Source organism: Lampetra fluviatilis, chromosome 58, assembly GCF_964198595.1.
Source record: "Lampetra fluviatilis chromosome 58, kcLamFluv1.1, whole genome shotgun sequence".
NCBI lineage: Eukaryota > Metazoa > Chordata > Hyperoartia > Petromyzontiformes > Petromyzontidae > Lampetra > Lampetra fluviatilis.
The window spans coordinates 2,152,558-2,440,915 of record NC_136332.1 but is presented as its reverse complement, the minus strand read 5'-3'; the positions used below and the strand labels follow the sequence as shown (position 1 = coordinate 2,440,915).

Below are 288,358 nucleotides of genomic sequence, written 5' to 3'. Positions count from 1 at the left end.
ATTATTTCCAAGACAAACGCGTGGTGGAAAACGTTACCGAATCCATGCGTGTACATGGTTTTTCCCAACTTGTTAGCATGGACTAGCAGCTTTTAGCTACTTTAGGGCCTCTTTTTACAAGCACTAATCGACTTTCATCTCATCTAACATTTAAAAGTGCACCCCCAGTGGCATCTGTTCGTAAACATATCGTGTCATTGCAACTAACCTTTATGACAGAGAGTCACCTAGTCTAACTCTCCGTTTCGTAGATATTTTGCAATTTGGTACATGATCACTGGACTGCTGGATGAATGCTGTTATATCCTCTGTGAATCCCTTCTTCTGTTCTTCATCTAGGAAAACATATTGGTCAAGGACCGCGTGGCAGGGACCATGAAGGTCACAGACTTTGGACACAGCTTCGTTGAGGGGTGTCAAAGTGAGTGCCCTCACCTGAGTGAGATTGCTAGTAGCGGTTACCGCACTGCGCTATGAACCTAGCGACCCGGCTTCCATTTCCGTTAACAACCATCTACCCCAGTGACGATTATCTGAACTGCTCCTGGGCCTGAGTGGCGACTTGCCGTCAACTGCCAAGTAGCCTCAAAGTGCACCTTGCCTGACACTGCCCTGTGTCGTATTTCACAAAACTGATCTCAACGCCGCTGGTAACAGTCATTGCCAAGTCCAACCGGCTCGACATCCTGCAATCCCACATGAGCACATCTCTACTGTGACATGGCCCAGCAGTGACACCACAGCCGCCACGACCACCGACTCAGTATCAAATGAATACCTGTGTAATGGGTTCCGGAGACACTTTGTAGATGCAACTTGTTTATTACAATACACCACTCCAACAGTCCTGATACACTGTTACAGCCTAGGGACACAGCCTACTTCTAGTGTGCCTGACATTGGCTACGCTCTCGGGTCCTCCGGCTATAATTACCTGAGGGGAAGTTACCTGAACCAACCCAGCCAAGGTGCCGGTATAGACTCTGGCTTCCTCGGACCTCGCCTTTACAATCGCGTAGAGCTGGGAGTCTCAGAGTCCCACCACTGGCCCGCAGAGCGTCCCGGCCCTTACAAGGACAAGCGGGGCGAGGGTGTCCAGGGTCCTAAGCTGGCTGGTCTTTGTACTTCGTCTGCGACTGGTCCCGATCGGCTGGGGAGGTCCCCTTTTATGCTCCTTTGCCCATCGAGGGGTGGCGTTGCGTGGGATCGTAGATCCCCCGCAGCCCCCCCGTTGGTGGCGCCAAGGGGATTAGCTGTCTGGGGTCCTGAGCCCCCAGCAGCCCCTCCCCTCTTGGGCTGGCACGGCAGCCCCTCCCCTGGCGGTACGGGGTACCCTTGCAGATGGACCTCGTCTACCACTGCCGGTAAGCGTTGCCCATCTATGGCACTACACCTGTAGCAAAGTGTAAACATCACCTTTGGAGAAAGGCGGTAGTGCGTGATGGTAGCCACCCATCCCGTGTACCATGCCGGCCTTCATAAGTACTCGCTAACACCACTTGTCCCAACAGTCTGTTAAAGGCTATACGGGGAATGTTTGCCTTTGTATGCCCCTGTGTCTGTGTGTGTGCGCACACGTATGTACATGTGACCGTGTGTGGGTAATGACGTGTCAGTTGATGCTTTTAAAGGTTAAATGGGGATCGTTGTCTTTGTGATTTTCAGCCGCTATGACCTTCGGTACCCTCATGTTTATGGCTCCGGAGGGGCACCTGGGCTACTCGTCCACCTGCTCAGCGGACATGTGGGCTCTGGGTTGCACAGTGGTGGAGATCGTAACCGGAAAAGCCATCTTCGACCCCATGAACTTTGACGACCAGTTGGTGTGCTGCATGGAGGTACTGCCCACACACACACTTCACTCGTGAATGATGATAGATTTTTGGTCACGTATTGATTTGGGCATATTTTTTACCTCCATTTCCTGACACAGCTAGACATAATAAATCGTCGTGCATGCACAAACGTAAACAGACTTCCTGTTTAGGTTCACCACCAGTAATTTGAAGAACAATTCTTGCAATCAAGTTTAGAAATTAATTAGGTTTTACTTGAAGCTACATCCAGCACACTTGCAGGACCATAACTCGTGCACACAATGGCCTACTCCTTTCAAATAACGTCATGGGATCATTACATCCACTGCAAATAAAGCAAACGGCACGTAGCAGTTTACGGTTTGTACACATCACAAGTAAAAACTGGGTGGCAAACGTGCTACTTCTGGGCCAAGGCATTACCACTGCCCTGCACCTGTCGGGGAACCGTGGGGAGTGGTAGCATAGTGGTTAGTGAACTGTGCTGCAAACCTCGTGACCTGAGTTTGATTCCCGCTTACAACCAAGAGTGTTGACAAATACCTGAACTGGACATAGGTCAACAGCGTTAAATAATCATGTGAGGTGGTGTGTCAAGTACCTATTGCTATGGGGCCCATCCTCTAGTGTGCCGCATTGGCCTTAATAGGTGCTTACCAAAAGCACTTGCCACAACAGTCAGTTACATTTATATGAGGCATCTTTGTTTTTTGCGTGAACCGTGCGTAGGTCCTGGGGCTGCCTCCGGACGACTTGGTGAAAGCCGCTCCTAGAGGAAACGAATACTTTGGTAAGTTGAAGGGACAAGCTGACTGGATTAAGTTTGAGGGGGTGCGCCAGAACTGTTATATTTTCGGGGGGCTATCTTTGCACATGGCTCGTAATAGATTCTCCGGAAAACCCACTTAATGATATGACCGTTTGTGTCGTTACGATCCTCCGACACCCGACATACACAAACAAATGAAAGTTGAATGTGTAAAGTGTTTCACGAGCCAACTGTTCTTCTTTTAACTTAACCACCCATAAATATTTCAACTTCGAATTTTACAGCCCACATTTGCAATTAGATGCAACTTTTCACTTGAAACTGCGTCAAGCATCATCAGGGCAGGATGCAAGAAGTCGGACTGAAATCCAGGAAGTTAGCCTTGAAATGCTTGGGTCCTACAGCAGAAAATGTGGCTCAGTCATTAAGCGGCCTGACCCAAATATCGATAATGAATCATGCATATGTTCCATTGTCATACCAAAACCTATGCCAGATGATGCCAAACATTCCATTTTATTTGTATGTTTTATTACAATAATTAATTATTATCATAATAACAGTACATTTGGTGTGCCATTATTTTAGCATGAGATGAGCTAGAATGAAGGTGCTGCTGTATTTCAGACGGTCTGCAGTAGTTTCACAGTAGTGGGCGATGTTCCATTATACTTCTAATGGAGTAATTTTCAGTTTCATTTTTCACATTGGCACGCAATGGCCGACAATTTCTAATGACGTCACGGGATCTGGAACGTCCACTGTGAAGCAAACAATGTGAATTTTGTTTTGGTTAATACACCCTACAAACTTCTATAACAAGCGGCAAAATGGCTACCGCTGGGCCATGGCATAGTGCTATGGCATCGCACTGTTGTGGCATCGCTGCCGGTGTGCAACGGCTATATAGGTTGTGTGACTGTTTCTCCTGTCTGTGCGTGCTACCTGTAGAATCCGACAAGCAGCCAAAGATGTTTGGCTGCATCCGAGTGCCAGGGAGTCGCCCGCTCTGCATGCTGCTCGCAAAATATGGCCCGGAGTTTGTGGACTTCATCAGCAGCTGCCTCCAGTAAGGGCCCCTCTCCCCCACGAGGATTCCCACATCAGTCACTCTGCTCTAAATGATGAGTGACCGATCACCTCCAGTAAATAGCTCCATCCCTCTCAAGCAGAATCAGAAGCCCTATCATTGCATACACTTACATGATCCATATTGTTAGAGAGACCTAGACTCTTATCGTCTTCGAAGCCAAAAGTCCACAATTGCTCATGTCCGCAACCACGTCCCTTGGCATTCCCTCTTGGCTAGACCGCAGTAGCGCACGGGAATGGATCAAATGTGATGTAAAGTAGTTTGCGTTGCCGTAGAATTTAGGCGAGCGCCTTGTGCAACGGATTAATGATTTCAAGGTGGGACAAGGATAATAGATAGAATTGGGGAATGCAGACCGTTGCTTTTATTATTTTATTGACGTTTGCTTACCTCAGAAAGCCTCACTGAGCCTCAAGACTCTTTTTCAGGAGGGTCCTGCCAAGTTTGCGTAGTGGGGGGCGATGATTTCTACATACATTCCAATCGAGTAACTTGAGGGGTGCCATGCTTCGATGTCACGGTGGTGTCAGATGTAACACTTCCGCTTTAGTTTTAAGGCATCGGTGGGCCCCACACTCCCCTATGGACGGCCCTGCTTACAAACGGTACGTTCTTTAGTTTAATTTTGACCGTGATGTCAGCACACAATGGCCTACTCTTGCAAATTACATGACAGGATCTTTAACATTCTCTATGAAGCAAACAGCGAGTATTTTTAGGGTTCACACACCTGCTGCATTAACCAGGTCGGCCACTGGATTTGCGCTGTGACCCTCTGCAACACAGGGCAAACAACGCGCTCATGCTGGGCCCCGTCACTGCTGGGCCATGTCAAAGTAGAGATGAGCTCATGTAGAGTTCATGAGGATGTGCAGCAGGTTGGGCTTGGTGATGAATGTTACCAACGGATTTGAGTTCAATTTCGATAAAAATGACACAGGGAAATGCCAGGCAAGGTGCACTTTTAGGCGAATTGGCAGTTGGATGAAAGTCGCCACTCAGCAACAAACGAGGGTGGAGGAGCAACGCTCACAACGAGCAGAGTACCGAGCGGCTAATACGCAGCAAATTTGCAGAGTGGGGAGCACAGGTGGTGCATCTGCCATTGATCACAGCAGCAAATGGTCAATGATGATGATTTTGGCGATCATCAACAAAAGTGGATGACTGCTACTACTGCTGACATTAGTTCTTGGACCCAATGGGATGAGACGAATGTAAACCCTCCAATCATCATAACTCATGGCGTGTGCCGCGTCTGTGTGTCTCAACAGATGGATCCCGGCTCTTCGGATGACACCGGAGCAGGCGCTGGCACATAAATGGCTGCAGGATATCGGCACGGGTGAACCCGGGCAACCCGAAGCAGCTGCAGTTAAAACCACGGCGGCCACCATCACCGCCATCGCCGCTGCCACCACTGTCACCACTTCAACCATCACAACCACCACTGCCGGCATCACCACCACATACACCACCCCCGCCACTGTCACCATCACCGCCACCATCACGATCGTCGCCACCGCTGACCTGGGACCGGTCTCGCTGTTCGACAGGGAGAGCGACGAAACCTCTGCAGCCGCTGTGGAACGGTAAGCTGCTCTGCGTGTGTGTCCTGTGTTTATATTATTACTTCTTATGACTTTCCTTAATTACCAAGGAAAGCCCTACTGTGTCTTAAGATGTTGTGAATTTTGCGAAGCAAGGTGAAAATGCAATGGGGATATTTCACACACGGATGATCGTGAGTTGTGACCTTGTAGAGTAATAACGAACGAACGATAGACGGGATATGAAATGGTGTCATGTCTGTCCCTTCACAGGTCAACTCCTGCGCAGCCCTCGCTCACCTCAGCCTCTGCGGAGAAGACGGAGATTGCGGAGGAGAGCATGGAGGAGATGACGGAGTTGGTGGAGGAGGAAGGGGAGGTTGAGGGGAAGGAGGAGGAAGGGGAGGTTGAGGGGAAGGAGGAGGAAGGGGAGGTTGAGGGGAAGGAGGAAGGGGAGGTTGAGGGGAAGGAGGAAGGGGAGGTTGAGGGGAAGGAGGAAGGGGAGGTTGAGGGGAAGGAGGAGGAAGGGGAGGTTGAGGGGAAGGAGGAAGGGGAGGTTGAGGGGAAGGAGGAGGAAGAGGAGAAGCTGGGGAAGACGGAGGAGAAGACGGAGATTGCGGAGGAGAGCATGGAGGAGAAGACGGAGTTGGTGGAGGAGGAAGGGGAGGTTGAGGGGAAGGAGGAAGGGGAGGTTGAGGGGAAGGAGGAGGAAGGGGAGGTTGAGGGGAAGGAGGAAGGGGAGGTTGAGGGGAAGGAGGAGGAAGGGGAGGTTGAGGTGAAGGAGGAAGGGGAGGTTGAGGGGAAGGAGGAGGAAGGGGAGGTTGAGGGGAAGGAGGAAGGGGAGGTTGAGGGGAAGGAGGAGGAAGAGGAGAAGCTGGGGAAGACGGAGGAGAAGACGGAGATTGCGGAGGAGAGCATGGAGGAGAAGACGGAGTTGGTGGAGGAGGAAGGGGAGGTTGAGGGGAAAGAGGAGGAAGGGGAGGTTGAGGGGAAGGAGGAAGGGGAGGTTGAGGGGAAGAAGGAGGAAGGGGAGGTTGAGGGGAAGGAGGAAGGGGAGGTTGAGGGGAAGGAGGAGGAAGAGGGGAAGCTGGGGAAGACGGAGGAGAAGACGGAGATTGCGGAGGAGAGCATGGAGGAGAAGACGGAGTTGGTGGAGGAGGAAGGGGAGGTTGAGGGGAAGGAGGAGGAAGAGGAGAAGCTGGGGAAGACGGAGGAGAAGACGGAGGCCAAGACGGAGCTGCTGGTGCAGGAGACGAGAGAGCAGCAGAAGCAAAAGCGGTCGCGACTCGCTCGCGTGGGACGAGCAATCTGCTCTTTCTTCCGCTGCCGGCTGCTTTGTGGTGGAGTGTCCACCGCAGAGTAGCCTTGACGACGCAAGGGGTGGTGATGATAGATGTGTATTAGTATCATCACCACCATTATCACTACATATACACACACGCTCCACCCTCTTCCCATCACAAGATATACATACACACAACACACACATACACACCGCATGCCCACATACACACCACACACCCACATACACACCGCATGCCCACATACACACCACACACCCACATACACACCACACACCCACATACACAACACACGTCCACATACACAGCACACACACTACACACACATGGGTTGCTAGGCCTTGCCATGGCTGGTCATGCGGGTTTCACAACCCAGCCAACCCAGCCTCGCCTGCCAGAGGAACTCACCAATGTTCAGAACTTTCAAGAATCTGTGAGTTCCTTGAACTGTAATCTGGCCTGGTTAATCCCAGGATGGATCACAGGCAGGACACCCTGAGCATTGCAAAATGGCGCAGACGATTCCTTGGAGCAGCCAGCGCCGAACCAGCAGTGGCACAATGCTCATCAGCGGACGCAAGCGATGGACCAGGGGACAATTGCAGCCAAGACACTACACCCCACACACACACACTATACATTATTATTGTTATTGTAATATACGTTGTAAAATTAACTTGTAAATATACATTAAATAATGTTGCCTAGTGTGCTTGTGCGGCCTGGGTTCAATGTGTCTTGGCTTATGTGAGGTGTCTCGGAGAAGACAGAGGTTATGGAGGAGAGAATGGAGGAGAAGACGAAGTTGGTGGAGCAGGAAGGGGAGGCTGACGGGAAGGAGGGTCATTGTACAGCTCTTGGAGATGCAATTGTATGAAGCTTGGTGAAAATGTACAATCTTGTATTATATACATTTATATAGTGCATTATTCCTAAACATCTTCTTGGTTCTTTCGGTAAAGTCACGTAGAAGGGAAGTAATAAAATAATAAAAATAAAACATAATAAAATAATTCTCACGACGTTTCGGCCACAACGCAAGCAGCCGTCCTCAGGTGAAGAATGAAACACCACCAAGCTTGGAGCGTAAATTTAAGCTGGGTTGGAGGGGGGGAGGTGGGAAGAAGAGCGCCTTGACAAAATAATTTGCATATCAAGAGGAATTTAGCATATGGAAAATGCGTAGGAGGTGGGCCGGGGGGTTTCAAATTCATATTATGCCCATGCATTATGCAGGATTAGCAGCATCAAAGCGAGGGGGAAGGGGGGTAGCATTAACAAAGTGTAGGGGTGTTAGAGAGAGAGCCGTTATGCATGGCAGCTTATGGGAAACAAACACAGTGGGCGGGGCTACGTGAGTGCACGGGGGGGGGGTGCTCTCAACGACGTCCGCACCAGGCAGCCCGGGGCTCCACCCCTCAGCGGGGGTGGAGTATAAAGGGGGATGTGTCAGAGGGCTCGGGGCAGAATGTTAAAGCTAAACCAGTGAAGACCGAAGATCGTCTAGCTAGAGCCCTGGACTCCCCTGGGACGCCACCCTTGTCAGGGCCGCGCAGGACCGAGCCAGCGGCGTGGTCCCGAGAACCAGAGCTAGTGCTCTGGGACTCCGGGTACCGTAGCCCGACTTACCAGTGTCGGGCCAGACAGCCTCCCCTAGCCCGTTAGTGGAGGACTAGGAGGTAGGTCAGAGATAGCTAGCAGTGTATTCCCAGCTAGCCGGGTGAGGGGGCCGATACCCCCTCTAGTATTGTATGTCCACAGTTGTGACTACTTGTACGGAATAAATACGTGTGCCTTACCAACGGTGTCCAAGAGTCATCAACGGTACTTAATCTGGTGTCAGAACAACTACGAACATGGACACGTGCCGGACAGCTCGAGCCGGAGTACCGCAGGTGGATGACACCGCTGAAATTGTCGAGCCCGAGACGGCTCAACAAGACATCGTGCAGCCGGGGCCGGACGCATTCTTACCGGGGCATCAGGATGAAGAGGAGCCGCCATGAGAAGGGCTGAGGCTGGCTCACGCGAGGCTGGCGGAGCTGCTTTACGCCGCTGCCGCCACACTCGAACACATCACGCGGCTGGGGGCTGGTGGACCACCACGGGGCGAGGAGAACCGACGTCCGATGCGCCTTCCCGCCATCTCAACGGATTCAAACTTTGAATCTCCCGCCATCGCCGCAGCAGCTGCTCAGGGCGTGGCCGGCCTGAACCTCGGGTCCAACATCGCTCTCGCTGGGGCTGCCGCGTCACCGCCAGCGGAGGGAGCATCATCACGGCTGCGACAGGTGATACCATCTGCCGTTCGCGCCGAAGCGCAGCCGAGTTACGGGGACAGCAGCCTGCGAGCTTCCATGGCGACCGCTGCGCTGCACCAACGGCTGCCTCCGCTCAAAGAGTTTGTTGGCGCGGAGGGCGACTGGGGCGGCTTCCAGTGACGCTTCCTCGCCCACCAAGAAATGGCACGCTGGTCGGATGCTGAGGCTCTCTGCGCGCTGCCGGCGCTCCTCGACAGCGACGCACTCGCCGCCCTTACATCAGCGCCGAGGGAGATGCGCTCCACGCTATAGATGGCGCTGCAGTTGCTGGCCGGGATCTACGGATCTTCAGCGGAATGCAGGCAGCAGTTTTACGATCGCCAGCGGGGTGCAAAGGAGTCGCCCCTGGCGTACAGGACGAGTCTCCTGGCACTGGCGAAGACGGCCTTCCCTCGAATGGACGACGACGGCGTGGACGCCATGGTCACAGAAAAAATCCTCCTGCTGGCAGACGACCTGGACATCGCCGTCGTTGCACAGGAGGACACGGAGATGAGTTCCCTCCAGGCTGCGCGGCTGCTCCACGCCAACCTGCTGTCACAGCGTCGGAAAGCCAGCAGGGCAGCGGCCGGGCGTGCGGTGGCTGCAGCCACCCTCTCGGCGGAGGAGGTTTACGCCGTCGACCGTCGACGGCAGCAGGGGACGGGAGCACGGTCGGGCCGGGATGGGTCGAGCCGCTTCGACCGTCCGTCATCGCCGCCGGCGCTCCCGCGTTGCTTCAACTGCGGCGTCCGGGGCCATGTCGCCTCGGGGTGCCGCTCTCCTCGGCAGCGCGGGACGACGCCTCGACAGGACGCCGGCCCTCCTCCTCCTAAGCTCCATCAACATAATCCGGCGAGTCGCGGCACCCCTCATGTTTGGCCCAAGCACACACTCGTCACACACTCGCACACCGCAACGAACGGGGGGCCGACATTGCGCTGCGACGGCCCAACACGCACCACTATGGGGACTCAAATCGAACCCAGGCAGTGGTCCATGTTGGCCCATCGCGTTGTGGCCGCGTCGTCGGGGTCGTCGGCCGTGGTGGGACACATTGACGGGGTGGAGGTACGCATCCTGGTCGATACGGGGGCATCGGCGACCATCATTTCCGAACTCATTTACAATATTCTACCTGTCCAGAGCCGTCCTTTACTGCCGGTTAACGTCCCATTCTATGCTGCTAACGGGGGCTCTCTTGGCATCATTGGACAGATTCGAGCGCAAATTTGTATCGGGGATATCAAATTGTCGGGCCCGATTTTTGTTTCCTCCTCGCTGGCGGTTCCGTGCCTGCTGGGGACGGACTTCTTGGGCAAAATGCCGATTCGTATTTTAATAGACCAGGGATGCATTGAGCTCCCGTCGGGACGACGCATGGCGTTCCTGCCTTCCCCTACTGCGGCTCGGACGGCGTTCGTAACAGTACCAGCGTTCATCGTTAAAACAGTTCGTGTGCCGCTGGGAGCTCAAATGTTGGTGCCTCTAAAACTTCGTCGGCCCTTCGCTGAGGGCATTGGGGACCAGGGAATTCTGCTGGGACCATCTAGGGCCGGGGTTAGTGGACCTCATTTGATTCCGGCCCAGACCGTCGTAAGAGGGGACGGGGACCCTTTCATCGCGGTCCTCAATGTGGGGTCGCAGACAGTGGTAGTTCCTCAAGGGACGGTGCTTGCTCACGCGACGCCGGTGCCCTGCGAGGAACCTGTTGCGAATCACGTCGGCACTGCTCCCGGCCGCACCCACATTCGGACAGCGATGGAGGGTGGCTCGATGCGCTTTGTGCGGGATCGACGGACCTGTCAAATTCAGAGCGCCAACAGCTTAGAACGCTACTGCGGGAATTTTCCGACGTTTTCAGTCGGGACAAATACGATTTGGGTTGCACTCATCTGCTGCGTCACCATATTGACACGGGTGACAGCGCGCCAATACGCCAGAATCCGTTTCGGTTAAGTCCCGCCGAAAAGGACCATGTCAAATCGGCTATTGATGACATGTTAGCCGCCGACATCATTTCTCCTTCCACCAGCCCTTGGGGAGCGCCGATCGTCCTGGTTAAAAAGCAGGACGGCTCGTTGCGGTTTTGCGTTGATTTTCGGCGCCTTAACAAAATTTCGGTTGCCGACGCATACCCGCTCCCACGGATGGACGAATCGCTGGACGCCTTGGCGGGAGCGCGATTCTTCTCCACACTGGATTTACTTTCGGGATTCTGGCAGCTTCCTCTGGACGATGATTCAAAGCCTAAAACTGCTTTCCGTACACCGCACGGCCTGTTCCAATTCAACCGGTTGCCGATGGGCTTACACTCAGCGCCGGCAACTTTCCAGCGTTTGATGGAATTGGTTTTGGCTGGATTGCAATGGGAGTCGTGCCTGATTTATTTGGATGACGTTATCATCTTTAGTAAAACTTTTGACGAACATCTCCAGAGGTTGCGGGCGGTTTTCCTAAAGATGCGGGCTGCTAATTTGAAATTCAAACCCCAAAAATGTCATTTGTTACGCGATTCAGTGCGTTATTTGGGGCACATCGTGGGGCGCTCAGGTATTGCTACCGATCCCGCCAAAACGCAGTGTGTCAGCTCCTGGCCGACTCCCACCTCGGTGGGAGAGGTCAGGAGTTTCATTGGCTTCGCGTCGTATTACCGACGGTTCGTCGCTGATTTTGCGACGATTGCCAAACCCCTACACGCTTTAACATCAAAAGGGGTTCGGTTCCACTGGGGTCAGGAGGAGGAGGCTGCTTTCTGCTCCCTTCGGGACGCCCTGGTAAAAGCTCCTCCCTTGATTTACCCCCATTTTTCGGAACCATTTTTGCTCGACACCGATGCGAGCAACACGGGTATTGGGGGCGTGCTTTCCCAGGTGGTTGACGGCGTGGAACGGGTGGTTGCGTACGGCAGTCGGGTGTTGTCTCCAGCGGAGCAAAGATATTGTGTCACCCATAGGGAACTGTTGGCAATTGTCTATTTCATCCAACAGTATCGCCCATATCTGTACGGTCGGCATTTCACCGTCCGCACAGATCATGCGGCACTGCAGTACGCCCTGCAAGTTCAACAGCCATCGGGACAATTGTCCCGATGGTTGGAGATCCTCCAGGATTTTGATTTCGAAACCACCTACCGTAAGGGCGTTCGCCACACCAACGCGGACGCTCTGTCGCGCATGCCAACCACCTCCGAATGTGCATGCCTCCTGGGGTCGGGACGTTGCAAGCCTGGCGGCCGCCGCCGACGACGAAACATTGCTTCCAAATTCTATCGCACAACAGGGAAAAGATTCCCTGCTGGGTTTGCCTGTTAATGAATGGGGGCGCCTCCAGATGGAGGATACCTCCCTCCTCGCGTCGCGTCGTCGCGCCGGGGAGGCGGGGCGGGGGACGGGTGATGCCGACGCATGGGAAATGCATGCGGGGTTGCTGATGCATTGGGACGGGAAATCCCATCGACACCGGCTGGTGGTCCCTTCTGGGTTACGGGGTAGGGTGGTGTGGGCTGCTCATGAGCGCCTCCTCCACCTGGGTACCCAAAAGACCCTCGCCTTGCTCTAGCTTGATTTTTTTTGGCCAGGCATGACGAGGGATGTCGCAGATCTGTTGGCATCATGCCCTCGGTGTGCGCAGCGAAAACCACCAGCACGGGAGTCAAACCCGCCTTTGCAGTCTATCAGAGTCTCCAGAGTGAACGAACTTGTCGCGCTGGATATTCTGGGGCCATTTCCCGCCACCCCTAGGGGCAATAGATATTTGTTGACCGGGGTGGAATACTTTACGCGCTGGCCTATGGCCTGGCCCCTGGCCAACCAGTCGGCAGCAGCCATCGTGGAGGCCTTTGTCCAAGGTTACGTCATGGACAAAGGTGCTCCGGAGCGGCTGCTGACCGACCAGGGAAAAATTTTTTCCGGCAAACTCCTCCAACAGGTCTGTGAGCTCCTGGGAACGAAAAAAATTCGTACCTCTCCCTATCACCCGCAAACTGACGGGATGGTCGAGCGTCTGCATCGAACCATCACGTCTATGTTGTCGCAGCAGGTTTCGGACTCACAGACCGATTGGGACTTGCAAATTCAAGGGGTCCTGGCAGCATACAGATTGGCCCCCCATGCTGCGACGGAATTTTCACCCTTCTTCCTCATGTATGGCCGCGAACCTGACCCACCTGTTCGGGCACAGCTGCAGATCCCCGTGCCGCTGGGAACAACTAAATTGGCCGACCATGTTAAATTTAACCTTGCGAAATTGACTGAGGCACGGGATGCTGCCATGCTAAATTCCGACAGGCGTCAGAAAGCGAATGAGCGCCTCAGACTGGGTCGCGCGCACGTGCTACAGTGGAAGCCGGGGGACAGGGCATGGCTGCACTGTCCCCAGGTACCACTCGCGACCTCCTCAAAACTGATGCGGCCGTGGCGGGACCCCGTCGAGGTGGTCGAGGTTTTGCGGCCTCAGTGCGTTCGCATCAAATGGGGGAAGCGCCGGTGGTTTGTGCACCCCTCTAGGCTGAAACCCTTCGTTGCGGTGCGAGGCCCCACTCCACACACGCGTGGCCAAACATGTGGGGGGTCGGCCGACTCAAAGGGTCCGTCTCTGCTGCTCTCGCCTGACGTGTTGCCGGCTGTCCCGCCCCCAGGTGCACCAGGAATGACGGGCTCCCGCCCAACAACCCCTACGGGGGATGCCGAGGGTCTCGCGACATCAAGCGCAGACTCACTTCGAAATGGACAGCTGCCACCGGATGGTCCACCATCCGGGGTTGCCCCGTGTGACGGGCCTGCGGCAAGGACACGCGCAAGAATGCGCAGACTCTTGTGATGCACAAAAAGAAGAATTTTTTTTTTTCACGTGTATGGTTACTGTGCGCTGCGTCGGTGGTGTGCTCCTGGCACATTGTGTTGTGTTGTGTGTGTGTTGGGGGTTCCTTGCGATTTGTATATACGTTGCTTTTAGGGAATTCGTATTTATTCGGGGGAGGGGTGCGTCGGGTTGTTTTCCCTTCGGGGTTTTCTAGTTCTTGTTGTTGTTCTCTTTGCATTATGTTGAAAAATAGTGAGGCACACGCGCGGTCAGGGGGTAAATGCGCTTTTATTGTCGTTTTTTTTTGTATGTTGGCAGCCGGGACGGCTGCAAGCTATGCGGGGGGGGGGGGGGGGGGGTGATGTAGGGGTGTTAGAGAGAGAGCCGTTATGCATGGCAGCTTATGGGAAACAAACACAGTGGGCGGGGCTACGTGAGTGCACGGGGGGGGTGCTCTCAACGACGTCCGCACCAGGCAGCCCGGGGCCCCACCCCTCAGCGGGGGTGGAGTATAAAGGGGGATGTGTCAGAGGGCTCGGGGCAGAATGTTAAAGCTAAACCAGTGAAGACCGAAGATCGTCTAGCTAGAGCCCTGGACTCCCCTGGGACGCCGCCCTTGTCAGGGCCGCGCAGGACCGAGCCAGCGGCGTGGTCCCGAGAACCACAGCTAGTGCTCTGGGACTCCGGGTACCGTAGCCCGACTTACCAGTGTCGGGCCAGACAGCCTCCCCTAGCCCGTTAGTGGAGGACTAGGAGGTAGGTCAGAGATAGCTAGCAGTGTATTCCCAGCTAGCCGGGTGAGGGGGCCGATACCCCCTCTAGTATTGTATGTCCACAGTTGTGACTACTTGTACGGAATAAATACGTGTGCCTCACCAACGGTGTCCAAGAGTCATCAACGGTACTTCAAAAGGAAAGGCATGTTAATAGTATGTAGCTGCAGTTACTAAACAACCACGTAAAAAAAACTAAAGTATAAACTACATAAACAACTAAAGTATAAACTACATAGCATCATCAGTATACTTACTATACTCTACAATAAGCTGAGTTACTAACAGTAAGTAATACATTACAATTCTACGTCGTAAAAATTATATAATATGCTTCCATCTAAACTTTATTCTCTTACATCACACGAGTCTACACCGTACTATATACTACAATAGACAAACCCAACATTAAATTATATACTGTATTGCTATAAACCACCCTATACCTTATACATTTTAATATAACACTATGAATTATTCTACCCACCCTAATGTGTATCACACTGCTATATGTTTACTATACAATTACGATACTATATATTACTTTGTACATTGTATTAAGCATATAAATGTTATACTATTTGTTATTATACACTGTACCATTGACCGTCGTGTCAATGGGTGAGTCATGGGGGGAAACTTGGAGCGGAGCAAAGAATCTATTCCCTGCGGAGAATACAATGCCAGTGAGTGGAACGCGGTCTGAAAGTCACCGTAAACGTGAACACAATCAGTTAAGATCCGAAATGGTTTATTACGTCCTTCCAATGATTGCTAAGCCAGAATCCATCTTCTCGGTTGAAATTGTCTCTGTGTTTGTATATGTGGATCGCCTCATGAACGAATCTCTCATGATAGCCAGATGGCTTGCAGAGAACCTCTGTCTTGGAGAAGTCAATGTCATGTGAGCCCACTGAGTTGTAACAGTGATCTGCCACGGCTGAGGTGTTTGTCCTACCGTGTTTCAGGTCTGCTTTATGTTCACGGATGCGGTCCGAGACATGTCGTTTGGTTTCTCCAATGTAACTGCTACCACAGAGGCAACTTAGTTTGTAGACGCCAGGGTACTGTATGTCTGGAACCACATCTTTTACAGATGGGACCAGATCACGGATTTTATGTACTGTGTTGAATCGGACCTGGATCTTGTGTTTAATCAGGATTTTGGAGATCTTTTTTGTGACCCCAGGAATGTAGGGTAAGGTGATGGTCTTGAAAGGCTCCTCAACAGGATCCTTCTTGATGGTTGGAGTGATGGCTTTGCGGATTGTGTAATCGGAGTAACCATTAGCCTTTAGAGCTTGGCGTACGTGTTTGAGTTCACTGGCAATGTGTTCCTGGTCGGAAATGCATTGGGCTCTATGGTATAGAGTCTTGATGAGGGAATTCTTCTGGGATGGATGGTGGTGGGAATCCGGTTTTATGTAAGCATCCGTATGGGTGGCTTTCCTGTAGACAGAGTGGCTCATTGAACCATCAGGTCTCCTATTAATTAGGACATCCAAAAAGGGTAGCTTGCCATCTTTTTCGACTTCCATGGTGAATCTGATGGCTGGGTGTATGGAATTGATGTGATCAAGAAATTGGTCTAGAGCAGACCGGGCATGTGGCCAGATGACAAAATTGTCGTCTACGTACCTCTTCTATAAGGTCGGGCGTAGAGTGGCAGTCTGGATGGCGTCAATCTCAAATTTCTCCATGAAGATGTTGGCTACAACCGGAGATAGGGGGGAGCCCATTGGGGTGCCATCAGTTTGCTTGTAGAAAGTTCCATTCCAGGTGAAGTATGTATTGGTTAAGCAGTGTCTCACCAGGGGGGGTACCCCAACATTCAGTCCTTGATGAACCAAGTCTTCAATGATTGCGATGGTGTCAGGTACAGGAACTTTGGTGAATAAGGAAACCACATCAAAACTGACAAGCAGGTCGTCTGGGGACAGGGCAATTCCCTTGATTGTCGATACCAGGTCAGTAGAGTTTAGTACCGCAGAGGTGGTTTTTACAGTGAAAGGGGGATTTCAGACAAAAAACGAGCCAATTTATAGGTGGGGGAGTTGATAGTAGAGACAATGGGACGAAGAGGTGTATCTTCTTTATGTATCTTTGGCAAGCCGTATAATCTTGGTGGCCTGGCTGCAGAAGGTTTCAACGAGAACTGTTTGGTCTGATCAATTAATGCGGTTGAATCAGAAATGATTTGCTTGGTTTTAGAGACGAGGCTGTTGGTGGGATCTCTTTTTATTTTTGTATAGCTGCCATCGTTGAGTAGTTCTTGGATTTTGTTGTTGTATTCTGTTTACAACAACAAAATCCAAGAACTACTCAACGATGGCAGCTACACAAAAATAAAAAGAGACCCCACCAACAGCCTCGTCTCTAAAACCAAGCAAATCATTTCTGATTCAACCGCATTAATTGATCAGACCAAACAGTTCTCGTTGAAACCTTCTGCAGCCAGGCCACCAAGATTATACGGCTTGCCAAAGATACATAAAGAAGATACACCTCTTCGTCCCATTGTCTCTACTATCAACTCCCCCACCTATAAATTGGCTCGTTTTTTGTCTGAAATCCTACGGCCTTTCACTGGAAAAAACACCTCTGCGGTACTAAACTCTACTGACCTGGTATCGACAATCAAGGGGATTGCCCTGTCCCCAGACGACCTGCTTGTCAGTTTTGATGTGGTTTCCTTATTCACCAAAGTTCCTGTACCTGACACCATCGCAATCATTGAAGACTTGGTTCATCAAGGACTGAATGCTGGGGTACCCCCCCTGGTGAGACACTGCTTAACCAATACATACTTCACCTGGAATGGAACTTTCTACAAGCAAACTGAGGGCACCCCAATGAGCTCCCCCCTATCTCCGGTTGTAGCCAACATCTTCATGGAGAAATTTGAGATTGACGCCATCCAGACTGCCACGCTACGCCCGACCTTATAGAAGAGGTACGTAGATGACACTTTTGTCATCTGGCCACATGGCCGGCCTGCTCTAGACCAATTTCTCGATCACATCAATTCCATACACCCAGCCATCAGATTCACCATGGAAGTCGAAAAAGATGGCAAGCTACCCTTTTTGGATGTCCTAATTAATAGGAGACCTGATGGTTCAATGAGCCACTCTGTCTACAGGAAAGCCAGCCATACGGATGCTTACCTAAAACCGGATTCCCACCACCATCCATCCCAGAAGAATTCCCTCATCAAGACTCTATACCATAGAGCCCAATGCATCTCCGACCAGGAACACATTGCCAGTGAACTCAAACACGTACGCCAAGCTCTTAAGGCTAATGGTTACTCCGACTACACAATCCGCAAAGCCATCACTCCAACCATCAAGAAGGATCCTGTTGAGGAGCCTTTCAAGACCATCACCTTACCCTACATTGCTGGGGTCACAAAAAAGATCTCCAAAATCCTGATTAAACACAAGATCCAGGTCCGATTCAACATAGTACATAAAATCCGTGATCTGGTCCCGTCTGTAAAAGATGTGGTTCCAGACATACAGTACCCTGGCGTCTACAAACTAAGTTGCCTCTGTGGTAGCAGTTACATTGGAGAAACCAAACGACATGTCTCGGACCGCATCCGTGAACATAAAGCAGACCTGAAACACGGTAGGACAAACACCTCAGCCGTGGCAGATCACTGTTACAACTCAGTGGGCTCACATGACATTGACTTCTCCAAGACAGAGGTTCTCTGCAAGCCATCTGGCTATCATGAGAGATTCGTTCATGAGGCGATCCACATATACAAACACAGAGACAATTTCAACCGAGAAGATGGATTCTGGCTTAGCAATCATTGGAAGGACGTAATAAACCATTTCGGATCTTAACTGATTGTGTTCACGTTTACGGTGACATTCAGACCGCGTTCCACTCACTAGCATTGTATTCTCCGCAGGGAATAGATTCTTTGCTCCACTGCAAGTTTCCCCCCACGACTCACCCATTGACACGACGGTCAATGGTGCAGTGTATAATAACAAATAGTATAACATTTATATGCTTAATACAATGTACAAAGTAATATATAGTATCGTAATTGTATAGTAAACATATAGCAGTGTGATACACATTAGGGTGGGTAGAATAATTCATAGTGTTATATTAAAATGTATAAGGTATAGGGTGGTTTATAGCAATACAGTATATAATTTAATGTTGGGTTTGTCTATTGTAGTATATAGTACGGTGTAGACTCGTGTGATGTAAGAGAATAAAGTTTAGATGGAAGCATATTATATAATTTTTACGACGTAGAATTGTAATGTATTACTTACTGTTAGTAACTCAGCTTATTGTAGAGTATAGTAAGTATACTGATGATGCTATGTAGTTTATACTTTAGTTGTTTATGTAGTTTATACTTTAGTTTTTTTACGTGGTTGTTTAGTAACTGCAGCTACATACTATTAACATTCCTTTCCTTTGTTAATGCTACCCCCCTTCCCCCTCTCTTTGATGCTGCTAATCCTGCATAATGCACGGGCATACTATTAATTTGAAACCCCCCTGCCCACCTCCTACGCATTTTCCATATGCTAAATTCCTCTTGATATGCAAATTATTTTGTCAAGGCGCTCTTCTTCCCACCTCCCCCCCTCCAACCCAGCTTAAATATACGCTCCAAGCTTGGTGGTGTTTCATTCTTCACCTGAGGACGGCTGCTTGCGTTGTGGCCGAAACGTCGTGAGAATTATTATATTATGTTTTATTTTTATTATTTTATTACTTCCCTTCTACGTGACTTTACCGAACGAACCAAGAAGATGAATCCCTGCAGTCACGAAAGCTTTAAATCGAAATATTCCTAAACAATTGATGGCTATTATAAATTGTGCTTACGATGATAGTGGTTTAGATAAATAGCGGGGTTATTACATTTTGTGGTGTAGTAATTGTGACAAGAACAAGCCGGAGCGGTTTAGGAGGGGTAGTGAGAGGTGTAAGGGTAGTGATAGGGGTTGGGGTCGTGATAGGGGTTGGGGTGGTGATAGGGTTTGGGGTAGTGATAGAGGTTGGGGTAGTGATAGGGTTTGGGGTAGTGATAGAGGTTGGGTTAGTGATAGGGGTAAGGGTGGTGATAGGAGTTGGGGTTGGGGTAGTGAGAGAGGTTGGGGTAGTGATATGGATTGGGGTAGGCCTGGTCGTAGCTGGTGCGCGGGAGTAGCAGCCGTATAATGGGCTCGGGAGAACTATGACAGTTTAACACGAATGTACTCTCGTGTTAAATATGAACTAAGACTCCCACCCTCACGCAAACTGCTCCCACTCACACGTAGACTCCCATCACTCTGCAAAGCCACACCATTGTTCACGACCACCACGCGCAACCATCACGATTCTACATGCAAACTGCATGAGGATGACAACTGCACGGCATTCACCACCATAATGGGGCTTTATGGATACACCAGGGTGCCTCAGGGGCTTCACGGGTATAGCAGGTTGCCCCAGGGGTTTTACATGTGTTGTGATGAACTCAGAGACACTAGGAGAAGGAGGAACTATTTATTATCAGCCTTCACAGGTTTCAAGACGTAACTACAGCTCCCAGTCAGGACAGCTGGCAGACTGCCTGACTGACGACGCCGAGAAGGTGAAGACGTTGACAACGAAGACTCCAGCAGCACGACGGGATTCTACTCCAGGCAACAGCCTTTTATCCTTCAGCGTGGCCTCGCTCCGCCACAGCCACGCCCCCCTTCTAGAACCTACTAGCGGGTTCCCAGGCTCACCTCACGTGCCCCCTCTGTAACCTTTCCCCTACATCCCTCTCTCTGAATTATCACGTGACCTGCTGATAGACAGGGCTGCTGCAACTGCATATCCCCTTCTCTGCCAGCAACCCACGCTATGCTAAGTAGTGACCCATTCCATGTCACTACACATGTATACAAAGTTCCCTCAGGGGCTTGACGAATACACCAGGTTGCCCCAGGGGCTTTACAAGTACATCAGGTTGCCTCAAGGGCTTTACAAGTACAGCAGATTGCCTAAGGGGCTTTACAAGTACACGAGGTTGCCCCAGGGGCTTTACAAGTACACCAGATTGCCTCAGGGGCTTTACAAGTACATCAGGTTGCCTCAGGGGCTTTACGAGTACATGAGGTTGCCCCAGGGGCTTCACAAGTACACGAGGTTGCCCCAGGGGCTTTACGAGTACATGAGGTTGCCTCAGGGGCTTTACAAGTGAAATGAGTGGCTCCGACACGGTAGAAATTCAAGTTGTTCATTAAATTCTTCGATACAGCTTCGGGTTCTCTCTCTCTCTCTCACTGCGGATGATGGCCACCTTGGTGGCTGCGCTGCCCCGCGCCATGTGGCGCCCACCCGCTCACTAACACGCCGCTGGCTGACGGCGCGCTGGGAGCGGCTGAGCGGCTGAAGGTCGAGCCGCCACGTGGCAGGTGAAGGTGGCGTGGCAGCAGCGAAGGGGAGCTCCTCTTGATCTTAACACACCGACCCCGTACGCTGCTGCGCCCCTGGCTTATATCCACCTCCCGGTGACTAAGCCCCGCTTCCGGCCACGCCTCTCTTAGAACATTCGGGAGCGTTCCAGAGGCTTCCCTGGAGGATTCGCCCCCTGACCTTTACCCCAGATATAATCTCTACTCTAGATGAGCCGTAGCTGTATAACCAATGTAAGCCCCGCAATATTACAGGAGATGGTGCTCACATTACACAAGCACACCGGGTTGCCTCAGGTGCTTTACGAATATACCAGGTTGCCTTAGGGGCTTTACAAGCACAGTAGGTGGCATCAGGGGCCCGGCCTCATTCATCATAATGATGTTGGGTATTTTTTGGTTGACCGCACTTTTCTCGGTCTCGCTGTGCACTGCGTTGCACCACTATACGAGTAGTTAACCTCGCATTCAATACACTTTCAGAGCCAGGGTAAACATCTGACTCTGACGTATTTAATTAACTGAACGATGTAAAATAGATGGAAAAACACAGCACAAAATACAGCATGTTAATACTTGCAATATCGATACAATGAATGAACACAAGGAGCATCATAACATTGTCTTAGATAACATGAAACTCAACAATAGGTCCTGGATGGACCAGGCACCTACATTAGTACTGCATAGTTATACAAGAGAATAAGCTACTGTGTTAAAAAATGTCACTTTGTGTAATCACTATACTGCAGCCTAGATGTGTAGGACTCGTACTCTCGTTGTCTTTCTTGTCTCGTTTATTCACACATAGAGTTCACACCTCATCCTCGCCATCGCTCCGTGTCTCTCCATTCGCTCCGATGCACAACCCGCCATTAACCACACACCTTGGGAGCGACTTCGCTCGCTCCCAAGGTCCGTTACTCTGCTGCTACCCTACTCTGTACTCACTCCATCAACTGCTACCACTGCTACCGTACACTGTGTTCTCTCTATCCACTGCTACCGTACACTGTATTCTCTCTATCCTTATCGTATCTATTCCTGCTCACTGCTGCTTCGTCTCTGTCCCGGGCACCAACTACTCCAGCTCCAATACCAACCAAGACTCCTGTCTCTCCGTTACGCTGTGCCCTTTATCCCCGCACCAATCAGTCCCAATCAATTATCTCATCCCGCTCTTTGCTACTCGCCCCCAGGCCACCAGCCTCACGTGACCATGTTATTGCCGCCAGGCCGGCGCCGGTCATTAGCCACTCACCCTCCTGACCAATCACCGGCCTGCGTCCTCAGTCACCCCAGCACCTGTCGCGTCTCTTAACGACCCCCCCCTTAATTCCACGACAACAACAACCGTGTCCTCAGATGCTCCCACTGTACTCTGCTCGCTTGCCCAGCAACAGAACGCGTGGCGCGTGATATTTCAAGTCCTACATTACCCCCCCCCCCCTGTTGAAAAAGTTAGCCGTCCCGGCTAAACACAACGCATCACGCGGAAACACAGCATACAAGGAAAACACAATATACAACAGAATGTACACAATCCCCAACTTCCCGCAGCCGGTCCATCACCCCGGCTCGACTGAACAGGGGGCAGGGCATCTCTGTCCGTGGGTGCGGGGCAGCGTCCTGCCCGAAACGTGCGCCCATCTTCGTTACACCGGCCATTCCCCGATGAGACCCCAACGTGGCCTCGTGTGTCCCGGGGTGTCCCCTGACTCAAAAATGGCGATCCTGCAGACACACGGGGGGTAGACTGCTGAGGTGCGTCCTTCCATCGCCGCACAGTACACTCGTCGGACACATCCAATACAGGCCGTTCCGGGATGGGAGATGACGCATCATAAGGCACCACATATCTCTTCAAGCGCGACGGGTGAATGTGCCATAACCAAAAATTGCCGCCCGTACAAGTATGGTCGATACAGCTGCACAAAGTGTACAATCGCCAACAATTCCCTGCGTGTTACACAATATCTTTGCTCTGCCGGGGACAGTACACGGCTGCCATACGCGACGAGCTTTTCAACTCCGTCAATCGTTTGCGACAATACAGTGCCGATGCCCGTATCACTGGCATCAGTGTCCAAAATAAACATTTCCGCAAAATTTGGATATCCGAGCGGCGGTGCGTCCGCCAAAGCGTCCCGGAGCGTTTCAAACGAACACTGTTCCTCGTCACCCCACATAAACTTCTTACCCTTAGCAGTCAGCATGTGCAGCGGCCTTGCAATTGTGGCAAAGTTTTTAACAAATCGACGGTAGTATGACGCAAATCCCACAAAGCTATGTACTTCCGACACTGTCTTAGGCACTGGCCATGCACGTACACAACTGGTTTTCTCCGGGTCTGTGGCGACCCCCGTTTCACTGACCACATGCCCCAAGTATTTAACAGACGTTCTCAACAAATGGCATTTTTGGGGTTTAAATTTCAAATTGGCGTCCCGTACCCTGCCAAACACAGCCCGTAGCCGTTGCAAATGTCCCTCAAAATCCTTACTGAACAAGATGACGTCGTCAAGGTATATCAAACATGACTCCCACTGTAATCCAGACAAAACAAGTTCCATCAATCTTTGAAAGGTGGCTGGCGCGGAGTGCAGCCCCATCAGTAGCACATTAAATTGGAACAACCCTTGCGGCGTGCGGAAGGCCGTCTTCGGTTTAGATTCCTCGTCCAAAGGCAATTGCCAAAAGCCAGACAAGAGATCCAAAGTGGAAAAAAACTTTGCACCGAACAATGCGTCCAATGAGTCATCAATGCGCGGGAGCGGGTATGCATCCGCCACTGAAACCTTATTCAATTTGCGGTAATCCACACAAAATCGTAGAGACCCATCTCGTTTTTTAACCAATACGATCGGAGCTCCCCATGGGCTTGAAGAAGGGGAGACGATATTCTGTTGCAACATCTCGTCAACCGTTTTCTGAATGCAATCCTTCTCCAGCGGGCTCACACGGTGAGGATTCAATCGAATTGGGGGCGCATCTCTAATATCAATGTGATGTCGCAATAAGGTCGTGCGACCGACATCAAACTTCCCTGAGCTAAAAACGTCCCTGAATTTCCAAAGCAACTCCTTTAACCGCGTCCGCTGCTCGGGTGTCAAATCGTCGTTGCATTCATACAAATCGTGAAACTAGCTCGGTACCTCCTCCTCCCGTGGCAGCGTGTCACCACCCCCAGTTGCCAAACACGCATCTCCTTCCGAACCCCGCGTGACCGACGCATGCCCCAACGTAGTCCCCTCTTGAATAACGACCGGCTCGTGCCCCGTGTTCACAATCTGAATGAACGGTTCGGCCGTCGCCGGCACCATCGTAAAAGCACCCACCAAAGAGGGCATTCGTGCTACGGCATTTGAGGGCGACAACAGAATGCCTTCCTTCAAGTTACCCACTGACAGCCCTTTTTTCAACCTTAACGGCACAAGCATCTGCGTCGCAGGCGGAACGCGCACTGTGCGGCTAACCACCGCCTGAACCACAGCGTTGATACGAGCAAATTTAGACGGAGTTCCCAGAAATTTTAGGCACTTCCCAGATGGCAATTCCAATCGTCCCTTCTCAATCGAAATCTTCATTGGCATCTTTTGCTAAAAATCCTTGCCTAACAAGCAAGGTACAGCCAAAACAGACGAAACCAAAATGTATCCAGTTACGCACACCTCCCCGACTTGTATCGTTGCAAGTACTCGACCCAAAATTCCCAAACTGCCCCCATTTGCCGCTATACACGGCCCATCCACAGGTTCCAAAACATGGGGCGAGGTTGGTAATAATCGGAAAGTTTGCAAGGAAATAAGTGTCGCCGAAGCCCCCGTATCGACAATGACTCGAACCTGAACCCCTTGAAGAAGCGCCATCACATCCGATGAACCCGGAACGGCTCCCAAAACACGATGAGCCAACGCACCCCATACAGCATTCCCCTGTGCATCATACGAAGGGGGATCAACAGTGTGTGGTGTCACGGATGGGTGAGGTGTAGGATACGGCCGTGTATTGCATGTGTCGCGACTCGCCTGATAATCCTGTGCTGGGTAGAATTCCGGGTTGTAGGCTCCTGATGATCACGGGAAGACGCCTCTCCGTCTCCAGCAGTCCCGTGCGAAGTGTCCTCGACGCCCGCTACTCGTAGCACGTCAGCGGACCGCCACATCCGCCCGTCCCCGAGCGGCGGGGTGGGCCCAACGGCGGTCGTGCGGCCGCTGCCGTCAGCGACGTCGGCTCCCACTCCGGTAGGCCTCCATCCGCCCCGACGCCCACCACCAGGGGCTGTGGTAGCACCGCCGATGGCTCGTCGCGAAGATCCAGGTTGACCTGGATGTTCCTGGCAATCTGCAAAGATGACCCGTCGTCGTCGCTGTCGCTGGGAAGTGAGAGGACGACTCGTAGCTCCTTCACCATCTGCAACAGCTTCTCCTGGGCTAAGGAATCAAGGGCAGCCTCATCCATTGCCGGGTAAGCCGCTTGGCCGAGGGTCAATAGCGCACTGCGATACGCGAGGGGAGATTCTCCCCCCGCCCGTCGCCTCAACTGAAACTTGCGCTTGGCGACCGATCGAGGTTCATAAATGCCCTGCATCGCCGTGAATATCCCTGACAACGACAAGCAAACCCCCGAGGGAGGCCGTAGAACGTCGCCAGCACGTCGTCGTCCAAGGCCGTCGGCAGGGCCCGTAGCGCGTCAGCTTCCGTCCACCCGAGCGACTCATATGCTGCCCGAAATCGTTGTGTAAACGCCGTCCAGTCGCCGACTGTAACCTCGAAGCGTTCCACGTGCAGTCGGCGTGGCGTGCTCGAAGGCAGCAATTCCGGCTCCTCCACAGCGTCCAGCTGTGCACCTGGCGCATTGGGAGATCCAGCTGTGCTGCCGGCCCCTGCAGATGTAACGAGGTCGTGCGGCCGCACGACCTATCCCGTCGGCGCCTCCCGTACCGTCTGCATAAATCGTTCAAATTCTTGCGTGAGCGCCGCCATCCTGACCTCCCACGCCACCAGCATAGCTCTCCATACGTGAGGCGGGCTCGGCTCATCCTCGTCATTCGGGTCGCCCTCGTCACACAGCGGCGCCCCATCAGTTGCGTCCCCCGGGGAAGCGGGAGCCTCCACTCCCGATGGAGGTATCACGTCCGCATCGTTGCTGTCGGCGTAGTTCTTTCAATCACTTCTAACACCAGTTGTAGGACTCGTACTCTCGTTGTCTTTCTTGTCTCGTTTATTCACGCATAGAGTTCACACCTCCTCCTCGCCATCGCTCCATGTCTCTCCGTTCGCTCCGATGCACAACCCGCCATTAACCACACTCCAGCTCTCCCCGTTCGCTTGCTCCGCTCCGCGACTTCGCTCGCTCACTCTCCTTCTCTCCCAAGGTCCGTTACTCTGCTGCTACCCTACTCTGTACTCACTCCATCCACTGCTACCACTGCTACCGTACACTGTGTTCTCTCTATCCACTGCTACCGTACACTGTATTCTCTCTATCCTTATCGTATCTATTCCTGCTTACTGCTGCTCCGTCTCTGTCCCGGGCACCAACCACTCCAGCTCCAATACCAACCAAGACTCCTGTCTCTCCGTTACGGTGTGCCCTTTATCCCCGCACCAATCAGTCCCAATCAATTATCTCATCCCCCACTTTGCTACTCGCCCCCAGGCCCCCAGCCTCACGTGACCATGTTATTGCCGCCAGGCCGGCGCCGGTCATTAGCCACTCACCCTCCTGACCAATCACCGGCCTGCGTCCTCAGTCACCCCTAACACCTGTCGCGTCTCTTAACGACCCCCCCCTTAATGCCAAGACAACAACCACCGTGTCCTCAGATGTTCCCACATTACTCTGCTCGCTTGCCCAGCAACAGAATGCTTGGCGCGTGATATTTCAAGTCCTACAGATGTACAGCGCTGCATATAACACTGAACTGTGGATGAGATACTTCTTCAGCCTTGCCCTCAAGATCGCATTAAAGTTACATGGGTACAAATCTGACTCGATTTATTCATTTACAAGGAACATTCACAATAATGCAAGTGGCAGGCTTCATCGTTAACTAGACCTCATATTTATCATAACAATTTAACAGCATTATAAAGGCTTTTACAGCATTATAACGGCAATCCTAACATTATAACATCATTTCTAATATTATAAGAACATAAACGAACTTACAAACGCACCTGTCTTCACTAAGACGCGATTTTTACCTACATGTTGTACTCTGTGTAATGGCTGACACCCTGCCTCATGGCTTAGAGAATCTTAAATCGTCACTTCCTGGTCCCGTGACCAAACTCAAAACCATATCAGGAAATTCCTGTGTACACACACCCCATACCTTCCGTGAGGCAGAACATCACCTTCTTTAGTTTATTGTGCTGCTTGGATGATCTGTTGGGTGTTCACGCTCACAGAGGAAGATGCTTTGAGGAGGCTGGGTGAGAGCCGTTTGGACATTCCGGGAGAATAACCTCCTCAAACTTTGCACGAAGGTAGTCACACGCCGCGGAAAACGGTCAAGTCTCTCCGCCGCGTCATCGACAAAGGGTGGCGGTGACTCGGTGGATGCGGGCGAGGTGGAAATGACCGCCAAATGACCGGCCAAGTCAAAATAGGAGTCACCGACCTGCTGCGGTGAAGTCCGAAGCGTTCAACCCGCGACATCCTGGCGGTATCGCGCGGCATCTCTTCTCAGCCTCCTTGAATTTTTGTTTAAAAAACGTTTTTGGCGTTCGACTTTTAGGCGCATCAACGTCGTTGTTGTTTTTTTAAAACTTGTTCACCTTCTGGCAAATGTGAAAGAAAACGATTAGGGACAAGATGGGTGCACTCCATCGGTCCACAGGTTGAAATTGTTCCTCGGTATACTCTCTTACACTGCGTGTAAGACCCCCATGTAGATTCCTTCCAACCCACGTAGATTCCTCTTACCCCCACGTAGACTCCTCCCACCCCACGTAGACTCCCATCCCCATGTAGACTCCTCCCACCCCCAAGGAGATTCCTCCCACCCCCACAGAGACTCCCCCCGCCACTCTTCAAGGCCGCACAGTTGTTAACGACCACCACAAACAACCATCACGATACGCATGCAAACTGCGTGAGGATGACAACTGCATGGCATTCACCACCATAATAGGGCTTTATGGGTACACCAGGTTGCCTCAGGGGCTTTACAGGTACATCAGGTTGTCTCAGGGGCTTTACGAATACACCAGGTTCCCTCTGGGAGTTTACGGATACACCAGGTTGCCTCAGGGGTTTTACGCATACACCAGGTGGCCTCAGGGGCTTTGCGAGTAAACCAGGTTTCCTCAAGGGCTTTACAAGTACACCAGGTTGCCTCACGGGCTTTGCAAGTAAACCAGGTTTCCTCACGGGCTTTACAAGTACACCAGGTTGCCTCAGGTGCTTTACGAATATATCAGGTTGCAGTGGCGGCTCCTGCAAAATCTCTCAGGGGGGGCAAATGTTGGGATGATTGATAAGGATAAGGTCCACCCATGCAATGGATAAATTAACAGCTTAAGCATGTAAAGGCAACTTCACTACTTTAATATTAATGAAAAATAAAGTGACTCTTACAATACATCTCCTTGTTTATTTCTATACTCACTATTATTACACTGCTTACATCACATTACTCGCTTAATACACTGCTTACTTATACTGAAATTTTGCTCTTCTCTCTTTCAAAGTAGCAAAGTGATCAATTACTCTCTCATTGAAAGCAGGCATGTTCCTGACTAGTTCCCTCTCCATGGAAAGCATAGCCAGTGCATTCAGACGTTCCTGTCCCATTACATTTCTCAGGAATATCTTGATTCTCTTTAAAGTTGAGAAACACCTCTCAGCTTCAGCAGTTGTCATGGAAGTGGTTATGAGGATGTTCAACAGAGCAACAGTCTCTGAAAAAGTATCCTGGAGGTTGTACTTCAGCAAAACCTGGTACAGCGCCAGTGCACCACAGCAGCCCTTGAATTCTGGACTCTCATAAATGAGAGACAGTTCAGTCTTCAGCTTCGCCTTATTTAACATAGGGTATGCCCTGACAGTGATGTTCAGAGCCTCAACAGGGAATGTATGGCCATGCTGTTGAAACATCTCTCCTTGTAGCAGCGTGGCACTTACAAGGTGGTCGGTAAAGGAGAACCTTTCTTTGGTGTGGACCAAGATTGTGTCGCAGACTGGACTAAATAAATACATTTATTTTAGTTATAAAATAAATTATTTATTATAATATAAATATGGAGATACAAGGTTTCCATCCCGACAGCAACAATGTATCAGGTAGAATCCATATTTTATATCTCCATATTTTTTCAAAAATTAATGCTATTGGTCCCCCTTTACATCTGTCAATGTGTTTTACAAATATTTAACCAATGAAAAGCATTAAAAGAGCTTGGAAATTATTTTGGGGAAAAAACTGGTTTTCTTTTGTTTCCTGAAAATTAACAGTTTTGGACATACAAAGCTTCAGTCCGACAGCGATGATTTGTGTGTGGGTGTGTTATTACGTTAATTAACATTTTACCAAAATTCAAGCTCAAATGGAGTTTGACAAGGGTTTTTGACCAGTAAATGTATTTTCAATCCACTCAGATAGTTTATTTTATTAAAGATTCCACTAGGTGGCGACAAATAATATTGTTGACTGAATCGTTGACGTGTAGGATAAAGATTGTGTTGGTGTTCGAATGGAATATACAAATTTCAAAGTACAATGCTAGGAGTAAAAAAGACTGCTACCATCCTTTCCTAAACTGATTGTAAAAACAAAGTGAGATTTTCCAACACTCGAGTATTTAAATGGTCAGCAATAAATACCTCTTTAGACAGCCTCTGCTTGTCTTCTTCTCCCAAGTGCCTCCTAGATCTTGTTGTTCCTGTTGCTACTTGCTCCTACTCCTGAAATGAGCTCTGGTCCCTGAACACAGATAGATCAACATTTTCTTATGAATAAAACATGTTTTATGAATAATCTCATGTCATTGACAATACTTATTCGTGTCTTAGAAAAACAGAAGCAACACAAATAGTCTGTTTTAGATATATTTTCTGAGAATAGCTCAAAAGATATAAAAATTGCTGGCTAAACTTTGTTACAGACAAGGTAATTACAAATTCCAAAGATGCAGATGATTAAATTAGTTCCCCACTTTTAAGTGTCTAAATCTTGTTACCATATAGCATACATTTTTAAATGACATGGTCCTATATTGAGAAGGTATGAACAATATTATATGATCTTACCTGATGGACTGCACTTTCATTGTGAAGTTCTGGAGGGCTTGTTTGATGAAGACTGCATCAATGTTCTTCTTCTGCAGCTGCTAGTACATCACGTCAACGCGAGGCATGATTTGATGAAACAGATGCAGAAAAAACTGAAAGTCTTCATCTTGCAGCATCCTCAGGAAGCCAGATGCCTCCCTCACCGTGTTGCTATCAAATGAGCTGTCAGTCGCAATAGATCTGAAACACTCTATAAGGTCATCTAGGTTCTCGTATACAGTAATTCTAGATTTGAAGCTTTCGTGACTGCAAGGAATCATCTTCTTAGGTTTTTTCGGTAAAGTCACGTAGAAAGTAAAATAAAATAAAAATAAAAACAAAAATCACGACGTTTCGGAGGCAACACAAGTCTCCGTCATCAGGTGGGACCGTCACAGCCAGATTAGCTGTATCAAGTGAGGCAATGATTCAAGATGTAATCCCTTAAAAGCGAGTTGAGGGGGGAGGGAGAGGGAGGGGGGAGCTCATCAGACTATGGTAGCCAATGAAAGGAACGTATCGGGAGGGAGGGGGGGCGAGGCCAAAAGGGTGGGCGATGGACGTGGAAGCGCTTGTGCGCAAGCGGCCAATTACTGCACACGCCAACACAATGGAGCGATTGTGCGCAAGCGGCCAGCCACTGCACCCGCCAACACAATGGGCAGAGAGGAGGAGGGGAGGTCTAATACACATGATAGACAAAAGAACGAAAATGATGATGGGTACAAACTTAGGGGGAGCTCATCAGACTATGGTAGCCAATGAATGGAACGTATCGGGAGGGAGGGGGGGGGGGCGGGGGGGGGGGGCGAGGCCAAAAGGGTGGGCGACGGACGTGGAAGCGCTTGTGCGCAAGCGGCCAATTACTGCACACGCCAACACAATGGAGAGAGAGGGGGAGGGGGGGTCTGATACACATGATAGACAAAAGAACGAAAATGCCCATGTTTATACCAATGCTGGCTGAACAATGAAGAGAGTACTGTTAAAAATAACTGGGGATGTTAACACTCGGTAAAGTACAGTAAAATAGTGCCTGTCAGATAAGATGGTCCAAAATTTTTTTTGTGATTAAGTCTTTTTTGCGTGGTTGATAACATCTTTCCAATGATTACTAAGTTTGTACGCATCATCACGGTTGAAATTATGTCTGTGTTTGTATATTTGTATGGCTTCGTGTACAAACCTTTGATGGTAGCCGGGAGGTTTGCAGAGAACCTTGGTCTCGGAAAAGACAATTTCATGATTCTCAGGTTTTTTCGGTAAAGTCACGTAGGTAAAACATTAAAAGTAATGAAAGTAAAATAAAACAAAAATAAAAATAAAATTCACGACGTTTCGGAGGCAACACAAGTCTCCGTCATCAGGTGGGACCGTCACAGCCAGATTAGCTGCATCAAGTGAAGCAATGATTCAAAATGTAATCCCTTATAAGCAAGTTGAAGGGGGGGAGGAGAGGGGGGGGGAGTTCATCAGAATGTGGTAGCCAATGAATGGAACGTATCGGGAGGGAGGGGGGTGGGAGGGGGAGGGAGCCAACAAAACATTTGGCGACGGCTTGGACGCGGCTGCTGCGCACGCCAACACAATGGGCAGAAAGGGGGGAGGGGAGGTCTGATACACATGATAGAACAAAGGAACGAAAATGCCCATGTTTATACCAATGCAGGCTGAAAAATGAAGAGAGTACTGTTAAAAATAACTGGGGATGTTAACACTCGGTGAAGTAAATTAAAATAGTGCCTGTCAGATAAGATGGTCCAAAAAGTGTAATTAAGTCTTTTTTGCGTGGTTAATAACATCTTTCCAGTGATTACTGAGTTTGTACCCATCATCACGGTTGAAATTATGTCTGTGTTTGTATATTTGTATGGCTTCGTGTACAAACCTTTGATGGTAGCCAGGAGGCTTGCAGAGAACCTTGGTCTCGGAAAAGACAATATCATGAGAGCCCGCCGAGTTGTAGCAATGATCGGCAACGGCCGAAGAGTCAGTTCTGCCGTGTTTATGGTAACGTGATGGTTTTGGTCGGAGTTTCATGTGGCTGTTTCTGTGTGGTGGGAGAGACAGCTTGGCGGATAGTACGGTCAGAGTATTCGGGCCCTCAGGATGAACGGATACTCTGACCATACTATCCACCAAGCTGTCTCTCCCATCACACAGAAACAGCCACATGAAACTCCGACCAAAACCATCACGTTACCATACATAGCTGGCGTGGCCAAAAAGATCTCCAAAATTCTAAACAAACATAAGATCCAAGTCCGATTCAGTACAGTGCATAAAATCCGTGATCTGATTCCATCTGTGAAGGATGTCGTTCCTGACTTACAGTATCCTGGAGTCTACACATTGAGTTGCATTTGTGGTGATTGCTACATTGGAGAAACGAAACGTCATGTTTCTGATCGTGTCCGCGAGCACAAGTCAGATCTGAAACACGGCAGAACTGATTCTTCTGCCGTGGCCGATCATTGCTACAACTCGGTGGGCTCTCATGAAATTGTCTTTTCCGAGACCAAGGTTCTCTGCAAACCTCCCGGCTACCATCAAAGGTTTGTACACGAAGCCATACAAATATACAAACACAGACATAATTTCAACCGTGATGATGGGTACAAACTTAGTAATCATTGGAAAGATGTTATCAACCACGCAAAAAAGACTTAATCACAAAAAATTTTTGGACCATCTTATCTGACAGGCACTATTTTACTGTACTTTACCGAGTGTTAACATCCCCAGTTATTTTTAACAGTACTCTCTTCATTGTTCAGCCAGCATTGGTATAAACATGGGCATTTTCGTTCTTTTGTCAATCATGTGTATCAGACCCCCCCTCCCCCTCTCTCTCCATTGTGTTGGCGTGTGCAGTAATTGGCCGTTTGCGCACAAGCGCTTCCACGTCCGTCGCCCACCCTTTTGGCCTCGCCCCCCCCCCGCCCCCCCCCCCCTCCCTCCCGATACGTTCCATTCATTGGCTACCATAGTCTGATGAGCTCCCCCTAAGTTTGTACCCATCATCATTTTCGTTCTTTTGTCTATCATGTGTATTAGACCTCCCCTCCTCCTCTCTGCCCATTGTGTTGGCGGGTGCAGTGGCTGGCCGCTTGCGCACAATCGCTCCATTGTGTTGGCGTGTGCAGTAATTGGCCGCTTGCGCACAAGCGCTTCCACGTCCATCGTCCACCCTTTTGGCCTCGCCCCCCCTCCCTCCCGATACGTTCCTTTCATTGGCTACCATAGTCTGATGAGCTCCCCCCTCCCTCTCCCTCCCCCCTCAACTCGCTTTTAAGGGATTACATCTTGAATCATTGCCTCACTTGATACAGCTAATCTGGCTGTGACGGTCCCACCTGATGACGGAGACTTGTGTTGCCTCCGAAACGTCGTGATTTTTGTTTTTATTTTATTTTACTTTCTACGTGACTTTACCGAAAAAACCTAAGAAGATGATTCTCGTATACAGTGTTCACGATTTTGCTATTAAAGTTCCATCTTGTGGATGAGGCTCTTGGCAGCCTTCGTGCAACAATCTCGTCGAGAATAGTAGTGCGTTTTGGTGACCGGGTAAAAAAGCTGGTAATGCCACTCAGATCAGAAAGAATACTCTAACTGCTGGAGTTTGAGATGTAGCTTGCTGCATGATCAAATTCAGCTGGTGTGCATAGCAATGCACATAATGTGCATTTTCATGATGTTCACGCACCTTTTGCTGCACACCAGCCCGCTCTCCCCTCATCACACTTGTCCCGTCGTATGCTTGCGCGATGAGTTTAGCTTTGTCATCATCAGTGAAAAGACTTGTCAGCCTCTCCAGAATCACACTGGTAATCGACTCGGCTGTTGTATTCAAGATAGGGATGAACTCATAGAAACGTTCTTGCACAGCATGGTCCGTGTCAATGTATCTGAACACAAGCACTAATTGAGTCTGTGTAGAAACGTCAGTAGTCTCATCTGCTTGAATTGCTACGAATCTAGCTGACTTCACCTCTTCCATTATATGCTCCCTGATGACTGATAGCATGCAATCCAACAGCTGCTACTGCTGCAGTTGCTGCTGCTGCAGTGGCTGCTGCTGCAGTTTCTGCTGCTGCTGCAGTTTCTGCTGCTGCTGCAGTTGCTGCTGCTGCTGCAGTTGCTGCTGCTGCAGTTATATTAAAATGGATAAGGCAGCAACTGCAGCTCCCTTTGATGCTGTTAAACCTGCATAATGCACATGCATATGTAGTACTAATCACATTCCTGCATTTCCCATAAATATGCTAAATTCCTCTTGATATGCAAATTCCTTTGTCAAGGCGCCCAGCTTATATATATGCTCCAAGCCCGTGTGCTGTTTCATTCAGACTCTGTCGCCTCGACGGACCTGGTTTTCACCTGAGGACGGCTGCTTGCGTTGTGGCCGAAACGTCGTGAGAATAATTTTATTATGTTTTATTTGTATTATTTTATTACTTCCCTTCTACGTGACTTTACCGAAAGAACCAAGAAGATGAGTCTCTCTCGCTCTCGTTCTCTTTTTTATTTTAATTTTTTTAATCACATTTGATAAAAAATATTAAAGTAGTGTTTCATTTTTTCTTGTTGTTCAAATTAAAAATTGTTTTCAAATATTATTTGTCACTTAATCTTAAAGATTTTTATTAGTGTATGTTTGTTCCCACCAATCGCTGCACAAGTTAAGGATACGTATGATGACGTAAGCACGTTAGTGCGAGCCCTCCCGGAACCCATAGAGAATGCATTGCAGTGCTTGCAGTTCGAAAAAAAACATCTTTGAATGTAAGTCTATGGGAACACTCTCGGCGATTCTCAGCCAAAGTGAAATCGCCCAAAAAGAGGCGGTACTCCACAGAACGTGACATGACGCTGATTGGACTATATCCAGAGGCACAGTGACGGCTAGCGTAACTCCGTGGTTGAATGAGATTGTGAATGTGATTGAAAAAGTCCCTTTCACACTTTGGTAGTGCGTCGCCCAATCGCCCTAATGAAGAAACCGCCCCTGTCAGGTTGACTCAGGGGCTTTACAAACACATCAGGTTGCCTCAGGGGCTTTGCGGGTACACCAGGTTGCCTCAGGGGTCCGGCCTCGTTCATCAGAACGATGTTGGGTATTTTCGGTTAACCTCACTTTGTTAGCTTCTTGTGCTGCTTGGATGATCTGCTGGGTGTTTGCGCCCACAGAAGAAGACGCTTTGAGGAGGCTGGGTGAGAGCCGTTTGGACATTCTGGTAGAATAACCTCCTCAAGCTTTGCACCGATGGTAGTCTCACGCCGTGGAAAACGGTCAAGTCTCTCGGCCACATCATTTACAATGATCGGCGGTGACTCGGTGGATGCGGGCGAGGTGGAAATGACCGCCAAATGACCAGCCAAGTCAAAAGAGAAGTCGCCGACCTGCTGCGGTGAAGGCCGAAGCGATCAACCCATGACATCCTGGCGGTGTCGCTGCGCTCCCCCGCACAGCGTTTCTCCTCAGCCTCCTTGAATTTTTGTTGAAACAAACTTTTTTGGTATTCGACTTTAAGGCGCATCAACGTCGTTGCTGTTTTTGTTCCTCGGTATGCTTTCTTACTGTCAGCACTGTATCCCGGGATTGTTCAGCGCTGTTTGAGTTGACTGCGTGTAAGACCCATTTGACTTACACACAAACCTATAACCATCGAACAAACACAGTCACAACATCGCGAACTTTCAGATGCGCTTTTTTCATCCAACTGGAACACTTCTTCCTTCCGATATTAGAAAGCCACTGGGAGCTATGCACTTTCAAATCTAGATGGAGAACTCATTTCTTAACCACTACCATCATCACCATTACCAACCAGCATCATCGCCACCACCATCAACGCCGATAGCCATGCGCTATGAAAATGGTGTGATATACGAAATGTCGCACCTCGGATTAACATGGTTGGCTACATACGGTGCAAAATATTTTCTACATACATACAAAGACAGGCACAGTATCGCCGGCGTTCAGAAGCGCTTCCGATGTTAGGAAGCCACTGGATCTATGCACTTTTCAATGTAAATTGTGTCTAGTTTGTTGTCCTTCCTTCCGCACCTCTGTTTAGCACAGTTGGTTATATATGGTGCGAAAGAAGTTCAACATGAATATATAACCCACATACTTACACAGAGAACCACATACTTACTTAGAGGACCATTGACTTACATAGAATCCATATGATTTTCCAGAGCCCAGCTTAGAGGCTCAGACTTACAAAAAGCCCAAAGACTTACACAGACACCCCTAGACTTCCATAGATATCCACATTTGCATATAACCCGTAAACTTACAGAAACTACTCTCTCTGTGCGAGTCTGTGGGTGTCTGTGAGTGTGTCTTTGCGTGATTTTGTGGGCCTCTGTGTGAGTTCGTGGGTCTCTGCGTGAGTTCGTGGGTCTCTATGTGAGTATGTGGGTCTTTGTGTAGACACAGAGACTGTTACAGAGACCCAGAGACTCACATATATCCATATACAGTACTCACATAGAGACCCATAGACTCACAAAGTGACCCATAGACTCATACAGTAACCCACAGACTCACGTAGATGCCCATAGACTCACAGATACTCATAGACTTACATAGAAGCCCATGAACTCACAGATATTCACAGACTCACAAAAAGACCCATAGACTCACACAGAGACTCATAGACTCACACAGAGACCCATAGACTTACATAGAAACACACAGACTTACGCAGATACCCATAGACTTACACAGAGATCCACAGTCACCCCGTAGTGACCCACGTGGTGAAGTATGACCAAACAGTATGTAAATCGTCTACATTAGGAACATCAATGACAGCATCATAAACAAAAACACGCAGCTGTGTGAGTCATGCGGGGGCAAGGGTTGCATATGTATGCAACAGAACCCAGTATCCAGGGGCGGTTTCTTCATTAGGGCGATTGGGCGACGCACCACCAAGCTCATTCAACCACAGAGTGACGTGAGCCGTTACTGTGCCTCTGGATATAGTCCAATCAGCGTCATGTCACGTTCTGCGGAGTACCGCCTCTTTTTGGGCGATTTCACTCCGGCTGAGAATCGCCCAGAGTGTTCCCATAGACTTACATTCAAAGATGTTTTTTTTCGAACGGCGGGCGCTGCAATACATTCTCTATGGCTTCTGGGAGGGCTCGCACTAACGTGCTTACGTCATCATACGTAAGCACGTTTCAGTCAACAATATTATTTGTCGCCACCTAGTGGAATCTTTAATAAAAGAAACTGAGTAGATTGTAATAATAGTGAGTATAGAAACAAACAAGGAGATGTATTGTAAGAGTCACTTTATTTTTCATTAATATTAAAGAAGTGATGTTGCCTTTACATGCTTAAGCTGTTAATTTATCCATTGCATGGGTGGACCTTATCCTTATCAATCATCCAGACATTTGCCCCCCCTGAGAGATTTTGCAGGAGCCGCCACTGCCAGTATCGCCAGAATACCCAGACCCTCATTCTCATGCATACATATTTTACCATGTCCTTAATTATTGACTGTTTTCTCACTGCTGTCGTGCCCTCAGTAGGTGAGCTATGTAGTACAGTACATAATATGCTTTCCATTAACTCACACCCATATTTGACACAGAGATTGACGCCACCTCTAAACATCTGGGCAGTTCACCAGCATTGCTTCAAGTAAGCCTGACTCTGCTGATGAGACAGTGAATGTCAAAACCAGTCGTTGCATATAAACATCTGAGCAGTTCACCCTCATTGAATCAAGCAGAGCTTGATTTGCTGATAAGACGCTGTAAGTTAAAACCGCTCCAGAGCGTTGCTTGTGTAGGGGTATCAGGGGAAGGGAACCCACCAATGGGAGGGTTAGTGGGACGGTGACAGGAGAAGGGGGAGGGGTAATCGAGGAGATATAAGGGGAGAACGGGCGGGAAGAAGGGGCTTTTGGCGGGAACGAGATTGAGACGGCTGGGGACAGGTGTGGATGGGAGAAAAGGATTAAAAGATGAACCTCCTGCAACCTTGTGTCGGCTCTCCTTTACACTTGTGTTGAATCAATGCTGTGAAGTGACACTCCCAGAATTCCGCGTGGCTGATGGGATGTGTAAAATAATGTTTTGTTAAAAATATCTTACGCGGAGACGCAGATATGGGGGAGGAGGCAGGTTTTGTTACCTTATTATTTAATGTAAATCTATAATGCATGTGTTAGCGTACCGTTAATTATTGATGTCCCCGGCCGTTGATGTGGCTCAGTAATTGAGTGTTAGTTACTTCGGAAAGCCTCGTCGAATCACGCGATCACTTTCAAGAGGGTCCCTCTGTCGGTGTCGACCGGCGGTGGGGGGGGGGGGTTCTCCGTCATTGAGTACTGTGGGGCTCAATCATTGAGTTCATGCATCTTTTTGCAAATCACGAATGACCGGTTTGTAACCATCAACTCCCTGCAATGCGTTTTATACATATGCAGTTTCTCGTAAAATCACTCAGTCGGACACGTTGCTACAGGTCACCTGCTTACACTTTATTACTCGATTCTTGTACCAGTTGTAGGCACTCCTGTCACTTCTGTTAACCAACTTCCAATATCTACATTATACTTCGCTAACCTGCCTGCAGCAGCTCTTCCTCTCAGCAGCTCCGCACTCACAGCTCCGCACACAGACAGCAGCTCTCGTTCTCAGCAGCTATGCACTCGAGGCTCCGCACTCGGCAGTTCCCGCTCTTGGTAGCTCCGCACTCAGCAGTGCTCACACAGAGCTCGCACACAGCAGCGCTCAGACAGAGCTCGCACACAGCTTCGCTCACACAGAGTTTGCACACAGCCTCTCTCACTTTGTGCCGCTGCCCTCGCCTACGTTCCCTCAGACCCACTCACTCGTCCGATCCGGGCGGGGGGATCAGCCATCACCCGCCCGGCGACTCGTGAGGGTTGAGGTCCGTCCCTGGCTTGAGCGGCAGCGGCGAGGTCTCATCACCTTGGTTCCAGCAACACGAACTCCCGCTCTGCTCTCACGCGCCTCCTTTATATCCTCCCCCCAATTGTCCAGCTCCTCCCTAGTGTCTCTTTAGGGCCAGACAGGCTGGCACCTGTCAGGCCATCAATCACCCCTTATCGCACATCTCCCTGGCAACACCTCCGGTGTCAGCGTGCAACCCCGGGCTGACCCCATCTGCGCCCGATTCTTCCCTTAATGAGGTGGAGGTTTGCTCGTGTAACCTCATGTTGCACACGCGCACCTGCCTGCCCTCGGTTGCCCTCGGTTGCCCTCGGCCAACAGTGCATAATGCGTATTTTGCCATACTACACATATGTAATGAGACAACTTCAGAGACACGATTGTAGAGGGTATCTTATTTATTTCTTAATACTTTGACGACAGGTTCACAGAGCAACATTAGCGCTGACTGAATTATAGCTTAGCCACTCATACAGCGAGAGCAGCGACATACAACTATATAGCTGGCTGACTATATAGTTACGATGTCGATGAAAACTGGAAAGCTGGCAGGCTATGCAGCGACGATGATAAAGATACGGCAGTGATGACAGCGACGACAGCCAGGACCTGAACCCCCACGACAGCCCCAAACTCCCGTTTGCCTCTCCCTTATATTCACTCAGCGTGGCCATGTCCGTCTTCTCAAACCCTCCCGTGGATTCCAAGAGCTTCTAGTTCGATCCCCTCTTTGATGCATGGCCCAGTTATGCCCCCCTTAGAAGCTTTCGTGACTGCAGGAATTACTCTGTGGTTCTTTCTGTAAAGTCACTTAGAAAATCAAATCAAATAATAATAGAATACGAAGTTTCAGTTGCAACACAAGCAGCCATCATCACGTAAGAATGAATGATAAAACACAGGAACGGAAACAACATAGGCAGACACATATGCAGAGACACGCCGAGCGGGACACAGACCAAGACAAGAGGGAGTGTGCGTTCGTGTGGGGGGGTGCAAGGGGATAGCAGCACTGGCAGAGTTGCTGTGTTGCTGTGGCACCACAGGGCACCGCCAGCGTCCTCGAGATCATTACAGGGCCAGACACCTCAATCTCACCAATTCTGACGCGAGCCTCTATTTGCACCAAGATCCCCATGCTCCCACCATTTGCCGCGACACATGCATTCACCACCGGCCTAACACAATGGTTACTTAACGGCAACAGATTAAAGATGACATCCGAGATGATAGTAGTAGAGGCACCTGTGTCAACCAGGACACGCACCTCAATGCCCTGTATGGAACCTGCTACTGCTGAAGAACCTGCTGTGGCCACTATCACACTTTCTTCACTGCGTACCCGAGTTAGACCTCTTTGCAGCCTGACCCTGCCGCTCATCGGCACTAGCAAGGAGATGAAGGGTGGAAATGACCTGAGGAACTCTATGTACCTGAGATGGTGATTTGGGCTGGGTGTCCGGTCTGTCGTGATTCGCCTGTCGGAGATGGGACGCGGCCGTCAGCGGAGCGGAAGACATCGACGCCGCTGTCGAGGGTCGTGTGTAGTTCTGGCACCCTCGCCCAAAATGTTTCCATGGCGAGAGAGTTGAGTGCCATCACCAGGAATACCGCCTGTCCCAGCTCCAACAGCACGCTATGGTAGGTGAGGGGCGTCTCGGCCTCCCCTCGCCTCCATAGCAGGAAATTCCTGCGCATGTTGGAAGGCGGATCAAACACGGCCGCCATCTCACTGTAAGCCTGCTGGAGGGTGGCCATTTTTCACCCGGGATGGCCCGGAACGCCGCCAGAGCATCGTCATCCAGCACAGTCGGCAGGGCCCACAAAGCCTCCCCCTCAGTCCAGTCCATGGACTGTTATGCCGTCTCGAAGCGTCGGGTTAACGCGTTCCATTCACCTCCTGCCGCAACAAATTCACGGACTGGCGGCAACCTCCGGGGCCGATCAACCCCGATTCCTGCTAGTTTGGTAAAATGGCAGCCCCTGGCAGCGTTTGCTCCGTGTCGTCCGATATGGCAACCGCTGCGCACATGGAATTCCTCACGGAAATTCCGGTGGCCGGCGTTCGTCCCGCTCTCTCCGGTGAGGTCTGTGTGTCCGTTCCCATCGCTCCTGCCCTCGCCGTGGTCGCGCTCATCACGTGACGAGCTGCGCGACAGTCACCCGCAGGAGCTCGAGCTGCGCCGCCACCACACGCCATCCTTCATTGGCTTGTGGCCGCGGAGGAGCGGCTCCCGTTTTCTCTACCTCTGGCGCTGTCCGTCCTGCGGCCGCGGGGTCGCTAACTGGGACCGTGGTTCTCAGGGCTGCCAGGGGGTTCTCCATGTCGTCCTCACCCTCGTTGGAAGACGCCACAGGTGGGTTCCTCTTTCTGGTACTTGGACATATCTTTTCTGGTACTTGGACATATCTTCTTTGGTTTGGCCACTTCTGACTCCAAATGTAATGAGACGACTTCAGAGACACGACTGTAGAGGGTATCTTATTTTCTTTGGGTATTTCGGTAAAGTCACATAGATAGGTTCAAAGAAAATAACAAAATAACAAAAAACTACGACATTTCGATCGCAACACAAGTGGTCGTCATCAGGAAAATGGGGGTTATCTTCTAAAGACAACTATTTATAAAGGTTTGAAATGGGCGTAGCCCGAACCTTTATAAACAGTTGTCTTTAGAAGCTAACCCCCCTTTTGCTAATGATGACCACTTGTGTTGCAATTGAAACGTTGTATTTTGTTATTTTCTTTGAACTTTCTACATTACTTTACCGAAGGACCCAAACAATATGAATTCCTGCAGTCATGAAAGCTTTAAGTCAAGATGTAAGCATCTTATGAATTAATTTATAAATAATTTAACGACAGGGTCACAGAGCAACATTAGCGCTGACTGACTTATAGCTTAGCGAACTATACAGCGACAGCGGCGATGTACAACTACATAGCTGGCTGACTATATAATTATGATGGCGATGAAGACTGTAAAGCTGGCTGGCTATGCAGCGACGATGACGACGATGACGACGATGACGACGATGACGACGAAGAAATGGCAGTGATGACGACAGGCAGGACCCGAACCCCCATGACAGCCCCAAACCCCCCGTTTGCCTCTCCCTTATATTCACTCAGCGTGGCCAAGCCCCGCCCTTGGCCAGGCCCCTCTTCTCGAACTCTCCCGCGGGTTCCAGGAGCTTCCAGTTCGAACCCCCTTTTGAAACATGGCCCAGTTATACCCCTTTGCGGTCGCTTGCATATGTGAAGAGGAGTACCACGAGGGACGAGCGCGGGAAAGTGTGAGTTGGTGTAGAGGTCGTGTGCAAGGGCATGCATGATGCAACCTTGCGCAAGTCTCTCTGTGAGTGGGGGCAATTGGGGGCAAACAGGTGTGAGCGTGGGAACACGGGGTTGGCGCCGTGGAGATTGGAGATGGGGGCGATGATAAGGATTAGCTAATGCGAGGGGCGCCATTGAGACGGCAACTTAAGTGGGAACACGTGATGCGAGGGGCACCATGCAGACGGAAGCTGAAGTGGGAGCATGTGCGGACTGAGGAGGGATATATAAGCTGGAGCGTGCGTGAGTTCTGGGTCACCGTTGGGAGAGTGAGATCGCCGTCATTGTGGGAGAGAGAGGAACGACACCCTGTGTGGACGACATCCCAGCCGTCGCCAAAGAAGGGCTCGAGATGTAGAGGTCTCACCTCATCGCTGGGCGGTGTTGGGTGATCCCCCACCCAGGGCAGACGAGTGGGTAGACAAAGGGGAGCCGTACCGGGGCGTAGATAGCTGAAGGGATAATGATAATAGTGGTTTCCCCTTTCTGGCAATAAAACAGGTGTTAAGATGTTAAAACACCAAACTGTCTGCATTAACCACGTACAATTGTGGTGAACATGCAAACAAAACAACATTATCTGACAGTATGTGCATTGTCTTTGAAACTGATTGATCCACACCAGAGACAGTTTTCTTTAAAGCTTTCTTTAAAGAAAGCTGTCTCATGTTTTTTTGTTTGCATGTTCACCACAAGTATGTGTGCTTAATGCAGACATGGTTCCTTGCAAAGGTTTCAGTTTGGTGTTTGAACATCTTAACACCTGTTTTATTGCCAGAAAGAGGAAAACCCTATTATCATATTTAAATACTGGCAAAGGAGGTCTCATGATGTAGCTGAAGGGATGTTCGCGTAAAGGACAGAGTTCTGACATGCGCCATAACGGGTGTAAGCGTCGAGTGCAGAGAGTGTAACCCAGCACTGAGTGTACAGTGGACAGAGTGTGTATGAGTGAATAAACGGCAAGCAGCCTTAAGTAAGAATCCTCGTCTCCGTCTGGTTCTACAAACCTCCTTGGTGTCGAGAAGTACTATTCTACATTTGGTGTCGTTCTATGCTGCACCCACACACGTAGTTAACACCCATGGCCACTAGATGGCATACTGTCATTACACATAGACTGTCACGGCCAAAAGTGTGATTCAGAATTAGTTACTTTTTGGGACAGTTTTCAGCTCTACCCTCTGCCACCTGATAGAGCCAATAAAATCGAGTTGTTACGTGGGCAAAAAAATGCCAATCGATTTGGGGTTTATTTGTATAAAACCAGAGGAACCGCGAAAGCCAAGCAACAGTTTGGAAATTTTGTCCGATGTTTCGCTGGAGATTACACCCGCATTATCAGTTGTGATGAGCAACAGCGGCTCTGCTCCCCCTCGCCGCGTGAACGAGTTCCCTGATCCGGGTCCTTAAGTAGGTGGCGTGTTCTTGCTCGTAAGCGGGTTTTCATTTTTTTTCTGTAAAAAAAAAGTGTATCCGGGACGAAAGAGCGCTATAGCGAATCACCACCCTACGGTCTCGCGTGAAGTGAAGCACCTGCTTGCCGTTTAACACCCCCCCCCCCCCAAATTCCTCCACCTCTGCTGCCGTGGCTGAGCACTGGAGGCTGGATTGACCTGTCTTTCTATTCGGACTGTGTTGATCTTCTTCAGACTTTGTTTTGGTCTGCTAACGTCCATGTTGCTTTTGCGACTTGTGTCACCCTCTTGCTCTATATCCCCTGGAAATCCTGTTAATATTTATAATAAAGGGGGGGGGGGTAGATCGCCGAAATATAAATGTGTGTCGTTAATCCCGCCCACTACGCGACCACACAGCAAAATTAGTAAATGGGGTTGTCACGTAAACAAAACGAGGCCAATTCGTTACTATTTCAGCACACACCGGTTGTATGTTGGACAGTAAACCCACTACAATATTTACAATTATAGTGTAGCGCGTAGTATATAGTGCAGTGTATAGTAGTGTATAGTGTAGTATATTAGTTGAATACACACCAGTTGTATTGAAGAGTAAATCCACTACAACATTTACAATTATAGTATAGAGTGTACTGTATAGTGTAGTTTACTAGTTCAGCAATAACCGGTTGTGTGTTGGAAAGTAAACCCACTACAGCATTTACAGTTTGAGTACCGTGACGCTTCGCCAGTAATTACAGCAACAACCAAAAGCATCGTCAGGCGGACAGGACAGCCAGAGAGTTGTGGAGAAAACCTCCGCCTGTTTCGATCTTAACTAGAGGTGGGTGTAAATGTGATGTCGTCACTTGTCAGGCAATCAGGTGGGAAGGCCAAAGGGGGGGGTGGGGAAGCGTATGTTTATTCTTTGCCTTGACTCTTGTCCTAGAGTCTGGCTATCTTAATGGAGGTTCTCCGTGCGTTGGAGACAAAAGAAACTAAGACTGTGCCGTAGGATTTTTGTGCTGTGGTTTAAATTAACACACAAAAAAATTGGAAGTGACTAACTCTCGAGTGGAGGTTGAACTCTCTGTCTCTTTGGGGATGTCCTCACCCCGTGGGGCCAACTTAGAAGGAGTTTTATTCATTTGAGCTTTTCGGATACTCCCCCAATGACGCCTTCTGAAGCCCACACCGCCAACACGTGACCCATCAAAGTCGTAGAGAACCCGGAGACCCTTCAATGTGCGCCCAATGAAGACTTAACAATCGTAGTTCGGACTGCCTTTCGGCATCCCAGAGTAACTTGCGACCTCTCCGATATCTCATTCGGTGAGTTGGCTTTTTGGGAGTCTGATTTCTACTCGTTTCATTGCAGTCGCTGCACTTTATTTAATTGATCACGCTTCCTGTCATTTTTGTGACACGACTCACTCTTGATAATGAGGAGACTCTGTCCTGGTCTATTGAGTGCTCACCTGATTAAACAAAGGCAAAGATCCCCCGTATAGCCTGTAACAGACTGTTGGAGCAAGTGCTGTTAGTGAGCACCTGTGAAGGCCGGCAACGGCACACGAGAGGGTGGGTGGCCAGCACCACGCCTGGCCGCCTTTGTCTCCCCAGTGACGATGTATACACACCGCACCTGGGTACTCATTTGAGGCTGAGTCGACCTAGGGGACGCCCAGAACCGGTTCAAACATTCGCCACAGGTGCTGGCCGTGAGCGGGAATTGAACTCTGGTCGCTGGATTCGTATCGCAGTGCGCTTACCGCTACCACTACCGCTCACCTGCTTAAACACGCACACACACACAAACATCATGAAACTTCATATGGCTGGGTGTGACCTACAGGGGGTTCATAATGGCCATGTCAGAGACACCAGGGGCCCAACTTTAGTGACATTCCGGGGTTCCGTTCCGGGTTTTGGAACACCCCCCCCCCCCTCTGTCTCATAATCAAGTTTTTTTTGGGTTAGATCGCGGAGGTATGAATGTGTCGTAACCCTCCACCACTCGACGCAGCCAGCGAGGTTTGTCACGTAAACAACGCGTTTCAATTAGTTTACTGCTTCAGCCCACAGAGTAAATGAGTTACTCTCCAACAACACCGGCGGGCTGATGCGGTAACCAATTGCCGCTTTTTGTTTACATGGACAAACATTATTGGCTGTGTCGGGTGGTGGAGGGTTGCGACAAATTTACACTCATGCGACCTAACCCATAACACCTTACATTGTGAATACTATTGGTCGCGAAAGTCTACTTCGTGTTACCCCTCTGTCTACTTCAACAGGGCCCCACGCATTCGCTCCCCCTGAGACGGCTGTCGGCCGGAGGAGAAATTCTCGGTCTGAAGACGACGGCGAACAACAAGAACAACAAATAAATAAATAAACGACGCCAACAGCGGCGACGCGATCGGAAAATAATTGGTTTGAACAACGAAAAAAAATTGGGAGAGATGGGAGGTGGAGTGGGGCGAAAGGAAAAAAATAAATTGACGAGACGCGTTGCACGTGGTTAAAGTCCACGCGTGATTTCATCTCTCTGGGGGAGAGGCAGGGAAGGAGAGGCACAGACGGTGAATTATAATTGCATCTCGCAGGAATTCGCACGCACTGTTTGGAAGGGAAAAAAATGGCTCTCCGCTGCTGTTTCAGATAAGTTTGACCTTTTTAGGACACGTTGAGCCAAACCGACTGGGCAATTTAAATTAGTCAACCAGCTCCCGACCGCTCCGCCATTGAGTCGAAGTGACATCAGCCACATACGAATCAGGCTATACGGCAGGGGAGGCATCACCGCCTCCACCACCATCATCATCACCACCTCCACCACCATCATCACCGCCTCCACCACCACCATCATCACCGCCTCCACCACCATCATCATCACCGCCGCCTCCACCACCATCATCATCATCACCGCCGCCACCATCATCATCATCACCGCTGCCACTACCATCATCACCACCGTCACCATCACCGCCGCCGCCACCACCACCACCATTACCGCTGCTGCCATCACCACCACATAGCTACCATCACCGTCTAGACCCTCCACGAGAACCCGCAGCTACTGCACAGGAGATGAACAGAGATCGCCACCATCGACCCTGACAGTCTCATCGCACCATCTGCTCTTAGACTCACACAGAGAGCCACAGACTCAAACAGAGACCCATAGACTCACACAATGGCCCACAGACTCACATGGAGACCCATAGACTTACAAAGAGGCCCATAGACTCACAGATACCTATATACTCACATAGACACCCATATACTCACATAGAGATCCATAGACTTATACAGAGACCCATAGACTTACATATACCCATATACTCACATTGAGACCCATAGACTCACATAGAGACCCGTAGATTTACCCAGAGACCCATAGACTTACATAGATAGCCATATACTCACACAGATACCCATAGACTCACACAGAGACCCGTAGATTTACCCAGAGACTCATAGACTTAAGTAGATAACCATATATTCACACAGAGACCCATTTACTCACATGGACACCCATAGACTCACGCAGAGACCCATATACAAACAGAGACCCATATATTTACGTAGAAACATGCCAATTCGTTACTAGTACAGCACATCGGTGTGTTGGAGAGTAAACCCACAATATTTACAATTCGAGTACGAAGACATCGCCGACATTGCCTGATGATGCTAGTCGTAATTAACGGCGAAACGTCGTACTCGAATTGTAGATGTAAATGTTGATAAGGGGCCGTCCATAAATGACGTCACGCAATTGTGGACGATTTTTGACCCCCCCCCATCGTCACACGGCGTCACAAAAATTCAGACCCCCCCCTCAAAGCTCTACCCCTCCCCCCCAAAAAATAAAACATCTTTCAAATCGCTTTAAACTATTGTCATTTTAGTGCGTATTTAATGTGGCGCTGCACTCTGATGTTGTAGGAGAAAACATTTATTAAAAAGTCTATTTATATAAGTAGAACGTGTTGTCTATGTTTATTTAAAGTTGCGCATTTTGATGTGACGTCACATTTCCCAACCCCCCCCCCCTCGTCACACATCGTCACAAATGTCTGACCCCCCCCCCTTAGGTGCGTGACGTCATTTATGGACGGCCCCTAACGAGTTGATACGTTGTCTCTACGTGACAAACCCCTTACTAATCGCCTGTCGGGTGGTGGCGGGTTTAACGACACACCATTGATATTTTACACCAAGGCCGTAGCCATGGAGTCAACATTGGGGGGGACAAAATCTTCCAGGGGGTCTGGGGGTCCCCCCCCCCCTCAGAAAAACAAATCTGCCACCCTTCCTCTTCCTCATGATGACACTCGCTGTGAATGAAAGCTGACTGTAATAAGGGGCCGTCCATAAATGACGTCACGCACCTAAGGGGGGGGGTCAGACATTTGTGACGATGTGTGACGAGGGGGGGGGCGTTCGAGAAATGTGACGTCACATCAAAATGCGCAACTTGAAATAAATATAGACAACACGTTCTACTTAATTAAATAGACTTTTTAATAAATGTTTTCTCCTACAACATCAGAGTGCAGCGCCACATTAAATACGCACTACAGTGACAATAGTTTAAAGCGAATTGAAGCATGTTTAGTTTTTTTTTGGGGGGGGGGGGGCAGAGCCTTGTGACGTCATATTTGGGGGGGGTCTGACTTTTTGTGACGTCGTGACGAAGGGGGGGGTCAAAATCACGTGACGTCATTTATGGACGCCCCCTAAAACTGCTTGCACTTGAATCAAAGAAACACTAACAATGCTAATTATCATAAGCAAGTATACACTGTACTATACGAATATGCAATAAATGAAAGCTACTACTGTCTACAAATATGACACATGCAGCGCAACATAAATGCTTGACACTTTACTCAGACTCCACGTGGCCTTTCTGACAAATATAACGTAATAAAGACATTAACGTTAGTCCAATACGCCCGTAGTGGCTGGGTGATTGTGTGGCTAATTCGCTTTCCAATTAACTTTCCAAATGGTTGATTGATTAGCAATCGCAAATCGGCCCGTTTTCACCAAAAACGTTTGTTTCCACTCGACAGCGAGAGAGCCTATGCAACACTCATATTACATTCTAGTTTCCCACTTTTTAATAAATATGAAAGTAATGAAATGGAGAGACAGGACGGTGTTCGACATTGATTGTACTTCCCACAGCAGTCGAGCAACGGCTACTGCTGGGGTACGGCAACTCAACTTGGACAAACCACACGCAGAATTCAGTACACCCTAATACTAGAACCGGTAGTAGAAATCAGTTATGATCATGATTATATTTGCTAACGATCATTTTGGACGGCGGTGCGTGTTTGCCTGTCGTAGCATAGCAATTATTATTTTTTTAAAATATTTTTAATATCAATATATTGGGGGGGGGGGGGGGGGACATTTTGAGCCGATTTGAATATGGGGGGGGGGGGTTACACGATCTAACCCCCCCCCACTCGCATGGATAATATTGGTCGCGAAAGCCCTCCGACAAACGCGAAACGCGTTAACATTGCTTACCTTGCTTACCCCACGCCCACCTCCGACTTGTTCAATGCCCACGGGAAGAAGGGAGTTTCACAACACCATCTGTGCGCTGATCCACCACTCCCCCCCCCCGACCGTAGCCCCCCCACAGTGCTGGTTCAAAGCCGCCCAGCACCCGAGCCGCTCGCTTTGAGAAAGGCGACCAGCGGCCGCCTGGCCATGCGAGTCTTGGTCTGCGCCGTGCGGCCAGCAGAGGGCACTGGTGGCTTTTTTTTTATTGAGTCTTTGAACGGAGAGATCCGACGAAGCCGAAGGCGCCCCGAGAAAGACAGGGTGTTTGAACAAAGATGTTAACACTTACACGGGGCCGTCGTTTGTTCACGGAAAACGAACGTATAATAACGATGCGCTGTAAACACGATAACAAATGTAACGTTGATAGCTTCACAAAAGTCAAAGAGTCTCCCACTTGTTCGCCATCGTTGTCAACGCGTGCCTGGACTCTTTTCCAGAGCCCGGAGGCAGCACATTTCTCGTGGTGTTGTTGCACATTCTCGGAAGTGTTCACATTTTTTTGAAGCACCCTGTACATGTAGGTTATTGTTTTCATTATTAACACGAGTTGGGGGGGGGGGGGGCTTGTCTGGTACGTATTCAATATTTTACGAGGGTAAATATTTATTTGCCCTATTAAAACATTATTCTTCTTGGTTGTTTCGGTAAAGTCACGTAGAAGGGAAATAATAAAGTAATACAAATATTTTCTTATGTTATATTTTTATTATTTCCCGTCTACGTGACTTTTCCGAAATAACCAAGAAGACGAATCCCTGCAGTCACGAAAGCTTTAAATCTAAATAAAACATTATTATTTTGTTGTTGTATTTAATTATCATCAGGGTGTGAGCAAGTGCAGTTTCCAACTCTCATATCCCACCCCCTCTCTAGCTCTCTGGCTCTCTGGCCTCTCTGTGTGCTATGGAGAAGGGTCGATGTCCGAAACGTCGCCTATGCTTTATTTTTGTTACGGCCACACTCGTATTGACGACAGTGCAGTACAGGAGTGTGGTCAGTGCCCAGACAAACCTCGGTGGATTGAAGTCTTTTTGAGTGGATGACTGAATCTATCTGTGCGGAGATTTGTGTCACCAACACCACCACCACCACCCCCACCCCCACCGATCTCTCCTGGGGATTCTCTTGGTGTCTCTGGATTGCTTCCCCCCAATTCCCTCGTTACTCACGGGACTCACTGGCAAACACCCTTGACGTGACAGGACCCTCATAAAAATTAGTCTTGAGACTCCGCGAGGCCTTCCTGGGCAGATGACCGATATTATGTATTCAATGACATTTTATTCGAGTACTTTAGGAGTGTGATGTACAGCCCTTTGCCATTGTAGTGAAGTGAAAGCATCATCTTTAGTAGTGTCGTCGTCATCGTAATAATCAGCATCATTGCCAAAAATCTCTCACCACCATCATTATCGCACTCAACTGTCATCACCACTATCATCATCATTACTACTACCATTATCATCACAATAATTATAGCCAGTCATCACCACTATCATCACCACTGTCATCACCACCACCACTATCATCACCATCACTATCATCACCACTGTCATCACCATCACTATCACCACCACTATCATCACCACCACTATCATTATCATAATTACCACCACTATTATCATCATTACCACTATTATCACCACCACTATTATCACCATCATCACCACTACAATCATCATCAGCTGCTTGACTCATTCTCTTCGGGTTGCTGCAGCTGTTGCTTTGTCAGACGGTGTCTCGTGACACTGCAGCCAAAGACAAAGATCCTCCATGTAGCCCACACGGGCGATTGGGGCAAGTGCTGTTAGCGAGCACCACTGAGGGCTGATATGGCACACGAGGGGGTGGATGGCCAGAACCACCACGCCCGGTCGCCTTTGTCTCCCCAGCGATTATTTTAACTACACACCGCATCAGGTACTAATTTGAGGCCGAGTCGACCTAGGGGAGGCCCGTGACCGGTTCAGATAATCCTCACTGGGTGTTGGTGGCCGTGAGCGGGAATCGAACTCGGGTCGCCGGGTTTGTTGCGCTGTGCCGATGTTACAATGACAAAGATGCCCCGTATAGCCTTCACAGACTGCAGGAGCAAATGCTGTTAGCGACTAGCATCTATGAAGGCCGGCAACGATTCACGAGGGGGTGGATGGCCAGCACCACGCCCGACCGCCTTTGTCTCCCCAGTGGCGATGTTTACACACCGCACCAGGTACTCATTTGAGGCTGAGTCGACCTAGGGGAGGCCTAGGACCGGTTCAGATAATCGTCACCGGTGTTGTCCGTGAGCGGGAATCGAACTCGGGTCGCCGGGTTCGTAGCGCAGCGCGCGAACCGCTACCCGACCGCTCACCAAACAAAGACAAAGATCCTCCGTATATCCTTAAAAGACTGTTGGGGCAAGTGCTGTTAGCGAGAAGCACCTATGAAGGCCGGCAACGATACACGAGGGGATGGGTGGCCAGCACCACGCGATGTTTACACACCGCACCAGGTACTCATTTGAGGCTGAATCGACCTAGGGGAGACCCAGGACCGGGTTCAGTTATTCATCACCGGCGTTGGCCGTGAGCGGGACGCGAACTCGGATCCCACCAGGGTTTTTTTTTTAGCGCAGCGCGCTGACCGGTGCACCGCCGCTCCCCTCCCTCCACACACGCGCGCGTATACACACACACGCGCGCGCAAGCACGTGTACACAAGCATACAGCCACCCACACACGCAGCTTTCCTCTATTCCAATGCCCTTATATGGGCAGAGCCATGTGTGCTCGCGAGCCCTTCGGGAATGCATTCACTCTCATTACAACCCTCTCGTTACCACCACGCCCGCCCATTGGATAGGCTGGCCCCGTCAGGGGAACGCGGAATGTCCACGTTACATTGGCTGGCTCAGCGCAATTAGGAGGTCATGCTCACCTTAGAGTCATTGCCGTTCCTTTATTTAACTGAGCGAGAGCCAATTGAGATTCAGTGCATCCCGTGATTGAAGTTCCTTTATTTAACCATGTAGCGTTATCACGAGTCGCGGTTATGATGGCTGACGTTGGTCAACACCAGGGGGTCTGCAACCAAAATAACAAGAAGAGCCTTGGCAATATAACCTAAAGTAAAACTATAAACTATTGATATTTTTATTATAGCAGGTAAGCCCCACTGAGCTATTTAGCTATTTTTCAGGAGCGACCCTGGCGATCACAAATGATAACTCAACCGCGGTGGCTGATGGTCATGGTGTGTAAACGTATTGCAGCCAAACACTCGAAACGCGTGACGTTGATTCTAAACGTGGAGGGAAAAACCGGGGGACCGGAGAAAAACTCACGCGACCACGGGGAGAGAGACACGCAAACTCCAAATATACAGCAGCAGGCATTAGGGTCGGGATCGAATCCACGACCTCTTGTATACTCTGCGAGTTAGTTAACATCTCCTAGCCACCGTTATGATAATGAGAGAGAGACGCGCAAACTCCAAATATACAGCAGCAGGCGTCAGGGTCTGGATCGAACCCACGACCTCCTGCGTACCAGGCGAGGTAGTTAACATCTCATAGCCACCGTGGCGAAGCAGTCATTAAAGCGCCGCAGCTTTGCCGAGCCCTGGCCAAGATGGATGACGGAAGATCAGCTCAAGGAGGAGGAGGAGGAACACAGCCCGAGACAATATCCACTGGCGGGAGCGCACAGTCGGATCAGCTCGCGTGTGCGACCCGAGTTCGATTCCCGCTCACGGCCACCAACACCGGTGACGATGATCTGAACCGGTCCTGGGCCTCCCCTAGGTCGACTCAGCCTCAAGTGAGTACCTAGTGCGGTGTGTAAACATCATCACTAGGGAGACAAAGGCGGTCGGGCGTGGTGCTGGCCACCCACCCCCTCGTGTGCGGTGCCAGCTTTCAGAGGTGCTCGCTAACGGCACTTGCTCCAACAGGCTACACGGGGATCTTTGTCTTTGTTCAATAATACAGATTTAATGAAATTCTATTTCTTTAATGCCCAATTGATTTCTCGTGGCGTCAACGGGAAATTCTTTACTAATTAATTTCTTTGAGAAAAAAAAATCAAAATTGTCCGCAGCTGCTAAATTATATATATATGAAAATGACAAAAAAGGTTGTCGTGGTGGGCCCCGAAAGTTTTAATAATGGATGTCTGTGAAAAAAAAAACTCTATAACTCATCGAATTCCTCCAGCATAAATACATTGTTCTGAGTCTCTTTATGTCGGGTTCACAGTGGCCGCGTCAGAGGCGTTGATCCGGCACTACTGTGACCCTGGGTTAAAATCCCCGTCTTTAGCCCCAACCACAGCAATTAACTCCGCGTTCTCAAGTGCAGCGAGTTGATTGGTTCTCTTCCCGGTCACCTGTGACTCAAACAGAAACCCCAAACACTGACGTACAAACCCATAGACTCGCACAGAAACACATAGGCTGGCACAGAGACCCATAGACTCGCACAAAAACCCATAGACTCGCACTAAAACCCATAGACTCGCACAGAAATCCATAAGCTCACACAGAAACCCATAGGCTCGCGCACAAACCCATAGGCTCGCACAAAAAAATTCCACAAAAACCCATAGGCTCGCACAGAAACCCATATATTCCACAGAAACCCAGATACTCGAACACAAACCAATAGACTCATACAGAGGCCCATAAACTCGTACATAAACCCATAGACACACACAGAAATGGTGATTTGGGTTTCGCTTATTGTCTTTCCTCCGCACCTCCGAGTATTACGGTTGACTACGTACGGCGAGAACGAAGTTCAACATACATACAGAAACCCATAGACTCGCACAGAAACCCATAGACTCGCACAGAAACCCATAGACTCGCACAGAAACCCATAGACTCGCACATAAAATCATAGACTCACACAGAAACCCATAGATTCGCACAGAAACCAATAGACTCGCACACAAACCCGTAGACTCACACACAGACGGCTTTTGGGGTTTAGTTGGTTGTCCTTCCTCTGCACCTCCCATGATCACAGTCGACTACGTACAGCGAGAAAGAAGTTCAACGGAAAACATACAGAAACCCATAGACTCGCACATAAACCCATATACTAGTGCAGGAACCCATAGACTCGCACAGAAACCCACATATTCCACACAAATCCATATATTTCACAGAAACCCATAGACTCACACAAACCCACATATTTCACAGAAACCCATAGACTCGCACACAAACCCATATATTCCACAGAAACCCATCGGCTCACACAGAGTCCTGCACAGCCACAAATACCGAGTTTCTCTCAGCAGGTTCCCCTTCCTTGGCTGCCACTCCGTCACCAGTCTCGACCACGAGACATGGTTCGCTTGCGTGATTCCCAGTAACAGTGAAACACGCGCGGCCCGCTCAGCTCAGCGCTTGAGTTCAATTACCCGGCTGGCGCGAGGGGTGTAGGGGGTTGAGGCTGACTCGGCCCATGAACCCTCCTTCCGGCGCTGATAAAATACAGAGTGCTTCGAAAAAATGTTGACACTTACATGGGACGATCGTTTTTAATCGAAACAGAACGGGTAGCGCGCTGTAACGCGATAAGAAATGTATGTTAATAGCTTCAAAGAGTCTGCCACTTGTTCGCCATCATTGTCAACGCGTGCCTGGAATCTTCTCCAGGTGGTTCTCAAGTGCCCGGAGGAGGCACATTTCTCGTGGTTATTGTTGCAAATTCTCAGAAGTGTTCACATTTTGTTTTGGAGCACCCTGTATGACGAGCACCGCTTTCTCAGTGGCCGTCCTGTGGATGGACTCGCCCCCGTCATACGCATGTGGAATTCCCACCAGTGGCTCTGCAGAGCTGTGCACGGGAGACGAGGGATAATGCCTCGATGCCCCCCGTTGAGCAGCTTTTTGACTCTGAAAGGTTAAATTAATGAGACGAAATATAATCAAATAATTTCGAAACTCAAGTCTCATAATCCTATTAAGCAGGATTAGGCAAGTTAACCCCTTTCCCTCCGAGAAATGCGCGAGCGTGCTGCAGCAATAATCTCCGCTGGCGGTGCTGAGCCAACGGTGGAAATTCTACATTAGCATGGCAGAACCCACGATAGCTATGTAATGAGCCCTGGTGCAGAGATGATGGTGGTGGTGGTGGTTGTAAATGTGGTGATGATGGTGAAGCTGCTGATGAGGATGATGTTGCTGCTGCTATTGTCGATGATGACAGTGGTTGTAGCAATGCTGATGAAAATTCCGGAGTCGCTACTGATGCTGCATCCGATTACGATGATTCTGATGCTGCTGCTGCTGCTGATGATAATAATTCTGCTCTTTCCGCTGTTGCTGCAGATGATGCCACCGATGCTGCTGACATTTCTGCATCCGTTGCTTATGATGCTTCTGCTACTGCCATTGATGATTATGACGATGGCGGTGGGTGATGACAACGATCGAATTGACCGAATGCTAAGTCAACTTCGACCAGCAATTAAACTCACAAACAACACGTGGTGTGGTTTTTTTTTGTAGTTTTTTTAATGCACGCGACGGGCGGATTCGCGACCGACAACCGAACAGCGGCCAACCTCGACACCCGTAACCGCATCGTCGCCATCCAAGTGAGATCCTTACGCCAGAGGAAGAGAACGAATAAAAAGAGTGTCACCCCCCCCCCATCAAAAATCTTCCGCCAATGATGAGAATGCCCCGCGTCGCCCTGGTAACGAGGTAACGAGACTTACGGAGCGCGCGCGCCTCTCTCTTGGGCTCCAACACCGCCACCCTCTTTAACCCGTGGCGCGCGTTGCGCAGCGGGGTAGCTTAATTAATAAATAAAGGGGTTTTACATATAAATTAATAAATATATGTTTTTGCGAGCTTTGCGTTGCCGAGATCCCGGATTTTAGCCACCCCAACCACGCGTGGGGAGGGTGGAGGGGTCCTCAAATGTCGTGCTTGGTCAGCAGTGACTCGCAACAACGACCCCCGTAGACTTACATTGAAAGCCATAGACTGATACAGAGACCCGTAGACTCACACAGAGACCTTAGACTCACACAGAGAACCGTTAACTCAAATGCAGACCCATAGATTCATACAGAGACCCATAGACTCACGCAGACACCCCTGGACTCACACAGAGACCCATAGACTCACACACAAACCCACATATTCATACAGAGAGCCAGAAACTCACACATAAACCCATAGATTCATACAGATACCCGTAGATTCACACATATACCCATAGAATCACACAGACACCAATAGACTCACACAGAGACCCGTAGATTAATACAGAGACCCATAGACCCGCACAAAGACCCCTAGACTCATACAGAGACCAGTAGATTCCCACAAAGAACCATAGGCTCACACAGAGACCCGTAGACTCACACAGAAACCCATAGATTCACACAGAGACCTATAGAATCACAGAGGCCCATAAACTCACACAAACACCTACAGACTCACACAGAGACCCATAGACTCACACAGAAACACCCAAGATGAATACAGAGACCCGTAGATTCACACAGAGACCCGTAGACTCACACAGAAACCTCTAGATTCACACAGAGACCCATAGAATCACAGAGACCCATATACTGAGTTGTGATTAAACCGCGTCCTCAAGTGTCGCGAGTTGATTGAATACGAAGGAGGAGGGATCTCGGAGGCAGCTCTGTGATATCTGCTTCCGCAGGCCGTTCTCCAAGAACACGGAGGAGGGTGCGCCGCTCTGAGAGATTTGCCCGCTGATTCCTCGTCTCGTGATGGCACCACGGCACAATTGGCATAGAATTGGGGAATTAAAAAAGATGCCATACCAAAAAATGTATCATGAATTCCTTGCCGACTGCGGCGAATACATCCGAAACTGGTCCCGAGCACAAATTCCATTCACCAACCCCGCACTGAGCAGCTTGGTGAGTGTATGGTCAAAGGACTATATAAATATATATATATGTGTGATGGAAAAATATGTTTTTAACGCACAAAAATATCTAAAGAACATTTCCATGCAAAAATGAAAGAGTTTAGTTTCGAATGTTCTTAGGGGGAGAGATATATGAATTATCATTTGGTGTCTTGTGATTTTAACTTCCTATAAATAAATGATCGCCAGCTGAACAGCTGCCAAAGGGCACGGTGTGTGTATGCGCGCAGTTGAACAGGGCAAACATTGCTTGCTGACACGGCCATTGTGAACCTACAGAGAGAGAGACCCAGGCCCATGGCTTGAACCCAGGATCTCAGTGGTGCTCACTCTGTCTCTGACACGGCCATCATGAACCTACAGAGAGGGAAACCCAGACCCAGGGCTTGAACCCAGGTTCTCAGTGATGTTCACTCAGTGTCTCTGACACGGCCATTGTGAAGCTACAGAGAGAGACCCAGACCCAGGGCTTGAACCCAGGTACTCAGTGATGTTCACTCAGTGTCTCTGACACGGCCATTTTAAAGCTACAGAGAGAGAGAGACCCAGACCCAGGGCTTGAACCCAGGATCTCAGTGGTGCTCACTCAGTGTCTCTGACACGGCCATCATGAACCTACAGAGAGGGAGACCCAGACCCAGGGCTTGAACCCAGGTTCTCAGTGATGTTCACTCAGTGTCTCTGACACGGCCATTGTGAAGCTACAGAGAGAGAGACCTAGACCCAGGGCTTGAACCCAGGTACTCAGTGATGTTCACTCAGTGTCTCTGACACGGCCATCATGAACCTACTGAGAGAGAGACCCAGACCCAGGGCTTGAACCCAGGATCTCAGTGATGTTCACTCAGTGTCTCTGACAGGGCCATCATGAACCTACAGAGAGAGAGACCCAGACCCGGGACTTGAACCCAGGTTCTGGGCAGTATTGGACCAGTGTCTCTGACGCGACCAGTGTGAATTTCTTAAGCCAACTGGGCAGCAATATTCTGCTAGGGTTAACGTGAGGAGTGTTAAGAGTATATTTAATGTTCGGGTTAATGTTAGTATTAGGGGTAGGGTTAGTGTGTGGGTACGGTTAGTGTTAGTGGTATGGTAGGGGTAGTGTTAGGAACAGTGTTAGGGGTTGGCGTCGTGTTTTAGATCGGCTTAGGCGAGGGGGAAATGTAGGCAAGTGTGCAGTAGTTTGCGCACATCAGTGATTAATATGGGGCTCTCCTAGGTCGACTCAGCCTTAAATTAGCACCTGGTTTGGTGTGTATTCAATTTCAGACCACACGAAAGCGGCCGGGCGTGGTGCTGGCCACCCACCCCCTCGTGCGCCGTTTCAGCCTTCATAGGTGCTCGCTAACAGCACTTGCCCCAACAGTCTGTGAAGGCTACACGGGGGATCTTTGTGTGTCTGTACGTTTCAACCCGTGCTTTTCGCCAAAAGGACGCCCCGTAAACCATTCACGGAAGCCAGATAAGTGAGTCAAACCTGACTATCCAGTTCATGCCACGTTGTATGGGGCCGTCCATAAGTGACGTCACGCACCTGGGGGGGGGGGGGTGGTGAGAAATGCGACGTCACATCAAAATGCGCAACTTTAAATAAATATAGACAACACGTTCTACTTAATTAAATCTACTTTTTAGTAAATGTTTTCTCCTACAACATTAGAGTGCAGCGCCACATTAAATACGCATTACAATGACAATAGTTTAAAGCGATTTGAAGCATGTTTTATTGGGGGGGGGGGGGCAGAGCTTTGTGTCGTCATATTTGAGGGGGGGTTTGACTTTTTGTGACGCCGTGTGACGGGGGGGGGGTCAAAAATCGTAAAAAATCGCGAGACGTCATTTATGGACGGCCGCTATCTCCAGTTGTGGCAGCGGGGAGCGGTGGCGCAATGGTTAGGGTACTGCGCTTTAAACTCACCCCCCCCAACGGTTCCAACCACGTGCTAACTCGTGGGTTCGATTCCCGGCCACGGTCCCGGGCACAACGATTACGTTCCGTACCAGGTAGTCCTTTTGAGGCTGAGTCGACCTAGGGGAGGGCCCAGGACCGGTTCAGATAATCGTCACCGGTGTTGGCCGTGAGCGGAAATCGAACCCGGGGTGCCGGGTTCAAAGCACAGCGTATCACTAACTGCTACGCTACCGCTCCCCCACACTAATGCACACACACACAGACCACTCTCATACACACGCACACACGTTGACACACGCGCACACACAACAAGCCCCCTGACCAGCGCGGTGAAGTATGGTCAAACAACACGGGAGGCCTTCATCGAGCAGCGAATTGACAGAGGTCTGTCGAATGATGATGACGTAAAATATAAAACTGTACTTAGACGGTACTATACATCGTATGTACTGCAATTGTACAGTATTCAGTGTCGGCAGCGTTGAATATCCGAGCACGGAGCGAGTATCGGGTGGGGGGTAGCTGTGTTCGATACATGTGCCAGTGATACAAAGGCGGTCAGGCGTGTTTTTTTTTTGTCTTCTCCTACCACACCACCGGCGTGTGCCCTGCTCCTCGCTAATAACACTTGCCCCGGCAGCCTGTGGTGGGCTACCCGGGGGACCTTTGTCTGTGGCTTTGCCCCCTTTTGTCACGTGGCGCGCGCGCCTTCAATGCAATACAATGCAATGGATTAGGAGCGCGCGCGTGCGTGCGTGCGTGCGCGTGTGTGTGTGTGCCATTGTCCCAATACTCGTGCCCTATATTAAAGACACTCACCACATCCGTCAATCACGTTGTGTGCGCGCGCGTGTGGCCTTAATCAAAACATGGGCGACGTTTCGGGCAATGACCCAGAGCGGGTATAATGGTGCCCTGTATATATACAATGTGCACAAGAGAGATAGCATGTACAATGTAGCACAAGTGCACATGCAAACCTATGTTGTTAGGTGCATTCTAACTTGCTTATGCAATGCGGTGGAGAATGCAATCTGTGTGGCACACGCTCAACGTACAATGCACACAGTTACGGCATGCGTACGCAATGCAATGCACTCACGTATGTGGAATGCATGGGCATGCCGATTGCATAATTCAATGAACAGAATAACCATCGCATACATTGACTTCGTGTGCAATGGTGACCGCGAGACGGGATCGGTCAACACCCCGCCCGAACGCCTTTGTCTCCCCACGACTGATGGTTACGCACCACGCCCAGTTACTCGGTTCTAAGGCTGAGTCGACCTAGGGGAGGCCCAGGACCGGTTCCGATATTCGCCACCGACGTTTGGCCACGAAAGGGAATCGAACTCGGGCCGTCATTCCACGCCCGCTCCCAATACACACAGAAACAAAGATGCCCCGTGTAGCCTCTAACAGACTGCCGGGGCAAGTGCTGTTAGCGAGCAGCAGCACCTATGAAGGCCGGCACGGCGCACACGTGCGGGGTGGGTGGCCAGCACCACGCCCGGCCGCCTTTGTCTCCCCGCACCGGGTACTTATTTGAGGCTGAGTCGACCTGTGTGTGTGTGTGTGTGGGTCAACCAGGCATACACACAGACACACACAAAGACCCATGCATGCATACCCATGCATGCAATACACGTGCATGTGCATACACAGCACTGCATGACACCACCGTGCGCACACGCCCACGCAAGCGCACAGACACCTTGGCATTTGATGGCATTGCGTTGAGCGCGGAATGCAACGCGTGACAATTTAGCGACGCGGCGCACACACACAAAGATTCCTCCGAATGTTGGGGGCAAGTGCCGTGGGGCTGTAGCCGGCCTGGGAAGGGCGGCGCACGATGGGGGCCGTACCGACTCACAGCACCAGGTGATCATTTGCGGCTGAGTCGACCTAGCGGGAGGCCAAAGGATCGGTTCAGATGATCGTCACTGGGTGTTGGCGGCCGCGAGCGGGAATTGAACTCGCGTCGCCGGGTTCGTAGCGCGGCCACGCTCACCTGCTGCACTACCGCTCCCCACAACACGGTAATATATGCAAAGACAAAGATCCCCCGTATAGCCTTGACGCACTGTTGGGGCAAGTGATGTTAACGAGCGCCTATGAAGGCCGACACGGTACACGAGGGGGTGGGAGGCCAGCACCACGCCCGGGCGCCTTTGTCTCCCAAGTTTCGATATTTTCACACCACACCAAGTACTCATTTTAGGCTGAGTCGACCTAGGGGAGGCCCAGAACCGGGTTCAAATATTCGTCACCGGTGTTGGCAGTGAGCGGGAATCGATCCCGGGTCGCCAACTTCGTAGCGCGGCTCGCTAACCGCGACGCTCCCCACAACACACTAATACACACACATACACATTGACACACGCACGCACACACATTAACACACGCACACATTAACACATGCACACACACATTAACACACGCATGCACACACACACATATTAACACACGCACACACACATTAACACACGCACGCACACACGCACATTAACACACACATTAACACACACACGCACACACACACATTAACACACGCGCACACATTAACACACACGCACATTAACACACGCACGCACACAGACACATTAACGCACGCACGCACACACGCATATTAACACACACATTAACACACACGCACACACGCACATTAACACACGCACACACACACACATTAACACACACATTAACACACGCACACACACACACATTAACACACGCACACACATTAACACACACGCACATTAACATACACATTAACACATGCACGCACACACACATTAACACACGCACGCGCAAACACACACATTAACACATGCACGCACACACACACATTGACACACATGCATACACGCACATTAACACACACATTAACACACGCACGCACACACGCACATTAACACACACATTAACACACGCACACACACATTAACACACGCACACACATTAACACACACGCACATTAACACACACATTAACACATGCACGCACACACACATTAACACACGCACGCGCACACACACATTAACACACGCACACATGCACATTAACACACACATTAACACACGCACGCACACACGCACATTAATACACACATTAACACACGCACACACACACATTAACACAAGCACACACGCACATTAACACACACATTAACACACACACGCACACACACACATTAACACACGCACATACACACACATTAACACACGCACACACACACATTAACACACACGCACACTAACACACGCACACACACACTAACACACGCACGCACACACACATTAACACACACACGAATATACACACATTAACACACACACTAATACACACACATTAACACACGCACGCACGCACACACATTAACACACGCACGCACACACACACATTAACACACACACACACACACATTAACACACACACTAACACACGCACACACATTAACACACACGCAAACACACACATACACTAACACACATTAACACTCGCGCACACACACATTAACACACGCACACAAATACATTAACACACATGCACACTAACACACGCACAAACACACACTAACACACGCACACACTAACACACATTAACACACACACACACCCACGCACACACATTAACACACACGCACACATTAACACACACACGCACACACACATTAACACACGCACACACACACTAACACACGCACACACATTAACACACGCACACACACATTAACACACGCACACACACACACATTAACACACGCGCACACACACTCACACACGCACGCACACACACATTAACACACACGAATATACACACATTAACAAACACACTAATACACACACATTAACACACGCACCCACGCACACACATTAACACACGCACGCACACACACACATTAACACACGCACGTACACACATTAACCAACACACACATTAACACACACATTAACACACACACATACACACATACACACACACGAATATACACACATTAACACACACTAATACACACACACATTAACGCACATACGCACGCACACACATTAACACACGCACGCACACACATTAACACACACACGCACGCACACACACACACTAATACACACACATTAACACACACATTAACACACGCACACACACACACATTAACACACACAAACAAATATACACACATTAACACACACACTAATACACACACACATTAACACACGCACGCATGCACTAACACACGCACACACACACATTAACATACGCACGTACACACACACACTAATACACACACACATTAACACACACATTAACACACGCACACACACACATAAACACACGCACACACACATTAACACACGTTCACACACACTAACACACGCACGCACACACACATTAACACACACACGAATACACACACATTAACACACACACACTAATACACACACACATTAACACACGCACGCACACACACAAATTAACACACGCACGCACACACATTAACACACGGGCACACACACACTCACACACATTAACACACACTAACACACACACACTAACACACTAACACACGCACACACACACATTAACAGGCACACACATTATCACACGCACATACACACACATTAACACACACACACATACATTCACACATGCACATACACACACATTAACACACACACACATTAACACACACGCACACACACTAACACACGCACACACATTAACACACACATTAACACACGCACACACACCCACATCAACACACGCACACACTAACACACATTAACACACGCACGCACACACACACACTAACACACCCACGCACACACATATTAACACACGCACACATTAACACACGCACGCACACACACACATTAACACACACTAATACACGCACACACACACTAACACACCCACGCACACACATGAACACACGCACACATTAACACACGCACGCACACACACACATTAACACACACACGCACACACACATACACTAACACACATTAACACACGCACACACACACATTAACACACACATTAACACACACGCACACATACACACATTAATACGCACGCATGCACACACACACACTAACACACACACATTAACACACACGCACACACATTAATACGCACGCATGCACACACACACACTAACACACACACACATTAACACACACGCACACACATTCACGCAACTTGTAGACACGTCACGGATGGGGAGGTACACGGGTAGCCGAGGGCTGGAGGGAAGGAGGAGTGAGTGAGAGAGAGAGGAGATTCAACAGCCATCACGCAAAGAGCACACACACACAACACACACAAAGAGGAAGGCGGGAGTAGCTACGTGGTTATATATAGAGAGAAGAGTCTGGCATAATCACTCCACACTGAACTGCACAGGGTGAGGAAGAGACAGAGAGAGAGAGACAGAGGAGAGACACACACACACAAGTGTGCGCATGCACGGGTGCAAGACACCTCACAGCCAAAGCAACATTTTGGTTCGTCTCGGGAGACAAAAGTGAGGGCGGGTACATAGTTAGCGAGCACCTATTACTGAAAGGCCCCCCCGCCTTGGAACTTTACTCGTTGATTGGACTTTAGTGCCACGGATGCTTAGAGGAAGAAGACAACTCGCGGGGGGGGGGGGCATGTGGATGATGATTGATGCTGGACTCTGGCTAGGAGCAGTAAGTTGTTGATTCTTCGCCTCCGTGGACCGCAGAGAGATGCGATTCTCGCTGTGTCGGTAAACGCACGACGCGGCGACGGTGGCGGATTACTCGTGGGAGATGGCACAACCGTGGAGATACATTTGACACGAGAGGTGAGTCGTTGTGTGTGAGTGTGTGTGAGTGCGTTTGTCTGTGAGCGGGGAGCGGTCTTGTAGCGGTCAGCGCTACGCCGCGCTACGAATCCGGCGACCCGGGGTTTGATTCCCGCTCACGGCCAACACCCAGCGACGATTGTCTGAAGCGGTCCTGGGCCTCCCTTAGGTCGACTCGGCCTCGAGCGAGTACTCGGTGTGGTGCGTGAAAACATCGCTACTAGGGGAGACAAAGGCGGCCGGGCGTGGTGCTGGCCACCCACCCCCCTCGTGTGCCACGGTGCCGGCCTTCATAGGCGCTGCTGCTCGCTAACAGCATTTGCCCCGACAGTCTGTTAGACTACCCGGGGGATCTTTGTCTTGTTTAAACGCATGCAGTGCGGAGCGGTGGCGCAGTGGTTCGCGCTGCACTGCGCTCCGAGCCCGGCAAGACGACAACGATTAATGACAGTGGACAGCTGCTTTTGAACCCGGTCCTGGGCCTCCGCTAGGTCGACTCAGCCTCAAATGAGTACCCCCGCTGCGGTGTGTAAGCATCCGCACTGGGGAGACAAAGGCGGCCGGGCGTGGTGCTGTCCGCCCGCAACCCCCCTCCCAATCGCGTGCCGTTCCGCCCTTCCTGCGACTCGCCGTGACTGTTGACTGCACTTGCCCCAGTCGTCTGTTGCAAGGCTACACGGGGGACCTTTGTCTTTGGGCCGGCGTCCTTTATTTCACCGCGGCAGAATTCGTTTCGATTGCCCCACGCACTTAACCGTCGGACTTCGCGTGGCCGCGCGTGCGATCCGTCACCCTTTGTCACGTGGCACGCGTTCACGGCGTCCTTTATTGGACCCGCGCAAGGCCATCGATCATATTTAACATTGTCGCAGGCTGTGGCGATCGATATTATTCACAATAAAGGGTAGTTGGGTGAGGTCGCGTCAGTATGAATGTGTCCATAATCTTTGGTTCTTTCTGTAAAGTCACGTGGGTATAAAATAGAATGCACATACTTACGCGATCTCACACAAAACAACCTTTATTTTGAATTCCATTTCAATTCCTTGTCCATTATTTCGCCAAGCGGTGAGAGCCATCGTTCCTCGTCAAGTCCCGTCATTGAACCACGCCAGACCCAACTTCCATCCTTTATTCGACCACCGCAAATCGATTATTGAGACTCTATCCGATCGATTAATTGGCGATCCTGTTTTACAAATTAATTAATCGCGCGATTCACACGCGGCGCCCGATGCATTTCATTGAGCCGCGCGAAGCCGATGCGGTGTCAATTGTCTAACCGCGACGAGATCACATTTCTAATCATCATCATCAACATCCTCTTCTTTCTATTTAAACGCCAGGGACTCACTTTGAGATGTTACCACGCGAGACACCTGGCGGATACCCGGACCTACAATCCCAGTTAATGATCGCTCCCTTTATTTCGCCACCAACAACCCCACCTCCCCACCCCGACTGAGACGCCATACTTCACCGTGTACAAGTTGCGGCTTCGAAGAGGCGTCCTTCTTTCGAGCCCCCCCCCCCACCCCGCGGAGGAGACGCCCATCGCGGTATCGGGATCCTTTATTTAGCGGCACGTTCAATAAAGCCCAAGTGTCGAACCCAAATCGAGATATCGCCATCCATTATAGAACCCAAAGCAACCACACACACGCTTCGGCCAGTCGCCACGCGATCATTCATCTCACCGCTCGCATCCCCATATTTCACCGCACACGTTTCACTGAAAACCCCACAACGCATCCTTTATTAGCCACACACTTGATTTAACCCGCACATTATTTAACCACACACACACACGCATCGGCCAGTCACCACGCGATCATTCATTTCACCACAGACATCCCCATATTTCACCGCACACGTTACACTGAAAACCCCACAACGCATCCTTTATTAGCCACACACTTGATTTAACCCGCACATTATTTAACCACACACACACACGCATCGGCCAGTCACCACGCGATCATTCATTTCACCACAGACATCCCCATATTTCACCGCACACGTTTCACTGAAAACCCCACAACGCATCCTTTATTAGCCACACACTTGATTTAACCCACACATTATTTAACCACACACACACACGCATCGGCCAGTCACCAGGCGATAATGTATTTGACCACAGGCATCCCCATATTTCACCGCACACACGTTTCACTCACACCACCCCCACCACGCATTCTTTATTAACCACACGCTTAATTTAACCCCCTCCCCTCCCCACAAACCATCACCCAATCTCTAACTCTCTAAACCCAAACTCGCGGCCCGTATTTGACCACACGGTGGGTCCTTGATTCAATCACGCACGCGTCTCGTTTCAATACAGAAGCCCTTTATTATTATTATCCACGCACGGATCCATTACCCAACCACGCGCCCCTCCCATTCATCGCACGGCACGCATCCTTTATTGAGCTACGCAGATTCCGTTGATATTTCTATGTATTTTCACCGATATTTTCTAAAACTACACAAACACATCCTTTATTTAGCCGCCGCTCCCACGAGGTTTGGGGCTAAACACGTTTACCCCCCCCCCGCTCGCCCTCACGGCCTGGTCGCGTTTTTATGGATGCCGGGAATTTTTGGCCTCTGAAAGTCTTGGAACGAAAATGCCTCATTTAGTGTGATGGTGCATACTTCAGGTCCTGTACTCCTCGTCGTCTGTCCACCTCGACTCGTACCTCATCCAGACCTCCCTATCTCGTCCACCCTCTCTATTTTTATTTTGACGATCAGAGGAATCAAGAAGATGCTCGGTGTAGTCGGCACTTTGCTTCGTTCATCATTTCGTTTTTTTTGTTTTTTTTCAATGCTTTATGTGCCCTCCCCCTCTTTTTAAATGAAAGATTTAATAAAAGATTTCACGCTCTGCTCTCCTTACACATTCCCTCCCTCTCTCTCTCTTCCTGCTCCTCATCCTCCAACTTATTCGCCACTCGGTCGCCCGTTCGGTCTCTACGATCCGACCGAGACGAGACCAGAGACTGACCGTGGCTTGGATCTCGTTGGATCTCCTCCGCAGTTTTTCACTCTTCACCAAATGAATTCGTGCCGACATTTGCATCTCACCGCCTCCACCACCACCTCCACCACCGCCTCCACCACCGCCTCCACCCAACCGCCGTCTCTCCTCGTTAACTACCACGAACCTCGAGGGCCCCCTTGAGCTACTTGGGGCGCCGCTACTTTGCTTTGCCTGTGCCTTGTACAGCCACACACACCCCCTCCCCCACCACCTCCCCCAGTAGCTAACGCTAAGTGCCTTTAATTAAGCGCCTTTAATTAAGCGTAGGAATAACAGAGAAGTGCACGCACACCGCAACCTCGACTCACGCACACCTCGACTCACGCACACCTCGACTCACGCACACCTCGACTCATGTGCACACCTCGACTCACGCACACCTCGACTCACGCACACCTCGACTAACGCACACCTCAACCTCGACTCATGCACACCTCGACTCACGCACACCTCGACTAACGCACACCTCAACCTCGACTAACGCACACCTCAACCTCGACTCACGCACACCTCGACTCACGCACACCTCGACTCACGCACACCTCAACCTCGACTCACGCACACACCGCACACTGGCGCGCCCCCTCTCTCCATCTCACACTCCAGAGAGCAGCAGCAGCGAGAGACGTGCTCAATCCACTGCTGGATGGAACGACTCACTCTGTCTGTCTCCCATCTCCTCTCACGTTCCTCTCACGGTGTCACTAACGCGCCGTCTCTCTGCATCTCATACTCGAGATATCAGCAGCAGCAGCGAGAGACGTGCTCAATCCACAGCTGGATAGGACGACTTTCCCTCTCACTCGCGGTCGCCATCTCCTCTCACCGTATCACTAACGCGCCCTCTCTGCATCTCACACTCGAGGTATCAGCAAACATACCTCCTCACTCCACTGCTGGATGGAATTACCTTCTCACTCTCTCTCTCTCTGTCTCTCTCTCTCTGTCTCTCATGGCGGTCGCCATCTCTTCTCGAGGCGTCACTCACGATCCACATTCTGGCGGCGGCCGCGGCGAGTGAAGTTGGTGGCCCCGTGGCGCTTCGAGTGGTCGCGTCGCGAATGTTTCGCGGTTCGGCCTCCAGTGGCCGCCAGTGGCCGCCCCTGGGCTCATGTGAGGCGCATCCGGCGCTGTCGTCGCGACGACGCCACGAGCCACTTCACGTTAAAGATCAAGAACCCGTCACCAACCCCACCACCCACCATCCACCACCACCCACCACCCACCCACCACCCACCACCAACCACCACCGCCACCCACCACCCACTACCAACCACACCACCAACCACCACCACCCACCACCACCCACCATCAACCACCCACCATCAACCACCCACCACCACCCACCACCCACAACCACCACCCACTACCACCCACCCACCACCCACCACCACCCACCACAAACCACCACCAACCACCACCACCCACCCACCACCCACCACCACCCACCACCAACCACCACCACCCACCACCATCCACCACCACCCACCACCCACCACCAACCACCACCCACCACCCACCATCAATCACCCACCACCCACCCTCCACCACTCACCACCCACCCCCCACCACCCACCCCCCACCACCAACCACCCACCTCCCACCACTCACCACCAACCACCCACCACCACCCACCACCCACCACCACCAACCACCCACCACCCACCACCCACCACCACCCACCACCCACCACCCACCACCACCACCCACCACCACCCACCCACCACCCACCACCAACCACCACCAACCACCACCACCCACCACCAACCACCACCACCACCCACCACCCACCCACCACCAGCCACCACCAACCACCACCAACCACCACCACCCACCACCACCCACCACCCACCACCAACCACCATCAACCACCCACCACCCACCACCCACCTTCCACCACTCACCACCCACCCCCCACCACCCACCCCCCACCACCAACCACCCACCACCCACCACCAACCACCACCCACCACCCACCACCCACCACCACCAACCACCACCACCCACCACCAACCACCACCACCCACCACCCACCACCAACCACCACCCACCACCCACCATCAACCACCCACCACCCACCCTCCACCACTCACCACCCACCCCCCACCACCCACCCCCCACCACCAACCACCCACCTCCCACCACCAACCACCCACCACCACCCACCAACCACCACCACCCACCACCAACCACCACCACCCACCACCCACCACCAACCACCCACCACCAACCACCCACCACCAAGCATTGACGACATTCGCAAGGCGAAGGCGGCCCAATCGTTGAGTAACCGGCGTCAGGATCCAAAAGGTGCCAATTAAAGAAGGCACATTGAAAGCGCAGATTCATGAGGTCGTTTGACTGGAGCTCCAGTCAGCTCCACTCAGCTCCAGTCAGCGGCACTCACGCAGCAGTTCTACTCTCACGCGTTCATCGCGTGCAAAATAAATTCGCAACTTGAGTCCAGCATCTGCATCCTCCACGCATCGTGGCCCATCTTCACAATCGCTCCATCTCCACCAGCCCGGGGTGGGGTGTGGGCCGACGCCTTCTCTGGGTCGCGATTCAATTCCTGTCCTCGTGACGATGGGGCCGTGGTGCTCCCTTCTGGCCGTCACAGTTCGAATCTTACCACTCGCCCGCAGTGCGTGCCTCCGCTGCTCCGCGTGGCTTCTCTCTCTGCCTCTCGGTGCGATTCCAAGCACGCGTCTCTCCATGCTGCTACCACCACCACCACCATCATCAACACCACCACCGTGGGCTATCCACTGCTGGATGATGCCACGAACCTGCGCGTGTGTCCACGACTCCCACGGGTTCCGCGCTCTGCCTCGCATCTCACCCGTGGTGGTGTCGTTCCCAGCGCTTCCTCGACTCAACGTGCCCGTTCTTGAGTTCAATATTTCGCTCGAGCGGCCACGCGTGTCTGACACCGTGCGTGTCGTCACAGCCCACGATCTATTTCCACCACCCTTTATTTGAGCCTCATGGCGGGACCCTGGGCTTACCAATTAATACAAAATGGCGGAGACGATTAGATATTTTATTTCAGGGACGCAAACTTTTTCCCCCAGGGGTGTAACTTCACTCTGCGACTGGGGTACCAATCAATCCGGCAGCGGTGCCACACTTCGCGATGTCGAAACGCAGCCGAAATCCTGAACTGCTCGTACGCACCGTGGTGGTGCATCGTGAGTACAACTCGTCGAGATGAGTCCATGGCCGCATGGCCGATGCATCGACAGACTAAAAACGACTCTATCACGGACATCGTGCGAGAGCCGGGGTATTGTGGGTACCCCAGGGAACCGCCATGAGGTTAATTTAACCACCACACCGTCTCCCTTTGGAGATCCAGGTCAGACGTCACTCGCCACTGATGATGGTGGCCAGGACGTGAACTCGGATCGCTACGATGCAACATAGAACAAAGATCCCCCGTGTAGCCTTCACAGACTGCTGGGGCAAGTGCTGTTAGCGAGCACCTATGAAGGCCGGAACGGCGCACGGGGGGGTGGGGTGGCCAACACCACGCCCGGCCGCCTTTGTCTCCCCAGTGGCGATGTTTAGTACACACCGCACCAGGTACTCCTTTGAGGCTGAGTCGACCTAGGGGAGGCCCAGGACCGGTTCAGATAATCGTCACTGGTGTTGGCCGTGAGCGGGAATCGAACCCAGGTCGCCGGGTTCATAGGGCAGCGCGCTAACCGCAGCACCACCGCTCCCACGGTGCTAACCCACACACACGCTGTACATACAAAGACAAAGATCCCCCGTATAGCCTGTTACAGACTGTTGGGGCAAGTGATGTTAGCGAGCACCTATGAAGGCCGGCACGTCACACAAGGGGGTGGGGGTGGAGAGAACCACGCCGCGACCGCCTTTGTCTCCCCAGTGGCCAAGATACACAAACACACACTCTGTGTCTGTCTGTGTGTGTGTAGCCACGACTTGCAATAATGGGTAAATTGGAACTGTAACGTACTTAGGTGTCGGATTACTTTCCTGTTTGGCCGCCCTGTGTGTGTGTCCGTGTACAGTCGCATAGTGAACACACACACACCATACACACCCCACACACACACCACACACACCACACACCACACACACCACACACACCACACACCACACACACACCACACACACACCACACACACACCACACACACGCAGGTGAACTCACATATCAAAGCTCTGTCAGTTCCAGCGATTGTTTGCCCATATTTCAGCACGCCGGTAAATACAAAAACGCATCAGAAGTGTCATCATCATCATCGTGGTCGTAACCAACATCACCAGCACCACGGTCATCCACGACCATCATCCACCACCCCCAAACATCATCCACCACCACCAACACCTCCAACATCACAAACCACCACCAACATCACCATCGTCCACCACCACCATCATCCACCACCACCTCCAACATCACCATCGTCCACCAACATCATTCACCACCCATCAAGATCACCCACCACCACCATAATCCACCACCACCACCTCCAACATCACCATCCACCACCAACATCACCATCGTCCACCACCATCATCCACCACCCATCAAGATCATCCACCACCACCATAATCCACCACCACCACCTCCAACATCACCATCCACCACCAACATCACCATCGTCCACCACCACCACCAGCAGTACTCGGCTTCCGCTTGGCTGCACCGGACAGATTCCAAGCCATGGCTCCCGGGGAAACTCCACTCACCGATTCCTCTACCCATGTTGAGGACTACCAGACACTCTCTCGTCTCATCCACCACCACCACTAGACTGTGTTCAACAACCACCACCACCACGCTGTGTTCAACCACCACCACCACCACCACCACGCTGTGTTCAACCACCACCACCACCACACTGTGTTCAACAACCACCACCACCACCACCACGCTGTGTTCAACCACCACCACCACCACACTGTGTTCAACTACCACCACCACCACGCTGTGTTCAACAACCACCACCACCACCACGGTGTGTTCAACCACCACCACCACCAACACGCTGTGTTCAACCACCACCACTACACTGTGTTCAACCATCACCACCACCACACGGTATTGAACCACCACCACCACCCCCCCCCCAACACCACCACCACCACCACCACCACCACCACCACACTGTATTCAATCACCACCACCACCACACTGTTTTCAACCAACAACAACAACAACCGCCATTCGCCACTAAGTGGCGGTGACGTCACCACGACGCTTGTGCCAGGCCAAGTGCACCTTGAGGCCACGTGAAGTGTCGAACGCCCGCTGGCAGGAGGTCACGGGGCAGACCCAGGTGCCACGGGTCGACTGACTGAGATGACCAAGATGACTGGCTGATGCACCACCTGTGCCCCCTACTGTACCAACTTGCTGTGCTTTAGCCACCCGGCGCTCCGCTCGTTGTTGTGAGCGTCGCTCCTCCGCCCTCCGTTGTTGTTGGAGGGCGACTGCCTCCAACTGCCCAGTAGCGTCCTTCACGAGCCTCCTCCACTGAGGCCGATCTTGACACCGCTGGTACCAGTCATCGGCAAGTCCACTCAGCTCCACGTCCTCCTGTACCACATCACTCCATCTCTTCTCTAGCCCGTACCGCGCCCGTCTAGCCCCCTCGATCCGGCCGAACAAAATCTGTTTAGGCATGCGGTGGCTGGTTATGCGGGCTACATGACCCAGCCAACGCAGCCTTGCCCGCCGGAGGAGCTCACCGATGGGACTTTGCCCAGATCTTTCAAGGATTTGTGAGCTCCTCACACAATCCAGCCTGGTCAAACCCAGGATGGATTGTAGGCAGGCCAGCCTAAATGTTTCCAACCGGCGAAGATGCTCGATTAGGGGGGTCCACGTTTCGCAAGCGTAGAGAAGGGATGGAATGACTGTGACCGAGAAGACCTGAAGCTTCGTGCGGAGCGACAGACCAGGTAGCTTCCACACAGCGTTACGCAACCGATGAAAACATATTGCCGCTCGACTGATTCGGAGTGAGACCTCTGCTGTTAAACTGGAGCCGGTCATAAGCACACTGCCCAGGTATGGGAAACGCTCCACTCTCTCCACTACTGCCCCATCACCGATTGGGAGTTGTGGGGGTGGAATGTCCGATGGTACAAAATACCCAGGCAGGTGCTTAGTTTTGGTGGGGCTGATGGTAAGGCCCCACCTCTTAGTGGCACGCTCCAGTCTCAGCAGCAGCGTCTCCAACTCCTCTGAATGAGCAGCTATTACCAAATCATCGGCATACATAACGTGGTTGACCAATAGGGAGCCATCCCTTGATCGCACCCGGGCATCGATCAGCCTCCCATTATATCTGTACCAAATGGAAAATCCCCCGGTACAGCTATTGAAGGCTTCACGAACTACGCGGTCAAAATAGATGTTAAATAATGTGGGAGCCAGAGGACATCCCTGCCGCACTCCAAGGTGTACAGGGAAAGGCTCTGACTCCCGGCCACGTAGTTTTACCCGGGCCTGCTCACCATCATGAAGGTCCTTAATGATCGTGAGCAGAGGGTCAGGGACTCCGAAAGCACGAAGAACAACCCAGAGCCCAGGTCTACTGATGGTTTCATAGGCCTTGGCCAGGTCAATAAAGCAGAGATGTAGGTCTTGTTGGAATTCCCTACATCTCTGCTGTAGCAGACGGACAGAAAATATGGCATCTGTGCAGGACCGCCCTTTCCTGAAACCGCATTGGGGCTCCGCAAGCCTCTCTTCAGCGTGCCTAGCAAGGGGATGTCGAATACTCCTTGCCAGGACCTTTCCCGGCACACTGAGGAGTGAGATGCCCCTGTAGTAGTTACAGTCTGTGCGGTCCCCCTTTTTAAAGAGGGGGACCACCAGGGCATCCTTCCAATCCTGTGGAACCCGTCCAGTGGTCCAGACTGTTGTTATGATTTCATGTAGGGCAGTCTGTGCACAAACGCCACCCTCCCTGAGCATTTCGCTTGGGAGATCATCTCTGCCCGGTGCCTTTCCTGGTGTCAGACTCCGGATCGCCTTCAGTACTTCCTCAACAGATGGCACCTCAGCCAGCCACTCACAGGGGGTGATCTCTTCCAATATTTGAGGCACCGCAGCCTCAGCAGGGTTATCCCCACTTTGTCCCATGATGTTTTCCTGGCTGAGAGATTTTCCCTCCCCCAGGACCTCACAGAAATGCTCAGCAAATCTGCAAACCTGTTCCTGGGGGTCGGAGATTGGATCACCGTTTTTTCCCCTAATGATGGTAATAGGTTTTGCGCTGCAGGTTACTTTTTTGATGGAGTTAAATAGTGATTTGTGATCGCGGGCCACTGAGGCAGACTCCATCTCCTCAGCAACCCGTGACCACCACCCATCCTTGCAGCGCCTTATGGCTCTCCGAACTTCCGAGCGAAGGCTGCGGTAAACCTCCTCATTCTCTGACGTGGGATGCTGTAGCCGATCAGAGTGGGCCTGTCGCTTTTTCTCAATTAACCTGAACACCTCCTCTGTCAGCCAGGGTTTCTGGGGAGGTCTGGACCGCGTACCCAAAGCAGCCATTGCAGCTGCATGAGTCACAGTCCTAAACTTCGCCCATTTACCCTCGACATCAGGAGGAGTGGGGGACGATGCCAACCCCAGCTGCAAGCGATGATGAAATTCTCGCTTGCAACTTTCATTAGCTAACTGAGACCAGGCCACTTTTGGTTGGAATGGGGTCCTGGGTGTACACCCACCACCGGAGTGGAAGAATGGCAGGCGCATCTTACAGATGACTAGTCGATGGTCAGAGGGCAGATCAGCTCCACGGTAGGTCCTGGTGTCAAGGACATGGGCTCGCATCCGCTGGTCCGTCACTATGTAGTCCAGCAGATGTTTTTGCTTGGACCCGTCATGCGTCCATGATGTTGTGTGGATGCGCCAATGCCGGAAGAGCGTGTTGGTAATTACAAGCCCATGGGCTGCACAAAAATCTAGCAGCCTCCTACCGTTGTTATTGAGCTGATCTGGACCATGCCTTCCAATCACTCCAGACCAGGTGCCAGCATCATGACCAACTCGGGCATTGAAGTCACCCAACAAGATGACTCTGTCCCGAGTGGCTACTTTAGCCAGCACCTGTGACAGGAGGTCATAGAAGGCATCTGACTCATCGGCTTTGCCTGCATCCCTCCACGGATGTTCGTCTTCGGTGGGGGCATAAGTAACCACGACCACCACTCCTCGCCCCCGGTTGATGGGAAGGCGAGCCCAAAGTATCCTGGGGCTTACAGCTTCCCACACCTCACCGCCACGCTCCCACGCCCCCTTCATTCTTTTGTTCAAAAGAAGAGCCACACCCTGTTGTTTGGCAGTCTCCTGCCCCGAGTAGAGGACTGTCCACCCCTCATGGTGGCAGGAGCCAGAACCGGCCCACCGGACCTCCTGAATGCCACAGAGATCCAGGCGGTACCAGTCCAGCTCCCGACAAAGGAGTGGCAACCTCTCCTCCGCAGTGAGCTTTCGAACATTCCACGTGGCCATCCGTAATGGCTTTTCGTTGTTTCTGGAGGAGCCCCGAGGGTGAAGATTCAATTTGCTGGCTCCACCAATTGGGGTTTGGCCAGGAGACGTCCTAGACGCCTGTCCCCCCGGGGCCTCCGGCACAAGCTTATTTGCTACAGGTTTATGTTTAATTCGTGGTTTCGTGGTAATTAACCACCACCACCACTACCACCACCACCACCACACTGTGTTGAACCACCACCACCACCACCATCACCACCACCACCACCACACTGTGTTCAACCACCACCACCACCACGCTGTGTTCAACCACCACCACCACCACCACAATCACCACACTGTGTTGAAACACCACCACCACTACCACCACACAGTGTTCAACCACCACCACTACCACCACAGTGTTTAACCACCACCACCACCACACTGTGGTCAACCACCACCACCACCACACTGTGTTGAACCACAACCACCACCACCACTACCACCACACAGTGTTCAACCACCACACTATGTTTAACCACCACCACCACACTGTGTTGAACCACCACCACATTGTGTTGAACCACCACCACCATCACCACCACACTGTGTTCAACCACCACCACCACCACACTGTGTTGAACCACCACCACCACACTGTGTTGAACCACCACCACCACCACCCAGTGTTCAACCACCACCACCACACTGTGTTCAACCACCACCACACTGTGTTGAACCACCACCACCACACAGTGTTCAACCACCACCACGCTGCCGGTCACATCAACTCACTCACGCACACAAACAAATACAAAGATCCCCCCTATAGCCTTAACAGACCGCAGGGCGAAGCAACCCACACAAAGAGGAAAAACCTATGATTACATTTTGGTACTGGCAACGGAGCCCTCATTACTCTGATGGTGGCGTTGTGTTTGAGCTGTGCGCCTTTTGGCGTCCTCTGGTCGAACACCACGAGACTGGGCTCTAAGGAAAGCCGTCTCTGGCGTGGACCAATCAGTTTCAAGGACAATGCATGCATTATCAGAGTGTGCCTTTTGTTTGCATTCTGAGCGCAGGTATTGTGGTTAATGTAAACATGATTCCTCGTAAAAAGGTTCCAGTTTTGTTGCCAAAGAAAAAAGGGGAACAAAACCCCCATTATTGTTATTCCTCCGAATGTTGGGGGCAAGTGCCGTGGGGCTGTAGCCGGCCTGGGAAGGGCCACGTGATCATTTGAGGCTCAGTCGACCTAGCGGGAGGCCAAAGGATCGGTTCAGATGATCGTCACTGGGTGTTGGCGGCCGCGAGCGGGAATTGAACTCGCGTCGCCGGGTTCGTAGCGCGGCCACGCTCACCTGCGACACTACCGCTCCCCACAACACGATAATATATACAAAGACAAAGATGCCCCGTATAGCCTTGACGCACTGTTGGGGCAAGTGCTGTTAGCGAGCATCTATGAAGGCCGACACGGCACACGAGGGGGTGGGTGGCAAATGGTAGTGGCGATGTTTACGCACCACACCAGGTACTCATTTGAGGCTGAGTCGACCTAGGGGAGGCCCAAGACCGGTTCAAATAATCGTCACTGGTGTTAGCCGTGAGCGGGAATCGCCAGGTTCGTAGCGCAGCGCGCTAAGCGCTACACTACCACCGCTACACACACACACCTACTCACCACTTGCCACACCGCAGGTCACAACAACACCCTCGCACACACGCTCACCACACTGCAGGCCGCAATCACCCACCCACCAACTCACCCACTCACTCACTCACTCACCTACCCACCCACTCACCCACTCACTCACTAACCCACCCACTCACTCACTCACTCACCTACCCACTCACTCACCCACCCACCCACTCAACCACCCACCCACTCACTCACTCACCCACCCACCCACCCACTCACTCACTCACCCACTCACCCACACACTCACCCACTCACTCATCCACCCACCCACTCACTCACTCACCCACCCATCCACTCACTCACCCACTCACTCACTCACCCACCCACCCACCCACTCACTCACTCACCCACCCGCCCACCCACTCACTCACTCACCCACCTACCCACTCACCCACTCACTCACTCACCCACCCACTCACTCACTCACTCACCCACCCACTCACTCACTCACTCATTCACCCACCCAGTTACTCACCCACTCACTCACCCACTCACTCACCCACTCACTCACTCACCCACCCACCCACTCACCCACTCACTCACTCACCCACCCACTGACTCACTCACCCACCCACCCACTCACCCACCCACCCACTCACTCACTCACCCACCCACCCACTCACTCACTCACTCACCCACCCACCCACCCACTCACTCACCCACCCACTCACTCACTCACCCACGCACTCACCCACCCACCCACTCACTCACCCGCCCGCCCACCCACTCACTCACCCACCCACCCACTCACCCACCCACTCACCCACCCACTCACTCACTCACTCACTCACTCACTCACTCACTCACCCACGCACTCACTCACCCACCCACTCACTCACTCACTCACCCACCCACTCACTCACTCACTCACCCACGCTCTCACTCACCCACCCACTCACCCACTCACCCACCCACCCACCCACTCACTCACCTACCCACTCACTCACTCACTCACCCACTCACTCACCCACCCACCCACTCATTCACCCACCCACTTACTCACCCACTCACTCACTCACTCACCCACTCACTCACCCACCCACCCACTCACTCACTCACTCACTCACTCACCCACCCACCCACCCACCAACTCACTCACTCACCCACCCATCCACCCACTCACTCACTCACTCACCCACCCACCCACTCACTCACTTACCCACCCACTCACTCACTCACCCACCCACCCACCCACCCACCCATTTACTCACCCACCCACCCACTCACTCACCCACCCACTCACTCACTCACTCACTCACCCACTCACTCACTCACCCACTCACTCACTCACCCACTCACTCACTCACTCACCCACCCACTCACTCACCCACCCACCCACCCACCCACCCACCAACCCACCCACTCACTCACTCACCCACCCACCCACCCACCCATCCACCCACTCACTCACCCACCCACCCACTCACCCACCCACCCACCCACTCACTCACTTACCCACCCACCCACCCACTCACTCACTCACCCACCCACTCACTCACTCACTCACCCACCCACCCATTTACTCACCCACCCACCCACTCACTCACCCACTCACTCACTCACTCACCCACTCACTCACTCACTCACTTACTCACTCACTCACCCACCCACTCACCCACTCACCCACTCACCCACTCACTCACTCACCCACCCACTCACTCACTCACCCACCCACTCACTCACCCACCCACCCACCCACCCACTCACTCACCCACCCACTCACTCACTTACGCACCCACTCACTCACCCACTCACTCACTCACCCACCCACCCACTTACTCACCCACTCACCCACCCACTCACTCACTCACCCACCCACTCACTCACTCACCCACTCACTCACTCACTCACCCACCCACTCACTCACTCACTCACCCACTCACTCACCCACTCACCCACGCACCCACCCACTTACTCACTCACCCACTCACTCACTCACTCACCCACCCACCCACCCACTCACTCACTCACTCACCCACTCACTCACCCACCCACCCACCTACTCACTCACTCACCACTCACCCACTCATCACTCACCACACCGCAGGTAGTGACCTCACTTCTGCTTCTTCCCTCGCACCGCTCCACTTTAGAATTCCCCTCCATCGTTTCTAACCCCCCCAACCCCAAGCTGCTATAATAAAATCCGTGTTCAATTCAAGACACGTATCTCTTTATCTCTTACAACTTTGATCAGAGTGCTGCTTGTCTCTGGCCGTGACATCTTTGGGCCCTCCGGGACTTTTTTCACCAACTGTGTCAAGCAAAATCCATCAAATCCTCTTTGAAATTGAACATTTTCATTCGTGTGTGAGTCTGTCTCTGACTCTGCCGTGAGTCTAGTGTGACTCTGGGAGTTGGTGTGCCTCTGTGTGAGTCGGCGAGTATCTGTGGGTCTCGATGTGAGTCTGTCTCTGTGTGAGTCTGTGTGTCTCTGCATGAGTCTGTGTGTCTCTGCGTCAGTCTGTGTCTCGATGTGAGTCTGTGACTCTGTGTGAGTCTCTGTGTCTCGATGTGAGTCTGTGTCTCTGCGTGAGTCTGTGTGAGTCTTTGTGTGAGTCCGTGTGAGTCTCTGTGTGAGTCTTTGTGTCTTTGTGTGAGTCTCTGTGTGAGTCTGTGTGTCTCTGTGTGAGTATTTGTGTCTTTGTGTGAGTCTCTGTGTGAGTATGTGGGTCTCAGTGTGAGTCTGTGTCTCTGCGTGAGTCTGTGTGAGTCTTTGTGTGAGTCCGTGTGAGTCTTTGTGTGAGTCTGTGTGAGTCTTTGTGTGAGTCTGTACGTCTCTGTGTGGGACTCTGTGTCTCTGCATGAGTCTGTGAGTCTTCGTGTGTCTCTGTGTGAGTCTTTGGGTCTGTGTGTCTCTGTGTATCTCTGTGTGAGTCTTTGGGTCTGTATGTCTCTGTATGTCTCTGTGTGTCTCTGTGTGAGTCTGTGTGCGGGGAGTGGTGGTGCAGTGGTTAGCGAGCTGCGAAACGAACCTGGCGACCGGGGTTCGATTCCCGCTCACGGCAAACACCGGTGACGGTCATCTGAATCAGTCCTGGGCCTCCCCTAGGTCGACTCAAATGAGTACCTGGTGCGGTGCGTAGTAAACATCGCCACTGGGGAGACAAAGGCGGCCGGGCGTGGTGCTGGCCACCCACCACCTCGTGCGCCGTGCCGGCCTTCGTAGGTGCTACTCGCTAACAGCACTTGCCCCAACAGGCTGCGAAGGCTACACGGGTGGGGGGGGGGGTGTCTTTGTGAGTTTGTGTCTGCGGGATCGCTGCTTGTCGTGCACGGGGAGCGGTGGCGCAGTGGTGGAACGCGCTCCGCGCTCCCAAACCCCGGCCCCAACACCCGCGCTCGCCCCCCCCCCCCCCCCGCTCGCGGCCACCGGCGACAAACACCCGGAGCGGTCCCGGGGCCTCCGCTCCCACCCCCCCCGGGGTTGACTCGGGCCTTCAACGAGCACCTCGAACGCGGCCCGTTTGCTAAATTCCTGCAGAGGGCGGACTAAAGGTGGGGCCGGCCGGGCGAGGAGCTGACCACCCAACACCACGCCACACCACCACCACGCCACACCACCACGCCACACCACCACGCCACACTACCACCACCACCACACCACCACCACACCATACCACCACCACGCCACACCACCACCACACCACCACCACACCACACCACCACGCCACACCACCACCACGCCACCACTACCACCACACCACCACCACCACACCACCACCACCACACCACCACCACGCCGCTTGTCCCAACAGTCTGTGGAGGGTTAGACCCGGGGGGGGGGTGGTCGCGGCGCGTGAATGTCACCTTCCCACGTGGCTCTCTCCCCAAGGGACTCGTCCTGGCACCCCCTGCCCGGACTTTCATTTGCGTGAGAGCTCAGTGGGGGGGGGGGGGGGGAGTGCCAACTCTATCACCGGCACCCCACTAACGACGGGGGACCCCACTCGCCGCCGACGACACAGGTCAGGACAACAAAAGATGCTGAGATGCCGGGTCCTGGTGAACCCAGCATCTCAGCAGTGTTGGCTCGGTGTCTCTGACCCAGCCATGATGAACCTGAGAAACACACCCAGACCCAGGGCTTGAACCCTGGGGCTCAGCAGTGTTGACTCAGTGTCTCCGACGCGGCCATTATGAGCCTCATGAAAGAGAGAGACACACACACACCCATGGTTCAGGCCCATTGTGTGACTTTACCAGGCTGTTGGGGTAGGCGCTGTTAGCGAGCACCTATGAAGACCGGCGCTGTGGCAGCACTCAAGGGGGGGGGGGGGCACCACGCCCGACCGCCTTTGTCTCCCATGTGGCGATTGTTTACACACGCATCAAGTACTCATTTGAGGCCGAGTCGACCTAGTGGAGGCTCAGAACCGGTTCATGATAATCGTCGCTGGTGTTGGCCGTCAGCGGGAATCTAACTCGGGACGCCATATTCGTAGTGCAGCCACGCTAACTGTTGCACCACCGCTCCTCGTAAACACACACACAGACACAAAGACAAAGACCCCCGTATAGCCTGTAACAGACTGTTGGGGCAAGTGCTGTTAGCGAGCACGTGTGAAGACTGTCACCATGACACACGAGCACCACGACCGGCCGCCTTTGCCTCCTCCAGTGGCGATGTTCACTATACACTGGACCAGGTAACTCATTCGAGGCCGAGTCGACCTAGGGGAGGCCCAGGACCGGTTCAGATAATCGTCACCTGGCGTTGGTGGCCGTGAGCGGGAATCGAACTCGGGGCGCGGGGTTCGTAGCGCAGCGTGGCGCTCACCGCTGCACCGCCGCTCCTCGTAATCGCACAATCACAAATCCGCACACAGTGTGTGCAATGTCATTTGAACTTTCAGATTTAAAAAAACACGCACACACACATATCCCGTGACACTGCAAATACAAACATCCCCCGCATGTAGCCCCTGACAGATTGTCGGGGTAAGTGCTGTTAGCGAGCACCTGTTGAGGCTGAGCACACGACACTCGTGAAGGGGCAGTGTGGCCACAGCCACGCCCGGGCCACCTTTCTCTCTCCACTTGTGATGCTTCTACAATGTTCCGTACAAATTTAAGGCTGAATTAACCTAGGGGAGGCCCAGGACCGGTTCAGACAAACCCGGCACCCAGAGTTCGGAACCCGCTCGCGGCCAGCATCAGCGGTGAATTACGGAGCCTGTTCTGGGTCTCCCCTATGTCGACTCAGCCTTAAAAAAGTATCCGGTGCGGTGTGTATTCAACAACAGGCCTGTGCGATACAAAGGCGGCCGGGCGTGGGGATGGCCAGACCCCCTTGTGCGCTGTGCCGATCTTCTTCGGTGCTACTGCTCGCTAACAGCGCTTGCCCCAACAGTCTAGCAAGGCTACGTGGGCGGTCTTTGTCTCTATTTGTCTGTTCCTGCTCATTTGATTAAGCAGTGAGTCCCTCGTGCGAAGGTCATCGGTTCACATCCGAGACGGGGCTGATTGAGAACCATTATGGTAATTGGAGCAGTTGGCAGCTGTAACAGCAGAATCATCATCATCGGCAGCAGCAGCAGCAGCGGCGGCACTCACATCATCACAGTCGCAACCATCATCATCATCAGCAGCAGCAGCAGGATCACATCCGTAATGTTCACCATCAGCAGCTGTATCATCATCATCATTAGCAGCGGTATTGTGATCAGCAGTATCATCATTAGCAGCAGAAGTATCATCATCATCAGCAGCAGTATCAGCAGCATTAGCAGCCTCAATATCATCATCCTCATTAGCAGCAGGATTGTGATCAGCAGTGCCATCAACATCATCATCAGCAGCAGTATCATCAGCAGCAGTATCAGCATCAGCATCAATATCATCATCATTAGCAGCAGGATTATGATCAGCAGTGTCATCATCAGCAGCAGTATCAGCATCATCAGCAGCAGTATCATCATCAGCAGCAATATCATCATCATCAGCAGCAGCAGTATCATTATCATCAGTAGCCGCAATATCATCATCATCATTAGCAGCGGTATTATGAGCAGCAGTATCAGCATCATCAGCAGCAGTATCATCATCAGCAGACTCGTCATCAACAGCAGAATCATCAACAGCAGACTCATCATCAGCAGCAGTATCAGCATCATCATCAGCAGTATCATTATCAGTAGCAGCAATATCATCATCAGCAGCAGTATCATCATCAGTAGACTCATCATCAGCAGCAGTATCAGCAGACTCATCATCAGCAGCAGTATCAGCATCATCAGCAGCAGTATCATCATCAGCAGACTCATCATCAGCAGCAGACTCATCATCATCAGCAGACTCATCAGCAGCAGCAGACTCATCATCATCAGCAACAGAATCATGACTGCAATGAGTAGGAAGCTCCTGTCCGGCCCAGTGTCTCGTCACGGCCATTATCAACCTCCCAAGTAGCTCAGCCCAGTCCACCTTGATGCTCCACCATCATCACCATCATCACCATCATCACCATCATCACCACCATCACCATCATCACCATCATCACCATCATCACCACCACCATAGCCATGGCCAATCCACTGCTGGATGAAGGCCTCCCCAAGCCCTCTCGCCCACCTCTCGATCCAGGCAGCAGCACCCGCCCGCACACGAACTGATTCTGTCGCTCCATCTCCGCGGCTAGACGTTTCCCTCGTGTCAGTGGAAAGGAAATTAAGAGAATTCCGTTGATTGATCCGGGCGGATTTCTTAAATGAGGCGACGCTGTCTGCGGTGCATCGTCGTGTGCTGTATCTGTGCGCATCTTTTGAATCTGACAGCTCCAATGACATTCAGCAATGCGTGCTCGTGTGTGTGATTGTGCGATTGTGTGCGTGGGTGTCTGAGTGTGTGTGTCTTGGGTGTGCGAGTGTGTATCTGTGTGTGTGTCTGTATGGGGAGCGGTGGTGTAGCGGTTAGCGCTACGCTGCGCTACGAACCCGGCGACCCGGGTTCGATTCCCGTTCGCGGCCAACACCGGTGACGATTATCTGAACCGGTCCTGGGCCTCCCCTAGGTCGACTCAGCCTCAAATGAATACCAGGCGCGGTGTGTAGTGAACATCGCCACTGGGGGAGACAAAGGCGGCCGGGCGTGGTGTTGGCCACCCCCTTCGTGTGCCACGGTGTCGGCCTTCATAGGTGCTGCTCGCTAACAGCACTTGCCCCAACAGTCTGTTAGACTACACGGGGGATCTTTGTCTTTTATCTGTGGGGGGGGGGGGGGCTCACCAACAGCACTTGCCCTCGTGGTCTGTTCGATCCATACGGCGGTCGTTGCCTTTGTCTTTGTGCGACGGCGAGCGGTGGCGCTGCGGTTAGCGCACCGCGCTGCGAACCCTGGCTACTCGCGTTCAATCCCCGCTCACGGCCGACATCGGGCGTTGAATCTCTCTCGATGAAACGCGCGGTGACGTCGATTCTGAATGCGGTGGGCAAACAGCGGAGGAGGACCCGGAGAAAAATCCATGCAACCATGGGGAGAGAGAGAGACACGCAGACTCCAAATATACAGCAGCAGGCATCAGGGGTCGGGTTCGATCCCACGACCTCCTGTATACCAGGCGAGGGAGTTAACATATCCTATCCACCGTGATGATGATGAACGAGAGAGACACGCAAACTCCAAATATACAGCCCGCGTAAGAGGTCGGGGTCGAACCCACGACCTCTTGTACACCAGGCGAGGTCGTCAACATCTCCTAGCCACCGTGATGATAATGAAAGAGAGAGACACGGAAACTTCAAATATACAGCAGGCGTCGTTAGGGTCGGGTTCGAACCTACGCTCTCCTGTACACCAGGCGAGGGAGTTAACATCTCATAGCCACCGTGATGATGATGAGAGAGACACGCACACTCCAAATATACAACAGGCATCCTCAGGGTCGGGATCGAACCCACATCCTCCTGTATACCAGACGAGGTAGTTAACATCTCCTAGCCACCGTGATGATGATGAACGAGAGAGAGACACGCAAACTCCAAATGCGTCATTCCCGCGTTATTCGCGAGGGATGTGTTCCGGAGATGCTCGCGAAAATCCAGTTTGGCGAAAATGATATTGGCCTACGGAAGCCTTTTTTTTCCTTATGAATTACCGGAAATAATTCCGTATTTCTCATAATGTCTCACAATCACCTCATCTCATCAATTTGTCACATCGCATTATCTATCATGGGGCCTTTTTTGGCAGTATCAAAGTACGAAAAATACGAATATGTTTAACTCCTTTCTGGCAATACAGCAGGAGTTGTGTTAAGATGTTCAAACACCGAATAGAAGAAGGCATCAAGTTACTGCGTTAACCACACACGGCACACGTGGTGAGCGTGCAAACAAACATGGCTCTGATGTATAATCTACGAGCTTAACGACCCGGCTTCGCCCGGGACTTGGATCCACCACGCCCGGCCGCCTTTGTCTCTTCAGTGGCGATGTTCACACACCACAGCAGTTACTCGTTTGAGGCTGAGTCGACCTAGGGGAGGCCCAGGATCGGTTGAAATCATCGTCACCGGTGGTGGCCGTGAGCGGGAATCGAACTCGGGTCGCCGGGTTCGTAGCGCGGCGCAGCGCTAACCACTACACTACGATGCGTTACGCTTCCACATGCGCGCGTCACGTGACAGATGAGACGTCACAGCTCACTTGCCGTGCAAAAATAAATGCATTATTGAGCTCTCCCCCCCACCCACAAAAAAAACTAAAGTGTATTTTTATAACTTTTGCAAGGTGTACAGTCTGGAAAGTACCCACATGGCAAATTTCCAGTTTGTTGCATGTCGGGAAGTACGCCAAACATTTTGAACAGACACATAATCATAACTTTGCCTTTTATATATATGGAGATGATGCATTGACTTTGAAAGTGATTGGCCATCACCAGTGGCAGCCTTCTTTAGAGCCTAGTCTCGCCAATGTCAGACCAGAGAACAACGCCAAAAGGCGAACAGCAGTTGTATCATGCGACCTTTCTTGCCAGTATCAAAGTACACAAAATAATAATAGGTGTCTACCCTTTCCGTCAATACAACAGGAGTTGTTTTAAGATGTTCAAAAAAGAGATGCCTTTCGCAAGGAATCAATGCTGCATTATCCGCACGCGGTACTTGTGGTGAACATCATCATCTAATCACATTCTCTCTCATCACTTGATGTCATCACTTTCTCTCTCTCTCTCTGCAGGCAGTCGTGGTGTAGAATTCCAGATGCGGTTCACGGAGAACCAAAATCGTCGATAGCTAAGTTGGTGAATAAGGATTTGAAGCTTTCGTGACTGCAGGAATCCATACTCTTTGGTTCTTTCGGTAAAGTCACGGAGGTAGAAAATAATCATCAGGTGGGAAAGCTTTCCCACCTGATGATGGATGCTTGTGTTGCGCCCGAAACGTCGTGATTTGTTTTAATTTATACCTACGTGACTTTACCGAAATAACCAAAGAGTATGGTGAATAACGGTTAGGGAATGCTGGACGCAGGCGTCAAGGGGGATCGGCATGGAACCCACGACGTCCTGCCTACCGGGAGAGGTAGTCAACATCTCCCAGCCACCGTGGTGCCCCCGATAGAGAAAGAGAGGGCTGCCGAGTTTCAACACGAATAAAAAAATACTTGCTCAGTCCACTGCTGGATGAGGTTCCTCCCCACGCTGTGTTTGTCACATGGCAGGAAGACGGCGGTTGTTTTGACCATATTTCACCACGCTGGTGAAGGGTGCGGGGGAGGTAGGGGGGCAATTCTCAGAGCTGCGTAAAAACAAATGTAGAATATTTACTCGTTGGCAGGCTGACAGCATCAACTCGCTACGCTTGAGAAGCCGGTTTCATCACAACTTAGTCTGTGTGAATCTATGGGTCTCTGTGTGAGTCTATGGGTCTCTGTGCGAGTCTATGGATCTCTGTGTGAGTCTATGGGTCTCTGTGCGAGTTTACGGGTCTCTGTGCGAGTCTATGTGTCTCTGTGCGAGTCTATGTGTCTCTGTGCGAGTCTATGGATCTCTGTGTGAGTCTATGGGTCTCTGTGCGAGTTTACGGGTCTCTGTGCAAGTTTACGGGTCTCTGTGCGAGTCTATGTGTCTCTGTGCGAGTCTATGGATCTCTGTGTGAGTATATGGGTCTCTTTGCGAGTTTACGGGTCTCTGTGCGAGTCTATGGGTCTCTGTGCGAGGGATCTGTGACAGGGCTGAGTCCCTCATCTCACTAAGCTTGAGACCCCCCCCCGGTGTAATCGCTGTGGCCGGGCAGCCGAGACCCGCATTGGGACTCAGGTTATCTGACCTCTGAGGCTCTGACCTCCGAGGATCTGACCGCGGAGCCACGCGGCCGCCTCTGAATGGTGTCCCCGTACGGGTGCCCTCACAATAGGGGCAGTGATTGAATGAAGCGAGAGGCTCTGACCCCGAAAGGAGCTGTGCAAATGTAATGGGCGTGCACAAAGACAAAGGTCACCCGTGTAGGCCGCTCGGGGTGTTGGAGCAAGTGCTGTTCGTGAGCGCCTCTGTCAAGAGCGCTGCTCGGCGTGAGGCATAGCCACCAAAGACAAAGATATAGCCTGTAACAGACTGTTGGGACAAGTGCTGTTCGCGAATAGCAGCACCAATGAAGGCCGGCACGGCGCACGAAGAGGTGGTTGGCCAGCACCACGCCCCAGCCGCCTTTGTCTCCCCAGTGGCGATGTTTACACACCGCACCAGGTACTCATTTGAGGCTGAGTCGACCTAGGGTAGGCCCAGGAACGGTTCAGATAATCGTCACCGGTGTAGGCCGCGAGCAGTAATTGAACCCGGGGTCATTGGGTTCGCAGCGCGGCCGCGCTAACTTACTACGCTGCCGCTCCCCGGCATGCACTCGCTCGCAAAACACTCACCCACCCATTTATCCGCTCACCCACCCAAGTATCCGCTCACCCACCCATTTATCCGCTCACCCACCCATTTATCCGCTCACCCACCCAAGTATCCGCTCACCCACCCATTTATCCGCTCATCCACCCATTTATCCGCTCACCCACCCATTTATCCGCTCACCCACCCATTTATCCGCTCACCCACCCATTTATCCGCTCACCCACCCATTTATCTGCTCACCCACCCATGTATCCGCTCATCCACCCATTTATCCGCTCACCCACCCATGTATCCGCTCACCCACCCATTTAACCGCTCACCCACCCATATTTCCGCTCACCCACCCATTTATCCGCTCACCTACCCATTTATCCGCTCACCCACCCGTCTATCTCCTCACCCACCCATTTATCCGCTCACCCACCCATTTATCTCCTCACCCACCCATTTATTCACTCACCCACCCATTTATCCGCTCACATACCCATTTATCCGCTCACCCACCCGTTTATCTCCTCACCCACCCATTTATCCGCTCACCCACCCGTTTATCTCCTCACCCACCCATTTTTCCGCTCACCCACCCATTTATCCGCTCACATACCCATTTATCCGCTCACCTACCCATTTATCAGCTCACCCACCCATTTATTTGCTCACCTACCCATTTTTCTGCTCACCCACCCATTTATCCGCTCACCTACCCATTTATCCGCTCACCTACCCATTTATCCGCTCACCTACCCATTTATTTGCTCACCCACCCATTTATCCGCTCACCCACCCATTTATCCGCTCACCCACCCATTTATCCGCTCACCCACTCATTTATCCACTCACCCACCCATTTATCCGCTCACCCACCCATTTATCCGCTCACCCACCCATTTATCTCCTCACCCACCCATTTATCCGCTCACCCACCCATTTATCCACTCACCCACCCATTTATCCGCTCACCCACCCATTTATCCGCTCACCCACCCATGTATCCGCTCACCCACCCATGTATCCGCTCACCCACCCATTTATCCGCTCACCCACCCATTTATTCGCTCACCCACCCATTTATCCGCTCACCCACCCATGTATCCGCTCACCCACCCATGTATCCGCTCACCCACCAATGTATCCGCTCACCCACCCATGTATCCGCTCACCCACCCATGTATCTGCTCACCCACCCATGTATCCGCTCACCCACCCATTTATCCGCTCACCTACCCATTTATCCGCTCACCTTCCCATTTATCCGCTCACCCACCCATTTATTTGCTCACCCACCCATTTATCCGCTCACCAACCCATTTATCCGCTCAGCAACCCATTTATCTGCTCACCCACCCATTTATCCGCTCACCCACCCATTTATCCGCTCACCCACCCGCTCGCTCGCTCGCCACGCTGCAGGCCATCTGCTCTCTCTCTTCACCTTCCGTCACCTCGCTCGTCCCTCCCCGAGCTCTCACAACAACAACAACGATGACGACGACAATAACAAGCACCGCTCTCAATTCAACGCGTGTGTCGGGGACGCGTATCCGCCGCGACTTTGCCGGTGCCGCGTGTGTTGCTTGTTGGGGAGGCCCTCCGTGGCCGAAATTTCGCTCGGAATTTTTGAGCCTCTCTGGAGCTTTTTGCTCTCGGGGGCGGGAGGGGGGGCCGGGGGGGGGCAGGTAGGGAGGGGGGCAACAGCAGTGTAAACAATAGAATGCGGCAGCGGTGGCAGTGGCTTCCACTCGAATCGTTAACCCCCCCCCCCCATTCGGCGAGTGTGGAGCGGCCGATGATTGAAGCAGTTCACGTGCGTGGGGAGTGCCTCGTGATGATGCCTCGCGGTGATGCCTCGCGGTGATGCCTCGCGGTGATGCCTCGCGATGATGCCTCGCGGTGATGCCTCGCGGTGATGCCTCGTGGTGATGCCTCGTAACGGTGCCTCATGGCGATGCCTCGTGACGGTGCCTCGTGGCGGTGCCTCGTGGCGATGCCTCGTGGCGGTGCCTCGTGGCGGTGCCTCGTGGCGATGCCTCGTGGCGGTGCCTCGTGGCGGTGCCTCGTGGCGGTGCCTCGTGGCGGTGCCTCGTGGCGATGCCTCGTGGCGGTGCCTCGTGGCGGTGCCTCGTGGCGATGCCTCGTAGCGGTGCCTCGTGGCGATGCGTCGTGGCGATGCCTCGTGGCGATGCCTCGTGGCGGTGCCTCGTGGCGGTGCCTCGTGGCGGTGCCTCGTGGCGGTGCCTCGTGGCGGTGCCTCGTGGCGGTGCCTCGTGGCGGTGCCTCGTGGCGATGCCTCGTGGCGATGCCTCGTGGCGATGCCTCGTGGCGATGCCTCGTGGCGGTGCCTCGTGGTGATGCCTCGTGGCGATGCCTCGTGGCGGTGCCTCGTGGCGATGCCTCGTGGCGATGCCTCGTGGTGGCTGTTCGTCTGTCCCTCCATCTCTCCATGCATCCATCTGCCCTTCTGTCCATCTGTTTCTCTCCCCCGTCGGTCTCTTTGTCTCTCTGTCCCTTTGTCTCTCTGTCGATCTGTCTCTCCCTTCACCCGATATGCCCGTCCGCTTGTCTCTCCACCCATCCCTCCGTTAATCCGCCGCGTCCTTCCGTCCGTCCGTCAGCCGGGGACACCGGCGCGGCGCTGCCATGGACGATGGCGCTCGCCCCGCCGCCGCCGCCGCCGCTCGCAGAGCCGCCGCGTACTCCACGCAGCCACCGCAGCAGCAGCAGCTACAGCAGCAGCAGCAGCTACAGCAGCAGCTACAGCGGGAGTCCACCGCTACCCCCGCAGCCGCCCACCCCCCCGCGGCCTCCACCGCTGGCGGTCCGCTGCTTCCACCACCGCCACCACTACCACCACCACCGCCGCTACCCCCCCTCCTCCTCCTCCTCCACCGCCTTCGTCCACATCTACGACGCGGGAGCGAGCGGCAGGGACCCGGCGGGGAGGGCCGCGCCGAACCGCGCCACCTCCACGGCCACCCCCGGTGGTGGAGCCGCCGGTGGTGACAGCGGCGATGGCGGCGGCGGCGGCGGCGACGACGGCGATGGTTTGGAGGCCGGGAAGAGCTCGGCCACGGAGGGCCTCCCCTACCCGCTGCTGGCTCCCATCGCCTTCTACGTCCTGCGGCAGAGCACACGGCCTCGCTGCTGGTGCCTCAAGGTAGTGTGCAACCCATATCCTTACCGAGCTGGCGCGCACCCTCGTGGTGGCTGCCGTTGTTTGTCGCTTGTTTGTCAGTGTCTGTCCAGGAGGAAGCCTCCGAAGGTTGTTCGTGAGGGCGGCGGGGGGCAATGGTCGCCCACGCCTGATCCCCCCTGCCCCCCCCCCCGGTGCCTCTTCGTGCGCGTTGAACCTCCTTGTCACCGCGTGTAGCCAGACCCCGCTCGTCCCGGGCGCTGGGCGGAAGAGACAGTGAGCCGCCGCCGCCGCCGGGGGAATCTCGAGCGGTGCGCCCCGTCAGTTAAGGGGGGCAGGGGGGTAGTGGCCCACCAGGGTTTTGGCGGTGGCGGCGTTGCCACGGCGAATCTCATTTTGAACGTTCGCACGGAGCAGCTCCAGGCGCTACGCTGCGACAGAGGTTTCCAGCAAGCATGCCCTCTGACCGTTAACAGAGGGCACGTGGGGGGGAGGGGCGGTCACGAAGGGGCTACGGGGGAGGGACGGGACGGAGTGGAGGGGCGAGGGGAGGGAGAGGAAGGGAATGGGTGACTCCCTCCAGGACCAAATCCACTCGGTGGCCCCCGACGGCGGAAACGGGGGACGTCAGTCTGGCTTAGGGTTGCCCCCGCCCCCCCCCCCCCGACCATCTTCTCACTCTCGCAGGGTGCATCCGCACGTACGCGCGTTGAACTCTTTTCGTGCCGTTCCGGAGCCATGGGCACTAATCGGAGGTGCCGGGGAAAGGACAACAAACCAAACTCAACAGCAACAAGCAGTTCTACCGAAATGGGTTCTCAATGTTGTGTAGTGGTGTAGTGTGTGGATTTGTGTAGTATTTAGTAGTTTAGTGGTGCATGGAATAGTAGTCTGGTGTGTAGTAGTGTAATGCATCGTGTATTGTATAGCAGTGTGGTGTGTCGTACTGTGGTGTATGCACGCACGTTGAACTTCTTTCGCACCGTACGTAGCCATCTTCGCTAATCGGAGGTGCGGGTGAAAGGACAGCAAAACCAAACACGAAGAGCAGCTCCAAAGCGAATGAGATTTTCGAAATCGAGATGATTTCAAAGTGCACCAGCTCCCGATATCGGAAGGAGGGAGAGCGTTCCAGACGGCCGCCACGTAAGCGCACCTGCAAGCGCCGCGCCGATGCGGCGGACCCCGGCAAGAGGGAAGGGAGTTGGGTGAAGCCGAGGAGCGGCGAGCGCCGCGGCAGCGCCAGCCGGCCTGGCGTGCCGGATTCCAACGGCGAACCGCCGTGGTGAGGCAGCGGTCATTGGGGTCGCGTCGCTCCTGGGGGGTAGCTATGAGGTACTCTGTATCAAGGTGATACGGCAATTTTGCTGTGACGGTTTCACCTGAAGGCGGAAGCTTGTGTTGCCTCCGAAACCTTGTGATTTATTTGTTTTCTTTTCACCTACGTGACTTTGCCGAAAAAACCAAAGAGTATGAATCCTTGCAGTCACGAAAGCTTCAAATCTAGAATTAGCTATGAGATGTTGACTACCTCGCCTTCTATGCAGAAGGTCGTGGCTTCTACCCCGACCCTGACGCCTGCTGTTTATTTGCTTGCATATTCTCTCTCTCTGTCTCGCCGTGGTCGGGTGGCGGTTTTCCCTGCGTCCTCCGATTTCTTTTGCCCTCCACATTTTAGAATCGGCGTCACGTGGTTTATGGAGTCACTTCGCTGCTGCCATGAATTTCCACGCTCAGCGTCGCCTTACACCTGGCAAAGTGAAAAGATTGTTTACGGTTTTTAATTTATATTTCGCGCTGGCGTGGGGAGAGAGCCGCCGCGTGGAGTTGGCGCTGAACCCCGAGTGATTTGCTCTCGGCCGGAATGACTCGGAGTGCCGTTCCCAGGAATTCATCCCGGAGCTCCCACGTCCATCGCGCTCGCCTGGATTCTCTCCCTCCCTCCGCTCATGTTTTTTTTTCGTCCGCGCGGGATTTGGACGATTGCTGCCGGGTTACGGTGATACCGGGAAAACGTGCCGTGTGGCCTTGGAGAGAGAGAGAGGGAGAGAGGGAACGTTTTTGGGGGATCGTGGTCCTACCGCACAGCGTACGAGGAGGCCTGGAGAGAGAGAGAGTGAATCCTGCAACATTCGCAGATGTATCACTTTGTAATCTAGTGGTAGAGCAGTTACAGGCTATACTGGGGCGTTCTTTGTCTTTGGTCGTTGTGCCTCACGCCGATAATTCTCCCTGCTCCAAGCCAGCAGCCGAGCAGCGGTCTATACAGAGGCGCTTGCGAACAGCACTTGCTCCAACACCCCGAGCGGCCTACACGGGTGACCTTTGTCTTTGTGCACGCCCATTACATTTGCACAGCTCCTTTCGGGGTCAGAGCCTCTCGCTTCATTCAATCACTGTCCCTATTGTGAGGGCACCCGTACGGGGACTCTATTAAGAGGCGGCCGCGTGGCTCCGAGGTCAAATCTTCAGAGGTCAGAGCCTCAGAGGTCAGATAACCTGAGTCCCAATGCGGGTCTCGGCTGCCCGGCCACAGCGATTACACCGGGGGGGGGGGTCTCAAGCTTAGTGAGATGATGGCCTCATCCCTGTTACGGATCACTCGCACAGAGACCCATAGACTCGCACAGAGACCCATAGACTCGCACAGAGACCTGTAGACCCGCACATAGATCCATAGACTCACACAGAGACACGTAGACTCACACAGAGACCCATGGACTCGCACAGAAACCCATAGACTCACATAGAGACCCATAGACTCGCACATAGACTCGCACAGAGACACATAGACTCGGACAGAGTCCCATAGACTCGCACAGAGACCCATAGACTCGCACAATGACCTATAGACTCGCACAGAGACCCATAGACTCGCACAGAGACCCATAGACTCGCACAGAGACCCATAGACTCGCACAGAAACCCATAGACTCGCACAGAGACCCATGGACTCGCATAGAGACACATAGACTCGCACAGAGACCCATAGACTCGCACAGAGACCCATGGAGTCGCACAGAGACCCATATACTCACACAGAGACCCATAGACTCGCACAGAGACCCATAGACTCACACAGAGACCCACAGATTCACACAGAGACCCGTAGACTCGCACAGAGACCAATAGACTCGCACAGAGACCCATAGACTCGCACAGAGACCCATGGACTCGCGCAGAGACCCGTAGACTCGTCCAGCTCAAGGCGCAGCCCTGCAGTTGCTCGGCCACGCCACTGCCGGCAGAAGGGGAATCCGCTCGAGGGAGCTCTCGGCGCGAGGGCTTCTCGACGTAGCAACAACACCCGCCTACAAACGCAATTATTATTTTTCATATATTTTTTATTTTATTACTTGGTGGAGAGCCCCATTTGTCAAGGGGGGGGGGGGGGGGGGGTGCCCGTGAGCGGATTTACAGGCCGCAGCCACTCTCTTGGGCTAAAGCGGCCTGGGGGGGTGGTGGGGGTGAGTGGGGGAGTGGGTGGATGGGGGGGTAGGTGGGTGGGGGGGGTGGGTGGGGGGGGTGGGTGGGGGGTGGGTGGGGGGGGAGGGGGGGTAATTGGAGGGGGATAGGTGGGTGGGGGGTGGGGTGGGGGGATGGGTGGGGGGATGGGTGGGTGGGTGGGTGGTGGGTGGGGGTGTGGGTGGGTGGGGGTTGGGTGGGGGAGATGGGGGGTAGGAGGGTGGGTGGGGGGGTAGGTGGGTAGGTGGGTGGGGGGATGAGTGGGGGGGTTGGTGGGGGGATGGGGGGTGGGGTGAGTGGTAGGGGGGACCTTTTGGTGTAGAATGCATCACGGCTCAGGCAAATCGGCGTCGCGATGGTGGCAGCGTCCGTCATAGCCGAACTGAAGACGTCGTTCTGGAAGCCTCGAACTGTTGACCCCGGGCGAGGGGTCGGGCTCAGTTAGCCGTGGGGGGCGGGTGGGGGGGGAGGTTGACGAGTGTCGAGTGACAGGGGCTGGGTTGAGATCTGCGCGTACCCGACCCCAGGTGGGAGGGTTATTCATCATCTGGTTGGGATAATGCGATTACTGAGAAAGACGCACGTGCGGCAGGACAGAGAGAGTGTGTGTACGTGTGTGTGTGTGTCTACGTGTGTGTACGCGTGCGTGTGTGTACGTGTGTGTGTACGTGTGTGTACGCGTGTGTACGCGTGCGTGTGTGTACGTGTGTGTGTCACGCGTGTGTGTGTGTGTACACTTGTGTTTGAGTGTACGCGTGTGTTTATACGTCTACGTGTGTGTGAGTATACGTGTGTGTGTACGCAAATCTGTGTGTGTACACGTGTGTGTGTGTACGCGTGTATGAATGGGTATTCTGTACCATCGGACACTCCACCCTCACAACTCCCAATTGTTGTAGTATGTGTGTCTAGCAAAAACAACCCCCAACCTCCTCGTGGTGCTGGACGGAAATGCTGTGGTGGGCAGTGCCGTGGTGGGAGGGACAATATAAATTGGCCTTTCCCTTCATGGCCTTTGTGACCACGACAGCAGCCAAATGGGGGCTCTGGATGGGTGCGAAGGGCTGGTAACCCCTCCACCTTCAATTAACTACCACTAAACTACGTAGTAAAACATTTATTAAGCGTGTGCCGGAGGCCACGGGGAGACAGGCGTCTATGCCATCTCCTGGCCAAACCCCATTTGGCAGAGCCATGAGACTGAATCCTTACCCTCGGGGCTCCTCCAGAAACAAAAAAAATCCATTTTTGATGGCCACGTGGAATGTCCGAACGCTCACTGCGAAGGAGAGGCTGCCAATCCTCTGTTGGAAGCTGGACCGGTACCGCCTGGATCTCTGTGCTATTCAGGAGGTCCGGTGGACCAGCTCTGGCTCCTGCCACCATGACGGGTGGACAGTCCTCTAACTCGGGGCAGGAGACTGCCAAACAACAGGGTGTGGCTCTTCTTCTGAACAAAAGAATGAAGGGGGCGTGGGAGCGTGGAGGTGAGGTGTGGGAAGCTGTAAGCCCCAGGCTACTTTGGGCTCGCCTTCCCATCAACCAGAGGTGAGGAGTGGTGGTCGTGGTTACTTATGCCCCCACCGAAGATGAACATCTGTAGAGGTATGCAGGAAAGGCCGATCAGTCAGATGCCTTCTATGACCTCCTGTCACAAGTGCTGGCTAAAGTGGCCCCTGGGGATAGAGTCATCTTGTTGGGTAACTTCAATGCCCGAGTTGGTCATGATGCTGGCACCTGGTCTGGAGTGATTGGAAGACATGGGCCAGATCGGCTCAATAACAACGGTAGGAGGCTGCTAGATTTTTGTCCATGGGCTTGTAATTACCAACACGCTGTTCCGGCATCGGCGCATCCACACAACATCATGGATACATGCCGGGTCCAAGCAAGAACATCTGCTGGACTCCATAGTGACGGAACAGCGGATGCAGGCCCATGTCATTGACACTAGGACCTACCTTGGAGCTGATCTGCCCATTGACCATCGACTTGTCATCTGTAAGATGCGCCTGCCATTCTTCATCTCCGGTGGTTGGTGTACACCCAGGACCCCATTCCAACCCTTAGTGGCATGGTCTCAGCTAGCTGATGAAAGTTGCAAGCGAGAATTTCATAATCGCTTGCGGCTGGGGTTGGCATCGTCCCCCACTCCTGATGTCGAGGGGAAATGGGCGAGATTTAGGACCGTGGCTCATGCAACTGCAATGGCTGCTTTGGGTACACGGTCCAGACCTCTCAGAGACCCTGGCTGATAGAAGAGGTGTTCTGGCTTGCTGAGAAAAAACGACAGGCCCACTCTCATCGTCTACAGCATCCCAGGTCAGAGAATGAGGAGGCTTACTGCAGCCTTCGCTCGGAGTTTCAGAGAGCCGTGAGGCACTGCAAGGATTGGTGGTGGTCACGGTTTGCTGAGAGATGGAGTCTGCCTCAATGGCCCGCGATCACGAATCGCTCTGTAATTCCATAAAAAAAGAACTTGCAGCGCCACACCTATTGCCTTCATTAGGAGAAAGAACGGTGAACCAATCTCCGACCCCCAGGAACAGGTTTGCAGATTTGCTGACCATTTATGTGGGGTCCTGGGTGAGGGGAAATCCCTCAGCCTGGAAAACATCATGGGACAAAGTGGGGATGAACCTGCTGAGGCTGCGGTGCCTCAAATATTGGAAGAAGTCACCCCTGTGAGTGACTGGCTGAGGTGCCATCTGTTGAGGAAGTACTGAAGGCGATCCAGAGCCTTGAGACCAGGAAAGGGACCGGGGAGAGATGATCACCCAAGCGAAATGCTGAGGGAGGGTGGTGTTTGTGCAACAGACTGCCCTACATGACATCATAACAACAGTTTGGGTTCTGCAGGATTGGAAGGATGCCCTGGTGGTCCCCCTCTTTAAAAACGGGGACCGCACAGACTGTAACAGCTACAGGGGCATATCACTCCTCAGTGTGCCAAGGTACTGGCAAGGATTATTTAACATCGCCTTGCCAGGCACGCTGAGGAGAGGCTTGCGGAGCCCCAATGTGGTTTCAGGAAAGGGCGGTCCTGCACAGATGCCATATTTTCTGTCGGTCTGCTACAGCAGAGGTGTAGGGAATTCCAACAAGACCTACATCTCTGCTTTATTGACCTGGTCAAGGCCTATGAGATACCATCAGTCGGCCTGGGCTCTGGGTTGTTCTTCGTGCTTTTGGAGTCCCTGACGCCGCTGCGCACGATCATTAAAGACCTTCATGATGGTGAGCGGGCCCGGGTAAAACTACGTGGCTTGGATTCGGAGCCATTCCCTGTTCACTTTGGAGTGCGACAGGGATGTCCTCTGGCTCCAACATTATTTAATATCTATTTCGACCATGTCGTTCATGAAGCCTTCAATAGCTGTACCGGATGAATTTCTATCTAGTACAGATACAATGGGAGGCTGATCGATGCCCGGTTGCGGTTAAGGGATGGATCCCTATTGCTCAACCATGTTATGTATTCCGATGATCTGGTAATTTCTGCTCACTCAGAGGAGGAGTTGGAGGCGCTGCTGCTGAACCTGGAGCTTGCCACTAAGAGGTGGGGACTTACCATCAGCCCCACCAAAACTAAGCACCTGCTTGGGTATTTTGTATTATCGTACACTCCACCCCCACAACTCCCAATTGGTGATAGGGCAGTTGTAGAGAGAGTGGAGAGCTTCCCATACCTGAGCAGTGTACTCATGACCGGCTCCGGTTTTACAGCAGAGGTTCCACTCCGAATCAGTCGAGCGGCATTATCTTTTCATCGGTTGCGTAACGCTGTGTGGAAGCTACCTGGTCTGTCGCTCCGCACAAAGCTTCAGGTCTTCTCGGCCACAGTCATTCACTCCCTTCTCTATGCTTGCGAAACGTAGACCCCCCTAATGGAACATCTTCACGGGTTAGAAACATTTAGGCTGGCCTGCCTACGATTCATCTTGGGTTTAACCAGGCTAGATTATGTGAGGAGCTCACATATCCTTGAAAGATCTGGACAAAGTCCCATCGGTTAGCTCGTCGGCTGGGTCATGTAGCCCACATGCCCAGCCACCGCATGCCGAAACAGCTTTTGTTCGGCCGGATCGAGGTGGCTAAACGGGCGCGGCACGGGCTAGAGATGTGGTACAGGAGGACGTGGAGCTGAGTGGACTTGCCGATGACTGGTACCAGCGGTGTCAAGATCGGACTCTGTGGAGGAGGCTTGTGAAGGGTGCTCCTGGGCAATTGGAGGCAGTCACCCTCAACGACAACGGAGGGGGGAGAAGCGACGCTCACAACAACGAGCGGAGCGCCGGGTGGCTAAAGCACAGCAAGCTGGCACATTAGGGGGCACAGGTGGTGCATCAGCCAGTCATCTCAGTCAGTCGACCCGTGGCACCTGGGTCTGCCCCGTGACCTGCCAGCGGGCGTTTGACACTTCACATAGCCTCAACGTGCACATAGCCTGGCACAAGCGTCGTGGTGATGTCACCGCCACTTAGTGGCGAATGGCGGTTTTTGTATGAGTGTACGCGTATGTGTGTGTGTGTACGCGTTTGTGTATGATGGTGAGCAGTAGTGTAGTGGTTAGCGCGCTTCGCTAAGAACCCGATGAACCGCGTTCGACTCGCGATCACGGCCAACACCAGTGACGAAAATCTGAGCTGGTCCTAGGCCTCCTCTAGGTCGACTCGGCCTCAAATGAGTACCTGGTGCGGTGTGTAAACATTGCCACTCGGAGAGACAAAGGCGGCCGGGCGTGGTGCTGACCACCCACCCCCGCGTGTGCCGTGCCGACCTTTATAGGTGCTCGCTAACAGCACTTGCCCCCCCTACAGTCTGTTAAGGCTTTACAGGGAAATCTTTGCCTTTCAGCGGTGCTCATGGGGCTCGTTTCAAAACACTCGCCGCTGATGAGAGCCGTGACCACAAGCTTCGCAGCGCAGTGCACTCACCGCTGTTCCACCGGCCCAATAACAACAACAGCAACCGCCAGGTCCCCACGAAGTGGCAGTGACGTCGCCTCGATGCTTGTGCCAGGCTATGTGCACTTTGAGGCCATCACGTGAAGTGTGGAAGGCTCACGAGAACAGACCCCAGGTGCCGTGGGTTGACCGACTGAGATGACTGGCAGATGCACCACCTGTGCCTCCCACTGTGTCACCGCTCCCCACGCAGACGCATACACAACACACCACTTGGATGTCATCAACAGGATGCAGCTGCCTTCTGATTGACTGAGTTGTCTGCCATGTGTGCGCTGTGTCTGTGTGTCTGTGTGTGTCTCTCTCTCTGTGTGTCTCTCTCTCTGTGTGTCTGTGTGTCTGTGTGTCTGTGTGTGTCTATCTCTGTGTGTGTCTGTGTGTGGCTGGGGAGTGGTGGTACAACGTTGAGCGCACTGTGCGACGAACCCGGCGATCCGGGTTCGATTCCCGCTCATGGCCAACACCCGTGACGATTATCGGAACCGGTCCTGGGCCTCTCCTAGGTCGACTCAGCCTTCCATGAGAAGCTGGTGCGGTGCGTGTGGACGCACGCAATGGGGAGACAAAGGCGGCCGGGCGTGGTGTCGCGCCGCACCACCCACTTCGCAGGGTACTGCTACTCGCTGGACAGCACTTGCCCCAACAGGCTATGGAGGCTACACGGGGGGACCTTTGTCTTTGTGCTGATGTGCGAGGGTGGCGTAACGCCGTGCGTAATGCAATAGCGGCGGTGGCGGTGATATAGAAATTCCAATAATGCGCGTGTTTGATGTGGCGATCAGTAAGAGAGAGGTGGTGGGGGGGGGAGGTATTTGGGTCGTAAAAGAGAAGGGTGGCGGTGGGGGGAAATAATTGGATTCCGAATTCTCCGAATTAAAATTCCATCGCAATTATAAATCGTTGCGGACGGGCTCGCCAATTATCAAAGAGTGCGCGCGGGGAGATCAAAAAACAACCTTCGACTACCACCACCACCCCCCCACCACCCCGCACACCTACCCAGCCACCCACGAGATACAAAACGTACCAACAAAATAATGATATTTTATTTTTGGTCGGGGACAAAACAACATCGCTGGAATTGTGCGATTTTATATTTGTCCGTGTCACCTCCCCCCCCCCGCCACCGAAGCCATCGATGACCATCAAAGCCATCAAAGCCATCGATACTCGCCATCGATACCATCAAAGCCATCAATACTCGCCATCGATACTCGCCATTGATACCCACCATCGACACTCACCATCGATACTATCGATACCATCAAAGCCATCGATACTCGCCATTGATACCATCGATACTCGCCATTGATATCATCGAAGCCATCGATACTATCGATACTCGCCATTATTACTATCGATTCCATCGATACTCCCCATCGATACCATCGATTCCATCGATACTCGCCATCAATATGATCGAAGCTATCGATTATATTGATACTCTCCATTGATACCATCGATTCCATTGATACTCGCCATCGATATCATCTCTACCATCTCTACCATCGAGGCCATCGATACTCACCATCGATAACATCGATAATCGCCGTCCCTGCGTCGTCGAGCGGAGACAAAACACCGCACACGGTTCCGTGTCAATAGCAGTGTATTTTTTATAATGTTTGCGTGGTGTACAGTCTGGAAAGTACCCACATGGCAAATTTCAAGTTTGCTGCATGTCGGGAAGTACGCTAAACATTTTGAACAGACACACATAATCAAACATTTGCCTTTTATATATATGGATAAAACAGGCGACGTTTCAGGCAATAGCCCTTCATCGCAGCTGTTGTCACTGTGCCGCTTCCCAAGCTTTGCACGGCTTTGCCTTTGCCCACGAGACATTCAGAGTTGCTCTGCGCCTTTGCCCACGAGACAATCAGAGTCGTTCTGTGTTTAAGTTCCGTCGTGAAAACTCTTTAAACGACCTGGGCCTTCAGGTCCCCTCCCCCACCTCATCCTGGCTGGTTATCCTGGTTCTGAGCGAGCGAGCGAGTCAGATGGTGGGTGGGTGAGCGGGTGAGCGGGTGAGCGAGCGGGTGGGCGAACGGGCGAGCGATCGAGCGGGCGAGCGAGCGATCGAGCGGGCGAGCGAGCGATCGGGCGAGCGAGCGCGAGCGATAGAGTGGGTGAGTGAGTGAGTGAGCGAGTGAGTGAGGGAGTGGGTGAGCGAGTGAGCGAGTGGGCGAGTGAGGGAGTGGGCGAGCGAGTGAGCGGGCGGGCGAGTGAGCGGGCGAGTGAGCGAGCGAGTGAGGGAGCGAGTGAGCGAGTGAGTGAGTGGATGACTGGGTGGGTGAGTGAGTGAGTGGGTGAGTGAGTGGGTGAGCGAGTGGATGAGCGGGTGGGTGAGTGGGTGGGTGAGTGAGTGGATGATTTGGTGGGTAAACTGCCCTTCAACCCGGCCCATTTCACCCTGCAGGTTCTGTTTATTTCCTCGGTTTCCATATACGGTGGTGGCGCCATTGATTGGCATCTCCAAATGAAGTGTTGCCACCTTACAAATGTAAATGATTAGTACTGCTACCATGTGTGCTATGCCGGAGGAGGGCCGTTGCTCGATACGTTGCAAATGATACATTTATTCTGTTAAGGTCACCACAAAAACAAATAAAAAGATCCCCCGTGTAGCTTTAACGCACTGTTGGGGCAAGTGCTGTTAGACTGCATCTCTGAAGGCTGGCACAGCATACGAGAGTGTGGGTGGCCGACACCACGCGCGGCCGCCTTTGTTTCCCCAGTGGCGATGTTTACCCACCGCACCAGGTACTCATTTGAGGCTGAGTCGACCTAGGGGAGGCCCAGGACCGGTTCAGATAATCGTCACCGGTGTTGGCCGTGAGCAGGAATCGAACTCGGGTTACCGTGTTCATAGCGCAGCATAGCGCTAACCGCTCTACCACCGCTCCCCGCCGCACACACAAACTCACACGCGCGCGCTGTTATTGACGACTGTGGTAGCAGTTGTTGACTGTTCTTGATGCACTAAAGCAGCGTCTTCGCCTTATTTGAATCGCGTGTGAATGTAAAGTTGGGGAGCGGTGGCGCAGCGGTCAGACTGCAGCAGCAGCAGCAGCAGGAGAAATCTGAAGAGCTGTGAAGCTCTTTGCTCACGGATGTCCACACACATTCCCCGAACCTTACCAGTGCCGGATGAAGCTAGTGAGGGACTGTTGCAAATGTTGTTATAAAGGAGCCCTAAATTAAAAAAAAGCCTTATAAATATTGAAACACATTAATGTTTAACTTGCACAGTAAAGTAATTGTATTTTTTCATTTGCTATATAGCCAGATAATACGACACATCGCTAAACCTTAAACACCCGGTCGTTCGTAAAAGTTGAAGGCGGTATAGTACTATAGTAATAGAGCAAGTGCAGAATCACTGAACCGGAATTGATAGCTTGAAAGCATTTAGCGCGGGGCCCTTGAAAGTGCGGAGCCCGTAGCTACTACACGTGGTGTAGCTACTTTTGCTACTGCGATAATCCGGCACTGCTCCTTACATGAACCACCAACCCTCCCTCTCTCTGTGTGTGCAGTCTAACCCTGGTCCACACTCTCATTCAAGAGTAATGTTAGATTTGGGGTGGGGGGTGTGCGGGGGACGTTGTCTGTAGATGAAGATGACGATATGAAATCAGATCAGGTCATGAACATTGTTGTGGTTTTCAAGTCTCTCTTTGAAGATGATGCTGCTTCTGACAATGATGACGACGACGACAATGACGATTACGACGATGACGATGACGACGAAGACGATGACGACGACGATGATGACGACGATGACGACGACGACGATGATGATGACGACGGCGATGATGACGGCGATGATGACGACGATGATGATGACGATGATGACGATGATGATGACGATGATGACGACGATGATGATGAAGATGACGACGATGATGATGACGACGATGATGACGACGGCGACGGGGCGAGAGACAGACGACGGCCGGTCACCAACCGCACTCTCAGATTGCAACCGGCAGCTGTCGTTGACAATTCAGCCACACGCACACACAAAGACAAAGGTCACCCCACCCCCCGTGTAGCCCACACGGGCTGTCGGGGCAAGTGCTGTTAGCGAGCAGCGCCTACGAAGGCCAGCACGGCGCACGAGCGGGTGGTGTGGCCGGCACCACGCCCGGCCGCCTTTGTCTCCCCGCAGTGCTGATGTTTGCACACCGTTTGAGATTGGTTATTGAGTGCGTTGTCTGCTGCTCAATGGCTACTTTGAGTTGACTATTTATGGTCCCATTTAAACACCGATTAGAATGTTAAAAAAAGTAATTATTTTCAAGCCCCAGGGTGTAAACAATTATCATCTCGAACGCTGCGGGAATTTGCGCATCTCTGCGCGAGTCTGTGGGTCTCTGTGTGAGTCTGTGGGTCTCTGTGTGAGTCTGTGGGTCTCTGTGTGAGTCTGTGGGTCTCTGTGTGAGTCTGTGGGTCTCTGTGTGAGTCTGTGGGTCTCTGTGTGAGTCTGCGGGTCTCTGTGTGAGTCTATGCGTCTCTGCATGAGTCTGTGGGGCTCTGTGTGAGTCTGTGTGAGTCTGTGGGTCTCTGTGTGAGTCTGTGGGTCTCTGTGTGAGTCTGTGGGTCTCTGTGTGAGTCTGTGGGTCTCTGTGTGAGTCTGTGGGTCTCTGTGTGAGTCTGCGGGTCTCTGTGTGAGTCTATGCGTCTCTGCATGAGTCTGTGGGGCTCTGTGTGAGTCTGTGTGAGTCTGTGGGTCTCTGTGTGAGTCTGTGGGCCTCTGTGTGAGTCTGTGGGTCTCTGTGTGAGTCTGTGTGAGTCTGTGGGTCTCTGTGTGAGTCTGTGGGCCTCTGTGTGAGTCTGCGGGTCTCTGTGTGAGTCTGTGGGTCTCTGTGTGAGTCTGCGGGTCTCTGTGCGAGTCTATGCGTCTCTGCGTGAGTCTGTGGGGCTCTGTGTGAGTCTGTGTGAGTCTTCGGGTCTCTGTGTGAGTCTGCGGGTCTCTGTGTGAGTCTGTGGGTCTCTGTGTGAGTCTGTGGGTCTCTGTGTGAGTCTGTGGGTCTCTGTGTGAGTCTGTGGGTCTCTGTGTGAGTCTGTGGGACTCTGTGTGAGTCTGTGGGTCTCTGTGTGAGTCTGCGGGTCTCTGTGTGAGTCTGTGGGCCTCTGTGTGAGTCTGTGGGTCTCTGTGTGAGTCTGTGGGTCTCTGTGTGAGTCTGCGGGTCTCTGTGTTAGTCTGTGCGTCTCTGCGTGAGTCTGCGGGGCTCTGTGTGAGTCTGTGTGAGTCTGTGGGTCTCTGTGTGAGTCTATAGGTCTCTGTGTGAGTCTGTGGGTCACTCTCACGAGTAAATAATCACGCCCGCTGTCTGCCGCACTATGTGGTCGCATTTATGGCCCCGGGGTGGGGGGGGGCCGTGTAGACCCGACGTTGAAATTGTCCCATAAACCACCACGGCCAGTCAAGCCACTGTGTGCATGCAACTCCCTCCCCACCCACTTCCACCACCGCCACCCCCACCACGATCACGATGCCCACGGGAATAATTCACGTACCACAACCACCCTGGAATTGTAGCCAGGGGGGGGGGGCCTTCCGGAGCAAGTGAGTCTCCGAGACTCGGTGAGGCTCTTACTGGAGGGCGACGCTGGGTGGTGGTGGTGGAGGGAGGGGGGGATCGCTGTGATTATTATTATCGCTGATGCGGCAAGGGTTGTCCATGGTGGGGGTTGGGGCTGCCGGGGAAACCCACTTCGTGTGGTGTGTGCCCCACGACGCCTCGACAGCTACACCGGGGAGTATCGACGCCGAAGCACGCGGTGGAGGGGTGGGGGGGAGCCCCCCAAAGTGGGGGGTCCGGGGCGGTCGCCAAGATTCGCCGCGCATCGTACGGGGTAACGGCTCTTGAGTCTACGACGGCTCAATCTTACGACGGCTGTTTATTGTTTATTGTTGTTGTTGTCGTCCCTGCCGCAATGCACTCTTCCGGGCCCAAACAAAAAACAACAACAACAACCCCCTTGAATAACGGAGGCGGGAGGAATGGATGCGTTTAATGAGACCCAAACTCGTCCACCCTCCCTCACTCCAGCAGCAAAGGCGAAGGTCCCCCGGATAGCCTTCAACGGACCGTTGGGGGCAAGTGTTGCTAGTGGGGGGCAAGTGTTGTTAGTGGGGGGCAAGTGTTGTTAGTGGGGGGCAAGTGTTGTTAGTGGGGGGAGGGGCAAGTGTTGTTAGTGGGGGGCAAGTGTTGTTAGTGGGGGGGCAAGTGTTGTTAGTGGGGGGCAAGTGTTGCTAGTGGGGGGGCAAGTGTTGTTAGTGGGGGGCAAGTGTTGTTAGTGGGGGGCAAGTGTTGTTAGTGGAGGAGGCAAGTGTAGTTAGTGGAGGGGGGGGGCAAGTGTTGTTAGTGGGGGACAAGTGTTGTTAGTGGGGGGGCAGGTGTTGTTAGTGGGGGGGCAGGTGTTGTTAGTGGGGGGGGCAAGTGTTGTTAGTGGGGGGCAAGTGTTGTTAGTGGGGGGCAAGTGTTGTTAGTGGGGGGGGCAGGTGTTGTTAGTGGGGGGGCAAGTGTTGTTAGTGGGGGGCAGGTGTTGTTAGTGGGGGGGCAGGTGTTGTTAGTGGGGGGGCAAGTGTTGTTAGTGGGGGGCAAGTGTTGTTAGTGGGGGGCAAGTGTTGTTAGTGGGGGGGCAGGTGTTGTTAGTGGGGGGCAAGTGGTGTTAGTGGGGGGCAGGTGTTGTTAGTGGGGGGCAAGTGTTGCTAGTGGGGGGCAAGTGTTGTTAGTGGGGGGCAAGTGTTGTTAGTGGGGGGCAAGTGTTGTTAGTGGGGGGGGCAAGTGTTGTTAGTTGGGGGCAAGTGTTGTTAGTGGGGGGGCAATTGTTGTTAGTGGGGGGCAAGTGTTGTTAGTGGGGGGGCAAGTGTTGTTAGTGGGGGGCAAGTGTTGTTAGTGGGGGGCAAGTGTTGTTAGTGGAGGGGCAAGTGTTGTTAGTGGAGGGGGGGGGGCAAGTGTTGTTAGTGGGGGGCAAGTGTTGTTAGTGGGGGGATGGCAAGTGTTGTTAGTGGAGGGGCAGGTGTTGTTAGTGGGGGGGGCAAGTGTTGTTAGTGGGGGGCAAGTGTTGTTAGTGGGGGGCAAGTGTTGTTAGTGGGGGGGGCAAGTGTTGTTCGTTGGGGGCAAGTGTTGTTAGTGGGGGGGCAAGTGTTGTTAGTGGGGGGCAAGTGTTGTTAGTGGGGGGGCAAGTGTTGTTAGTGGGGGGCAAGTGTTGTTAGTGGGGGGCAAGTGTTGTTAGTGGAGGGGCAAGTGTTGTTAGTGGAGGGGGGGGGCAAGTGTTGTTAGTGGGGGGCAAGTGTTGTTAGTGGGGGGATGGCAAGTGTTGTTAGTGGAGGGGCAGGTGTTGTTAGTGGGGGGGGCAAGTGTTGTTAGTGGGGGGCAAGTGTTGTTAGTGGGGGGCAAGTGTTGTTAGTGGGGGGCAAGTGTTGTTAGTGGGGGGGGGCAGGTGTTGTTAGTGGGGGGGCAAGTGTTGTTAGTGGGGGGCAGGTGTTGTTAGTGGGGGGGCAGGTGTTGTTAGTGGGGGGGCAAGTGTTGTTAGTGGGGGGGCAGGTGTTGTTAGTGGGGGGGGGGCAAGTGTTGTTAGTGGGGGGCAGGTGTTGTTAGTGGGAGGCAGGTGTTGTTAGTGGGGGGCAGGTGTTGTTAGTGGGGGGAGGCAAATGTTGTTAGTGGGGGGGCAGGTGTTGTTAGTGGGGGGGGGCAAGTGTTGTTAGTGGGGGGCAAGTGTTGTTAAGGGGGGGCAAGTGTTGTTAGTGGGGGGGGCAAGTGTTGTTAGTGGGGGGCAAGTGTTGTTAGTGGGGGGGCAAGTGTTGTTAGTGGGGGGCAAGTGTTGTTAGTAGGGGGCAAGTGTTGTTAGTGCGGGGCAGGTGTTATTCGTGGGGGGGGGGCAAGTGTTGTTAGTGGGGGGCAAGTGTTGTTAGTGGGGGGGGCAAGTGTTGTTAGTGGGGGGCAAGTGTTGTTAGTGGGGTGGGGCAAGTGTTGTTAGTGGGGGACAAGTGTTGTTAGTGGGGGGGCAAGTGTTGTTAGTGGGGGACAAGTGTTGCTAGTGGGGGGCAAGTGTTGTTAATGGGGGGCAAGTGTTGTTAGTGGGGGGCAAGTGTTGTTAGTGGAGGGGGCAAGTGTTGTTAGTGGGGGGCAAGTGTTGTTAGTGGGGTGCAAGTGTTGTTAGTGGGGGGCAACTGTTGTTAGTGGGGGGCAAGTGTTGTTAGTGGGGGGGGAAGTGTTGTTAGTGGGGGGGCAAGTGTTGTTAGTGGGGGGGCAAGTGTTGTTAGGGGGGGCAAGTGTTGTTAGTGGGGGGCAAGTGTTGTTAGTGGGGGGCAAGTGTTGTTAGTGGGGGGGCAAGTGTTGTTAGTGGGGGGCAAGTGTTGTTAGTGGGGGGGGCAAGTGTTGTTAGTGGGGGGCAAGTGCGGTGAGCAACACATTGAGGGCGAGGTGGTGGGCGAGGTGGTGGGCGAGGTGCTGGGCGAGGTGCTAGGCGAGGTGGTGGACGAGCAGGTGGGCGAGGTGGTGGGCGAGGTGGAGGGCGAGGTGGTGGGCGAGGTGGTGGGCGAGGTGGAGTGCCTCTTTACGTCACTGATGGCAGCAGCAGCACAAAAGGTCACGCACAGCAAAGTGCATCTTTCCCGTCGGCGCTGTTTACTTTGCCTGACTCCGTGCAATTAACAGACAGCCTGATGCTGGCTCTGTGTGTTTGGCTCTGTGTGTGTATACGGCTCTGTGTGTATACGGTTGTGTGTGTATGGCTGTGTGTGTAAGGCTGTGTTTGTGGCTGTGTGTGTGTGTGTACGGCTGTGTGTGTGTGGCTGTGTGTGTGTGGCTGTGTGTGTGTGGCTGTGTGTGTATGGCTGTGTGTGTGTGGCTGTGTGTGTGTATACGGCTGAGAAAAAGCGACATGCCCACTCTCATCGCCTACAGCATCCCACGTCAGAGAATGAGGAGGTTTACCGCAGCCTTCGCTCGGAGGTTCGGAGAGCCGTAAGGCGCTGTAAGGATGGGTAGTGGTCGCGGGTTGCTGAGGAGATGGAGTCTGCCTCAGTGGCCCGCGATCACAAATCACTATTTAACTCCATCAAAAAAGTAACCTGCAGCGCCACACCTATTACCATCATTAGAGGAAAAACGGTGATCCAATCTCCGACCCCCAGGAACAGGTTTGCAGATTTGCTGAGCATTTCTGTGAGGTCCTGGGGGAGGGAAAATCTCTCAGCCAGGAAAACATCATGGCACAAAGTGGGGATAACCCTGCTGAGGCTGCGGTGCCTCAAATATTGGAAGAGGTCACCCCCTGTGAGTGGCTGGCTGAGGTGCCAGCTGTTGAGGAAGTACTGAGGGCGATCCGGAGTCTGAGACCAGGGAAGGCACCGGGCAGAGATGATCTCCCAAGTAAAATGCTGAGGGAGGGTGGCGTTTGTGCACAGACTGCCCTATATGACATCATAACAACAGTCTGGACCACTGGACGGGTTCCGCAGGACTGGAAGGATGCCCTGGTGGTCCCCCTCTTTAAGAAGGGGGACCGTACCGACTGTAAGAACTACAGGGGCATCTCACTCCTCAGTGTGCCGGGTAAGGTCCTGGCAAGGATTATTCAACATCGCCTTGCTAGGCACGCTGAGGAGAGGCTTGCGGAGCCCCAATGCGGTTTCAGGAAAGGGCGGTCCTGCACAGATGCCATATTTTCTGTCCGTCTGCTACAGCAGAGGTGTAGGGAATTCCAAAAAGACCTACATCTCTGCTTTATTGACCTGGTCAAGGCCTATGATACCATCAGTAGGACTGGGCTCTGGGTTGTTCTTCGTGCTTTCGGAGTCCCTGACCCTCTGCTCACGATCATTAAGGACCTTCATGATGGTGAGCGGGCCCGGGTAAAACTACGTGGCCGGGAGTCGGAGCCTTTCCCTGTACACCTTGGGGTGCGACAGGCATGTCCTCTGGCTCCCACATTATTTAACATCTATTTCGACTGCGTAGTTCGTGAAGCCTTCAATAGCTGTACCGGGGGAATTTCCATTTGGTACAGATATAATGGGAGGCTGATCGACGCCCGGGTGCGATCAAGGGATGGCTCCCTATTGGTCAACCACGTTATGTATGCCGATGATTTGGTAATAGCTGCTCATTCAGAAGAGGAGTTGGAGACGCTGCTGCTGAGACTGGAGCGTGCCACTAAGAGGTGGGGCCTTACCATCAGCCCCACCAAAACTAAGCACCTGCCTGGGTATTTTGTACCATCGGACACTCCACCCCCACAACTCCCAATTGGTGATGGGGCAGTTGTGGAGAGAGTGGAGAGTTTCCCATACCTGGGCAGTGTGCTTATGACCGGCTCCAGTTTATCAGCAGAGGTCTCACTCCGAATCAGTCGAGCGGCAATATCTTTTCATCGGTTGCGTAACGCTGTTTGGAAGCTACCTGGTCTGTCGCTCCGCACGAAGCTTCAGGTCTTTTCGGCCACGGTCATTCTCTCCCTTCTCTACGCTTGCGAAACGTGGACCCCCCTAGTGGAGCATCTTCGCCGGTTGGAAACATTTAGGCTGGCCTGCCTACGATCCATCCTGGGTTTAACCAGGCTGGATTTTGTGAGGAGCTCACAAGTCCTTGAAAGATCTGGGCAAAGTCCCATCAGTGAGCTCCTCCGGCAGGCAAGGCTGCGTTGGCTGGGTCATGTAGACCGCATGCCCAGCTACTACATGCCTAAACAGCTTTTGTTCGGCCGGATCGAGGGGGCTAAACGGGCGCGGCACGGGCTAGAGAAGAGATGGAGTGATGTGGTACAGGAGGACGTGGAGCTGAGTGGACTTGCCGATGACTGGTACCAGCGGTGTCAAGATCGGCCTCAGTGGAGGAGGCTCGTGAAGGACGCTACTGGGCAGTTGGAGGCAGTCGCCCTCCAACAACAACGGAGGGCGGAGGAGCGACGTTCACAACAACGAGCGGAGCGCCGGGTGGCTAAAGCACAGCAAGTTGGTACAGTAGGGGGCACAGGTGGTGCATCAGCCAGTCATCTCGGTCATCTCGGTCAGTCGACCCGTGGCACCTGGGTCTGCCCCGTGACCTCCTGCCAGCGGGCGTTCGACACTTCACGTGGCCTCAAGGTGCACATGGCCTGGCACAAGCGTCGTGGTGACGTCACCGCCACTTAGTGGCGAATGGCGGTTGTTGTTGTTGTTGTGTACGGCTGTGTGTGTGTACGGCTGTGTGTGTATGGCTGTGTGTGTGTGTGGCTGTGTGTGTGTGGCTGTGTGTGTGTTTGGCTGTGTGTTTGTATGGCTGTGTGTTGTGTATACGGTTGTGTGTGTGGCTGTGTGTGTGTTGTGGGGAGCGGTGGTGTAACAGGTTAGCGCGCCGCGCTACGAACCTCGAGGACCCGGGCTCGATTCCTGCTCACGACGATTATTTTAACCGGTCCCTGTCCTCCCCCTAGATTGACTCAGCCTCAAATGAGTACCCGGTGCGATGCGTAAACATCGTCACCAGGGGAGACAAAGTCGACCGGGCGTGGTGTTGCCCCCCCCCCTCGTGTGCCGGTAGCATCGGCCTTAATAGGCGCTCGCTAACAGCACTTGCCCCAAATGTCTGCCAAGTCTATAGGGGCGGAGGTGGCTGTGATGCATTCGTTTTCATTCTGTAAAAGCAACGGGGGAACAACGCGACTCCATCTGTGCTCGTGGCCAAGATGACCCCCCCCCCCCCCCCCCCGTGCATAGTGCTCCTCCACGCAAGCCCCCCAAACTCTCTGCGAGCCCGGCTTGCACACCTTCTGGGGGGGGGGGGGGATGGGGGGGTGGGGGGGGTCCATCAGCAGGGGGTTCGGCGCCGTGGGTCGAACGATCCCGATGCGATCGGCATCTCTGTTGAGACCCCCCCCCCCCCTCCCCGTAGACTCGAGGCGAGGCTCGACTCGCTTGCGCTGGTTCCAGGGGGTCGGCACGCATCACGGAGCTCTGCAAGGGCATCCTCTTAGTCGCTTTCGCAACCTGCCATTGCGCCGCGCCCGGCCGCCTTTGTCTCCCTCGTGGCGATGTTTTTTACGCGCAGCGCCCAGGTACTCATTTGAGGCTGAATCGACCTAGGGGAGGCCCAGGACCGGTTCAGATAATCGTCAACCGGTTTGTTGGCCACGAGCGGGAATCGAACCCGGGTCGCCGGGGTTCGTAGCGCAGCGGAGGGCTAACCGCTAACCGCTAACCACTAACCGCTAACCGCTACGCTGCTGCTCCACACAGACAAAATAAAGACAAAGGTCCCCCGTGTAGCCTGTAACAGACTGTTGGGGCAAGTGCCGTTAGCGAGTAGCAGTGTCCTATGAAGGCTACCGGGCACTGTGGCACACGAGGGGGAGGGTGGCCAGCAACCACGCCCGGCCGCCTTTGTCTCCCCTCAGAGGCGATGTGAGACACCGCACCAGGTACTCATTTGAGGCTGAGTCGACCTAGGGGAGGATGCCCAGGACCAGTTCAGATAATCTTGTAACGACCACCGTCACCACCATCACCAACACCACCGTCACCACCATCAGCACGAATATCACCGCCACATTCACCACGATCAGTAGCATCAACGTAATCACATCCTCAACCACCACCACCCTCATCAACACCACCACCACCACCACAGTTACCACCACCAAAACAGTCACCACCGCTGCAATTACCACCAAAACCGTCACCACCGCTACAAGCACCACCACCCTCATCACCACCACCACCACAATTACCACCACCAAAACCGTCACCACCGTTACAACCACCACCCTCATCACCACCACCACCACCACCACAATTACCACCACCAAAACCGTCACCACCACTACAACCACCACCACCACCACTATCACCAACTAACCACATCCCCCCCCCCCCCCTTTACACCATCCACCAACTCTCTCTCTGTGCGCAGTCTCACCCGCACCCTCATTAAGGAGTAATGTTTGATTTGTGTGGCTGGGGGTTGTGCGGGGAGCGGTGGCGCAGCGGTTAGCGCTACGCCGCGCTACGAACCCTGCGCCCCGAGTTCGACTCCCGCTCACGGCCAACACCGGCGACGATCATCTCCTCCCCTAAGGTCGACTCAGCCTCAAATGAGCACCCGGTGCGGTGTGTAGCAAACATCGCCACTGGGAAGACAAAGGCGGCCGGGCGTGGTCGCTGGCCACAGTTCCGACAGCCTTCAATAGACGCCGCTGCTACTCGCTACTAACAGCACTTGCCCCTACAGCCTCTCACAGGCTACACGGGGGGGGGGGGTCTTTGTCTATGGAGGGGGGCTGGGTGAGAAGGGGGGGGGGTCTTTGTCTATGGAGGGGGGCTGGGTGAGAAGGGGGGGGGGCTATCGAGCGCTGCCGCGTTGCTATGTCGCCGATGACATCGCCGCCCGCCGCCCACACACAGAGACGAGCGCGCGCGCGCTCCTCGTTACCACGGCAACCGCGGCGGCTCCATATGGGGCTCGTTTGGCAGCGGTTACCATGGCAACGGAGGCCCGGGTCTTATCAATAATTACTGCTGAGCGAGAGAAATGAAGTGACGTCGCGTATTTGTTTTAATTCCCCTCCAAATTACGAACGTCACCAAAGTGAATTAACTGTGCGGGGGTTTATCCTTCAGCCCGCCTGTTGTTGTTACACGTGCGCGTGTGTGTAGTGTGTGTGGTGTGTGTGGTGTGTGTGGTGTGTGTGGTGCGTGTGGTGCTCGCTAACAGCACTTGTCCCAAAAAGTCTGCCGAGGCTATACGTTGGATCTTTGTCTTTGCCTTTTTTTGTATCGGGAGCGGTGGTGCAGCGGTTAGCGCTACGAACCCGGCGATCCGAGTTCGATTCCCGCTCACGGCCAACATCAGGTGACGATCATCCGAACCGGTTCTGGGCCTGCCCGTAGCTCCACTCAGCCTTAAACGAGTACCCGGATGTACGAACGTTGACATGGGGGAGACAAAGGCGGCCGGGCGTGGGGTGTCTGACCACACCGTTCCGGCCTTCACTGGCACTCGCTCACAGCACTTGCCACAATCGCCTCTATGTGGAGGGGGGGGGGCATTCTCCTGTTGCCTTTGAACATTTGAGTGCGTATCCACTTGCTGTTAAAGAGTTGTGTTCACAACACCATAAAGTCCCTGGGTTCGAGCCCTGGGCCGCGGTGTCTCCCACCGTGTCTCTCTTCGACGAGGTTGGCAGTGGCCAGGTCAGACACACCTGGGCCACCGACCATTTGATATCGATATTGTGGGTTCGATTCTGGGTTTCCGTTGCCTGTTCTGTGTTGTTAAGTCGGTGGTTGATTGGGTCAGTTGGTGTAGTTAGCGGAATATGGAGTCGGCAGGTGGTTAGGTAGTTCAATAGGTGCGAAAGTGGGTGAGCAGGTAATTTCGTACATCGGTGAGTGGGCTATCTTTCTCACTCACCCACCCACCCATCCATTGAACCACTCGCTCACCCACTCACTCCCCCACTCACTCCCCCACTCACCCACTCACTCCAACATTCACCCACTCGCTCACCAACTCGCTCACCCACTCACTCGCTTCTCCACTTACCCACTCGCTTCTCCACTTACCCACTCTCCCATTAATCCACTCACCCACTCGCTCACTCACTCACTCGCATCCCCATTCACCCACTCGCTCACCCACTCCCCCCATTCACCCACTCACCCACTCGCTCACTCACTCACTCGCTTTCTTAACTCACCCACTCCCCCGCTCACACACTCACCCATTCACCCACTCACTCGCATCCCGATTCACCCACTCGCTGAGCGGGAATCGAACTCGGGACGCGCGGTTCGTAGCGCAGCGCTAACCGCTACTTCACTACCGCTCGCCACATAGTGCCATCACACACACACACCGCATCACACACACGCACACACACACCACATCACACACACACCATACGCACACACACACCACATCACACACACACCACATCACACACACACACGCACACACACACGCACACACACACACACGCGCGCACACACGAACACACCACATCACACATCACATCACGTCACACGCACACACCACATCACATCACATGTACACACACACCGCATCACACACACACACGCACGCACACACGCACACACGCACGCACACACACGCATGCACACACACGCACACACCACATCACACACACACCACATCATAACAACAACCGCCATTCGCCACTAAGTGGCGGTGACGTCACCACGACGCTTGTGCCAGGCCAAGTGCACCTTGAGGCCACGTGAAGTGTCGAACGCCCGCTGGCAAGAGGTCACGGGGCAGACCCAGCAGGTGCCACGGGTCGACTGACTGAGACGACCGAGATGAGTGGCTGATGCACCACCTGTGCCCCCTACCGTACCAACTTGCTGTGCTTTAGCCACCCGGCGCTCCGCTCGTTGTTGTGAGCGTCGCTCCTCCGCCCTCCGTTGTTGTTGGAGGGCGACTGCCTCCAACAGCCCAGTAGCGTCCTTCACGAGCCTCCTCCACTGAGGCCGATCTTGACACCGCTGGTACCAGTCATCGGCAAGTCCACTCAGCTCCACGTCCTCCTGTACCACGTTAATCCATCTCTTCTTTAGCCCGTGCCGCGCCCGTTTAGCCCCCTCGATCCGGCAGAACAAAAGCTCTCCACTACCGCCCCATCACCGATTGGGAGTTGTGGGGGTGGAGTGTCCGATGGTTCAAAATACCCAGGCAGTTGCTTAGTTTTGGTGGGGCTGATGGTAAGGCCCCACCTCTTAGTGGCACGCTCCAGTCCCAGCAGCAGCGTCTCCAACTCCTCTTCTGAATGAGCAGCTATTACCAAATCATCGGCATACATAGCGTGGTTGACCAATAGGGAACCATCCCTTGATCGCACCCGGGCGTCGATCAGTCTCCCATTATATCTGTACCAAATGGCCACGTAGTTTTACCCGGGCCCGCTCACCATCATGAAGGTCCTTAATGATCGTGAGCAGAGGGTCAGGGACTCCGAAAGCACGAAGAACAACCCAGAGCCCAGGCCTACTGATGGTATCATAGGCCTTGACCAGGTCAATAAAGCAGAGATGTAGGTCTTGTTGGAATTTCCTACACCTCTGCTGTAGCAGACGGACAGAAAATATGGCATCTGTGCAGGACCGCCCTTTCCTGAAACCGCATTGGGGCTCCTCAAGCCCCTTCTCAGCGTGCCTAGCAAGGCGATCTTGAATAATCCTTGCCAGGACCTTTTCCGGCACACTGAGGAGTGAAATTCCCCTGTAGCTGTTACAGTCTGTGCGGTCCCCCTTCTTAAAGAGGGGGACCACCAGGGCATCCTTCCAATCCTGCGGAACCCGTCCAGTGGTCCAGACTGTTGTTATGAAGTCTGTGCACAAACGCCACCCACCCTCAGCATTTCGCTTGGGAGATCATCTCTGCCCGGTGCCTTTCCTGGTCTCAGACTCCGGATCGCCTTCAGTACTTCCTCAACAGATGGCACCTCAGCCAGCCACTCACAGGGGGTGACCTCTTCCAATATTTGAGGCACCGCAGCCTCATCAGGGTGATCCCTACTTTGTGCCATGATGTTTTCCTGGTTGAGGGATTTCCCCTCCCCCAGGACCCCACAGAAATGCTCAGCAAATCTGCAAACCTGTTCCTGTGGGTCGGAGATTGGATCACCGTTTTTTCCCCTAATGATGGTTATAGGTGTGGTGCTGCAGGTTACTTTTTTGATGGAGTTAAATAGTGATTTGTGATCGCGGACCACTGAGGCAGACTCTATCTCCTCAGCAACCCGCGACCACCACCCATCCTTGCAGCGCCTTACGGCTCTCCGAACCTCCGAGCGAAGGTTGCGGTAAACCTCCTCATTCTCTGACGTGGGATGCTGTAGCCGATGAGAGTGGGCCTGTCGCTTTTTTTCAACTAACCTGAACACCTCCTCTGTCAGCCAGGGTTTCTGGGGAGGTCTGGACCGCGTACCCAAAGCAGCCAATGCAGCTGCATGAGTCACAGTCCTAAACCTCGCCCATTTACCCTCGACATCAGGAGGAGTGGGGGACGATGCCAACCCCAGCTGCAAGCGATGATGAAATTCTCGCTTGCAACTTTCATCAGCTAACTGAGACCAGGCCACTTTTGGTTTGAATGGGGTCCTGGGTGTACACCCACCACCGGAGTGGAAGAATGGCAGGCGCATCTTACAGATGACTAGTCGATGGTCAGAGGGCAGATCAGCTCCACGGTAGGTCCTGGTGTCAAGGACATGGGCTCGCATCCGCTGGTCCGTCACTATGTAGTCCAGCAGATGTTCTTGCTTGGACCCGGCATGCATTTATGATGTTGTGAGGATGCGCCAATGCCGGAAGAGCGTGTTGGTAATTACAAGCCCATGGGCTGCACAAAAATCTAGCAGCCTCCTACCATTGTTATTGAGCTGATCTGGCCCATGCCTTCCAATCACTCCAGACCAGGTGACAGCATCATGACCAACTCGGGCATTGAAGTCACCTAACAAGATGACTCTGTCCCGAGTGGTCACTTTAGCCAGAACCTGTGACAGGAGGTCATAGATGGCATCTGACTCATCGGCTTTGCCTGCATCCCTCCACGGATGTTCGTCTTCGGTGGGGGCATAAGTAACCACGACCACCACTCCTCGCCTCCGGTTGATGGGAAGGCGAGTTTCCTGGGGCTTACAGCTTACCACACCTCACCGCCATGCTCCCACGCCCCCTTCATTCTTTTGTTCAGAAGAAGAGCCACACCCTGTTGTTTGGCAGTCTCCTGCCCCGAGTGAAGGACTGTCCACCTCTCATGGTGGCAGGAGCCAGAAACGGTCCACCGGACCTCCTGAATGCCACAGAGATCCAGGCGGTACCGGTCCAGCTCCCGACAAAGGAGTGGCAGCCTCTCCTCCGTAGTGAGCGTTCAAACATTCCACGTGGCCATCCACAGTGGTTTTATGTTGTTTCTGGATCACGCACACACACGCACACACACACCCGCACACACACGCGCACGCGCACACGCACACATGCACACACACGCACGCACACGCACGCACACACACGCACACACACAAAGTACTTCACACATTGTCAGGAGAGGCGACCTGTTTGTGGGTATGGAGTCCGCGTGATCACAGTGGGGGGTTCGTTTACGCGAGTGTGTGTCTGTGTGTGTGCGCGTGTATGTGTCTGTGTTTGTGCGCGTGTATGTGTCTGTGTGTGTGTGCGCGTGTATGTGTGTGTCTGTGTGTCTGTGTGTGTGCGTGTGCCTGTGTTTGTGTGTCTGTGTGTGTGCGTGTGTATGTATGTGTTTGTGTGCGCGCGCGTGTATGTGTGTCTGTGTATGTGCGCATGTATGTCTGTGTGTGTGTGCGTGTATGTATCTGTGTGTATGTGCGTGTCTGTGCATGTGTGTGTACGCGTGTCTGTGTATGTATGTGCGTGTCTGTGTATGTGTGTGTACGCGTGTATGTGTCTGTGTGTATGTGCGTGACTGTGTCTGTGTGTGTGTATGTGACTGTGTGTATCTCTGTGTGTATGCGTGTATGTGTCTGTGTGTATGTGCGTGTCTGTGTCTGTGTGTATGTGTCTGTGCGTGTGTGTCTATGTATGTGTCTGTGTGTGTGTGTCTCTGTGTGTATGCGTGTATGTGTCTGTGTGTGTATGTGCGTGTCTGTGTATGTGTGTGTGTATGCGTGTCTGTGGATGTATGTGCGTGTCTGTGTACGCTGGGAGCGGTGGAGTGAGCGGTCATCGCGCTGCGCTAAGAACCCAGCGACCCCGAGTTCGATTCCCTCTCACAGCCAGCAACGCCGATGATGATTGTCTGAACCGGTCCTGGGCCTCCCGTAGGTCGACTCGGCCCCAAATCAGTAGCTGGTGCGGTGTGTAGTAAACATCGCCACTGGGGAGACAAAGGCGGCCGGGCGTGGTGCTTTCCACCCACCCCCTTGTGTGCCACAGTGCTGGCCTTCATAGGTGCTGCTCGCTAACAGCACTTGCCCCAACAGTCTGTTAAGGCTACACGAGTCTTTGCCTTTGTCTTTTGTGGACGCCGGAGGCAATGTTGTGTTCATCGTGTCCCTGCATAATGCATGAGCCTCGAGCTGCGTAAAACACGGGGCCCCCATTGTGTCTCAGGCTGGCACTCGCTCGCCCACATCACACAACTCACGTCCACATCACCACACAAAGCAAAGCTTCCCTGTGCAGCCTCTCTCTCTGTGTCTCTCGTGTTTTTGATAGACTTGGGGGCAAGTGCTGTTACCGCCTGCCAGGGTTCACGCAAGACACACAGGGCCTGAACCCCGGATCTCAGCTTGTTCAGGATCTCTGAGATGTCCATTATGAACCCCCTGATAGACAGAGACACCCATACTTAGGGCCTGGACCCAGGATGTTAGTGGTTCAGGATCTCTGACACAGCCATTATGAACCCCCTGAGAGAGACAGACACCCAGACCCAGGGCCTGAACTCAGGACCTCAATGTCTCTGACACGGCCATTATGAACCCTGTGTGAGAGAGAGAGACACCCAGACCCAGGGCCTGAACACAGGGAGTCAATGTCTCTGACACGACCATTATGAACCCTGAGAGAGACACACCCAGACCCAGGGTCTGAACTAAGGCCTGCAATGTCTCTGACACGGCCATTATGAACCCTGTGAGAGAGAGAGAGAGACCCAGACCCAGGGCCTGAACTCAGGGGCACAATGTCTCTGACACGACAATTATGAACCCTGTGAGAGAGAGACCCAGACCCAGGGCCTGAACCCAGGTCCTCAATGTCTCTGACACGGCCATTATGAACCCTGTGAGAGAGAGAGAAACCCAGACCCAGGGCCTGAACTCAGGGGCACAATGTCTCTGACACGACAATTATGAACCCTGTGAGAGAGAGACCCAGACCCAGGGCCTGAACCCAGGTCCTCAATGTCTCTGACACGGCCATTATGAACCCTGAGAGAGAGACACCCAGACCCAGGGCCTGAACTCAGGACTTCAATGTCTCTGACACGGCCATTATGAACCCTGAGAGAGAGAGACACACAGACTCAGGGCCTAACTCAGGACCTCAATGTCTCTGACACGGCCACTATGAACCCTGAGAGAGAGAAAGACCCAGACCCAGGGCCTGAACTCAGGACCTCAATGATTCTGACACAGTCATTATGAATCCTGTGAGAGAGAGAGACACCCAGACCCAGGGTCTGAACTAATGCCTGCAATGTCTCTGACACGGCCATTATGAACCCTGAGAGAGAGAGAGACACCCAGACCCAGGGCCTGAACTCAGGACCTCAATGTCTCTGACACGGTCATTATGAACCCTGTGTGAGAGAGAGACCCAGACCCAGGGCCTGAACTCAATGTCTCTGACATGGCCATTATGAACCCTGTGAGAGAGAGAGAGAGAGACACCCAGACTTAGGGCCTGGACCCAGGCCTTCAATGTCTCTGACACGGTCATTATGAACCCTGAGAGAGAGAGAGAGAGAGACCCAGACCCAGGGCCTGAACTCAGGGGCACAATGTCTCTGACACGACAATTATGAACCCTGTGAGAGAGAGACCCAGACCCAGGGCCTGAACTCAGGACCTCAATGTCTCCCACACGGTCATTATGAACCCTGAGAGAGACACCCAGACCCAGGGTCTGAACTCAGGACCTCAATGTCTCCCACACGGTCATTATGAACCCTGAGAGAGACACCCAGACCCAGGGCCTGAACTCAGGACCTCAATGTCTCCCACACGGTCATTATGAACTCTGAGAGAGACACCCAGACCCAGGGTCTGAAATCAGGACCTCAATGTCTCCCACACGGTCATTATGAACCCAGTGAGAGAGACACCCAGACCCAGGGCGTGAACTCAGGCCTGCAATGTCTCCCACACGCCATTATGAACCAAACGCAGCCACCGGTGTTTTTCCGTTTTGAGCTCCTGTTCTTGCGAGGGAGAGAGAAAACAAAATTTCGCATCGTCCCGATAAATAATTTACAGCTAATGCATAAATAACGACGACACGGGACACATGAAACGCAACAACAGCAACAACAACGTTTGAGCGCCCGTGTATTTTTTCAAAATGTATTTTTAATCATATTTACATCAATTCTCAGCGACGCATTGAAACTCCCCCCCCCCCCCAACGACCACCTTTAAAATTTCTTGGAGAGGAATTACGGGAGTCGTCAATCGTGGGACAGCGACGACGGCCAGGTCAGGTTTGCCTCCTGCGACCCTGCAGAGCAATTCCCGCATCTCGCTCACGGGGCCAGCGGTCAGCACCACGCAGGACTCCGCCTGTGGAAGGGATTTGGAATCACGAATAGCGGCACCGCCCGACCTCGGGCACTCGTCAGTTTCTGATACCCGGACACAGATGGCGTTGATGGGACAGGTGGCAACGTTGGTGGACGGGCGAGTGAGAGTGTGAGTCGGTACGTGAGTGAGCGAGCGTGTGGATGTGTGGGTGAGTGGGTGTGTGAGTGTGTAAGTAGGTGGGTGAGTGTGTAAGTGTGTGGGTGAGTGTGAAAGTGGGTGGGTGAGTGTGTAAGTGTGTGAGTGTGTAAGTGGGTGGGTGAGTGTGAAAGTGGGTGGGTGAGTGTGTAAGTGTGTGGGTGTGTAAGTGGGTGGGTGAGTGTGTAAGTGGGTGAGTGAGTGTGAAAGTGGGTGGGTGAGTGTGTAAGTGGGTGGGTGAGTGTGTAAGTGGGTGAGTGAGTGTGTAAGTGGGTGGGTGAGTGTGTAAGTGGGTGAGTGTGTAAGTGGGCGAGTGAGTGTGTAAGTGGGTGGGTGAGTGTAAGTCGGTGGGTGAGTGAGGCTCGTGAAGGACGGTGCTGGGCCAGTTGGAGGTAGTCGCCATTCAGCAACAACGGAGGGCAGTGGAGCAACGCTCACAACAACGAGCGGAGCGCCGGGTGGCTAAAATGCAGCAAGTTGACACAGTAGGCGGTACAGCTGGTGGTGCATCTACTAGTGGTCATCTCAGTCAGTCGACCCATGGCACCTGCTGGGTCTGTCCCGAGACCTCCGGTCAGCGAGCCTTCGACACTTCACGTGGCCTCAAAGTGCCCCTGGCCTGGCACAGGCGCCATTGTGACATCACCGCCACTTAGTGGCGAATGACGGCTGTTGGTATTGGGTGAGTGAATGGGTAGGTGAGTAAGTGAGTGGGTAGGCGAGTGAGTGGGTCAGTTAGTGTGTGAGTTGGTGGGAGAGTGGGTGAGTGAGTGAGTGGGTGAGTGAGTGAGTGGGTGAGTGAGTGGATCAGTGAGTGTGTGAGTTGGTGGGAGAGTGGGTGAGTGAGTGAGTGAGTGGGTGAGTGAGTGAGTGAGTGGGTGGGTGAGTGAGTGGGTCAGTGAGTGTGTGAGTTGGTGGGAGAGTGGCTGAGTGAGTGGGTGAGTGAGTGAGTGGGTGGGTGAGTGAGTGGGTCAGTGAGTGTGTGAGTTGGTGGGAGAGTGGGTGAGTGAGTGGGTAGGTGAGTGAGTGGGTCAGTGAGTGTGTGAGTTGGTGGGAGAGTGGCTGAGTGAGTGGGTGAGTGAGTGGGTAGGTGAGTGAGTGGATCAGTGAGTGTGTGAGTTGGTGGGAGAGTGGGTGAGTGAGTGGTTGTGTGAGTGGGTGGGTGGTTGAGTGGTCGGGATGCCACCATCTCCACAGATCATACCCCAGACATATTCCTTGCAATCTTTTCAAGATCAACACGTGGCCTACACGCCAATGTAGTTCATTATTAACGATTATATTCATCATCAGTAACAGAATCATCATCAGCAGTAATGTCATCAGCAGCAGTAGAATCATATACATTTGAAACATGAGCAGCAGCAGCATCAGCAGCAGCATCATCATCATCAAGAGCATTAACGCTATCATCAGCATTAAGGCTGTCATCAGCAGCAGCATCATCATAATCAAGAACATTAACGCTGTCATCAGCATCATCATCAGCAGTAAGGCTGTCATCATCAGCAGCATCATCATCATCATCAAGAGCATTAACGCTATCATCATCATTATTAGCAGCAGCAGTAAGGCTGTCATCATCGGCACCATCGTCATCGTCACCGTCATCATCGTCACTGCCATCATCGGCACCGTCATCACCGGCACCGTCATCATCATCATTGTCACCGTCATCATCGGCACCATCATCATCATCGTCACCATCATCATCGTCACTGCCATCATCGTCACCGTCATCACCGGCACCATCATCACCGGCACCATTGTCATCATTATCACCGTCCGCGTCAGCAGCATCGGCGGCATGAATGAGCAGTTTTTTACCAGCGGCGGGTGCCGCGCTTGTTTAGCTTCAAGCTGACATCGCCACTGCAAAGACAACTTCGCCCTCTCCTCCCGCCGGCATCGCACCGAGACACGCAGCGCGCGTCACCGTGAGTTTGTGTTTTCCATCCTCCGATGGAAACTCCTCACCACCATCGTCGTCACCATCGTCGTCATCGGCGCTGTGGTCAATCGACTGCAGAACGATGACCCCCCTGCACCCCCCCACCCAGACCCAGGCCTCCGCTACCTTTTAAGATTCTTCTTTCTCTCTCACCGTCCTCTGGTGGCCCTCACGATCCGCGAGCCGATTTCGCCGTCGCTCCGTCTCCTCCGAGTTGCCGGCGGATGTCCCACTCAGTGGCTATGAGATGTTGACTACCTCGCCCGGTATACAGGAGGTCGTGGGTTCCATCCCGACCCTGACGCCTGTTGCTGTATATTTGGAGTCTGCGTGTATCTCTCTCTCATCATCATCATCACGGTGGCTAGGAGATGTTGACTACCTCGCCTAGTCTACAGGAGGTCGTGGGTTCGATCCCGACCCTGACGCCTGCTGCTGTATATTTGGAGTCTGCGTGCCTCTCTCTCTCCCCGCGTGGATGTTTCTCCGGTTTTCCCCTCCACGTTTAGAATCGACTGCTATAAATGTCCACGTGATGATGATGGAGGAGCTAGCATTTACAATGGCCGAGCCGCGCCTGAAAAAGAGCTACTCAGCTCGATGTGGGGCCTTACCTGGTAAAAACAAAGTAGTTTCATAATAAAAAAAATTCGTGTGGAGCTCGTTAAAACCACTTGTCTCCAACAGTCTCTGAAGGCCATATGGGGGATCTTTGTCTTTGGTGTGCGGAGTCCCGCGGAGAGCAAACGCAACATTCCCATCAGCGCTCCCTTCTCTGCCTCCACGGATAAATAAGAAACGCTGTAATATTCCCCGATGTAGGTCTTCCCCCTTTATCTAGTACAGTATTTCACATCGTCACATAGTCACTTGAAGATGTTTTCTTGTTCATGTTTTTAGTTTGTTGCGGTTGCACCCGATTCAACAGCCGAATGGCTCACAGGGCTCTAGCAAATAAATGAAACTGAAATTTGGCTGCGGCTGCTGCTGCTGCTGTTGTAGATGTCCACGTGGTGGTGGTGGTGATGATGATGATGGAGCGGGCCACTTCGTCGGGCTGTCATTTCGTGGTGGCCGCTTCTGAGAGACAAACAGAGCTACGTGGCTCGCTGGAGCCTGACACCCCGTAGCAATAACAACCGTCTAACCAATCGAGATGTGAAGTTTAACATTCATCTATTTTCACGCTTCACGTTTTTTGTTTTGTTTTTATCGCCCCGCGAGCGCGAGTCCCCTCCGGCCACGGCCGACCGCTTGCTCAGCGATCGACGCGGGCGGCGTCGCTCCCCCACGACGGCGTCGATCCTGCAATCGGTGTCACATCTCCACCTCCCTCTCGGAATCAATTCTCGTTTCAAACGTGCGGCCCCCGTTCTGTCGCAACGACCGCGCGCAGTTGTTGTTGTTGTTTTAGTAATAAGGCGAATTTGAATGGATAAGTGTAATCTGTGTAAACGCGATGAATGTATGGGGGGAAGGATACTTTTGCACATTTTTTTAAACGCCGACGCGAATGTGGATCTGTAACGCGGTCGAGTTGAAGGGAAACGACGTTGCAGCACTCGTGGGGAACAAGCGGCTGTAGCGGCTGTAGCGGCTGTAGCGGCTGTAGCGGCTGTAGCGGCTGTAGCGGCTGTAGCGGCTGTAGCGGCTGTAGCGGCTGTAGCGGCTGTAGCGGCTGTAGCGGCTGTAGCGGCTGTAGCGGCTGTAGCGGCTGTAGCGGCTGTAGCGGCTGTAGCGGCTGTAGCGGCTGTAGCGGCTGTAGCGGCTGTAGCGGCTGTAGCGGCTGTAGCGGCTGTAGCGGCTGTAGCGGCTGTAGCGGCTGTAGCGGCTGTAGCGGCTGTAGCGGCTGTAGCGGCTGTAGCGGCTGTAGCGGCTGTAGCGGCTGTAGCGGCTGCCTCGGAGTCGCGGTCGTTGCCGTCGTCTTTGCCACCACCACCGCCGCGTGAAGCGTTGGGATGCTGCTGGATGATGATGATGCTGGATGATGCTTCCGGACGCTACCGACCCACACGCCCTCGGTCTTTGTTCAGGCCCTGTGTGACTCGGCATCTCACCCCCTGTGTTGCGTCGTGTTAATTCTCACGAGATTTTGCCACAACGCGGTGTTGTTCAGCAACGCAGCTTACCACCGCCATACAGGAGACCAGATGTGTGCACGCATCTAAAAACACCGGTTTAACACGCAGGAGGCGACCAATATTTTCCACAATAGAGGAGTCTTTATTGGGGTTAGATTGCGTAAAAAAGATAAATGTTGTGTCGTTAGACCCGCCACCACCACCCCGACACAGCCAATTAGTGAAGGGTTCGTCGCCTAAAATTGTAACGGATTGTCACCATCGTTTTGTTTACGTGACGGAAACCCTCGCTAATTGGCGGCGGCGGTGGCGGCAGCGGTGGCGGTGACGGGTTTAACGACGCGCATTTACATTGACGCCATCCGTAGCCCGACACACAAAACGAGAAACCCCCCCCGCTTACGATGGACACGACCCCGTCGAAAGGCCCCGAAACGTCACGCGGGCGGCAGCAGCAGCGGCGGGGCCGGGCGCGGTCCAAGGTCGGGAGGGATGTCGGGAGCTGCCCTGCGTTAGTCGAAGCGAGGGTGGTTCTTGTTGGTGAGTGTGGGTGAGGGTGGGTGAGTGTGGGTGGGTTGGGTGAGGGTGGGTGGGTGGGCGAGTGAGTGAGTGTGGGTGGGTTGGGTGAGTGTGGGTGGGTGGGTCGGTGAGTGTGGGTGGGTGTGGGTGAGTGTGGGTGGGTTGTGTGAGGGTGGGTGGGCGAGTGAGTGAGTGTGGATGAGTGTGGGTGGGTGGGTGAGGGTGGGTGGGTGGGTGAGTGGGAGTGGGTGGGTGAGTGTGGCTGAGTGTGGGTGGGTGATGGTGGGTGGGCGACTGAGTGAGTGTGGGTGAGTGTGGGTGGGTGAGGGTGGGTTGGGTGAGTGAGTGAGTGAGTGTGGGTGGGTGAGGGTGGGTGAGTGTGGGTGGGTGAATGTGGGTGAGTGTGGGTGAGGGTGGGTGAGGGTGGGTGGGCGAGTGAGGGTGGGTGGGTTGGGTGAGGGTGGGCGGGTGGGTGGGCGAGTGAGTGAGTGAGTGTGGGTGGGCGAGTGTGGAGTGTGGTGGTGTTCGATTGCCGCTCAAGGCCAATACCGGGAACGATTATCTGAACCGGTCCTGGGCCTCCTCTAGGTTGATTCGGCCTCAACTGAGTTCCTGGTGCGGTGTGTTAACATTGCCACTGGGGAGAAAAAGGTGGCCGTGGTCCCCAACCCCCTTCGTGTGCCGTGCTGGCCTTCGTAGGTGCTACTCGCTAACAGCACTTGCCCCAACAGTCTGTTTGGAGAAATCTTTGCCGATGGGTAGATGGGTGAGTGGATGGGTGAGTGTGTGAGTGAGTGGGCGAGCGGGTGGGCGAGCGGGTGGGCGAGCGGGTGGGCGAGCGGGTGGGCGAGCGGGGTGGGCGAGCGGGTGGGCGAGCGGGTGGGCGAGCGAGTGGGTGAGTCAGTGTGCTGCTGTGACCTGCAGTGTCGGTGAGTCGTTGACTGAGTGAGTGAGTGGGCGAGTGGTTATTGTGACCTTGCGAATGTGGCGGTCTAACGTGGTGTGTGTGTGAGAGAGGGCTTACATAGGTGCATGTTGACAGCACTTACCCCGAACAGTCTGTTAAGGCTATACGGGGGATCTTTGTCTTTGTGGATGAGATGGAACAGTCGAGTGAGGCAGTGCAATTCCCCTGCATGGCTCTGGCCACACGCCACCCAACGTCACCCGCAGCAAAGTGGCCGCTGTGCTCGGCTGAAATCCCACTGAGTCACCACTGAATTACCACTGAATTACCACTGGTTTACCACTGAATTGCCACTGGTTTACCACTGCTTTAACACTGAATTACCACCGAATCACCACTAATTTACCACTGCATTACTACAGAGTCACCACTGAATTGCCACTGATTCACCACTAAATTACCCTTTAATTGCCACTAAATTGGCACTCAACTACCACTGAATAACTACAGAGTCACCGCGTCAATCACCACCGATTCACCACTAAATGACCCCTGAGTTACCACCGAATCGCCGCCGACCGAGCGTGCCCCAGCCCAAGGGTTAACGCGAGGAGACGGGGCAGTAGCGGCGACAGCGACAGCGGCAGCGGCTTAGCCGCCGATTTTCCAGCGCCGCGCGTCGCAGCGCCACCGCTGAGATTTGATCCGCGGACATCTGCTAAGTCCCGACAGATTGAAAAATATTTTTTTTTAGCCTCCGTGTTTTTTTATCGTTTCCTCTGCGTCTCCCACAACCACCACCACCTCCCCCCCCAGCCCCCCCCCCCCCAGCCCAACCCCCCTGCCCCCCACCTCCGCTACCTTCTCAAGCGATGACCTTATTTTCAAAAAGGGACGGAGCCGACCCGCCGTGAGGGCTCCCCGGCGGATCCTCGAGGTGCACGGAGAGGCGCCAATCGCTCCTCACCACCCTCCTCACCAACCTCACCACCCTCCTCACCACCCTCCTCACCAACCTCACCACCCTCCTCACCACCCTCACCCTTCTCACCACCCTCCTCACCACCCTCACCCTCCTCACCACCCTCCTCACCACCCTCACCCTCCTCACCACCCTCCTCACCACCCTCCTCACCACCCTCAACCTCCTCACCACCCTCCTCACCACCCTCCTCACCAACCTCACCCTCCTCACCACCCTCACCCTCCTCACCACTCTCACCACCCTCCTCACCCTCCTCACCACCCTCCTCATCAACCTCACCACCCTCACCCTCCTCACCCTCCTCACCACCCTCCTCACCAACCTCACCACCCTCACCCTCCTCACCCTCCTCACCACCCTCCTCACCACCCTCACCACCCTCCTCACCAACCTCACCCTCCTCACCACCCTCCTCACCAACCTCACCCTCCTCACCACCCTCACCCTCCTCACCACCCTCCTCACCAACCTCACCCTCCTCACCACCCTCACCCTCCTCACCACCCTCCTCACCAATCTCACCCTCCTCACCACCCTCACCCTCCTCACCCTCCTCACCACCCTCCTCACCACCCTCACCCTCCTCACCACCCTCCTCACCACCCTCCTCACCAACCTCACCCTCCTCACCATCCTCACCCTCCTCACCACTCTCACCACCCTCCTCACCCTCCTCACCACCCTCCTCATCAACCTCACCACCCTCACCCCTCCTCACCCTCCTCACCACCCTCCTCACCAACCTCACCACCCTCATCCTCCTCACCCCTCCTCACCACCCTCCTCACCACCCTCACCACCCTCCTCACCAACCTCACCCTCCTCACCACCCTCACCCTCCTCACCACCCTCCTCACCAACCTCCTCACCAACCTCACCACCCTCCTCACCAACCTCACCCTCCTCACCACCCTCCTCACCAACCTCACCCTCCTCACCACCCTCACCCTCCTCACCACCCTCCTCACCAACCTCCTCACCAACCTCATCACCCTCCTCACCAACCTCACCCTCCTCACCACCCTCCTCACCAACCTCACCCTCCTCACCACCCTCACCCTCCTCACCACCCTCCTCACCACCCTCCTCACCAACCTCACCCTCCTCACCACCCTCCTCACCAACCTCACCCTCCTCACCACCCTCCTCACCACCCTCACCACCCTCCTCACCAACCTCACCCTCCTCACCACCCTCCTCACCAACCTCACCCTCCTCACCACCCTCACCCTCCTCACCACCCTCCTCACCAACCTCCTCACCAACCTCACCACCCTCCTCACCAACCTCACCCTCCTCACCACCCTCCTCACCAACCTTACCCTCCTCACCACCCTCCTCACCATCCTCACCACCCTCCTCACCACCCTCCTCACCAACCTCACCCTCCTCACCAACCTCCTCACTAACCTCCTCACCCCCCTCACCAACCTCCTCACCATCCTCCTCACCACCCTCATCCTCCTCACCACCCTCCTCACCAACATCATCCTCACCCTCCTCACCACCTTCATCCTCACCTTCCTCACCCTCCTCACCACCCTCCTCACCCTCCTCCCCACTCTCATCTTCAGCCTCCTCCTCACCCTCCTCACTCTCCTGACCACCCTCTTCACCCTCCTCACCACCCTCATCCTCACCCTCCTCACCCTCCTCCCCACCCTCATCCTCAGCCTCCTCCTCACCCTCCCCACCCTCCTCCTCACCCTCCTCACCACCCTCATCCTCAGCCTCCTCACCCTCCTCACCACCCTCATCCTCACCTTCCTCCCCACCCTCATCCTCAGCCTCCTCCTCACCTTCCTCACCCTCCTCACCACCCTCACCCTCCTCAACAACCTCATCCTCACCCTCCTCACCCTCCTCACCACCCTCTTCATCACCCTCCTCCCTCTTCCACACTCATTCTCCCACCTCACCCGCTGTTTAGTCTTCCCCACAAAGCGTTCGTTATTTTATCGACCCCCCCCCGGAGGGATGATGGGCCGGGTCAAGCCCCACCCCGGCCCTGCGCGCTTTGCATTTGCAAACCTCCCAATTCGGGAGTCGCTCACTCTCCCACGGAGCCACCTGGACCTGTGTGTGTATTGAAGTGAATGCGGCGTGTGTGTGTGTCTGTGTCTGTGTGTCTGAGTGTGTGTCTGAGTGTGTGTCTGTGTGTGTGTCTGTGTGTCTGTGTGTGTGTGTCTGTGTGTGTCTGTGTGTGTGTGTCTGCGTCTGTGTGTGTGTGTCTGAGTGTGTGTCTGTGTGTCTGTGTGTGTGTGTCTGTGTGTGTCTGTGTGTGTGTGTGTGTGTCTGTGTGTGTGTGTCTGTGTGTGTGTCTGAGTGTGTGTCTGTGTGTGTGTCTGTGTGTGTGTCTGTGTGTCTGTGTGTGTGTGTCTGTGTGTGTCTGTGTGTGTGTGTCTGTGTCTGTGTGTCTGTGTCTGTGTGTGTGTGTCTGAGTGTGTGTCTGAGTGTGTGTCTGTGTGTGTGTCTGAGTGTGTGTCTCACCACCCTCCTCACCACCCTCACCACCCTCCTCACCACCCTCACCACCCTCCTCACCAACCTCACCCTCCTCACCACCCTCACCCTCCTCACCACCCTCCTCACCAACCTCCTCACCAACCTCACCACCCTCCTCACCAACCTCACCCTCCTCACCACCCTCCTCACCAACCTCACCCTCCTCACCACCCTCACCCTCCTCACCACCCTCCTTACCAACCTCCTCACCAACCTCATCACCCTCCTCACCAACCTCACCCTCCTCACCACCCTCCTCACCAACCTCACCCTCCTCACCACCCTCACCCTCCTCACCACCCTCCTCACCACCCTCCTCACCAACCTCACCCTCCTCACCACCCTCCTCACCAACCTCACCCTCCTCACCACCCTCCTCACCACCCTCACCACCCTCCTCACCAACCTCACCCTCCTCACCACCCTCCTCACCAACCTCACCCTCCTCACCACCCTCACCCTCCTCACCACCCTCCTCACCAACCTCCTCACCAACCTCACCACCCTCCTCACCAACCTCACCCTCCTCACCACCCTCCTCACCAACCTTACCCTCCTCACCACCCTCCTCACCATCCTCACCACCCTCCTCACCAACCTCACCCTCCTCACCAACCTCCTCACTAACCTCCTCACCCCCCTCACCAACCTCCTCACCATCCTCCTCACCACCCTCATCCTCCTCACCACCCTCCTCACCAACATCATCCTCACCCTCCTCACCACCTTCATCCTCACCTTCCTCACCCTCCTCACCACCCTCCTCACCCTCCTCCCCACTCTCATCTTCAGCCTCCTCCTCACCCTCCTCACTCTCCTGACCACCCTCTTCACCCTCCTCACCACCCTCATCCTCACCCTCCTCACCCTCCTCCCCACCCTCATCCTCAGCCTCCTCCTCACCCTCCCCACCCTCCTCCTCACCCTCCTCACCACCCTCATCCTCAGCCTCCTCACCCTCCTCACCACCCTCATCCTCACCTTCCTCCCCACCCTCATCCTCAGCCTCCTCCTCACCTTCCTCACCCTCCTCACCACCCTCACCCTCCTCAACAACCTCATCCTCACCCTCCTCACCCTCCTCACCACCCTCTTCATCACCCTCCTCCCTCTTCCACACTCATTCTCCCACCTCACCCGCTGTTTAGTCTTCCCCACAAAGCGTTCGTTATTTTATCGACCCCCCCCCGGAGGGATGATGGGCCGGGTCAAGCCCCACCCCGGCCCTGCGCGCTTTGCATTTGCAAACCTCCCAATTCGGGAGTCGCTCACTCTCCCACGGAGCCACCTGGACCTGTGTGTGTATTGAAGTGAATGCGGCGTGTGTGTGTGTCTGTGTCTGTGTGTGTGTGTCTGAGTGTGTGTCTGAGTGTGTGTCTGTGTGTGTGTCTGTGTGTCTGTGTGTGTGTGTCTGTGTGTGTCTGTGTGTGTGTGTCTGTGCGTGTGTGTGTCTGTGTGTGTGTCTGTGTGTGTCTGTGTGTGTGTCTGTGTGTGTGTCTGTGCGTGTGTGTACGTGCAAGTGTGTGTGTCTGTGCGTGTGTGTCTGTGTGTGTCTGTGTGCGTGTGTCTGTGCGTGTGTGTACGTGCAAATGTGTGCGTGTGTGTGTGCGCGTGTGTGTGTGTCTGTGTGTGTGTACGTGCGAGTATGTGTCTGTGTGTGTGTGTGGGGAGCGGTGGTGTAGCGGTTAGCGCTGCGCTATGAACCCGGCGACACGAGTTCGATTCCAGGTCACGGCCAACACCAGTGGCGAATATCTGAACCGGTCCCGGGCCTCCCCTAGGTCGACTCAGCCTCAAATGAGTACCTGGTGCCGTGTGTAAACATCGGGCGTGGTGCTGGCCACCCACCCCTTCGTGTACCGTTCCGGCCTTCATAGGTGCTCGCTGTCAGCACTTGCCCCAGTCTGTTAAGGCTACACGGGGGATCTTTGTCTTTGTGTCATGAATGTCAGCGAACTTTCACCCCCTTAAACAACGATAAAGGCCCCCCGTATAGCTCTAACGGACTGTTGGGGCAAGTGCTGTTAGCGAGTAGCAGCACCTACAATGTGGTCAGCACCACGCCCGGCCGCCTTTGTCTCCCTGAGAGTGGCGCTGCCCACTGTGAGTGGCGCTGCCCACTGAGGTTGTCCTCCGCTGACCCCCCCCCCTGCCTTTGGTGGAGCGTGAATGGCCCCTGCCTCTCTCTCGTTATGTGTGTGTAGTGTGTGTGTCGCTGTGTGTGTGTAGTGTGTGTGTAGTGTGTGTGTCGCTGTGTGTGTGTCGCTGTGTGTGTGTCGCTGTGTGTGTGTGTGTGGTGTGTGTAGTGTGTGTGTTGTGTGTGTAGTGTGTGTGGTGTGTGTGTAGTGTGTGTGTTGTGTGTGTGTGTGGTGTGTGTAGTGTGTGTGTCGCTGTGTGTGTGTAGTGTGTGTGTAGTGTGTGTGTCGCTGTGTGTGTGTCGCTGTATGTGTGTCGCTGTATGTGTGTGGTGTGTGGTGTGTGTGTAGTGTGTGTAGCTGTGTGTGTCACTGACACTCGCGCACTCACTCACTCACTCGCACACTCACTCTCACTCACTCAAACACACTCACTCAAACACACTCACTCACACTCACTCACACTCAAACAGACTCACTCACTCACACACTCTCACTCACTCACACTCACTCACTCACTCTCTCACACTCACTCACTCTCACTCAAACACACACACTCACTCATACTCACACTCAACACACACTCACTCACACTCTCTCACACTCACTCCCTCACACTCACTCACACTCACTCACTCACACTCACTCACTCGAGAGAGGACGACTCAGAGATGCGAGGGACGACTCATACTCACCCACACAACACAAATCACCTGCGTTGTTTCAAGGCTTTCTCGACCAATATTATTCCAAATAAACATTGCTGTTGTTGGTGCTGCCGTTGCTGCTGCTGGTGTTGTTGTTGCTGCTGCTACTGTTGTTGTTGCAGCTGCTGCTGTTTTCTCTATATCAGAGTTGTGTTGACTGCGCTGGGTCAGGTGGCAGCTTTGTGTGGTTGTGGTCACTCTGTGTGGTGGTTGTGGTCACTCTGTGTGCTGGTTGTGGTCACTCTGTGTGGTGGTTGTGGTCACTCTGTGTGGTGGTTGTGGTCACTCTGTGTGGAGGTTGTGGTCACTCTGTGTGGTGGTTGTGGTCAATCTGTGTGGAGGTTGTGGTCACTCTGTGTGGAGGTTGTGGTCACTCTGTGTGGTGGTTGTGGTCAATCTGTGTGGAGGTTGTGGTCACTCTGTGTGGTGGTTGTGGTCACTCTGTGTGGTGGTTGTGGTCACTCTGTGTGGTGGTTGTGGTCAATCTGTGTGGTGGTTGTGGTCACTCTGTGTGGTGGTTGTGGTCACTCTGTGTGGAGGTTGTGGTCACTCTGTGTGGTGGTTGTGGTCAATCTGTGTGGAGGTTGTGGTCACTCTGTGTGGTGGTTGTGGTCAATCTGTGTGGTGGTTGTGGTCACTCTGTGTGGAGGTTGTGGTCACTCTGTGTGGTGGTTGTGGTCACTCTGTGTGGTGGTTGTGGTCACTCTGTGTGGTGGTTGTGGTCACTCTGTGTGGTGGTTGTGGTCAATCTGTGTGGTGGTTGTGGTCACTCTGTGTGGAGGTTGTGGTCACTCTGTGTGGTGGTTGTGGTTACTCTGTGTGGTGGTTGTGGTCACTCTGTGTGGTGGTTGTGGTTACTCTGTGTGGAGGTTGTGGTCAATCTGTGTGGTGGTTGTGGTCACTCTGTGTGGTGGTTGTGGTTACTCTGTGTGGTGGTTGTGGTCACTCTGTGTGGTGGTGGTTGTTGTGGTCACTCTGTGTGGTGGTTGTGGTTACTCTGTGTGGTGGTTGTGGTCACTCTGTGTGGTGGTTGTGGTCACTCTGTGTGGTGGTGGTTGTTGTGGTCACTCCGTGTGGAGGTTGTGGTTACTCTGTGTGGTTGTTGTGGTCACTCTGTGTGGTGGTTGTGGCAACTCTGTGTGGTTGTGGTCACTCTGTGTGGTGGTTGTGGTCACTCTGTGTGGTGGTGGTTGTGGTCACTCTGTGTGGTGGTTGTGGTCACTCTGTGTGGTGGTTGTGGTCACTCTGTGTGGTGGTTGTGGTTACTCTGTGTGGTGGTTGTGGTCACTCTGTGTGGTGGTTGTTGTGGCCACTCTGTGTGGTGGTTGTGGTCACTCTGTGTGGTTGTGGTCACTCTGTGTGGTGGTTGTGGTCACTCTGTGTGGTGGTTGTGGTCACTCTGTGTGGTTGTTGTGGCCACTCTGTGTGGTGGTTGTGGCCACTCTGTGTGGTGGTGGTTGTTGTGGTCACTCTGTGTGGTGGTTGTTGTGGTCACTCTGTGTGGTGGTTGTGGCAACTCTGTGTGGTGGTTGTGGCCACTCTGTGTGGTGGTTGTTGTGGCCACTCTGTGTGGTTGTGGTCACTCTGTGTGGTGGTTGTGGCCACTCTGTGTGGTGGTGGTTGTTGTGGTCACTCTGTGTGGTGGTTGTTGTGGTCACTCTGTGTGGTGGTTGTGGCAACTCTGTGTGGTGGTTGTGGCCACTCTGTGTGGTGGTGGTTGTTGTGGTCACTCTGTGTGGTGGTTGTTGTGGTCACTCTGTGTGGTGGTTGTGGCAACTCTGTGTGGTGGTTGTGGCCACTCTGTGTGGTGGTTGTTGTGGCCACTCTGTGTGGTTGTGGTCACTCTGTGTGGTGGTTGTGGCCACTCTGTGTGGTGGTTGTTGTGGTCACTCTGTGTGGTTGTGGTCACTCTGTGTGGTGGTTGTGGCCACTCTGTGTGGTTGTTGTGGCCACTCTGTGTGGTGGTTGTGGCCACTCTGTGTGGTGGTTGTGACCACTCTGTGTGGTGGTTGTTGTGGCCACTCTGTGTGGTTGTTGTGGTCACTCTGTGTGGTGGTTGTGGCCACTATGTGTGGTGGTTGTGGCCACTCTGTGTGGTGGTTGTTGTGGCCACTCTGTGTGGTGGTTGTGGTCACTCTGTGTGGTTGTGGTCACTCTGTGTGGTGGTTGTGGCCACTCTGTGTGGTTGTTGTGGCCACTCTGTGTGGTTGTTGTGGTCACTCTGTGTGGTGGTTGTTGTGGTCACTCTGTGTGGTGGTTGTGGCCACTCTGTGTGGTGGTTGTGGTCACTCTGTGTGGTGGTTGTGGTCACTCTGTGTGGTTGTGGCCACTCTGTAGTGGTTGTGGCCACTGTGTGGTGGTTGTGGTCTCTCTGTGTGGTGGTTGTGGCCACTCTGTGTGGTTGTTGTGGCCACTCTGTGTGGTGGTTGTGGCCACTCTGTGTGGTTGTTGTGGTCACTCTGTGTGGTGGTTGTGGTCACTCTGTGTGGTGGTTGTGGCCACTCTGTGTGGTGGTTGTTGTGGTCACTCTGTGTGGTGGTTGTTGTGGTCACTCTGTGTGGTGGTTGTGGTGGTCACTCTGTGTGGTGGTTGTTGACCGGCGATGCTCGCTGCTGCCGGGGGCAACCGCGTGCGGAGCCACAGGATCGCTGGGTGATGGATTTGTGTTTTTTTGTATTTGCCCACGGCCACCATCGAGAATCCTCTTTGCGCTAAAAAGGAGATTTAAAAAAAAAACGAGTTGGGGGTCTTCATCCGGGCGCGAGAACTTTGCGTGCGGAGAATGTAAAATATAAATAAAAATATACCCCTCTGTGCATTCCTCAAATCACTGCACTTCCTACTGCCAGCCGATTCGCTCATCCCTCCTCCTCCTCTCCTCCTAATCCCTCCTCCTCCTCCTCATCCCTCCTTCTCTTCCTCCCTCCTACTCATCCCTCCTCCTCATCCCTCCTCCTCATCCTCTCCTCCTAATGCCTCCTCCTCATCATCCCTCCTTCTCTTCCTCCCTCCTTCTCATCCCTTCTCCTCATCCCTTCTACTCATCCCTCCTCCCCCCTCCTCCTCCCCCCTCCTCCTCCCCCTTCTCCCTCCGAATCCCTCCTCCTCCCTTCTTTCTTGTTGCCCTCTTCCTTTGCTTCCTCCATCACTGCCCCCCCCCGCTCTCTTCCCTCCCTCTCCTCCTTCCTTTACCCTCCCCCCTCCTCCTCACTCTCTCCACTCACTCCTCCTGCACCTTCCTCCTCCTCCTCCCTCCCTCCCTCCTCACCACCACCCCTCCCCCCAATGAACAGTAATTGTTTTCAGATGTGAAATGCGCCGACTGTAAAGACATTGACACGCGTGCCCGAGTGAGTGGGTGAGCGGGTGGGTGAGTGAGCGGGTGGGTGAGGGGGTGAGTGAGGGGGTGAGTGAGCGGGTGAGTGAGCAGGTGAGTGAGCGGGTGGGTGAGGGGGTGAGTGGGCGGGTGAGTGGGCGGGTGAGTGACCGGGTGAGTGACCGGGTGAGTGGGTGAGTGAGGGGGTGAGTGACCGGATGAGTGAGCGGGTGAGTGGGCGGGTGAGCGGGCGGGTGAGTGAGCGGTGGGTGAGGGGGTGAGTGGGCGGGTGAGTGAGCGGGTGGGTGAGGGGGTGAGTGGGCGGGTGAGTGAGCGGGTGAGTGGGTGGGTGAGTGAGCGGGTGGGTGACCGGGTGAGTGAGCGGGTGGGTGAGGGGTGAGTGGGCGGGTGAGTGGGCGGGTGAGTGGGCGGGTGAGTGAGGGGGTGAGTGGGTGGGTGGGTGAGCGGGTGGGTGAGGGGGTGAGTGGGTGGGTGAGTGAGCGGGTGGGTGACCGGGTGAGTGAGCGGGTGGGTGAGGGGGTGAGTGGGCGTGTGAGTGGGCGGGTGAGTGGGCGGGTGAGTGAGGGGGTGAGTGGGCGGGTGGGTGAGCGGGTGGGTGAGGGGGTGAGTGGGTGGGTGAGTGAGCGGGTGGGAGACCGGGTGAGTGGATGGGTGAGTGAGCGGGTGGGTGAGGGGGTGAGTGGGCGGGTGAGTGGGCGGGTGGGTGAGGGGTGGGTGACCGGGTGGGTGACCGGGTGAGTGAGCGGCTGAGTCTGCGAGTCGGTGAGCGAGTGGGTGAGTCTGTGAGTGAGTGGATGGACGAGTTGAATGGCTAAGTCAGTAAATGGGTGGATAGTTGGGTTGGTGAACGAGTTACTGAGTGTGTGAGTGGACGAGTGAATGGGTGGGTGAGTGTGCTCGTGTCTGAATGGATGGACAGGCGGGTGAGTAAATTGGTCCCTGAGTGAGTGGGTGGATGAGTCGATCTCCTATTTATCCCTCTGCTATCGCTACGATCTCGGTTACCATGGTAGCAGCTTCCTCCTCCATTTTTGGGGATTCGGACTCTTTCGTCTCCACCACCACCACCACTGCAGGTCACAACAACTCACCCACCCAGCCACCCACCAACCCACCCACTCTCTCCCACACTCACCCAGCCATCCACAAATCCACCCACTCACTCCCACACTCACCCAGCCACCCACCAACCCACCCGCTCACTCCCACACTCACCCACCCACCAACCCACCCACTCTCTCCCACACTCACCCACCCAACAATCCACCCACTCTTTCCCACACTCACCTAGCCACCCACCAACCCACCCACTCACTCCCACACTCACCCACCCATTCACCAACCCACCTATCACACATTCACCCACCCATTCACCAACCCACCGAACCCACTCGCTCTCCCGCGCTCACTCACCCACCCACCCACTCATCAACCCACCCACTCACTCCCACACTCACCCACCCATTCACCAACCCACCCACCCACTCACTCCCACACTCACTCACCCACCCACTCACCAACCCACCCACCCACTCACTCCCACACTCACTCACCCACCCACTCATCAACCCACCCACTCATTCCCACACTCACCCACCCATTCACCAACCCACCCATCCTCTCACTACGACACTCACCCACCCATTCACACATTCACCCACCAACCAAGCAATCCACTGAGCCCACTCTCTCCCCGACACTCACCCACCCATTCACCAGCTCCCTCACATCGTATCTCGGACAAGCTTCATCGCTGCATTATTTATGGGGGGGGGGGGGGGGCTGGATGGGGGTGGGGGGAAGGATTGTTTTCGCTTAACGCGTTTCTTCACTTAACGCCCCACTTTCCCCGCGTTAAACGAGGAGTCGCCCTGCCCGCGTCGCCCAACAGCAGCACCCCCACCCCCCTGTACCTGTAACGCCCTCCGCGTCCCCACGATTAGCAACAGCGGTGGAGGGTGGGGTGGGGGGGCCCTTCCCCCGAACCCTGCCAGCCGCGCGTAACTTGACGCAGACAGCCGAACAAATCCGTCACGCCGACTCGCGTTGTGCTTCCCATAAATCCTCATTAAGGGCCTCGCGGAGCGCCGCTCTCGACGCCGCCGCCGGCCCCGCGGTGATGAACGGCCGCGAGTGGAGCGCGCGCGCTGCACACGCACGCGCACGTACATGCACCCACGCACGCGCACGTACACACGCACGCGCACGCACACAACGCGCATGCACACACGCGCATGCACACACGCACATAACAACAACTGCCATTCGCCACTAAGTGGCGGTGACGTCACCACGACGCTTGTGCCAGGCCATGTGCACCTTGAGGCCACGTGAAGTGTCGAACGCTCACTGGCAGGAGGTCACGGGGCAGACCCAGCAGGTGCCACGGGTCGACTGACCGAGATGACCGAGATGACTGGCTGATGCACCACCTGTGCCCCTACTGTACCAACTTGCTGTGCTTTAGCCACCCGGCGCTCCGCTCGTTGTTGTGAGCGTCGCTCCTCCGTCCTCCGTTGTTGTTAGAGGGCGACTGCCTCCAACTGCCCAGTAACGTCCTTCACGAGCCTCCTCCACAGAGGCCGATCTTGACACCGCTGGTACCAGTCATCGGCAAGTCCACACGCACACACGCGCACGCACACACACACGCACACACGCGCACGGGCATGCACGCACACACGTACACGCGCATGCACACACGCACACACACACGCACACACACACGCACACACACACACGCGCACGGGCATGCACGCACACAAGCACACACGGGGAGGCGGGGGGGGAGGAGGAGATGGGACAGGAGGGGGACGGAGCCTCCAGGAGCTCCCAGCGCAGGGGAACACGGATGTCGGAGCCCGCATGGCGGAGCTCACTCACACGGCCTCCCAGTTGTACCAGCCGCTAACCCCACTCTGGTTACGTCCCAACGCGTGCGTTTGCCTTTGCTGCGGGGAGCGGTGGCGCAGCGGTGAGCGCGCTGCCCTACGGACCCGGCGACCCGAGTTCGACTTTTGAGTGGATTCTGAACGAAGTCCTTGTAGACATTCACGTGCGTGCCTGTGTCTGTCTGTGTGTGTGTCTGTGTGTGTGTCTGTCTGTCTGTGTGTGTGTGTGTCTGTGTGTGTGTCTGTCTGTGTGTCTGTCTGTGTGTGTCCGTGTGTGTTTCTGTCTGTGTGTGTGTCTGTGTGTCTGTGTGTGTCTGTCTGTGTGTGTGTGTTTGTCTGTGTGTGTGTCTGTCTGTGTGTGTGTCTATCTGTGTGTAGCGGTTAGTAGTGTAGCGGTTAGTGCGCTGCGCTATGAACCTGGCGACCCGGGTTCGATTCTCGCTCACGGCTAACACTAGTGACGATTATCTGAACCGGTCCTGGGCCTCCCCTAGGTCGACTCAGCCTTAAATTAGTACCTGGTGCGGTGTGTAAACATAGCCACTGGGGAGACAAAGGCGGTCGGCCGTGGTACTGGCCACCCACCCCCTCGTGTACCGTTCCGGCCTTCATAGGTGCTCGCTAACAGCACTTGCCCCTACAGTCTGTTAAGGCTATACGGGGGATCTTTATCTTTGTCTGTGTGTATATCTGTCTGTGTGTGTGTCTTTGTGTCTATCATTGTATGAGTATCGTGTGGAGAGGTAGTGTAGAGGTAGTGTAGAGGTAGTGTAGAGGTAGTGTAGCAGGTTAGCGCTACGCTGCGCTACGAACCCGGCGACCCGAGTTCGATTCCCGCTCGTGGCCACAAACACCGGTGACGATTATTTAAACCGATCCCGGGGCCTCCCCTAGGTCGACTCGGCCTCAAATGAATACCTGGTGCGCTGTGTAAAACATTACCACGAGGGAGACAAAAGCGGCTGGGCGTGGTGCTGGCCGTGCCGGCCTTCATAGGTGCTGCTCGCGACCAGCACTTGCCCTTGAAGTCGGCTAAGGCTACACGGGGGATCTTTGTTTTGTTATATTTTTGTGCATGGACACAAGTGACTACACAGTGGTTGGCATTGGCCCTATACATCTGTGGATTTAGAGGTGATTTTACGAGTCTCTATTTCATTATATGGTTCTCTGTGTGACTATCGGTCACTATGTGAGATTCTGGGTCTCTATGATAGTCTACGGGACTCTGTGTGAGTCTATGCGTCTCTGTGTGAGTTTCTGTTTCTGTATTAATCTATCTGTATCTGTGTGAGTCTATGGGTCTCTGTATAAGTATATGGGTATCTGTGTGAGTCTGTGGGTCTCTGTGTGAGTCTATGGGTCTCTGTGTGAGTCTATGGGTCTCTGTGTGAGTCTGTGGGTCTCTGTGTGAGTCTATGGGTCTCTGTGTGAGTCTATGGGTCTCTGTGTGAGTCTGTGGGTCTCTGTGTGAGTCTGTGGGTCTCTGTGTGAGTCTGTGGGTCTCTGTTTGAGTCTGTGGGTCTCTGTGTGAGTCTATGGGTCTCTGTGTGAGTCTGTGGGTCTCTGTGTGAGTCTATGGGTCTCTGTGTGAGTCTATGGGTCTCTGTGTGAGTCTGTGGGTCTCTGTGTGAGTCTGTGGGTCTATGTGTGAGTCTATGGGTCTCTGTGTGAGTCTGTGGGTCTCTGTTTGAGTCTGTGGGTCTCTGTGTGAGTCTATGGGTCTCTGTGTGAGTCTGTGGGTCTCTGTGTGAGTCTATGGGTCTCTGTGTGAGTCTATGGGTCTCTGTGTGAGTATATTGGTCTCTGTGTGAGTATATGGGTCTCTGTGTGAGTCTATGGGTCTCTGTGTGAGTCTATGGGTCTCTGTATACGTCTATGGGTCTCTGTGTGAGTCTGTGGGTCTCTGTGTGAGTCTGTGGGTCTCTGTGTGAGTCTATGGGTCTCTGTGTGAGTATATGGGTCTCTGTGTGAGTCTGTGGGTCTCTGTGTGAGTCTATGGGTCTCTGTGTGAGTCTATGGGTCTCTGTGTGAGTCTGTGGGTCTCTGTGTGAGTCTATGGGTCTCTGTATACGTCTATGGGTCTCTGTGTGAGTCTGTGGGTCTCTGTGTGAGTCTGTGGGTCTCTGTGTGAGTCTATGGGTCTCTGTGTGAGTCTGTGGGTCTCTGTTTGAGTCTGTGGGTCTCTGTGTGAGTCTATGGGTCTCTGTGTGAGTCTGTGGGTCTCTGTGTGAGTCTATGGGTCTCTGTGTGAGTCTATGGGTCTCTGTGTGAGTATATTGGTCTCTGTGTGAGTATATGGGTCTCTGTGTGAGTCTATGGGTCTCTGTGTGAGTCTATGGGTCTCTGTATACGTCTATGGGTCTCTGTGTGAGTCTGTGGGTCTCTGTGTGAGTCTGTGGGTCTCTGTGTGAGTCTATGGGTCTCTGTGTGAGTATATGGGTCTCTGTGTGAGTCTGTGGGTCTCTGTGTGAGTCTATGGGTCTCTGTGTGAGTCTATGGGTCTCTGTGTGAGTCTGTGGGTCTCTGTGTGAGTCTATGGGTCTCTGTATACGTCTATGGGTCTCTGTGTGAGTCTGTGGGTCTCTGTGTGAGTCTCTGGGTCTCTGTGTGAGTCTATGGGTCTCTGTGTGAGTATATGGGTCTCTGTGTGAGTCTATGGGTCTCTGTGTGAGTCTTTGGGTCTCTGTGTGAGTCGGTGGGTCTCTGTGTGAGTCTGTGGGTCTCTGTGTGAGTCTATGGGTCTCTGTGTGAGTCTATGGGTCTCTGTGTGAGTCTATGGGTCTCTGTGTGAGTCTGTGGGTCTCTGTGTGAGTCTGTGGGTCTCTGTGTGAGTCTATGGGTCTCTGTGTGAGTCTATGGGTCTCTGTGTGAGTCTATGGGTCTCTGTGAGTCTGTGGGTCTCTGTGTGAGTCTGTGGATCTCTGTGTGAGTCTATGGGTCTCTGTATAAGTCTATGGGTCTCTGTGTGAGTCTGTGGGTCTCTGTGTGAGTCTTGTGGGTCTCTGTGTGAGTCTATGGGTCTCTGTGTGAGTATATGGATCTCTGTGTGAGTATATGGATCTCTGTGTGAGTCTATGGGTCTCTGTGTGAGTCTATGGGGGTCACTGTTGCGAGTCACTGGTGACCACGTTGACACCATCAACTCACGACACCTCGAGACCCGTAGACTCGCCCGCGCATCCACCGACTTACGTAGACACCCGCGTAAAAACCCGGCCGTTATGAATCGCCCCATAATCTCCCAGCCTCTCCACCGCTAAACTCGTGACAGCCTAATGGCACGTTACTCCCTCTCGTATTTACACAACAAAGCTCCAAGTGCTCTCCAAATTACACACGCACGCGCGCGCATGCCAAACGGGTCTCAATTACATTAATTGGAGCAGTTTAATTACGACACCAATAAGTGCATCTGTACGGCGGGAGGAGGCGCGCGCGCGGGATCGTGACACGGCCCACGCCGTTTACATCGGTGCTGCTGCTTCTTCTTCTTAACCTGGGGGTGCGAGACGCCCTTTCTGGGGGTTATCGAGACATGGGGTGGAGGGGACGACCTCTCTGACGCGGCGTTCTCCAACTCCCCGGCTGACCGCTCTGCGTGCTTAAGTCTCGAGCGTCGGCCGTCACCGTCCCTTCACCACGTGACCGCGTGTCCTGCCCGTCCCTTCACCACGTGGCCACGTGCCCTGCCCGTCACTTCACCACGTGACCGCGTGTCCTGCCCGTCCCTTCACCACGTGGCCACGTGCCCTGCCCGTCCCTTCACCACGTGACCGCGTGCCCTGCCCGTCCCTTCACCACGTGACCGCGTGTCCTGCCCGTCACGTCACCACGTGACCACGTGTGTGTGGCCTCCACTCCACGAGGAGCGGTGGCGCAGCGGTTAGCTCGCAGCGCGACGAACCCGGCTACGAGCCGAGTTCGATTCCCGCTTACGGCCACCGACGCCAGTGACGATGATCTGAACCGATCATGGGCCTACCCGAGGTCGAATCGGCCTCAAATGAGTACCTCGTGCGATGTGTAAACATCACTACTGGGAAGACAAAGGCGGCCGGGCGTGGTGTTGGCCATCCACCCCCTAGTGTACCGTGCTGGCCTTAATAGGTGGTCACTGACAGCACTTGGCCCAACGGTCTGATAAGGCTCTCTACTCCACGTACTCCTCACTCTGACACTCAGTGTAATTCCCAGCGTGCATCGCTCCCCTGTGCTTCTGTCGCCGCCACCGTGGTCTCTCCACTGCTGCGTGAAGATCAGTGCGATGCCGTGAGCCCAGCACGTGGTTCTCTAATGCATGTGTTCCTGTTTCTGTCACTCGGTGTAATTCAAACCACGCGTCTCTCTCCCCCTCCGCCATGCCTCTCGTGCAGTCGTTGCATTCCCTTTTGTTGCTGACCCAAGTTCCTGAACCACGTGTCATAGCAGGTAGCACACACTGAGACACATCGGAATGCGTCTTGAGATTCAAGAAGAATGACGGGGTGGGGAGTGGGGGGTGTGGGGGAAATCGTATTTACAAGCAGGGCAAAGTTAGAAAAACCAGTCCAGTAAGTGAGCAACCACACACATTTATTTTTACAACGTTTTAAACAAAATGCCATTAAACGACGTCGTCGAAGTGATAAGCCAGCCACCGCCTACAGCCAATCCAACGGCGGAGTCTTCGCCCGCGTTTAATAGCGGACGTGAATCGCGTTCGCGCTCCGTCATATGAGACGGTGACATTTCGACGAGCAATTCCGCTTCGCGAGCCGTTTCGTGTCTCCGCCAAATGGGGCTCCCCGGCTTCGCAACGGCGGCCCATAAAACTACCCCCCCCACCACCTCCACCTCGTCCTCAACCACCTCGTCGCGCGACGCCTGTGGAAGTTTCATTCTCACGGCCACGCCGACACAGCTGGGCACTGCTGGTGGCCCAGCAGGGCCCAGCAGCACCGGCAAACCCGGAGGTTCGAGCCAGTGCCGGATGATCCCAGTAGCAAAAGTAGCTACATGTGTAGTAGCTGCACGTGTAGCAGCTGCACGTGTAGCAGCTGCATGTGTAGTAGCTGCCTAAGTAGTAGCTACACATGTAGCAGCTGCACGTGTAGCAGCTGCGTGTGTAGTAGCTGCACGTGTAGCAGCTGCACGTGTAGCAGCTGCACGTGTAGCAGCTGCACGTGTAGCAGTAGCTGCACGTGTAGCAGCTACTACTACACGTATAGTAGCTGCTACACGTGTAGCAGCTACTATATGTGTAGTAGCTACACGTGTAATAGCTGCACGTGTAGTAGCTGCACGTGTAGCAGCTGCACGTGTAGTAGCTGCACGTGTAGCAGCTGCACGTGTAGCAGCTGCACGTGTAGCAGCTACACGTGTAGCAGCTACTACTACACGTATAGTAGCTGCTACACGTGTAGCAGCTACTATATGTGTAGTAGCTACATGTGTAGCAGCTGCACGTGTAGTAGCTGCACGTGTAGCAGCTGCACGTGTAGTAGCTGCACGTGTAGTAGCTGCACGTGTAGTAGCTGCACGTGTAGCAGCTGCACGTGTAGTAGCTGCATGTGTAGTAGCTACGGGCCCCGCACTTTCAAAGGCCCCGCGCTAAATGCTTTCAAGCTATCAATTCCGGTTCAGTGATTCTGCACTTGCTCTATTACTATAGTGCTATACCGCCTTCGACTTTGATGAACGACTGGATGTTTAAGTTGAGTGATTTGTCGTATTATCTGGCTGTATAGCAAATGAAATAATACAATTACTTTACTACGCAAGTAAAAAAAGTGTGTTTTATTATTTACGTTTTTTTTAGTTAGAGCCCCTTTATAACAACACATGCTACAGGCCCCGCACTAGCTTCATCCGGTACTGGTTCGACTCCATCTCCTGGCGGCGGCGGGGAAGTTTAAACTACAGGGGGACGGTGGGGTTGGTGGGGTGGTAAGAAGGGTGAGTGTCGTACGTCCGTCCGTCCACTCCACCGCCTCTAGTCCGCCCGCGAGCGGCGGGCAGTGCGGTTACAGCGTGGGCACTCGGAAACTTGCTCGCGTCCGCAGAGCTGAAGCTCAGAGCTCCACCGGTGGAGGCCTCTTCTGCTGGCAGTGGCGTGAGCGAGAAATCGCAGGGCTGCGCTTCTGAAACGTACTGGTGGTGGTGGTGGTGGTCGTGTTGCTGCTGGTGGTGGTGGCGGTGGTCGTGTTGCTGCTGGTGGTGGTGGCGGTGGTCGTGTTGCTGCTGGTGGTGGTGGCGGTGGTCGTGTTGCTGCTGGTGGTGGTGGCGGTGGTCGTGTTGCTGCTGGTGGTGGTGGCGGTGGTCGTGTTGCTGCTGGTGGTGGTGGCGGTGGTCGTGTTGCTGCTGGTGGTGGTGGCGGTGGTCGTGTTGCTGCTGGTGGTGGTGGCGGTGGTCGTGTTGCTGCTGGTGGTGGTGGCGGTGGTCGTGTTGCTGCTGGTGGTGGTGGCGGTGGTGCGGGGGTGGGGGCGGTGGTGCAGCGGTTCGCACGCTGCGCAACAAATCCAGCTACGACCCGAGTTGGATTCCCGCTCAATGCATCGGTGACGGATTATCTGAACCGGGGCTCGGTCTTCGCGAGGTCGACTCGGCCTCAAATGAGTACCTGGTGTGGTGTGTAGTGAACATCCCCACTGGGGAGACAAAGGCGGCCGGGCGTGGAGTTGGCCTTGTGTGCTGTGTTGGCCTTCATAGCAATTAACTAACAGCACTTGCCCTAACAGTCTGTTAAAGGCTAAATGGGGGGGGGGGGGACTTTGTTATTGGTGATGGTGGTGAGTTTCGTGATCGTGGTGGTGATTGTAGTGATGGTGGTAGTGGTAATCCCCGTGATGATGATCGTGATGAAGGTGGTGTTATTGGTGATCATCTTTTTTTCGTGTCTGCCCACCAAATTCGTAAGTCCTTCCAGTGCTGAGCGCATTGCACGGCTGGCCGATCGCCTGCTGCAAGATCTTGCGCAGTGCCGGACCTGGCCATTATGAACCCACTGAGAGACACCCAGACCCAGGGCTCGAACCCAGGGCCTCAGGTGTGCTTACTCAAATGTCTCTGACCTGCCCATCGTCAACCCACTGAGAGACACCCAGACCCAGGGCTCGAACCCAGGATCTCATGTGCGCTTACTCAAATGTCTCTGACCTGCCCATCATCAACCCACTGAGAGACACCCAGACCCAGAGCTCGAACCCAGGGCCTCAGGTGTGCTTACTCGAGTGTCTCTGACCTGTCCATCGTCAACCCACTGAGAGACACCCAGACCCAGGGCTCGAACCCAGGGCCTCAGGTGTACTTACTCAAATGTCTCTGACCTGCCCATCATCAACCCACTGAGAGACACCCAGACCCAGGGCTCGAACCCAGGGCCTCAGGTGTGCTTACTCAGTGTCTCTGACACGACCATTATGAACCCACAGATAGGCACGCACACCCCCCCGGGGCCTGAATCGTGGATCTCAGCGTCCCTGACCTGGCCATTATGACCCCCCCACTTCCCTGCCCTACCTCACCACCCTGCGGGCAGAAGAGCGACTGGAGGTCGTAAACAGGTCTGGCAGTGGGGGGGGGGGGGGGTCGGTATCCGTGTCGAGAATGTTTTAGTGAGATCGTGAGAAGGCGGGGAGCGGAGAGAGTGAGTGAGTGCCGTGGCCTCGAGCTCAACAGAGTGGGGAGACGTCTATTTAAACTATGTGAAACATTTTACGGGCTTTAAAAAAAAAATATTCATATTTGCACCAGGTTTTGCATCTCGGACACAGCCATTATGAATCGCACGCCCATTGCCCGTGTGCTCCCATCCCTATTTAAACATCTTAACACTCAGCGGGTGCTGAATCTCGGCCACGGGCATCGTGCATCTCGTTGAGTCGCCCAGACCGAGTGCTTGAAACCGGGATGCCAGTGGGCGCTGGCCCAGCGTCTATGACGCAGCCATTACGAAGCCCCGAGAGAGAGAGGGAGAAAGAGAGAGACCCGGACCCAGGATTTGAGCCCTAAGCCCAGGATAAACTATCAACTAGCTATATTGCTATTTTACCGTGGGACGTCCCACTGACCTACGTAACCCCCCCCCCCCCCCGTTTTCTCAGAAGCCACCACCTGGCTATCACAAATTACTGGTCAAAGAAGTGGCTTTATCATCATCAGCATCATCATTGTCATCATCAACATCGTCGTCATCAACATTGTCATCATCAACAGCGTCATCATCATCGTCATCAACATCATCATCATCGTCAACATCATCGCCGACATCGTCACCATTGCGTGGTCAATTTTGAGCGGCAAAGGCCCCACGGCAAGCGGGCAGAGAGAGAGACAGGCAGCGCCGGTCGTGCGTGCGTGTGCCTGTGTGTGCCTGTGTGTGCGTGTGTGTGCCTGTGTGCGTGCGTGTGGGTAAGAGCGTGTGTGTGCCTGTGTGTGTGTGTGCGTGTGTGGGTAAGTGCGTGTGTGGGTAAGTGTGTGTGTGTGCGTGTGTGGGTAAGTGCGTGTGTGGGTAAGTGCGTGTGTGCGTGTGTGGGTAAGAGCGTGTGTGTGTGAGTATGTGTGTGTGTGTGCGTGTGTGGGTAAGAGCGTGTGTGGGTAAGTGTGTGTGTGTGTGCGTGTGTGGGTAAGTGCGTGTGTGGGTAAGTGTGTGTGTGTGCGTGTGTGGGTAAGTGCGTGTGTGCGTGTGTGGGTAAGAGCGTGTGTGTGTGTCTGTGTGTGGGTAAGTGCCTGTGTGGGTAAGAGCGTGTGTGTGTGTGCCTGTGTGTGGGTAAGTGCCTGTGTGGGTAAGTGTGTGCGCGTGTGTGTGCGTGTAAGAGAGGTGGGGAGCGGTAGCGTAGTAGCGGTAAGCGCTACGCTGCGCTACGAACCCGGCGACCAGAGTTCGATTCCCACTCACGGCCAACATCAGTGACAATTATCTGAACCGGACCTGGGCGTCCCCTAGGTCGACTCGGCCTCAAATGAGTAGCTGGTGCGGTGTTTAAACATCACCACTGGGGAGACAAAAGCGGCCGGGCGTGGTGCTGGCCACCCAACCCCCTCGTGTGCCGTGCCGGCCTTCATAGGTGCTGCTACTCGCTTACAGCACTTGCCCCAAAACGTCTATTCAGATTCTCCGGGGGGGGGGGGTAGGATATTTTCTCGTCTTGTTGTGTGCGTGGTTAGTGTGGGGGGGAGGAGGTCAGGGCGTAATGGGCATTGCACGGACGGGGTGGGAGGGACCCCCCCCCGTGGACTTATGTACAGACAGCGGCGGGAATGGACGGATGAGTTGATAGGGCAATGGGCGTGCGGAGATGGAGAGAGAGACGGATGGGCAGCGGAGACGGGCAGAAACATTTGGATGGAGGGGTTGACAGACGCGTGGACGCGCGGGCAGAATGGTTACGAGTGTAGATGGATGGACAGGAGCAGGCAGCTGTAACTATGCACACACACGCACACACACACGCACATACACGCACACACGCACACACGCACACACATACACGCACACAAATGCTCACACACACACACAAATGTTCACACGCACGCTCACACACGCTCACACACACACACACGCACATACACGCACACAAATACTCACACACACACAAATATACACACGCACGCACACACGCACGCACACACACACGCACGCTCACACACACTCACACACACACGTACACACACACACGCTCACACACGCACGCACGCACGCTCACACACGCTCACACACACGTACATACACGCTCACACACACGCACGCTCACACGCACACACGCTCACACACGCACACGCTCACACACACTCACGCACACGCTCACACACGCTCACACACACACGCAAACACACGCTCACACACACACGCAAACACACGCTCACACACACGCACGCTCACACGCACACACGTTCAACAACAACAACAACCGCCATTCGCCACTAAGTGGCGGTGACGTCACCACGACGCTTGTGCCAGGCCAAGTGCACATTGAGGCCACGTGAAGTGTCGAACGCCCGCTGGCAGGAGGTCACGGGGCAGACCCAGCAGGTGCCACGGGTCGACTGACCGAGATGACCGAGATGACTGGCTGATGCACCACCTGTGCCCCCTACCGTACCAACTTGCTGTGCTTTAGCCACCCGGCGCTCCGCTCGTTGTTGTGAGCGTCGCTCCTCCGCCCTCCGTTGTTGTTGGAGGGCGACTGCCTCCAAACTGCCCAGTAGCGTCCTTCACGAGCCTCCTCCACTGAGGCCGATCTTGACACCGCTGGTACCAGTCATCGGCAAGTCCACTCAGCTCCACGTCCTCCTGTACCACATCACTCCATCTCTTCTCTAGCCCGTGCCGCGCCCGTTTAGCCCCCTCGATCCGGCCGAACAAAAGCTGTTTAGGCATGTAGTAGCTGGGCATGCGGTCTACATGACCCAGCCAACGCAGCCTTGCCTGTCGGAGGAGCTCACCGATGGGACTTTGCCCAGATCTTTCAAGGATTTGTGAGCTCCTCACACAATCCAGCCTGGTTAAACCCAGGATGGATCGTAGGCAGGCCAGCATAAATGTTTCCAACCGGCGAAGATGCTCCATTAGGGGGGTCCACGTTTCGCAAGCGTAGAGAAGGGAGGGAATGACCGTGGCCGAGAAGACCTGAAGCTTCGTGTAGAGCGACAGACCAGGTAGCTTCCACACAGCGTTACGCAACCGATGAAAAGATAATCCCGCTCGACTGATTCGGAGTGAGACCTCTGCTGATAAACTGGAGCCGGTCATAAGCACACTGCCCAGGTATGGGAAACTCTCCACTCTCTCCACAACTGCCCCATCACCGATTGGGAGTTGTGGGGGTGGAGTGTCCGATGGTACAAAATACCCAGGCAGGTGTTTAGTTTTGTACCAAATGGAAATTCCCCCGGAACAGCTATATAATGGGAGGCTGATCGACGCCCGGGTGCGATCAAGGGATGGCTCCCTATTGGTCAACCACGTTATGTATGCCAATGATTTGGTAATAGCTGCTCATTCAGAAGAGGAGTTGGAGACGCTGCTGCTGAGACTGGAGCGTGCCACTAAGAGGTGGGGCCTTACCATCAGCCCCACCAAAACTAAACACCTGCCTGGGTATTTTGTACCATCGGACACTCCACCCCCACAAATCCCAATCGGTGATGGGGCAGTTGTGGAGAGAGTGGAGAGTTTCCCATACCTGGGCAGTGTGCTTATGACCGGCTCCAGTTTATCAGCAGAGGTCTCACTCCGAATCAGTCGAGCGGCATTATCTTTTCATCGGTTGCGTAACGCTGTGTGGAAGCTACCTGGTCTGTCGCTCTACACGAAGCTTCAGGTCTTCTCGGCCACGGTCATTCCCTCCCTTCTCTACTCTTGCGAAACGTGGACCCCCCTAATGGAGCATCTTCGCCGGTTGGAAACATTTATGCTGGCCTGCCTACGATCCATCCTGGGTTTAACCAGGCTGGATTGTGTGAGGAGCTCACAAATCCTTGAAAGATCTGGGCAAAGTCCCATCGGTGAGCTCCTCCGACAGGCAAGGCTGCGTTGGCTGGGTCATGTAGACCGCATGCCCAGCTACTACATGCCTAAACAGCTTTTGTTCTGCCGGATCGAGGGGGCTAACGGGCGCGGCACGGGCTAGAGAAGAGATGGAGTGATGTGGTACAGGAGGACGTGGAGCTGAGTGGACTTGCCGATGACTGGTACCAGCGGTGTCAGCAGTCGAAATAGATGTTAAATAATGTGGGAGCCAGAGGACATCCCTGTCGCACCCCAAGGTGTACAGGGAAAGGCTCCGACTCCCGGCCACGTAGTTTTATCCGGGCCCGCTCACCATCATGAAGGTCCTTAATGATCGTGAGCAGAGGGTCAGGGACTCCGAAAGCACACGCTCACACACACACACGCTCACACACGCACGCTCACACACACACACGCTCGCTCACACACACACACACGCACACACACGCACATGCTCACACACGCACGCTCACACACACACGCTCACACACACACGCACACACACGCATACGCTCACACACACACGCTCACACATTCAACACGCTCACACACGCTCACACACAACAACAACCGCCATTCGCCACTAAGTGGGGGTGACGTCACCACGACGCTTGTGCCAGGCCAAGTGCACCCCGAGGCCACGTGATGTGTCGAACGCCCGCTGGCAGGAGGTCACGGGGCAGACCCAGGTGCCACGGGTCGACTGACCGAGATGACCAAGATGACTGGCTGATGCACCACCTGTGCCCCCTACTGTACCAACTTGTTGTGCTTTAGTCACCCGGCGCTCCACTCGTTGTGAGCGTCGCTCCTCCGCCCTCCGTTGTTGTTGGAGGGCGACTGCCTCCAACTGCCCAGTAGCGTCCTTCACGAGCCTCCTCCACAGAGGCCGATCTTGACACCGCTGGTACCAGTCATTGGCAAGTCCACTCAGCTCCACGTCCTCCTGTACCACATCACTCCATCTCTTCTCTAGCCCGTGCCGCGTCCGTTTAGCCCTCTCGATCCGGCCGAACAAAAGCTGTTTAGGCATGCGGTGGCTGGGTATGCGGGCTACATGACCCAGCCAACGCAGCCTTGCCTGCCGGAGGAGCTCACCGATGGGACTTTGCCCAGATCTTTCAAGGATTTGTGAGCTCCTCACACAATCCAGCCTGGTTAAACCCAGGATGGATCGTAGGCAGGCCAGCATAAATGTTTCCAACCGGCGCACACACACGCACACGCTCACACACACACGCACGCTCACACACGCTCACATACACATGCACACGCTCACACACACACGCACACTCACGCACACGCTCACACACGCACGCTCACATACACATGCACACACACGCACGAACACACACGCACACACACACACGCTCACACACACGCGCGCACACATACAAGCGCACACTCCCAACAACGCACACACACACACACGCACGCACACTCACACACACACACACGCACACACACAAGCGCACACTCCCAACAAAGCACACACACACGCCACGCACATCAGCACACACGCACGCTCACACACACTCACTCACACACACGGACAGGTATGTGCAGAGGGTGCAGCTCAAGCTATGCGAGTAAAGTGCACGCGCGTGCGTGCTGAAACAAACACAAACACTGGGGGGGGGGGGGGGTGTGGGGAGGGAGACAAAGGCGGCCGGGCAGGGTTGCTGGTCACCCACCCCCTCGTCTGCTGTGTCAGCCTTCATAGGTGCCGCTACTCGCAAACAGCAACTTGCCCAAACAGTATGTTTAGGCTATACGGGGGATCTTTGTCTTTGTGTAAGTGTGTGTAAGTGTGAGTGTGTGTGCGGTGTTGAGGGTATGTAAGTGTGAGTGAGCGCTGTTGGGCGTGTGCACTTGAGTGTGTGCAGTGTGTGAGTGTGTGTGTGTAAGTGTGAGTGTAAGTGTGTGTAAGTGTGAGTGTGTGTGAGTGTGTGTGTGCGGTGTGTGTGTGTAAGAGTGAGTGTGTGTGCGGTGTGTGAGTGTGTGTAAGTGTGTGTGCGCGGTGTGTGAGTGTGTGTAAGTGGGAGTGTGTGTGCGCGGTGTGTGAGTGTGTGTAAGTGGAAGTGTGTGTGTAAGCGTGCGTGTGTAAGTTTGTATGGCTGGCGACGAATTGAGGCTTTTTGCATTTTTCTACCAAAATTGGTTGTGAGCAAAAATGAATTTAATTTCTGGGCAGTCGAGACGTTGAACTCCTCGCCACAACCTCGTAGCTTCACCTCAATCAGCAGCAGCAGCAGCAGTTGCACGAGGGGGGTTCTGTATGGGACGAGACGGGGGTTCTGTATGGGATGAGGGTTCTGTATGGGATGAGGGTTCTGTATGGGATGAGACGAGGGTTCTGTATGGGATGAGGGTTCTGTATGGGATGAGAGGAGGGTTCTGTATGGGATGAGACGGGCGTTCTGTATGGGATGAGACGGGGTTCTGTATGGGATGGGATGAGGGTTCTGTATGGGATGAGACGGGCATTCTGTATGGGATGAGATGAGGGTTCTGTATGGGATGAGATGAGGGTTCTGTATGGGATGAGACGGGCATTCTGTATGGGATGAGACGGGGTTCTGTATGGGATGGGATGAGGGTTCTGTATGGGATGAGACGGGCATTCTGTATGGGATGAGACGGGGTTCTGTATGGGATGGGATGAGGGTTCTGTATGGGATGAGACGGGCATTCTGTATGGGATGAGAGGAGGGTTCTGTATGGGATGAGATGAGGGTTCTGTATGGGATGAGGGTTCTGTATGGGATGAGATGATGGTTCTGTATTGGATGAGATGAGGGTTCTGTATGGGATGAGAGGAGGGTTCTGTATGGGAGCAGATTATGGTTCTGTATGGGATGAGGGTTCTGTATGGGATGGGAAGAGGGTTCTGTATGGGATGAGACGAGGGTTCTATATGGGATGGGAAGAGGGTTCTGTATGGGATGAGAAGAGGGTTCTGTATGGGATGAGAGGAGGGTTCTGTATGGGATGAGAAGAGGGTTCTGTATGGGATGAGGGTTCTGTATGGGATGAGGGTTCTGTATGGGATGGGATGAGGGTTCTGTATGGGACAAGGGTTCTGTATGGGATGGGATGAGGGTTCTGTATGGGATGATACGTGAGGCAACGAGACACGTGAATTAGGGAACACGTTCGGCCAATCAGGAAGGGTTTGTCGCGTCAACAAAACGTGGCCAATGTCGTTCCGAGTTCAGCACACACCGCTGTGTTGGGGAGTTTAACCCACAACAACGTTTACTATTCGAGTACGGTGACGTTTCGCCGGTAACAACAACAACAACAACCTACAACAACAACCTACAACAACAACAACCGGCCTCATCAGGCAACAGCCAGAATGGTCACGTGAGTGGGCCCTGGGGGTGGGGGCTGGGGCTGGGGACGGGGTGGGGGCGGGGTGGGGGCTGGGGGGGGGAGGTTTCATCCAGCAGTGGAACGACCACGGCTGATTGATGATAACGATGCCGATGAAGATGTCGATGCTGATGAAAATGCTGCTGATGATGAAAATGCTGCTGATGATGCTGCTGATGATGCTGCTGATTATGATGCTGATGAAAATGATGATGAAGATGCCGCTGAAAATGCCGATGACGATGCTGATGAAGATTCCGATGAAGATGCCGCTGAAGATGACGATGACGTTGAAGATGCCGATGACGATGCCGATGACGATGCCGATGACGATGCTGATGAGGATGACGCTGAAGATGCTGCTGATGAAGTGAAGCCGCTTGCCGTGCAGAGAACCCGTCGTGCCGCTTGGTCGCTGGGAACGCCAAAGACAAAAAAAAAAGTTGCACGCGGCGAGCATTCTTGTGAGGTCGTGAAGGGGTCGCGGAACGTCGCTCGGGGCCCCCCCCCCACCCCCCTTCGGGGTCACCCCCTCCCCCCCCTCGAAGTCCCCCCCACCCCCACTCCCCACCCCCCCTCCTCGCTGAGTGCGCCGGCGGCACCTGGGAGCTGAGAATGCCGCCCGCCTCCTCCTCGTCGGTCCGGCAGTTTTACATTTTTTTTTTACAGTTTCTTTAGAACAGTTAATGTAGAACAGTTTCTTTAGAAAAAAAAATTGACAATATATTAAAGATACATTTAATATTTAAATAAACCGAACATTAACATTAGAGAATAATATTGCAAAATGGTGCATGTAGAGTGAGGAATAAGATGCAATAAAATATTGCAAAACGAGGAATAGAAAAGCATTTGGTAAAAAAGTGTTCCTGTCAAACAACAAATGCGAAGTAAGACGAGCAACCACAACAATCACCACGACATTGCACACGTTACAACAGCACAAGACTCATATACAGAATCATAGTAAATACTTAATTAGATGCACCCCCCACCACGACACACTGATGTCCCCCACACCCCCAAGTCGTGCCAGTGTCATGGGTAGTGTCATGGGTAGTGTCATGGGCAGTGTCATGGGTAGTGTCAGGGGTGGTGTCAGTGTCATGGGTAGTGTCATGGGTCGTGTCAGTGTCATGGGCAGTGTCATGGGTAGTGTCAGGGGTAGTGTCATGGGTAGTGTTAGGGGTGGTGTTAGTGTCAGGATGGTGTTTAACCCACCTGTTCCATGTGCACGGGGATCGAGTGTTGCCTCCTCGCCTGCCACGCGTGGTTCTCCTCCCAACGTGTCCACTCATTCCAAACTGGCAAAACATTCCCAGTTACGTGGCCGCAGAGCCCCGCATCACGGCGATTATTGCCCTCGTTATAGTTCATCACCGGTGCAGCTGTCCGACAGTAATTACATTCACACCCCCCCCGCCCCCACGTTCGCAAAATGACGGAAACCAGGAATAGGTTTCACCATTTATAGCAAATAAACGGGGAGCTGCGTTAAGATAGAGCAAAACACAAAATCGAAACCTTTTTGCCAGGCGTCAAGTACCGCACTAACCACGCACGCTAACTGTGGCGGAACACGCAAACAGACATGGCTCCGACAATCTACTGGCAATATATTTTTTTATTATGTTTTATTTTTATTATTTTATTACTTTCCTTCTACGTGACTTTACCGAAAGAACCAAGAAGATACTGGCAATAGCTTTGACACTGATTAGCCTACGCCAGAGACGGCCGCAGCCTTCTTCATGGCCTCGTCTCACCACCAGTGTCCGACCAGAGAAGAGCGCCACGAGGCGACCAGCACAAGGGCAATGCCACACGCAGCAGAACATTTCTTGCTCAGCACGATGCGTGAAGGTCCCGTAGAAGTCACGGGCCTCCAGTTGCTGTTTGGGCATCTCAGCCCCCCCGCCTGTTTGGTTGCCAGAAAGGGTAAAACCCACATCCTTGTTTGTCATCATTTTGGATGACTGTCGAAAATGGGTCCCATATAAGCATTAGCTTCCCCCTATAACCATTAGGTTCCCAAATAACCGTCAGGTTCTCAAATAACCATTAAGATCCCATATAACCGTTAGGTTTCCATGTAATCATTAGGTTCCCATATAACCATTAGGTCCCCCATGTAATCATTAGGTTCCCATATAACCATTATTGTTTCCATATAACCATTAGGTCCCCCATGTAATCATTAGGTTCCCATATAACCATTAGGTCCCTATATAACAACTATTGTTTCCATATAACCATTAGTTTCCCATAGAATCATTGTGTTGTTATGGTTGCTTTTGTTGTTGTGTTGTTATTATTGTGTTGTTGTTATTGTTAATGTTGTTAGTGTTGCTGTTATTGTTGGGATGTTGTTTCTTGTCGTTGTTGTGTTGCTATTGCTGTTGTTTTCTTTGTTGTTGTTGTCGTGTTGTTATTGTTGTTGTGTTGCGATTGCTATTAATGTTATTGTTGTGTTGTTGCTATTGTTGTTGTGTTGTTGCTATTGTTGTCGTGTTGTTGCTATTGTTGTTGCTATTGTTGTCGTGTTGTTGCTATTGTTGTTGTTGTCGCTCTGCGCCAAGTCCCCCCCACCACGCCACTGGTCCTTGACTCGTCCGCTCTCTCCGCACGTGGTTCGAGCGACTCAGCATGCTCATCATCCTGCTCAACTGCGTCACCCTCGGCATGTTTCAGCCCTGCGAGGACATCGACTGCTCCAGCGACCGCTGCAAGATCCTCAAGGTGGGTGGGTGGCCGGACTGGCCGCTAACTCCCAACCCTGACGGCCTAAGCCTTCCTTGCCCATAGCCTCTGAGCGATAACGGCGTGGTGGAGACACAGTGTGTGCAAAAACATCGTTAGCTCTGTCTCCCTCTCTCTATCTCTATCTCATTCACTCTCTCTGTCTCTCTGTCTCTTTCCCTCTGTCTCTCTGTCTTTCTCGCTGTCTCTCTATGTGTGTGTGTCTCTCTCCCTGTCTCACTCTGTCTCTCCCTCTGTCTCTCTCTGACTCTCTCTCTGTCTCACTCTGTGTCTCACTCTCTCTCTGTCTCTCTCCCTCTGTCTCTCTGTGTGTGTGTCTCTCTCTCTGTCTCCCTCTGTCACTCTCTCTGTCTCACTTTCTCTCTGTCTCACTCTCTCTCTGACTCACTCTCTCTCTTGCTCTATCTCTCACTCTGTCTCTCGCTCTCTCTGTCTATCTGTCTCCCTCTGCTCTCTCTCTCTAACTCTCTCTCCAACCCCCCCCCACCCTACTGGTCATCCTGTGAAAAAGAGTGTCTCGGCCTCGCTGTGCGCTGCGTTGCACCACTATCCGAGTATTTAACCTCGCATTCAATAAACTTGCAGAGCCAGAGTGAACATCCGACTCCGGCGTATTTAATGAATAGAATGAGGTAAAACTGATGGATAAACACAGCACAAAATACAGCATCTGTTACTACTTGCAATATCGAGACAATGAATGAACACAAGGAGCATCATAACATTATCTTAGATAACATGAATCTCAACAATAGGTCCTCGATGGACCAGGCACCTACATTATAGCACTGAATAGCGATACAACAAGAGAATAAGGTACTGTGTTAAATAGGTCGCTTTGTGTAATCACCATACTGCAGCCTCAATGTACAGCGCTGCATATAACACTGAACTGTGGATGAGATACTTCTTCATCCTCAAGATCGCATTAAAGTTAATGGGCACAAGTCTGGCTCGACTTAACCAACTACAAATAACTTTCACAATAATGCCAGTTACTTGGGTCTTTCGGTTAAAGTCACATAGATAGGTTCAAAGAAAATAAACTAAAATAACAAAAAAATACTTTTTTTGTTTTTTTCAGTCTGACGACGACCGCTTGCGTTGCGATCGAAACGTCGTAGTTTTTTGTTATTTTTGTTATTTTCTTTGAAACTATCTACGTAACTTTACCGAAAGACCCAAAGAATATGAATTCCTGCAGTCACGAAAGCTTTAAGTCAATAATGCCAGTGGCAGGCTTCGTTGTTAACTAGGCCCCATATTTATCATAACAATTTAACAGCATTATAAATGCATTTCCAGCATTATAACGGCAATCCTAACATTATAACGGCATTCCCAGTAGTATAAGAACATCAACGAACTTAGAGACAATGCTTCTTAAAGTCCCACAATGAACAGATGCATCCGTCTTCACTGAGACGCTAATTGTGCCTCCATTTTGTACTCTGTGTAATGGCTGACACCCCTTCCTTGTGACTCCCTCCCCCCTCTCACCAGAGGTTCGATGACTTCATCTTTGCCTTCTTCGCGGTGGAGATGGTCATCAAGATGCTGGCGCTCGGCGTGTTCGGGAAGCAGTGCTACCTGGGCGATACGTGGAACCGCCTCGACCTCTTCATCGTCGTGGCCGGGTGAGTGGCCTTGCCTGGCTAGGCCCCGCGGGTCCATCGTGGTCGTGTCGGAGACGTTGTGAATCCTGGGATCACAGTGGTGATACTGGAACCACTGTGAATGCTGAGATCACAGTGGTGATACTAGAGACACTGAATCTTGCGATCACAGTGGTGATACTGGAGATGCTGTGAATGTTGGGATCACAGTGGTGATACTGGAGACACTGTGAATGTTGGGATCACAGTGGTGATACTGGAGACGCTGTGAGTCCTGGAATCACAGTGGTGAGACTGGAGACGCTGTGAATGTTGGGATCACAGTGGTGAGACTGGAGACGCTGTGAATGTTGGGATCACAGTGGTGATGCTGGAGACGTGGTGAATGTTGGGATCACAGTGGTGATACTGGAGACACTGTGAATTTTGGGATCACAGTGGTGATACTGGAGACGCTGTGAATGTTGGGATCACAGTGGTGATGCTGGAGACGCTGTGAATGTTGGGATCACAGTGGTGATACTGGAGACGCTGTGAATGTTGGGATCACAGTGGTGAGACTGGCGACGCTGTGAATGTTGGGATCACAGTGGTGATACTGGAACCACTGTGAATGCTGAGATCACAGTGGTGATACTAGAGACACTGAATCTTGCGATCACAGTGGTGATACTGGAGACGCTGTGAATGTTGGGATCACAGTGGTGATACTGGAGACACTGTGAATGTTGGGATCACAGTGGTGATACTGGAGACGCTGTGAATGTTGGGATCACAGTGGTGATGCTGGAGACGCTGTGAATGTTGGGATCACAGTGGTGATACTGGAGATGCTGTGAATCCTGGGATCACAGTGGTGATACTGGAACCACTGTGAATGCTGAGATCACAGTGGTGATACTAGAGACACTGAATCTTGGGATCACAGTGGTGATACTGGAGACGCTGTGAATGTTGGGATCACAGTGGTGATACTGGAGACACTGTGAATGTTGGGATCACAGTGGTGATACTGGAGACGCTGTGAATGTTGGGATCACAGTGGTGATACTGGAGACACTGTGAATGTTGGGATCACAGTGGTGATACTAGAGACACTGAATCTTGGGATCACAGTGGTGATTCTGGAGACGCTGTGAATCCTGGGATCACAGTGGTGATACTAGAGACGCTGTGAATTTTGGGATCACAGTGGTGATACTGGAGACACTGTGAATTTTGGGATCACAGTGGTGATACTAGAGACGCTGTTAATTTTGGGATCACAGTGGTGATACTGGAGACGCTGTGAATTTTGGGATCACAGTGGTGATACTGGAGACGCTGTGAATTTTGGGATCACAGTGGTGATACTAGAGACGCTGTTAATTTTGGGATCACAGTGGTGATACTAGAGACGCTGTGAATTTTGGGATCACAGTGGTGATACTGGAGACACTGTGAATTTTGGGATCACAGTGGTGATACTAGAGACGCTGTTAATTTTGGGATCACAGTGGTGATACTGGAGACGCTGTGAATGTTGGGATCACAGTGGTGATACTGGAGACGCTGTGGATCCTGGGATCACGATGGCGATCGATTCCTCTCGACGAGCTTCACACGATGCGCTAATCAAAGTTTAAAAGTTTTGTTTCTGACTACGGCAATGTTGGCTCGGTGAAGACCGAGAGAGGATCGATTTATGGTGGGTCGCTGCGTTTTTTTTCTTCCATTAATTACGATTTCGACTTCCGTTTATTTGGGACCCCAGGGGTCCCGCCGTGAGGTTCAAGTCTTGCCTCCCCCAACCCACGGCAGACCGGAGCAGGCTACAACGTGGTGCGTGGACCTTTGTCTTTGCGCGCGTGCGCAGGATGTTGGAGTACTCCCTGGACATGCAGAACGTGAGCCTGTCCGCGATCCGGACGGTGCGTGTGCTCAGGCCGCTACGCGCCATCAACCGCGTCCCCAGTGAGTAGCAACAACACACACGCACACCCACACACACACCCCGCACACATACACCCCCCCACACCCACACACACCACGCACACACACATACCCCGCACACACACACATACACCCCGCACACACACAGACCCTGCACACACACACACCCTGCACACACACACACACACCACACACAAAACACACACACCACACACACACCCCACACACACCCCTTACACACACACACCCCGCACACACACACACCCTACACACACCCTTCATACACACACACCCCGCACACACACCCCGCACACACACCACACACACACCACACACACACACCCCACACACACACCCCACACACACACCACACACACACACACACACCCCGCACACACACCCCGCACACACGCACACCCCACACACCACACACACCACACACACACACCACACATACCCCGCACACACCCCGCACACACACACACACCACACACACCACACACACACACCCCGCATACACACACTCTGCACACACACACCCCGCAGACACTGCGTGTGTGAGAGTGTGTACGTGTGTGAGTGTGTACGTGTATGAGTGTGTGTACGTGTGTGAGTGTGTCTGTGTGTGTGTACGTGTGTGTAAGTGTCTGTGTGTGTACGTGTCTGTGTGTATGTGTATACGTGTGTGAGTGTGTCTGTGTGTGTGTACGTGTGTGTGTACATGTGTGAGTGTCTGTGTGTGTGTACGTGTCTGTGTGTGTGTGTACGTGTGTGAGTGTGTACGTGTGTGTGAGTGTGTGTACGTGTGTGAGTGTGTGTACGTGTGTGTGTGAGTGTGTGTACGTGTGTGAGTGTGTCTGTGTGTGTGTACGTGTGTGTGAGTGAGTGCCTGTGTGTGTACGTGTCTGTCTGTGTGTATGTGTTTACGTGTATAAGTGTGTACGTGTGTGAGTGTGTCTGTGTGTGTGTACGTGTGTGTGAGTGCCTGTGTGTGTGTACGTGTGTGTCAGTGTCTGTATGTGTGTACGTGTCTGTGTCTGTGTATGTGTTTACGTGTTTGAGTGTGTACGTGTGTGAGTGTGTACGTGTGAGTGTGTCTGTGTGTGTGTACGTGTGTGTGAGTGCCTGTGTGTGTGTACGTGTCTGCGTGTGTGTATGTGTGTACGTGTGTGAGTGTGTACGTGTGTGAGTGTGTATGTGTGTGAGTGTGTCTGTGTGTGTACGTGTGTGTGTGTATGTGTGTGAGTGTGTGTGTGTACGTGTGTGAGTGTGTCTGTGTGTGTGTACGTGTGTGAGTGTGTCCGTGTGTGTGTACGTGTGTGTGTACGTGTGTGTGTACGTGTGTGAGTGTGGCTGTGTGTGTACGTGTGTGTGTGTATGTGTGTGAGTGTATGTGTGTACGTGTGTGAGTGTGTCTGTGTGTGTGTACGTGTGTGAGTGTGTGTACGTGAGTGTGTCCAGGGGAGCGGTGGTGCAGCGGTTAGCACGCTGCGGTACGAACCCGGCTACCCGAGTTCGATTCCTGCTTACGGCCAACACCAGTGACGATTATATCTGAACCGGTTCTGGGCCTCCCCTAGGTCGACTAGGGGAGGCCCAGAATGAGCACCTGGTGCGGTGTGTAAACATCGCCACTGGGGGAGACAAAGGCGGCCGGGCGTGATGCTGGCCACCCCCCTCCTCGTGTGTCGTGCCCGCCTTCATAGGCGCTGCTACTCGTTCACAGAACTTGCCCCGACAATCTGTTGTACTGTGTGTATGTTGAACTTCTTTCGTACCGTACGTAGCCAACCGTGCTAGTCGCAGGTGCGGGGAAGGACAACAAACTAAACACAAAATGCAGTTATAAATAAGTGAGTTTTCAACCCAGATGATGATTTAAAAGTGCAAAGCTCCAGTGGCTTTCGAATATTGGAAGGAAGAGTGTTCCAGACGGCCTCGCAAAAGGGCGTCTGACAGCGCTGCGGGATGCGGTGACCACCGTTTTTGTTCAATGACGAGCTAAAAGTTCAATGGCCGGCCAATAGTTCGATGGCCGGTCAAAAGTTCGATAGCCGGCCAAGAGTTCGGTGGCCGGTCAAAGATTAAATGGCCGGTCAAAGGTTCGATGGCCGGTCAAAAGTTTGATGGCCGGTCAGAAGTTCGGTGGTCGGTCAAAGGTTTAATGGCCGGCCAAAGATTCGATGGCCGGCCAAAAGTTTGGTGGCTGGCCAAAGGTTCGATGGCTAACCAAAAGGCCACGCGGGGCGACCGTTGTCTTGCCTGTGCAGGCATGCGCATCCTGGTGACGCTGCTGCTCGACACGCTGCCCATGCTGGGCAACGTGCTGCTCCTCTGCTTCTTCGTCTTCTTCATCTTCGGCATCATCGGCGTGCAGTTGTGGGCCGGCCTGCTGCGCAACCGCTGCTTCCTGGCCAACAACTTCACCGAGTGAGCCAACGCGCACGCGGCGGCGGCGGCGGCAAACGACGATGACGCACGACAACCAACAGCAAACAACCACAACAAGCGACAAACAACCACAACAACAAACAACCACAGCAACAAACAACCACAGCAACAAAAACAACAACAGTCCCAGACCTCACCACGGCAACACCCCACAGTAGACCCTCAGTAACATTGCCCAGGACCAGTTTAAATATTCGCTACAGTTTATTGTCCATGAGTGGGAAATTTCACTTGGGGTCGGTGGGTTTGTAGGCCCGTGTGCTAACTACTGCGCCACCGCTCCCCCCCCCCCCCCCGAAGAAGACAACAAAGACAAAGATTCCCCGTGTAACCTGCAGATATTGTTGGGGCAAGTGCTGTTAGGGAGCAGCGCCTATGAAGGCCGACACGGCACACGAGGGGGTGGGTGGCCAGCACCACGCCCGGCCGCCTTTGTCTCCCCCAGTGGCGATGTATACACACCGCACCAGGTACTCACAACAACAACCGCCATTCGCCACTAAGTGACGTCACCACGACGCTTGTGCCAGGCTATGTGCACCTTGAGGCCACGCTGGCAGGAGGTCACGGGGTAAACCCAGGTGACACGGGTCGACTGACTGAGACGAGTGGCTGATGCACCACCTGTGCCAACTTGCTGTGCTTTAGCCACCCGGCGCTCCGCTCGTTGTTGTGAGCATCGCTCCTCCGCCCTCTGCAGTCACGCACACACGCGCACGTGCGTAGACAACAACATCCGCCGTTTGCCACTCGATAGCGATGACATCACCTCACAGCGCTTGTGCCAGGTTAGGTGCACTTTGAGGCCGTCGCGCGAAAGTGTGGAAGGCTCGCTGTTGGCAGGAGAAAGGTCACTGGATGGACCCAGGTGTACGGATTGACTGATATGCCAGGCTAGGCACAGGAGGTCATGTGACAGACCCAGGTGTTATGGATTGACTGATTGATATGCCAGGCCAGGTGCAGGAGATCACGATTCGGGTGTTATGGATTGACTGATTGAGCTGATGTACCACCTGTGCCCTCCCCCTCTGTGGCAGCTTGCCGTGTTTTTAGCCAGGTGGCTAAGATGTCCTTCACGAGGCTCCCCCACAGCACGCAAATACAATCGCTCCTCTCGTATGGCCATTAACAGACTGTTGTGGCGAGCGCTGTTAGCAAGCACCTGTGAAGGCCGGCACGGCACACGAGGGGGTGGGTGGCCAATACCACGTCCGGCCGCCTTTGTCTCCCCTTAGTGGCGATGTTTGACACGTGTTTTACACATCGCACCAGGTACTCATTTGTGGCTGAGCCGACCTAGGGGAGGCCCAGGACTAGTTCAGATAATCGTCACTGGTGTTGGTAGTCGTGAGTGGGAATCTAATTCGGGTCACCGGGTTCATAACACAGCAAAACTAACTGCTACACCACTGCTCCCCACATTCACACACAAAGACAAAGGTCCCCCGTATAGCTTTGATAGACTGTTGGAGCAAGTGTTGTTAGCGAGCACCTATGAAGGTCGGCACGGCACACGAGGGGGTGGGTGGCCAACACCATGCCCGGCCGCCTTTGTTTCCCTAGTGCTGATGGTCAAACATCACACCAGGTACTCATTTGAGGCTGAGTCGACCTAGGGGAGGCCCAGGACCGGTTCAGATAATCGTCACACATACACACAAACACATACAGACGCACATACACACGTTTTCGTTTTTGATTCTTACTCCTTGGATGTCCCCCAGATTCCAGGGACACTTCATTTTTTTTGAAGTGACATCACAACCCCAGAGAATTGTCACATCTAACAAGATGTTTTATTTAATACATTTTTCACACACACCCACACACGCGCGTGTGTGTGTACCGCGCGTGTAGCGGGGAGCGTGCAAATTGATTTTTGTCACTCCAGCGGTAGGACACCTTAATTTATTTATTTATCCACCCTCTTCCCGCTCCTCCTGGCCGCCTCCCTTCTCCTTCTCCACCTCCATGCGCTGCATGCGCGCGCGGATACAAAAAAACACACATGCGCACAACAACGTGAGAAACATCGAGTGCGCTCCGTGATATTGGTCGAGCGGAGGTGTCCCGTTTGCCCTCCGTCCGCGGCGCACGGCGCGGCCACCTCTCGGCGCCAACCCCGCCGTCGACTAGGGGAGGCTCCTTCTTGTCGCAGCGGCTGCGTTCGTGCAGGAGAACGCCTCCTCTTAGCGACGGTAAATCGGTGCCCCAATGCCCGGTCGTCGAGCTCACGAACGGACTTCGCCGATTGGTCGAGGCCCCGGTCAGAACACTGTGGGACACGCCGATTGGTCGAAATTGTAGGTCGCGTACCCGTCATGAACAGGGGAATGGTCGTTAAGCGAACCGCATTGGGCTCTAAGGAGGCACTACGCTACTATACACGACACTACTATACACTACACTATACACTACATACTGATCTCTATGAAGGCCCGTCGTTAAGCGATTAGTCGTTAACAGGGGTGGTCGTTTAGAGGGTTTCTACTCTATGCTACCATACACTACACTATACACTACTATACACCCCACTATACACTACACTACTATACTATACACTACGCTACTATACGCTATGCTACTAGACACTACACTACTATACACTACACTATACACTACATTACTATACACTACACTATACACTACATACTGGGCTCTATGGAGTCCCGTTGTTAAGCGATTAGTCGTTAACAGGGATGCTCGTTAAGGGGGGTTAAACTGTACTGAAGGAATCCGATCAGCTGCTAAGCCCTTTATGTATTAACTACAGATGTCCAGTAGGGGCACAGGGGTCAGAAAGTTCAGAATCTGAATATTTATTTAGACTGCAGGAGGAATCCGACGAGCTATGAAGCTCTTCTCAGCAAACGTCCAGTCGGAGCACGGAGTAAGAACGCGACATCAACAAACAGTTACAAAAACACGATAGGAGTGCAAAGTACAAGAAAGGTAAAATTAAACCATCCCCATCCTACCAGACAAAGCACACTGAGGTATTAACTTATTATTCTGAGTGACCTGGCCACAAATGACAGCTCAACAAAGTGGCCCATCATTTGGACATTTATAACAGCCAAAATAATCAAAATAATCTTCACGCATGTTTTTAAACGTGGAGGGATAAGCAATCCAAATCACACGATAGGAGTGCAAAGTATAGGAATGGTAAATTAAGCAAATTGCACCCCCCGAAAAAAACTATTTTTTATTTTACAAGGGGAAGCCCACCGAGGCGCATCAGCTTCTTATAGCGTCCAAATAAGCAAAGTAATCTAAACGCAAGTGTTAAGTTGCGTACGGGCAAGCACTCGTTTAAAGAGCCCATCCCTGCCACGTGACGTATGCCACCCTTTTCCGGGTGGAGCGACAACACGAGCAAATTGTTCAGGCGGTGATAGATGCAAGCGCCGACTTTGGCAACAAATTATCTCCTTGGGTCGCTTCACGGGGAAGAGAACGAAACGAAACAAACCCGGTTAGTCGCCTACAAGTCCAAGAAGGCCGCCTTTTTTTTGGTCACGAAATGTTAATTTCGTATACCTTTTGAGCAGAAACTTTTTAAGTTTCAGTGATCCCAGAGTCTATATGTATGCTTGTGATCCGTTTTTATAAATCAGCCTAAACAAAAGCCATGCACATGATTCTTAAACAATAAACAAAATCCAAGATGGCCCCCATTTCATTTCAAGAATATTTTATTTTCCATTGCACGTCAAAAGAGTCATCAATGTCGCTGTGTTTACACCAGTACCTATGCACCAGGATCTATACACCAATAACTATACACCAGTATCTATACACCAATATCTATACACCAATATCTATACACCAGTGTGGCCTACAAAACCAGGTTAACCACAACAAACTCAATTACCCACGAGCCCTCACTTTGTGTCTCTGCACCAGGAGAGCTGGGTGCAGTTTAGACCCAAGTTTAGGCCCAAAGTTTAACCGGTGCGGCAAAGGTTGTGCACAGCAAGCGGCTGCCATCTTCCCTGCATTTCTCTATGTCAGTCTCGCGTCGCCGTGGAGACGTGGGCGTGAGTGATCGCAATCGCAGCGCCTGGCAACTGCACCGCACGCAACTGCGGTTGCATTGCGAATGCCGTTGCGAGGCGCATTGCCCTATCACTCTCCCTATCTCGCATCGACATTTCTCCCGCTCTCTACATATTTACATATCCCTGGTCTCCAGCTCCCCCACTCTCTCTCCATCTCTCTCTCGCTCGATCTTTCCCCCTCTCTCTATTTGCACTCCCATCGTGTTCCTGTATTGTGTTTGTTCTTGTAACGTTCTGACCCCATGCCCCGACTGGGCATCTGTGGAAAACGAGCTTCACAGCTCGTCGGATTCCTCTTCCAGTATAAATAAACATTCTGAATCTGATTCTTTCTCTATTTTGTCTCTCTCCATCTCCCTTTCCCTCCCTCCCAACCCACCCTTCCACCTACCTCCTTCCCATCCCATTCCTCCCTCCCAACCTCTCTCTCCCATCCCACCCTCCCCACCTCTATCTCCCAACCATCCCTCCCATGCCTCCCTCCCACCCTCCCTGCCTACCTCCATTCCCTCCCCTCCCATTCCTCCCCTGCACTCCCAGGATGTTCAACATGACCTACGACCCATACTTCATCCCGGACGACGGGGACGAGTCGCCCTTCCTCTGCTCCCTCAACTCCGACAACGGCATGCAGCGCTGCGCCGACATCGAGCCGAGCCTCTCCCCAGACGGCGCCGTCTGCTCGCTGCCGGCGCTCCTCTTCCTGCAGCAGCAGCAGCGCAACGGGGAAGCAGCTGGGGCAGTGGCCGCGATGGAGCAAGGCGGACAGCGGCATCACAACCACCACCACCACCCGCCGCACCACGGCCACTTCCACAACTACGACGGCGGAGGGGCGGACGGGATGCAGGAGGCGTTCCGGGACCTGCCGCGCAGCAACAGCTGCGTCAACTGGAACCAGTTCTATTCACGGTGCGGCCCCGCGCAGCGGAACCCCTTCCGCGGGGCCATCAACTTCGACAACATCGGATACGCCTGGATCGCCATCTTCCAGGTGTGACGCATGGCGGAGGCGGGGGTGAGGCAGAGACCGCATCTCAGGGTCTTGAGACTCGGCTCCAGGAGACTGGGTCGACTGCCAGATGCACCAACTGCGCTCCCCCACTGTACCAACTTGCTGTTTAAGCCACCCAGTGCTTCGCTCGTTGTTGTGAGCGTCGCTCCTTTGTCCTCCATTGTTTTCGGAGGGTGACTGCCTTTAACTCAACCCAGCAGTGTCCTTCACGAGTCTCCTCTACAGTTGCCAATCTTGACACCGCTGATTTCAGTCATCAGCCAGTTCAGCTTCACATCCTTCTGTACTGCATGGGCCCATCTCTTCTCTATCCCCTACCATGCCCATGTAGCCCCCTCGATCCGGCCAAACAGAAGCTGCTTGGGCATGCGGTGGCCTGGTCTCATGCAGGGCTGCATGACCCAGCCGACGCAGCCTCGCCTGCCAGAGGTGCTCATTGATGATTGGACTGTGTCCAGATTATGATCCTAAACTGTGTCCAGGATCATAATGCACATTCACGCATGCAAAAGACAAAGACACAGGGCACACAGATACTCACGCATTCACACACCCCGCTGGTGCATTCCCAGGCTAAAGACACAAGCACGTGCGATTGTGTGTGTACGTGTGTGCGTGTACGTATGTGTGCGTGCGTGAGTGACGGAGCAGTGATTAGTGCGCTGTGCTATTAATCCGGTGACCAGGGTAGGGTTCCCGCCCACGGCCAACACCGGTGACGATTATCTGAACCGGTCCTGGGGCTCCCCTAGGTCGACTCAACCTCAAATGAGTACCTGGTGCGGTGTATAGTAAACATTGACACTGGGGGAGACAAATGCGGTCGGACGTGGTGCTGCCCACCCACCCCCTCGTGTGCCGTGCCGGCCTTCATAGGCGCTCGCTCCAAGAGTCTGTTAAGGCCACACGTATGAATCTTAACAAAAAACTTTGGCGGCGCCGGGGAGACAAAGGCGGCCGGGCGTAGGCCTTTGGCCACGCGTCGCGGCCTTTTTTCGGTCCGCCCACCCTCTTGGCGTCAGCGGCCATCGATCCTCGCCCCCACCTTTAATTGTCCCGCGGGAATTCTTCCCATCGGCACCGTAGATCTGATCATCATCATCGTCGTCGTCTCACCGCGTTAGTCCGTCTCGGTGGGCGCGGCAGCCCCGCGTAGCCTGCGGGGGGCATTTCTCTCTGCGAGCGCGGAGGGGTTTTGTTCTCGTACGCGGCGCATTGGGGGGCCCCACGCTAATCTGCTTTGTCGAGCCGGGAGAGGGACGTGGCGGGGCGGGAGAGATACGGCGACGCGTGTGAGCGTCACGACGCGCGCTGGGGGAGACAAAGGTGGCCGGGCGTGATTGCTGGCCACCCACCCGCTCGTGTGCCACAGTGCCCGGTAGCCTTCGTAGGTGCTGCTACTCGCTAACAGCACTTGCCCCAGCGGTCTGCGTGGTCACGCGCTTGGGTGAGTGAATGTGGTTGGGCGTGGTGCTGACCACCCCCCCCCCGTTCCTTGGGCGTCATCATAATCTTTATTTATCCTGGAGAAATCCGATGAGCGATGAAGCTCTTTTTCACCGATATCCAGCAGCAGATGGCATAGGCGCTTTTCCCCTAACAGCACTTGCTCCAACAGTCCGTTCAAGCCACGCCGGAGATCTCTGCCTCGTCTGTCTGTGCGAGGAGTGGTGGCGCAGCGGTTAGCACTCCAAAACCCGGCGAGCCCAGGCTCGGTTCCCGATCGCGGCCACCAACACCGGCCACGATGATCTGAACCGGTCCTGGGCCTCCCCTAGGTCGACTCAGCCTCGAATGAGTACCCGGTGCGCCGTGGAATGAACATCGCTGTTAGGGAGACAAAGGCGGCCGGGCGTGGTGTTGGCCACCCACCTCCTCGTGCGCCGTGCCGGCCTTCATTAGGCGCTGCTGCTCGCTAACAGCACTTGCCCCAACAATGTTGTGAAGGCTGTGCAGGGGATATTTGCCTTGTCTCTGTACATACACGATGAGATGGTGTTCAAGTTACATTTAAATCTGAAAATATTAAATAACATCTGACGCCACCGCAGGCTCCCTCCTCTGGATAGGTATTCGGCCTACTCTACCACACCAGCCAGACATTTTGGAAGAAGAGGTGGGAGTACCCACACTTTACCCCACCGCGCGCTTGGTTTGTGTGTTACGTGGGGTGAGTGGGTGGGGTGGTGGGGTGGGTGAGTGCGGTGGGGTGACTGGTGGGGTGGGCTGGGTGAGTGGGGTGGGTGAGTGGGGTGAGTGGTGGGGTGGGGTGGGTGAGTGGGGTGGGGGGGTGGGGTGGGGTGAGTGGGGTGGGGTGGGTGAGTGGTGGGGTGGGTGGGGTGAGTGGTGAGGTGGGTGGGTGAGTGGGGTGGGGTGGTGGGGTGGGTGAGTGGGGTGGGGTGAGTGGTGGGGTGGGGTGGGTGAGTGGGGTGGGTGAGTGGGGTGGGGTGGAATAGGTGAGTGGGGTGGGGTGTGTGGTGGGATGGGGTGGGTGAGTGGGGTGGGGTGAGTGGTGGGGTGGGTGAGTGGGGTGGGTGAGTGGGGTGGGGTGTTGGGGTGGGTGAGTGGGGAGGGTGAGTGGGGTTGGGTGAGCGGTGGGGTGGGGTGGGTGAGTGGGGTGGGGTGGGTGAGTGGGGTGGAGTGGGTGAGTGGGGTGGGTGGGTGGGTGGGGTGGGTGAGTGAGTGAGTGGGGTGAGTGGGGTGGGGTGTGTGGTGGGGTGGGTGAGTGAGTGGGGTGGGTGAGTGGAGTGGGTAAGTGGGGTGGGTGAGTGGGGTGAGTGGTGGGGTAGGGTGGGTGAGTGGGGTTGCGTGAGCGGTTGGGTGGGGTGGGTGAGTGGGGTGGGGTGGGTGAGTGAGTGGGTTGAGTGGGGTGGGTGAGTGAGTGGGATGAGTGGGGTGGGTGAGTGGTGGGGGGGGTGGGTGAGTGGGGTGGGGTGAGTGGTGGGGTGGGGTGGGTGTGTGGGGTGGGTGAGTGGGGTGGGTGGGTGGGGTGGGTGAGTGAGTGGGGTGGGTGAGTGAGTGGGTTGAGTGGGGTGGGTGAGTGAGTGGGTTGAGTGGGGTGGGTGAGTGGTGGGGTGGGGTGGGTGAGTGGGGTGGGGTGAGTGGTGGGGTGGGGTGGGTGAGTGGGGTGGGTGAGTGGGGTGGGGTGGGATGGGTGAGTGGGGTGGGGTGTGTGGTGGGGTGGGGTGGGTGAGTGGGGTGGGTGAGTGGAGTGGGTGAGTGGGGTGAGTGGTGGGGTGGGGTGGGTGAGTGGGGTGGGGTGAGTGGGGTGGGTGAGTGGGGTGGGGTGGGTGAGTGGGGTGGGTGAGTGGGGTGGGTGGGTGGGGTGGGTGAGTGAGTGTGGTGGGTGAGTGAGTGGGATGAGTGGGGTGGGTGAGTGAGTGGGGTGGGTGGGTGAGTGGGATGAGCAATGTAAGAAACCTGCTGCACCACCAGGAGACGGAATCGCACCGGTGACCTCTGGATCTCCAGTCCTGCTGACCGTTAGCACTGCAGTGTCGACAGCGAGCGTGGAGAACACGAATACATAAATAAATCAGGGTCTGAGATTGCATTGAAAATAGCGACAGCTTTATCACTGAATAGATTATATGCGCGAGTGTGACTTAGCGTGCCACTCAAAATTCAAGTTGGTTATTTTCAAGGTCACGCAGCCTGCTTTTATTCGTGCGCCGTTCAACTCAGGCCACTGCGAGTTGAGAGGCGATGCCGCGCGATATTTATCGGCCTCTCAACGGAGTCTGACAACGGATCGCGGGCAAGGCATACAGAGTTGCAGAGTAGATCGAGTGGATGAGTGGGTGGGTGGGTAGGTGAGTGGGTAGGTGAGTCATTGAGTGAGTGGGTAGGTGAGTAGGCGAGTACGGGGAGCGGTGGCGCAGCGGTTAGCGCACTGCGCTACAAACCCGGCGACCCGAGTTCGATTCCCACTCACGGCCAACACCCACTGATGATTATCTGAACCGGTCATGAGCCTCCCATAGGTCAACACAGCCTCCTGTATAAACATCGCCACTGGGAAGACAAAGGCGGCCGGGCGTTGTGCTGACCACCCACCTCCTCGTGTGCCAGAGTGCCGGCCTTCATAGGTGCTGTCTGCTAACAGCACCTGCCCCAACAGTCTGGCAAGGCTACACGGGGGATCTTTGTGTGTGTGTGTGCAGTTGCGATTTTGTGACAGATATTATTTTAACCCTAATAAGCAATATTTCCCTTAAAAAATGTAACATTTGTCCATTATGCATGAGTGTTCTCATGATTAAAACATATGGCTTTCAGATGTTATTTACACTTTCGTGCCATTAATATTTGAGCTGTACGGGTCTCCAGCCCGTGCAATATTGAATGGTGTCCTCTATTTATCCATGCCCATGTCTCTTTGCGCGCGCGCGTGTGTGTGGTTGTGTACGGTGGGGAGTGGTGGTGCAGCGGTCAGCGCTACGCTGCGGTACTAACCCGGCGACCCCGAGTTCGATTCCCGGCTCACGGCCACCAATGCCGGTGACGATTATCTGAACCGGTCTTGGGCCTCCCCTAGGTCGACTCGGCCTAAAATGAGCACCTGGTGCGGTGTGCGTAAATATTGCCACTGGGGGAGACAAAGGTGGCCTGGCGTGGTGCTGGCCATCCACCCCGCCTCGTGTGGCAGGGTGCCGGCCTTTGTAGGTGCTGCTGCTCGCTAACAGCACTTGCTCCAACAGTCTGTTACAGGCTACACGGGGGAACTTTGTCTTCATGTGTCTCCCTGGCAGGTGATCACGCTGGAAGGCTGGGTGGACATCATGTACTACGTCATGGACGTTCACTCCTTCTACAACTTCATTTACTTCATTCTGCTCATCATCGTAAGTCGCACAGCGCACTTGCGCTCACTCACCACGTGCTTACGAAAACAATTTTTTATTTCACCAGGTGTAAGGCCCTTTGTTGCGATCGAAACGTCATGATATTTTTGTTCACTGTATTTATTTATATTATAATCATTTTTTCTATCGATGTGACTTTACTGAAAGAACCTTAGAATATGAATTCCTGCAGTCCCGAAAGTTTTAAGTCAAAATGTAAATACGTGATGTTGATTCTAAATATGGAGGGAAAACCCGGAGGACCCGGAGAAAAATCGCGTGGAGAGAGAGACACGCAAACTCCAAATATACAGCAGCAGGCGTCATGGTCGGGATCGAAACCACGACCTCCTGTGTACCAGGCGAGGTAGTTAATGTCTCCGAGCCACCGTGATAATCATTAGAGAGAGAGACGCAAACTTCAAACATACAGCAGGCGTCAGGGTCGGGATCGAACCCATGACCTCCTGTATACCAGGCGAGGTAGTTAACATCTCCTAGCCACACACACACCTACAGACACACAGACACACGCACAGACGCACACACGCACAGACGCACAATCAACGCAGAGCACAACCGCGGCTCGGCCTCGCACCGCTCTGAGCTTCTCTCCTCCGGGCTGCGATTCTCTGCCTCCTCGCCGCGTTGCTGTCGACGCGTCTTGATTTAAAGGGGCGACCAAAAATATAAAAACCCGGCCTGCCCTCTTCGCCTGTCAGCCGCAATCAGCGGTGGGAGCCTCAAAGTGTTCCACCTGCGTCCCAGGGTGACCCGCCCACAACATGTGTGTGTCCGTGCGTATGTTCGTGCGTATGGCCGTGTGGCCTTGCATGTGGCCGTGTGTGTGTACAGCTGTGTGTGTGCGGCCGTGTGGCCCTGCGGTGGTAGATGGCTGTGTAGCATCACGGCCCATGGTGGTTCGGCTACCAACGTTTTTGCTGGACGTGTTCCCACCGCACCGGACCAGACCCCACCACCAACACCACCACACCCAACGTCGCTTTCGCCCCAACTTCTTATAACCTCAGTTTAACACGTAGACTTTCGCGACCAATATAATCCATAATAGAGGTTTTTGGGTTAGATCGCGTAAATATATAAATGTGTCGTTAAAACCCGCCACCACCCGACACAGCCAACTAGTAAGGGTTGTCACGTAAACAGAACGTGGCCAATTCGTCACTAGTACAGCACTAGTGTATAGTGTAATGTATAGTTGTGTAATGTATAGTGTAGTGTATAGTAGTGTAGTGTATAGTATTGTAGTGTATAGTAGTGTAGTGTATAGTGTAGTGTATAGTAGTGTATAGTGTAGTGTATAGTAGTGTATAGTAGTGTAGTGTATAGTAGTGTAGTGTATAGTAGTGTAGTGTATAGTGTAGTGTGTAGTGTAGTGTATAGTGTAGTATACTAGTATAGCACACCGGTGTGTTGGAGAGCCAAGCCACAACATTTACAATCTGAGTACGACGTTTCGCCAGTGATTACAACCAGCTTCATCAGGCGACAGCCATATTTGTGGAGAAGTCCACCTGTTTCGTTTCTTATATACAGTGAGGGAAAAAAGTATTTGATCACCTGTTGATTTTGTACGTTTGCACACTGACAAAGAAATGATCAGTCTATAATTTTAATGGTAGATTTATTTGAACAGTGAGAGACAGAATAACAAAAAAATCCAGAAAAACGCATGTAAAAAATGTTATAAATTGATTTGCATCTTAATGAGGGAAATAAGTATTTGACCCCTCTGCAAAACATGACTTAGTACTTGGTGGCAAAACCCTTGTTGGCAATCATAGAGGTCAGACGTTTCTTGTAGTTGGCCACCAGGTTTGCACACATCTCAGGAGGGATTTTGTCCCACTCCTCTTTGCAGATCTTCTCCAAGTCATTAAGGTTTCGAGGCTGACGTTTGGCAACTCGAACCTTCAGCTCCCTCCACAGATTTTCTATGGGATTAAGGTCTGGAGACTGGCTAGGCCACTCCAGGACCTTAATACGCTTCTTCTTGAGCCAGTCCTTTGTTGCCTTGGCCATGTGTTTTGGGTCATTGACATGCTGGAATACCCATCCACAACCCATTTTCAATGCCCTGGCTGAGGGAAGGAGGTTCTCACCCAAGATTTGACGGTACATGGCCCCGTCCATCGTCCCTTTTATGCGGTGAAGTTGTCTTGTCCCCTTAACAGAAAAACACCCCCAAATCATAATGTTTCCACCTCCATGTTTGACGGTGGGGATGGTGTTCTTGGGGTCATAGGCAGCATTCCTCCTCCTCCAAACACGGCGAGTTGAGTTGATGCCAAAGAGCTCCATTTTGGTCTCATCTGACCACAACACTTTCACCCAGTTGTCCTCTGAATCATTCAGATGTTCATTGGCAAACTTCAGACGTGCATGTATATGTGCTTTTTTGAGCAGGGGGGCCTTGCGGGCGCTGCAGGATTTCAGTCCATCACGGCGTAGTGTGTTACCAACTGTTTTCTTGGTGACTATGGTCCCAGCTGCCTTGAGATCATTGACAAGATCCTCCCGTGTAGTTCTGGGCTGATTCCTCACCGTTCTCATGATCATTGCAACTCCACGAGGTGATATCTTGCATGGAGCCCCAGGCCGAGGGAGATTGACAGTTCTTTTGTGTTTCTTCCATTTGCGAATAATCGCACCAACTGTTGTCACCTTCTCACCAAGCTGCTTGGCGGTGGTCTTGTAGCCCATTCCAGCCTTGTGTCTTGGCCATGGTGGAGAGTTTGGAATCTGATTGAGTGATTGCTTCTGTGAACAGGTGTCTTTTATACAGGTAACAAACTGAGATTAGGAGCACTCCATTTAAGAGTGTGCTCCTAATCTCAGCTCGTTATCTGTATAAAAGACACCTGGGAGCCAGAAATCTTTCTGATTGAGAGGGGGTCAAATACTTATTTCCCTCATTAAAATGCAAATCAATTTATACCATTTTTGACATGCGTTTTTCTGGATTTTTTTGTTGTTATTCTGTCTCTCACTGCTCAAATAAATCTACCATTAAAATTATAGACTGATCATTTCTTTGTCAGTGGGCAAACGTACAAAATCAGCAGGGGATCAAATACTTTTTTCCCTCACTGTAGAGGCGTAGATGTGTTGACCACCCTTCTGCGCTCTTGCACAATGTAATCCCCCCCCCCTACATTCCGCCGTGTGCGTGACCCCCCACAGGTCGGCTCCTTCTTCATGATCAACCTGTGCCTGGTGGTGATCGCCACGCAGTTCTCCGAGACCAAGCAGCGCGAGTGCCAGCTGATGCGCGAGCAGCGCGCCCGTTTCCTTTCCAACGACAGCACCCTCGCCAGCTTCTCGGAGCCGGGCAGCTGCTACGAGGAGCTGCTCAAGTACGTGGGCCACGTGTACCGCAAGGCGGCTCGCCAGGCCCGCCGCGCCTACCGCGAGTGGCGCCGCCGCCGGAGACGCAGGAGGAGTTTCGGCGGCGGCGGCGTCGCGAGCACCGGGAGCGTCTGCGCCGGAGGGGAGTACGGCACCGGCGCGGAGTACGCCGGAGGGTTTTGCTCGGCGGCGTGGGACCGGCGGCGGGGGAGGGCCGACGGCGGCGGCGCGGCCGGGGCCACCGCCGTGGCGTTCGGCCGGAGGCGGCAGAGGCCGGCGAAGGAGTCGGCGGAGAGGAAGAGGAGGCGGCGGCGGAAGAGGATGCGCTCGATCCACCACCTGATCCATCACCACCACCACCATCACCACCACCACTACCACCTCGGCTCCGAGCAGCAGCGGCAGAAGACGGATAAGCTCGTCGTGTTTGACAGCGGCGGCGGCGGAAACGCCAACGGGAGTTCCCGGCTACTCGGGAGCGAGTTAGGAAATTTGCGCCAAGCGTGCGGCGAATGCGGCGGCTCCAGCGGCGGCGGCAGCAGCAGCGGCGGCAGCAACGACGGTGGTGGTAGCGGTGGTGGCGGTGGCGGCGGCGGCGGTAGCGGGGGCGGTTCGGCGCGTCCCTCCAACAGCCTCATGCTGCCGGTAGGCCCGAGCCTGCAGCAGGCCTCGAGTTCGGAGTCGGTGCACAGCGTCTACCACGCGGACTGCCACCTTGACGCGCTGCCTCTCCGCCACTCGTCGGCGGCGGCCTCCCCGCGCACCGAGTCGCTCCGCTCGGTGGCGCGGATGAGCGCCGCGGCCGCCGCCGCGGCCGCCGCGGCCGTGGCTCAGGTCCAGGGAGGAGGCCCCCCCAGCGGAGAGGCGCCGGCGGCGGCGGGGGGCGCCGGGGCGTGTCATGTGGTGGCGTCGGTGTCTGACGGAGGGAAGGAGAAGAGGGTTCAGTCGGCGCCGCCGCCGATGGATCCGTACACGAAGCTCCAGCACTTTGTGGGAGCTCGCAGTGAGTGCAGCCATTGGCTCGGTCTTCCTCTCTTGTGCATACGCTTGCGTGTGTGTGTGTGCGTGTGTGTGGGTAAATTGAGCTTCCTTTGCACCGTATGTAGCCAGCCGTGCATAATAGTGTAGAGTATAGTGTATAGTAGTGTATAGTCTCGTGTATTGTGCAATGTATAGTAGTGTAGTGTGGTGTATAGTATTGTATAGTGTGGTGCATAGTAGTGTAGTGTAAAATCTAGTGAATTGTGTTGTGTATAGTAGGTTGTATGTATGTTGAATTTCTTTCGCACCGTGCGTAGCCAACCACGTTAATTGGAGGTCGTTGTGGTTGTTGTTGTCGTTGTTTACCGAGCCGCCGTATCCCACTGCTCGCTTGCGACGCGGTCGTCACGCGGTGTGCCGTAGCACCGGCAACTGCAATGCGTTGCGATTGATGTTCAATCACACCGCGTTGCAGTGGGGCCTGCGTTTGCAATTGCATTGCACTCTTTCAACACTGCATCGCGATTACAATGCCAAGTGCTGCGGTGCTGACTCCCACAATGCATTGGAATTAATTATAATGCATTGCAATGCGACGTCTAATGGATTGGCATTTTAATGCACTACATTGAAGTCGAGTGCATTGCAATTACAGTCCAATTAAATGTGCTGTAGTTTTGCTCCCACAATGCACAGCTGCGCTCCTGACATTGACTTCATAATATTTTTCTTACGCCAATGTTGTCCCGACTGATCGCGCTTGCAGCATCGTAGACCACTGCATTGTTAGAAAGCGACCCTCGGGAAACGTAAATCACACAACTGTCTCCGACCGCGTTAGGAGACGTAATTTTGCGTGACGTCGTACGGTAACATCGTCGCGTGTTGACGACGTCACCGTCGCATCATCGTACCGACGACGGGGGACGCAAGCGGCGTTGGCAAGCGCCGTGCAAGGGAGCGAGCGCCGTGCGAGCGATCGAGCATTTCGTGCCGTGCGCTGTGGCTGTGCTTCTCCTCCCCTTCCCCAGGCTCGTGCTGCGGAGGGGGGGCGCCCCCCCTCTCGGTGTCGTTTTCCGCAGGGGCGGCGCGCGGCGACGTGCTGCCCTGCAAGCTGGAGAAGTGCTCGTTGTGCGCGGAGGCCGTGTCGGCCATGCGGCGGCACGCCCAGCGGGACTACGACGACGATGACGACGATGACGATGACGACGACGACGACGACGATGACGACGACGACGATGACGATGATGACTTGTGTTCCGATTCGGAAAACGACGAGAATGAGAATTGCGAAGGATATAATTCAGATGCGGATCGAGACCGGCAAGAAGAAGAGGAGGAGGAGGAGGAGGACGAGGTGAGGGCTTTGTGGCTCCTGGCGCGCTTTACTCGATGATTGGTCGGTAGGAAGTGTTAATATAGAGAGAGGACTGCAGACCTCGGGCCATTGCTTGTGGTAGCAGGCGGTCGCTCGTGCACCCACTTTGTTCAGGATTTCTCACGCCTCCGAGTCGTTCTCTGTCGACGACGAGACACGGTGGCGGCGTAACCATGAGCGTCACAAGTTGTTTTTGTTTGAAGGAAGGGCTAAATAAAAAAGTAAATGGTTTTATTTTTGTACCAAGTGTCAGGCCACCCATTGAGCTGTTCTGTAACTCTTTTATCAGAAGCGACCATCATCATCACCATGTGGGAACTTGTTGCAACAGCCAAATGTGTGACGTTGATTCTAAATGTGGAGGAAAAAACATGAGGACCCGGATAAAAATCCACGCAACCACGGGGAGACACGCGAACTCCAAGTAGAGGTGATGTCAGGTTGAACCCACGAACTCCTGCATATGAGGCGAGGTAGTTAATCTCCTAGCCACCATGGTGAGATGTTAGCTCCACATATACAGCAGGTATCAGGGTCGGGATCGAGCCCACAATCTCCTGCACACCAGGTGAGGGAGTAATCATCTCACCCAGCCACTGTGGCGCTTCTTAAAACTGACTGACCCAACCGATGATCACGACGGCCACGAGGATGTGAATTGGTGCAGTTCACATGGTGAGTAATTATCTCTGACCGTGCAAAACCCCCGATGAGCAAACCTAGCCGACGGCGCTCACCGTCGACGGACGAACGTCCGGGCTCGCCAGTCCCCGTCCTCGGGGCCAGAGCCTCCTCCACCACCCACCAACACCGTCCTGCCGGGGGGCCGCTGGCCGACTGATCGAACTCTCGCTGTCATCGCAGGCCCATGTCACCGCACGCGGTGGCGCCGGCGTTGGCGCGGGCGAGTGCGTGTACGAGTTCACGCGTGACGTCGTGCACTCGCGCCCGCACCACGCCGGCTGGAGCTTGGGGCGCTGCGGCGATCGCTCGGCATGGGACGCGGCGGCGGCCGCGGCGGCGTCGGCGGCGGCGTCGGCGGCGGCGAGACGGCAGCGGGCGCAGCTGACGCAGCAGCAGCAGCAGAGGAAGAAGCGGAGGAGGAAGAGGAGGAGGCGAGGGAGAGGCGAGGAGGAGGATGAGGAGGAGGGCGAGGGTGGCGGTGCCTGCCGGCGCTGCCTGCGTGCCCTCGCGCACTGCCTCCGCAAGATCGTCGACAGCAAGTACTTCAACCGGGGCATCATGGTGGCCATCCTCATCAACACGCTCAGCATGGGCATCGAGTACCACGAGCAGGTAACCGCCGCCACCCTCACCCACACGGGCGTGACGCTATTGCTACTTGGATCGGCATGCCGGCGATGCTTATCGCGTCGCGCCCAACAAGATGCCAGGCATTCCTCGGCCGCCACTCAATCACGAGCCGGCTCCCCAATCGTCCGCCCCAATCGTCCCCTCCGGCCACGGGCCGCCCTGCCACCGCTGCCGCCGCTGCTGCCACCCATCGCTCACCTTTCCCTTATCGTTCCGGGTGATGGCTGAGTGCGTTGGGCTGTTTAATGGTCTGAAGCGAGTTATTCGTTTTAATTGAATAAGTGGAGAGGTGCGTGCTTGCAGTTATTTATGTTTGCGTGCAACATTCCAGCGGGCACACCACTTAAATGAAAAACACAAACCCCACTCCTTAAACGGTGCATTCCCTGGGGCAGCAGGTGACCCCACAGGCTCAGAGGTCAGAGACGCTGAGTTCCCCGCTGGTTAGGGTCCTGGTGTCTAACCGTGGCTTTTGATTGCCCGGCCGTGGTTTCAACAATTCTGAGACGCTCAGATCCCCGCTGGTTAGGGTCCTGGTGTCTAACTGTGGCTTTTGATTGCCCTGGCCACAGCAATTCTACTTTGGTTCTGGAGTGCATGAGTCGATGCGTGCACGCATACAGTAGAGACTCACAGACTCGCAAGAGAGACCCATAGACACACACAGAGACCCGTAGACTCACATAGAGACCCCTAAATTCACATAAAGACCCATAGAATCATATAAAGAGCCATAAACTCACATAGAGACCCAATCGACTCATATAGAGACCAACAGATTCACGTGGAACTAGTTGTCATGCTAAGTTCACGTCTTGCTACCTAACACGAGTACCACACTGTGTGTGCGTGCATGCGGGGAAGTCGTCAACGGCTCGCGCCATTCCACGGTAGAGGAATGTGGAATTTCCACCAGCGGCTCGGCACCGCGCAGAGCAGCAGACGAGCGGCAGCGCCTCGGCGGGGAGGACATTCACCCTCTCCCTCTCTCCCCTTGGCTTGTTGCTTTTTTTAGACGGCGGCGAATCAGAAGAGATATCGGAGCCGTCGACAGCCGTGATGTCGGGGGGGGGGGGGCGGGGGAGCGGTGACAGAAATTGATCGGGTGGACAACGGGGCGTGAATCAATATTAATGGAGTCTCCTGGAGCCTACGTGGGCTCGGGCAAATTACTCTTTTTGTTCTGTTCTGCCACGCGCTCGTTAAACAGAGGTGTGGGTTTAGCTGTTGTTGCTGATGTTGGGTGAGGTCGCGTGAATGTGTTGTTGTTAAGTGCCGCCCGCCACCACCCGACACGGCCAGTTAGTAAAGGCGTTGATGCGCGAGCAAAACGTGGCCAATTCATTGCTAGTTCAGCACTCACCGGTTATGTTGGAGAGTAAACCCACTACAGCATTTACAATTGTAGTGTAGTATATAGTGTAGTGTATAGTGTAGTGTATAGTGTAGTGTATAGTGTAGTGTGTAGTGTATAGTCAGAGGCGTAGCTAGGGGGGGGGCATGGGGGTACATATGTCCCCGGTCGCCAAGGCGGGCGCGGCAGCCTGAAACTACTGCACAAATCTACATCTCAACCTAAAAGTTCATATATCCCGCCACACACAGCCTACATGTCATGTAATTACATTTTGGTACGCGCGCCTATTAAGAACTTACATGGAAGAACGTCCCAAACAACAGACAGGCGCAGTCTTTCAGCCTTAGTCACTGGCCTGGTTTTTGGTGGCGGAAACTACGACGCGTTATGAAGAGCGTATTTTATCGACTTCAACAGGAGATGTCAACACGGTTTTTACGACTAAAAGACTTGAACACAAAATTTGGATTTCTGCTGGACGTCAAAACTCTTCTATCCGACACAGATGTCGATGCAATTCGTCGAAATTGCACAGATTTTGGAAATTTCTATGACACCGACATCAATGTCCACGAACTTTTCACAGAAATTGGAGATTGCAAAATGCTGCTCAGTAACCGGAATGAAGTTCTACCAGAAACTCCTTTGGATCTTCTTGGTTTTATTGTGTTTTATGGAGACGACATATTTCCGAATTTGCGAATTTCACTGCAAATTTTATTAACAATAGCAGTTTCAATTGCAAGCTGTGAGCGGTCGTTCAGAAAATTGAAACTTATTTTGTGGTATTTGCGTGCTGAAAGAGAAACATTGGAAAAAACAGATTTTTATTACGTGATTGACCAGTTTGCGACAGTGAAATCAAGAAAAATGTATCTTTTGTAGACTATGTCAACCAGTCTACGACAGTGACTGAGTGAGCCATGTAATATAATTTATATAAATTTTCTCCTTTAAATACAATGTTTCATTAAAATTTAAATTGTTATTCCTTATTCGATGTAAGAGTAAAATGTGATTAAACGGGGGGGAGGGGATGCCAATTTTATAGTTCGTCCCCGGGCGCAAAATATCCAAGCTACGCCTCTGTGTATAGTGTAGTGTATAGTAGTGTATAGTGTAGTGTATAGTAGTGTGTAGTGTAGTGTATAATGTAGTGTATAGTAGTGTGTAGTGTAGTGTATAGTGTGGTGTATAGTGTATAGTAGTGTATAGTGTAGTGTATAGTGTAGTGTATAGTGTAGTGTATAGTGTAGTATAGTGTAGTGTATAGTGTGTAGTGTAGTGTATAGTGTAGTGTATAGTGTAGGGTACAGTGTATAGTGTAGTGTATAGTGTTATGTATAGTGTAGTGTATAGTGTAGTGTACAGTGTATAGTGTAGTGTGTAGTGTAGTGTATAGTGTAGTGTATAGTGTAGGGTACAGTGTATAGTGTAGTGTGTAGTGCATAGTGTGGTGTATACTGTATAGTGTAGTGTATAGTGTAGTGTACAGTGTATAGTGTAGTGTGTAGTGTAGTGTGTAGTGTATAGTGTAGTGTATGGTGTAGTGTAGTGTATAGTGTAGTGTATAGTGTACAGTGTGGTGTATAGTGTGGTGTATAGTGTAGTGTATAGTGTAGTGTGTAGTGTATAGTGTAGTGTATGGTGTAGTGTAGTGTATAGTGTAGTGTACAGTGTGGTGTACAGTGTGGTGTATAGTGTGGTGTATAGTGTAGTGTATAGTGTAGTGTATGGTGTAGTGTATAGTGTAGTATATAGTGTATAGTGTAGTGTATAGTGTAGTGTATGGTGTAGTGTATAGTGTAGTATATAGTGCATAGTGTAGTGTATAGTGTGGTGTACAGTGTGGTGTAAAGTGTGGTGTATAGTATAGTGTAGTGTATGGTGTAGTGTATAGTGTATGGTGTAGTATATAGTGTATAGTATAGTGCAGTGTATGGTGTAGTGTATAGTGTATAGTATAGTGTAGTGTATGGTGTAGTGTATAGTGTATAGTATAGTGTAGTGTATAGTGTAGTGTATGGTGTAGTGTATAGTGTAGTGTATAGTGTATAGTGTAGTGTATAGTGTATAGTATAGTGTATAGTGTAGTGTGTAGTGTAGTGCATAGTGTGGTGTATAGTGTAGTGTATAGTGTAGTGTACAGTGTATAGTGTAGTGTGTAGTGTAGTGTGTAGTGTATAGTGTAGTGTATGGTGTAGTGTAGTGTATAGTGTAGTGTATAGTGTGGTGTACAGTGTGGTGTATAGTGTGGTGTATAGTGTAGTGTATAGTGTAGTGTGTAGTGTATAGTGTAGTGTATGGTGTAGTGTAGTGTATAGTGTAGTGTACAGTGTGGTGTATAGTGTGGTGTATAGTGTAGTGTATAGTATAGTGTAGTGTATGGTGTAGTGTATAGTGTAGTATATAGTGTATAGTGTAGTGTATAGTGTAGTGCATGGTGTAGTGTATAGTGTAGTATATAGTGTATAGTGTAGTGTATAGTGTGGTGTACAGTGTGGTGTATAGTGTGGTGTATAGTATAGTGTAGTGTATGGTGTAGTGTATAGTGTATGGTGTAGTATATAGTGTATAGTATAGTGCAGTGTATGGTGTAGTGTATAGTGTATAGTATAGTGTAGTGTATGGTGTAGTGTATAGTGTATAGTATAGTGTAGTGTATAGTGTAGTGTATGGTGTAGTGTATAGTGTATAGTGTAGTGTATAGTGTATAGTGTAGTGTATAGTGTATAGTATAGTGTATAGTGTAGTGTATGGTGTAGTGTATGGTGTAGTGTATAGTGTAGTATATAGTGTATAGTGTAGTGTATAGTATAGTGTATAGTGTAGTGTAGTGTGTAGTGTATAGTGTAGTATTTAGTGTATAGTGTAGTGTATGGTGTAGTGTGTAGTGTATAGTGTAGTATATAGTGTATAGTGTAGTATATAGTGTATAGTGTAGTATATAGTATAGTGTAGTGTATAGTGTAGTGTATAGTGTATAGTGTAGGAAACCCACTACAACATTTACAATTCGAGCACCGTGACGTTGTTCTGCCAGCATCGGTGGCATATTTAACCACACGGATGAACCATCCCCACCACGGGAACGTGGAATGTCCAGCGCCGGCTCGCGTCAAACTCACGGGGGAGATAGAGACACGCGAGAGAGAGAGAGAAAGGCGACGGCATTCGTTTTGCCGGGATAAACCATTTAAAGGGAATAAGACCCCGCGGCGCTTCTGGATTTCTGGACGTCATGGAGATGGATTTGGCGGTTCTGGGCTTGCGAGCGACGTTCTCCGATTCGGCACAAAGCGGTGGTCGGACGGACGGGGTCGGGGCGCCTCCAACGATCCTCGCCCTCTGGCAGCAACGCCGTCAATGTTTGTGCTAACGAGGCCCTCCCCTCCCTCCCTCCCACTCCTCCTTACCTCCCCTAATTCCTTCTCCTGCCTTCCTCCCTCCCTTTTCCTCCTCCCCTCCCTTCCCCTCTATATATATATCTAAGTATCTCTATGAGTGTTTACGTATCTTTATGAGTCTCTACGTATCTCTATGAGTCTCTATGAGTCTCTATGCATCTCTATGAGTATATATGTATCTCTATGAGTGTATATGTATCTCTATGAGTATCTATGTATCTCTATGAGTTTCTATGAGTCTCTATGCATCTCTATGCATCTCTATGAGTATATATGTATCTCTATGAGTCTCTACGTATCTCTATGAGTCTCTATGAGTCTCTACGTATCTCTATGAGTCTCTATGAGTCTCTATGCATCTCTATGCATCTCTATGAGTATATATGTATCTCTATGAGTATATATGTATCTCTATGAGTATCTATGTATCTCTATGAGTCTCTATGAGTCTCTATGCATCTCTATGCATCTCTGAGTATATATGTATCTCTATGAGTATATATGTATCTCTATGAGTATCTATGTATCTCTATGAGTTTCTATGAGTCTCTATGTATCTCTATGAGTCTCTATGAGTCTCTATGTATCTGTAAAAGTTTAATTTATGGAAGGGGCCAGCCGAAGATAGAACACCGGCGGCGCTGCCATGTGAGAGGTTCACATAGATTCCTGTAGACTCCCATAGAGACCCAAAGACTCACATAGAGACCCATAGACTCCCATCGAGACCAATAGACTCACATAGAGACCCATAGACTCCCATAGAGACCCATAGACTCACATAGAGACCCATAGACTCCCATAGAGACCCATAGACTCACATAGAGACCCATAGACTCACATATAGACCCATAGACTCACACAGAGACCCATAGACTCACATAGAGACCCGTAGACTCCCATAGAGACCCATAGAATCACATAGAGACCCATAGACTCCCATCGAGACCAATAGACTCACATAGAGACCCATAGACTCTCATAGATACCCATAGACTCACATATAGACCCATAGACTCACACAGAGACCCATAGACTCACATATAGACCCGTAGACTCCCATAGAGACCCATAGACTCACATATAGACCCGTAGACTCCCATAGAGACCCATAGACTCACATATAGACCCGTAGACTCCCATAGAGACCTATAGACTCACATATAGACCCGTGGACTCCCATAGAGACCTATAGACTCACATATAGACCCATAGACTCACACAGAAACACATAGACTCACACAGAGACCCATAGACTCACATAGAGACCCATAGACTCACGCAGAGACCCATAGACTCACATAGAGACCCATAATCTCACACAGAGATGGTGCGTCACGTGAAAACTCCGTAAATCATTGGCGAGCCGGGCGGGAAATGGAACCAAATTAAAACCACCCGTTCTGGCAAACGAGCCTCGGCCCCATGCTTCCGAGTTCACAACCGGGTGTGGGTGTCGCGTGCTCGCGCGCACGCGGTCGCCCTCGTCGGCGGCGAGCACGGAGTGCGAGCGTCGCTGACAGCATGGGTCTCTGTCCTTCACAGCTGGCGCAATGACCAATTCTGACCTCCACATTTGGAGGCTCTTGACGCTCCACCTCAGGCCCCTCGCCCTCGAAGGGGGTCTCCGTGTCGGCGGCAATCGTGACGGCCCCCGCACACCACAGCTACAGAGCAAAAGGGGGGTCACGATTAGAATGTCGCAGCCCTCCCCCTTGCCATCGACGGACGGACAAAACAAGCTAGCTCGCTCGCTCTGCGAGTGCGCCGTAGTCGCTATATTGATGCGGGCGCGTATTCGCGCGCGAATGAACGGGGGCCACCGGCTAAAGGCTCTCAGGTGGTGGCGTCAGGCAGTGTGTGTGGCACGTGCGTGCGCGTGTCCGTCCGTGGATTAATCGACTTAGGCGCCCGGATGAACACCGATGTGTGTACGTGATCCTGCGAAGCGGGCTGGTGTTTGGATTAAGCGAGGCCCTCCATTGCAAACAACACGTGCCGGCAAAGTGCATTTGGAAAAGGTTTTCTTTGTGCTGCGTGGGCGTGCGGGCGGGAGCGCGCGCGCGTGTTCACGCGCGTGTGTGTGCGTGCGCGTCTGCGTGCGTGTGTACCGGGGAGCGGTGGCGGTGCAGTTGGCGCTCTGCGCTACGAACCCGGCGACCCGACTTCTATTCCCGCTCATGGCCAACACCGGTGACGATTATTTGAACCGGTCATGGGCCTCCCCTGGGTCGACTCAGCCTCAAATGAGTACCTGGTGCGGTGTGTAGTAAATATCGCCACTGGGGAGACAAAGGCGGCCGAGCGTGGGGTTGGCCACCCACCCCTGGTCTCTGGAGCTCTCACCTGGACAATCAAGATCAACGGGAACACTCTGCAGTGCAGGGGGAGGACGCGACAAACTCCGCACACAGAAGACAAAGATCCCCCGTATAGCCTGATCGGACTGTTGGGGCAAGTGCCATTAGCCGGGCGTGGTGGTGGCTAGCACCACGCCCGGCCGCCTTTGTCTTTCCCAGGGGCGATATTCACACACCGCACGAGTTACTCGTTTGAGTCGGGACCGGTTTCAGATAATCGTCACCGGTGTTTGGCGGCCGTGAGCGGGGAATCGAGCTCGGGTCGCCGGGTTCATAGCGCAGCGTAGCGCTGACCACTGCGCTCCCCACACACCATGCGCACGTCGCATTTGTAGAATGGTGGACAGTTTTCCGCGGTGAGAAGTGATCGTCGCTGGAAATGAATAATAAATTCCCGACTCTTTTAAAGGGTCGTTACGGGGGGAGGTCGTGCTGACAGTTACCATTAACTACCTCGCCTGGTATGCAGGAGGTCGTGGGTTCGATCCCGTATATTCGGAGTTTTACGTGTCCCTCGCTCTCTCTCTCTCTCTCCCCGTGGCCGCGTGGATTTTTATCCGGGTTCTCTGGTTTTCCTCCTCCACATTTAGAATCAACATCAAGCTGCTGCTATAGATTTCCACGCGATGATGACGTTGGTGGACGATAAGCCAGCTTTGTCGAGCTATTATTATTGCTGCTAATACTGCTGCTGATGCTGTTATTACTTATGATAATACTGCTGCTGATGCTGTTATTATTTCTTGTGATAATACTGCTGCTATTATTATTGCTGCAAATACTACTGCTGATGCTGCTATTATTACTTATGATAATACTGCTGCTGCTATTATTATTTCTGATAATACTGCTGCTACTATTATTATTGCTGCTAATATTGCTGCTGCTATTATTATTGCCGATAATACTGCTGTTATTATTACTGATTATACTGCTTCTATTCTTATTATTTCTACTAATACTACTGCTGCTGCTACTTATTGCTGCTAATACTGCTGCTGCTGTTACTATTATTACTGCTAATACTGCTGCTGCTACTATTATTGCTGCTAGTACTGCTGTTGCTACTATTATTGCTACCATCACTACTGCTGCTGCTGTTATTTCCGCTACTACTGCTGCTGCTCCTGATGTCTGTACGTTGAACTTCCTTCGCACTCGCACCGTACGTAGCCAAATGTGCCAATCGGAGGGGCGGGAAATGTCCAGATGTTCAGTCGGGGCATGACGTGGGGTCGAGAGGTTACTGACGGTAGACACCCCCCTCCCCTCCCGCGATCGCAGCCAGACGAGCTGACGAGCGCACTGGAGATCAGCAACATCGTCTTCACGAGCCTCTTCGCACTGGAGATGGTCCTCAAGCTCCTGGCGTTCGGTCCACTGGGGTACATCAAGAACCCCTACAATATATTCGACGGCGTCATTGTCATCATCAGGTCAGGCATGGCGAAATTCAGGATGGATAAATGTATATAAAATCAAGGCGAAACGTTTCCACGCGAGCTCACGACATCTACAGGCCCGTTACAGTTTTATCTCTATTGTGGTATCGGTAACGATCAAAGGGAAGGAACCAACTCGTTTTTGTTTTAACGCCGAATGTATCGCTGCCGAAACGGTAAAAAAAGGCCGATGCTTTATGGCAAGAAAGGTCCCATGATGTAGCTGCTCACCCCGAGCTAAAAATGCCCTGCGAGTGGCATTGTCCTTGAGCTGTTCGCCTTTTGGCGTCCTCTGGTCTAACACCGATTGAGACGAGGCTCTAGAGAATGCTGTCTCTGGTGTGGACCAATCCGTTTCAAAGACAACGCCAAATACTACCAGAGCATGTTTTTGTTTGCATGTTCACCACACATGATTCCTCGCAAAACGGTTTTCTGTTTGGTGTTTTAAGATCATAACGCAACTGTTCTAATGCCAGAAGGGTAAAAGCAATTGTTATGCAGCCGATTCTCTTGAAGTTTTTGTCCCAATCGTTACGATTCCGGCAGCAACAACAATTATAAAAATTGTCCCCTGGGATATTACAACTGCTCAACCCGAGTCGTTCATAATAACTCACATTTATTCATAAGGCGCCTTCCACCAATGTCTCAAGGCGCCTTGTAAGAACAAGGACGAGGAAAGGGCCAAAGAGAGACAGAGAAGCTAAATGGAATAAACTGACTTAAGAAGATGCGGTTTTAAAGACCACACTTTAAAGTATCAACATTGTCGGATAAACCAATTCCCAGCGGTCAGGGTGGCGGCGGATTCTGCAACCGTGGTGCAGACGCAGCAAGGTGCCCGTATTGAAACGGCTGTACGCTGCATGGACTTGAACACTCAATTTCCCCTGTACGAGAATGCGGGGTAAACCGTAGGGGTTGACACGCTGTGACGCACGCGGGCAGACAATGACATCACCCGCCGTTCGCTGCTAAAGTTGCGGTGAAGTCACCGCATCGCCAGTGCCAGGCCCAACAAGGTCTGAATTGGTCTGTAATAAGGTAGGGGCACTGATAAGGCCTCGACAGCTACGGTGTGTCTGAGCGCGTCTCTCTCTCCCTCCACACGTTACGTACGTCGCATTCGCCCGCTCGCTCAATCGCCCGCCCGCCCGCTCGCTCTCTCCAGCGTGTGGGAGATCGTGGGCCAGTCAGACGGGGGGCTGTCGGTGCTGCGCACGTTCCGCTTGCTGCGGGTGCTCAAGCTGGTGCGCTTCATGCCCGCGCTCCGGCGCCAGCTCGTGGTGCTCATCAAGACGATGGACAACGTCGCCACCTTCTGCATGCTGCTCATGCTGTTCATCTTCATCTTCAGGTGAGTGCGCCCGCGACCCCACCGACCCCACCCACCCACCCACCCGCCCACCCGCCCGCCCGCCCGCCCGCCCACCCGCCCGCCCGCCCACCAACCCCCCGGCCATAGGAACGTGGAATCGTCACTGCTTGGCTCCAGCGTACGGCTGTCAATGCTTCGTTGTCAATGCGGGCGGCGGAGGGGAGGGAAATCTCGTTCCAGCTCTTTGGCGCGAGCTCGTGAGCAAGTGGCTCGCTCAGTGGAGCGGTCACCGCAGCTTGTAAATTACGATTGACAATCGATTTTTGTTCGTTCCGGGTGAAAGTGCCAACGCTGTCTCGTGCAGCCCTCCCTCCGCCCGACGCAGTCAAATGAAACCCTGTGTGAACACAAAACATAACACTGGCCGTAACACAAATCGCAACACAAATCGTAACACAAACCTTAACACAGGCCGTAGCACAGGCCACACGGCAACCCGGTTCTCCTCACACGAACGCTTGTTTTTCCTGCTCCCCCGTCTGCCCCCCCCCCCATCTGCCCCCCCCCCTCCCTGTTGTCTTGTTCCGCTGGGCCCAAAGCATCCTGGGCATGCACCTGTTTGGGTGCAAGTTCAGCCGCCACCTCGACAACGGAGACACCGTCCCAGACCGCAAGAACTTTGACTCCCTCCTGTGGGCCATCGTCACCGTCTTCCAGGCGAGGCCTCACCTGCCTCTGTCTGTCTCCCTGTCTGTGTGTCTGTCTGTGTGTCTGCCAATCTGTGTCTGTGTGTGTCTGTCTGTGTGTGTGTCTGTGTGTCTGTATGTCTGTCTGTGTGTCTTCATTTCCGTCTGTCTGTGTGTCTGTCTGTGTATCTGACTGTCTGTCTGTACGGCAAGTCCTCGCTTAACACGCAGCGGTGTTCACGCGACAATGCCGTTCTTCCACGAGGGAACGCTTTTTGCACAACACAGAATGTGCCCCCGTTATAACGTGGAAATGTGCTCTCGTTAAAACGTGCAATGCGCGCACCGCTCTAACACGTGACATGAGCATTCTAACGCGGTTTCTGAGCGGTCAACGACGAACTACTTTCTTGAGCTGCACGGTCGAACGCTACACAGTTGTCTGTCCTGCCACCTCACTGCATAGTAATCGTCGTGGTAGTGGTGATAGTCGTAGTATTTGTGGTAGTTGTGGTAGTCGCGGTAGTCGCAGTCCCCCGTATCTCGCCAAACGTTATCTTCAGGACGGCGTCGGCCCCTCCCAGGGCGCTCAACGGGAACTCGGCGTGCGTCGTCTCGGGTGAGCTCGCGACGGCCGTGTCCGAGACACTGAGCCGGGGACACTGACATAGAGGGTTCGAAGGCCCGGCTCCGATCGTCTCTCTCCCTCAAAAAATCTGGGTTCGGAATTCAGGTTTCTCGGCGCGCCGGTCATTCATCCCTAGGCCCGCAGGCACGGCGAGCCGGCGGCCTAGGCCCCAAACCGGCTGGTAAGCGAGCTGAGTTCTAAAACGCGATGTCGTCATCATCACTATCGTCGCAGATCCTGACGCAGGAAGACTGGAACGTGGTGCTCTACAACGGCATGGCCTCCACGTCGCCCTGGGCCGCGCTCTACTTCATCGCCCTCATGACCTTCGGGAACTACGTCCTCTTCAACCTCCTCGTCGCAATCCTCGTGGAGGGCTTCCAGGCTGAGGTGAGCACCGTCCCTGGGTGTGTCCGTCTGTCTGTGTGTCCGTCCGTCTGTCAGTCTGTCTGTCCGTCTGTCTGTCAATGTGTCTGTCTGTCAATGTGTCTGTCTGTCAATGTGTCCGTCTGTCTGTCAATGTGTCTGTCTGTCTGTCAATGTGTCTTTTTACTGATTGGCCGTGTCGGGTGGTGGAGGGTTCCGACACATTTATAAATAACGCGATCTAAACCCAAAAACGTTGATTATGAATAACATTGGTCGCGAAAGCCTACGTGTTAAAATGTGTCTGTCTGTCAATGTGTCCGTCTGTCTGTCAATGTGTCTGTCTGTCAATGTGTCCGTCTGTCTGTCAATGTGTCTGTCTGTCAATGTGTCCGTCTGTCTGTCAATGTGTCTGTCTGTCAATGTGTCCGTCTGTCTGTCAATGTGTCTGTCTGTCAATGTGTCTGTCTCTCTGTCAATGTGTCTGTCTGTCAATGTGTCCGTCTGTCTGTCAATGTGTCTGTCTGTCAATGTGTCCGTCTGTCTGTCAATGTGTCTGTCTGTCAATGTGTCCGTCTGTCTGTCAATGTGTCTGTCTGTCAATGTGTCTGTCTGCCTGTCCGTCTGTCCGTGCGTCTGTTCGTCTGTCCATGTGTGCTGCACATGTGTACGCATGTATGTACGAGTACCCGGTGTGAGTGAAAGTATTTGGTGAGTGTGGGAGTATCTGGTGCGGTGATGGCGGTGGTAGTGGTGCTGGCCACCCCATCCCCTCCTGTGCCATGCCCGGCCTTCGCAGCCGATGCTGCTCGCTAAAAGTTTGTTGAGGCTACACGTGGGGGGGGGGGGGGGGATCTTTGTCTTTGTGCGTGGGGGGGAGCAGCGGTAGTGTAGCAGGTTAGCGCTACGCTGCGATACAAACCCGGCGACCCGACTTCGATTCCCGCTCGCGGCCAACACCGGCGACAATAATCTCAACCGGTCCTGAGCCTCCCCTATGTCGACTCAGCCTCAAATGAGTGCCCGGTGCGGTGCGTAGTAAACATCGCCACCGGGGAGATAAAGGCGGCCTGGGGTGGTGCTGGCCACCCAACCCCCTCGTGCGCCCCTCGCGAACAGCACTTGCCCCAACAAGCTGTGGCAGGCTACACGGGGGAGCTTTGCCTTCGATTTTTACTTGGTGGCGGGCACCGGCGAGCTTCCTGACTCGCGCTCACGGCCACAGACACCGGCGACGGTCATCCATCCGGACCGGCTCCGGGGCCTTGCCGCCAAGGTTCCACTCGGGCCCCCCAACATGATCACCTGCCGTAGCGCGGAGTCAACGCGGACGCGCGCAGCCCTCGCGGAGTTGCGTGCGTCGGCGTGATCGAAATAGACCCGCCGTCGTTTGGCTGAGATGGAAAACACAACAAAAAAAAGGCCCCACCCCCCCCCCCCCCCAAAGAAAAAGCCGCCCTTTAAAAATAAACGGATATCGTTAATTATAATTAGAATAATTGCACGCGGGGTGTGGGGGCCGCGTGCTCGTTAACAGATGAACATTCCGCGCCGGGGGAGGAAGCGAGCGTGTTGATGGCGGACACGGAGGTCACGTGGGGCGGGCGGGTGGGGAGATACAAAGGCGGGTGAGTGAGTCATCTGGGCCCCAATGGAGGACTCGTGCTGGGTGGCCCACTGGGGAATTTCGCAAGCGGAAGCCGTGGAAGCGTCATCTTGAAGTTGTAGATTTTCACATTGTATTTTACCCAGGCGTGAGTGTAACTCTGAAACGTTTGGACGTTCATTCTAAACGTGCAGGGGCCCGGAGGATAAATCCACGTGACCACGGGAAGAGAGAGAGGGGGAGAGAGACGCAGCTCAAAATATACTTCCAATTTATTAAATGTGGAATTCTAAACCCAACTACCAAATCATTGTTTTATTCACCAGGTGAGGCCCCACTGAGCTGCTAGTTTTCCCAGAAGCGACCTGGCTTCTTACAAATGACAGCTCAACAAAGTGGCTTATCACCATGTGGAAATTGTTCATAGCAGCAGTCAAATACTCGAGTGACGTCGATTCATAATGTGGAGGGAACAACTGGAGGACCCGGAGAAAACTCCATGGAGAGAGAGAGACACGCAAACTCCAAATATACAGCAGCAGCAGGCATCGTCAGGGTCGGGATCGAACCCACGACCTCCTGTAGACCAGGCGAGGTAGTTAACATCTCCTAGCCACCGTGGTGATGATGAGAGAGACACGCACACTCCAAATATACAGCAGCAGCAGGCGTCAGGGTCGGGACCGAACCCACGACCTCCTGTGTACCAGGCGAGGTAATTAACATCTCCTAGCCACCGTGATGATGATGATGAGAGAGACACGCAAACTCCAAATATACAGCAGCAGCAGGCATCGTCAGGGTCGAGATCGAACCCACGACCTCCTGTAGACCAGGCGAGGTAGTTAACATCTCCGGGCCACCGTGGCGCCCTCCGTGCTCGGCCTTGACCAGTCGTCGGTCACCGTCCCTTCTGCCGCTGCCCAAAGCGTCACCCCCACACCGCTCCTCGAGAAACGGCCTCGGTTGGTGCAGCGAGCCGGCCGACCTGCACGTGCCGCCCTCCACTCCACCTCAGACGCCATCTGCTGTCCGCGTGGCAGTCAAACCCCCGGAGGAGCCCTTCGCTTCTTGAGGCGGGGACACCGGAGCCCGACGAAGGCGCCAACTCGAATTTTACTCCGGAAGAGAGAGACGCAGAGAAAAGATTAAAACTAAACCCTGAGCGAGTATTCAATGGGGCTCGACACTCAACCTCCAACTTGCATCAGATTTTAAGGCGATTGGCTATTTCGTGCAGTCGATGGCTACCGGGGCTGAGCCCATCGACTCACTACACTTGAGAACACGGTTTAGTTACAAGCCAGTTTGTGCGAGTCTACGGGTCTCTGTGTGAGTCTATGGGTATCTGTGTGAGTCTGTGGGTCTCTTTGTGAGTCTGTGGGTCTCTGTGTGAGTCTGTGGGTCTCTGTGTGAGTCTATGTGTCTATGTGTGAGTCTATGGGTCTCTGTGTGAGTCTATGGGTCTCTGTGTGAGTCTGCGGGTCTCTGTGTGAGTCTATGAGTCTCTGTGTGAGTCTGTGGGTCTCTGTGTGAGTCTGTGTGGCTTTGTGTGAGTCTTTGGGCCTCTGTGTGAGTCTGTGGGTCTCTGTGGGAGTCTGTGGGTCTCTGTGTGCGTCTATGGGTCTCTGTGGGAGTCTGTGGGTCTCTGTGTGAGTCTGTGTCTATGTGTGAGTCTCTGGGTCTCTGTGTGAGTCTATGGGTCTCTGTGTGAGTCTGTGTGAGTCTATGGGTCTCTGTGTGAGTCTGTGTCTATGTGTGAGTCTCTGGGTCTCTGTGGGAGTCTGTGGGTCTCTGTGTGAGTCTATGGGTCTCTGTGTGAGTCTTTGTGGCTCTGTGTGAGTCTGTGTCTATGTGTGAGTCTCTGGGTCTCTGTGTGAGTATATGGGTCTCTGTGGGAGTCTGTGGGTCTCTGTGTGAGTCTACGGGTCTCTGTGGGAGTCTGTGCGTCTCTGTGTGAGTCTATGGGTCTCTGTGTGAGTCTATGGGTCTCTGTGTGAGTCTGTGTCTCTGTGTGAGTCTGTGTGGCTCTGTGTGAGTCTATGTGGCTCTGTGTGAGTTTATGTGTCTATGTGTGAGTCTGTGGGTCTCTGTGTGAGTCTGTGGGTCTCTGTGGGAGTCATTAGTGACCGGGGTGAGACCATCAACTCGCTCCACTTGGCATCCCGGTCTAACCCCAGGCAGCAGCTGAACCCCGGCGTGTAACCCAGGGACCTCATTCCGTGCACCACCCTCTAACACGAACTCGACCGATCAAAGGAGCAGCCCTGCAAGTGCTTGCTCCGGCCACTGGTAACAGAAGGTGGCTCACTCGAGGCAGCGCTCGAGAGGGTCCCCTCTGGGGGGAATTTGGCCTACTCTTCCACACTGGCCAGACGTCTCGGAAGAAGCGGTGTGAGTTCCCACGCGCTCACCAACGCCACGCTCACCACCAACGCGCTCACCACCGCCACACTCACCACCGCCACGCTCACCACGGTCACCACGCTCACCACCACCACGCTTACCACCTCCACGCTCACCACCTCCACGCTCACCACCTCCACGCTCACCACCTCCACGCTCACCACCGCCACGCTCACCACCGCCACGCTCACCACGGTCACCACGCTCACCACCACCACGCTCACCACCGCCGTATGCAGCCGAGCGAGCGACCGACTCGGTCGGTTGCATACAGGTCAGGTGAGCAGGTCACGTGAGCAAGTCAGGTGAGCAGATCACGTGATCAGGTCAGGTGAGCAGGTCACGTGAGCAGGTCAGGTGAGCAGGTCACGTGAGCAGGTCAGGTGAGCAGGTCACGTGAGCAGGTCAGGTGAGCAGGTCACGTGAGCGCTGCTCACCGCGACACCGCCACTGTGACGGTAGCAGACCAGACGTGCTGTATGTGCGTGGTGTGTGTGCTGTGTGTGTGTGCTGTGTGTGTGTGCTGTGTTTGTGTGTGCTGTGTGTGTGTGCGTGCTGTGTGTGCTGTGTGTGCGTACAACGCTGTATGTGCGTGTGGTGTGTGCGTGATGTGTGTGCTGTGTTTGTGCTGTTTGTGTTTGTACTGTGTGTGTGTGCGCACTATGTGTGTGTGTGCGCGCTGTGTGTGCGCGCTATGTATGCGCTGTCTGCGTGTGTACTGTGTGTGTGTGCGCTGTGTTGTCTGTGTGTGTGGGCTGTGTGTGTGCTCTCTGTGTGTGCTGTGCGTGCGCTGCACCTCTTAACCTATAACACCTGGCGAGCCACCGCCCACCTTCGGCGTGACCTCGAAGTGCACCTAGCCTGGCACGCGCACCACCGCCGCCGCCTCTCATCGGCGAACGGCGGCCGTCATCGCCGCAGACTTAGCGACGCCTGGTTCAATGGCAGGACGCTGCCTTGCGGTGGTGCTCAATCTGCTTCATCCACTCAGGCAGCTGCCCAGACGCTGGGCCGCCTCGACCGGCACGTGGAGTCTCAGAGTCCCTGGTGCCGGTGGGGGGGGGGGGGTTCACAGTGGCCGTGTCACCACCACCACCAGCCCAGCCTGCGCCCAGTGCCGGATGAAGCCAGTGCGGGGCCTGTAGCACGTGTTGTTACAAAGGGGCCCTGAATTATAAAAAAACACGTAAATATTAAAACACGAATTTTTTACTTGCACAGTAAAGTAATTGTATTTTCTCATTTGCTATACAGCCAGATAATACGACAAATCGCTAAGCTTAAACGCCCGGTTGTTCGTAAAAGTTGAAGGCGGTATAGTACTATAGTAATAGAGCAAGTGCAGAATCGCTGATTCGGAATTGATAGCTTGAAAGCGTTTAACGCGGGGCCCTTGAAAGTGCGGGGCCCGTAGCTGCATATCTACATACTGTATGTAGATACTGTACTACCTATGTAGCTACTACTACATAGCGACATATGTTGTATGTTGTAGCTACTTGTGTACTCGAGTAACTCCGCCCACTACTTGTGTAGCTACTTTTGCTACGAGGATAACCCGGCACTGGCCACGCCCCCAACCGAGTGACAATCTGCATCTTCTTGTCGCCCGGGCTTCAAATGTTCTCTGAGAAGCGGGAGGGAGCTTATCCGAGGAGTGGGCGGGGCTACACGAGTAGTAGGCGGGGCTAGACGAGTAGTAGGCGGGGCTAGACGGGAGTGGGTGGAGCTACGCGAGTAGTGGGCGGGGCTACCTGACTAGTGGGTGGAGCTGCACATTTGGTGGGCGGGGCTACCTGGCCAGTGGGTGGAGCTACACAAATAGTGGGCGGGGCTACCTTGAAAGTGGGTGGAGTTACGTGAGAACTGGTCGGAGCTATTCGGGCAGTGGGCGGGGCTATACAAAAGTGGGCGGGGGGCTGAGGGAAGGAGGGAGGGGCTCCCAGGTCACCGCCACGGGTCACCGTTGAACCTCGATGGGGCGTGTGGCTGCGGGGGCTTTTAACTTTTAAGCGCGTGGTTCATTTGTAGAGGTGAGGAAAAAAGAGAAGAGAATGCGGCATTAACGAGATTGTCGTTTCCCTGGGACTCTTCTGTTTGTGTCGTTCAGAAACACAAATCACGGACCTGTGTGGAGGTACTGTATATGCCTGGCGACCTTCTTGAGTCAAACTTGCCTGGACTGATTTGACTTTCTCCTTTCAAACCCCCTTGTTTTTTTTCTCTCATCATTTTTTGAATTGTTTGTTTTTTTGTGTTGAAATTAGCACGTGGGAATGAACGATCGCCGCGGTTACTTTCAATTTCCAGTTTGTTCGTTTTTTTTCGCTTGCATGTGCCGCGTGCCCGCGCGCTCGCCGCGTCCATTGGAGCCCGCTCCGCTGCCGAGCGATCGATCGTCCTGCGACCGCTTTGTCCGCACCGTGGGCTAGCAGTTGCGCACGGGGGGGGGGGGGGGGTGTGACTGTGACGGCCGATCGTAGCCGGCGCGTCGACGCTGCGGGCAACCGTTTGCGCGGAGACGTCTGCAATGTGTAAGGGGAATCGGTCGCACGCAACCAATTTCCAGTTGATTGCAACCTCTCGAAACTGTTTGCAGACGCACGGTCCACGTACAAGCGATGCAGTTTCGTGCAACCAAATTGCGCAACTCACTGCAACCCGCTGCAACCCGCTCGCTGCTTTTTGTTGCGAAGGTGTCGAGATAAAGCGATTGAGTTTGCGCGCAACTAAGTTGCGCAACTGATCTCGCGGCGACAGCAGCAAACCGGTTGTGGAGAGGCGTCCAAATGTCGGCGATCCGGTTGCAAGCAACCTCGTTGGCTCCACTGATGGCTCGGGTGCAGACGCGGCTCCAGGGATTGCGGCGACGCGCCGGGAGCATCCTGCGTGGAATGACGATGATTGCCACGATCGTAGCATTGTCCTTGAGCAATGGTGGTGGTGATGACGGTGGTGGTGGTGGTGATTTTCCCTGTCTCGTTTTCCGTTGGCCGAGATCTTTGGTGTGCTGCTGCTGCTGTCGCCGCTGCATCGTCATCAGCCCCCCCCCCTCCCAGCCCCCCCCCTCCCAGCCGCCCCTTCCAGCCCCCCTCCCAGCCCCTCTCCCAGCCCCCCCTCCCAGCCTCCCCCTCCCAGCCCCACCTCTCCCAGCCGCCCCTTCCAGCCCCCCTCCCAGCCCCCCTCCCAGCCCCCCTCCCAGCCGCCCCTCCCAGCCTCCCCCCCTCCCAGGCCCACCTCTCCCAGCCTCCCCCTTCCAGCCCCACCTCCCAGCCCCCCCCTCCCAGCGCCCCCTCCCAGCCCCACCTCTCCCAGCCGCCCCCCCCAGCCCCCCCTCCCAGCTCCCCCTCTCCCAGCCCCACCTCTCCCAGCCGCCCCTCCCAGCCCCCCCCCCTTCCCAGGCCCCCTCCCAGCCCCCCTCCCAGCCTTACCTCTCCCAGCCACCCCTCCCAGCCCCCCCCAGCATGTTGTTTCTGCCGTGACTGCCCCTCTCCCTTCTCTCCCCCACTTTGCCGCGTGCCGTTTTGTCTTCTCCTACCCCCCCCGCCGCGTCGGCAACTCTCGCCGGTTCGTTCGCTTCGCTCGGCTCGCTCGTGACCATCGCCGCCACGGTCCGGCGAGCCAGCGAAGCCTCCCCCAATCTCGTGACGACCCTCGTCAGGAGGGCTACCCGCCGGTATTACCGCGGCGGCGGGCGGTGTTGCTGCGTCCGCTCGCGATTCCTCTCCCCCCCCCACCAAAAAAAAACAATTGAGATGATGAGGTATGGGGGGTAGCGCCAATGGAAACTATTGTGTTCCCATCATCATGACCATCATCACCACCATCATCACCATCATTATGACCATCATCATCACCACCATGAGCATCACCAGCATGACCATCACCAGCATCGTCGTGATCATCAGCATCATCATTATCATCACCACCATCATCATCATCACAACCATCACTATCATCACAGCCATCATCATCATCACAACACCACCATCATCATCACCACCGTGTGTGTTTGCCACAGCCTAAATTTCTGTGAAAGGCGTTCCAGGCACGGCACCCCCTTCCACCGCTATCACGGGAGAGCCACGGTGACGGTAATCGAGCGGTTAGTGCGCTGACCTCCGAACCCCTCCTCCGGGCGAGCCGAGTCGGTCGATTCCCGCTCACGGCCGCCGACCCCGGGGGGCGACTGAGCACCCGCGGTGTGTGCGGTGTGTGTGCGGTGTATGCGGTGTGTGCGGTGTGTGTGCGGTGTGTGCGGTGTGTGCGGTGTGTGCGGTGTGTGCGGTGTGTGTGCGGTGTATGCGGTGTGTGCGGTGTGTGTGCGGTGTGTGCGGTGTGTGTGCGGTGTGTGCGGTGTGTGTGCGGTGTGTGTGCGGTGTGTGTACGGTGTGTGCGGTGTGTGCGGTGTGTGCGGTGTGTGTGCGGTGTGTGTGGTGTGTGCGGTGTGTGTGCAGTGTGTGTGCGGTGTGTGCGGTGTGTGTGCGGTGTGTGCGGTGTGTGCGGTGTGTGCGGTGTGTGTGCGGTGTGTGTGGTGTGTGTGCGGTGTGTGCGGTGTGTGCGGTGTGTGTGCGGTGTGTGTGCTGTGTGCGGTGTGTGCGGTGTGTGCGGTGTGTGTGGTGTGTGGGTGCAGTGTGTGCGGTGTCTAAACTTCGCTGCTCGGGAGGGGGGGAGGGTAGAGAAAGACGGGCGTGCGGGCTTGGTGTCGTGGCCCAGCTGGGGCCCCCCCCCCTTAGTGCGCCACCGCTCCGGCCTCTGTAGGTGCTGCTGCTGCTCGCTAACAGCACTTGACCCAAATCTGTTGCAGGCTACACGGGGAGGGGGGGGGGTCTTTACCTTTGTCTTTGTGTGTGCGCGTTAGTCATCGAAAGTTCGGCTTCGCAGCACTTGAAATTATAATGAATGATACCGCGTGATAAACTAAGAATAGGTTTTACCCCTTTCTGGCAGTAAAACACCAAGTAAGAAACCTTTCGCAAGGAATCAAGTTAACGCATTAGCCACACGCGGTACTTGTGAGACAAAGTTTCACAAGTATGAGGCTTTCGCGACCAATATCATCCATAACATAGGGGTTTGGGTTAGATCGCGTAAATATAAATGTTGTCGTTAAACATGCCATGCGGTGGGAGCGTTGGGAGGTGGTTTTATAATCCGGGGAACCCATCGTGCCCCGTCTGTACGAGCGTTGAACTTCTTTCGTGCCGTACGCGGCCAACCGTGGCTAATCGGAGATGCGGGGGGAAGGACAACAAACTAAACACAGCAACAACAACAACAAGAAGCAGTTCGAAAGAAATTACTTCTCAATGTTGTAGAGTGTGTAGTGAATAGTGGCCAAGTGTATAGTAGTGTAGTGTATAGTAGTGTAGTGTATAGTGGTGTAGTGTATAGTGTAGTGTATACTAGTGTAGTATATAGTAGTGTAGTGTGTAGCAGTGTAGTATATAGTGGTGTAATATATAGCGGTGTAGTGTATAGTTATGTAGTGTATAGTGTAGTATATAGTAGTGTAGTGTACAGTGTAGTATGTGTGCATGTTGAACTTTTTTCGCACTGTACGTAGCCAACCGCGCTAATCGTCGGTGCGGGTGAAGGACAACAAACTGAACACAGCAGCAACAACAACAACAGGAAGTAGTTCTGACGAAGCGGGCCCTCAATCCAGACCCATCGTCCCCCGGGAGAGGCGTCTCCATCCGGCCGTCTGGATTCACCCGGCGGGGGGCGGTGTCATTCGTTACGGAATCCTCTCTCGCGGAATCAGAATCGGCAAATTTTATTTCGTCTGCAGGGGGAATCCGATGAGCTATGAAGCTCTTGTTCGGCGGAAAGGCCATTCGGGGGGCACGTGGGTCAGAACGTTACAAACGACGAACACGACGAAAAAATAAACCGCTCGGATTGCAAAGTATAGGAACGGTAAACAAATCACTAAAACAAATGTCCAAATAAAGCTAAACTGGATTTATTTTCATCTTAGCAGGTAAGGCCTGCTGAGCCGCCAGCTTGACTTTCAGCAGCAACCTGGCCACGAATGACAGCTCAATGAAGTGGCCTATTATCATCACGTGGGAATTCAAGGCAGCAGCCAAATCATTTAAATGCACGACGTTGATTTTAAATGTGATAACTACCTCGCCCGTGATACAGGAGGTCGTGGGTTCGATCCCAACCCTTGCGTGTCTCTGTCCCCGTGGTAGTGTGGATTTGTATCTGGTTCCTCCGGGTTTTCCCTCCACATTTAGGATGAACGTCATGCGTTTAGAGTATTTGGCTGCTATAAATGATTTCCAGACGATGATGATGAGCCCACTTTGTTGAGCTATCATTTGAGATGGCCAGGTCGCTTCTGAAAATAGGGCTCTTTTCAGCTCCGTGGGGGCCTTACCTGGTGTGTAAGAAGAAGTTTAGTCGCTTAGTTTAGAATTCCACATTGGGCCATTTGGCGGTATTTAATTATTTTTTGATTGGCAAACTCGGAGCATGATGGTGGCATTCAACAGGCCTCCTCTTGCGAATGCCGCAAGAGGAGGCCTGTAGCGTCCACCGAGAAGCAGCCAGCACGTTGGAGTACGTTTTTTATGGTCAAAATATACACACACACCACCCCCTCACCCCCAACTCTGTATTTACCGGGGAGGTCGTCGGGATAGAACCAGGGAGGTCGTGGGGATAGAACCAGGTTGGTCGTGTAGATAGAACCAGGGCGGCTGTGGGGATAGAACCAGGGCGGCCGTGGGGATAGAACCAGGGCGGTCGTGGGGATAGAACCAGGGCGGCCGTGGGGATAGAACCAGGGCGGTCATGGGGATAGAACCAGGGCGGTCGTGGGGATAGAACCAGGGCGGTCATGGGGATAGAACCAGGGCGGTCGTGGGGATAGAACCTGTGCGGCCGTGCGGATAGGACCAGGGTGGACGTGGGGATAGGACCAGGTCGGACGTGGGGATAGAACCAGGGCGGTCATGGGGATAGAACCAGGGCGGCCGTGGGGATAGAACCAGGGTGACCATGGGGATAGAACCAGGGTGGTCGTGGAGATAGAACCAGGGCGGTCGTGGGGATAGAACCAGGGTGGTCGTGGGGATAGAACCAGGGTGGTCGTGGAGATAGAACCAGGGCGGTCGTGGGGATAGAACCAGGGTGACCATGGGGATAGAACGAGGGCGGCCGTGGGGATAGAACCAGGGCGGCCGTGGGGATAGAACCAGGGTGGTCGTGGAGATAGAACCAGGGCGGTCGTGGAGAAAGAACCAGGGTGGCCATGGGGATAGAACGAGGGCGGCCGTGGGGATAGAACCAGGGCGGCCGTGGGGATAGAACCAGGGCGGTCGTGAGGATAGACCCAGGGTGGTCGTGTGGATAGAACCAGGGCGGTCGTGGGGATAGAACCAGGGCGGCTATGGGAATAGAACCAGGGCAGAGGTGGGGATAGAACCAGGGCGGTCGTGGGGATAGAACCAGGGCGGCCGTGGGGATAGAACCAGGGCGGCCGTGGGGATAGAACCAGGGCAGACGTGTGGATAGTACCAGGGCGGTCGTGAGGATAGAACCAGGGCTGCGGTGGGGATAGAACCAGGGCGGTCGTGGGGATAGAACCAGGGCGGCCATGGGGATAGAACCAGGGCGGTCGTGGGGATAGAACCAGGGCTGCGGTGGGGATAGAACCAGGGCGGTCGTGGGGATAGAACCAGGGTGGCCGTGGGGATAGAACCAGGGAGGTCGTGGGTATAGAACCAGGGCTGCGGGGGGGATATAACCAGGGCGGTCGTGGGGATAGAACCAGGGCGGCCATGGGGATAGAACCAGGGCGGCCGTGGGGATAGAACCAGGGCGGCCATGGGGATAGAACCAGGGCGGCCGTGGGGATAGAACCAGGGCGGTCGTGGGGATAGAACCAGGGCGGCCGTGGGGATAGAACTAGGGCGGTCGTGGGGATAGAACCAGGGCGGTCGTGGGGATAGAACCAGGGCGGTCGTGGGGATAGAACCAGGGCGGTCGTGGGGATAGAACCAGGGCGGTCGTGGGGATAGAACCAGGGCGGTAGTGGGGATAGAACCAGGGCGGTCGTGGGGATAGAACCAGGGCGGTCGTGGGGATAGAACCAGGGCGGTCATGGGGATAGAACCAGGGCGGTCATGGGGATTGAACCAGGGTGGTCATGGGGATAGAACCAGGGTGGTCATGGGGATAGAACCAGGGTGGTCATGGGGATAGAACCAGGGCGGTCGTGGGGATAGAACCAGGGCAGCCATGGAGATAGGACTAGAGCGGCCATGACTGGGGGTTCCGCTGGGCCACATTATCGTAGCCCCGTCAGTTTCCGCCGCAATAAAAAAAGAAATCCCGCGATGTGACCTGATTTGAGCCAAATCAGAGACGCGGCAGGACGGATTCTTAGAACTTTCACGATGCTCCCTCTCTGCGAACGCGAGTGAACATGAGCACCGCTTCTGCCCCTTTCTTGCAGTTGCTGGTGCGTGAGCGAGTGAGCGAGTGATTCTCGCGTGTACAGGACGCGCCCACCCGTGGGTGAGCACGTCCTGTACACGCGTGCACGTGTGTGTGTCTATACACGTGTGTTCGTGTGTGCGTGCATGAGCGCGTTCGACGTTGCCGCTGCTTGTGGCGTTGCCGACGGAGCTGAGCGGGCGGCTGGCGGGGGATGACGTTCAGCCTTGCCCCCCCCCCCCCGTGTGCGCCACAGGGCGACACGAACCGCTCCGAGTCAAGCTTCGGGAAGGGCTCCGTGAGCTTCGACGACGACCTGGGGAAGAAGTCGGAGTTCCCCATGATGACAAGTGAGTAACTCCATCGCCACCACCTCCGCCACCCCCCGAAGTTAAAATGCAGGGGGAGGGGATAAAAAGGTGAGACTGATATCGTCTGGAGAACGTGCGATGGCTAATGTGCACGCTATAATCACCGCACACAAAAATACAAAGATAAAGGCCCCCCCCCCCACACCCGTGTAGCCTGTAACAAACTGTTGGGGCAAGTTTTTTTAGGGAGTAGCAGCACCTATGAAGGCCGGAACTGTGGCACACAAGGGGGTGGGTGGCCAACACCACACCCTACGGCCTTTATCTCCCCAGTTTACACACCACAGCAGGTACTCATTTGACCTTGGGGAGACCCAGAACCGGTTCAGATATTTCTTCTTCTTAAAAAGCTCAGTTATTTTCAACGATGTTTCATTTTATTTTTACGAGGTAAGGCACACTGAAAGTGTATAGCTCTTTAGAATCTGAATATTTAGACTGCAGGAGGGGTAAACAAATCACTTAAAAAATACAAATAAAACTAAACTAGTTTAGTAAGGCCAGATTAAGCTATGTAGCTTCTTTTTCAGAAGCGGTGGAGGGAAAAACCGGAGGACCCGGAGAAAAATCCACGCGGCCACAGAGAGAGAGAGACACACGCAAGCATCTTCTAGCCACCGTGATGATGATGAGAGAGAGGGAGACACACAAACTCCATATATACAGCAGCAGGCGTCAGGGTCAGGATCGAACCCACGACCTCCTGCATACCAGGCGAGTTAGTTAACATCTGTGATGAGTACCTGCTGTGGAGCCGGTCAAGCCGCCTCTCGTAGGTGCCGGCCTTAATAGGCGCTCGCTAATGGCACTTGCCCCAACGGTCTGTTGAGGCTACACGGGGGATCTTTTTCTGCTCTTTGGTTTTGTTGCAGGGAGTGGTGGCGTGGCAGTTAGCGCACCGCGCCACGAACCCCGGCTGACCCGAGTTCGACCCGCTCTCGCGGCCATCGTTGGTTAGGAAAATCTGAACCGGTCCTCGGTCTCCCCTAGGTCGACTCGGCCTCAAACGAGTACCTGGTGCCGTGTGTAAAACATCAGCGCGCAGGGAGACAGGTGGCCGTGCCGGCCTTCATAGGCGCTCGCTAACAGCATTTGCCCCAACAGTCTGTTGAGACTTACGCGGTGGTGGGGATCTTTGTCTTTGGCAGTCGTGACGCCCAACGGGCATGTGGATTCCAAGTGCAGCCTGGGCCCGCCGATAATCACCCACACGGCCGCCACCCCGATGCCGACGCCCAAGGGCTCGCCGCACGCCGACGGCCCCGTGTCGCGGCACGGCAGCGCGGCCTCCATCGGGCCGCCCGTCCACAGCGCCAACCCCGACCAGAAGTCTCTGGTAAGGCCACGTGACCACCCACCGGACCCCCCCCCACCACCACGCCGCCACCACCAGGTGTTGTTCCCCCTGGCCGCGTGGCTCCACCTGGTCGCGTGGCTCCACCGAGGCCGCGTGGCGAGACGTGAGATCCTCCCCCACCCACTCCCCTCCTCTGGCAGTAGCCACACCCACTCAACTGATAGATCCCCACGCTACTCAGGTAGCTCCGCCCGCTGCTAGGGTAGCTCCGCCCACTGCCCAGGTAGCTCCGCCCACTGCCCAGGTAGCTCCGCCCACTGCCCAGGTAGCTCCGCCCACTGCCCAGGTAGCTCCGCCCTCTGTCCAGGTAGCTCCGTCCACCGCCCAGGTAGCTCCGCCTACGCAAACGTTTTAAACCAGGGACAAAATCCAGATTTTTGTGAAACTTCATGCCACTGGAACAGACTTGTCCTGCCCGTGTCTCACTCCCTCATCTCCCTCCCCCCACCATCTCCCCCTGGCAGGTCGGTAGCTTTAGCGCCGGCAGCTGGAGCAGCCGCCGCTCGAGTTGGAACAGCCTGGGCCGCGCATCGAGCCTCATCCGGCGCGGCGGCAGCAACGACGCCAACGGCGGCGAGCGTGAGTCTCTGCTCTCCTCGTCACGCTGCGGAGCGGGGGGAGGTGGGGGAGGGGGGGCAGCGGCGGCCGCCGTCACCGGACACAACTCGGCCGCTGGTAGCGGTTGGGGATCAGGCTCCGACGACGACGGCGGCGACGACGGCGGCGGGGAAGAGAGGGGGGGCGGTGGCGGCTCGACGACAATGATGGTGGGGGATGTAGAGAAGCAGCAGAATCATCGCCATCACCACCACCACGGTCATCAGCGCCACCACCACCAGCAGCAGCAGCAGCTTCACCACCAGCAGCGGAGCGCAAGCGTCTGCAAGGAAGCGCCGCGCAGCCGTCGCAGTGCGTCGCTCTGCACGTCTCCCGACGCGCCCTTTGACCCCGAGCCCATGGTGCTGGTGGTGCCCTCGCTTAGCCTGCCGGCGGGGGATGGACCGGCGGGGGCGGCGGTGGGGCGCCACGCTCGCAGGGACAGCGCCTGCAACGGGAGGGCGGCGAGGGACGCGGACGGGAAAAGAGCCGAAGAGGAGGAGGAGGAAGAGGAGGAGTACTCGGATGAAGTAAGATGCGGCTGTGCGCGCACGCGGCCGTGACGGGGATTGCGATGATGAGCGCAACGATGACGGTGATGGTGATGATAACGATGATGACGGTGCTGGTAGTGGTGGTGGTGGTGATGATGACGATGGTGGTGATGATGATAATGTTTGCGGTGATGCTGATGATGATGTCGATGATGATGATAGTGATGGTGATGGTCGCAATGGTGATAATGACGGTGGTGATGATGATAATGACGGTGGTGATGATGACGATGGTGATGATGATGGCGATGACGACGGTGGTGGTGATGTTGATGATGGAGGTGGCGATGATGGCGTTGGCGGCGGCAATGATGGCATTGGCACCGAGCGCCCGGACACGTGACCATCACGCACGTGTACGATAAAATAATAATAATGACTAATAATCAATATTTGCGAGGAGTAACGATTGTTGCTGTGATTGTGGCTTGGCAGAGCTGTCTGAATCGGATGAGGAAACGCCTGCAGCCTCTGAAGCCGAGGTTCTGTGCGGAGCGCGAGGACTGGTCGCTCTACCTGTTCGCTCCACGCAACAGGTAGAGGGCGCTTTGACGACGATGACGACGGCAAACGACCACTGCAAATGAGCCCGACGACAAAGGCAGCAAAACACGATGACCAACAACAAAAAACGACAATAACAAATAACAAACACGACAAACAACAACAAAACACAACGACAAACAACAACAAGACACAACAACAAATACTACAAATACAACAACAAAAAGACAACGACAAACAATAAGACACCACAACAAACACGACAAACAACAACAAAAACACAACGACAAACAAACAACAACACGCGACAAAACAACAAATTAACGACAAAAACACGACTACGAACAAGCAAACGACGAAGCGCTGCAACGAAAACGGATCGAGCGCCTCCCCAGAGGATGCTGACGTGGCGGCGGTGTCGTGGGCATCCTCGCCGTTGGCGGCGGCGGCATTCTCGCCGTCGTCGTCGGCGGCATCCTCGCCGTCGTCGTCATTGTCCATCGTCATCGTCGTGTGACCTCTTGCGTCCATCTGCAGGTTTCGAATGCTCTGCCAGAAGATCATCTCCCACAAGCTGTTCGACCACAGCATCCTCGCCATCATCTTCCTCAACTGCATCACCATCGCGCTGGAGAGGCCAGACATCCAGGATCGTAGCATGGTAATGGCGCGCCCCCACCATGCACGACGGCACTTGCAGACCGGGTCTCAGGGTCTTGAGATACGGCTCCAGGAGACCGGGTCTCAGGGTCTTGAGACTCGGCTCCAGGAGACCGGGTCTCAGGGTCTTGAGACTCGGCTCCAGGAGACCGGGTCTCAGGGTCTTGAGACTCGACTCCAAGGAGACCGGGTCTCAGGGTCTTGAGACTCGGCTCCAGGAGATCGGGTCCCGGGGTTCTGAACATTCCCGCTCTAACTCTCTCCGTGTGTTTGCAGGAGAGGCTACTGCTCTCCATCTCCAACAACGTTTTCACCGTCATCTTCACGCTGGAGATGACCGTCAAGGTTCGCAGGCCGCACATCTCACGGCATCACCACACATCTCACGGCATCGCCACGCCAACACACAGCCAGCAGGCTTCACCATGGCCTGGTCAGAGGCACCTGGGCTGACACAGCCAGCAGGCTTCACGATGGCCTGGTCAGAGGCACCTGAGCTGACACAGCCAGCAGGCTTCATCATGGCCTGGTCAGAGGCACCTGAGCCGACACAGCCAGCAGGTCTCATCATGGCCTGGTCAGAAGCACCTGAGCTGACACAGCCAGCAGGCTTCATCATGGCCTGGTCAGAGTCACCTGAGCCGACACAGCCAGCAGGCTTCACCATGGCCTGGTCAGAGTCACCTGAGCTGACACAGCCAGCAGGCTTCATCATGGCCTGGTCAGAGGCACCTGAGCTGACACAGCCAGCAGGCTTCATCATGGCCTGGTCAGAGCCACCTGAGCTGACACAGCCAGCAGGCTTCACCATGGCCTGGTCAGAGTCACCTGGGCTGACACAGCCAGCAGGCTTCACCATGGCCTGGTCAGAGGCACCTGAACTGACACAGCCAGCAGGCTTCACCATGGCCTGGTCAGAGTCACCCGAGCTGACACAGCCAGCAAGCTTCACCATGGCCTGGTCAGAGTCACCTGGGCTGACACAGCCAGCAGGCTTCATCATGGCCTGGTCAGAGTCACCTGAGCTGACACAGCCAGCAGGCTTCACCATGGCCTGGTCAGAGTCACCTGAGCCGACACAGCCAAGGCCTCCTATGTTCAACGGGTCCATAATGGCCATGTGAAACACCTAGCCCGCACTATTGAAATGATAGGTTCATGCCCTGGTCTTGGTATCTCTCTCTCCCTCTCAGGAGAGTCATAATGGCCATGCTGCTGCTGTCGCTGCTGATGACGATGATGGTGTTCGTGTTCACCTTTGGCCACAGGTGGTGGCCCTGGGCCTGTTCCAGGGTGAGAGAGCCTACCTGCAGACCAGCTGGAACATTCTGGACGGCGTGCTGGTCCTAGTCTCCATCGTGGACCTCCTGGTGGCCCATGTGGGAGGCCCCAAGATCCTGGGCATCCTCCGGGTCCTCCGCCTCCTCCGGACGCTCCGCCCGCTCAGGTGGGCGGAGCGTTTCATGCCGAGCGGACCTAGTAGTGGGACGGTCCTATTGCCAACAACGGTGTTGGTGGTAGTGGGTAGAGGCGCCTATTGGGAATCAGGATGTTTATTTATCACTGGAGGAGGAATCTGATTGAGCTATGAAGCTCTTTCCTCGCAGATGTTGAGTCAGTTCTGAAGGTATCAGCCCACCTACCCATAGCTTGCACAGAGATGCAGTGCGGTGAGAGGGTGAGTGAGCGGGTGAGTGGACGGGTGAATGAGTGAGTGGGTGAGTGAGTTGTGACCTGCAGTGTGGTGAGCGGGTGAATGGACGGACGAGCGAGCGTGCAGGTGAGGGAGTGGGTGAGTGCATGGGTGATTGAGTGAACAGGTTAGTGGGTGAGTGAGTGAGTTAGTTGAGTTGAGACCTGCAGTGTGGTGAGTGAGTGGGTGCATGCGTGAATGGGTAGTGAGTGGGTGGGTGAGTGAGTGAATGAGTTGAGACCTGCCGTGTGGTGAGTGAGTGAATGAATGAACGGGTGAGTGGGTGAGTGCGTAAGTGGGTGAGTGAGTGAGTGGGTGTGAGTGGGTGAGTGAGAGGGTGAGTAAACAGGTGAGTGAGTGGGTAGTGAGTGAATAGGTGAGTGAGTTATAGATTTGAAGCTTTCGTGACTGCAAGGATTCATACTCTTAGGTTTTTTCGGATTTATAATTTTTATTTCTATTATTATTTCTATTATTTTTATTTCTATTATTTCTTTTTTACCTACGTGACTTTACCGAAAAAACCTAAGAGTAGGTGAGTGAGTGGGTGAATGGGTGAGTGGGTGAATGAATGGGTGAGTGGGCGAGTGAACGGGCGAGCGTGTAAGTTGTGACCTGTGGTGTTACGTGGTGGTGGTGAAGGGGTATACAACAAGTCCATGTCAGCCGCAGACTTACTCCTCAACACATGGGCCGGAGGAATCAATGGGGGGGGGGGGGGGCGGGGGGAGACGTTCAGGGCAGGAGCGGCAACATCCACATCGACCCGCAGTCGACGCACGGGTAGAGTCAGTCGGAGGACACCACGTTCCCACTTTGCCGCATTCAATAAATCGTCGTTTGAATCCGCGCGGAGAGAAACGTTGGCCTCATTTCCCGGCTCTCTCGGGCCTCGTTAAACAAACGGGTTCATGAAGCAAACTCTCTCTCTCCGTCGTCTTCTCTCCCTGTTGTGTTCAAAGCGCCGTCTGTCTCTCTCTCTCTCGTGTCCTGAAAAAAAAAGTGATTTGATGAGACGCAGAATATTTATCCATACTGGAGGAATCCGATGACCTGCAAAGCTTTTTTGTCACAGATGTGGCACAGGTGTGTCACAGTTGTGGACAGGTGTGGCATAGGTGTGGCATAGATGTGCCAGGCCGGGTGCACTCCACACCTTTGATTTGGTGCGGCTGGCCCCGTGCTGCGCAAAAGAAGTTCGGCGCAGGTACGGACGGGCGGACGTGAAGCGTCGAAGGCTCTCTGCCCACCTGGGAGGGGGGGCAGATTCACTGCGGCCGCCTTGAAACCCACGCTGGAACTTCCACAAGGTGCGGCGAACGGACTGCCGCCGCTCCTGACGCTGAGGGGCGAGCGGCGGGAGTGCCGCCTGCAGCTTGAGCAGGGCCCCCTACTGGCAGACGAAACCCCCACCCCCTACCGTGACACCCAGAGCCTTCCCTGCTCATAGCCTCTGAGCTATAATGGTGTAGTGAAGACACAGTGTGCGAAAACACTGTTAGCTCTCTGTCTCACTCTCTCCGACTCTATCTCTCCCCTCTGTCCCTCGCTCTGTCTCTCCCTTTGTGTCTCTCTGTCTCACTCTGTCTCTATCTCTGTCTCATTCTCTATCTCTCTCTGTCTCTCTCTGTCTCACTCTCTATCTCACTCTCTCTCTCTATCTCTTACTCTGTCTCTCTCTCTGTCTCACTCTCAGTCTCTCTCTCTCTTTCTATTGGCTTCTCTGTCTCTCTCTTAGTCTGTCTCTCTGTGTGTCTCTCTCTCTGTCTCTCTTTGTGTCTCACTCTCTGTCTCTGTGTCTCTCAGGGTAATCAGCCGAGCCCCGGGTCTCAAGCTTGTCGTGGAGACGCTCATCTCATCGCTCAAGCCCATCGGCAACATCGTCCTCATCTGCTGCGCCTTCTTCATCATCTTTGGCATCCTCGGCGTCCAGGTAACGGTCGGCGGCGGTGGCCGCGGCGGTGGCGGCGGTGGTGGCGGCAACAGAGAAGGAGGCCCGGGTTCAACTCCCTGCCTGGGTTCAAGTCCTGGCCTGAGTGCCTTGTTGTGTTGTGGAGTTTGTGTTCTACCCTCCCCCCACCTCTTCTGCAGAGTGTGAGAGTGTGTGTGAGTGTGCGTGTCAGAGTGCGTGTGTGCGCTGTGTGTGGTGTGTGGGGAGAGGCAGTGTACCAGTCCTGGGCCTCCCCTAGGTCGACTCAGCCTAAAATTAGTACCTGGTGCGGTGTCTAAACATCGTCACCAGGGAGACAAAGGCGGTCTGTCGTGGTGCTGGCCACCCACCCCATCGTGTGCCGTGCCAGCGTTCATCGGTGCTACTCGCTAACAGCACTTTTGTATTTGTGTAGAACTTCTTTTGCACCGTACATAGCCAACCGCGCTAATTGGATGTGCAGGGGGCAGGAAAACAAACTGAACACAAAAAGCAGTTCTAAAGAAATGAGTTTGTCAATCTAGACGATGACGATTATTTGAAAGTGCACAGCTCCAGTGGCTTCCAAATATCGGAAGGGAAGAGCGTTCCAGACGGCCGCAGAAGTGCCGATGGTGACGGGAGCTCGCGTGATGATGGTTTATGCTCCTTGACGAGATCAGCGATGCATCACGGTGGCTATGAGATGTTAACTCCCTCGCTTGGTCTACCGGAGGTCGTGGGTTCCATCCCGACCCTGACGATGCCTGCTGTATATTTGTAGTTTGCGTGCATGTCTCTCTCTCTCTCATCATCATCATGGTGGCTATGAGATGTTAACTACCTCGCCTGGTCTACCGGAGGTCGTGGGTTCGATCCCGACCCTGACGATGCCTGCTGCTGTATATTTGGAGTTTACCGTGTCCCTCTCTCGCTCATCATCATCATGGTGGCGAGGAGATGTTAACTACCTCGCCTGGTCTATAGGAGGTCGTGGGTTCCATCCCGACCTTGACACCTGCTGTATATTTGGAGTTTGCGTCTCTCTCTCTCTCTCCCTGTGGATTTTTCTCCGGGCCCTCCGGGTTTTCTCTCCACATTTAAAATCAGCGTCACGCATTCAGATCATTTGGCTGCTGCTATAAATCGCACACGGTGATGATGATGATGATAATCCCACTTCTTTGAGCTATCATTTGTGATAGGCAGGTGGTCGCTTCTGAAAAAGTGCTACGCAGCTCAGTGGGCCTTACACCTGGTCAAATAGAACAAAATATTTTTGTTTTTTTATATTTATTTTAAGTGATTTGTTTACCTTCCTCTACTTTGCACTTTAATTTTTGTCGTAACTTCCTGGCCCACCCAGCTACTACTGGACGTCTGTCAAAAAGAGCTTCGCAGCTCATCGGATTACCTCCAGGATAAACATTCTGATTGTGGGTTCAACATTGAGAATGTGCTCAGAGTGGTTTTTGGGCTGCCGTTACACAGCCATAGCAGTCAATCAGTGCCCTACCTTATTACAGACCCCAATACAGACCATATTAGTCACCCCGTGCTCTTATGAATCTCAACGTTCATCTGATACACTACACTGTACACTAAACTATAGAATACACTTTACACTCCACTACTATAAACTACACTACTATGCACTACACTATACACTACACTACTATACACTACTATGCACTCCACTACACTATACACTACACTATACACTATATACTACACTATACACTACACTATACACTACACTATACACTACACTATACACTACACTATACACTACACTATACACTACACACTACACTATACACTACTATACACTACACTATACACTACACTATACACTACACTATACACTACTATACACTACACTATACACTACACTATACACTACTATACACTACACTATACACTACACTGTACACTACACTATACACTACACTACACACTACACTATACACTACACTATACACTACTATACACGACTGTACACTACACTAGACACTACACTATACACTACACTATACACTACGCTAGACACTACACTATACACTACTATACACTACACTATACACTACACTATACACTACACTGTACACTACACTATACACGACACTACACTATACCCTACACTATACACTACTATACACGACTATACACTACACTAGACACTACACTATACCAGTGGCGGCTCCTGCAAAATCTCTCAAGGGGGGCAAATGTCTGGATGATTGATAAGAATAAGGTCCACCCATGCAATGGATAAATTAACAGCTTAAGCATGTAAAGGCAACTTCACTTATTTAATATTAATGAAAAATAAAGTGACTCTTACAATACATCTTGTTTGTTTTTATACTCACTATTAATATACAATCCACTCAAGTTTATTTTATTAAAGATTCCACTAGGTGGCGACAAATTATATTGTTGGATGAAACGTGCTTACGTATGATGACGTAAGCACGTTAGGGCGAGCCCTCCCAGAAGCCATAGAGAATGCATTGCAGCGCCCCCATTCGAAAAAAAACATCTTTGAATGTAAGTCTATGGGGCCACTCGGGGCGATTCTCAGCCGGAGTGAAATCGCCCATAAAGAGGCGGTACTCCACAGAACGTGACATGACGCTGATTGGACTATATCCAGAGGCACAGTGACGGCTAGCGTGACTCTGTGGTTGAATGACATTGGTGGTGCGTCGCCCAATCGCCCTAATGAAGAAACCGCCCCTGCACTATACACTACACTGTACACTACACTATACACTACTATACACTACACTACATTATACACGACAATGCACTACACTATACACTACTATACACTACACTATACACTACATTATACACAACTATACACTACACCATACACTACGATACACTACACTATACACTACACTATACACTACACTATACACTACACACTACACTACACTATACACTACACTATACACTACACTATACACTACACTATACACTACACACTACACTACACTATACATTACACTATACACTACACTATACACTACTATACACTACACTATACACTACACTATACACTACTATACACTACACTATACACTACACTACTATACACTACACTATACACTACACTATACACTACACTATACACTACACTATACACTACACTACACACTACTATACACTACACTATACAAGACTATACACAGACTTTAGCCCTGCCTGGGGACTTCCCAGGCGTTCCCAGGCCAGCCGAGTGACATCGTCCCCCGTCAAAAAACATGATCATCTGCTCGCGTTTCTTTTTTAAGTATCTGTTGCCGTTTCTTTTTCTGCGTCCGTCCTCAGCTCTTCAAGGGGAAGTTCTACTACTGCGAGGCGCCCGAGGCCCTGCGGGTGGCGAACCGCTCCGACTGCGAGGCGCACCAGCTCAAGTGGATGCGATACAAATACAACTTCGACAACCTGGGCCAGGTGAGGGCCGCGGAGGCGGCGGCGGTGACGGCGACGGTGACGGCGGCGTGCCAAGCGTTGATGGGGCGGAGGGGAGGCCCCTCCGACCCCCACCGTCAGTATCTTTTGCAAAGCGGTGAGTGACCTGGCTCACGCAAAATGGCAAAAGCAGCAGAGGTAGAAGCAAAAGTGCAGCACTGAAGCGAATTGAGGTCATAGACAGCCAGACAGAGATCAGAGACTGCCAGATAGAGGTCATAGACAGCCAGACAGAGATCAAAGACTGCCAGATAGAGATCCATAACAGAGTCTTTTTTGGGTTAGATCGCATAAATATTGTTAAAACCCGCCACCACCCAACACAGCCAACTAGTAAGGGTTGTCACGTAAACAGAACATGCCAATTCGTCACTAGTACAGCACACCGGTGTGTTGGAAAGCCAAGCCACAACATTTACAATCTGAGTACGACATTTCTCCAATAATTACAAATAGCTTCATCAGGACACAGCCAATTTTGTGGAGAAGTCTACCTGTTTCGTTCCTTATATAGAGGCGTAGATGTGGTGACCACACTTCTGCGCTCTTGCACAAAGTTGGGGGGGATTACTGAGTCAACGTACATTATGCATGTGCATTATGCGAGCCCTTTGATCTTGTCCTTCCTGTCTATTATGTGTATTAAAATAGCCATACGGATGATATTGGTCGCGAAAGCTTATGTGTTAAACTAGGTAGAGATCAGTGCAAGAACAACCGCATTACAAATAAAAAAAAGATGCCCAGCAACAAAGAATGGTTCGGACATTTACGCTCCATTTTCAGAGGAGCGTCGAGTGGATGACGCTGCGTGTGCATGCCCCCTCGCCGCTGTGGCGTGCAGGCGCTCATGTCGCTGTTCGTGATGGCGTCGCGCGACGGCTGGGTGGACATCATGTACAACGGCCTCGACTCCGTGGGGGTTAACCAGCAGGTGAAGGTTGCTCATGGACAGCAGCAGCACTACCACCGGCGTCACCATCGCGTTGTCGTCACGATCATCACGGCCATCATCATCATCAGCAGCAGCGTCAGTGTCGCTGTCATCGTCATCACTGGCATCATCATCAGTAGTGTCAATGTCACTGTCATCGTCACTGTCACCATCATCAGCAGCATCAGTGTCACTGTCGTCATCATCAGCAGCAGCGTCAGTGTCGCTGTCATCGTCATCACTGGCATCATCATCAGCTGCGTCAGTGTCGCTGTTATCGTCACTGGTATCACGGTCATCATCATCATCAGCAGCGTCAGTGTCGCTGCAATCATCGGTGACGTCAGTGTCGAAATCATCACTATCATCATCGCCGCCATTTTAACTATTAACATCACCACCACCACCAGTGGCCATAAAGCTCTCTCTCTCTCGCTACACATATTCCTCACTCCTCTCCCTTCTCCTACTCCTCACTCCTCCCTTATGCCCCCCTCGCTCTCCTGACTCCTCCTCACTTCTCATTCATCGTACTCCAATCTCCTCCTGCCCCTTCTCTATCTCTCCTCCCTCCTTCTCACTCCTCCATCACCTCCTGCCATCATTCCCTCCCTCCCATCCCCATCATCTCTCCGCCTCTTCCTCCTCCACCACCATCATCATCTCCTCCTCCACCACCACCATCATCTCCTCCTCCCTCCTATCCTGTCCCCCCCTCCTCCTTCTCCTCCACGACCATCACCATCTCCCCCCCCCTCCTCTCTCTCCTCCCCCACCTTCTCCACCACCACCACCACCATCTCCCCCCCCCCTCCTCTCTCTCCTCTCCCACCTTCTACACCACCACCACCATCATCTCCCCCCCTCCTCTCTCTCCTCCCCCACCTTCTCCACCACCATCACCGTCTCCTCCTCCCTCCTATCTCCTCCCCCCCCCCTTCCTCCCGGACCTCAGCCCAGGCAGAACCACAACCCCTGGATGCTCCTCTACTTCATCTCGTTCCTGCTCATCGTCGGCTTCTTCGTGCTCAACATGTTCGTCGGCGTGGTGGTGGAGAACTTCCACAAGTGCCGGCAGCAGCAGGAGGAAGAGGAGACCAAGCGCAGGGAGGACAGGCGGCAGCAGCGGCTCGAGAAGAAAAGGCGCAGTAAGGAAACCTGGCGCAATGGTCGGTACACCCCGTCACGCGAGACCTTCCTGAGTCCGTCCCATCGCCAAATCAGTAGTAGGCCTCCCTCCTCTCTCCCTCCCTCTCTCCCTTCCTCTCTCTCTCTGCCATCCCACCGGTGGACCGGCCGATGGCCGATCCCCTTCCACCACCCGATCCTCCGCCACAGCCGTCGTTACGGTCGAGGGGAAATCTGCGGCAGTTCTTAAGTTGTTTGTTAAATCCCGTTACACAGATGCGTAAGTCACGGGAGTTATCAGTGACGGACGATGCCGGAGAGGTTGTTGACGACTGTACGTGGTTGTTGTTGTTGACGACGACTGTACGTGGTTGTTGTTGACGACGACTGTACGTGGTTGTTGTTGTTGACGACGTTGTTCTTAGCGATAGTTGTTCCAAAAAGGGGGGGGCTTGTTATTTCAGCAAGCGCTCGGGATGTGATGGTCGGCACATTGCCAACGCTCACCCGGAGGTCTCCCGTTGGAGTCCATCTCCCGGACGCGGCGGCTATGAACAACCGCCCTCCCCCACCAACAACAACAACGACGACAGCCGCCATTCAGCCACTAAGCGGCCGTGACGTCACCACCAGGCCATGTGCCAGGCCATGTGCACTTGAAGGCCACGTGAAGTGTCGAACGCCCGCTAGCAGGAGGCCACAGACAGACCATGGGTTGACTGACTGAGATGACTGGCCGATGCACCAGCACCACCACCACCGCCACCACCAATGCCACCACCACCAACGCCACCACCACCACCAATGCCACCACCACAACGAACGCCACCACCACCGACAACAACAACAACAACCGCCATTCGCCATTAAGTGGCGGTGACGTCACCACGACGCTTGTGCCAGGCTATGTGCACCTTGAGGCCACATGAAGTGTCGCCACCTACACTACCACCGCCACTACCACCGCCACCATCAGAGAGTACAAGTGTGAGTGACAGTACAAGAGAGACACTGACAGTACACACGAGACATAGACATCAACCAATGCAGTAGAGACAATTGAGAAATTATAAACGGGACAACGGCGACCACCACGAGCAGAAGCCCTGTCCAGGAGCTGTACCGGGTCCTCTGTGACCCCGCGGGTACACCGGGAGCGACTTAACAACTTCCTGCAGATTTCTATTGGCGCTGGCAAACGACGACGGTGGCGATGGCGACGGTTTCGCGGAGCTAACGAGGTGAGGCAAACGCAAAGCTTCTTTTTTGGCCCGAAACGCCGCGGCCTCGACAACGACGTCGACGCGACGTCTGTTTTTCCCAGGGTCCCCGGCGGTAAGAAGAAAACCTTACCGATGGCGATCTCGCGGCTTGCCACACCCGTCTCCAACATTTTGCGCGACTTTTCATCCGCCTGTAGCTCGCCGGCCGTAGAACTAACGCATGCACGCACACACACGCACGTAGCGTAGCGTGCACACATGTAGCGTAGCGTGCACACACGTAGCGTAGTATGCACACACGTAGTGAGAGAGTCGCCGACACTCGGTGCTGCGCCGCGGGTTTCGTCCGTAACATCGCCGTGCGTGCGCGCGTGGCCTTTGAAAACAGATGGGGGAGCGTGGTAGTGCAGCACACACAGAAAACTGCCATTGGCGATGGGGGTGGGTGGGGGGGGAGGGTTTGCTTGGCCTAGACTGCATCGGGGGTGTTGGATCGGTTGACGTGAGGTGCATCGAAGGCATGGCCGTTCAGAGGGTGGTGTGCCGGGCCGGGCCAAACCAACCCCAAGGCCTTCAAACTAAAGCGGGGGCATTACCGCTGACAACCCCCCAAAGCGCGGAGCCCAGGGCAGTCGCCCCGGCTTGCCGTCTGCCTTAGGGACGGCTCTGCGTGCACGGCACTGAGTTGGTTTTAATACGCCGAGTTCTTGTAGCTGTTGTTCAGGCGCGGGACCTCGCGAGGGAAGAGGTCGGTGTGGGGAGCAGGCAATGCTAAAGGCACAGCCCTGCATTAGGTCGCTCTCTCGTGCCACTGCTGACGGAAGCGACTTCAACAGAGCGGGCTCTAGGCCGATTTCCTCGGACCCTGTTCCATGTTGGAACCAAAAAAAGAAAAGAACCATCCCCAATATAGGACTATAGAGCTTGGGCGATTGCTGGCGGCATCCCGTATCAGGGCTGCCCCCTTGCCCCTTCGCCTGTGGCCTTCTATGCCTCTCCACGCGCGGAAGCCGCTGCGCGGCGTTGCAACTTGGAGCGGCGTTATTTTTTTCTTCCGATCGGCGATCAGTCTCGAACCGATGATGGCCGTGCAGTAACGACGGAGAGAGAAAACACCGTGTGGCCGTAATCGTCATCTTCTTTTGCTGAAATTTCTGTTGTCTCCTTCCCCCCCCCACCTCCCCACCACCACCCCAGTGTCGCTGTTTGCAGTCGAACAAAGCCAGATGCTTGTGAGAATTATGGCAAATAAGTATCTGAGCAAAGGTATAGAACGTTCCATTTCTTCCATTCATTTTGTGTTCCACAAACGTGGTTTAACTTTGTGTTTGGCTACTAAAATGCTAACACAGCTCTAACGAACTGAACGATAACACAACTTTAACACGTGGGCTTTCGCCACCAATGTTAACCAACATAATTGATTCCCCTTCTATTTAAGACCGAAACAGGAGGAGGATTTCTCCACAACTCTCTTTCTATTCGCCTGACGATGCTGCTGGTTGGTGTTGTTGCTGTAATTACCGGCGAAACGTCATGGTACTCGAATTGTAAATATTGTAGTGGATTTACTCTCCAACACACAACCAGTTAGTGCTGAACTAGTATACTACACTATACACTACACTATACACTACACTATAATTGTAAATATTGTAATGGATTTACTCTCCAACACACAACCAGTTAGTGCTGAACGAGTATACTACACTATACACTACACTATACACTACACTATACACTACACTATAATGGTAAATGTTGTAGTGGGTTTACTCTCCTACACACAACCAGTTAGTGTTGAACTAGTGTACTACACTATACACTACACTATAATTTTAAATGTTGTAGTGGGTAGAACGTCAACATTATCAAAATCTCCAGCACACAACCGCTGTGTGCTGAACTAGTAACGAATTTGCCACGTGTAGTTTACGTGACAAACCCCTTTACTGATTGACTGTGTGGTCGGGTGGTGGTGGCTTTAATGACGCAACTTTTATATTCACACGATCTGACCCCAAAACACCTCTATCATGGATAACACAACTCTAACCGTCGTGAACAGCGTTTACGTCCGTCACACAGACCAACCACAGATATCCACGAGAGGTGTGGGGATTTTTGCACAGCTTCAAAAATGGGGTCTAGTGATGCCTTCAAACTTGCCATATACATAATATCACCTGGATTTAGCAGTTTTCACTGCACTGCTAATAGTTTCTATTCATCGGAGTTTTTGGCTACATTCTGACAAACTCTGGGTGATGTGAATCTCCGGCAGCAGATACTCAGCCGGTGGTGTTAAATGAAGACCCATAGACTTACTCAGAGAATCGTAGACCTACAAAGAGACCTTTAAAATCATATAGAAACCAGTATCCTTAAATAGAGACCCATGGGCGCAAGTATAGACCCTCAGATCTACATATAAAACTTTCATCGAATTTTCGACCCATAGATCTCACCCAAAAGCCTCCATACCTATATAGAGACCTGCAGACTCACCTCTAAACCCATAGACTCGCATAGAAACCCGTAGACGTAGAGATGTGGACACGCATTGTCTCATAAATACACCCATAGACTTACATTTCCTTTCTTCTACCAGGGCCCAGGCCAACCACTCTTTGCCACCTCTAAACTCCAAAGGAACCGGGACATATGTACATACTGTACTGTATAGGGTGCCACGGTGGCTAAGAGATGTTAACTATCTCGCCTGGTATACAGGATTTTGCGGGTTCGATCCTGATCCTGACGCCTGCTGTATAATTGGAGTTTATACAGCAGGTGGCGTGGATTTTCTCCAGGTCCTCCTTCCGGGTTTTCCCCTCCACATTTAGAAACATCCGTTTAGAGTATTGGGCTGCTTCACATTTCCACGTGATGATAAGCCACTTCGTCGAGCTATCGTTTGTGGCCATGTCACTTCTGAAAAAGAGCTACATGGCTCAGTGGGCCTTACTTGGTAAAATAAATAAAAACGTTATATTTTTTCTCTATTATGTTGAACTTCTTTTGCACCGTACGTAGCCAACTGTCGCTAATCGGTGGTGTGGGGCCGAAGAAGATCTCTCAATAGTGGGGAAAAAACTCAAAACGGTGTTTGTCAATTACGCATCGAGTGGGCAAAGATTTTGGCAATGGCACCTTCCTCTGAGCACACAAACCCAACCGCGTGATGACTCGACTTGTTGCCGTGATGGAGGGAAAAAAACGTGAAAACCGTGATGCGTGGGCGCAGGAGAGGCCTCACGTGATCCTTAGAGGGCCCCACGTGCTCCTTAAAGGGACCCACGTGATCTTTAGAGGGTGCCACGTGATCCTTAAAGGGACCCGCGTGATCTTTGGGAGGCCACGCCTGATACTTACAGCGCGAAAGAAGTTCAACGCACGCACATGCATACAGCACAATGCATACCCCATGTGTGAGCATTGAAGAGTGTGCAGTGTTTATCAAAACGAGCACAACTTTTATGCCGACGGGCACACCACCGGGGTAGGGGAGTAGAGCCGAGCACAGAGCGATGAATGGGAAAAGAGGAACGGGAGAGGTAAGACAGAAGAGAGGGGAATGAGAGTTAAAGCTTGGAACGGGAGAGAGGGGAGAGGAGAGAGGGGAATGAAAGTTAAAGGATGTAATGGGAGAGAGAAGAGAGGAGAGGGGAATGAGAGTTAAAGGTTGGGAGGCAGAACGGAGAAACGGGAGCAAAGAATCAGGAGAGGTGAGGATGGGGAGGTTAGAGGCTGTATCGGGGCCTCTGCTCCTGCTGCTGCACAGAGCCGAGTCTGTCTTCACAGTGGGAGGCGACGGAGAGGGGGAGAGGGGAATCAGAGTGGGGGTGGCCAACACTGAGGCCGCGTGGCTTACGGGGAGGAGGCTTTGAGCTGATTCATTAGCTCGCTCGTGACTTCGAGAGGGGGATGCTGCGTCGACTTTACCGCGTGAAAAAGACGTAGGTTGCGCTCGGCATTGCGCCAAAATCGGAAGGGAAAATAAATCGCCTGAACACGGCACAAAAGCCCCCCCCCACCCCGATCCGCATCGCCAGTTCCCCCGTGCGGTCTCGCGAACGGACGCTGACATTGTGAGGGTCTCTCAGCAGGGACCGAGTGACTCGCGTGACTCGCAGTGTGCTTGCTATGAGGGACCAAGTCACTCTGTTTCTCATAGCCAGCGCACCGAGCCACTTGGCCCCTCATAGCAAGTGCACCGCAAGTTACTCGGTCCCTCATAGCCAGCGCACTCAGTCACTCGGTCCCGAATAGCCAACACACCATGCCACTCGGTCCCTCATAGTGTGTGCCCATTCATTTTCTTGGCAGTCATTTAAAACTAATAACGTAGAGGTTGTTGTTGTCGTTGCCCCTCCTTAATCTTTCCTGTTTCATTTTTTTTCCATGTAATCAAATCCCCCATTCCCGGAGAACACTAACGGACTCAGAAAGATCCGCGCGCTCTTTCTTTTCTTTCCCCCGTTATGCTTCTGCGGCGCGGTTTTTCGCCGAGCTCCGTCGCTTGCTTTCTCGCGGCCGCGTTGCGTGGAGGCCATTTTGAGATTTTGCCCTGAGGCCTAAAGTCATTGAGCAAAGCCTGCGGCGGTTGCTGCTGGGTTACGCATAACAAAATAATCCATTTGGCAGGCTTTCAAAAGGTTGCTTTGTTGACTAAATTGAGAATTCTGCTCTTGAAGCACCCGCATTTAATGATAAACTTTTGAGAGAGTTCCTGTTATCAGTAATAAGACAACTTTCCTGATCTAAGAAGGCCGTTGAGAGTGTCGCGGGATCCTCCCCCTGGTGCTTTCCCAGTAAAAGTGCAACGTTGAGCCAATATTTGGATAACGTTCGAACGTTGGCCCAATGTTTGCATGTTTACTGGTTTGTGGCCTAAGAAAGTGGTTGAATTCAAAGCTTTTCAATGCACCTCCTTCTTCATGACAAAACTCACATGGCCGCCGGCACCCGACGCGATTTGCCTGGTGTCCGATTTTTGCTCAAACTCTGGGTCATCTTGTGGTTCATAAGGGCCAGGCCGTAACAACTTCCCTATCAAACAGCCAGGGTGACTGTCTCTGAGATTCAAAAAACTAAGAACGACGTATCGTGGAGAGAGGAGGAAAAAAACTCCCACTAGCAAGAAGAGGGAAGCCCCCCTTTGCACGTCGACGCATTGTTTTGAGTGATGCAAGATTCCAAGTTTTAAGATAAAATTATTTGTTTTAGGCGAACTCGAGAGACCTGCCGGTAAACATTGAACGTTGGGCCCACAATTCCAACCACGTGCCAACGTTGGCCCAATGTTGTGTGTTTACTGGACTGGGCCAGAGGACGTACACACGTTGATCTTCTTTCGCACCATTCCTCGCCGACCGTGCTAAACCGTGCAATTCGGATCGTCGTTCTTTTTGCGAGCATTGTCGCGTTTTTTCGTCGACTTGTTACCGTTATTGTAGCCGCCAGAAAAACTCAATTGCGAGGCTATTTAACGAGACTTGGGGAATCTCACCCAGGATAGTCTGCTGCATCAACAACAACAAGAGGAATGATCCTGGACAATAACTAAATTGAGACGGGTGGCGGCAACATCTAAGCCCCCTAAAGAGTTTTCACGTCAACAGCAATTCCCCCTCCCCCGCCTCTGCTGTTTGAAACTCGATGAGCCGGCTGTCATTGAGCGAGGTGACCCCCCCCCCCAAAGTTGCATGGCAAAAAAATCGGATGCTCGTGCATTTCGCATGTAGTTGTAGCGATTACGGACGCATGTGTATTGCTGTTGCAGCAGTTGTGTGTGCGCGTGGTGTGTGGTTTGTGTTGTATGTACATACGTACACACCCGGATGCTGTTTGAACGGTTAACTCTCAATTATCCGGCGGGGAGGTAAGCCAAGCTGGGCCACTAACAACGAAGATGCGGACACATGCAAGATGTTCGTAAATTGGGGCACAAAACGCATTCGTTTTGCTAGGCTTCGATAGAACGGGGGCAGAGAAGGGGGTGGTGATAACGACGCGTAAGCGTGTCCGTTGCTTCTTGGAGTTGGTTGGATCACTCGCCCCCCAGCAACGACGTCAGACCACGTGATCACGGCCTGACCCAAACGTGCGTCATCGTTGAGAAGCCTCCACCACCCGACAAAAGTGAAACGAGTTCAATCGTCACGTTTTGTCACGAGCGTTTAAACGACGCACCAACGACGACGATTATTATAATAATAATTTAAAGTAATAAAGGGGATTTCTTTTTGGGTTAGACCGCGTAAATATAGATGTCTTGTTAAACCCGCCCACCACCCAACACAGCCAATTAGTAAAGGGTTTGTCACGTAAACAAAACACATGGCAATTCGTTACTAATTCAGCACACACCGGTGTGTTGAAGAGTAAGCCCACGAAATTTGTATTCACGCGATCCAACCCGGGTGTTAAACTGAATATTCCGACTTCCGGGACTCTGCCCTGCAGATGCACGATGCAGCATCAAGCGAAACGCCGCACGTGCGTGCGTGCTACTGCCACCACATTCGGCCACACGAATTGTCTCCTTCAACGACGGACACACATTTGGCCCGGTCGCAATGACGCACGCGGTGGCCCGAGCCCGAGAATGTAAACTGCGACTCAATCGGCGCCCTGGAATTATAACTCCCACCCAACGCGGATAATCGAGTGTTAGACCGTGAAACTCTCCTCTCTGCAGCGTATCGGAACGTCACGATATGTAGACTGCTCTCGTGTTAACCGGACGGTGGCGGCGGCGGCGACTCCGCACGGCCTCCCCAGTCCAGCGTGGCGGAGGTGGCGAGGGTTTGTGGATCACGAGCCGATGTCGGGAAAGTTCCCCTTCCCCGTGTTGGGCCTCGAGGGAGGAGGCGGTCGAGCAACGTGTGGACCAATCTCCATCTGTTCCTTCTGTGCGGGTATAGAGCGTTGCCCCCCTCCTCCCTCGCCTCTCACGCAAGGCGTGGGGCTTTCTCCGGGTGCTCCGCTTCCCTGCCGCGTGAATGATAAATATAAACGCAGCTCATCATAGACTTGTCGAAAAAAACATCGTGAAAATCTAGACCCAATGTAGCAGGACCCTCTCAAAAAGGAGTCCTTGGGCTGATTGTGGCCTTTCCTTGATATACAATTAATCATTGTCATATTAAATTGACCTCGCAGCACAGTCCGTCATTTCAGTATGAAATAACGTTGCCTCTCTGCCGCCAATTCCTATCGGCAGCCCGCCACCACCCCCCTTCACCCCCGACGGCCAAGAGTGTCGATTTCACGTTAGCGTGCTGGGTGCCAGCGCGGTCCACGAAACAAGCGCGAGTGTTTGACCAGAGCGCCAAAGTGGCCGTCGTTTTGGCTGACAGCCGCCGCTGGAGGCGGTGGGCCGATTGAGAGGAATTCGATTCAAGTTTCCCCAATTTGGAAACATCCCCGATGCACTTCGTGGTGTAACTGGAGGCACGAAAGCAGGCCGCAATATCGTCGTTGTCTTGCTACGCCGGAATGTTTCACGTAGCCGCGCGTGAAGGAATGAATAGACCGAGTGCTCAATGTATTTCTGCATATATTTATTGTACCAATGCGATTGTCGCACTTAATCGGTTAAGATCCGTCAAGTGTTTTCATCGTTGTGTAAACTATGGCGTGTCCCATAAGTCTGGAGTCAGATGCAGTCTGTTAAATTCAAAAGCGACCTCCCTCTGACTCCAATTTCCTACGAGTAGAATTATCGGGACTCGTTCTTCCTTACTCAGAGACATCTTGGACCTGCAGAAACAAAAATGTTTGAATTAGTTATTTTCCCCTATGATTCCAGACTTATGGGCCACCCTGTATAACCACTCGCAGGGCTCTTGATCAATCCACTGCTGGATGGAGGTTTTCCCGAGGCGCGGCCGTCGTGGTGGAGGTCGTTTGACCGTACTTCACCACGCTGGTCAGTGCGGGCTGCGTGAAGGGGTGGGGTTCGACCACGCTCATCGGCACCACGGGAGACAGCCTCCTCCATCCAGCAGTGGATAGATTGCGGCTCGCGGGGACGCGACGAATGAAAGTTCCTGTGAACGTTGTTACGACGTCGCACGCCGTCGCTTAGTTAACTCATCCGAGCCAAACGCTCCGTGACGTGCGACGTGGCACCTCTCCTGACTTGATCCCCCCACCTCCCCCCCTCCCCCCTCACCTCCCCCACCACCTCCCCCCCACCTCCCCGCAGAGGCCCAGCGCCAGCCGTATTGGGCCAGCTACTCACGCCCGCGTCTGCTCATCCACAAGATGTGCACCGCCCACTACCTGGACCTCTTCATCTCCATCATCATCGGCCTCAACGTCGTCACCATGTCCATCGAGCACTACGCACAGCCCAAGGTGGGGGAGGGGGGGGCGGTGGGGTTAAGCGGGGGGTGGGGCCTCTTCCCTTGTTGATCTTGTGGCGGAGATGTTAACGACTTCACCTGGTATGCAGGAGGTCGTGGCTTCGTTCCCCATCCTGACGCCTGTTTTATATTTGGAGTTTGCGTGTCTCTCTCCCCTTGGCTGCGTGGATTTTTCTCTGGGTCCTCTGCCTTCTCCCTCCACGTTTAAAATCACTGTGATAAGCCACTTCTTTGAGCTATCATTTGTGGCCAGGTTGCTTCTGATAAAGAACTACATAGCTCGGTGGGGCCTCACCTGGTAAAATAAAAAACATATTTTCAGTTAATCGTGGCTGCCTGCGACGCACCGCTACTGTGGAGGCAACAGCGAGGGTTGGTGTAATCATCGCCATGCCCGTGTCTTTTCACGTGTGTGTGTGGTTGTGTCGACTCAGCCTCAAATGAGTACCTGGTGCGGTGTGATAAACATCGCCAGTGGGAAGACAAAGGCGGTCGGGCGTGGTGCTGGCCACCCACCCCCTCGTGTGCCGTTCCGGCCTTCATAGGTGCTCGCCGACAGCACTTGCCCCTGCAGTCTGCTAAGGCAACACGGGGGATCTTTGTGCGCATTACTGGAGTTAGGAGCGGCGGTGCAGCGGTGAGCGCGCTATGCTACGAACCCGGCTACGACCCGAGTTCGATTCCCGCTCACGGCCACCTGCACCAGTGACGATGATCAGAACCGGGTCATGAGCCTCCCCTCGGTCGACTCAGCCTCAAACGAGTACCCGGTGTAGTGGTGCGAAGTCAACATCGCCACGGGGGGGTGGGGATGGGGAGACAAAGGCGGCCGCCTTCGTAGGTGCGACGACTCGCCGGCAGCGCGTGGCCCCAACAGACTCTGACAGGTGACACGGTGGGTGGGTGTCGGGGGTCAAAAATGTTTTCGTCCCCTTGTGGGGTCCCCGCAGGCTCTGGACCGGGCCCTCAAGTACTGCAACTACGTCTTCACCGTCGTCTTCGTGCTCGAGGCCGTGCTCAAGCTCATCGCCCTCGGCTTTCGGCGGTTTTTCAAGGAGAGGTACGGAGTGTCCGTCGACGCGACCAGTAGTGCGTCTGCGCATGTGCGTGCGCGCGTGCGTGTTGGTGCTTGTGTGCATGTGGGTGTGTGCACGTGTGGGTGTGTGCGTGTTGGTGTGAGTGCGTGTGTTGGTACGTGTGTGCGTGTGAGAGTGTGCATGTGTGTGCGTGTGAGAGTGTGCATGCGTGCGCATGCGCGTGTGTGCGTGTGCATTTGTGTGCGCGTGTGGGTGTGTATGCGTGTTGGTGCGTGCGTGTGAGAGTGTGTGTGTGCGTGTGCACGCGCATTGTACAGCCGGTTATAATCGTTGCACTCGCACTGCCCGAGCATTTGTGCGGCACTAGCGGCCGGGGTGGAGGGTCGGTTTGCGTGAGTGGCGACGCACGACCCGGGCTAGAGGATGCGGGTGATGTGTCTTGCGCGGATGTGCGGTGAGGTGACGTGCCAGCCAGCCAGCAAAACTTTTATCACATATATATCAACTGTGATGAAAACTAAGAACATGTGTTACCCTTTCTGGCAATAAAACGGGACTTGTGTTAAGATATTCAAACACCAACTAGATGATGATACCTGCTGCAAGACGTCAAGTTACTGCATTAACCGCACACACTACTTGTGCCGAAACATGCAAACAACACGTGGCTCTGATAATTCACTATGTAACACGATTTTTGTTCCTGGGTAGTGTTATTTTCCAATTGCTTTTGCCTCAAAAGTATATAAAATGGCTATTATTCCCCACAAACGTTGCTCTTGTGACGAGGACTTTGTGTGAAGGAATGACACAAATGCACACGTTTTTTCTTTGAAAATAGGTACCTTTCAACATATCACTGTCCTGGTCACAAAAGCAAAGTTTGTGTGGAATAATAGCCACTTTCTGTACTGTTGAGGCATAAGCAATTAGGAAATAACACAGTGGCGGCTCCTGCAAAATCTCTCAGGGGGGGCAAATGTCTGGATGATTGATAAGGATAAGGTCCACCCATGCAATGGATAAATTAACAGCTTAAGCATGTAAAGGCAACTTCACTTCTTTAATATTAATAAAAAATAAAGTGACTCTTACAATACATCTTGTTTGTTTCTATACTCACTATTAATATACAATCCACTCAAGTTTCTTTTATTAAAGATTCCACTAGGTGGCGACAAATAATATTGTTGGATGAAACGTGCTTGCGTATGATGACGTAAGCACGTTAGTGCGAGCCCTCCCGGAAGCCATAGAGAATGCATTGCAGCGCCCCCCGGTCGAAAAAAAACATCTTTGAATGTAAGTCTATGGGGCCACTCGGGGCGATTCTCAGCCGGAGTGAAATCGCCCAAAAAGAGGCGGTACTCCACAGAACGTGACATGACGCTGATTGGACTATATCCAGAGGCACAGTGACTGCTAGCGTGACTCTGTGGTTGAATGACATTGGTGGTGCGTCGCCCAATCGCCCTAATGAAGAAACCGCCCCTGAAATAACACTTACTACCCAGGAATAATAAATAAGTACATTTGTTACACAGTGATAATCTATGATGCACCAGAGACAGCGGCCTTCTGTATGGCCTCGTCTCACCACCAGACCAGTGAACAACGCAAACATGTGAACAGTACAAAGACAATACAATTATCAGAACACTTTTAGCTCGGGTCCAGCAGCGACATCTATGGGATACCTTGTTGACTTGATGCCATGCAAAATGTATCATCTATTTGGTGTTTGAACACATTAACACAACTTCCGTTTCATTGCCAGAAAGGGGTAAAACCCATCCTGAGTTTTCATCATTTTGGATACTGCCAAAAGGTCCCCCATAGACCGATAGAGTCGGATCATCATTTGTGACAAACACGGTCTTTCCCTGCTCCCACCCCTTCTACCCTCCCACTCCCCCTCTTCTGCCCCCCCCACTCCCCCGACGCGCCCTGCGGTGCCTGCCAGGTGGAACCAGCTGGACGTGGCCATCGTCCTTCTGTCCATCATGGGCATCACGCTGGAGGAGATTGAGATCAACGCCTCGCTGCCCATCAACCCGACCATCATCCGCATCATGAGGGTGCTGCGCATCGCCCGGGGTAATCACGCCCGCCCGGCCTCCCACCCCTCGGGCCCCCCGGCTTCCCGGCCCCCGGCCCGATCCCGATTGTGCCGATCCCGTGGAGGATGGAAGCCGAGCGACGTGGCGGCGTTGGGACTCGCCGCCCCGGCGTTCGTCTGGTTACCGCGTGTAGATTGCGCTCCGCGCATTCGCCGGTGTTGTTTGTTTGTTGCCTGCTTGCCGTTGTTGTTGTTGTTTGAGTCCCCCCTCCCTTCTCTGTCTCCTCCTCTCTGTGGTGCCAGTGCTCAAGCTGCTGAAGATGGCGACGGGAATGCGAGCGCTGCTCGACACCGTCATGCAAGCCCTGCCGCAGGTGAGGTGCGACGTCCGTCGTCCGACTCGTCTTCTTGTCTAACTCCAACCAGTCTAGGTGCAAGTAACAGGCGTAATCGTCACTTTCCGTAATATAAACTATAAACAACTATTAACTGTGATCTATGGTTCTTTCGGTAAAGTCACGTAGATAGAAAAATAATAACAATAAAATAATACAAATGAAAATTAAAATAAAGTGAATAAAAAATAATACAATATCATGATGTTTCGATCGCAACACAAGCTTTCGTCAACAGGAACAGGGAGGTTAGCCTCTGAGGGCAAGCTGTTTATAAAGATTTAGAGATGGGTGTGGCAGCTAATATTAACATGCTAATCCGTGACTAGTTCAGCGCACCGGTGCGCTGGAGAGTAAACCCGACACACATTTATATTCACGTGATCTAACCCAAAAATACTGGTCACGAAAGCTCTACTGCTACGTGTTCAGCGGCCCCGCCGTGACCAGAATGTCAGCGTGAGCCGCGTGCACGGTAAAGTCCTTGCTCTACGCCGGTTCGGTTAGCTGTGCGATTTTGGCCGGCTGAGCGTGTGTGCGCGGCCTCACCGAAATCTACCCAAAAGTCACTACACCACGCGGTTCAATACACTCAGATGCGGCTGTGCGGCCGGACGTGGGACAACGCTGTGCATGTGTGTGTGCATGTGAGTGTATGTGTGTGTGCGTGTGCGTGCATGTGCGGGCATGTGTGTGTGCGTGTCCGGAAAAAATAACCCCCTAACTCCTCATGGTGCCGGACGGCAACGCTGTGGTGGGCAATGCCGTGGGGGGAGGGCCAATTTAAATTGGCCTCTCCCCTCATGACGTTTGTAACCACCACAGCGGCCAAATGGGGGCTCTGGACGGGTGCGAGGGGCTGTAAACCCCTCCACCCTCAATTAATTACCACCAAACCACGACTGAAAAATGTAAGTATTAAGCTTGTGCTGGAGGCCCCGGGGGGACAGGCGTCTATGACGTCTCCTGGCCAAAACCCCTTTTGGCGGAGCCAGGAGACTGAACCCTTACCATCGGGGTTCCTCCAGAAACAACAAAAAAACACTACATTTGGCCACGTGGAATGTTCGAACGCTCACTGCGGAGGAGAGGCTGCCACTCCTCTGTCGGGAGCTGGACAGGTACCGCCTGAATCTCTGTGGCATTCAGGAGGTCCGGTGGACCGGCTCTGGCTCCTGCCATTATGAGGGGTGGACAGTCCTCTACTCGGGGCAGGAGACTACCAAACAACAGGGAGCGGCTCTTCTTCTGAACAAAAGAATGAAGGGGGCGTGGGAGCGTGGCGGTGAGGTGTGGGAAGCTGTAAGCTCCAGGCTACTTTGGGCTCGTCTTCCCATCAACCGGAGGCGAGGAGTGGTGGTCATGGTTACTTATGCCCCCACCGATGACGAACATCCCTGGAGGGATGCAGGCAAGGCCGATGAGTCAGATGCCTTATATGACCTCCTGTCACAGGTGCTAGCTAAAGTGGCCCCTCGGGATGGAGTCATCTTGTTGGGTGACTTCAATGCCCGAGTTGGTCATGATGCTGGCACCTGGTCTGGAGTTATTGGAAGGCATGGGCCAGATCAGCTCAATAACAATGGTAGGAGGATGTTAGATTTTTGTGCAGCCCATGGGCTTGTAATTACCAACACGCTGTTCCGGCATCGGCACATCCACACAACATCATGGATGCATGCCGGGTCCAAGCAAGAACATCTGCTGGACTACATAGTGACGGAACAGCGGATGCGGGCCAATGTCCTTCACACCAGGACCTACCGTGGAGCTGATCTGCCCTCTGACCATCGACTTGCCATTTGTAAGATGTGCCTGCCATTCTTCCACTCCAGTGGTGGATGTACACCCAGGACCCCTGGACTCAGCTAGCTGATGAAAGTTGTAAGCGAGAATTTCGTCATCGCTTGTGGCTGGGGTTTACATCGTCCCCCACTCCTCCAGATGTCGAGAGTAAATGGGCGAGGTTTAGGACTGTGACTCATGCAGCTGCAATGGCTGCTTTGGGTATGCGGTCCAGACCTCCCCAGAGACCCTGGCTGACAGTGGAGGTGTTCAGGATAGTTGAGAAAAAGCGACAGGCCCACTCTCATCGGCTACAGCATCCCACGTCAGGGAATGAGGAGGCTTACCGCAGCCTTTGCTCGGAGGTTCGGAGAGCCGTGAGGCACTGCAAGGATGGGTGGAGGTCGCGGGTTACTGAGGAGATGGAGTCTGCCTCAATGGCCCGCGATCACAAATCCCTATTTTACTCCATCAAAAAAGTAACCTGCAGCACCACACCGATTACCATCATTAGGGGAAAAAACGGTGATCCAGTCTCCAACCCCCAGAAACAGCTTTGCAGATTTGCTGAGCATTTCTGTCAAGTCCTGGGGGAGGGGAAATCCCTTGACATGGAAAACATCGTGGGACAAAGTGGGGATAACCCTGCTGAGGCTGCGGTGCCTCAAATATTTGAAGAAGTCACTCCCTGTGAGTGGCTGGCTGAGGTGCCATCTGTTGAGGTTGTACTAAAGGCGATCCAGAGTTTGAGACCAGGAAAGGCACCGGGCAGAGGTGATCTTCCAAGCGAAATGCTGAGGGAGGGTGGCGTTTGTGCACAGACTGCCCTACATGACTTCATAACAACAGTCTGGACCACTGGACGGGTTCCGCAGGATTGGAAGGATGCCCTTGTGGTCCCCCTCTTTAAGAAGAGGGACCGCACAGACTGTAACAACTACAGGGGCATCTCACTCCTCAGTGTGCCGGGAAAGGTCGTGGCAATGATTATTCAACATCGCCTTGCCAGGCACGCTGAGGAGACGCTTGCGGAGCCTCAATGTGGTTTCAGGAAACGGCGGTCCTGCACAGATGCCATATTTTCTGTCCTTTTGCTACAGCAGAGGTGTAGGGAATTCCAACAAGACCTACATCTCTGCTTTATTGACCTGGTCAAGACCTATGATACCATCAGTAGGCCTGGGCTCTGGTTTGTTCTTCGTGCTTTCGAATTCCCTGACCCTTTGCTCACGATCATGAAGGACCTTCATGATGGTGAGCGGGCCCGGGTAAAACTACGTGGCCGGGAGTCGGAGTCATTCCCTCTTCACCTTGGGGTGCCACAGAGATGTCCTCTGGCTACCACATTATTTAACATATTTTTCGATCATGTAGTCCGTGAAACCTTTGATGGCTGTACCAGAGGAATTTCCATCTGGTACAGATACAATGGGAGGCTGATCGATGCCCGGGTGCGGTCAAGGGATGGCTCCCTATTGGTCAACCATGTTACGTATGCCGATGATCTGGTAATTGCCGCTCACTCATAGGAGGAGTTGGAGACGCTGATGCTGAACCTGGAGCTTAGCCCCACCAAGACTAAGCAACACACCCACACAACTCCCAATCGGTGATGGGGCAGTTGTGGAGAGAGTGGAGAGTTTCCCATACCTTGGCAGTGTGCTCATGACCGGCTCCGGTTTAACAGCAGAGGTCTCACTCCGAATCAGTCGAGCGGCATTATCTTTTCATCGGTTGCGTAACGCTGTGTGGAAGCTACCTGGTCTGTCGCTCCGCACGAGGCTTCAAGTCTTTTCAGTCACAGTTATTCCATCCCTTCTCTACGCTTGCGAAACGTGGACCCCCCTAATGGAGCATCTTCGCAGATTGGAAACATTTAGGCTGGCCTGCCTACAATCCATCCTGGGTTTAACCAGGCTGGATTGTGTGAGGAACTCACAAATCCTAGAAAAGTCTGGGCAAAGTCCCATCGGTGAGCTCCTCTGGCAGGCAAGGCTGCGTTGGCTGGGTCATGTAGCCAGCATGCCCAGTCACCACATGCCTAAACAGCTTTTGTTCGGCCGGATAGAGGGGGCTAAGCGGGTGCGGCACGGGCTAGAGAAGAGATGGAGTGATGTGGTACAGGAGGACGTGGAGCTGAGTGGACTTGCCGATGACTGGTACCAGCGGTGTCAAGATCGGCCTCTGTGGAGGAGCCTCGTGAAGGACGCTACTGGGCAGTTGGAGGAAGTCGCCCTCCAACAACAATGGAGGGCGGAGGAGCGACGCTCACAACAACGAGCGGAACGCCGGGTGGCTAAATTACAGCAATTTGGCACAGTAGGGAGCACAGGTGGTGCATCAGCCAGTCATCTCAGTCATCTCAGTCAGTCGACCCGTGGCACCTGGGTCTGCCCCATGACCTCCTGCCAGCGGGCGTTCGACACTTCACGTGGCCTCAAGGTGCACATAGCCTGGCACAAGCATCGTGGTGACGTCACAGCCACTTAGTGGCGAATGCCGGTTGTTGTTGTGGGAGACAGTAGAGTAGCGGTTAGCGTGCTGCGCTACGAACCTAGCGACCCAGGTTCGATTCCTACTCCCGGCCAACACCATTGACGATTATCTGAACCGGTCCTGGGCCTCCCCTAGGTCGACTCATTTGAGGCTGAGTACCTGGTGCGATGTGTGAGCATCGCCAATCGGGAGACAAAGGCGGCCGGACGTGGTGCTGGCCACCCACCCCCTTGTGTGACGTGCCGGCCTTCATACAGTAGGCGCTCGCTAACAGCACTTGCCTCAACAGTCTGTTAAGGCTATACGTGGGATCTTTGTCTTTGTGTGTGCGTGCTCGGCAGCTGTCTCACTCACAGAGATACACACACAGAGATACACACGGAGATACACACACGGAGATGCACACGGAGATACACACAGAGATACACACACAGAAATACACACAGAGATACACACACAGAGATACACACACAGAAATACACACGGAGATACACACGGAGATACACACAGAGATACACACACGGAGATGCACACGGAGATACACACGGAGATACACACAGAGATACACACGGAGATACACACACAGAGATACACACGGAGATACACACACAGAGATACACACGGAGATACACACACAGAGATACACACGGAGATACACACACAGAGATACACACACGGAGATACACACACGGAGATACACACACAGAGATACACACGGAGATACACACACAGAGATACACACGGAGATACACACAGAGATGCACACAGAGATGCACAGGGAGATACACACGGAGATACACACAGAGATACACACGGAGATACACACGGAGATACACACGGAGATACACACGGAGATGCACAGGGAGATACACACAGAGATGCACAGGGAGATACACACAGAGATGCACAGGGAGATACACACAGAGATACACACGGAGATACACACACAGAGATACACACACAGAGATACACACACAGAGATACACACGGAGATACACACGGAGATACACACAGAGATACACACGGAGATGCACAGGGAGATACACACAGAGATACACACGGAGATACACACACAGAGATACACACGGAGATACACACACAGAGATACACACGGAGATACACACACGGAGATGCACACGGAGATGCACACGGAGATACACACAGAGATACACACACAGAAATACACACAGAGATACACACAGAGATACACACACGGAAATACACACGGAGATACACACGGAGATACACACAGAGATACACACACGGAGATGCACACGGAGATACACACGGAGATACACACACAGAGATACACACGGAGATACACACACAGAGATACACACGGAGATACACACACAGAGATACACACGGAGATACACACACAGAGATACACACGGAGATACACACACAGAGATACACACGGAGATACACACACAGAGATACACACGGAGATTCACACAGAGATGCACAGGGAGATACACACAGAGATACACACGGAGATACACACACAGAGATACACACACGGAGATACACACACAGAGATACACACGGAGATACACACAGAGACACACACAGAGACACACACAGAGACACACACAGAGATATACACACGGAGATACACACAGAGATACACACGGAGATACACACAGAGATACACACAGAGATGCACACAGAGATGCACAGGGAGATACACACAGAGATACACACGGAGATACACACGGAGATACACACGGAGATACACACGGAGATACACACGGAGATACACACAGAGATACACACGGAGATACACACACAGAGATACACACACAGAGATACACACGGAGATACACACACAGAGATACACACAGAGATACACACAGAGATGCACAGGGAGATACACACAGAGATACACACGGAGATACACACACAGAGATACACACACAGAGATACACACGGAGATACACACACAGAGATACACACGGAGATACACACAGAGACACACACAGAGACACACACAGAGATACACACACAGAGATACACACACGGAGATACACACACGGAGATACACACAGAGATACACACGGAGATGCACACAGAGATGCACACAGAGATGCACAGGGAGATACACACAGAGATACACACGGAGATACACACAGAGATACACACGGAGATACACACAGAGATGCACAGGGAGATACACACAGAGATACACACGGAGATACACACACAGAGATACACACACAGAGATACACACGGAGATACACACACAGAGATACACACGGAGATACACACAGAGATACACACAGAGATGCACAGGGAGATACACACAGAGATACACACGGAGATACACACGGAGATACACACGGAGATACACACGGAGATACACACAGAGATACACACGGAGATACACACGGAGATACACACACAGAGATACACACGGAGACACACACAGAGATACACACACAGAGATACACACACAGAGATACACACACGGAGATACACACAGAGATACACACAGAGATACACACGGAGATACACACAGAGATACACACGGAGATACACACGGAGATACACACAGAGATGCACAGGGAGATACACACAGAGATGCACAGGGAGATACACACACAGAGATACACACACAGAGATACACACGGAGATACACACACAGAGATACACACAGAGATACACACAGAGACACACACAGAGACACACACAGAGACACACACAGAGACACACACGGAGATACACACGGAGATACACACAGAGATACACACGGAGATACACACACAGAGATACACACACAGAGATACACACACAGAGATACACACACAGAGATACACACAGAGATACACACAGAGATGCACAGGGAGATACACACAGAGATACACACGGAGATACACACACAGAGATACACACACAGAGATACACACGGAGATACACACACAGAGATACACACGGAGATACACACAGAGACACACACAGAGACACACACAGAGATACACACACAGAGATACACACACGGAGATACACACGGAGATACACACGGAGATATACACACAGAGATACACACGGAGATACACACGGAGATACACACACAGAGATACACACGGAGACACACACAGAGATACACACACAGAGATACACACACAGAGATACACACACGGAGATACACACAGAGATACACACAGAGATACACACGGAGATACACACAGAGATACACACGGAGATACACACGGAGATACACACGGAGATACACACAGAGATACACACAGAGATGCACAGGGAGATACACACAGAGATGCACAGGGAGATACACACACAGAGATACACACACAGAGATACACACGGAGATACACACACAGAGATACACACGGAGATACACACAGAGATACACACAGAGACACACACAGAGACACACACAGAGACACACACAGAGACACACACAGAGATACACACACGGAGATACACACAGAGATTCACACGGAGATACACACAGAGATACACACGGAGATACACACACAGAGATACACACGGAGATACACACACAGAGATACACACAGAGACACACACAGAGACACACACAGAGACACACACAGAGACACACACAGAGATACACACACAGAGATACACACACGGAGATACACACACGGAGATACACACGGAGATACACACGGAGATACACACGGAGATACACACGGAGATGCACAGGGAGATACACACAGAGATACACACGGAGATACACACACAGAGATACACACACAGAGATACACACGGAGATACACACACAGAGATACACACGGAGATACACACAGAGACACACACAGAGACACACACAGAGACACACACAGAGATACACACAGAGATACACACGGAGATACACACAGAGATACACACGGAGATACACACAGAGATGCACAGGGAGATACACACAGAGATACACACGGAGATACACACGGAGATACACACGGAGATACACACGGAGATACACACGGAGATACACACGGAGATGCACAGGGAGATACACACAGAGATACACACGGAGATACACACACAGAGATACACACACAGAGATACACACGGAGATACACACACAGAGATACACACGGAGATACACACAGAGATACACACAGAGATGCACAGGGAGATACACACAGAGATACACACTTAGATACACACAGAGATACACACGGAGATACACACAGAGATACACACGGAGATACACACAGAGATACACACGGAGATACACACGGAGATACACACGGAGATACACACGGAGATACACACACAGAGATACACACGGAGATACACACACAGAGACGCACACAGAGACACACACAGAGACACACACAGAGACACACACAGAGATACACACACAGAGATACACACACAGAGATACACACACGGAGATACACACGGAGATACACACGGAGATACACACGGAGATACACACGGAGATACACACAGAGATGCACAGGGAGATACACACAGAGATGCACAGGGAGATACACACAGAGATACACACGGAGATACACACACAGAGATACACACACAGAGATACACACGGAGATACACACACAGAGATACACACGGAGACACACACAGAGACACACACAGAGACACACACAGAGACACACACAGAGATACACACACGGAGATACACACGGAGATACACACAGAGATGCACAGGGAGATACACACAGAGATACACACGGAGATACACACAGAGATACACACGGAGATACACATGGAGATACACACGGAGATACACACGGAGATACACACAGAGATGCACAGGGAGATACACACAGAGATACACACGGAGATACACACACAGAGATACACACACAGAGATGCACACGGAGATACACACACAGAGATACACACGGAGATACACACAGAGATACACACAGAGACACACACAGAGACACACACAGAGACACACACAGAGACACACACAGAGATACACACACGGAGATACACACAGAGATACACACGGAGATACACACAGAGATACACACGGAGATACACACAGAGATGCACAGGGAGATACACACAGAGATACACACGGAGATACACACGGAGATACACACAGAGATACACACGGAGATACACACAGAGATACACACGGAGATACACACAGAGATACACACAGAGATACACACACAGAGATACACACGGAGATACACACACAGAGATACACACGGAGATACACACAGAGATACACACAGAGACACACACAGAGACACACACAGAGATACACACACGGAGATACACACAGAGATACACACGGAGATACACACAGAGATACACACGGAGATACACACAGAGATGCACAGGGAGATACACACAGAGATACACACGGAGATACACACGGAGATACACACGGAGATACACACAGAGATACACACGGAGATACACACACAGAGATACACACAGAGATACACACAGATACACACACAGAGACACACACAGAGATACACACAGAGATACACACACGGAGATACACACAGAGATACACACAGAGATACACACGGAGATACACACAGAGATGCACAGGGAGATACACACGGAGATACACACGGAGATACACACAGAGATACACACGGAGATACACACAGAGATACACACGGAGATACACACAGAGATACACACAGAGACACACACAGAGACACACACAGAGATACACACACGGAGATACACACAGAGATACACACGGAGATACACACAGAGATACACACGGAGATACACACAGAGATGCACAGGGAGATACACACAGAGATACACACGGAGATACACACGGAGATACACACGGAGATACACACAGAGATACACACGGAGATACACACACAGAGATACACACAGAGATACACACAGATACACACACAGAGACACACACAGAGATACACACAGAGATACACACACGGAGATACACACAGAGATACACACAGAGATACACACGGAGATACACACAGAGATGCACAGGGAGATACACACGGAGATACACACGGAGATACACACAGAGATACACACGGAGATACACACAGAGATACACACGGAGATACACACACAGAGATACACACGGAGATACACACACAGAGATACACACGGAGATACACACACAGAGATTCACACAGAGATACACACAGAGACACACACAGAGACACACACAGAGACACACACAGAGATACACACACGGAGATACACACAGAGATACACACGGAGATACACACAGAGATACACACGGAGATACACACGGAGATACACACAGAGATGCACAGGGAGATACACACAGAAATACACACGGAGATACACACAGAGATACACACGGAGATACACACGGAGATACACACGGAGATACACACAGAGACACACACAGAGACACACACAGAGACACACACAGAGATACACACAGAGATACACACAGAGATACACACACGGAGATACACACAGAGATACACACGGAGATACACACAGAGATGCACAGGGAGATACACACAGAGATACACACGGAGATACACACAGAGATACACACGGAGATACACACAGAGATACACACGGAGATACACACACAGAGATACACACGGAGATACACACACAGAGATACACACGGAGATACACACACAGAGATACACACAGAGATACACACAGAGACACACACAGAGATACACACAGAGATACACACACGGAGATACACACAGAGATACACACGGAGATACACACAGAGATACACACGGAGATACACACAGAGATGCACAGGGAGATACACACAGAGATACACACGGAGATACACACGGAGATACACACGGAGATACACACGGAGATACACACACAGAGATACACACGGAGATACACACACAGAGATACACACGGAGATACACACACAGATACACACAGAGATACACACAGAGACACACACAGAGACACACACAGAGATACACACAGAGATACACACACGGAGATACACACAGAGATACACACGGAGATACACACAGAGATACACACGGAGATACACACAGAGATGCACAGGGAGATACATACAGAGATACACACGGAGATACACACAGAGATACACACGGAGATACACACGGAGATACACACACAGAGATACACACGGAGATACACACACAGAGATACACACGGAGATACACACACAGATACACACAGAGATACACACAGAGACACACACAGCGACACACACAGAGATACACACAGAGATACACACACGGAGATACACACAGAGATACACACGGAGATACACACAGAGATACACACGGAGATACACACAGAGATGCACAGGGAGATACACACAGAGATACACAGGGAGATACACACAGAGATACACACGGAGATACACACAGAGATACACACGGAGATACACACAGAGACACACACAGAGACACACACAGAGATACACACAGAGATACACACACGGAGATACACACAGAGATACACACGGAGATACACACAGAGATACACACGGAGATACACACAGAGATGCACAGGGAGATACACACAGAGATACACACGGAGATACACACAGAGATACACACGGAGATACACACAGAGATACACACGGAGATACACACACAGAGATACACACGGAGATACACACACAGAGATACACACGGAGATACACACACAGAGATACACACAGAGATACACACAGAGACACACACAGAGACACACACAGAGATACACACAGAGATACACACACGGAGATACACACAGAGATACACACGGAGATACACACAGAGATGCACAGGGAGATACACACAGAGATACACACGGAGATACACACAGAGATACACACGGAGATACACACAGAGATACACACGGAGATACACACACAGAGATACACACGGAGATACACACACAGAGATACACACAGAGATACACACAGAGATACACACAGAGACACACACAGAGACACACACAGAGATACACACAGAGATACACACACGGAGATACACACAGAGATACACACGGAGATACACACGGAGATACACACGGAGATACACACACAGAGATACACACAGAGATACACACAGAGACACACACAGAGACACACACAGAGATACACACAGAGATACACACACGGAGATACACACAGAGATACACACACGGAGATACACACAGAGATACACACGGAGATACACACAGAGATACACACGGAGATACACACAGAGATGCACAGGGAGATACACACAGAGATACACACGGAGATACACACGGAGATACACACACAGAGATACACACAGAGATACACACACGGAGATACACACAGAGATACACACACGGAGATACACACAGAGATACACACACGGAGATACACACAGAGATGCACAGGGAGATACACACAGAGATACACACGGAGATACACACAGGGAGATACACAGGGAGATACACACAGAGATACACATGGAGATACACAGATATACGCAGATATACACACAGAGATACACAAAGACACACACGGAGATACACACGGAGATACAGCAGCAGCCGCCATTCGCGTGTTGAACTGTTTTAAGGTCGTTGTTAATGTTTGTGAACATCTCAGACGCGCGGTTACTCCACATATCGGATTAACCGCACGTGGATAATCGAGAGGCTCCTGTAGAAGAAGATTGCCCCGCCGTAGTCAAGCCGAGCCTCCCCCCCCAGGGACCATGGGGGTGTGGAGGCCTTCATCCAGCAGTGGAGTAACCATGGCTGACTAAGACGATGATGACGATGAGCTGTGTGCCCGCAGGTGGGGAACCTGGGCCTGCTCTTCATGCTGCTCTTCTTCATCTACGCGGCGCTGGGAGTGGAGCTCTTCGGGAGCCTGGGTGAGTGGCGGGGCCTGGGTGAGTGGCGGGTGAGTGGCGGGGCCTGGGTGAGTGGTGGGTGAGTGGTGGGACCTGGGTGAGTGGCGGGTGAGTGGCGGGGCCTGGGTGAGTGGTGGGTGAGTGGTGGGTGAGTGGCGGGTGAGTGGCGGGGCCTGGGTGAGTGGTGGGTGAGTGGCGGGTGAGTGGTGGGTGAGTGGCGGGTGAGTGGTGGGTGAGTGGTGGGTGAGTGGCGGGTGAGTGGTGGGTGAGTGGAGGGTGAGTGGTGGGTGAGTGGTGGGTGAGTGGTGGGGCTTGGGTGAGTGGTGGGTTAGTGGCAGGTGAGTGGCGGGTGAGTTGCGGGTGAGTGGTGGGTGAGTGGTGGGGTTTGGGTGAGTGGCGGGTGAGTGGTGGGGCCTGGGTGAGTGGTGGGGCCTGGGTGAGTGGTGGGTGAGTGGTGGGTGAGTGGTGGGGTCTGGGTGAGTGGCGGCGCTTGTGGACAGGGAGGAGGGGGATGGAAGTTGCGCTCTGTCCGCTCGCTCTGTAACATCCGACAACATTTGCCGTCTTTACAACGGCGACAGTCGTCGTCGTGGTTGTTGTGCGTGCTGCTGCATTGGCACGATGGTGCACAATGCGGTGTCAGTGGAGAGAAGAAAACTCCCCCCCCCTCCTCTTCCTCCTTTCCTTTCCTTCCCTCCCTCCCCTCACCTTACCTCCCCTCACCTCCCTCTCCTGCCCTCCCCTCCTGTCTTTCTCCTCTCCTTCTCCTCCCCCTCCCCTCCCTCTGCCCCGTGTCACAGAGTGCATCAAGCACGCGTGCGAGGGCCTGGGGAGGCACGCGACCTTCAAGAACTTCGGGATGGCCTTCCTGACGCTCTTCCGTGTCTCCACGGGCGACAACTGGAATGGGATCATGAAGGTGAGCCGCGGGGTTTTCCTCAACGCGCCCCTCACGCCACGCCAGCCGGTCATTGAAACAAAAAGAAAACAATTGGCCATTAAAACTGTTACAAATAATTACTTTTCAACATTTCTTTAGCGGGTCAGGCCCCACTGAGCTGTGTTGCTCTTTCATTTTAAGAAGTGACCCCGGTCACCGCTCACCCGAAAGTGGCTGATCGCGTCGATTCGAAAACGTGGAGGGTAAAACTGGAGGACCCCGTAGAAAAATCCACGCGACGCCCACGGAACGAGAGACACCACAAACTCCAAATATACAGCAGCAGGCGTCAGGGTTGGGATCGAATCCACGACCTCCTGTAGACCAGGTGAGGTAGTTAACCTACCGGCGAGCTTTCGACACTTCACGTGGCCTCGGAGTGCACCGAGCCTGGCACGAACGCCGTGCTGACGTCGCCGCCACTTAATTTCGAGTCTTGTGGCTGCTATAAATGTTCACGTGATTCGCCGCCACTTCCACTAGGCCATCATTAGTGATAGCCAGAGCTGCTACATAGGCCCAGTGGGTCTCGCCTGGTGAAACAAAAGAACGAGCTGTACTAGTTCTAGTTTGGCCTGGTCGACGATGGCGTGTGCAGTTGTAAAGGAGACTCATCCTGATGATCTCTACTCAGCCACTCCGTCCAGCCGACTGAAGCAGCGAGCTTGCCCTGCTGCCGTGCTACTGCACCCCCCCCACCACCTCTCTACTCCCCTAGCCCAGCATCATCACCATCACTACCCCTATCACTACCCCTATCACTATCACTACCCCAACGCCTACCACTACCCCAACCCCTACCACTACCCCAACCCCTATTACCACCCCGAACATTAACCCTATCACTACCTCTATCACTACTTCAACCCCTACCACGAGCCCAACCCCTATTACCACCCCCATCACTACCCCTATCACTACCCCTATCACTACCCAAACCCCTACCACTACCCCAACCCCTATTACCACCCCGAACACTAACCCTATCACTACCTCTATCACTACTTCAACCCCTACCACTACCCCAACTCCTATTACCACCCCTATCACTACCCCTATCACTACCCCTATCACTACCCCTATCACTATCACTACCCCAACGCCTACCACTACCCCAACCCCTATTACCACCCCTATCACTACCCCTATCACTCCCCCTATCACTCCTCCTATCACTACCCCAACCCCGATCACTACCCCAACCCCGATCACTACCCTATCCCCTATCACCACCCCTGTCTCTATTCCCACCCCTCAACAACTTCCCACCTGTCTCCGTCACCGTATCTCGACCGGCGCGCACGGTCGTACGGTCGCACGGTCGTACGGCGCGCACGGTCGTACGCGCCGATCGTGCGATCGGACGATTGCCGTAAAAAGCGCCCCGGTAGTTCGCCGTCGGCCGGAGTAAAGCCTTAGACGGGACGATGGCGCGGACACACAGAGAGTCGCCCAACTCCCCGCCGCAGGACACGCTGCGGGAGTGCGCGCCGGAGGAGGACGGCGGTGGCGGCGGTCAGGAGGGCGGCGGCGGCGGCGGCGAGAGCTGCTGCTGCCACAACACGCTCGTGTCGCCGCTCTACTTCGTCACGTTCGTGCTCGCCGCCCAGTTCGTGCTCGTCAACGTCGTGGTGGCCGTCCTCATGAAGCACCTGGAGGAGAGCAACAAGGAGGCGCGCGAGGACGCCGAGCTCGACGCGCAGGTGCGGGCGCCGTGGCGACGACGACGACGACAACGATGACGACGATGACGACGATGATGGGTCGACGGGCGTGGTGGAGTGACGGTGGTGGCTCGATGGCGGGTCCATGGTGGTAATTTTTCTCGGCAGGAGTTGCCACCCAAATGCGCCATAGTGGCGAGATGTTAGCTTCCTCGCCTGGTCTACAGGAGGTCATGGGTTCGACCCCGACCCTGACGCCTGCTGCTGTATATTTGGAGTTTGCGGTGTCTCGCTCTCTCCCCGTGGTGGTCGCGTGGATTTTCCTCTGGGGTCCTCCATTTTATTCCCTCCACATTTAGAATCTGCGTGGAGTTATTTGGCTGCTACAAATGTCCACACGACGACGGTGATGATGACGACGATGACGACAAGCCCCACTCCGTTGAGCAATCTTTCGTGATGGCCAAGTCGTCGCTTCTGAAAAAGAGCCACCGCACACCCCGGTGGGGGGGGGGGGGGGGGGCCAGGCCCTCCTCACGCCTGCTAACAACAAACAATCGTCGGTTACCTTCGCGCCCTCCACAGGTGGAGATGGAGATGGAATGGGCGCGCTACGGCGGAGACGGAGCCGAGTCCGGCGGCATCGGTCGCGATTCTGAGAGCGGGCGCTCGTTCGAGAGGTGCAGCCTGCGCCAGGACTCCCCGCTGCAGCGCCACCACACGCTGGTAGGACGCCGCCGCCGCCGGCACCGTCGGCACCGCCATCACGGCTGGGCTTCCGCGTTGAAGAGCTTCTTGGCTCGTCGGATTTTTCCGGGGGCGGGGTACAGATTCTGGCAGATATTCCTCCCCCCCCCCAACCGCCTCAGTATAGCCTTAACAGACTGTTGGGGCAACTGCTGTTAACGAGTAGCACCGGTGAAGGCCGGGACGACACACGAGTGGGTGGGTGGGTGGGTGGCCAGCGCCACGCCCGGTCGCCCTCATCTCCCCCCCACTTTAGCAATGTTTAGACACCGCACCAGGTTTCGAATTAAAGCGTTCGTGACTGCAGGGATTCATCTTCTTTGTTCTTTCGGTAAAGTCACGTAGAAGGGAAATAATAAAATAATAAAAATAAAACATTAAAATACATTTCTCACGACGTTTCGGTCACAACGCAAGCAGCCATCATCAGGTGAAGAACAGGGCTGTCGGTACTCATTTGAGGCCGAGTCAACCTAGGTGAGGCCTAAGACTAGTTCAAATATATGCAAGTGTGAATGGTCATGAGCAGGAATCAAACTCAGGTGGCCAGATTTGTAGCGTTGTGCACTTACTACTGTGCCACCGCTCTCCACACACACTCAGTGTCTTGAGACTTGGCTCCAGGAGACTGGGTCTCAGGGTCTTGAGACTCGGTTCCAGGAGACCGGCTCCAGGAGACCGGGTCTCAGCGTCTTGAGACTCGGCTCCAGGAGACTGGGTCTCAGGGTCTTGAGACTCGGCTCCAGGAGACCGGCTCCAGGAGACCGGGTCTCAGCGTCTTGAGACTCGGCACCAGGAGACCGGGTCTCAGTGTCTTGAGACTCGGCTCCAGGAGACCGGGTCTCAGGGTCTTGAGACTCGGCTCCAGGAGACCGGGTCTCAGTGTCTTGAGACTCGGCTCCAGGAGACCGGGTCTCAGGGTCTTGAGACTCGGCTCCAGGAGACCGGGTCTCAGTGTCTTGAGACTCGGCTCCAGGAGACTGGGTCTCCGCCGACACCAACGGTCGCCCGGCAAGAGGCTGGGGCAGCCAAGCAGCGGCCAGCCTCCCTCCGGCATCACCAATTCCCGTTACCTGAGCTCACCTTGGTGTCTCTCCTCTCTCTTTCCGCGTGTTTGTCTGTCTGTTTGTCTCTCTCCAACTCTGTGTGTCTGTGTCTATCCCTGTCTGTCTCTCGTCTCTCCACCTCATTCTCTCCAAGCGTACATCTGTCTGTCTCTCCGTGTCCCTCTCTCCCCTTGCGTCTCTCTCTCTCTCTTGCCCGTGAGTCTCCCTCTCCCCACGTGTCTCCACCCCCCCCACCCGCCGCCCATCTTCTCCTCTCGCTCGCTCTGTGTAAGGAGAAAATGGGCTTCGACAATGTCTCGCTCATCGTCCAGGACTCGATGGAGGCGGAGCTGCTGATGATGGACAACATCTCGGGCTCCGTGTTCCACCACTACGCGACTCCGGTGCCCGAGAAGCGCGCCAACCACAAGCACGAGGTGACGCGTCGCCACCGCCGCCAGCGTGGCCATCACATCAGCATCCGCATCGTCATTGGTTGTCACCGGCATCATAGTCGCGGTGACCACCGTCGTGGTGACCACCGTCGCGGTGGTCATCACCATCGTCACGGTTGTTGGTACCAGTGGCGGCAGCGTCATCATCTTCAGCAACATCGCCATTGCCGTCATTACGAGCATTGCCCTCACCACCACCATCATCACCATGGTCACCACCATCACCACCACCATCACCACCACCATCACCGTCACCACCACCATCGTCACCACCACCACTGTCACCGTCATCACCGCACCACCACCACTGTCACCACCCCCAAGCGTGACCGAGCGTGGGTGCTGTCTGCGTGGCTCAGATCCCCTTTGCGGAGATGGAGGCCATGTCTGTGACGTCGGACAAACTCTCCGAGAAGTCCTGGTCGCTCCCGCTCACTGACGACTCCTACCCAGACGTGGGGGGCACACGCACACCCCAGGCCGAGGTGCTCGCCGCTCACTCGCTCGCTCACCACTCACTCGCTCGCTCACCACTCACTCGCTCGCTCACCAATCACACTCACTCACCACTCACTCTCACCCACTACTCACTCACAAATCACTCTCACCCATTACTCACTCACCAATCACTCACCCATTACTCACTCACCAATCACTCTCACCCACCACTCACTCTCACCCACCACTCACCAATCACTACTCACCCCCCACTCACTCACCAATCACTCTCACCCACCACTCAGCAATCACTCTCACCCACTACTCACTCACCAATCACTCTCACCCATTATTCACCCACTCACACTCACCCATTACTCACCCACCACTCTCACCCGCCACTCACTCATCCACCCACCCACCCCTCACCCACCCACTCACTCTCCAATCACTCTCACCCACCCACGCACCCACTCACACACCCCACACTCACCCACAACTCACTCACCAATCACTCTCACCCACCACCCACTCATCCTCCCACCCCTCACCCACTCACTCACCCACCGACTCACCCATCCACTCACTCACCAATTCACCCACCCACTCGCTCGCCCATTCACACACTCATCGTTCACTCGCACACTTACCACGCATTCGCCAACACATCGCATACTCAAGCCGTGCTTGCGCGTGTGTGTATGTGAGCGGGTCAGTGTGTGGGCGAGTGATTGGGTGGTTAAGGGAGCAAGTGATAAGTTTCACAGATGAGTGATTTTGTGAGCAAGCAAATTCATCGAGCACTCGGCGAGCTGGTGCATGACTTCATGGATGAGCCACTGCACGCTCGATCCAATGACTACACGAGTGACGCCGGCGACCCGAGTGCGGCTCCCGCTCAATGGCCAACATCTGAACTCGTCCTGGGCCTCCCCTAGATCGACTCGGCCTCAGATGAGCACCCGTTGCAGTGTTTAAACATCGCCAACGGGGGGGAGAGACAAACGCGGCCGCGCGTGGTGCCGGCCACCCTCACCTTCGTGCGCCGTGCCGGCCTTTGTAGGTTGCAGCTCACCGTGACAGCGCTTGCCCACAACATGTCCGCTAAGAAGCCCACACGGTGGCGGGGGATCTTTGCCTTTTGCAGGGCTGCTGCGCGGAGGACGCCTCCTCTCCCTGCCCGGAAGCGGGCGACGTCGAAGGCGGCGGCCACCTGCTCTCCGTGCGGAAAGTGAGCATCGGGCGCACCCACTCGCTCCCCAACGACAGCTACATGTTCCGACCGGTCGACTCCGTCGCCGGCCCGCCACTGCCGCCCGACGCAGGGGGGGCGGCGGTCTTCGAGCCGACGACACCAGCAGCAGCAGGTAACAAATACCCTCCCCACCACCATTCCACATTCTGTTGGCAAGCAGCAAGGATGTCCGTGAGAAGTTAACTTATCGTTTTGACCAGTTTCTCCTAGTTTCAATCAGTTTGTACCAGTTTGTACTAGTTTCAACCAGTTTCAACTAGTTTCAAACAGTTTCAACTAGTTTCAACCAGTTTCTACCAGTTTCAACCAGTTTCAACCAGTTTCTCTCCATGCGTCACGAGGGTTTACGTTCCGCAGAGATGCTCGTGAATAGGACATTTAGCGGGTCATGATTTTGGCCTACGAATGTCGTATAGCGCAATATCTGCAGACACTTCTAAAGCTTCGATATGTTCTCTTTCTCTATCATATCACTTTATCTCTCATCACTTTCTCTCTTGTAACTTTATCTCTCATCGCTTTATCTCTCATCGCTGATATCTGTCGTCACTTTATCTCTCATCACTTTATCTCTCATCACTTTCTTTCTCATCACTTTATCTCTCATCACTTTATCTCTCTTCACTTTATCTCTCATCACTTTATCTCTCATCGCTTTATCTCTCATCACTTTCTCTCTCGATGCAGCAGTTCCAAATGTGATTCGCGGGTTGCCAAAAATCGCAGCTAGCACGTTCATGCACAACGAGGGAACACCATAGTAGTAATCACAATAATCACGTGCACTTGTGACACACATCCACCACCACCACTGCCGCACGGCATTCACTCGTTTTTGTAGAGGCCCGAGGAACCGCAAGCGAGCGGTGAGCTCCTGCCAAATCCCTCCCCGTCCAAGTTCTGCAGTCCCCTATCTATACGAAAGTGTTATAAACCAATTAATGAGTGCTTATGCCGTTCTGTCGCTACTACCGTGTGTGTGGTCACCGTTCCTAGTGAACTTCATTCAGCGATTCGCTCACGGGCGGGGCAGTCGTCATCTCCTTGTCACTCTTGTATCGCGTCGCGGTGGCTAGGAGATGTTTACTCCCTCGCCTGGTGTACAGAAGGTCGTGGGTTCGATCCCGACCCTGATGCCTGCTGCTGTATAATTGGAGTTTGCGTGTCTCTCTCATCATCATCACGGTGGCGAGGAGATGTTAACTACCTCGCCTGCTATACAGGAGGTCGTGGGTTTGATCCCCACCCTGATGCCTGCTGCTGTATATTTAGAGTCTGCGTGTCTCTCTCATCTTCATCACGGTGGCTAGGAGATGTTAACTACCTCGCCTGCTATACAGGAGGTCGTGGGTTTGATCCCCACCCTGATGCCTGCTGCTGTATATTTAGAGTCTGCGTGTCTCTCTCATCATCATCACGGTGGCTAGGAGATGTTAACTCCCTCACCTGCTATACAGGAGGTCGTGGGTTTGATCCCCACCCTGATGCCTGCTGCTGTATATTTAGAGTCTGCGTGTCTCTCTCATCATCATCACGGTGGCTAGGAGATGTTAACTCCCTCACCTGCTATACAGGAGGTCGTGGGTTCGATCCCCACCCTGATGCCTGCTGCTGTATATTTGGAGTTTGCGTGTCTCTCTCATCATCATCACGGTGGCTAGGAGATGTTAACTCCCTCACCTGCTATACAGGAGGTCGTGGGTTCGATCCCCACCCTGATGCCTGCTGCTGTATATTTGCGTGTCTCTCTCCCCGTGGTTGCGTGGATTTATTCCCGGGTCTTCCGGGTTTTCCTCCACATTTAGAATCAACGTCGCGTGTTTAGAGTTATTTGGCTGCTATAAACGTACACGTGGCGACGACGGTCAGCCCACTTGTGTGGGCTATCATTTGCGATGGCCAGGTCGCTCCTGAAAAACAGAGGCACTGCATAAGCTCAGCGTGTGGGTGGGGGCCTTGCATCTGGTTACGATGAAAACAAAAATAGCGTTCAGTTTTGAAACAGTTCGATTTCATTGCGGCAACGTTTCCCACGAACCTCACCACCCCCCCCCTCCCCATCGCCTCCGTTCCCCCGCCCGCGTGTCGCCTCTCGCCCACGCCGCTGCGTTTAGGCCCGAGGCTGCCGACTCAGCAGTCGCAGGCGGAGGCGGCCTCCTGCACCTTCCTCCAGCTGCCCCCTCCTCCGCCCTTCGCCGCCTTTCCCGCGCCGGCGCACGCGCAGGCGGCGGCGGGCGTGCCCCGGCTGCCCCCGCCGGCGCCCCCTCGCTCCCCCAGCTCCCAGAGGCTCCTGCGAAGACAGGTGAGGAACCCCCCATTATCGCATGCTCGCCCGACGCGGATTCTCGGATCCATCCGCGCGGAGCTTCTTGCGGGCAGGAGGGACGAACTCCCCTCTTGAGATGGAGGGAGATCTCGCTTTACGAGGGTTGTCACTGTGCGTACGTACACGCACACGCACAAAGGCAAAGACCCCCCGTATAGCCATAACTGACTCTTGGGGCAAGTGCTGTGAGCGAGTAGCAGCACCGATGAAGACTGGCACAGTACACGAGGTGGTGGGTGGCCAGCACCATGCCTGGCCGTCTTTGTCTCCCAAGTGGCGATGTTTAGACACTGCACGAGATACTCATTTGAGGCTGAGTAAACCTGGGGGAGGCCTAAGACGGGTTCAAACATACGCCAGTGTCAATGGTCATGAGCGGATTCGAACTCGGGTGGCCAGATTTGTAGCGTAGTGCACTAACCACTGTGCCACCGCTCCACACACACTCAGAGTCTTGAGACTTGGCTCCAGGAGACTGGTCTCAGCATCAGCGACTCTGTTGCTTTATCCACGGCGGTGACGTGACGGTCTGCCGTCACTTCAGTTCTAGTCTAATCTCATCGCCTGATTTCCCGATTCCCTGATTCCCGCAGGCCGCGGTCCGAATGGACTCCATAGACGCCCCGACACTGGGCTCCAAAGACAGCCTCCTCTCCGCCACTCAAGACAGCCCTGTACACCACATGCCTCATCATCAGCAGCAGCAGCAGCCACAACTGCCGCTGGCGCCGCCGCCGCCGCCACCGCCGCTCCCATCTCTGCGGCCGCCCCCCACCGTGCCGAGGCCTCTCCCCCGACGGGTCGGGAGCGGCGGCGGCGGCGCTGCGGCTAACGGGGCGGGGGGGCGGCTGAGCCGGGAGGGCTCGGACCCCAACGATGAGGAGGTGAGGAGGATCACGAGGGGCTCGGCGGCGTCGTCGGGCCGCGAGGTGAAGAAGTGCCACAGCGTGGACGACCGAGGGCTGCTCTCCGTGGCTGCGGCCGCGGCGGCCGCGGCAGCTGCCGCGGCCGGGTCGAGTGCCGGGGCGGCGGGTTGCTGGTGGACGGACGACGCCAGGAGACACTCCATCGAGATCTGCCCCGAGGTTTGTGGCGGGGGAGGGCGCAGCAGCAGTGTGGCTCCGCGGTCCGGTGTAGTGTGGTGTGGTGTGGCTTGGTTTGGAGTAGAGTGGCGTGGCGTGGTGTGGAGTGGAGGGGTATGGAGTGGAGTGGAGGGGTGTGGCATGAGTTGAGCTTTGCTTGATTTTGTTGAGCCAGGGTGAGAACTCGAGTGACCGCGCTGGTCGGCGGTTCGGGGGGCGGGAGTGGGGAGGACAACAAGCTAAACACAACAAGCAGTTCTAAATAAATTAGCTCGTCAATCTCGAGGATGATGATAATGATTTAAAAGTGCATTATAGCTCCCAATGGCTTTCTAATATTGGAAGGACGTAGCGTTCCAGACGGCCTCAGAAAGTGCCGCGCGATGCGGTGAACCGTTTCTGTTCGTCAGTTTGACATGAAGCAGCAGTAGGAGGAGAGGAGGCTTTTGCAACCGATATCATCCACAATATCGATCGCCTAAATTTCCGCAATCTAACCCAAAGAAAACCTACATCATGGCCTCTTTGTTCGATTGGTCGGCCAAAAAGCCGCCACTGCGAGGATGGATGGGAGTCATCCTCGCAGCCTGCTCCGGCCCATTTTGACGTGGCACGCGTGGCACGGTTGGTGTGTGTTGGCACAGTAGGGGGCACAGGTGGTGCTTTAGAGGCCACAGCTGGTGGTGCATCGGCCGGTCATCTCCCCACGGCACGGCACCTGCAGGGTCCGCCCCGTGACCTCCTGCCATGCGGGGCGTTCGACACTTTCACGTGGCCTTGAAGTGCACACGGCCCGGCACGGGTGCCGCGGTGACGTCACCGCCGCTTAGTGGCGAATGGCGGCTGCTGTTGTTGCTGGTAGTGGTGGTGTGTGTGTGTTAGACGAGATTTTGTTGAGGAAGCAGGAGAGGAGTCTCGTTGGCCCGGCATCCGCCACGGCAACCAGAAACTTCGGTCCTCACGAGGTCGCGTTCCAGCTGGTTCCTGGGCAACCAGACTCGGGGTCCATCGATTAATTTGGCAGCTGCTGATGATGACGACGATTATTATAATGATAACGATGACGACGATTATTTTATCGTCGTCATCGTTATCATTATCGTCATCACCATCATGCTCTTGTTGCATTGAACGGGTCGCATAACTTATGTGGAGTGCTCTTGCAAATTTAAAAAAATCTGGCAAACCAGCGGCACATTCTTATGAAGCCAGAATCTGCTGACAACATTCCCAGAGAGTCAACGCCAGTCCCGAGGTGTGAACAAATGATGCTGCTGCTGGATCACGAATAAGAAGAAGAGGCTTAACCCTCGCTGGCAATCATACGGAAGGCGTGAAGATCATAGCTAACAACATCTCATCAGTGCCCTACCTTATTACAGACCATTTCAGATCTTATTGGTCACCGCGTGCCCTTTATACATCTCAACGTTCATCCTGCAAAGCCCAATCACAAGGAAGAAACACGAACAAATAGACAAACATTATTATTCTTTTGCCCATATTGAAACGGCGTATGGGCTTGAAAACTCAATTTCCCTGCACAAGAATACGGGGTAAACCATGTGGGTTGACACGGGATAGAAGATGTTCAAACGGCAAATCGACACCGATCGGCAAGGCATCGGAAGTCTGCGTTAACCGCACGCTCGCATACTCATGGTGAAACGTGCAAACAAAGATGCATCCTTGGTTTTGCTTTATGTATAATAATTAATATTTAATAATTTATATATAATAATTTATATTTAATAACTTATATTTCCTAATTCATATTTAACAATTTATATTTAATAATTTATATTTCATAATTTATATTTAATAATTAATATTTAATAATTTATATTTCATAATTTCTGTGCAATCGTTGCATCGCCGTGCTGTCTCTTGCCCTGGCTGCCTCCGCCCGCCCCCACCCCTGCCCCCCCTCACCCCCCCCCCCCACTCTACCCCCCCCACCCCACCCCCTCCACGGCCCCGTAGATGCAAACGCGAGCCGACCGTCGCGGTTCCCTGGCCCCCCTTGAGGGCAGACGCTCCCCGCGCCCCCCCCCACGCAAAGAAAAACTCAGCCCCCCCTGCATCTCCGTCGAGCCTCCGCCGTCGGAAACCTGCGGCGGCGGTAACGGCCAGGGTGGCGGCGGCGGCAGCCCTCCGGCCACCATCGCCGGCTGCGCCACCACCCCTCGTCTCCGCCGACGCACCCCGTGCAGCGCCGAGTCGTCGCAAGACGGCAGCGGAGCCTCCGAGGAGTCCTGTAGGCCGCCGCCGCTGCTCCTGCCGCCGCCGGCGACGCCGCCACCGCCGTCAGCGTCGTCGTCGTTCGGTTCCAATTCTTCGTCGTCGTCGTCTTCGTCGTCGCCGTCGCCGTTTTTCTTGGCCGTGCCGTGGTCCGAGAGCTCCCCGCGGCCTCCGGCGCAGGCTCCGGCCCAGGCCACGCCGAGGCCGCCCATGCCCCCTCTCCCGGCGCCGCCGCTGCTGCCGCCGCCCCACAAGAGGCAGAAGCGGGGCGGGGCGGAGCGGCGGCCCGACGGAGCGTCTCGCGACGACGCCGCACCAAGGGACGCGCCGCCCGCCATCGCCGCCGCCAAGCACGGCGACGTGGCGCAGCAGCCGCTGCTGCTGCTGCCGCCGCCGCAGCCGCTGCTGCCGTCTCCGGCGGCGACGGCCTGCCCGCACGGGCGAATGCGGTCGCCGTTGATGAAGCAGAGGACGTTGGCGAAGCAGGACGAGCAGTAGGGACAAGACGCCTCGGACCTCGGTGGCGGCAGTACCGCGGGCCGGCGTCGACTTTGCCGGAGACGCGCGAGCGAGTGCGAGCGAGCGAGCTGGTGCCGTCGAGATTCTGTATTGGGGGGTCCTGGCCGGTTGGGGTGGGTGGATTGCCGCGCCTCTCTGAGCGAGCTCACGCCGGCTGCGCCGTAGCCACCGTGCCGGCAAAATTTCTTAACCAGATTTCGGGCTGCCGTCTGATATTGCACCCAGGGTTGTCCCCTGCGTAGCGAAGTTGAACGTTGTTGTTGTTGATTTTAATTTCAGCCCAATCACCAATTTGATTCGAAAGGTTGCGACATTTGTTCTTTTGGTTTTAATCGGCTCGAGCCCACTCTCGTTTATCGATGAAATTGGGACGAGCCACCCTCCACTTCGCCGTGACGACGGAGCGCTCCATGGAGGGAAGGAGGGGGGAGAGGAATGGGAGGGATGGAGAGGGAGGGGAGGGATGGAGGAGAGGGAGGGAGGCAGGAGAGGGAGGAAGGGAGGGAGGAAGGGAGGGAAGGAGGGAGGAGAGGGATGGGAGGGATGGAGGATAGGGGAGGGAGGAGAGGGAGGGAGGGAGGGAGGGAGGAGAGGGAGGGAGGGAAGAGAGGGAGGGAGGGAGGAGAGGGAGGGAGGCAGGGAGGGAGGGAAGAGAGCGAGGGATGCCTTATTGTCGAAAGCAAGACGGGCCTCTGCGCCGTTACCATCCAGGGCAGTTTGCCCCTCATTTCAGGATGGCGCGAGGCTCTGCCGCAAGTCGGAGATCCCGAAGGGGGTTGCTTTTTTTGTTCCCCCCCCCCCCCCCCCCGAGCCGTCATCCTCCTCCCACTGCCTGCGACAACACGACGGCCGCGTTCCTCATTTCGCGTCTGCTGCGACCGATCGGGGTGTCCTCGACATTTACCCGGCTCAGTTAGGGGCGGGATTCCCGGTCAGCATGCCGATGTTGGCTCCTGGTTGGGACCGTTGGACCAATGCTCCGTGTTTACTGGGGCACCCCAGTACATTAAATCCATGGGACCATGGTGAGAGGGAGACACGCAAACTCCAAATATACATCAGCAGGCGTCGTCAGGGTCGGGATGGAACCACCGACCTCCTGTATACCAGGCGAAGTAGTCAACATCTCCGAGCCACCGTGGCGCCTGTCCACTCCGCGTTGTTCGTCTGGAGCCGCCGTGGCTTGCGCCACCGCCGTGGCTTGCGCCACCGCCGTGGCAGCGGCGGCCTTTTGCACCCCATCCCGTGAGCTGCTCGAGACCAAATCGGCCTTGTGGGAGAAGAATACTCAAACATTGCCTCCGAGCGTTCTTAGCGCAGATGAGAGACGCACACACACACACACATATATATATTTACCAATGTATATTTGAGAAAAGAGAACGCGTTTCCAATCGACGTCGAACTAATTTTCAATGTATTTTACCGCAGAGATCACGACATTAATAATTATTATTATTCGCGAAGGCGACGTTTTTTTTGACTTGAGGCAGCCCCCCCACGGTAAGCGTGCAACACAGGGGCCCACGGTTAGCACGACGTTGGGGGAACGTTGGCACGACGTCGGGGGAACGTTGGTCGTGCGACAGGCGAGCGTTGCTACGTTGGCACGCGGTGGGGGCTGGTTGGGGGTGGTGGTCAACAATCGCCGCGTCGCAGACACTTAACGAGGCAGGCACCGCTGAGATTCCGGGTTCGACGTGCGAGACCTGGGGGGTGTGGGGGTGGGGGGGGAGCGTTTTTCGGTGTCTTTCAAATCAGTCGGGGGGGGTGGGGGTGTGGGGGGGTGGGGTGGGGGTGTGGGGGTGGGTGGGTTCATAATTGCCTTGGTCATACACACTGAGCTGCCTCCGCTGAGATCCTGGGTCCGCCCCCCCCCCCCCCAGCGGTCCAGGGATGTTTCTTTTGGTCGTTTCTCTCGCGAGCGGCCCGCCGGCTCATCGTGGCCGCGTCCGAGATGCCGACATTGGCCACTGGTTTCGAGCCCCCCACCCCCCGGGGTGTCTCGGTATGGGCTCGTAATGTGGCTTCGTGTGCGGTGTTAGCGAGAGGCGGTGTGGGAGCAGATCCTTAAATCACATATCAGATATATTTATCGCATATTCGTGCGTTGAAGCAGTGTGTGTGTGTGCGCGTGTCGTGGTTACTACGCGTGCGTGCTATACAATTATGCAGGTACTTTCTGGAGTCACAAGTATACGGTTTTTAAATTGCGTGCACCTATATATATATTTGTGAGTACACGAGACTAAACACACTGCACGGTGCCGTATATGTGTGTGTGTGTATATACGTGCAACGGAAAATATGAAGTGCGTAACGCGGTGGCCTATGAGCAGAGTTGCTTCACTGATTACCACCGGGCAATTTCTGCATCCAACCCCTGCCCCCGTCCCCCTTTTGTTTTATTTTAGGCTGAGTCGACCTAGGGGAGGTACAGGCCGGGTCACTCATTCTAAAGGGTGGTGGTGGTGGGGGCGTGGGCAGGCCAAACGTTGCCAGTTTCACGTGATATTTTTGAGGGACCTTATGAGCTCGGAAGCTCTCAAGTCGGGTTTGGCCAATTTAAAAATAAAATACCGTTTACCGTGACGGACGTGACACATCGGAGAGCAAGAAGTGAAAAATACAAATGATTCGAACGTAAAAAACAGCGATCTTTCACTGCCGCGCTCTGGGTAGCGTGCCCATCGGTTATTTATTTTCTTTGGCTGCCCGCAGTCAGGACGATGCGCGGTCGCTGGCTCCCATTGGCTGCGAAGGAGGGGGGGGGGAACGGTAAGAACCGATCGACAAGGACCCAGCGTGGGGCGAAACCGTGAACCGGTTACCCGTACCGAGTTCGTCTCGGTACGCGGGGTCAGCCCGAATGCGCGCGAGCGGGACGACCCCGCGTACCGAGTTCGTCTCGGTACGCGTGCCCGGCGGCGTTACGTTTCATTTCGAGAGATGCCTAGTCGGAGGAAGAGTGAGGAGTGGCGCCGGTGTGGTTTCTTTTTAAGGACGTCGTCGACACTCGGCGCAGAGAGCCGCAGCGACGCGACCGCCGCCACTCTCCGATAGCCGGCGCCAAACACGGAGCCACGGCCGCCCCTCCGCGTGGCCTCGCCCCGGGAGCCTCGGTGACGTCTTCTGAGCCGAAGAGGTGCAGGCAAAGATCCTCCGCGTCGGTTTTTGTTCCGGTTCCGTTCCGGTGACGCACAAACGTACGTTTGACACAACTCATCGGAAACGGAATCCAAAGTGAAAACTGACGACGTACATGTATGTACGTACGTGTACATGTCTGTATGCATGTGCACGTACGTACACGTACAGACACACGTGCGTGCGTGTACGTGCGTCGGCGGAACGGTTAATGGGTTTACGTGTCCGAGGCTGACGTCTGCTCCTGTGAGCGCTCGCGGGCAGATTTGTTACATACCAGCAGCCCCGTTTTGTCAATCCACTGCTGGACGAGTGGTCTGGCATTGCAGGACGGAAACGTATTTTAAATAACAAAAAAGAATCGCCACGTATTGAGGGCGCTTGATTATCGGCGCATGAGGTGCGGGTCGGTGGCTAAAGCAGACGGAGTTACAAGCAAATTGCACTGCGAGAGAGAGAGTCTTGTTTATCTTGTCGAGATAAAACGAACAAAGTTTGTTTCTTGTGAGCGTGCGTGCAACTGACGAAGGGTTTCCACAGGTATTCTCTTACTTCCCAACTGATGCAGATTTCAGCGGTTGGCTGCTGGTCACTTAACCGCCCCCCCCCCCCCCTTTCGCCGCGCACCGGTTTGTGCAGCTCTTGAGAGCAGGGGGAAAGTATAAAATATCGGCGGTGTGTCGCTTAGAGCCGTGGTGTTGGCAGGTACAGACTCTCGACTATCCACGTGCGGTTTGTCCGATTTGCGGATTGACCACGGCACCTGAGATTTAGACGCCAACTCGTGGATTTTCCCCTTAAGCCCAAATGAATCATCTAAAAAACAGTCATACAACGTTATTATTCTCGGAAACTTTTATTGCAAGTCGCATCCTTTAACCGTAATCCACTTGAGATCGCCTCTACAGTACAGTAGTTGCCATAGCTTTACAACAGTGGGCGGAGTTTGATGTTGATTGGCGTGGCTCTGCTGCTGTCATTAATTTAGTGGGCCGAGTCTTCTGCTGGGTGGGAGCAGGAAAGTGTATCACTGATCTCGCGCATCGATCAGTCAATCGGTCGTTCGTTTTTGGCATCGAGATCCGTGGAAAATGGCCATTATTTGGATTGTCCGCAATTTTGACTGATCCGCGGGCCGTCATTTGCGTGGATAATCGATAGTCTACTGGGTAGCGCTTGCAGGGCTCACACCATGGTCCCCCCATAGGTTGGGGCCTGGTTTGCAAAGTAACGGCTGGCGGCAGGTTAACTCCTCCTGATGTCGACGCCCCTTGACGGTTCATGCAGAGGAAGATTTTCTTGACACAAGCCTGGGTGCAAACCCCGAGGATGATTTCTAGCAGCCCCGATGCCTTATGCCGAAAAGGTAATCCATTTCTAATCACAGCACTCGTCTTCGTTGTCAGACGGAGGCGTCAGGCCTACGTCGAAACCCTGTCCCTAACTCGAAGTGCTAACTTGGAAGACAAGTAGAGCCCTGGCTCTGACTCGAAACACCAACACTTGGACCTTATGGCGAGACCCCGGGGCCCCCAATAAACCGAAGTCAAAATCGTAATTAATTAATAACTTTTTGGCGACTCCGTCCCACCTCGCACATAAACGCCACGACCCACCAAATATCAATCCTCTCGTTCTTCACCAAGCACCCGTCGTTGCCAAAATTGGCGTAGTCATGAACAAAACTTTGAAACCTTGACTTAAAGCTTTCGTGACTGCAGGAATTCATATGCGTGGGTCTTTCGGTAAAGTCACGTCGATAGGTTCAATGAAAATAACAAAAATAAAACTACGACGTTTCGATCGCAACACAAGCGGTCTTCCTGAAGGCGACCGCTTGTGTTGAGATCGAAACGTCCTGAAGACGACCATTTGCGTTGCGTTTGAAATGTCGTAGTTTTTTGTTATTTTCTTTGAACCTGTCTACGTGACTTTACCGAAAGACCCAAGAATATAAAACTTCGATTAGTGCATCGTGTAGAGCTTGTCGAGTAGAATCGATTGCCGTATCGTTCGCCTTCAACAGACATAAAATGACGTCGCAACGCAGTTCATGCAAGAGCCGGGGGCTTATGGGACAAGGGGGTCCCGCCATAAGGTTCCTTGCGTAAGCCCTGAAGCACAGCTTCAAAATGGAGAACATCAATCCAGGAGGTCGGAATACCCGGGCAGCGAACACGCCGGTGTTACGTTAATGAGCCATAACTCCTAACCCCGCCGCTGACTCACGACTCCTCAAGCTAACCCCGAACAATCACGGACGCAAGCCCCTGCCGCTAACCTCTAACGATGACCCTCACTCTTGCACCAACCCGATTCCCCCGAACACTAAAATCCCCCGCCTATACAATTGGCTTGCCCACACACTGAAGCTCATGTGGTGCCATTCCGAAACACTGAAAACAACAAAACTCACACTCGTCAAGAACACTGCCTTAAAGAGGAAAATGGTGCAGGTGACGTTTCAGGCAACAGTCCTTCATGATGGCAGAGCACAGAACCGCCCCGCGCGAGGAATAACGCCAAGGAACAGTGCACGCACAATGCAATGTCATCGCCATCGGGCATGATCTGTCCACTGCTGGACAAAGATTTATCCGATTCATAACGGGAGAGCTGACCCGTCGAGTTTTCATCTTTGAGAATCAATCACGGGTGGGGTGGGTGTGGACGGTGGGACGGGGGTGGTTTACTTGTACGAGTACTTCAGATAGTGATTGACGATAACTGAGCTACCACTTGGCAATCAGGCAAAGACTGACAGCGCAGAGGCTATCATCGCCCAAGGATGCTGCTGCCGCTGCCATTCACGGGACCAGCCTGAAGCCTGCAGAAGTCCCGCGGTAGTCAGCGACGTGGCTGCCGTGCTTGGGGTGATCCCGATCGAGTCATTCTGCGGTGTAATTTTTATCGCTTGGAACCCGTGATGCGCCAACGGGGACCCGCTCACGGGGACCCGCCAACGGGGACCCGCTCACGGGGACCCGCCAACGGGGACCCGCCAACGGGGACCCGCTCACGGGGACCGCTCACGGGGACCCTTCACGGGGACCCGCTCACGGGGACCCGCTCACGGGGACCCGCTCACGGGGACCCGCTCACGGGGACCCGCTCACGGAGACCCGCTCACTGGGACCCGCTCACGGGGACCCGCTCACGGGGACCCGCTCACGGGACCCGCTCACGGGGACCGCCAACGGGGACCCGCTCACGGGGACCGCTCACGGGGACCCGCTCACGGGGACCCGCTCACGGGGACCCGCTCACGGGGACCCGCTCACGGGGACCCGCTGACTGGGACCCGCTCACGGGGACCCGCTCACGGGGACCCGCTCACGGGGACCCGCTCACGGGGACCCGCTCACGGGGACCCGCTCACGGGGACCCGCTCACGGAGACCCGCTCACGGAGACCCGCTCACGGGGACCCGCTCACGGGGACCGCTCACGGCCGCTTGCCGGGTGGCGGGGGACGGCACTCCGTAGGGGGGCATCCGAACTGCGAAAAAGCGGCGAGTGAACGCAGTCCCAGTGGGCCGTGTCTCCTCCTCCTACTCCTCCTCATCTTCCTCCTCGTGTCTCCTCCTTCCTTCTGCTTCTTCTCCTCCTCCTCCTTCTTATCCTCCTCCTCTTTCCTTCTCCTTCCCTCTCCTCCTTCCTCCTTCCTACTTCTGCTCATCCTATTCCCTCCAATGAGGCCTCTGTTCCACGTAGCACTTTCCCACTCACGCCAGAGAGAGTCAATGTGTTACAATCTCAGGAGCCGAGCACAGACGGAGCCCTCACCGGGCTGAGACCACTACACTCTACACTACACTACACACTACTACACCATAGACTACTCTACACTACTATACACTACACTGCTATACACTACTATACACTACACTACTATACACGACACTACTATCCACTACACTATACACTACTACACACTACACTACTATACACTACACTACTACACACTACACTATACACCACTACTATTCACTACATTACTACACACTACACTATACAATACACTTCTAGTCACTGGACTACTATTCACTACACTATTCACTACACTACTATATACTACACCACTATACACTACACTATTCCCTACACTACTATACACTACACTACTAAACACTACACTACTATTCACTACACTATCCACTACACTTCTATACACTACACTGCCCTGTTACAAATTTACGTCACTCTACACTACACTATACACTACAGTACTACTCTCTGTCTCTCTCTCTCTCTGTCTCTATCTCTCTGTCTCTCTCTATCTCTCTCTACCTCTCTCTGTCCCTTCGCACATCCGCAACGTCATCAAATGCGCCTCCGACCGCTGTCAAGCGACATCTCGAGGCCTCTCCCGATCCGCGTTCGGGGCCAGGGCTTCCCAGCAGCCCTGCGCATCTTCACTTGTTGACTTGTCTCCAAAACGCCTGGCGCGTTGTAAATGATTATCGCCGCCACCACCGTCGTCGTCGTCAACTCGCCACGCTTGACAGCATGGTTTAGTCACGGCCAGTCGCCGGAACACGCGGATTCGATCCCAGGCTTGTCAGCGGCAAAAGGAGTGTCGCCAATGTGGATGATACATCACGGCCACCACCCGGCGGTGTTGCCCCAAACCAATAATACTAATACTACGACTACTACTACGCGTGTCCCACCTGGGCACGTGCATCTGTGCGCACACTCGCGCAGCGACCAGCAGCCACGCGCACACCGCCTGGCAGTGCAGTACAACGCCTGGGGGGAGGGGGGAGGGGGGGACAGTTCCGCTTGAAGGGGCAAGCGAACACCGTCAAGGCTTCGGGCACACGGTGTCTCATGAGCAGTCCTGGGGGGCGGGGGGGCTCTCACTTGAATCAGTGCTGGGGGGCGGGGCGGGCTCTCACTTGAATCAGTGCTGGACAACTGCCGATCTTTCGTTCCTCTCTCTAAGCTATGGGTCGGAGACGGCGGCGGGGGGGGGACATCCATTATGACGCGAATGTCATGGGGCGACACACCCCACACGCGACTCGACGTCACCGCGCCGCCGCAGGGCACGCGGCAGATGACGCGCTGGGCGCATTGTGACACGGGGCGCTGGAGAGAGAGAGAGGGGCGCTCCTGAAAAGTTCACTTTTGAGGTCCTCATCGGGAAGCCCACGAAGCTTGAGACACAGACACACTGATGGGACAGCTCTGGGTAGTGACAGTCCTGGGTAGAGACAGTCCTGGGTAGTGACAGTCCTGGGTAGTGACAGCCCTGGGTAGAGACAGTCCTGGGTAGAGACAGTCCTGGGTAGAGACAGTCCTGGGTAGAGACAGTCCTGGGTAGAGACAGTCCTGGGTAGTGACAGCCCTGGGTAGAGACAGTCCTGGGTAGAGACAGCCCTGGGTAGAGACAGTCCTGGGTAGAGACAGCTCTGGGTAGAGACAGCCCTGGGTAGAGACGGTCCGGGGTAGAGACAGCCCTGGGTAGAGACAGTCCTGGGTAGAGACAGCCCTGGGTAGAGACAGCCCTGGGTAGAGACAGTCCTGGGTAGAGACAGTCCTGGGTAGAGACAGTCCTGGGTAGAGACAGCCCTGGGTAGAGACAGTCCTGGGTAGAGACAGCCCTGGGTAGAGACAGCCCTGGGTAGAGACAGCCCTGGGTAGAGACAGTCCTGTGTAGTGACAGCCCTGGGTAGAGACAGCTCTGGGTAGTGACAGCCCTGGGTAGTGACAGTCCTGGGTAGTGACAGTCCTGGGTAGTGACAGCCCTGGGTAGAGACAGCTCTGGGTAGTGACAGTTCTGGGTAGTGACAGCTCTGGGTAGTGACAGCCCTGGGTAGAGACAGTCCTGGGTAGTGACAGTCCTGGGTAGAGACAGTCCTGGGTAGTGACAGTCCTGGGTAGTGACAGCCCTGGGTAGTGACAGCCCTGGGTAGTGACAGTCCTGGGTAGTGACAGTCCTGGGTAGAGACAGTCCTGGGTAGAGACAGCCCTGGGTAGAGACAGTCCTGGGTAGTGACAGCCCTGGGTAGAGACAGTCCTGGGTAGTGACAGCCCTGGGTAGTGACAGCTCTGGGTAGAGACTGCCCTGGGTAGAGACAGCCCTGGGTAGAGACAGCCCTGGGTAGAGACAGTCCTGGGTAGTGACAGTCCTGGGTAGTGACAGCCCTGGGTAGTGACAGCTCTGGGTAGAGACTGCCCTGGGTAGAGACAGCCCTGGGTAGAGACAGCCCTGGGTAGAGACAGTCCTGGGTAGTGACAGCCCTGGGTAGTGACAGCTCTGGGTAGAGACTGCCCTGGGTAGAGACAGCCCTGGGTAGTGACAGTCCTGGGTAGTGACAGCTCTGGGTAGAGACAGCCCTGGGTAGTGACAGCTCTGGGTAGTGACAGCTCTGGGTAGTGACAGTCCTGGGTAGAGACAGTCCTGGGTAGAGACAGCCCTGGGTAGTGACAGCTCTGGGTAGTGACAGTCCTGGGTAGAGACAGTCCTGGGTAGAGACAGCCCTGGGTAGTGACAGTCCTGGGTAGTGACAGTCCTGGGTAGAGACAGTCCTGGGTAGTGACAGTCCTGGGTAGAGACAGTCCTGGGTAGAGACAGCCCTGGGTAGAGACAGCCCTGGGTAGAGACAGTCCTGGGTAGTGACAGTCCTGGGTAGTGACAGTCCTGGGTAGAGACAGTCCTGGGTAGAGACAGTCCTGGGTAGAGACAGCCCTGGGTAGTGACAGTCCTGGGTAGAGACAGTTCTGGGTAGTGACAGTCCTGGGTAGTGACAGCCCTGGGTAGTGACAGTCCTGGGTAGTGACAGTCCTGGGTAGAGACAGTCCTGTGTAGTGACAGCTCTGGGTAGTGACAGCTCTGGGTAGTGACAGCCCTGGGTAGTGACAGTCCTGGGTAGAGACAGTCCTGGGTAGAGACAGCCCTGGGTAGTGACAGCTCTGGGTAGTGACAGCCCTGGGTAGTGACAGTCCTGGGTAGTGACAGCTCTGGGTAGAGACAGCCCTGGGTAGTGACAGCTCTGGGTAGTGACAGCTCTGGGTAGTGACAGCTCTGGGTAGTGACAGCCCTGGGTAGAGACAGCCCTGGGTAGTGACAGCCCTGGGTAGAGACAGCCCTGGGTAGAGACAGCCCTGGGTAGAGACAGTCCTGGGTAGTGACAGCCCTGGGTAGTGACAGCCCTGGGTAGAGACAGCCCTGGGTAGTGACAGCTCTCGGTAGTGACAGCTCTGGGTAGTGACAGTCCTGGGTAGTGACAGCTCTGGGTAGTGACAGCTCTGGGTAGTGACAGTCCTGGGTAGAGACAGCCCTGGGTAGAGACAGCCCTGGGTAGTGACAGCTCTGGGTAGTGACAGCTCTGGGTAGTGACAGTCCTGGGTACTGGGTAGTCACCGTCCTGGGTAGCGGCTGCCTCGCCCCTGGGGCCTCGTGGCTAAGAGGAGATGGAGGCGTTGTGCGCGCTGCGGCGGGGTTTGTGAATCTTAATTTAAAAGTATTTGTAACGCCGTCGGCAAAGATGTTTGTACATAAATGATTTATATTTTTTTGAAGAGACACAACTGGGCGTTTTTTGTGTGATTTAGCAACATTCGTGTGGCAATCTTAATACTACTGGTGAAGAATAATGAATTAATGTTCAGTCTGTAAAGGATAACGAAATCTTAAACATTTAACCTGTACGCACGGCCTCGTTTCAAGTGACTAGGTATTTAATTTTCCCGGCGTTGCGTATTCGAAACTAACCCGATGTATATATCGTGTGAAGTATGTCAGGTCGAGTAATAATAATAATAATTAATAAATCAAGGGTACGAGGAGTTGATGGGAACGTCTGTGGGGTGGTGAGGTTATAGGAGGTGCGAGGCGCTCCACACAACACGGAGATTGTCGATTTAACACAAATAAAGTGGCGCGAGGATCTGTCGGAGCAAGGTTTTCATCAGAAGCTTCACGTGACGGAGTGAGGTGTGCGGCAGCGGCGGCGGCTGCTGCTGCGTTTGGACATCGTGGGGAGCAGGGAGCTCTGTCGTGGGGGGGGGGGGTCTGTGCGGGGGGGTCTGTGGGGGGAGTCTGTGGGGGGGAGAGTGTCCGTGTGGGGGGGGTTTGTGTGTGGGGGGTCTGTGGGGGGGGGGGGGGGGTCCGTGTGGGAGGAGGTCTGTGTGTGGGGGTCTGTGGGGGGGGGTCCGTGTGGGGGAGAGGGTCCGTGCGGGGGGGTCCGTGTGGGGGGGTCCGTGTGGGGGGGGGGTCCGTGTGGGGGAGAGGGTCCGTGTGGGGGGGCGGTCTGTGTGTGGGGGGGGGGTCCGTGTGGGTGGGCGGGGTCCTTGCGCGTTGACTGCGAGGGAGAGAGGGTAAACCAGTGAGAGGTTTGGAGAGATCCGGACAAACGTGAAGAGAAGGGGTAGGGGGGGTTACAGAGATAACGATTGTGAGGGATGGCAGCTCAAGCGCCCTGGAAACAATGAGAAGACATCTTTAAGTTCTGAGACAATTCTGGGGAATCTGGACAAATCCCAGAGAGGTGTCAGGAGAGGCTCCAACTCACCGCAGTCAGCGACTCGCTCACCCACTCACTCACCCGCTCACTCACTCACTCACCCGCCCGCCTGCTCGCTCGTTCACCCGCCTGATGATGACGACGACGATGATGATATTGGTGATGATGGCGATGGCGGTGTTGACCGACGACGATGATGATGGTGAAGATGGTTATGAGGATGCTAACGGTGAAGATGATGAATATGATGACGGTGAAGATGATGATGATGAATATGATGATGACGACGAACGAACGGCGGGCTCTGGCGCATGGACCATCTTCAGTGCGCCTCAGAGAGTCCTGCAGAGGACCTCACCCACCGCTAACATCACGACTCTGGGGAAACACAAATCCCCTCCTCCCCACACCCGTGTCACACCCCCCACACACCCTCGGTCTGTCTTCAAATCGACAACTCACGACCCCCGAGATCACTCGGGAGAAGAGCAGGGAGGACGAGGAGGAGGAGGGGGGAGTCTCCTGCACGACGATTCCGTCCTTTTTCTGTGCCCCTAAGGGGCCGTCCATAAATGACGTCACGCACCTGAGAAATGTGACGTCACATCAAAATGCGCAACTTTAAAATAAATATAGACAACACGTTCTACTTAATTAAATATACTTTTTAATAAATGTTTTCTCCTACAACATCAGAGTGCAGCGCCACATTAAATACGCACTACAATGACAATAGTTTAAAGCGATTTGAAGCATGGGCGGGGGGCAGAGCTTTGTGACGTCACATTTGAGGGGGGGGGGTCTGACTTTTTGTGACGCCGTGTGACTAGGGGGGGGGGGTAAAAAATCGTCCACAATCGCGTGACGTCATTTATGGACGGCCCCTAAGCCAAGCAGCAGCGCGTCACTTAGGTATCCCAGGCCTCTGTGTGGTTCACGGTACACGGTGCGCTATGATGGACGTTGCTCAGTGTTTATCGGTCGGTCACTATTGCATTAATCCACGTACGTATTTACATATTTATATCAAAGTATATAATTTAAACTCGTGCGTTCACATATATTACACCCGGCCCCGTGGTTGAATTCAATTGTTCTTTGAAGGCAGATGGAACCCAACCGACAAGGCAGCGGTCCACGTTTGCAGAGAGCCACCTTCGCCTGGTAGCTTAACATTGAGATGCACTCCAACAACCAAATTGTCTATCCCCCCCCCTCCACCCACAAACGCAAATCTCATCCCGGGCTGTCCTATCGGCGTCCAAAGTCGTGGGGCGGCGCCAAGTGTGGGTTGACTGACAGCCCTTCTTCCGGGACGTGCCGGCACGCAACGTAAGAGTAGGCCAAATACAACACGTGGCCTCCACAAGGAGGCACCTTTCGAGAGATGCGCTCCTGGTTGAGGCTGCGTGTGGCGGTGGTGGTGGTGGTGGTGGTGGCGGTGATGGTGGTAGTGGTGGGTGGTGCTGACGGTGGTGGTGCTGGCGGTGGTGATGGCGGTGGTGGTGGTAGTGGTGGTGTTGCTGGTGGTGGTAGTGGTGGTGGTGGTAGCGGTGGCTGGTGGGCAGGCGGGCGTGAGGAGCGCTTGCCAGTGCTGCGCCTTTAGCACCGTGCAGCCGACGGCGCTGTGCGGGATGCACGGGGGGTGGGGACCTACTGGAACATCTGTTTAAAATAACTAACAAAGAGCTTTATAGCTCATCGGATTCCTCCAGCGGTCGGAATTTCGATTCCGCCTGGCGGCGTGGCCCGCCGCTCGCTTGCGCCGCGGGCTCCCTCTGCCTTCTAGGGTTCTACATGACTCGTTAGAGACGTGAGCGGGATTACTTCGTTTCGTTTGTTTACAAAAGATCGTTACCTTTTGTGTGTGAAAGGTATTTAATCACTAACTCAACGGTGGTGTTTATGTTTGTTGTTCTCCCCCCCACCTCCTCCACCACCACCACCACCACCTCCTAAGGTCTTCTTAATTTGAACTAATAAAGACAATCACGTAATAAAGACAAATGTCGAACCCCGCTCATCGTGCCGAACGTCTTCACGGTGCTTTTCTCTCTTCTCGCGCCGCCTTAGAGTTCAAACGCGCCCTGCGGTCCCTGAGGGGGCAGCTTCGTGCGTAGACGGTGGGGGGGACAACAACACCACCAACAACAGCAAAAACAACAACACCATCAACAACAGCAAAAACAACAACACCATCAACAACAAAACCGACATCAGAATCAACGACACCACCAACAAAATCAACAACAAAAACAACGCCAACAACAACACCAACATAATCATCAACAAAGCCAAAACGACAACAAAATCAAACACAACACCGACAAAATCATCAACAACAATAACAACAACACCACCACCAACAACAAAAACAACACCATCAACAACAAAACAGACATAAAAATCAACGACACCACCAACAAAATCAACACCAACAACAAAAACAACGCCAACAACAACAAAATCAACAACCACACCAGAAACAACACACAGAGAGCCGGTTATCACCTACAATCCTGAGTTCAACGCCTGGGCCTGGTTGTGTTTGTGTGTCTCTCTCTCTGACGGTTCACAATGGCCATGTTGGAGACACTGACCCAGATATTCTGAGACCCTGGGTTTCAGCCCCGGTGTGTGTGTCTGACGGTTCACAATGGCCATGTTGGAGACACTGACCCGGCGATTGTGAGACTCTGGGTTCCAGCCCCGGTTTGTGTGTCTCTGACGGTTCATAATGGCCATGTTGGAGACACTGACCCAGCACTGTTTAGGATCCCGGTTCAAGCCCCGGGGTCTGGGTGTCTCTTTTTGTCTTTCCCGAGGTGCGAGACCAAGTCACCCCCAATTCTCCAGTCCCTTCACTCCAACAGGTCTCCAACACAAATCCTCGGTCAACTTCAACATCACACTCGCGGGCTCCCAAGGTCCTCCGTTTCCGCTCGAGCTCTGGGAAGACGGCAGGTCCCCTCTGGCTCAACTTGAGTTGGCCCACAGTTGCCCGTTCCGTGGAACCATGGGAGACATGTGACGCTCTACCTCCAGAAACTCTACTCACAATGTGATTAAAGGAGCTGCGCCCCCCACTAAAACCCTTCATGTGCTCTACACCTCTGCTGAATGAATGCGCAAGTGAGCGATCTACCTGGCGGTTGGAGATGGAGCGTCGGTGAGGGTATAAGCGAGCGAGGTTGTTGGCGATTTAAAGTGTTAAGTCAATGAGAGTGGGTGGTTGAGCGGGTGGTTGAGAGGGTGGTTGATTGAGTGGTTGAGAAGGTGGTTGAGAGGGTGGTTGAGTGAGTGGTTGAGCGGGTGGTTGAGAGGGTGGTTAAGTGAGTGGTTGAGTGAGTAGTTGAGAGGGTGGTTGAGAGGGTGGTTGAGAGGGTGGTTGATTTAGTGGTTGAGAGGGTGGTTGATTGAGTGGTTGAGTGAGTGGTTGTGTGAGTGGTTGAGAGGTTGGTTAAGTGAGTGGTTGATTGAGTGGTTGAGAGGGTAGTTGAGAGGTGGTTGAGTGAGTGGTTGAGAGGGTGGATGAGTGAGTGGTTGAGAGGGTGGTTGAGAGGTGGTTGAGTGAGTGGTTGAGTGAGTGGTTGAGAGGGTGGTTGAGTGAGTGGTTGAGTGAGTGGTTGAGAGGGTGGTTGAGTGAGTGGTTGAGAGGGTGGTTGAGTGAGTGGTTGATTGAGTGGTTGAGAGGGTGGTTGAGAGGTGGTTGAGTGAGTGGTTGAGAGAGTGGTTGATTGAGTGGTTGAGAGGGTGGTTGAGAGGTGGTTGAGTGAGTGGTTGAGTGAGTGGTTGAGTGAGTGGTTGAGAGGGTGGTTGAGTGAGTGGTTGAGAGGGTGGTTGAGCGGGTGGTTGAGTGAGTGGTTGAGAGGGTGGTTGAGCGGGTGGTTGTGAGGGTGGTTGAGTGAGTGGTTGAGCGGGTGGTTGAGAGGGTGGTTAAGTGAGTGGTTGAGTGAGTAGTTGAGAGGGTGGTTGAGAGGGTGGTTGAGAGGGTGGTTGATTTAGTGGTTGAGAGGGTGGTTGATTGAGTGGTTGAGTGAGTGGTTGTGTGAGTGGTTGAGAGGTTGGTTAAGTGAGTGGTTGATTGAGTGGTTGAGAGGGTAGTTGAGAGGTGGTTGAGTGAGTGGTTGAGAGGGTGGATGAGTGAGTGGTTGAGAGGGTGGTTGAGAGGTGGTTGAGTGAGTGGTTGAGTGAGTGGTTGAGAGGGTGGTTGAGTGAGTGGTTGAGTGAGTGGTTGAGAGGGTGGTTGAGTGAGTGGTTGAGAGGGTGGTTGAGTGAGTGGTTGATTGAGTGGTTGAGAGGGTGGTTGAGAGGTGGTTGAGTGAGTGGTTGAGAGAGTGGTTGATTGAGTGGTTGAGAGGGTGGTTGAGAGGTGGTTGAGTGAGTGGTTGAGTGAGTGGTTGAGTGAGTGGTTGAGAGGGTGGTTGAGTGAGTGGTTGAGAGGGTGGTTGAGCGGGTGGTTGAGTGAGTGGTTGAGAGGGTGGTTGAGCGGGTGGTTGAGTGAGTGGTTGAGTGAGTGGTTGAGCGGGTGGTTGAGTGAGTGGTTGAGAGGGTAGTTGAGTGAGTGGTTGAGAGGTGGTTGAGTGAGTGGTTGAGAGGGTGGTTGAGTGGGTGTTTGAGAGGGTGGTTGAGTGGTTGAGTGAATGGTTGAGAGGGTGGTTGAGTGAGTGGTTGAGTGAGTGAGTGGTTGAGAGGGTGGGTGGGTGAGTGGTTGAGAGGGTGGTTGAGTGAGTGGTTGAGTGAATGGTCGAGTGAGTGGTTGAGAGGGTGGTTGAGTGAGCGGTTGAGAGGGTGGTGGAGGGGTGGTGAGCGAGTTCGTGATTTAATTTTCGAGTGAGAGGGTGGGAGATGGAATGCCTGAGTCTAGGGCCCCCCACCCCACTGATGAGACTCGGCTCCAGGAGACCGGGTCTCAAGTGTCTTGAGACTCGGCTCCAGGAGACCGGGTCTCAGTGTCTGAGACGGGTCTCAGTGTCTTGAGACTCGGCTCCAGGAGATCGGGTCTCAGTGTCTTGAGACTCGGCTCCAGGAGACGGGGTCTCAAGGTCTTGAGACTCGGCTCCAGGAGACTGGGTCTCAGGGTCTTGAGACTCGGCTCCAGGAGACCGGGTCTCAGTGTCTTGAGACTCGGCTCCAGGAGACCGGGTCTCAAGTGTCTTCAGACTCGGCTCCAGGAGACCGGGTCTCAGGGTCTTGAGACTCGGCTCCAGGAGACTGGGTCTCAGGGTCTTGAGACTCGGCTCCAGGAGACCAGGTCTCAGGGTCTTGAGACTCGGCTCCAGGAGACTGGGTCTCAGGGTCTTGAGACTCGGCTCCAGGAGACCGGGTCTCAGGGTCTTGAGACTCGGCTCCAGGAGACCGGGTCTCAAGTGTCTTGAGACTCGGCTCCAGGAGACTGGGTCTCAGGGTCTTGAGACTCGGCTCCAGGAGACCGGGTCTCAGGGTCTTGAGACTCGGCTCCAGGAGACCGGGTCTCAAGTGTCTTGAGACTCGGCTCCAGGAAGGCGGGTTTCAGGGCCGTGAGACTCGGCTCCAACAAGGATCTCAAACCCACAAGAGGCACCACAGTCTCTGGGAAACACGACGAACAAACGCGACATTGGAGCCTACCCTGTCGCGAGCTTCCCGCGATTTTGGTCACCAGTTAGGTCATGTTGTTTCAAAACCCGGCCACGATGTGTTTTGACGTCGTGGAAACGCGGGTTTAAGTTCGCGGGAGGCAATTTTGTCTATTTTTGTTTCTTCCCCACGACACATCTTCCGAAGCTGCCTCGTCTCATCGCGAGCAGGCCGGCCTCGCTGTTCCAAGCCAGCAACAGGTACCCCCCCCCCCCCACCGTGAGAGCCGCCACGTTGTCGGAGGGACGGCAGAACGACGGCCGAGAGAGGGAGGACCCCATGACGCAGCTTTCGCGCGGAGCGGCGGCGGCGGCGCCAGGGAAGATTCCCGCACGGCGCTCTTCCATTGTGCCGCCCCCACCGATTCGAGGGACCTCGCGAGCGCACGCCGCGCGCCCCAAGGGGCCGTCCATAAATGACGTCACGCGATTTTGGACAATTTTTTACCCCCCCCCCCTCGTCACGCGGCGTCACAAAAAATCAGACCCCCCCCTTCAAATATGACGTCACAAAGCTCTACCCCCCCCCCAACGGAAGAAGACACACACATACACACGCGCACCCACACTGACCCACAACACAACTCGCGCTACGAATAGCCCGGCAGTGACAGATTCCCACGAAACACGTGCTGCTGTTACTGTTGTTGTTGTTGTTGCCGTTTCACTCCGTGAGAGCCGGTCGCTCAATCGCGTCCAGTCTGTTTACAGCTGAGAACTCGGAGCACAGGTCCCAGGGGGGGTCCCAGGGGGGGGGGGGCACGAACCCCCCCCCCTCCCACGAATCCCCCCCCCCCTCCCACCGCCACCTGACTTCTCAGGATGTTCGCCTTTGCCACGTCACGCACTCATCTGCAAGCTGCTATTTATACACGAGCGCAATGAATAAGTGACGCGCTTCAATGTCACAGGCCCATTCGTGGTGCCATCGGGCGTGGCTTTGTCCGTACAAGGATGAGTGGAACGGGAATGGACGTATTTTGTTACGATCCCAATGCTCGATTAAACGGGAATCGACCTATTTTTAAGAATACAAAGCTTGATCCGTGATTGATCCATACTCAAACACATAGGCACATGTATTTAAAACATCACGGCTTGATCCATGATCGATCCATGCTCGAACGCAAGTTGAACTTCTTGGGCACCGTACGTAGACAACCGTGGCTAATCGGACAAACTACACGCAACAACAAGCAGTTCTAAAGAAATGTGTTCTCAATGTTGTATAGTGGTGTAGTGTATAGGTAGTGTAGTGTATAGTGGTGTAGTGTGTAGTTTATAGCAGTGTAGTATATAGTAGTGTAGTGTGTAGTATATCGTACTGTAGTGTATAGTGTAGTATAGCAGTGTAGTATATAGTAGTGTAGTATAGCAGTGTAGTATATAGTAGTGTAGTATAGCAGTGTAGTGTATAGCAGTGTAGTATATAAGTGTAGCATATAGTCGTTTGTATGTGTGTATGTTGAACTTCTTTCGCACCGTACGTAGCCAGCCGTGCTCTGGATAGTGGCGGAGGGGCAGCCAGGGGATAGGTCGGACACTGGGGAGATGGAGCGTGTGTCGAGCAGGCGCTGGGCGGTGATGGCTAGGGGAGAGGCCTTCATCCAGCAGTGGAAGGACAGCAAAATGAGCACGAACGAGTCGTTCTCAAATGCAGTGAGGCTGTGCTGCCCTCTAGCGGTGATCTGTCAAAACACCACGACGAGTTTCGAGGCTCATCGCGCAGCGCTTTCAAAAGTAAATAAAATCCACAACTATGGCTCAGATTGTAAATTTTGTGGATTTTCTCTCCAACACACATTCCTGCGAAGGGAGCTGGTAGGAACGTTGGGTTGCTCGGTCAATGGCCAGGGTCAACGGCGGCGTGGTGTATTCCGCAAATATGCCCGACTGTGAGGGCGGGCACAAGCCGGCGTGAGTAGGTTAAACGTTGAGTTTTTTAAGGGCACCACGGGGTGACCAGCCCCTCCCCACTCAGCCCCACCCCTCCCACCCCCCACCCAGCCCCACCCAGCTCCTCCCCACCCTCCCCACCCAGCCCCTCCCCACCCTCCCCACCCAGCTCCTCCCCTCCCACCCATCCCCACCCTCCCCACCCAGCCCCTCCTCACCCTCTCCTCCCCACCCAGCCCCTCCCTCCCCACCCAGCCCCTCCCCACCCTCCCCTCTCCACCCAGCCCCACCCCTCTCATTTTTTGATGCACGACGGACAGACACAATAATCCCCTGTGGGCTGGTGGAACCAGGAGGTTCCTACCAGTACTAGTAACCAATTGGCATGTTCTGTTAACTTGACACACCTTACTAATTGGTTGTGTCGGGTGGTGGCGGATTTAATGACACATTTATTTTTACGCAATCTAACCCCCGAAAAAATTGGTCGCGAAAGCCTACGTGTTAAGTTAACGAATTTTACCAGCGTAAGGCCCCACTGAGCAATTTGGCTTATTTTTCAGAAACGACCTGGCCAAAGGTGGCTTATCACGTGGACATTTATAGCAGCCAAATGCTCTAAACGCATGTTGATTCTAAATGTGGAGGGGAATAACCGGAGGGCTCTGATCAGCATGATGAGTCTCCAATACAATTGCACGGGCTATCATCGACTGGACCAAAAAGTAAACTATTTGTTTTATTTTACCAGGTAAAGCCAACTGAGCTACATTGAGGGAAAAAAAGTATTTGATCCCCTGCTGATTGTGTACGTTTGCCCACTGACAAAGAAATGATCAGTCTATAATTTCAATGGCAGGTTTATTTGAACAGTGAGAGACAGAATAACAACAACAAAAATCCAGAAAAACGCATGTCAAAAATGTTGTAAATTGATTTCCATTTTAATGAGGGAAATAAGTATTTGACCCCCTCTCAATCAGAACGATTTCTGGCTCCCAGGTGTCTTTTATACAACAACATTAACCGTGTGCGACATCGCCAACGCAGCAGCAGCAGCTAATTTGTGCAATCTCGAGGAAGGGGTCACTCTTGTGAGTGTATAAAAATATAATAATAGTACTTTCTGTTTTTTTGGGTTTAGCAACGTAGTAAAAAATAAAATAAATTAAAATGAAAACAAATAAAATCACGACGTTTCGAAAGCAACACAAGCCTCCGTCTTCAGGTGGTACCGCCACAGCAAAATTGCTTAAATTTTGTTGTTTTCATTTTAATTTATTTCATTTTTTGCCTACTCGACTTTACCGACAAAAACTAAAAGTATGGATCCTTACAGTCACGAAAACTTCAAATCTAGAATTAATATAAGAATAGGTTTTACCCTTTCTGGCAATAAAAGTTGTGTGAAGATGTTAAAACGCCAAACTGAAACCTTTTTTGCAAGGAATCATGTTACTGCATTAACCACACACACTGCTTGTGGTGAACATGAAAAGAAAAAAATGCAATAAAACAAAGAAATGCAATAAAACTAATCAGTTTCAAAGACAACGCATCATATACTATCAGAGCATGTTTATTGTTTTACATGTTCATCACAAGTACCGTGTGGTTAACGCAGACATGAGTTTGTTGTTTTAACATCTTAACCACCGCCTATTCGACTTGCCAGAAAGGGTAAAACGCCTATTCTTATGCGAAGGGGCTTGCCCGAAACGTCGCCACCCACAGAACGCCCCGTAGCCTCTAGCCCCGCCCCGTGACCTCTAGCCCCGCCCCGCGGCCTCTAGCCCCGCCCCGTATCTTCTAGCCCCGCCCCGCGACCTTTAGCCCCGCCCCCTGGCATCTAGCCCCGCCCCGTATCCTCTAGCCCCGCCCCGCGACCGCTAGCCCCGCCCCCTGGTATCTAGCCCCGCCCCGTATCCTCTAGCCCCGCCCCGTATCCTCTAGCCCCGTCCCGTATCCTCTAGCCCCGCCCCGCGGCCTTTAGCCCCGCCCCGTGGTCAGCCTCCTCCATCGCCCTCCACCTCCACGTGCTTGGGCAGACAAGCGGCTCGGCCTGCCAATTAGAAACTAAACAACAACGCGCCGAATTACTCGGTTTAATACAACAACAATTTGTTATCCTGCAAGTGATTTGCCTCGTCTCTCGTCGGAGCCATGTCGGACAACGAAGACAAGTGAGTGTCTGTGTCTCTGTGTGTCTCTGTGTGTGGTGTGAGTGTCTCTGTGTGTGTGTGTCTGTGTGTGTGTGTGTCTCTGTGAGTGTGTGTGTGTGTGTCTGTGTGTGTGTGTCTCTGTGAGTGTGTCTCTGTGTCTGTGAGAGTGTGTCTCTGTGTGTGTGCCCACACGCGGCCTGGTTGTGTGGGGGGCCCGCGGTGTTTGGCGGCTGCGACAGAGAGACGCCTCCGCGTGTAGGCCCCGGGGCTGGGGAATTGATGTAAAACAACAGTCGGTCAGTCAGTCAACACCCCCCAGAGTTAAACAACTTCGGTCGGTCAGTCAACCCCCCCAAGTTAAACAACAGTCGGTCAGTCAGGCTTTACGGTGGCTATGAGATGTTTACTACCTCGCCTGGTGTACAGGAGGTCGTGGGTTCCATCCCGACCCTGACGCTTGCTGCTGTATATTTGGAGTGTGCGTGTCTCTCTCATCATCACCACGGTGGCTATGAGATGTTGACTACCTCGCCTGGTATGCAGGAGGTTGTGGGTTCTATCCCGACCCTGACGCCTGCTGCTGCTGCTGTATATTTGGTGTTTGCGTCTCTCTCTCCCCGTGGTCGTGTGGATTTTTATCCGGGTCCTCCGGTTTTCCCCTCCACATTTACAATCAACACCACGCCTGTCAGAGTGTTTAGCAGCTAAACATTTCCACGTGACGAGGCACAAGGTTGGGCGATCATTCGTGGGCCAGGTCTGAAGAAAGAGCTACACAGCCCAGCGGGGGCCTTAACCTGGTCAAATAAATCAACACTCGTTTAGTTTTATAGTTTAGTTGCTGGGTGGTGATGGCTAGCGGATGTCTTCATTCAGCAGTGGACTGTTTTGATTTAAAGCTTTCGTGACTGCAGGGATTCATCTTCTTGGTTCTTTCGGTAAAGTCACGTAGAAGGGAAGTAATAAAATAATAAAAATAAAACATAATAAAATTAATCAAACATAAAATTATTCTCACGACGTTTCGGCCACAACGCAAGCAGCCGTCCTCAGGTGAAAACCAGGTCCGTCGAGGCGACAGAGTCTGAATGTGTCTCTGAATGTGTCTCATTCAGACTCTGTCGCCTCGACGGACCTGGTTTTCACCTGAGGACGGCTGCTTGCGTTGTGGCCGAAACGTCGTGAGAATAATTTTATTATGTTTTATTTTTATTATTTTATTACTTCCCTTCTACGTGACTTTACCGAAAGAACCAAGAAGATGAGTGGACTGTTTACGGCCGTCGTTGATAATAAGATCCGTGCGCGCTGCCTCCCCTCTGCGCCCCGCGTCTCCGCCTGCAGTTTCGATGGAGATGATTTTGCTGAAGATGAGGAGGCGATGGACGACCTCGACAATGCCGAGGAGGTGACGGCATCGCCATGAGCGTCTCCCTCTCACCTCGTCCCAGTGTCGTGTATCCTCGTATCACCTTCGCTGTCCTGTGTCTCCCTCCACGTCCCTGTGTCTCCCTCCACATCTCCCTGTGTCTCCAATCAAGTTCCTGTCTCCCTCTTAAAATCCCTGTCCGTCCCTCTGCCTCGCTGTGTCTCTCCTCATCTCACTGTGTCTCCTTCCATCACCCTGTCTCCCTTCCATCTCACTGTGTCTCCTATCTCCCTGTGTCTCCCTTTTAATCTCCCTGTGTCTCCCATCAAGTTCCTGTCTCCCTCTTAAAATCCCTGTCCCTCCCTCTACCTCGCTGTGTCTCCCCTCATCTCACTGTGTCTCCTATCTCACTGTGTCTCCTTCCATCACCCTATCTTCCTTCCATCTCACTGTGTCACCCTTTATCTCCCTGTGTCTCTTTCCATCTCACTGTGTCTCCTATCTCCCTGTGTCACCCTTCATCTCCCTGTGTCTCCCATCAAGGTCCTGTCTCCCTCTTCACATCCCTGTCCCTCCCTCTGCCTCGCTGTGTCTCCCCTCATCTCACTGTGTCTCCTATCTCACTGTGTCTCCTTCCATCACCCTATCTTCCTTCCATCTCACTGTGTCACCCTTCATCTCCCTGTGTCTCTTTCCATCTCACTGTGTCTCCTATCTCCCTGTGTCACCCTTCATCTCCCTGTGTCTCCCATCAAGGTCCTGTCTCCCTCTTCACATCCCTGTCCCTCCCTCTGCCTCGCTGTGTCTCCCCTCATCTCACTGTGTCTCCTTCCATCACCCTGTCTCCCTTCCATCTCACTGTGTCACCCTTCATCTCCCTATCTCCCTTCTATCTCACTGTGTCACCCTTCATCTCCCTATCTCCCTTCCATCTCATTGCGTCTCCTATCTCCCTGTGTCTCCCTTCATCTCCCTGTGTCTCCCATCAAGTTCATGTCTTCCTCTTAAAATCCCTGTCCCCTCTGCCTCGCTGTGTCTCCCTTCATCTCACTGTGTCTCCTTCCATCACCCTGTCTCCCTTCCATCTCACTGTGTCTCCTATATCACTGTGTCTCCCTCCACATCTCTCTGTGTCTCCCATCAAGTTCCTGTCTCCCTCATAAAATCCCTGTCCCTCCCTCTGCCCCGTTGTGTCTCCCCTCATCTCACTGTGTCTCCTATCTCACTGTGTCACCCTTCATCTCCCTGTGTCTCCCTTCATCTCCCTGTGTCTTCCTTCACCTCGCTATGTCTCCCATGACCTCCCCGTGACCACTCTCCCCCCGTGTTTTTCCACGTGCCACCAAGTCTCTCCGCGTCCGCCCCGCCAGTATCCCCCAGTGTCTCCCCACGTGTCCATCTCTTTCCTCACGTGTGTGTGTGCGCGTCCCAGAGTGACCCTATCTACATGGCGCGTATCCCTGTGTGTGTGTTGTGTCTCTCTGTCTGCTGCCCGTGTGTGAGCAGGAGGGCGAGGAGAGAGTGGAGGTGCTCGCTGCGGGAGATGGGACCCCAGGGGCAGCGAAGAGAATCACCACTCCGTACATGACCAAGTACGAGAGGGCACGAGTCCTGGGCACCCGCGCCCTGCAGATCGCGTGAGTCTCGCACGGCAAAGACTGGTCCCGGGGCCCTCTTAGGTCGACTCGGCCTCAAATGAGTACCTGGTCGCGGTGTGTAAACGTCGCCACCGGGCAGACGAAGGTGGCCAGGCGTGGTGCTGGCCACCCGCCACCTCGTGTGCCGTGCCGGCCTTGGTAAATCTACTCGCCAACAGCATTTGCCCCAGCGGTCTGTTAATGCTATACGGGGATCTTTGTCTTCGTGCTGTGTGTGTGAGCAGCATGTGCGCCCCAGTCATGGTGGAGTTGGAAGGGGAAACCGATCCACTGCAGATCGCTATCAAGGAACTCAAGTGAGTCGAACCAGGGGTTCATGATGCATAGCTGTCAACCCACTCGGTTTACCCCGTATTCTTGTACAGGGAAATTGAGTTTTCAGGTTAATATGGCGTACAGCCGTTTGAATACGGGCACATTTTTTAAAATCTATTTGTTTGTGATTGGACTTTGTAGTATGAACGTTGAGATTTATAAGGTCACGGGGTGACCAACAAGGTCTGAATTTGTCTGTAATAAGTTAGGGCACTGATCAGGGGTTGACAGCGATGATTAATGGCCGTGTCGGAGATGCTCAGCTGGCGCTGCTGAGATTCTCTTGAGTCCAATAAAAGGAACAGCTGCCACTGGGGGTCCCCTAGGCCTAGACTGCAGCAGGGCATTGGGTTGGTTGCAGAGGTCGCCATCGGGTACCCGATACCCGTACCCTACCCGATACCCGGCTACCCGTACCCGGAATCAAAACCCCGTTTGCGACCCTGGTGCGGCCGGGTATGGGTAAGTAATCAAAACCCGTATGCGACCTCTGGTTGGTTGACACACGAGAGGTGATGTCAGGTGCGTTGAGCTGTACGCATTGATGTGTGCACCACTCCACAGGCAAATCCCTAAATCCTCGTGTGCATTTGCAGGGCTCGGAAAATACCCATCATCATCAGGAGGTATCTGCCCGACGGGAGCTACGAAGACTGGGGAGTGGATGAACTCATAGTCACGGACTGAACACACACACATGGTTATTCAGATTCATGGGGATGGAGGGTCAGGACTCGGTTCCAGGAGACCAGGTCTCAGCATCTTGAGACTCGGCTCCAGGAGACCGGGTCTCAGTGTCTTGAGACTTGGCTCCAGGAGACCGGGTCTCAGGGTCTTGAAACTCGGCTCCAGGAGACCGGGTCTCAGTGTCTTGAGACTCGGCTCCAGGAGACCGGGTCTCAGCGTCTTGAGACTCGGCTCCAGGAGACCGGGTCCTGGGATCTTGAGACTCGCCTCCAGGAGACCGGGTCTCAGGATATGCAAGTTTTAGTGTTGTGTAGACTTTTACGCATCATATTAAATTAAACAAAAACTCATCAAGAATTGTACATTTCGGAATTTGACAAGTTGTATCGTTGTAATCTTTTTTGAAAATAAACATTTTTAAAAATCAGCCTTGGGTCCCATGTTCTCTCAGCTGTGCAAATGAAATTGACCATCTGCTGCCCTATTGAACAACTATTGAAGGTGTCAGACAATAGTGAACACGTCCCTTGAACTGAGCAACCTCGTTAAGAGCCTTGGGAAAAAGGATTGGGAAGAAATGACAGTGATTCATTGCAAGAGACGCAGAGAGGTTTTGTGAGTTGGAGCCCTCTGGTGATGAGATGTTAACTACCTCGCCTGGTATACAGGAGGTCGTGGGTTCGATCCCGACCCTGACGCCTGCTGCTGTATATTTGGAGTTTGCGTGTCTCATCATCACGGTGGCTAGGAGATGTTAACTACCTCGCCTGGTATACAGGAGGTCGTGGGTTCGATCCCGACCCTGACGCCTGCTGCTGTATATTTGGAGTTTGCGTGTCTCTCATCATCACGGTGGCTAGGAGATGTTAACTACCTCGCCTGGTATACAGGAGGTCGTGGGTTAGATCCCGACCCTGACGCCGCCTGCTGCTGTATATTTGGAGTTTGCGTGTCTTTCTCCCCGGGTCGTCCGGGTTTTCCCTCTACATTTAGAATCAACGTCACGCGTTTTTTGAGTATTTGGGCTGCGATAAATTGCCGCACAGTAAGTCGCTTGAGCTACCATTTGTGATAGCCGGGTCGATTCTGAAAAAGAGCTACATAGCTCAGTGGGCCTTACCTGGCAAAATAAATCAGTAAGTAATATTTGACAACACTTTTTTTTAAACACGCTTTTATGAAATGTACTAGTAATGGAAGAACTGCACGACTCCAGGAAGTGGCCCCGAAGCTTGTCATAACGTCAGGGACCGTGGACAATTAGACCCAAGCCGAAAAATAACATAACAAAAAATGTTTAAAAATATATATTTTTTTATGAAAGAATATAGTATTGTCATCAGTATGACATAAGTATACCAAGTTTGCAGTCGATACCACATTGGGAAGTGGGTTAAAATTGAGTTACAAGATTTGAGGATACGACAACAACAGACAGAGTGAGTTCATAGAAAGCGTGTAATTATACAAATGTGTTTAGCAGTGTGGTGAGTCAGTAAATGGGTCGGTGGATGAGACATTGATGACATGCACTGTTGAGTGGATGTGAGTGAGTAGATCGCGTGTGGCGAGCGGTCCCGCCACGCTACGAACCCAGCGACCCGAGTTCGATTCCAGCTCATGGCAACCAACACGGGTGACGATTATCTGAACTGGTTCTGGGCCTCCCCTAGGTTGACCCAGCCTCAAATGAGTACCTGGTGCGATGTGTACACGTCGCCACTAGGGGAGACAAAGGCGGTTGGGCGTGGTCCTGGCCACCCACCCCGTTGTGTGTCGTGCCGGCCTTCATAGGTGCTACTCGCCAACAGCATTTCACCATACTTCACCGATCCGGGTCATTGCAGGTTTGGTTGAAGGATGGAAACACCCGAGGAACGGTTCAGATGCTCCTAACAGCAAGCCACTGATGTTATCCTGCTGTGATTAAACACCGCGAGAGAGAGGGACGCGTGGGTGAGACATTCCGGGGGGTGGGTGGGCGTCGTGACCTCGTGTCAGCGGGCAATTGCAGGGGCCGCGCCTTTACCAAAAATTGTTTTTGTGTTATCGTGAAACGGAAAATCACATTGGAAGAGCCGGAACTTATTTTTCATACCGGCCCCTCAATTGACTCCAGCCGCGTTTCCGACGGAACCGTTTCGGGTGGGACTGGGACCACCCCGCCTCCCTCCATAAACACCGCAGACTCTGAACGCGCCGATTATTAATTTGTTTTTTTTAGCGCAGCCGCTACATTGTTGTTGTTTATTGTAGACTAACCATGGAACTCTCCGACATATTCTACGTCAAGGCCGAGTACATCGAGACAGTTGAGTCGTTTACGCCTTTCGACTTTTTTTGTTTGCGTCCTAGTCAACGGGGGCCTAGGGCGAGCTAGTCCCAGGTCCCACGCCCTAAACTCTTTAAATCGTTAAACTAAAAGAACCTTTAACGATGCAACGTTTCGCTATCAACGCGTTAATTGATGCGCCGTTAATTTACGAGCAACGTCGGTCCATGCGTGTCTGTTTTGGAAGGATATTTGTGATGTGTTGTTGTTTTTAATGGACTTGTGCCGGTGAACACCGCGGGGAGCGGTGGGGCAGCGGTTAGCGCCACGCTGCGCTACGAACCCAGCGACCCGAGTTCGATTCCCACTTGTGGTCAACACCACCGGTGATGAATATCGTAATGGGTCCTGGGCATCTCCTAGGTCGACTCCGCCTCAAATGGGTACCTGATGCAGTGTGTTAACATCGCCACAGGGGAGACAAAGGCGGTCGGGCATGGTGCTGGCCATTCACATAGCTGTCAACCCACACGGTTTACCCCGTATTCTTGTGCAGGGGAATTTTAGTTTTCACGTCCATACGTTTATATACGGGCAGCAAAAAAGTGTCTTTGTGTTTCTCCCCTTGTGATGGGACTTTGTAGACTGAGCGTTGAGATTTATAAGCTGCACGGGGTGACCAATACGGTCTGTAATGAGGTAGGGCACTGATAAGGGATTGACAGGTACGTCGTAGTGTAGTGTATAGTAGTATATAGTGTAGTGTATAGTGTAGTGTATAGTAGTGTATAGTGTAGTGTATAGTAGTGTATAGTGTAGTGTATAATAGTATATAGTGTAGTGTATAGTAGTATATAGTGTAGTGTATAGTAGTATATAGTGTAGTGTATAGTAGTATATAGTGTAGTGTATAGTAGTGTAGTGTATAGTGTAGTGTATAGTAGTGTATAGTGTATAGTGTAGTGTATAGTGTAGTGTATAGTAGTATATAGTGTAGTGTATAGTAGTGTAGTGTATAGTGTAGTGTATAGTGTAGTGTATAGTGTAGTGTATAGTGTAGTGTATAGAAGTGTATAGTGTAGTGTATAGTGTAGTGTATAATAGTATATAGTGTAGTGTATAGTAGTATATAGTGTAGTGTATAGTAGTATATAGTGTAGTGTATAGTAGTATATAGTGTAGTGTATAGTAGTATATAGTGTAGCGTATAGTAGTATATAGTGTAGTGTATAGTAGTGTAGTGTATAGTAGTATATAGTGTAGTGTATAGTAGTGTATAGTAGTGTATAGTAGTGTATAGTAGTGTAGTGTATAGTAGTGTAGTGTATAGTAGTGGAGTGTATAGTAGTGTAGTGTATAGTAGTGTATAGTAGTGTAGTGTATAGTAGTATATAGTGTAGTGTATAGTAGTGTAGTGTATAGTAGTGGAGTGTATAGTAGTGTAGTGTATGGTAGTATATAGTGTAGTGTATAGTAGTGGAGTGTATTGTAGCGGAGTGTATAGTGTAGTGTATAGTAGTATATAGTGTAGTGTATAGTAGTGTATCGTAGGGGAGTGTATGGTAGTATATAGTGTAGTGTATAGTAGTGGAGTCTATGGTAGTATATAGTGTAGTGTATAGTAGTGTAGTGTATAGTAGTGTATAGTAGTGTAGTGTATGGTAGTATATAGTGTAGTGTATAGTGTAGTGTATATTTTAGTATGAACGTTGAGATTTATAAGCGGCACGGTGTGACCAATATGGTCTGAATTTGTCTTAATAAGTCGGGGCACTGATAAGGGGTTGACAGGCGTGTGAGAGCCTCCCCCACTCCGTGTTAGTCGCGACGGAGGGTTTGGCCATACTTGGCCACGCTGGTCAGTGCGGGTTGATGGAACGCTGGAGCCAGGGCCCGTTCAGATGTCGCTCGCCTCTGCAATGTGATCGCGAATCGAACTTAGGATGGCCGACTTCATAGCGCTGCAGGATTCACGTCCTTCATTTAACCAGGTGAGATGACATTGAGATTCTTTGAATCAGGTGAGATCCATTGAGATTAATTACTCACATCAGTCTCTTCAAAATATTTCGGCTCAAGCAAGTGCGAGGTACCATTCATCTCCGTCGATTGCCTGTCGCCGGCGGTGGAAATTCCACATTGCCATGGCGGGACCCAGTCCATTTCTCCTCGCTCTAACCCCCTTTTCCCCGTTCTCTCTCGTCAGGCCTCGGGAAACAAAGTGAGTCGACAGTCCGTGCTGTGCGGGAGCCAGAATATAGTCCTGAATGGCAAGGTGAGTCTGTAGCGAATGATTATGGTGATTTCCACAACGGTCACACGCATCGCCCTGAAGCTAACGCTAATGCTACAGCAGAAGAACTCGCACCAAGACGCGCACTAATACCAGCACACGGATTAGTCGCCTGTTGCAGAGGTTCAGGGTTCATATCCAGCAGCCGCCCTGGTTACTACCGCCGAAATACCACGTGCCTTCTGTTCAAAAGTGGACGGTAAAGAGTGGGCCGCTAAAGTAGAAAATTACACCGAAGTGTATTCAATGAAGATTGTACACAGGTAAACCATCGCCCCCCCCGCCTACTGGTGGACTAATGCCCCAGGTCCCTCTTGCAAATGAGACTCAACCTGGTCTCTTGAAACAAAATAAACTTGAACGCTATTACAACAACACCCGCCATTCACCAATAATAGAAGGTGACGCCACCACGGTGTCGAAGACTCACTGACAGGAGGTCACGGGACAGACCCAGCAGGTGCCACGGGTTGACTGACTGAGACGACTGAGATGACTGGCCGATGCACCACCTGTGCCCCCTACTGTGCCAACCTGCTGTGTTATAGCCACCCGGTGTTCCGCTCGTTGTGAGCGTCGCTCCTCTGCCCTCCATTGTTGTTGGAGGGCGACTGCCTCCAACTGCCCAGTAGCAGCAGCGTCCTTCACGAGCCTCCTCCACAGAGGCCGATCTTGATCCCACTGGGACCGGTCTTCGGCAAGTCCACTCAGCTCCACGTCCTCCTGTACCGCATCAGTCCAACTCTTCTCCAACCCATGTTGTGCCTGTTTAGCCCCCTCTATCCGGCCAAACAAAAGCTGCTCGGGCATGCGGTGGCTGGGCATGCGGGCTACATAACCCAGTGTATTCCACTGTAGTGTTATCGTGGAATACACTCTTGACACGAATACGTTAGCAGTAACACTGCCACTCATACTAACACTAGTACTGTTAGTAGCATGAGTATTAACACTCGCACTATCACCCGATAGCATCATAATGAGAAGATTATATTTGCCACCGATTAAAGCCCGTACAGATAAAAAGCTCATTTTTTTATCAAGGGGCGACTTGGCCGGCAGACGACATTGAAGCGTTCCACAATTATAGATTTAAAAAACGCACGCAATCATGATAGCAAAATTGAGTGATTTGAATAATAGACTCGGTTTAAACAAAGGGCAGAGGTGGCAGAATGCAGATGCTGAGAGACGAAACTCAGGCAGTTCCAAACACTCTGGGGCAGCAGCGACATGAAATGCTTTGGATCCAAATTGTCTTCGAAATCTGGGAACTACGAACAGCAGCGTTCTTCTTTCAGCGAGGGTTGGGGGCCACTTTCGCCGATGAGACATCGCCAGTGTGAGGAGGGCCGCCACACATTGTAAACCATTGGGGTGTTTGTGACAGCAGCACGATGATGATGATGACGGTGGTGGGGTGTTTTCACTCTTTGTGTATTGTCGGGGACCGCCCATCAGGGTCTGCCAGTGGCCTCCGGGCCTTGCAATGAACAACACCGGATTAATAGACGTGAGCACGGTGAGTCTACAACGCTCGTACTATGCCCCTGACCGTGCATTGGTCTCCGCTGTCTCAGACGATCGTGATGAACGACTGCATCATCCGCGGCGACCTGGCGAACGTGCGAG

The 288,358-nt window shown here is 53.3% G+C and overlaps 3 protein-coding genes across 4 annotated transcripts in view; all 3 read left to right on the top strand.

Moving 5' to 3' along the window:
• Positions 1-64,515: 64,515 nt before the first annotated feature.
• On the top strand, positions 64,516-257,262 carry LOC144950589 (voltage-dependent T-type calcium channel subunit alpha-1G-like). The gene is given in 41 exon segments (XM_078880736.1): positions 64,516-65,065; positions 91,740-91,998; positions 92,000-92,295; positions 157,645-157,756; positions 159,281-159,414; positions 161,249-161,346; positions 163,596-163,755; positions 168,384-168,837; positions 173,610-173,702; positions 176,907-178,074; positions 179,084-179,409; positions 180,295-180,726; positions 189,153-189,304; positions 190,485-190,670; positions 191,231-191,348; positions 192,180-192,335; positions 205,034-205,127; positions 206,297-206,484; positions 206,970-207,632; positions 208,092-208,192; positions 208,698-208,821; positions 209,097-209,165; positions 210,089-210,267; positions 212,320-212,446; positions 215,762-215,887; positions 216,750-216,839; positions 217,795-217,987; positions 227,406-227,557; positions 228,516-228,625; positions 230,566-230,699; positions 230,965-231,035; positions 244,066-244,144; positions 244,924-245,042; positions 246,533-246,766; positions 247,313-247,453; positions 248,814-248,957; positions 249,335-249,460; positions 250,561-250,780; positions 252,783-252,970; positions 253,588-254,079; positions 256,060-257,262. Coding segments are annotated over 40 exon segments (9,039 nt in total). The 5' UTR covers positions 64,516-65,065; positions 91,740-91,764; the 3' UTR covers positions 256,816-257,262.
• A 20,690-nt stretch (positions 257,263-277,952) lies between these two features.
• On the top strand, positions 277,953-282,553 carry POLR2F (RNA polymerase II, I and III subunit F). Its single transcript, XM_078880682.1, has 5 exons — positions 277,953-278,153; positions 279,477-279,540; positions 281,008-281,138; positions 281,384-281,455; positions 282,071-282,553. Exons 1-5 carry the CDS (start codon positions 278,134-278,136, stop codon positions 282,159-282,161), a joined length of 378 nt encoding a protein of 125 aa, XP_078736808.1. The 5' UTR covers positions 277,953-278,133; the 3' UTR covers positions 282,162-282,553.
• A 1,745-nt stretch (positions 282,554-284,298) lies between these two features.
• The window catches only part of DCTN5 (dynactin subunit 5), a 14,453-nt gene continuing 10,393 nt past the window's right edge, over positions 284,299-288,358 (top strand). The window contains exons 1-3 of one of the 2 annotated variants that reach the window (XM_078880732.1): positions 284,299-284,472; positions 286,640-286,708; positions 288,307-288,358. The exon at positions 288,307-288,358 is cut by the window's right edge and continues 67 nt beyond it. In XM_078880732.1, coding sequence (XP_078736858.1) covers positions 284,425-284,472; positions 286,640-286,708; positions 288,307-288,358 — 169 coding nt within the window. In that variant the 5' untranslated portion in view covers positions 284,299-284,424. The remainder of the gene's footprint in view (positions 284,473-286,639; positions 286,709-288,306) is intronic. The other variant, XM_078880731.1, reaches the window with a different exon arrangement.

Excerpts from the sequence above, each read along its gene's own strand:
- POLR2F (XM_078880682.1), top strand. The coding sequence starts at position 278,134 with ATGTCGGACAACGAAGACAA. Across the intron at positions 281,139-281,383 it reads ACCCGCGCCCTGCAGATCGC|CATGTGCGCCCCAGTCATGG; the intron begins GTGAGTCTCGCA and ends GTGTGTGAGCAG. Across the intron at positions 281,456-282,070 it reads ATCGCTATCAAGGAACTCAA|GGCTCGGAAAATACCCATCA; the intron begins GTGAGTCGAACC and ends GTGCATTTGCAG.